The sequence below is a fragment of the Synchiropus splendidus genome, chromosome 16, assembly GCF_027744825.2.
Source record: "Synchiropus splendidus isolate RoL2022-P1 chromosome 16, RoL_Sspl_1.0, whole genome shotgun sequence".
Classification (NCBI taxonomy): Eukaryota; Metazoa; Chordata; class Actinopteri; order Syngnathiformes; family Callionymidae; genus Synchiropus; species Synchiropus splendidus.
The window spans coordinates 8793161-9038206 of NC_071349.1; the positions used below are offsets into that span (position 1 = coordinate 8793161).

The 245046-nt window shown below is 44.2% G+C and overlaps 4 protein-coding genes across 11 annotated transcripts; all 4 read left to right on the forward strand.

Annotated features, from left to right (window-relative positions):
• The first annotated feature begins 47260 nt into the window (after window positions 1–47260).
• Window positions 47261–179182, forward strand: grin3ba (glutamate receptor, ionotropic, N-methyl-D-aspartate 3Ba). 3 transcript variants are annotated; one of them, XR_008412635.1, is made up of 15 exons: window positions 47261–47322; window positions 47554–47602; window positions 47984–48889; window positions 126794–127488; window positions 137657–138150; window positions 139201–139472; window positions 142363–142599; window positions 145811–145957; window positions 146097–146242; window positions 151022–151137; window positions 165414–165565; window positions 169315–169479; window positions 170565–170632; window positions 172462–174474; window positions 179069–179182. XR_008412635.1 is itself a non-coding variant. In XM_053844685.1 (14 exons), the coding sequence occupies exons 3-14, from the start codon at window positions 48356–48358 to the stop codon at window positions 173387–173389; spliced, it is 3954 nt and encodes a 1317-aa protein (XP_053700660.1). In that variant the 5' UTR covers window positions 47261–47322; window positions 47554–47602; window positions 47984–48355; the 3' UTR covers window positions 173390–175163. The 3 variants fall into 3 exon arrangements, 1 of the variants encoding a protein (XP_053700660.1); XR_008412634.1 differs by having other exon boundaries at window positions 172462–174591; window positions 179069–179167; XM_053844685.1 differs by lacking the exon at window positions 179069–179182 and having other exon boundaries at window positions 172462–175163.
• Window positions 179183–179549: 367 nt separating this feature from the next.
• LOC128747107 (phospholipid phosphatase-related protein type 3-like) lies at window positions 179550–198601 on the forward strand. 2 transcript variants are annotated; one of them, XR_008412636.1, is made up of 10 exons: window positions 179550–180001; window positions 185487–185590; window positions 185665–185850; window positions 186211–186340; window positions 187978–188173; window positions 188261–188318; window positions 190183–190356; window positions 191194–192012; window positions 192134–197656; window positions 197724–198600. XR_008412636.1 is itself a non-coding variant. In XM_053844686.1 (9 exons), exons 2-9 carry the CDS (start codon window positions 185510–185512, stop codon window positions 193589–193591), a joined length of 3102 nt encoding a protein of 1033 aa, XP_053700661.1. In that variant the 5' UTR covers window positions 179964–180001; window positions 185487–185509; the 3' UTR covers window positions 193592–198601. The 2 variants fall into 2 exon arrangements, 1 of the variants encoding a protein (XP_053700661.1); XM_053844686.1 differs by having other exon boundaries at window positions 179964–180001; window positions 192134–198601.
• A 3599-nt stretch (window positions 198602–202200) lies between these two features.
• On the forward strand, window positions 202201–228013 carry palm1b (paralemmin 1b). The gene is made up of 6 exons (XM_053844328.1): window positions 202201–202673; window positions 219038–219080; window positions 219844–219924; window positions 223572–223687; window positions 225144–225214; window positions 225411–228013. Exons 2-6 carry the CDS (start codon window positions 219039–219041, stop codon window positions 225767–225769), a joined length of 669 nt encoding a protein of 222 aa, XP_053700303.1. The 5' UTR covers window positions 202201–202673; window position 219038; the 3' UTR covers window positions 225770–228013.
• A 1695-nt stretch (window positions 228014–229708) lies between these two features.
• Window positions 229709–240818, forward strand: ptbp1a (polypyrimidine tract binding protein 1a). 5 transcript variants are annotated; one of them, XM_053844324.1, is made up of 18 exons: window positions 229709–229870; window positions 230043–230108; window positions 230217–230376; window positions 230998–231051; window positions 231157–231187; window positions 233716–233776; window positions 233941–234113; window positions 234245–234391; window positions 234471–234641; window positions 234787–234897; window positions 235007–235187; window positions 235276–235353; window positions 235438–235595; window positions 236913–236946; window positions 237676–237768; window positions 237928–238144; window positions 238218–238295; window positions 239154–240818. In XM_053844324.1, the coding sequence occupies exons 3-18, from the start codon at window positions 230369–230371 to the stop codon at window positions 239284–239286; spliced, it is 1728 nt and encodes a 575-aa protein (XP_053700299.1). In that variant the 5' UTR covers window positions 229709–229870; window positions 230043–230108; window positions 230217–230368; the 3' UTR covers window positions 239287–240818. The 5 variants fall into 5 exon arrangements, with proteins under 5 accessions (XP_053700299.1, XP_053700297.1, XP_053700301.1 ...); XM_053844325.1 differs by having other exon boundaries at window positions 229723–229870; window positions 230046–230108; XM_053844322.1 differs by having other exon boundaries at window positions 230043–230376.
• Window positions 240819–245046: the final 4228 nt, after the last annotated feature.

A 245046-nucleotide genomic window follows, 5' to 3' on the forward strand; every position in this document is an offset into this window, starting at 1 on the left:
CAAAAATTCAAGACATTGTCCAGTTTTCTTCTAAAAGTTGGATGTGAAATGTCAGTATTGAGGAGTCATATTAGTTCAATATATTGTTTGAAAACGGAGCCAAAACAGCAGCAGGCGGAACAGTGGAAACAAGCATCTCTGTCGAGTTTTGTGCTCGCATGTTGTGTATGTAAGCGATAGCTGAGGAGAAAATGCAGCTAATGCCTGTTTAATAAAGTATAAAATCAATGACTAATGAGAAAGAACGGTTTTAACTGCAGTACTGCTACACAATAGCAAAGGAGACGGCGTCGATGAAGGCTGGAACACCGGCCAAGAGGGCAGGAATCAGCTCTTGTTTGCTGCAGTAGACTCCAGGCTCTTCAACAGATGATGTCTCACCAGCAGCAGATGCAGAAAAAAAAGGTTGCATTACTTACAGAACACAACATTTCTGTCCATTTAAAAGAACTATATTATGTGCATGGTATTAATGTCATTTTAACTGATGCAAAAGAGCTATCAATAGACACGCTATTGTGAGATGAATCATAACTCAAGAGGCGGCTAACTGGGATATTATGAGCGTATGCCACTGAGTTATTGGCTGAAACAGAGCAGGGTCCAGACAGACAGTCCGGCCAAAGAAGGATAAATCCTCATTGGAGTAAGTGGTGCGAGGCAGTGAACCATGTAAACAGACAGCGCTCCACTTCATCTCCTGCGCCATTACTCTGTATCTCTAACATAGATCTCTTCGGACAGACGTAGAAAGAGTGCATGTGCAGCACATCGGAAGATCAAAACGAATCAAGAGTGAGACAGAGAGTAATTAATGTCGGCGTCAGCGGGACATGTCCTGCCGCGATTCGGGGAGCAGTTTGTCTGATGCAGAAGGAGTGATGTAGCAGGGGAATGGGAATATTATGCTAATGGTTTAAGGATTGCGTGGACGTCGCTGACATGGAGGGATGATGGGATTTCAGCCCTCCCGGGGAGAGAGAGTGAGGTCTACATGTAGCCGTCTCTGGACTCAAGGTGAAATGGAGGAGGTGCGCTGGAGAACCTCTTCTGCCTTTCATGCTGTCAGAGCTGTCAGTCTAGCAATTGAGAGAGAGCCCCTCTTTTTTTTCTTTCCTCCAGACTCAGATTTGTGGTGCGTTGGAGCGCCGCGGTACAGTACCCGGGGGATGAGTTATGGGCAGGAGGTTGAAGTGACGCAATGATGGAGTGATTGGAAGAAGAAGAGAACCTTTTGAGACCGTGGTGCGGTGATGGAGTGGCGGCCACATCAGATGAGTCATCCAGGCCTGAGGGACATGACGGGCACTTTTTCACATTCTGCCATTAACAGGCAGAAGGAGCAGAGAAGGACGTTGAGCTTTGAGCTAGTGTGGAGTTTATTTAGGGGAACCCCTGATAAGTCAGGAAAATGTTCGACCAACCAAAGAAACACACAGGGAATTACAGTAACCTGTCTGCAAGGTTTCAACTTGTAATGGCCTTGAGGTCTTCTATCTGTGATTCCGTCACCTTTTTTCAGGATGTTGGGTTGTGTGCAGCCCTTGATTTGAGCTGTCACATCGAACTGAAACTGAACCCCTTTTTTGGAGTGCCGCAAGGATCCAGACTTGCAGCCAATGTTCCCTCTAATTTTTCATGTGTCTCCAGGCACCTGGACCACTGTGAGCGACCCGTCGTCGGCTGTCATAGTTTATAACAGTGTTTAAAAAAATACATACATTTGCACACATTGAGGAATGGAACATGTTTGAAATTTTTAAATAAAAAGGTAGAAATAAAACCTTTCAGGTGTCTTTTAATTGTATAGATTCTTTACATATTTGTTCAAGTGAACCATTATGTAATATATATATATATATATATATATATATATATATATATATATATATATATATATATATATCCTCCAAGACAATAAGTAAACTAACTCTAGTCATTGAAGTCACATGACACCATTAAGGGCACTGGGTATCAAAGAACTTCAAGCAACTTTTACAAACCTTTATCCTTTCTCAAACTTGATAAGGCTCACGAATCCGTCTGTTGTGAGTCTTAATTTTGTCCGCTTGAGGCCACCGTATACTGTGACTTCTCGTCATGGAAGAGTGAGTCTGTGCGGATCAGGCTACAATGAAGAAGGAACAGGTTTCTTTCACTGACTACACAGTTAACTTCCTCACCTGACTAGTGTATAGTCTCCGTGTGTTGTAGTCTGAAACCTGCGCGACAACATCAGCTCCAATAGCTCACTTGAAATAGCAGCTCTTCTAGTTGCTGTTTGTTTCATTGTGTGTATGTAGCGGTGTCACTCGGCGGACGGTCTTCAGCACCGCTGCACCGGAGGTCCTGTGGAAAGTAAGCTGCCGGTTAAGGACACACACGGTCGAGCAGCGCAGAGAGCGCTTCATTTTATTGGTCTAATATCACAAGGATTCATGTCTTGACAGCCCCGTAGTCCGGAAATTGTGGTATATTCAATACATTATATTCAATTCTGGAGTAGTTTTATTGCTCTGCGTAGATGTTTCAGTGTGCTGAGATCATATCAACTGTGCGCATGTTAGTGGTGACATTGCTTGCATCCTATTGTTTGCCCTCTATTGACTTGTTTTAGGTCCTATTTTTGGGAAACATGGAATTTCATTTCAGTTATGCCGATAACAGTCTGATGAATATTCCCATATGCATACGAAATGTTGCATTCGCTCTCGATTTTTTTGTCACCTGAAATTATACGGAAAGTGGAAGTGATGCTTTTTTTGTCGGGGTCGTACTGTTGATGGTCCCACTCTGGACCTTGCTGTATGACCCTGAGCCAAACTAAATAAGGCCATTTTGTGTGTTTTTAAACAATCGATCAAAGTACAAAGGGCTACTGAAGGGCACTTTTGTCATGCAGGGCTGGTGCACCAGCACAACAAGATGGCTATCTGTGCGTGTCCCGGGTCTGGGTTAGGGCTCGGATGCTGTACAAACCCAAAGAGAGTCTTCAGTTTGACATTTGACACCATGCATTTGAAAAAGAGCGACTAAAGCCCCCAAAGACGTCTGTCAAATCGAAGAAACAACTGTATCCTGCCACGCTCTTTGCTGACAGTTATGGATTCTGCGAGACAGTTCAAGTGAAACCCATCTAATGTGCGTCCCGAGTGCAACTTTATGGTCCCGCACAGATCCTCTCCTGCTCCAGACTGTGGATGACAGAACAGAAGGACTGCAGCGCTGCAGTGGGAGCCTCGTAGCGACTTGATTTGTGTCCAATCCGCCAGAGCGTCTGCGGCGTAGCAGCCATCACTCACCGATAACCACGTTAGCCATTAGTATCAATTAATCTCAGACAATCGCAGTTGGCTATTACACTCAATACATCACCACAGGCAGCGCTAACTATACGCCGCAGCGAACGGAATGCCGCCTTTACGCAGCGGGAGAGACAAATGTCGGCGTACAGATGGAGAGAGTCGGGGGCTGAGAGGGAAGAGGATCCCCAAGGCAATGTATAAGTCATCTGGCCCTGCAGGCCGGGACCGAAGTGCGCCGCCTCCGTCAACACAATAAATACTCCGGGTATTTGTCATAACAGCTCATCAGAGCTCACGGGAGATTTACTCAGGTGGAGAGTGGATTAGCTCGCCCTGAAACTCTCGTATATAAAGATGGTTTGAAACTCCCCGACACAAACTTATTTCCATTAAGAGGGGAAACGCTCGTCCATACGTCTCTGGCTCTCTCAGCGGCATTTTAGAGCTGCTCAAATTAGCCTCCTCATCGGTCTGACTGTGTAATCCCCTGCCCCTCCCCCTTCATTCTTTCTACTCGCCAGGAATAGAATCGCGTATTGCCTTTTTGTTCGTAACGGACTGTGCATTTGTTTAATATAGGAGATGGAAAGAGAGAGGGAGGGTTTTTTACGAGCGTGCCGTTACCGGCCTCGTGTGGATTGTCGAGTGTTAAAAAAAGAAGTAGATCAGTGTTGTTGTTTTTCTGTAGATCAATTACGGTATTGTGTGGGAAAGAAAGAAGCGGGAGTCCTGGGTGGGTGTCGAACGCCGAGACAGGACTTCAGGAACCATTCGAAACCAATCTGGCTCCCATTTCCTGCCCGTAGAGATGCCTTCAAGCTGCTTCCACAACAGTTGGTTTAACAGGCAGCGTCGATAAATATCCCAACTCTCGGAGCAACAGGAAGAGCAGACAGAATCAAATGCAGCAAACAGAGCTGCCCCTCCCTCCATGTGTCAACGTTAGAAATATTTATCTTCGCAGTTGCCAACCACATACGTCGAGATTTTTGTTTTATTTTTAGCTTTGCATGGATGATATCAAAGAAATATAGATACATGAACACAGTATAATTGATTCACATTTGAGGACTTAGGCTTCAGTTCACGTTTTCAAGACTGCTCACCTTCATCCTGGTCGATTCTCCACCTACGGTAGTCAGTCCAAACTCACATGGTGTCCATACTGAACTCAGCAGTGCCGAAACTAACTACTTGTGGTTCTTCTTTCTTCATGGTGACGGGAGAACTGGACCCATTGTGGTGTCAATCCACTAACAGTATAGTGTGAGTGGAAAGAAGGGATGACCCCCATGTCTACTACACATGTCTACTACTACTACAGCAAAGACATCTTGTAATTTTGCAACGTAATGATGCAATGTTATTTAATAACTGTGTCAGTGCAGAGATAAGTCAAGCTTGTCTTGAGCTCTGCAACAAGAGCTCTTTGTAGCAGAGGCTGGAAGACAACCCGCCATGTTGCGACGATGTTGTGAATGTGAGCTCCAGTGGGCACCTGCTTTTTATGTTGTCTAAACATCATATATTTGACTCATTTATGATGCCAATACGGCATCTTTAGAGGAATGAAGCTCAGCTTCATGTGGATGCAGCCTAGTCTCACTGTCGTGTCTCTCGGGCCAAACATTCACACGCATTTTTGGGTTCAAACAATACATTTAATCGGACAAGTAACAAACAGACAAACTAAAAATTAAAACACATCAGGCTTTTAGCGTCTTCGGCGGATGCCCTCAGCTACAAAACTGCACTCAAAACTGGACGCCATATTTCCTCGGCAGGACGCCCTCAATGTATTATTATTGCCTGTATAATGCCCGACTTGAAGGGTCACCTCATTGGTTTACATTAAATTGTATTTCCCCCCGGTAATTTCGCCGAATATGATCCAAATGCTGAGATTCTTGAACCCTTCGCAACCGTATTTTGGCCATTGTAGTCGGCATATTCGTTGCACATCTGGCACATCAAAATTCGAGTAGTTCTATTTATTTAACCAAGCGACAAGCCTTTATATGTATATTGTTTGAATGAATGAATGTTGTGGTTGGGGAGGGGACCCCTGCATCTCAAAGGTACTGTGGCAACAGTTACTGAGTTCATGTCTGTTAGCGTTTGACTTAGATGCTTGTTTATTTGTTGTTTGTCAAGTATCAAGTATTGTGGTACAAATAGATTTTTACTAAGCAAGTTGTTAGCTGACATGGTGTGTGGGGGGGGGGGTGCGGTCAGGGGCGGGGTTATGTGTTGGGGGCGGGGTTTTGGATGCTCTGTTTCAAAATCCCAGCTAAAAGCCTGGTCTACATTCATATTCAGAGACACTCAAACACTCACCATGATGGAACCTCATCAGGAATCGAACAAAACTGCTAGACAAGTCAGAGATAAACATGACCGCATTCAATCAAGACAATGCTGTTTGGATGTCTTCTGAATGGAGTTCGTCCACCCTGCAAATCCTGGAATTTGTGATCGTTCTCTCCTACTGACTCCCTCCCACCAGAGTGGGAGCTGCCACCACTTGCTCTGCTGCTTCTGCCTCTAAGAAAGCACTGGTTAAATGACTTGGAGGACCAGATTTGGCCCCCAGACCTCGAGTTTGACACATGCTATAGATATTCTAGGTTGTCTCTCGGCATTAATATGAACTGTAAAACAAAGGCAATTCTTTGTGAGACTCAAGTGAAGCTTTCTTGAAGCAAACAAAGAACAACAAAATAGATTTTGGTTCAAAGATGAAACGCCCTCAATATGTACCACCTAGCACTATCATGGGCCACATAAATAATTACCACGGCTACCTGTCTTTGGCTCTGAAGTAAATAGTTTCCAGACATTTTTCACCTGTCTTCCATTTCTGCATTCACAAGCAGCAATATTGTTATTTTCCTGGGCGCATCCGTGCAGCTCCGCTGCCTCAGACGGTGAATTGGGATGGAGCAACTCTCCAGCTTGCTAATGCCCCCGGATGTATCCAGCCCACATCAGCACTGCTGGCAACTCACACAATGGTTCTCCGTCCATGAGCGTATAATGAGCAGGGCGCATACTAGCTCATGCTCAGTCAGACCTGCACATGCTGGGTTACTTAAAAATGCAGCGATACGCAGGCTGGTATACGTACATATAGATCATCTCCCATACTGGCTAAGCAGATGTTGACCCTTGGCTGTTGCTTATCAGTCTAAGCCGGTTAAGTGGCAAGCCACCGAATAGCCGCGTAAATAAGGCACTTTTTACTCGTTGGTTTGTTAAAACTGCAGTTCCCCCTTTGGTGAAATGGAAGAGGAATTGGTGAAAATCTCCTCTGCCCCCCTGAGAGCCAAAAACATTCATGTATAAAATTTGCCAAAGACAGATCAGTTGGTGGATTGAATCAGGGGAGCACAGAAACTGTCCTCGGAATTTGTCAGCCACCGAAATCCCACATGAGCAGAACCCACCAAAGCATCTCAGTCATTTCAGCTGCCGGCGGTGAACTCGCAAATCCCCTTTCTTCTGCATCTCATGGCTTAGGGCTGTGGAGCGAGCGGAGTGGCGGCCTACAGCACAAGTCTTTGAGGTATTCAAGCACACATACATGACAGGACAGATAACGCCGCCTGGCAAATGCTGCATTTCATTATCAGGTGCGTCTTAATATGTATTTGACGTGCCGACACCCTGGCACATTCCACTGACTCCTATGTTTTCCATAGGAGTCGCATGAAACATAGCCAAATGTGACTAGAGCATGGAGAACTGCGATAACGGAACACACGTGTCCTACCTCTGACTATTTCATCACTTCCCTGCACATGTGTAGCCCGAATACCGTCAGGTTACAGCAGCCGTCTCTGTACCGTTAGTCTCTTCAATGGACATTTTGACTTGACTACTTTCACCACACAAGCTGGATCGCACCCTTGCGCTCAGACCATGGAAAGCGGCCATCTTGGATGGTCGGTTTATTCTGCTGGGTTGGTTGTAACTCATCCTCACTACCATTGTGTGATATATTGATGTTTAGAAAGTGGACTTTTGCGTCCTATACTGACGCCCAAGGCAGCCTTCAGCGTTGCATGTTGACACATCAGGCTTTCAGCTGAAACAAGTTCCCCCTTCCGCGGCATATCCTGGCGCCGTGGGCAGTGTGTGATGGAAAACTAAGACAGCAGTTGGGGTTAGGTGAGCCATGGGGTCGCGCTCCTTCCGTTCTACACATAGCAAATTGTCAGTTGCTCTTTAAAGTCTTTCTAATTTAGATAAATATTACGAGTGGCGAAACAATAAACATTATGAATGAAGATGATTTTTAAAATAATACTTTCACTAGTTTCCAGACGAAGAATTTTCTCTGTCAGGTGATTCTCATCTGAGGATTTAAAATGAGCCCGTCCTTATTCCTTCCGGTCACCGCGACCTCTCCGTCTGAACTGGTCAATTTTACCTCAGAACTCTCCTCCCATCTCTGGTCATTTCGCTTCAGCCATTTTCCTTTATTCAAGTGTGACATTTTGCTTCACTTGTGTCTCAGGTTTCTGACCTGCCAAGTTCAGCTATCTCTTGTGCTGCTTTAGTCAAGCGTCTTGCAGTCATTTATTGAGTCAAATCCTGTACTACCTGGCAAATGTAGTCATGTTTGAATGACAGAACCGGCTGTTTCCTCAGCAACTACTCAGGGATGATGCAGAATTACTAAGTTAAAACCCAAATATTGGCTTTAGTGTGTCCGTAGATATTAAAATATTACAGGCAGGTGACTGGATCTGCAGGTTAGAGAGACATAAGATACCAGTTGCTGTGGAAGCAACCTTTATTTTGGGATGAGATTTCACAGACCAAAGTCAGGAGCGACACTTCACAGACAGCAGCTCCTCAAGATGGCCACCGCAGTGTGAACTATAAATCGCAGCAGCCCAACACAGCTGCAGCCGTTTCAGGGCCACTCACTACATCTGTCCTGGTCATAAAGGAAGCAATGGCCAAAGAAAAGGGTGAGAAGAAGGACGAGTGGTTTCAGGAGAAGGCTGAGGCTTGCCCTTTTTTTTTCTTCCAAAATTGATAACACGAATGAATGCAGTTATCACAATGAATCGCAAATTTTAAATACTTTATTTACTCATTGCCTGAAGAACTTCTTCTTTTTATTTACTTTTACTTTTTATTTTCATTAATGGGGTCTCTGATAAAAAGTATCGTATGTTTCCTGAACCTAGTCAAACACCGTAGTGCACATGAAGCCAAACAGACACAAAGAAAAGCATTGGAAAGTTCTCAGACTCTGAAACCTAAAGTACTACTTAAAGAAAAACAGATACAAAAACCCATCCTGGACAAAAAAAAAAACAGGGGATTGTTAGATACTTCTAAAGAGGAATTAAAGATCAACATTTGTTTTGGCTGGATAATTGTAATATCCTTAACACTACTTGTGGCGCTGGAGCCCTGAAACACAGCGACAAGTTCCTGAAGCACTTCTCTGCGCCTGGTGCGGTGGCGATAAGGAGGCGATCCTCTAGCGGCTTAAAAAAAAAACTAACGGTAAATTGAAGAGACAATTAGAGCTCTGCTGTTTACCCATTAATAAATCCCAACTCCCAACAGTGAATTAGTATCATGAGTGTTAACCTGCTCTCGTGCGTTATTGTGACGTGTTGTCATGAACATTTCCAAGCCGCTTGTTAATACGTGCAGATGACAGAGGAAGCTTGATGGATCGCCGGCCAGCGTGAGCGTCCGACATTCATCTCTGGCACTGGACGGCCCCCGCTGTCTCATTAATTGTCAACACTGACCACCTCCCTACACAGATTTTTATTTTTTTTTTTACGACAGAGGAGCACAGAGTGGCTCCAAACAAGAGCCCTGCCCATTTGTCATCCGGCTGCATCAGATTCTAATCCATCTCCTCTCCCTAAAAAAACAGATTGTTCTCCGTGACTGTGAAAATTTCTCCCCAGCTCCGCTCCCATCCCTCAAGCCATGATCAAACTCTGGATTGGAAAAAAAAAGTCCTTGAGACAACCTGAATCAGAGCACGTGGTGTCGGTCCGGGTCTCCCTATGAGCCTCACCCGTCCATCCATTACTCCCCTAAAGACAACCTTTCCTCCCGCACACCAGGTCCTCTCATATACTAAATCACTTTGAACGGTTGTCTTTTGCTGCAAGAGTGAGGTCAAGAAGAGAGAATGAGGGATAAAAACATCTGCATTAACTCCCTCAACACTTCACTGAGGCGCACCAAACATCCATCCATGAGTTAGCTGGAAGACTGGAGGGTTTAAAGCAAAAAATAATATTTCCAAAACATCAACCATTATTTTATTTAAAGAAAACATATATATATATATATATATATATATATATATATATATATATATATATATATATATATATATATAGTTTTTATTTTATTTTTTATTTATATTTTTTATTAGTTTTTCTATTTGAGTGCTAAAGTACCTGACATTTTTATGTCAGAGTATCTCCTAACACCACTGGTGCAGGGGTTCACCTGACGTGATGGCACGAGAAAGAAAGAATGCAAATGAACCTCAAACTGTTCAAGATAATTTGAGGCAAAATCTGAGGTTTAGGACCGGATACCTTGTCATGGAAAGTGCTTGTGTGGTGTTGTTTTTCACAAACTATAATGACAAAATAAAGTTAAACTATACAATTTGTGTAATATTATTCAGTCTTGAAGCACCCACCACCCCTTTATCTCAGCATGTGACTTTTTTTTTTTTTAAGTTAAAATCAAATTTTCTAGTCTGCAGATGATCCATTCATTCATCTATCTTGGAATGAAAAGGTGTAAGTTCTTGTCCTCATATGGGGTCTTCGCGCAAGGTTATCAGATTCATTTCTCAGCAAAACTGAATCGTGACATAGTTGCTGGGTCGACAGGATTGACGTTCTACCTCGCAAGTTCTTTGTATCTTTGGATTATTGTCCTCTCCTTGAAGAACGACTTCATGCTTACACTTTATTGAAAGGTCACATCAATTGATAAGGTGTTATGAATGTTCATAATCATGTATGGCAATTAATATGAAGTTTTTTTTGTGCATATTTAATTTTTAAAATGATTTTTCTGGTGCTTTTGATTGTACAGTCTTGATGGTGGCATTGCTTTGCCTGTCTTTTATGTTTTTATGTTAAGCGCTCATAAACTTTAGAATATTCGAGGGAGCTTAAACAAGAGAGAGAAGTCTTGGGAGAGTTTACCATTGAAACGTGAAGGAACCATCTGGCGACTCAAGCCGGCGTCGAGGAGTTGATATCCATGGAAAGTCCGATTACCAAATGCATGCCGGCTGTGTCGCTTGGAAAGCTGGAGAGAGAACAGGAAACAAAGGAACAACCGGGAATCACAAAAATAAAAGCATGAAAAAACTCAGACAAGACAATAACAATACAGACATGAGGAAACACAAACATGACAATTACCTTATTTCTATGTTCAGGGTTAAGGCTCTTGAGTCTTTATAACTAGATAAACATAAATCCACAACTTATATTTTCGAAAGAAAGAAAAGTTACCATGCATGATAATGAACATTTATAACAGCTTCTCTGAAGCTTTATCAATGCATTAAGACGTCTAATGAATGTTCTAATAAAGTATTATGGATGAGACCTTTAAGTAAAGCGTTGCCAACTTCGTCTGCATGTGTCAAACCCAGCAACGAGTAGCTGCACACCACCTGTGACCCGATACGGTGATTAGCTCCAGCCACAAGCTCTTTCCTCGATCAATATGCCGCTGCCAAGAATGAGAAATAGAAGGAATGACAGAGTGAGGTTGGATATAGAGTTGTGTATCTGTTGCTGTGCTCAGGCGATAGAATGAAAATGCATCATTACCTCTAATATGATTAGATTCCACATCCCAAACAAACCCAAGGAGGTCATTTTATGGTCAGACGAATGCTCATAATTTTCCTAAAAGCTACTTATAAAGCCTGCCCATTACGCAGAATGTGCCATTACGATTTTCGACATGAAAATTTGTCTCAAAAATGAAGCGAAGAGAACGACTCGGTGGAGAACGAGGGAACAGTGACTCAGGAACTGTTTCAATTTAACCCACCTTTCTGTTTTTTTTTTCTCATTTCACCAATGCTTCGGCCGTTATTCCCTCTAAAGTGGCGTAAAAGAGCAGTGAAAAGTCCCGCCTGTCTCTCCGAGCCGGGCTGTGTCACGGCCACTCTCTTATGGGATGCTGTTTGCGTGACAAACAGCCCAAGGCTCGCCAAGCCGAGAGAGGGACGCGGGCCATTTTAATATTAGGATGATGGACACGCAGTTCTCCACTGAAGGGCCCTAAGCCAAACCCGAGTCTTTAAAGGAATGAATTAAGCCCAATGTCCCCCTGCAGGAGACAGGAAGTTGCAGAACTGAACAGAATCACAGGTGCTGTGGCTTAGACTCAAATGATTGATGAGATGTGAAGACACGTTTTCCACTGAAATTAGAATATCCCCTCGCTGTGTTTCTCCCTGCGCCTCGGTCTGTTTCTGACAACCAAGGATGTCTTTCTAATCTTTAAGGGACGGTTGCGCTGTAGCTCCCGGCGAGTCCTACACAACACACTGCAAGTTTGACACAGCTGCTGTTGTCACGGGTGATTACAGTCGGCGACACTGTCGCAGTGAGGAACAGTGGAAGAGTGGCACAGAGGAGGCGTTGTCTGGGACTTCAGGTATTCAGTGGAAAACTTTGTATTAATAACAGAACCCTCAGGAGCTCAGTGATGGACCGAAGAGGGAGGGGATAAAGAAGGGTGGTGGAAAAGCACCACAACTAATAAACCTCAACATCCATTCGCCTAAAGCATCAAGTAGCGACTGTTTTCATTTGACTTTTTGGGTGATGCCAAAGTTTGCGCTCCACCTTGATGGATAGACGTACAGTATTTTCCGTCAACATCCTCAATAACCATGTGGACGGGTGTTCAAAGAACTCCGTCCATGGACCGACCATGGACTGAAGTCGTGTAGAAGACTCACCAATGTAGTACAAGTCTAGTTTTTGCAGATCAAATTTGTGATCTTTGGAGTACAGTCGTTTTTCTAGCCCTCTCCCATTTGTACTTCGCCATACTTTATACATACACAGTCAAAATGCTGGCACGTCATTCGTTTACACTGTTTACGAACTCTGTACGGGATCAATTATCATCCTTCGTGTTTCCCGATACATGTCAATACGATGTTGGGATAAGGCGTGAGGCGGCACTCCTTGAAGTAGTAGTAGTATTAAGTGCTCACAACCGTCACAACCTGCGTGGTAGCCCCAACTCCACCTACACAGCAACATTGGACTTGATGGCTGTAGTTTCGTGACACTTTAGGAGTGAAAATGTGTGGTATTATTGGGTACTGTTTAAGTTGGGCATAAGAGATGTACTCATTTCTCCCCCTCACCTGCTTCCCACACTGACTGCTCTCATTCTTCCGCTATGAGTCCATCCAGAATACTGAAATCTGTGACCCTTGATTTTGACCCCTTGTTTTCTGCTTTGTTGCTTATGCATACTTCAGTCTGGCTGTTGACAATATAGTCAGTGACCTGGCACCTGCAAGTGACTCACTGCTGACGGACAGATTCCCTGCTGTCCAGTCAGAGCACCTTCTTTACGAAATTCGAGTCACTTGTAAAGTCGTCCATTTCTTACATGAGGAAGTCAAATGCCTCATCTCAGATGCACCGCATGTCAACAACATTGCCCATAATCTGCCTCAGCCCTGTCGTTTCAGAAGACAAATGTGGATCAGATATTTGTCACCTGTTTTCTAGCTTTACTGTAAATATCTATGATCAAATTAACCTTCTAAATAAGCCACACTTCATTTTCAACGATGCAACCTTGACGCTGTGCCGCTCGTCCTTCTCCGACTCATGTCTGACATAAAAAATTCACTCTGACAATAAACGTTGTTATTTCCCTTCCCTCTTCTGGTGTGCGCTTTGACATCAGCCAGTATTAATGTAATGAATTCCCCGCCAATAAAGTCAAGTCCATCAGGGCTACAATGCCGCTCCCAACCGCTGACCTTGGAATCCACCTGTCATGTTCTTCAGAAGTTGAATGCTCTAAACCAAATCACTCTGCCGTCTCTGCTCCTCACTTACATCCATTTCCCAGACTGGTTTCTATCTGTCCCGCGAAAATATGATTGCAATGATGTTTCTGGCATCATTTCCACAGCGAGGAGTTCCGTCGGGAACCGTACACATTTTCATGCCATTGTTCCCCCTCTTCTATAAAGAACAGGCGGACATTTGTCTCCGTTTGTTTGTAAGTGACCGCAGTGGATGGGAGGCCTGTCTGGGCTGTCTCCTCTCAGAGTGTCTGGCTGAGCTCCAGCCCCCGGTGACTGCGGAGTGGGAATAAGTGGCAGGAAATAAATGAATGAATGAACTGCAGAGTGATACTTAATAATGTAATTTTGGTATTTTAGGTGAAACATTTATGACTGAGTCATCTTAAGAGGCAGGAGACCTGAGTCTGAGCGGCAGCGGTCAATACTCTGGGGAACTCGACTGCTCATCATTCGGGATCCTCCGATCAGGGTTTTCGCGGCCGATCATCGATACCAATGAAATTGTAATAAAAATGATTCTGTGTACATGATGTGAAAACATGACCCATTAAATCATTTTAATTCAGACAGGTTTTAATAAGCCTCTTCAAGAAGGCAAAAAATAGAAACACCTTGCAGCATGCAGCAACTATTCTGTCAAAAGGACGACTGAAAAACATTTAATTCGTTGTGAGACGTCGCAGTTTGGTGAGTCTCTTGAGACTTTGCTATGTCCGTGAAATATTTACATACTGGCTGCTTGTAGCGGGACTTCGAGACAGAGATCGCTGCATTTGTGAAAGGTCCCACTGCGGACATTTCAAAAGTTTCAGCTGCACCTGACTCCAAAATGGGGATGGCTCAGTGTTCCTAATGTCACGTTTGGACCAGCGAGTATTGCTAAGCGTCAGCTGCGCTAACAGCCTGCTGCTGAGGAACCAGCGGTCTCACTTTCATGAGCCCGAAAACTCTGCTTTAAATGGCATATTTAATTTTGACATTTTCCCGTGCATATGCTGCAGGATGCAAACTTTACATGACACATTGAAAGAATCTTCACGGCAGGCTGCTCCTTCACCACTGCTGCTGAGTGAGCAGCAGGTCGGGTGGAGCAGACGCATCACAACCAGCGGGAAATCGGCCGATCACGATCGGTGACCGATCGATCGCAGCATCCCTACTCATCATCACTCACTTTTGTAGTTGGGGTCCGATCTGATATTTTGGCATGTATCAGTATCTCAGTACCAAATAGCCGCATTGGCTGCATTTAAAATTATTGTTTTATTTCATACTCAATGGTCTTGAATTTCTAATAAAGCCACAGCATTAGCTGCAGCCCTGTGAATGCCATTTAAAGCCATTGAGTTAAAACTTAACTTGTCCGGAATCCAAAAAGTAAAAAGGGTTTTCTTCATAAAATGACCATAACTTTTCATAAACCGTCAGACCCCCTCTCACCCTCAGGATTTCAGAGAAGCAGATCTGGTTACATGAGCTTTGAACAGTTAATTGGATTTGCTGTTTTACTGAGGCACGGATGGAGGGCAACAAACGCGTGGGGTCGATTTCATGCCCACAATTCTGCGTCACAAACTAGAGCTTGTGAACCAAGAGATGCGGTGGAGCCAGGTCTCTCATCATTCCTCGACACGGTAACAACATCAGTGACTACAGCAAACCCACAACACCAGTTCTTTCAGAGGTCATCTCCATTTCTGTCCTCTGTCTGTCTGGAACTTCATCGCTGCGGTTGGACTTGAGACACTGCTGTAGTCTGGTGTCCACTCTGCCTGAAGGGGAGTGGACTCTACAACCAAAATTTATCTTGTACCGGTGCAATGCAACACGTGTTTACAATGAAACAAGTCAAAACATAGCAACCATAACTTTGTATAAACCTCTGCACCCTTCAGATTTCTGAGATAAGTATATGACAGGATAACAGATGGCGATGTAATTACATGAACTTTCAGCAGACTTCATGTTTTACTGAGGCACGGAAGGAGTTCAACAAACGCTTCAGGACTCCGCCGGCGATTTCATGCCCACAATATTGAGTGACAAACTTTGAAAATGAAAAGGGAGTCGGAAAACATCAGAGCCTCTGCAGTCACCCCGGGTCAGGCCTGAGGGGAGCACGATTTACGGGCTGGAACTGGGTGACAAAGCCAGTCTGATCTTAAAGCGGCGGTGGGAAAAAGTCATTAGGATTAAAGCCCCAATTAGATACTGGTCATGTGATCACCGGGGACCCAGTGGTCCAACTCCGACTCCAAGACAGAGACTGAAGCCAACCGTGCACATCGGAGGCACGGAACAACACAAACATGAAACACCCCGGCAGGGCTGCCTGGGAAGGTTGCACAGATTTCTATGTCTCTGATCCCAACGCTGGAGGGAAGAAAGGGCGGGCGCGCTCCTGCGGGGACCTTCCTCACTTAGTCAAGCATACAAACATATACACAAGGGCGAAGACGCCTCACTGATTAAATTGGCTCATTCAAGACCATGAGGTTGGCACCCAAGGAGCAGAGGCAGATGGTAAACATGAAAATATATGTAAGAAACTGAAAGACAAGCTGGCTAACAGAGAATCTGATTAAAAGTGTGAGTAAATGAATTTATTTAACATACATCTAGTGCATATATGCAGTCAGACCTCCGGAGAATTGGCCCTCACACGTGAGCAGTGTCAGCGAGAGGCGAGCCGGCGGGTTAAGACGGAAGCTTGACAGGCAGCCTAAACCGCATTAGCAGAAACAATGGACCGCTCAATCTCCTTCGCATTCCCCAGAGAGTCCCGGGGAGGAACGGCGCGCAGAGAGGACGGAGATAGAGACTCATATGCCTGGTTACAGGCCGAAGCTTTGCCGTGACCCTGTTTCCACATGCCTGTCTGTCAGCGGGTAATTGAAGAATAGCGAGGTATGGGCCGGTGTCAGCGAGCCAGTGGATAAGTAATGATCTTCTTGGGTCATTGGCCGCCGTACATTATGGTTAATTTAATCTGAAAAATAAATAATGAAAGTCAACTCAGAGGTGATCCAGGAGCAGATTAGCTCTGGTGTAAAGGTTCCTGCTGATGCCGAGCGGCGCTGATGGCCTTGGTGGAATGGAGAAATTAAATAAATCTTTCCCCAAAACTCAGCTGTAAAAAACAGGTTTAGTAGTTTTACATTGAGATCCTGGAGGATTTGTCCGGAATCAAGACGTCACATTTAATGTGTCCCATTATTCCAGGATGATATCAGACAGAGCTACTGATCTCCCTCAAGTGGGATACAAGACAAGACGAATGCCAAACAGACGGATGATTGATTATGAACACCTGCCTCATATACTGTGAAGTATGCACAACTAAAGAGTGTCAGCTACAGAGGGAGAAACCAGTTCCGGTCATTGCTGTGCCACCAGTTCTAAGTATGGAGGACCACAGTGGGCAAACCAATCCAAATGTCCTCCCAACCTTGGCATATCCAGACCACATAGGGCTTCAGCAGGACTCCTCTTTCAACGACTACCGTCTGTGTCCCACAGATTGTCACACGTCAGTCGTGGCTTCCTTCTGCTTCTGTGACACTCTTCCTGCATGTGTCCTTTCTCCATCACATAGTCATTGTAGTGGTTTCTGGAATGCAATCACTAGTCTTCAGGATTCCAGTCTAACAGGTAGCAGCCGCTAGAACTGCAGAGAGATGTTTCCTTTCTGCAAGTCTAGACTGTTATTCATGGTTGTGGTTGGACTTGAGCTGGTGCTCATGTATCCCTTTACTGGTCTGGCATCCTCTGTGTCTTGTTCACCAACTAGTGCATCTGTACTCTGGACCAGGGTGTAGCTTTCCTTCTGTGCTCTACGGGCAATAGAAGAACATAAGAAATCCTTGGCGTTGATGAACATAGTCACCCTGAGACTGGAAGGTCACCGATTCGATCCCAGCCCCAGACGTGTTCATGTCGATGTGTGCCTCCATGATGGCATGTGTACACTCAGTGTGCACCTCTTCTCCCAGAAATGCGCGCCAGTGTGTGCAGGTGGATACCACACTTATCTGTGTGATTCATTTGGTTGTCAGCTTGTCAAAAACAATCCCTTCACCAATATTCATGAGTAAATAACTAGCTCCATTACTCAGCGGGACTAACTGCTGCCCCGCCGTGTCATCACTCCTCAGTGATTGACGATACAGTATAGCCCTCTCAGGTTTGTTTTTTCATTTTAGAAAACATGACAAATGAGCAACAAAACCAGGACAAAACACGTTATTGTTCCATTCTCATCTCCACCGTCAGCCGTTGTTAACGGGACGCTTCAAATCCGGTTTGTTTCGCTTGTTTTCCACTTGATTTATTCAGCAATTGTCTTTCAATGAACAAATGGATCTAGAGATTAAGATGTCACAACAGAAGGATCCTCATTCATCCTTCCGAACGACTCTCTGTGCCCTTGACAAATGACGAGAATAACCTCTTTTCATTGTAAAGTTTTGTGCCTTATTTGGTCGTTCTTGAGTTCTGATGCTGTGAAGGGTCTTATTTATCTATGTATTCATCAGACAGATGAATGGTTGGGGGTAAGGGTTAAGTCATGGGGTGGGGCATGTAGCCTGTTGAGGCGACAGAATGAAAACCTGCTGCAGGACAATACCCAACAACCCCAGCCAAGGTGTCTTTCTGTGGAGGTGGAGGGGTTCTACACTTCAGGATGGTCACCTCTGTATTCCATCCCAGTGAAAGAGACCCCCTTCATCAACCATGGTCCTGGACTGGTCCTGGTTGTCCATTTTAGGGGTGGGGGTGAGTCAAAGGCATGGCATCTAAAAAGTAGGCATCAGTCATGAACATTAGCCGCTCCACATAGGGGCTGTCAGTCATCAGCAAAAGCCAATATGAGACCCTGGAACTGTATATAACTGCATTTATTTCTGCTTTTTATGACTTTACATTTTCCCATCATAAGAACCAGACGTGCTCAGGTGGCCAGAGAATGATTGTTTTTTGTTAATCCTATAGGGAAGATATTTTCAGACAGATTGTCCATATCCTCTGGTGAAGGGAGTCTTGATGGCACAGAAGTGGGACACGCTATGATGTATGATGTAAAACAGCAGCTTTGACATGCAGCGTTGAAGGTGCACTGGGAGTGACTCCAACTAAGGTTGGAAACGAAAAGTTTGGGGACTAAGTTTGGAGAGAGAGGTTGGGCAAGTGGAGAGACAGTGGACCTGCTGGGGATGGAGGAACCTGTGAGGTACATGGACATGATGAAGGAGGACAAGACAGTGAGCAGGGAGGGGAGTATGATGGCACCCTCAGACGGGAAAAGCCAAAAGTCAAAGAAGAATTATGAAGCTGATTTAATGTCAACTTCCGTGTAAAAGTTGTCCAACTCCACCACATCTTGAGTCGGCGCGGCGCTAACTCGTAGCATTGGACAGAGATGATCTGCACTGTCTTTCCACGGAAGGACAGAACAAATCTAGACCTCATAATGGCAGGTACAAGAGCTGCCGTTAATGACTCTGAACGACCTGTGGGCACATAAAAAAAACAAAAAAAAACAGTTGAGCATCTCTGGTAAAGTCTGTCAACTGAAACAAAACCCACTTCAAACGGCTGGATTAGTGTTTAATAGGCAGAAAAGAAGGGGGTCAGCGTTATGATATGAAACTGCTTTTTGATGATTCACAATGGCTCTTTGATGGGACTCAAAAATAACTGCGTTCATGTGTAAAAGAGTTTCACCGGACAGCTGTGTGCGATTGTGGTCCTGCATTATATACTGTGTGTATTAATGGAAGACGCAAATCCGCCTTTCGTGCCGCAATAATCATCCAAGCAGGGAAGTTCTATTTGCACACAGCAATTAAATGGTTTCAGAGACGCGTGTAGCGCCACAGACATAAATCCCATGATGAGAGGAAAACTGCAGTTCAAGCGAGGTGAACCAAATTTTATGATATTTATGGACATTTATGTCAGCGATTAATTAAGCATGTCTTAAAAGTGCCAGGGTCGGAGAAATTAATTAGAGCGCCGCCACAAGTTAAAGGGCAGACTTTGAATTTTTTTACAGTTATCAAGACATATTTGGCTCTTTGAAGTTACATTTCATTGCTGGATTATTGATTCCCTTTAATGCCCGCTGTGAATTGGATCTGGCGTCGGAGAAAAGTTCAGTTGAATGTCGAAAAAAGTTTGGTTGCAACTCTCCCACACGCTCCATCAAAATGGAACATGGATGTCGATCGTGACTGAGATCAGGACGGAGTCACGACTCTTACACCCGTTGGGGAGGAGTGCGACGCCCTTTGCTAGTAGCTAGTCGCTGACTCAGCAGCTCTTCACTCATGTCTGCTTCAAGAGACACTTTTGATAATTTGTTTGTTACTCACTGCTTTAGAAGCTTCGTGGTACTGGAACCCAGTAAATAACTTTATTTCACTGCCACCATCTGGCTTTGCTTCTGTTCCCCTCCATCAAGGGAACTGCAACAGTCAATAACGGCAGTGATTTAAATTCCACACCCTGGATTATCTTAAATCTCTGGGCACTGGATGAACGTACCTGGGCTGCTGCCATGAATGTTTAAAGACTGACTCATGATTCTGGGAATCATGACTCGTGAAATTATTGAATCATATCTTTTACTCGTCAAGAAGTATTGGGTTTTCATTCCGTGGGTTCATTTATAAAATACTTCCATAAAATACATAGCGATGTCCCTGGAGGTACCAAAGACCAGTGTGCGGTGCACTGAAACAGTGGATGTAGCGGCAATATCAGCCAATAATAAAGAATTTGTCAACGTTTTTGAGGAATAAGATCAGGTTCATGTAAATCGAGGACTTGCTTTGATTCCAAACACGACTTTGTGGGAGCGACGACTCGCACTATTGTGAGAGGATGAAGTGTCTGAATGGATCAGAGACGGATGGCAACACTGAACACTAATGTAAATGTATAAAAAAAAACCTCTCTTCAGAAGGGTCGACAGGACAAAACGGAGCACGGCATGAGGTAAACAGTGGTACTGACTGACTGACCAATAACGCCTTCCAATAACATTTGTTTACTCCAACGATCGAAGATAACAGATACTGTCAAGAACATTCTTTAGGAGAAACACAGAGGCATTGAAGAGGCTCAACATTTTTAGCCACTGTCCCTACAATTTAACCCATGATGCAACTGTATAACATGATGACACCTCATCTCTCAGTCAGTGAATGCCCTGTAAGCATTTTATTGATTCGTAAAGCTCTGAAAAAAACAGTCACACCTTTTCAAGTTCAAGTCAAGGTTCACAGCCTCAGGAGGGAATTATTTACCTCCTCCCTTTTCCATTATTGGTGTCTACTGAAATGAAAAACCGTTATTTGTCTTTCATAGTGTTAAAGCTGCTGAACTCTCTGCAGGTTGTCTGTCGCACATCCGGCATTTGGACTCGGTGCAGCGGTGTCACGAACTACTAGTGACATTAACATGAAGTGAGGCGTGCAGAAGATGCTGTGGTGAGAAACGTGCTCTAGTGTGATACTGTTTGCGTGTTAAAAGGAGGCGAAGAACACATTCCAAATTCCATTAAGACATTGTGAGCAGGGAGGATCGGTTGTGTTGTTTTCTCTAATTGAGAAATAAGGTTGTTTAGGTGCTTTAACAGGGAATTAGCTAACTTGGTTGCTAATGGAATTTACTGGAGTTGAACTACACCTGACACCACTGTTGACGGAATGAACTTGGAATAAGTTGGAATTTGGGAGGCTTTGGGACAGGACCCCTGCAGGTGGTATAGTGAACGGTATTGATCTCATGGAAAAGTGAATCCTATATTCTCCACGCGGATCAATATTAATGACTTGTCAGGTTTTTGGTGGGGCGATTATGAATGGCTGTAACTAAGACCACACTCCTGTGATGAATGGTCATCATTGTGTGCGGTTTCTTCGGCGCCGGCAGCGACAGCGGTCTGCATTATCTTTTTGTCCTCGGAGCGTTTTGCCGATTCCACCCCGTGACCCCGCGCTCTCCCAGCGTTTAGTGTGCCCGCTCTCTGACTGCTAATCAATGATTTAAATGGTCTTATACATAAAAAATGACGTGACAGCACCTGAAGGTGAGTCATAATGAGTGCAGGGCTGTCAGACCAAACTGTCTCATTTCAGATAGCTTCAGATGAAAGTCTGCCGGTGGATTTATCTGCAGGATCTTGTTCCTTTTGGCATAAAGAGATCGAACCGCAGCTGCTTTGAATGGAATTCATGTTTCATTTGACTTAAAGAGAAAGGATTTCAGTGGTTAGTGTGAAGGGAAATAAATGTCCTTTCACTGATGTGTTGTTGATCATGGCCAAAAGAGAACTATCACTTTGGTTTTGGAGGGGCCTCCCTTCACCTTCACCTTCTTCTGCTGCTTATCCGGGGTTGAGTTGTGGAGGCAGCATTCGGAGCAAGGAAGCCCAAACTTCCTGATCCGCACAAACCTCCTCCAGCTCTTCCCGGGGGATCCCGAGGCGTTCCAAAGGAGAAGTATCACTTTGGTTTTGGGGGGGCCTTCCTTTGAATGCAAAATGTTTTTCTATGAAGGAATTTGTTGGATTCTTTTTAGTACAAGTCTATTTGGCTCAAGGTTGCGTAGTTATTGCTCCTTTTCCAGTCTCCCAATGAGTCTCCCTTGTAGGGAGTCTTGCCAGCTGCACTCTTCCACCAGCAACTTCCCCTCATTCGCTGTGCCCCTTCACTCCTCCCAAGACATGGTGAGCCCATGCGACCTGCCTGCTGTTGAAAAGCATGACACCCCCACTGATGTCACCATATTTTTTCACTCTGGGAGTAAACCGGAGTGGCCCGAGACAACCCACATGAGTAGCGGTTCACCATGCGTTGCCTCCAGCTGGAGCTGAAGGAAAGTATTCCAACGTTAAATAAAATGTTTCTTGTACCATTTCATCGTTCATTTTTCTTATCTTCAAAAACCAATGCAGCGATGCAGTGATCTCCAGCAACCTTGAGAGAACCATCGGAGCCAATTTCCCGCGCTAGGTACCTGCAGGTGCATCCCTTCTTATCATGATCTGCAAGTGAACATAATTGAAAAGCCTCATGCCGGATTAGGTGAGAACACATTATAGTGAATACATTGAAATCTTCTGTTTGTTCTTGGCCTTGCTTCCTGCCAAAATCCTCTTTGTCAGTGGCAGAAGTGAGGAGTCCTTGTGAGCAGGGTTTCTCTACAGCTCCGTGGAGTATAGTTACTTTTGGCGAGTGATAACCCTTGATAATATTGACAGCAGCGGCAACTGTCATCAAACGCCCTGAGCACCTGGTCATGGCGCTGGTGATAGTGAGGGCCTCTGGGCAGCAGCTAAAGAGGCGTTGCTGGGATCTCCATCCTCAACCTTGGAAGCAAGATAACCAGAAAATTTGTATTCTAGTGAGTAGACTCCAGATTGCCTCTCAGTGCGTTGAGGTTAGTCTTCACATCTATCCACTCCAATCCATCATTTTTTAAAAATCTGTCTTTATTTTTCATGAAGCACATTTTTCACAACAGAGATTACCAATTTATGCTCCCTTTAGACATGAAATGGGACCTGTTCATTTCAAACCGCTGGACACATGCTTCCATGCGTTCTGTATGTTGGTATCACTGTTCACCAATATGTCCTCCAGGGGGAGCAGCCCAGCGTCAAAAGTTTATGACGGCAACAAACTCCAAAACAAACACTGTGGACGAAGTATTGGCAAAAGAGGAAAACGGAGGCAGCCTTGTAGGAGGCGGTGGTCGTGAGGCGGCTAATGTCTTATTTGTGTCTCACTAGAGCTACAAGACAGAAGGCTCCAGAGCTGTATGGAACGTTGAGCAAAAATGGGCCTTTATATAATGGACATGGAGCAAAAGACTTATTTTTGCTGGTAGAAAGAGGCTAGCATTTGCTATATTTACATGTTCAAATACAGAATACACCCTGCAAATCAAACATCCTCACCATTCAGAAACAGCCACTCTTCCAAATGTTTGACAAAGCCGAGAGTGGGGAAAAAAAGAAAAAACCCTTGACTCAGCTGTGGCTATCTGCTGTCAGACATGAGCCTCTCTTATTGAAGAAATTCTTTGGAGAGATGCTGATTTTACAAAATGACAATGCGGTTTATTCCCCTGCATCACTCACCATCAGCTGGCCCTCCGGCACCGAGGGGACCGAGACCCTTTTATTGGTTCTGCCTGTGTGTGTGTTCATGTGCGGCTGGTGATTGACACCAGGAGGCAAGAACCACTGCGAGAGGATAAGAATTCTTTGATTTATTTTCATTCCTGGACCGTACCTCATAGGGATATGGCAGCAACACTTGGATTCATTTACAAAGGAAGACACACACACACACACACATATATATATGCCAAGCCACAGTGAAATCCAAGGATTAAAAGCTTCCGTTTGGTCACAAATTAAATGTGTGTGCTTTTCTGTGCGCGTGTGTTATTAGAATATGGTGAGGCGGAAAGTGAGGACACTTTTGGCTGTGTGTTGAGCGGCTAAAGGGTTCAAAGCGATGCAATAAATATTTTTCGCCTCATTACATAGAACCCCGGCGCCTCGAATTATCTGAGCCACTGATGGACACGCAGAGATCCTACGAGGACGCGTAGTAGATGAATCATGTTATCCAAGGGTTATAGTCATGGGGCCTGGGTCATCTGCAACACTTCTCAACTAGTTGATATTCCGATCTTCAGAAAGTTATTTTGTCAGAATGAGTGCAGAATTGTATGACCACAGTGGACCAAAGATGACAGCGAACTCTTGTAACCCCCCTTAACATGCTTATAACTGTTTGTTTTGACGTGTAAAACACTCCCTATAGTGTGGACACTTATCATTAAAGAATTTACTTTACTGCTCATCCTTGCTGTGGTGTTGACTGATGATAAATTTGCTATGTATTCTGGTGAGATGCACGCTATGGTTTGCACGCGAATATACAAGTAACATCTGACTTACGACCTGCTCAACTTACGTCCACCTGTACTTCCGACCACGTAAGTACAGGTGGACCGCAGCCCGGCAACACGTCAGTTACGGCAGCACAGTATCCCAGCATCTCACTCTCACACAGCTACCTACCACTACAGTAGCACCTATAACCCTTGTGTCGGTTATTTTGAATGGCATTCGACTTGCGTCCATTCTGACTTACGACCAGTTGGTCGAACCGATCCCGGTCGTAAGTCGGATGTTGTGTATAGAAGTACTTCCTCATGTGACCTATTGTTTGTATTGACAGAGTGAGGGCATTGAGGGAGAAAACTTTGCAGTGTTACATTCAAGACCATATTTTCTAGATCTAGACTGGACCAGGATCGGTTCTGACCAACCGGTCGAAGTCGAATGTTTTTTGTATGGGTTTTGGTGTGGATGTTTAGTGGTCATATTCTTCTCTATTTTGATAGTTAGCAGATAGCTGAGGTCCACTATATATTGTTGGATTAATTTAAAACCGCAACAGGATTTGAACCCACGTGGCAGACCAGGTGTGTTTGGATAAACAATGCGTTATGCATGACTTATGTGTCTTAAAGTGAGGTGAGGTTCATAAGGGCATCTACTCGTGGACCACCATATACTGTACCGACTGTCACAGGCTGAGCTGAGCTGTGACATCATGAACCGCAACCGTGAGCGCAAGAGGCAATGACTACTTCGGCAGCGAGAGAAACAAGGTAGAAGTACCTTTAGATCTGAGAAGCTGAGACTCGGAAAGGTCTGTCCTTGATATGAACTTTATTGCCATAGTCAGTGGGGATCCCACCAACTAGGAAAGTGCTTGGAATAAATTGATGTAATGAAGAATATAAAATTAAAAAATCTGACGGCTGAGGGGAAGAAGCTGTTCCTGTGACGGGAGGTTCTGGTCTGAGACTCTGAAATACTTTCAGGGACTATTGGCGGCGTTTAAAGTCTGGGTTAAATTCCTGCTAGTAACTAATAAAAAAGATAAAACAGGAAGTAGATGAGCAAAATAACAGTAGACAGGAAGTCAGTGGTTCTTGCTGAGAAACCTGGCTGAGGATGTGGTGGAACATCTGACCTCTGTATGGCGTGAATTTGAAGATGGCACCTGCTGAGGCTCGTTCACACTCCTGCCCATGGAGTTCTCAGAAATATGAAAAAAAACAAAAACAATATTTCTGCAGCATTTATTTTGTTTATGTGATCATCCGCCATATAGGGTCCAAAACATCAGTTTGACAGAAATTTGTGATGCTTGCTTTGCTTGTGATGGAAGCTGCTTGACACAAACATACCACGTGGAAGAAAAAACAATCCCGTCCCATTCAACACTCACTTTAGATTTGCTCTGCAGATATTTCCAAGCATTATTGAGTGTTGTCCTGGCGGTGGAGAAGCATAGGAAAGAGGAGACAGCTGAAGTCGGCGCACAGATGTAGATGGTGGCGGCGGGGATCCGTCAAACGACACGGCACGCTGAGAAACGCTGCTCTGACCTTCATGGGACAAGCTGCTACCACTGGCAGCAATTTATGCACAGACTCACTCTATGTTATTGGCTTAGTACTCCAGCAGTGTGTCGCGTGCTCCGGCCGACGTGCACCAGCGCATGCATGTATGTGCCGGAGACGGACTTAACAATGGAGCTTTTTCTCTTCATCACACATGAGCTCTGTCCTCACTGCAGTCCAGCCCCCTCGGCTCTCCCCGTGAACTCCATCAGAACTTGCACCGTGTTATCTTATCCAGGAGAAATAGCCAAAGTGCCGGCGGTGGAGAGCAATTATTGAACACCATATCTCAGGAGGTGTATCAAATTAAACATGGCTTGGGTCATGCACCTTCTGCTTTAAGCACATTTACTGGTTCACTCTCTCTCTGTATTACAGCGTGAGATATTCCAAAGCAGTGGATGAATACATTTATCTGACAACAACCCCAGGCAGAGAATACAAGAAAAGGTCACCATGCAGCGCCGCCTTACTCAGAGAGGAAAAAATCTTCATCATAAGCAACTTTATAAATAAATGTAGAGGAGGAGGAGTTAGGGTTACTGCATCTATCCGTCCATCCATCATGTTTGTATGCTGTCATACTAAAACCAGGTCAAAAGTCACTTTTCATTTAGAGTTACTGATAACTCAGAGTCCTTTTCTAAATGTCTGTGGTGTCATGACATCTGTCGAGGTTGAGGAGTCGGACGCACGAGACAGAGCAGTACTGGAGTTTCACCATGGTGTTGAAACCAAACACAAACCTTAAAGGGCAACACAAGAAGAGGGCAGACGAAAACAGGACTGGACGTAGAAAAGACTTGACCTTTACTTTGCTGACTTGACAAGACTTGATGATGAGTAGACCAGATGTGACAAAACAGGACTTGGCTTAACTTGGGGAGGCAATGATTTGACTTGATGGTGACTTGACTTGCCAGGGCAAGACAAGACAATGACTTGACAAGATGGGATTCGATCAGACTGAGACTTGACTGGACGAGGAGACTTGACTGGGCAAGATGAGATAATGACTTGATTAGATGAGACAGGACTCGACCAGACTGTTACTTGACTTGGTGTGGAGAGTTGACTTGATGGGCAAGATGAGATAATGACTTGACGTGATGGGACTCGAACAAACATCATCTTGACTTGACATGGTGACTAGATGAAGGGATTAGAGACAAGACAAGTGAGGTGCACACAGGAAGACCAGACTACTCCCACCAAAATAAAACAGGAAATAAACCAGGAAATAACCCTGTAGAAGGCTGCAGCAACAGACATACAGTCGCCTGAAGAAAACTTGCTCTTGTCTCTGGCTTGTTTCAATTTCCTATTTGGATTTAATGACAGCATTCTTGCCGTCAATACTATGAAGTTTATTTCAATATTCACCCAACATTACTGACAAAGAGTCGTGTCACCTTCTGCAGTCTGTTGCGTGACTCGCATGGTGATTTGACTCCTGTAGAATTTTGTCTTTTTAAGTTGTGAAAACAGAATCACATTAACAAACTTGGAAACGCAGCGCGATAATAAGAGCCGAGCCGCGTGTTCTAATTTCACCGTTTTCTATTAAAACAGTTCCGAGCGTGGAGCCTGATTTGAGGATGTCGCCAAATGAGTTCAGTTATTTGCCCTTCAATTAAAACTCCAATATTCCAGCCTATATGGCAACGTGAGCAGTCAGATTGATGGCTGAATATTTTCCCTAAGTTTGATGTTTGCTGCCGTCACACTGGCATTACATGACTGAAATGAATGCAACCCACAGGGATGAATACAAATGAACCAGGAAAGACCTGTTTTAAATGCTTTCCACACCACTGCTGCACTTATGGGAGGATTCCATAACCAAAACAAATTACCTCCCCGCAGCTACGCTGCAATGGTGATGTGCAACAGCAGATACAATGGAAATGGTCTGACTGTCATAACTCCAGGTCATGTGGAGCAGAATTAAATACATATATATAAATATCAGACGCGGTGGCTTCTGTCTCAGAAGGTATCACTTTCTGTCAGCGCAAATCATGTCTCGAGGCCTGATCGGTGTTCAGCATGTCGAATGCAGATTCAGCTCTTCCTCTTCCACCTATTCCCACTGGGGTCACAGAGGAGGTGGAGCCTGTCCCAGCTGCTGGGGCGAGGGACATCAGGTTGACAGCTCATCTGAAGGCACGTATAGATAAACAAACCAACGGACAGTGATCTGAATGTTTTTGGACTGAGGGAGGAAATCAGAGTACCTGGACAAAACCCATGCAAGCAAGTGGAGAACGTACACCACACAGAAAGGAGTTGTACGGAGTGAGGACTGAATCCCACATGTCTGAGTGAGTTCCTCAAAAGTGGTTCACACTAGGTGTTGTTCCAGCTCAGAGCATACCAAGACCGAGACAAGACCCAAACTTGACAAGATCAGGACACAAAGGTCTACTTTATATCGTTCATGCGAGTAAACAAATACTGTAACAAAACCAAACTCTCGAAATCAAAATATGTTTTAGAGTTATTCTCTTCACACTCAACTAAGATTCCTTCATGGGCGAGAATTGAAGAGTTGAGAAGGTGGCAAGATATTAACAAAGCAGTGATTGAGTTTGAGACGTGTCTGTGTGGTCCAGTCTAGATCTTGAAAATATGATCTTGAATGTAACACTGCAATGTTTACTCCCTCAATGCCCTAACTCTGTCAACATGAACAATAGGTCACACGAGGAACTACTTCTATACAAGTAACATCTGACTTACGATCGGGATCGGTTCGACCAACTGGTCGTAAGTCATGCCATTCCAAATAGCCGACACAAGGGTTATAGGTACCACTGTAGTGGTAGATCGCTGTGTGCGAGGGAGATGTTGGGATACTGTGCTGTTGTAACTGTCGCATGTGTTGCCAGGCTGCTACGTGCAGTTGTGCCAGACATCGGAAAAAAAAAAAAGCGTCTGCAGGCCGTGGTCGTAAGTGCTGTGGTCGTAAGTGCTGTGGACGTAAGTCGAGCAGGTCGTAAGTCGTTTGTTACCTGTAGTTATGTTGAAAATAACATTACTGTCTGCTGTATGTAATACTTACAATGGGGTGTAATTGTAGTCAGAGGAAGTGACCTGTTTTTGCAATGTTGGTTCATTTGTCAACCTCATACCTTAAAAAGTCATGAATGGATTTTAATAAAATGCTTTTAATTGATAAAAAAGTTTAGATTATCATAGTCTTTGACAAGTTCATCATTCATTTGTATGGCTTCATTCCGTGCCCTGCATTCATTTTGTCCATTATTCAGCGCATTCCACAAAGATTACAAAGCAGTACCACCAGAAACCATGGGGGGCAGTGTTGCTGTTACTACCTAATATGTAGCTCTAATGACACACGAAGAAGATATAACAATGGCAGAAATTCTCCGTCCTCCAGTCACAATATATTTTACAGCCTCACAGACTAGCGCCTCCAACAACGCAACTTTTTCCGCTTTTGTGCAAGAGTAACATTGTCAATACTTCTTCCACAGTTACCATGTTTGTTTTGGAGCTTTTGACTGTGGGCTGCGCCCCCGGTGGATATATTGGTGAGCAGCAATACAAACTTAAAAAGCGCATGGAAGTATGTGATGGTGACGGTAACATCATTTGAAACAGGTAAAATTTCGTACGTAAAGGTAGCATTTATGTGTTGCTCTGGTAGGAACACCTGTGAAAGTGTTGGGAATGCGGTGACCAAAATATCTAATGGCGCAATAGTTGTACTCTCCCAGTGCTTTTCTAGGTATCACGTCTGAGTCCTTAAGTACTGGGAGTATTGATACAGAGTAATTCATTCAGCTCCATATCAAGTTCACATTTGAGGTTTCCAAAGGAAAGACGGATGATGAATGAGGAGTAGGACAGCAGCAGCAAATAGTCCGTAACGATAAAAGACTTTCTTTTTCAAACACAGGGTTTTTATATTCTCCAAACGTGGTGAGAAAACAACCAAGTGCAGTTGATTGACCCCCTCTAGACATCGAGTCTGGACACACATGATACACGGACCAATAGGTAGCTGATTAGCGGACAGTCCTAAACTTGCCCCTGGTTGCACACACACACGCACACACTGTACACACAGATAGTCTGGGAAGTTAAAGAGGTTTTTCTGGCCTGTGCTTGTCCTTGGGCAATATCATCACAGAGAGAATCAATAGAGCCATCGCTCAGTCCCAACACAGAGAAGGGGAGAGACGTTGAGAAATGTACGAGGACAGAAAAGAGGAGGGGAGCACAGAAAGAAGGAGAGAATAATAGATGTGAGGTGAAGAAGGTGACAGGAAGAGCCAGCGCAGCAAAGACACAGGAAAAAGAAGAGGAGGAAAAAAGCAGTGACTAAGGTACAGTATCATGGAAGGAGTGAGAACAGAGGAGAGGCCGGCCAAAAACTGAAGCCAGAGACAAAGTGACAAGGATGGATGAGGGGAGCCGGTTAAAGAGGAACAGATGGAGGGAAAACACAGAGGCAGAGAATGGATGAGTGAATAAATTGTGTGAGGGATTAAGTAGAAAAGAAAGAAACATATTAGGAGGTTGATCAAAAAGGAAGGCGGGATAAACAGCAAGAACGGGGGGAATTAAAGCGGCGACAGGAGGCAAGCACGGCGGGGGAGAGAGAGCCGTGATGAATGGAGGCGGAGTGACCCCGCGGTCCAGCGTGGGCAGCTTCATGTCACACTTCACATGCGTGACACTTATGATGTCAGATAATCAAATTGTGCTGTAATTGCCCTCGCCAGGTCTCCTGACACGTTTCAAACAATGAATTAAAACATTAAAACCGCGGCTAATGATTTAGTGACAGATACATTTAATTGTTTTAATGTGCGTGAAGCAAAATTGATTTGCTGTTGGAAAAGAGGGATTTAATTACATCGAGCCTCAAGGGTCCAGCGGCTACCGCGCATTCATCTCTTTTTTTTTTCTTTTTTAAACACGATGCAGTTTAAGGAGTTGTGAAATGCGCTGATTCTGCAGTGGCTGAAATACATTGGTCATGATCATGGCTGTTGCTTGTCATTGTTTCTGGGCTAATGCTTTCTTTAAGGACCCAGACCTTTATGTCCCAAATTTTATCTTCTCTCCAGGGTGGCCATGTGTTGCCCCGTGGTCTCCAGTCTGGCGGGCATTCCATAGGTGATGGAGAGACATGTTGCTGGCTGATGTTGAGCAGCACAACTGCAACATAAGCTCCTCCCCTCTCATTCTATCTCCCCAAATCTATTGCTTCTTAATGGTGATTCCGGCTTGACTTTGTCCCTCCAACAAAAACGGCTTTTATGCCGCAAAGAAGAAGCTTGCTTTGAGATGGAAACCACCCCACTCTCTGCCAATATCGCAATGGACGAACACCAGACTGGATATTGTGCAAATGGAGAGATGGGTTGCGCGAGTGCATGGTGTAAGCATAAAAAATGTGAATTCCTGGGACTCAATACAAGTAATATCCGATTTACGACCTGCTCAACTTACGTCCACCTGTACTTACGACCACGACCAGCAGATGCTTTTTTTATTATTATTTTTTTTTTTTTCAATTCAATGTCTGGCACCGCAGCACGTAGCAGCCCGGCTTCACGTACGATAGTTGCCGATCTACCACTACAGTAGCACCTATAACCCTCGCGTAGGCAATTTTGAATGCCATTCGACTTGCGTCCAATCCGACTTACGACCGGTTGGTCGGAACCGATCCCGGTCGTAAGTCGGATGTTACTTGTGTAGGTTAAGATCAGAGAGAGAGTGGAAAACGACTGTGTATAAAACTGTTCTCTAGTTTGGGAGGGTGTTGATGGAAACGCAATGCATTTCTGGTATTTTGCTGACAAATTGTCAATAAAAAATTTGAGAAAGAAAATGGCTGTGATAAATATATAAAACATTGGCAAAGGTGTCTTGAAAACTGTGAGGACTAGAGAGTGATGAGGACCAATCCTTGGCGTAAGGAATTTGAGCGTCTAGCTTGCAGCATCTCCGTGGTTCACAGGCAGTTCCTTGTGCTTCACTTCCACCGAAAGCCTCGCCACCGCAGCTGATCGCTTTCACTCTAGTCAGTGAGTTCCCTCCAAGCGTCCCGTGTGTTGAAGCGTCGCACATGAAGTGTGACGCCAACCGTACGGGAAAGAGGTCTGTTGATGAAAAGCGAGAGGATCTTGTCAATGTCCAGCAGTATTATTGAAACATATTTAGTTAGCAACCCATCAGGTGGAAGACCACTCTTGATGCTTGACACCACACACATCCTTTAAGATTGAGCGCAACACATGCACTGCACTGAATCTACCCTTCACCTTTCCATGTTTACTACCCTAGGCTGTATTTACAGGTCGACCCACGACATGCATCCATGACCCTGTCTCAGATCAGCAGGCAAAGAAGGACAAGATCTGTCAGTCTGAAAGGAAAATGAACAGTTGTATTCAGCACTCAGTTGTGGAAGTCCTCCGTGGGGTTCAGAGTCAATGAGGTCAATGAGGCAGAGTCTGAGGCAGCAGAATTGTACTGCAGTCAGAGGTGCAACATCAGGGAATGGTGATGATGATGGTACCTTGTAGTTAGTGCGAGAGAGGCAGGAACAGAGCCAAAACAAATATAGTCAGCACTGGGTGGTCAGTCAAAAGAGAAGTGCTGGGAAGACTTGTTGCTTGTATTAGTGATAGTGAGAGGTGGGAAGAGTATGTTGGACAGCCATGACCTGAGGTGAGGACAGGAATGATGATAGATCACCAAACTGAGAGACAAATTCCCATTTACCTTATTGGAATCATGTAGATCACTCCATCAGATTGTTTTCAGTTTGTGCTTGTGTCTTTCTAAACCCTGGAGGTGGGGTCAAACAGAAGTGCCATGAAGGACAACCGCAGCCAGATCAGGAGCAGAGCAGGGGCTTGATGCATAGAGAGCAGAAATGGGCAAAGTGTGGCACTGGAACCACATTCGGCCCTTTGCAAATATTCATGCGGCCCTCGCAAGGTCGTAGCGAAATGTCAATCTTGATGGGTTTATTTTTTCCTTCTAAATGACATTCTTTTTATGAATAATGCTCATTTTAACAGTATTTCTGCCCCTCAAAATAAATACAAAATTCCTTGGGATAATTACATATTTAGAATTTTATGTCAACACTTTAAATATCTTCCAACATTTATGATTAATGCTGACAACCATTAAATAAAATGGATATAAAATGAAATAATATAAAATGAAATAAAGCATATGTTAACCACATAATCTCATGTCGTGTTGAACTTTTCCAGATTTCACAATATTTAAGTAGCAAAAGCTGAGATTGTTTCTGTGTCTTGGCTTGACGGCCCCTAACATTAGTCAGCAAAGTGGCCCCTGGGGAAGTTTTATTGCCCAACCCTGATTTAGAGAGGACAGTAGCCTTCACCTGCCAAAGAATCATTTGGTGATCCTCCCCACTTTAAGTGGTACTTCTGGTTACAAACCGACTGATTAACAACTGTTGATTCTAAATTTAGGAAATATAAAATAAAATAAAAGTACTATGAGTACTTGCCACTTCCTCATTTGGTGGAAAACTTCTTACCACTTTACATGGGCATGCTTCCAACACTTTGCACCTGTTGCTGTTCTTGCTGACTCCATCTTTGGACATCACCTGCAGACTGTGGCTCCGCCCCACACAAATTCAACACTGTGCGTGCAAGTTAGCCAATGTAAACAGAGACTGTAAATCTGTCCCTCAGAGGCGTAGCTAAAAAAAATGGCCACAGAATGATGGAACTAATCTCCATTCAATCGTATTCCGCCTCAGAGAAACAACTAACAGCAGAAGCGACACTGACTGTTGGCTAATCTGCGCATCATAAGATAAAAGTTAAATTGATTTAAGAGATAGAAAAAACATTCCTCCCTCCAAATCGGTGTTAAATTTCCAGACTTCCATCATCTAAAAAGTCCACTTGCCCTTTTTTTTTTTGTTTGATTTCACCAGACGTCTCGACATTTCATCATCTTATTTAAGCTTTGATCCACATTATCTTCCATTTTGGCTCATTTCCATACAATCTTTGTAGATTGCTCAGGATGAAAACGAGGTCTTGTATCATTAAGATCTGAGCGAATCAAGAGAGAATTGTTCTTGATCAGTGCGAGCGGCGTAATATGTGTTAACATATGTTCAATTGTTGGCGCGTGTGCGTTGCATCCAGCCTGCAGGATGAGCAGCGGAACACATTTAAGCTCATTTGCATCGTAAAAAGATTAGCCGAACTGTTTGCGTTTTATGGGAATAAATGCGTGATCACATTTTTCCGAGAAGGAAAATCTTATGTGGCAGGAGCCAGTCCTCCTGCTCTGGGTGGGCTATCAGCCTGCAGCAGACTCGAGCGGTGGAGTGAGATGTACGTGGCGGGATCCACAGGTTAATGTGCTTCAGGCTCACGCTAGGCGGTCATAATAGGTGGAAGCCGTGCCCATTACTCCCATTGTCATAGCCAAGGATGGACTCTGCTGAGCTTGCATTGCTATACCCAAGAGATTACATTAATAAAGGCCAAAATGCATTCGCCTAGCATTGCACGTTGGGATCTCTATCCTGGGAGGAGGTGGGAGTGCGAGCCCTCGTGTGGGAAACTCTTATCCGGTAATCTGTCTCACATGATCCGCCACACTCCCGTCGAGCATGAGGCCCGACACTCAAGCAAGCCGTTGCATTTGAATGGAAGCCCTCTCTCTCTGTCCACCTTTCAGTCTTCCCTCATTACAAGTGAAACAGACGGCTCTGTGTTGATTCCAATCTCCGCAGCAGAATATTCCTCACAGCCTTTTTATCTGTAATTAACTTCAGCAAGAAACAAGTCAACAGTAATATATGTAGCTCTTTAAAGTCTGGGCTGGTTCTCAAGGGCTGGTACCACAGAGAGGTGTGGGCATCCATGAGGACAGGACACAGGGTTCAGCAGCTTTTGCACAGAAGTCAACACTCCCATCATCAGTATACGACACTGTGGGAGTGAGGATGTGCTGGATTCTAATATGGTTCTATTTTATGAGTGCCATGTGTGGTGAGGATCCACAGAGCTCTTTCATGCATTCACCTTTTAATCCATCCTTTTGTAGTCTGGGTCTTCAGTGTTTCCACCTCCAGTAACTGGTGAGACCTGGACTGTGCATTGATGAATAGGGCACCTGTGACAAGCCCTCAGACACTGCTCATTGGATGGGAGTGAGTCCACTTTCAACGCCAGCCAAAAATCAACCATGGGTCAAATGCTAATGGCGGCAGTGCGGACACTGTTATTGAAACACTGAAAATGCAACATCACAGTCCATGGCCCTGCTTCCCTAACTATGGACAGTGGGGACACAAGATCTGCTGGGGTAAAAGGGACCTGTTTCCCGAACCGTTCTTGTCTTGATCCATTTTTATTTTGTCCCTAGATCCCTGTTTTGTTTCTTTTTGTTCCTATGGTAAATTGGCTCTCCTCGTTCGTTCTCTGGCGCCTGAGTTAGTGTTTTGTTCCTTCCTCTGTTTCCTTGTGTTTCCTGGTTTGTTTTGTCTCTATTCATTGAGTTTTTGTTTCTCTATTTACAGGTTTAAGTTTGTTTGATTCTCCCGGCTCGGTGGCGCTTTCTGTTGGACTTTTATTCTTGTTTCTGGACTTCTGCCGGTTTGGTGTCTCTTTTATTTTGGACATTCTGACTTTGCTTTGTTTTGTTGACGCTTTCTGTTCAGTTTTTATTGTTGAGAATTATTAAATGTTGCTAAGCCTTGCTCCGCACCTAGCCTCCTGTAAGTTATTCATCACTGCACTTGGGTCCCGCCCTGCGTCTTGAATCCTAACATGGTGCTGGTTATCCTGATCTGCCACTCTGGAGCAGAATTAATGAAGGTTTGCTTACCTCAGCAAAGACTGTGTTTGGGAAACGTTTCCAATCCGTCTGTGGCAATCAGGCGACTCAATGTTGAGGAAGAAGGGGAAGAATAAGAATGACTGAGCACTGCAGACAGAGGCTGGGAGCAAGATCAAACAAGCACCTTGGAAAAGTTTAAATGATTAAAAAGCTGGGAGTGAAAACCCTTGACTGTCCGACGCTTTGCTCAATGTGTCTTACCGTTTGCGCCTCATCATTTTCGATAATTGCCCCCACTGGCAAGACTTCGCTCCGGCCTTATTTTTGTCCCTTTGTGTTGAGAAATGAAGGCATTCCTCCCGCGACCCTGACCCGTTCCGTGCCTGGCGTTTGACTGACAGACCATTAGCAGGCTATTGATTGGTTGATTCGAGAATTGTGCCAGTCGATCTAATGAGGCCAGAGTCCCCCCTCACTGAATAACAATGGGGACCCTTTGAGGATGGGGAGGGAAAAAAAGTGCTGGCAAATTAGGCGACTCTAATCCTCTGAAAGGAGCCTTTAGTTTTTTTTTATGAAACAGGATCAGCTCAATTTGAAGTGCAGAAGATTACGGGACCATGATGTTTACCATCACGACTGCGAAACTTCTGCTGCCTCTGAAATAAGTGCAGTGTTCATCATGCTAGTCTGCTTAGTTTTAATATTACAACCAAAGACTTTTTTTTCTTACAAGTTGAACTGTTGGTTGGAAATGTGTTGTAGTTCTGGAGAACCTGTGTCCTACCTGAGCTGTCCTCAGTTTAATCCTCCACCTCTGACCTCTACGTTGTTGCCTATGTCCTCTGTCTGGCCTTGTTGAACCCGTGACCTGCAGCTTCAATGAAAGTCTCCACTAGTCCTGTGTGTCATGGGTGATTCCTAATACAATACCACACGACACAAAATCAACATTGAAAGTCTGTTTCACTGGGTAACCAACACGAAGCACATTAGCATCAGAACAGCAGCAGTTTCCAGCACCACTGCAATTGTTAAACTAGTGCTCTAGTACTCTTAACCAGTTCTGAAGACAACATTCTCCCTTGCTTTTTTACTTTTTGAGTGCTCTCTCTTTTCATCCGAAGTTCTTGCTGAGGTGGTTGAGTTCCACTATTGCTGCCAATGTAGTAGGCTCATACTCTGCCTCCCTGTTGGTGCAGTTATACCTGACCCCAACCCGTAACAGTCCACCCAGTGGACCACAGGACGGGGAGAACACCGCTGCATTTTTCTTCATGTGGCTTTGTTTGTTGAAGATATGTGGAGTAACTAAGTGTTCGTTATAGTAGTATGGTAATTACTCATGCCGAGGCTGGCATACATGCAAATCTATATCCTCCGGGGTAATTCCCATATATTCCCATGGCCATCTTTGAGAGAGAGCTGGAGGCTGTGATTAACGCTTCACTCGGGTCACCAGCACAAACCTTGACTGTCTCTTAGGGAAGGTGATTGAGAGGGTAAACCTCTGGGTATACAACATACGTTGTCTCCTACACTCTCTTCCTTGTACCATCACGGGCATACAGTACATGCTTAAGATGCTCCGTCATGGTGGTGGTCTTTGGTGGATGCTGGTAAGCAAGCGACCTTGCGTAGGGAACCGCTGCTCTTAAAAACCATCCTAGGTTTTCATGGTATGTTGCAGGCAGACAGACACGCATCTCCATGGCAGGTTTAGCAAGTCCTGGTTGTGTTGACTCACAAACTCTGGTGAGTTTTCTATTGTTTGGGACACATTAACAATGCTGGTGTCATGATTCCGCTTTTATTTTGTTGCTTGACTCCCGTTTTGTTTTCTCCCACCTTCCTTCCTGTTTGTGTGGCACAAGGCTGGAGCCAGTCAACCCCTCATGATCAAAGTTTAAGAACACCTGGAACGTGTGCCAGATCGACTCCTGTGCCAGATCATCTTCTGTTCACCTATTTATAAACCCTGGTGCTCTGAGGTTTTTGTATTTTTGTATTTTGACTCCCTGCTCCGTGTGGCTTCTTGGGTTTTCTCTCTGTTTCTGTTCGTTCCTACTCGTGCGTTTTGATGACCTTGATATTTTCCTTCGTGTTTTACTGCTCATTGTCTCCTTGTATTCTTTCTCCCGGTTCAGTGACGCTCTTTGTTTGGACTCATTCCGTTGTGGACTCTTCCCAGTTTTGGTGACACTTCGGATTTATTTTCTGTTTTCTTCTCCTGGTTTGGTGAAGCCTTTTGTTGTATATTTTTGGTATTATTTATTTGACTCGCTCCAGCCTCCTGTGACTCTTTCATCACTGCACTTGGGTCCCTCCCTGCGTCTTCAACCCTAAAAGCTGGAGCCAAATCATAGTGTATTGCCGTCAATGAGACATTGCCGAGGATGGACTAGTCGAGGTTTGCTATTCAAATGAACCGCACATTCATTCATCCTACTTCTACTGTGAGCCCAGTAATGGCCATCCATTTATCATGGACACAAGCTGGCACACTGATTTCTCTTGTAGCATTAGGCAACAGTCAACAGCCATTGGCTGCTGTTGGTCTTAGATATCGATCTGAAAAGTCGTGATGGGATCTGCACATTATTGTTTAAAAAAAAGGATGTGCATTTGGAGGGCCGTTTTTCTGGGTTATCATCAACCGACTAATGTTCCTCTACCAGTTACTGATGGTGTCATCCGTCTCGTGGAGCCGCCTGCTGTTACCAACCTCCATGCTGCTGTAAGTGATCTTGATATTCCACGGCTTTCATAATGGGTGGGAATGTAAGGGGGGGGTATGATGACACCTTCTCAGCCAGCACAAAGAGGGCAGTAACAGAGTCACACGGTTTACACATTTGAAGATTTAAAAGCTTTGATTTCAGATAATGATGGTGTCGATCCAAAACACCTCGCGGCTTTGATCTTTTTCCTCCACTGTGTGGGAAATGAGCGATCCTCTTGAACTGGGTTATGGTGAGACACAAATGTAGAAGAGCACAGAAGACAAATATTAACTCTCAAAGTCATCAACCGTGTTCATGACGTACTTGAAGGAGGGATTTTTGATCCGAGTTCTAGGATCCAGTGCTTTCCAGCGAAGGCTTCGATTCAACTGTCAGGAGAATAAACCCTGCTTTCACATTCTCCTCCTCCTCCTTTGTGATTTATTTTCCAACACCATGTATTTCTTCAAGCTGCGAGACTTCTGTAGTCAAGATTGTGGTGTATTTTCTGACAGAGTTGTTTGATACACTGGGATGTTAGAAGGATTGCTGCTCAGCCCCTCTCTGCACCTGGGAATGACAAGGCACGAAGGACACTGCCAATACAAAACTTCACATGTAAACACAGTCCACACAGCTGCTCATGTCCCTTCACTCTAAAAATTATTTTATTTCTTCAACCCAATTTCTGGTTGAAAATCATCAATGTTTCATTTTTTTTTGTTTATAGAGCTCATATTTACCCCAAATTATTGGGTTGTTTTCTGGGTTGTCCTAATTTGACAATGTGAGTGCTAATATTTTTCTGAAAATACCATTTGCTGACAAATTTCATGTGTGTAACGTCATAGTTCTATGATTGTCATGTGGCAGGTTCAAAATATATTTCTTACATGGATCAGAGCTACATAGGACCGAGAGGTTGCTGGTTCGAATCTGACTACAGCATGTTCGCCACCTGAACTGAAGAGCCATTTAATATATATGAATATATACAATGAATATAAAATTTATTGTAGCTCATTTTTGAGGTAGAATGGACCCAAAACTAGTAACTTTACCTATTTTTTTTCTCAACCCATCATTCTGGGTTAACCAGATAACTCCTCCTGGTTAATTTAATATCAAAAGAACCCTGAAGTCAACTAAAATACAACTGAAAATATGTTGTTTTTAACAGGTGTTTTAGAGAGTTGTATTGTTTTTCAAACTGGCTTACAGTAATAAGAGTCACCTTTTGGCAGCTAAGTTTTGGAATAAAAAAAAAAAAGAAAAAACATTGTGTATATATGCCCGGTGAGCAGGTGTGTTTAAGGTTCAAGGTCGAAATTTCAGAGTGTTTCAGCCCGGAAGCCAAAAATGGCACGTGTTTCCAGATGAACGTTGGTTAGGACGAAGCCTTACGGTGCTCACCAACCTCTGCTCACACTGCCACTTGAAACACACACACACACCCACACACACAGAAAGTCTGAGACACACACACACACACACACACGCTCGAACAGTGGTGCAGCTGTTGCTTGTAGATAAGTCTCTCTCCACAGTGTATTTGCACATCAGTGGAAGCAGAGGGTGAAAGGAATTGAGAGGAATGAACTCGTGTTGTTAATTTGTTTCAACACCAAAAGACACTGCCAACGCCAAATCTTCCTTTAACATTCCCGCACACTTCATCTGCGGCTCCTTCTAACCCTTTCCAGCTTTGTCTTTCTTTCGCTCATCCTGTCCTCTGCATTTGTACCTCTCCCTGTCTTTCTCCTTGTAAGCGAGCGTTGTGCTAAAAGGTGATATTAGCCCCTTTTCGGCTTGTGCCAGGAATACTAACACGCAGCTCCCTGGCATTCGAGAAGCATCACCACCACCACCACCACCACGGCGGTCTGCACCACCCGATTACACAGGATTACACACACACACGCGCGCGGGCACACGGACGGAGCGAGTGCCAGGCATACACCAGCGAAGACCTTCCTACTCACAGAAGACTACTTACCTCTAGAAGAACTGGCAGTTGTTCTTGGCTCACCTCTCAGCGGAAGCGTCTCCAGCAGTCCCTCAGTGGCGTAATTGCAGTTTTGGTTCAGGAATGAATCTGGTCTAATGGTGAGGGCTCGGTGTGTTTGGGGTGGGCAAATTTACAACCTCAAAGAGAATATGAAACAGGAGGCCAAACAGATCAGAGGGAAGGGAAATGAAGGGAGTAGCAGGGCTGGTACATGCAGCCCGACTCTGGATAAAGACGGGGGCTCAAGCAAGCAGAGGGCAGGGGGTGACGCGGGATCCAGCACAGTGAAAGAGAGACTCTGCCTCACCAGCGGAGATGAAGGGCTATTTTAATTGGGTTTCTGATGGCGGCTTAATCCCATTCACCGCATTAATCCTTTACAATGTACTTAATCAAAACAAACACAGCCATGAGGGAGACACTGGAAATGGGAAGCAGTAATGCCGGCAGATAGTGCATGCGTGGGGCCCGTTGTTCAACCTTTAGGGACAAACTAAGGACATGTCCCGGGCAGTGGCGTCCCAGAGCGTTGTGTCGATGGGCCAAAGAGCTTTTCAGTCGTACGTGAGACTCCTAATAACTCAGTGTTAGGTCACTCTTTAGAGGGGGGATTGTCTCCGTGCCAAATGAAAGCAACAAGTACCATGTGCACTGAGGCAGTGAAGCAACAACGGCTAAAACCAGTGTCTGCAAAGCAGAGCTAAGGAGCCACATGTTGGCCTTGGTCCCCATGTGTCGTAGATGCACCACAGCAGGGAGGTGCACAGATGGATGAGAAAAGCCATCTATTGTTTCTACATTCTTAAATCTTTCAGGTAAAAAAAAAAAAGACTGATCAACTGTGTTTAAAAAAATGGCCTGGTTATTAACGTCTGAGCATGTAGTACTACAGTATATACAGTGGTGGAAAAAAAAGGATTCAGACCCCCTTTAAATTTCACACAATCTCAAATGTTACCTTGAAATATTTGTGGAAAAATACAGATAATATATATATTTTATCAGTATCCTTTGCAGGAAATAAGTTAAATGTTTTTAATGCTTTTTGAAAATAACTATTTAGAAATTTTCCCCACATAGAGACAGAAACAAACAAAAACAAAACCTAAAAATTACATTGAATACGTTTTCAATGATTATTTGCTCATGTTCACAACATATGCAAAGAAAATTCTACTGTTAAACATGAGAAAGGTCTTTCCTATATACACAACAGTCTTCTGTTTGGTGATGTGTAAATGGCACCCAATAATAAAGAATATGCTAATGCTAAGGCGACACAATACGGCTGGTGATTATGTTTAAACAGCCAGTACAGCGAATCAAAATGGCTGACAAAGAAACAGACTTGACATTCTGTGTAAACAAGCAGCAGCAGCTGTCTGTCTGACAGAAGCGCATCGTAGCATCTGTCTAATGTCATGTGAAATTAAAGCAGCTCTTGTGTGATGCAAAACTACAGCATGAGTCATGAAAGTGATGGTGTGTGTGTCTGACAAAACTCTGCTCTACATTAACACATGCATCACAACCAAACATTATTGAAGGAAATTGTCAACCAACCTGCTCCTTCATTCTCCTCATGAAGTGATGAACTGGGGAACTAAGGGTAGTGTACACACTGTCAGTCCAATATTTAGAAGCACTATAAACTACAGGCGCAGTGATAGAATTACTAGGATTAATAACAATTCAAAACTCAAACCACTGTTGCTCATGTTGGCTGAAAGGACTTGTGTCCCATGTGTGAATACCTTTCCTGTTCGTGTTGGTGACTCCTGAAGTTTCACTTTTCCCCCACACACACTGTGGAAGTTATGAAGCCGAAAGTAGGTCAGAGGATTTCCCTTACATCATCTGCTCGGACACTCTCGCTGTGCGGGTTCTGTCGGCTTTTTTTTATCAGGAACGATTTTTAATTTTCCCCAAACATTCCCCGCGACAGAAGCTCCGTCATTTTATCAGTAACATTTTTCATTTCCAGGTGCGTCGATGGCTGATGGTTATCCCGATCCACATCACAGGTGTCCCTATATAGGCCGTAGAAAAAAGAGCTTCCACTTTATTGTCTTTTTTTTTGTTACATTTCTGAAACGTTAAAACATATTTTGAGCATTAAAACGTTGTTAGTGTTTTTGGTTGTCACTTTGACCTGCAAGAAAGTAAGAAAACAAAAGCAGCAATTGGTAAACAAGTACATCTCATGCAAAGTTTCCTTGATAAACTAAGTTTTGCGTCAACATCTAAGCGAATCCTAACAAAAAAAGAGTTTCTCTCTGCAAAGCTGATCGTCAGCTGGGTGTTTAAGATATGGAACAGAAAAATTGATCTAATAAAAAGGTCTGTACTGATCCACCCTCGTCCAACTCTTCAGGGTAGATCCAAGACCGATGTCCTCTGAGGAGAAAGGCAAGTAAACAACTTCTGTGGTGAAATGCCTTCAGCGCCTGACTGTGTCCCAAAATCTTAAGCAATGGCAGGATTTAGGGACACAATATTTAAAGATGGATCTTTAGGTAAAAAGACCGGTTGATGTTTAAACTGTTAGAAACAAAACTTTACCGGAGTAGCACAAGTCACACACCAGGTGCTCGGTTCTTACTCCTTCTCTGGGGAGGTGTTCAGGCACGTCCAGTTGGGAGGAGGCCCAGGGGCGAACCCAGGACATGATGGCGAGACGATGACCCTCCTCTGGCCTGGGACCGCTAGGAATGTTCCCGCGGGTATTTTCTCATCATCATCCATATCATCATGGTCACAGCAGTACTGAGCGCACACGCAGCAACAGTACCACGTACAAGCCTCTAAAGTTTGGCCATTAACATTTCAAACAATTATTTTCATGACTCATTCTAATCAGCCTCAGTGTGGATTAAGTATTGACTCATTCCTCATCGCTTAATGGTATTTGCTACGTTCTGTTGATGGAATTATAATGGAATAAATGTTGCATGCATTACTTTTATGAACAACATTCCGCATGACGACAATAAAAGGTCAAGCTTGATCAGCCTCCGACCTTCAACAGGAGTTCAACAGGATTGAAATAGAGAAAAATGTCTATGAAATGTTTTGTGTTTGTATCGCTGGAGTCCAGCTCAGGGCCGAGTCAGTGTTGACAGTCACATACAGGAGTGAGCTCCATGTCGGTGTTCCAGGATATACAGGATATAGATACAGTTTGCGTTTGGCCTGATGATCTTCTACCAGTAATTCAGATTCAAATCCCACCCTGTTGGAGCTCTAGCAGCGGTGCCGCGTGCATACTGAGTATTCCTCTGGTCTCCGTATGTCTGATTAAGGGAGGCGCGGCCGTGGTCCCACGCTGGGTTTGATGGCGCACACGAAGCTACCATAAGGCTGCAGTAAATCTCTTTCTAGGAAAATATCCAGGAGAAAGATCCCGAGCTACAACAGGTGCATAAAGGCTTGTGTGAACAGCCATGAAAGTTTGATGATGCTGGTTTTGCAGCAGAACACTGGCAGCCTCTGTGTTTGCAATGTATTTTTGGAAGGGTTGCAGGGTAAGTGTGGAGGACAGGGATGGAAGGTCTGCGCTCACCTGTCAGTAGCTGTCACCTGCATCACAGCAAGCTAGCCAGTGGGCTGTGAAATAACTTGTTGATCCCACAGTGTGGCGGCGGAAAACTGAGGCGGTGATGTGATCGCCACCAGATTTTCATGTCAAGCGGAAACATGGCGGAGAAGGCAGACAGTTCTCTTAAACAAATATGATGCTGGGTCACAGATGCAATAAATATTTGTGACACAGAGGAGGGTATTTCATCAGCAGTGTTTGTCTATCTGCCTATCTGAGAGAGGGGGGTGGTATTACAAGCCTTTCGGCCAAAAATGTTTCAGCCTTTTTCAGCCATTTTTGGTCAGAAACAGTAGGTGCATTCCCAGTCAACCTGTCCTCACTCCCATGGAGTCATATATTGATGATGGGAAAGTGGGCTTCTGCGTCCTATGCTGACGACAGAGGCAGCCTTCACTACAGTGTTGCATGTTGAGGTGTTGTACAAAAAGAATGGTTTCCTTCCCATGTAGCATTCCAGGCGGGTGCGCTGGGCCACATGGAGCATCATGTGCTGGGGGAGGAAAAAACAAACACTTTTTTTTTCAGTATAATCCAGGTAGGGATCGCGTGTCGCAGAGTGTGGGGAGCAACAGAGGTAGGAATGTGTGAGGGAGAGAGATGGAGAGACATGCTGAAGCTCTCTTCAGTGAATCACACTGGATGTCAGTTGCTGTTTTTAACCCCTGACATGGCTCTTCTCCTCAGTGACGGGACAGAAAGTCACTATGACTAAAACGTACGTCTGTTTGATGGGCTTTAAATAGCAATTGGCACATTAATACATATAGAATAAATGAAGCGGCATCCGATAACTTACCCTCTGTCTTTTTTTCACGTTGCGCTGCCAATGCGTAAACATGCAAGACTGCCTTTTTCTTCAATATCAGATGCAAAAAGTAACTTTCCCAATGTCAATATATGACGCCATCGGAGTGAGGATGTGTTACAACCGAACCCAAACACAGTAACCATCCGAAGACATGCGACGATAGTGGGCTACAGATCTGACTCTCCGAACCGCCATGATGACTGTAGATCCACCTATATTTTTAATGCTACTTTACAGGCGGTGGAAGTGTCTGAGTGGTGTGGTCTATTTCAAGCGACAGAAACAAGTGCAAATAGCGTGACAGGTGTTGCCAAATTGGGTTCAGTTGTGGTTTTGATGTGAGGCAAAATGTGGATGTAAACAACATTGGGATGTTCTCAGTTCACTCTACAGTTTCATATGAGCACTGGGGATTGATAGTGATCCGTACTGGTGACAAACTTTTGTAAGTGTATTTAAATAAACACTATACTTGTTCTGAAGAAAGGGAGCTGACAAGAAACAAAGGCTGGCCGTGCCTCGGTGGCTTCTGGCAAAAGCGAAGTGTGAGAGAAAAGAGAGGTGTGCGCCTCCCCAGCTCAACACCGCTGATCACAATTAGCAGCAGACAAAAAGATCCGCTGAATGCTTCCCTCAAATGATCGGAAATTATATGCGAGAGGAGCGAAGTGAGTCGCGAATGAATTAAAGAGGGGCTGAATGAGCGAAACCTAATTGACATTCACAACGGAACCCTTTGTGCAGCATTGGCACCAAAAAGATGTGGATGATGTTTTACTTGGACACCTGGAAGGACGTCAGAGTCACTCTCGGAAAATGGGATATTATAGTTAGCGGTGAGTCAGCGGATGGAAAGAATATGGAATCCAGGGATGAGCAGGTCATGAGAGAGAACTATGGGATTCTATGTTAAAATAGGCCAAAATAACAGGGGGGTTAAAGCATTTAACAAGGGCGAAATATTTGCTTGTTATGAATGTGAATTTGTGTCAAATATAGATGAGGATTCATGAAAAACGGGTGACTTTTTTTATTTCCTATTGGGCCACCCAGTGAGACCAGCCTTGCTCTACCATTATCAGCGCTCACAGTGAATTTGAAAATCACAGCACAGCTCCAGTTTATTAATCGCTCATTTGTGTAAAGTCGCCTTTTCAGCTGCAAAATAACTTTAAGTGCAGGAGCTGGCTTTTAAAATGAAATACATCAAATCGCACAAAGGAATATATCAGGGGGTTAGCATGGCAGTGGGACGCAAGGAAGCACATGTTTTTATTTAGATAAACCAGGCATCATTGAGCTCAAGAGCAGAACAAACGCCCTTAAACTTAAGCAAAACAAACTGTGGCTCTCATAAAGGCTGCCTGAAAACAATCCAATCCAAGTCTTGAGTCATCCTCGCAACCACGTTCCATAAAAGAAAACGTCAAGTTCTGAAAAACATTTTAAAGAAAGTTGTGTCGCGAGCAAATCTCAGTCCTTTGAATCTCATGTCCTGAGATGACTTGAGTCGGTGCTAAATACATAAACCTGAAGTGACTTTATGGTAATAACATAAACAACCAAAGCCACTGTTGTGATCAAATATTGATACCCGCTTTATGTTTATAAAGCTGATACAGCCTGAGGTTGGACTCTCTCTTGTGAATGCAAAATATCTTCAGGCTGTCAGCTGTATGAGCACATTTTACTTCAATCCTGGCCCCAAATAAATGAAAAACAATCTGTTTTCAGAGGATATTCTTTCCAATAATTGCATTAATAACCAATTTATAATCATTTTATTAATGATCAAGGCTTTATAATGCGGTCAAACAAGACTTCCAACGTGAGGATGTCAATCTGAGAAAACACACATTTGCAATAACATGCTTTTTGATGAAGTATTTTTAAGTGCATCAATATAACTGAAAAAGACTGCAGCAAATTTTTAAGGACCGATACATTTTCAGTTCAAGGGCTGCAAAAGTTAGTGTTCCTCGGGCCACCCGAGCTCTGTAGTTTCAGGCCGACAGCTGTGAATTCATGGTCCAAAAGTTGGCAGGCTGGTGTTGTATAGAAACAATAGTGCTGACTTTTTTGTTGTTGAAGTTGTAACACTGATTCGGGGAATCATTCCTTGAACCATTTGTGAGCTAAGATTTTGCTTATTTTCAGTGGATTCAGAGCGATAGAGAGGCTATTTTTTATACTGTACACCTGTTGGCCAAGTGTATAGAAAATGGTGGGCCGATTCACCCGCCTCAAAATAAATAAATAGTTAAATACTGGTAAGTTTTCTTGCACATGTTTAACTCGCTTTTATTTTGAAAGCGCCTCTGAGTGTGTGTGTCGCTGAACCCCTCCCCACTCGTGCCACGAACAGCTCCCGGTCTAAATGATGAGACACCATTTGAGTTCTGAGTGCAGTGTTTGATTGGAAAAAGGAAAGAAAGGAAACGTGAGTTGTGTATAACTTTGTCCTGGAAATATCTTCTGCACAGACCTGTTGATGTTGAGCAGTTATTCAGTGCCTCACCTAGCACACCTGCTGTGTAGACTCTAATGTTGTTAGCACATACAGGCTAACTTCAGCTGGTTGAAAAATAATGAGTTTTCCATTAAAAATAGAATTATTGACTCCTGTTTTTGAGTTTTACACCACCTCTCCTGTCATTGCTTTCATGTTCAGAGGAGGCTGAGTGAGCAACTGTGGACTTCTGTGGTGCTGTGAGGATGAGGTAGGTGGCACACTGCAGCATGTTGTTCCGGTCCAAGGTTCGAGAGTCTCAACAGTATTCTATTCTTCAGATAAAATATATTTACTCTACATTAAAATATTTATTGGTACAACTGGCTACAAATAAACACACTCTACTTGCATTGTAAGTGTGAAAGGAGCTGCAAAATGAAATATATTTGTTTTATTGTGAAAGTAAGAAGGTAAGATTGGTCATTGCGTCAGGACGCAACGCTTTACAAAGATTACGCTTCTGTAACAAAATGTTATTGTAAGTGATGATTCAAATCTCTAAAAAAAAAAATAGACCGCTGGAAACTGTCTATAGTCACAGTTTTTCCACTTCTAATTATCTGCATGCATTTGTCATTTCATGGTGAAGTCTGTGTTCCTCGGGGAGAAAAGGAAGGAAATTGAAATTCAACTTAAAAACGGGAGGGGAATGAAAGCATCGATTCGAGGCGTGAGCGCGCGCGGACCAACACTGACACCCGGTGCCGCGTGCGCGCGCACCTCGCAGCCAGCGAGCGCTCCTCGTGCCGAGTGACAGACGCGCTCCGCTCCTCCGTCCGCGACGCGTCTGTCACTCCCGACGTCCGAAGGCAAAGTTTGCAGATGCAGGAGGCTCCGCTGATGGTCGTCACCCTCGCTCTGAACCCAACCAGGAGGCGGTAAGAAGTCCGAGAGAAGCGCAAGAGCCGGTCAAAGGAGGGAGCTATGCCAGTCCTCCTCTGCTGTGTGTCGGAGCTGCAGCATGGTGTCTCTCCTTGGACTCTGGACCTACAGCTTCACCCCCGGGAGACCTCATCTCCTCATCCTGTCAGCCACAACTCTCCCGCTGCTGCTGCTGCTCGCCTCCATCACCGCCTCGCAGCCCTGCTTCCCGCACACCCAGCCCTGCCACATCCTCACCCGGATCGGACACACGGTGCGCCTCGGTGCGCTCCTGCCGACCCGCCAGCCGGCGCGGATACAGAACGCGCTCAACCGCGCCCTGGCGAGCCTCCGGCACCAGACCGGGGGGGCGGACAGCTCCACGACCCCGTCCCAGACGCCCCCCCTGCTGCCCTACAACCTCAGCCTGGAGATGGTGGCTCGGTCGCCGGTGGGATGGGACCCGGTCTCTTTGTCCCGTAGCGCCTGCCAGGACCTGGTTGTCAGAGGGGTTTCGGCGATGCTTGCCTTCCCTCGGACCAGGGAGGAACTGATCCAGGTGGAATTCCTGTCTTCATTCTTGGAGATCCCCTTCGTTTCCATCCTGGAGGACACCGAGCCGCTCGTCACCAAGGTGAGCAACTCTTGTTCCAAAAGTCTGCTCCACATGTCACGCTCCATTTCAAACGTGCTGCCAGAAAAGGCATGACCCCCGTCAATGTCTGTGCAAACAAAATATTTTCTGCTTATTCTTCATCCCCATATTTGATCTGAGTATATTTATTCAGCCCCGTTGATAAAGGTCCTGCTAGTGTTTAAGGTTGAGCATCACCTTCTCAACCATCATGAAATTGTTCAAGGAAAAACCTTTATAATTTTGCAGCTTCTGCACGTCCGCACACTTGTTACACAGCCGACAGTCGATTGCATTCATGAAGACTGTTTTCACTATCTCAGCCGAAGCCTGAAATGACCTCTGCAGACTGTCCACTTATCTCGCTGTGCATCTATATAGAAGGTTGATTTATGTTTTCTTATTCACAACCCTCCTGTTTAAACGCATCAGATTTTAAATACTAACAAAAGAAGACCAATATTTCATCTACAGAAAACACATTTTCAAGTGATTTATTTAGAATTCTTGCGGTGGACGGTTATGTTCTCATCTATGTCGGAAGAGGCAGAACTGCAGATTAAAATTTTACTCCAGGACTGTGGAAGCAGCACAGTTTTTTGTTCTGACTCATCTGCAGCGTTGATCATTTCAGAATTGTCATCATATCTTAAGGCATTTACGTTTGTGTCCTTCTATACAGTGGCAATGTGTGATAGAGGTTTAAAGAAATTACACCAACATCATTGGTCCTAAACAGTGTGAAGGCTTTGCTTGACATCACATGGAAGCAGTAGTGGACTTTGCAAACGCACACACACACCATTAATTGCCATTTCACCTGAGCATCATTGTGTTGTGCTCACAAACGAAGAAGACCATCCATCATCCGCCAACATCAGATTGTATCCAGGTGAACTCAATTTGGATCCAAATGGAACTTTAAAATTCGGCGCACGCTTCGTCTGCTGTGCCACACGTCCTGCTTTCCAAGTGCTTTATGTGGGTTTGCTCCAACATTCCAGGTGGTATTTTTGTGTGCGCCAGAGGTATATTTTAGCCGTCCAAACAATAGTTGTAAACTCCTCCTTCAAATCTGTTGTTGTTGTAAATGTCAGTATATTGAGTGGATTAATAGGTCGGCATTGATCCGATGACTTCATCATCAACCTTGCACCTCATCAGCATTTCACTTGCTCCGACCCTCCTTGAGATCACCAGGTTATTGAGCTTGACATCGACTGCTCAAAAGCCTGAGAAACGATCCCTGACACGACAAAATTTTACCACCGTGTGTAGCACAGAAACTCTTCAATTTTGATGCTACTTTGATTTAGATTAAGTGCTATAATATAGGAGGGACCAGTGGTGGAGCTTCTGAAGGGTTCAGACAAACTGGTGACCTCCTGGGTGTCGAAACTCAAAAGTTTCTGCAGGATTTAAGGGCACTTTTGATTTTATCACACCCACAAAATATATAGTGCCAATAAAAAGATGAAAAAGTTTTTCCTCTTAACTCCTCTCACCAGCCAGCCCATAGTAATTTTCAAAAGAAGCACCTCGGACGCACCTCGTATTTCAGCCTTAGACGCCCACATTTGTGATGTTTGTTTGCTTGTCACCACAGCTGCTGGTAAGACCTGGCTCATCTTATCTGTCAGGCACGTCAAACGTCAGGCACAGGGGCAAAATCTGGGCCGCCAGTGTTGTTGTTCTACTGTTAACAAGACAAAGATGTGACAGATATTCAGAAACTAAACATCATGGTTTGTTTGTACTCACATTTAATGTTCTATGAACATACATTTCGTGTTAAATTTGGCCTGAGGCAACTGGCTCACGATGCCGGAAATGATGTGAGCACTAGAAACACACGATTAAGCCTTTAGCTAGAGTGGCGTCTGGGCATCATGGGGTGCCCTAATCTGAGAAATGTAAGATGTTAGATTCCCTAAATTTCCAGTCATTGCTGCCTGTAAAGTGTCCTCGTGGCATCTTTGTGGCTTCCGTGAAAGGGCAGTGTCTCCCTGGTAATGTCCCTGAATTGGATCAAAATGAGCAGATTCTTATTCCTTTGTGTACACGTTGCTTTTCATTGCGGGCGCCATATTTGTTTTCAGGCAAAATCTGGTGGCTGTCCGTGGCATTAGTTGGTGTGGCATGAAAGAATCCTAGCTAAAAGCTTGGATCACCAACATCCTGAAACCATTGCGTCTGAGTGTTGAGCTGCAGCATTTGACATGGATACAATGGAGGCGCTTTTTGCTGTAGAATTAGCTATTTTTAAACAACACCGTGTTGGGTATACTGCCCCCAGCTGGCTATAGCGTGTATTGAAAAATTGTATTGTGATTGTTGTGAACCATTGGCCTCAAGTTGTCCGATGGAATTTACTTGATCTGGTCAACTCTTACTGCCCTTGCTCTGGTCGTCTCCATTACGTGTCTAAAACCTAAGTAAAGCCTTGTCTAGACTTTGCCTTTAAATCTCGCACATCAACCAGAAGACCATTTTCTGTATGACAAATCCCCTTCATGCATTTCAGCGACACAGTTCTAGACGTCAGTCTCAGTCACTTCGAGTTCATGTATGATGTTTCCAAACCCTAAGTTGACAACATCGTCTCAGCATAAACGCAGCAAAATCCAAAAGGCTCTCTGCCCTGGAAGCCAGTGGCTTCTCTGCTGCACCCTTCTTTTGTAAGAGAGCATTATATCTTTCATGTTGAGGGGGTGTCAGACCAAAATGAAAATGCGACTGTGGTGGCAGAACCAAATGAAACAAAGCTTTGAAAGTGAATCCCGTCAATCTGTTTTCCTGATTTCACGCCAAGCCAACTACCACAGCTGGTTTAACCCTCAGCTCTCCCAACATACATGTTTAATATCCTATCTGCTGACGGAGCTTTCAAGCTGGGAAGGTTTAGTGCTTGTGTGTGTGTGTGTGCACGCACGTGTGTGATTGAAGGCAGCTGTGTTTTGGCGCCTATCTGAATGAATCATTCAAACACTTGAACTACTGAGAGATTGATGCTGTGCAGAGGTGCATTGCCGGGCCGACACACACACCGATATTGGCTTGTGTTGCTTCGTGTGTGTAGATTTGTCAACAGGATGTTCGTGCGTGTGTCTTCCCTGCAGCACCGTGGCTCCCTGTCACTCACTTAAATCCACCGATGTCCTTTTCAACAGACAGCGGGGTTGAGTGTGTGGCACATGAAACAGACACCGCTCAGGACTTGATCTGGACTCTCTTGGCTGCCGAGACTCCTGAAACAGATGGACTCTGACAGAGGGCTGCCATAAGAACAGGCTTTTCCAGAATTTATTGAAAGAATGGATTTCGAAGCTTCAAAATAATTCAATGAAGAAGTCGTTCAGACTCGGAGAGAGAGAGCGGGAGAGGGACAGATGATGACGGGAGAGCAGAGGGGAGGATTTACATGACTGTTTGAGGCTGTTTTACTTCTGCAGAAGTGGGCCACGCAATCGTCGAGCACGGGAAAACAACCATCACTCTTTTTCCGCTGAGTCGGTCTGCTTTTCTATGTTGCTAATCTGCAGCAGGATAAGAAGGAAAACACATTCTACTCTACTAATATTCGGTTTGGGTGGCAATGGCTTGCGATGGTGCCTCCACCCTGGAAGCGCAGGGTTTTTTTTGTCCCCCCCAAGACATAGTTAAGGACTTTTAGTTTACTTTTTAGCAAAACAAGCGGTACCCAAACGTGTGTCTGGTTGTGAGTGGTTGTGATCTGAATTTTCTGATCTCTTAGCTTGGCGTAAATAGTGTCACCTGGTAGCATTGGTGTGACTGCTCTTCTCATTGGCTGAAAAAGGCGTATGCGACCTGTGCGTGTTGACGTTAGAAGTGTTGGAAGCCAGACAAGCATACTAGTTTTTGACCGTGCTATTGCTGTTTCTGTTTGGAATACTGCACAGTTATTTTGTTGTCACGAAGAGGGATCTCAATAAATCCCATCAAAAGGAACTACTGTGGAAAAGAATAGATGGAACGCATGATCTGTCCGACTATAGCGGCTCATTTACGCGCAAAACAGAGGTGCAGTATGTGCGACAAAATGTGGGGTGATGTGACGTGTTTGGGGCAAACTTTGGCAACAAGCCGCGGTGTGATCACTGGTATTACTGTGTCGGATGCAGAGAGGAGAAATTCATCAACAAAAAAAAAAGTGAAATGGAAGAGAAGCTGATCGCAGTGGTAGCTGGAAATCACGTCCAAGTCTTTAGTTGGTTTTTGAATACTTCCACAGTCAATCACGCGCTATTGTTAGCATCTATTTCTTAACATGAGTTAAGAGATGGCATGAGAGTCGCGCAACAAGTGTCTCCAAGTCGTGTTTGTTGTGAGCGTCCTCAGTCTACCAATATCCTTGGACTCAGGCAGTGAGATTTCGAATTTTCGAAGATCCATATTGGGTTACAATCTTTTCACTCTTTATTTTTTCAAGATTCCATCTGTAGCTTTAACCAGCATCCTCAAATTTTGGAGTTCACATTTGCACACTGGCGACCTCATCATGTAGAGAGCGTCTGACTCAGCGGACGGGGAAACAAAAGATCGTGGGTTAAAATGATTAACTGACCTTTGAGCTCCGTCACGTCCTGACCTTAAAAGTCACCTGCCATTTTTCACTGTTGCCATGACAACTATGCCATGAAACATCTATTTTTTTAGCATTACAAACAACATGTAGAGTAACACAACAAATTATATTTTCACGGCTTCCTGTAAAATACGGACAGCTCCAGAGTCTGAATCATTTTTGCAGAATTCAAATAGACCTCTTTGATAAGGTTATGGTCGGTGCAGGTCTGTGGAGAGCGTGTCGGCGGATGTGGTGGCATTTACAAAATTAGTTTGACCTGCTTTCACTCAGCACTTTGTTGTTGTCTAAACAGGAACTGATTTACCAGGAAGCGCTTCAGCATCTGCCGTTCAAAGTAAACACATAAGCCGCTGCATGGAAAAATTCAACACGCCAAAGGGCCGGGTTATGACGCCCGGGAGAACACAATGGTATTGTAAAATTGGTGGCGTGAAAAATGGTTTGCGTCTCAACGTGGTGCGTGACCGAGTCAGTATGTCTGCTGCAGCTGTAATTTAGTCATTAAACATGGAATTTGAGGCTCTTAGGGTGTTCAAGGATGAGAAATATAATAAAATAGAATCCGGTTTTTAATGGATTTTCAATGAGGCATGTTTACCTGACTTGTTATTACATGCTAATATAGTTTCAGTGGACATTATTGTACATTTCTGAAGCACAATTCACGTTTTTTTTTGGAAGTGCTGACAGCAGTCCTAAATTTAGGGTTGACCTCATGCTGTCTTCAATGGGCGTGTCTCCAAAACTTGCTTTGAATCGTATATAAATAGTGGTTCATCTCCCCAAGACTGTGCTCACTTTTTGGAGTGAATTATCCCATGTGTTCGGATGGTTGCTCAATATCTATACTATACAATATCTATACATACTTGAATCAGTCAGTAGAGTTGTTGGCTTGTGACTGAGAGGTTGCCAGTTCAACGCTGTATCGTAGTGCCCCGGAGCAAGACACTCCTGATGGCACACTGTGGCAGCCAACTGCCATCTGTGTGCGATAAGCACAGAAAGCACCATATAAGGAAGAGTTTAGTTGTGGACCAAGTGTTTGTCATTTTAAAGGTGATATAATTTTCGGTGGCATTGATCAACACCCCACAACATTCTGCCCATTATCAGATCAGACCCAGCTTCTCTGTTGTGCAGCGACTTCAAAAAAAATAATTGTGAGAGATAAAAGGTGTGATACAGACTGAAGGCGGAACCTCGGTTCTGGAACCGAGAGTAGCGCTGGCCTGAACCAAAAGGAAACAGAACCTAATCTTCCACTCACTGGGAATTACGACTCGTTTTCTGCTCTGATGGCTGGAAAAACACACCAACAAATCACACAGCGCCAGTCTAAGTTCCTGCACTACAGGAAGGTGTTCCTGAGAGAGGGGGGCGGCGCAGTTTTGGAGGAACTCGCCGACAAAACAAACCCACTGCCAAGAAACTGCGGCGAAGCGTTCACATCGAAAAGAGGTTTGTTTCTTTTCGGAAGAGGAGTCTTTTCCCCTGGGTTGCCGTGAAGATATATCTGCTGGGTATTGGGAATGGAGCACAGGTTTGTTTTTCATCTGCTGAAGGATACAGAGAGGGAGGGAGGGAGGAGGAGATCCACGCTCTCCTCCTTTTCACACCAGCGGCTGCATCAAAAATATCATTATCGCCATGAATATTTTCCAAAAATAATTATGTGCAAATACTTTTCAAATAATGAAACTCTTGTGAAATGGTCGATGCTCCTGCCTTCAGTTAGAAAAGAGGGGTCAACATTGATAAGCGTTCCTTTCTCCATCACTGAACCAGGTGGCGCTCATAATTGGGGCCACAACGATGAGTTGATGTCATCGATGACGTCGACAACAAAATTGTATAGACGTCAAAATGACGTGTGCATTGCACACACGGGCCACAGGATGGGCATCGACAGCTGGTTGTTATTGAGAAGCAGTGAGAAAATATCACATCCAGATATGTTAATTCCTGCTCCTTTAACTGGTTCCTGACTAAGGTCCGACTCCAACTGGCCACCTCGACCTCACCCCCTCCGACTGACCGCCTCAATCAGTCACGGAGGTGTTCGAGCGGCGACGGGTCGTAGTGTTCAAAAGTGTGGCTTCGTTTTGTTTGCGAAGATAACGCGTCTTAAGGATGACCAAACCCCTTCAACACCATCGTAGAATGATGAAAGAGTGTTCCGTGTTTGGTCTGTGAGGCCACACACCCTCCAGCTAACAGCTAGCGTGTCGGTTAGCACGGAGCTAACTTGTTGTAAGTTGTAGATGTAGTGATGTGTCCTCACTGTCTCTCCTCCTCCTTATAATAACCAGAACTGAACTAGGGAGCTACACTGAACACATGGTTTTAGATTATTATTCAAATAAGACCTTTGATGTGGATGTTGATCAGATATTTCATATGAGATACATATATGAATATTGGTGATTTTAAGTTCTTCTCAAGGACCAATAAAGACCTCCGTTTTAAAGAACTGGAGCTCTCTGTCAACTCTTTTATGCTAACAGGGTTAATACATGTTCTTGCATTATGTGTCATTATTTTCATATACTTGTTTCATAATGTATGGTGTCGGAGTATCACAGTGAGATGATTTAAGCAACTTTAGGTTAAACAAAAATTCAGAATAGGTCCAAACAAAGGTAATCGCAACTAATCGAAAAAATAAAAAATAATTAGTCAACGCCCGACTCATAATATCACCATTAAAATATCTTAAAAAAAAACCAAATGATCAGATAAAATCCAAAGTTCAGGTCAACTGAAGGTGGCATGATACAGCTGTCATGGATTAACACTTTACGGTACAAAAAGGAGATTCTTGACTTGACTCCCATTGCATTATGGGAGTTAATATTCATCACATATACTGCATTATTTTGATAGGTAAGACACAAGAAAACATTTATAAAGCAGTAGTATCTGCTGCGTCAAGTTCACCCCCCACTTTTAGATCCCCACTCAGCTTTACTTCCACATTCTGTGACTTGCTGTGAATTTAAATGCAGTGACATGTAAGCGTTGAATAAAATTGCGCCACAGCGAAACATTCAGATCTGGAGCCCAGACCGATATTTTCTCTCCCACACAATTTGAAATGTCATATTTTATTTAAACGCAGCTCCACCGGGGTCCAATATCGCTTTAAAAGCCCCCCCGAAATCTGCAGGATGGGGCCTGGATGTCGGAGCTTCACATTTATGAAAAATTTTCTCCCCACCAGAGTTTAACATATATCACTTTTGACGTGAAAACATTTCATGTCTGTCAGATCTGTCTGCAAGATTTACGCCACACCATTGGGGACCCTCGGAGACCCTAATGAATAAAAGACCCCGATTGAGAGATCACCATCAAAACCCTCCTCAGCATGCGAGCAGACTTGTACATAATTTAGCTGGGTGTGGAGAAATCTGTCACCGTAACATTCATGTGGAGAACAGCTGCGTCATAGCAACTGCTTTTACAGTCTTGTATTGGGAAAAAAACTGTACTTAGATTAAGTTAGAATTTAAAAGGGAATAAAGAAGCACTGAATTTCGTTGTAGAGTTCCTTTTAGGTCTTTGTAGTAGAAGATGCACTGTCCCCTGGTGTCCACGTTGTTGGTTATTTTAAAATTCAGAGTCTGTCTCAGGTTTGACTTAACTTACATGGCAGAAATTTTTTCTAATTCAAATAAACAAATTTTCCTCTGCAATAGTAATATTCTGTATGCGCTGCTCAACATGTCCCTCGTGTGAATTCAGTACAGTTGAGTGAGATTTCCTGTTTGCTATAAATATAACACGACTCATCCAAACAGTTTCATATTCCCGGTCTTTTTGGTCGTCATTATTTTTGCATGACTCCTTAAGTCTGAGCTCTTTCACGGGGTCAGGTGAATTATTCACGTAGAGCTGGTCATAATGAATTATTCTGTTGACAAAATCACAGATTTCTCTACAGTTTGAATTGACTGTATTTGGTCCAGTATTTGTACTGTACACTTTGTTGTAATATTGCGACCAATGTCACATGTCTCATCTGAGAACAAGGGAGCCTTCAGTTCATCTGGCATCACTGGGCGGTGGCTGAGTTGAAATTGGTGAAAATCACTGAGCCCCTTCTCCTGCTTGATCAACAAACCTGGCCTGCATGGAGTTATCTCTACCAGAAGTGAATTTAAGGCATGGTGACCCATTGAGGTGGGCATTTATATTTCTTAAGGTGCCACATTCTTCATGGGACTAACTGAAATTTTGTGACTTAAATTTTGTTTCAGTTAGGGAAAAAGACCACTTGCACCACCACATTATAGGCTTACGTTATTTTAATATATATTGTTTCATTTTATTCGAAGATGTTTAAAAATAAATCTTCTTCTTTTAGAGTGGTGGATATCTTGGCAAGAGAACTACATACGTAAAATAATAATGATTGTTCTGTATCACAAAGTCTTTTCTCAGTATGTTTGAATCATTAAGGGAGAAAAAAAATATTAAAATGAGTCTGACTTGTTTAAAAAATCCGAATTCAGAGAGATAAAAGTAAACGCATTTCTAAAAATGATAAGCAAGACATAAATAATGCATGATATTGACAATTCAAATCTTAAATGTATTTTTGCTCCATGAGGGCCGCATGAAGATAGACAGCCACATGTGGCCCCCGAGCCGCACTTTACCCACCTCTGTTCCAGAAAAACATTTAGGATTATTCTGGAAGCCTCCAAAAAGTTGGCGCTGTTGTGTTTCTTGCTGACCACCAAGAGTTATTCAGGTCGCCTTTGACAGGTTGATCACTTTGTGGAAGAGAAATTCCGTTTTCGCTCAGACGTTTTACCCTACGATCAGTCTGTGTCATCTTTTATGCTTGTGTGCTTGTGCGGGAACCTGTTGTGAGGTTGCCCGTTCAATCATTTTCAAAATCTTCATTAGGTAAACATATTTTATCTCCAAAATATACTTTGAGATTTGTCAAACTGCCATCCTGAGCCTGTAAAACCTGTTTTCTCCCTGAATTCACGTCATGTTGTAGCCAGCCTTCTACCTCCCGTGACTACCTCCCGCGACACGACGCCCTTCACCTTTGTCCCATTGTTGTCATTCTTTCATCTTGTGTATTAAAACGGCTCCTATTCTGCTCTCCGCCAGATGTTTCTCTTGCTCCAGCCTCATCCCTGTTGTGACTGACCTTTTGTCCGGGTTTCATTGACCTTGATCATTCTGCCTTGTGATTTATGGATCACAACAAATCACAGCCATTAGTTTGTGCATTCCAGAAAAGATGAACACGATGCGTCTTTGTTTTTGAGTGTCAATTGTCATTTATTTGTCTTTTAGTGAAAGCTATGCTGCAAGACGCAGCAAAACACAGGCAGGAAAGATTTGCAAAATATGCAGCGCTCTTCAACAACCACAGTGCAGAGTCACGCGGCATATGATTCGTCAGGAAAAGGTCAAAGAGGTAAATCCGGCTACACAACACCAAACTCACTGAAGTATGAGGAGAGGAGCTGTTACATGACGAACTGACAGGGACTGAGGTGCAGGAGTGGAGAATCAAAACGCACGAGGACGGCAAGAAATTATGAAATGACAGCTGTGATGAAAGGACAGAAGGTCCTGTAATATGTCTAGACAGTGGATGTAACTCAACAAAAAATACAAAGGCAAGATTTAAAAAAACGAATCAGAAATCCTACAACTGATCCCTGGAGCACTCCACTCTTCAGTTTATGCAATATATTGTGTCTCAGACTAGGACAGGGAAACCAGACATGTTAAATGATCAGCTTCAGCTGAGTTTGTCTTTTGTGCTTTGTTGCCCTGCTGATGTTAAAGTCAGAACAGAACGGGCCTGACAAATGGACCGTCGGAAAACATCAGAAAAGTGGGACAAAATTACTAGATATTTGGTGAAGCCACCTCAGGGATTTGGTGCAGACGCATTCTATGACGTTTTATTCAGTCGATCTGTTCTTTGTTTCAGTAATTCAAATCATAGCCTTGGTCAAAGTGATGTGTGAAAAGTTCATATGACCAACAGATTACAGGTTCTGGATGGTTCTGGGTGGACAACGTGTCACAGCTAAATTACACGGCAGATGAACCAATGATGGTGACGGGCTATTTTTCAAAGATAAATCCCAGCTATTCTGCATTAAAAGGACAGGGACATTTGCTTGCAAGCAGCACAGGGATATTTACAAGATAAAACTGGAAATGATTTGTTTGGGATGAAACCCCTTCACTTGTGATACTGAAATCTTTGGGTTCCACACACCAGTCACCTCAGAATGAAACCATGCTCCTTCACAAATTGTACCCACTGACGGTCGCAACTGCAAATAAAAAAAAATATATATTGACAACGACATTGGAACCAAAAGCAGACGTCGTATTGTCCTGAATGAGTTTGATTAATCTCCATGTAGCAGATGGAAAGGAGGCATGAAGGGATTGTCTGCGAATGACCAAACAAAAGGAAGAGAATAAATGAGTCAGCTCTGCTTCCAAGTCTGTAACATTAGATCGTACATTAGTGTAATATTCCTCAACAATAATTTGCATTGCAATTCCGATGTGGAAAAGGAAAAAAAAAAGTCTTCGCCTTTTCAAGTTTGACCTCTCCTGGGTTTCCACTCCCAAATGTTTGGCTTTAGTCATCTTTTTTTTCAGCCTACGTTTGTAACACTGCGAGCTCCAGCTCGCTGGCTCGAGAACAAGTCGACTCACGTATCGATGGAATGAACGGCCGATGACCATTCATAATGCAGAGCAGTTTGCTTGCCACATAACTAACATGGATTTCCAATGCGTTCTGCTCCAACAGGTTCACTCAATCCTCTTGAGTTCCTGCTCGGGCCGCTGAAACCTGAAGCCCAGTCAAAGTGTTTAGCTACACCGCGTTTAGATGAAATTGTTATCGTCGTCATTAAGATAGTTTATCTGCTTTATGTGAATGTAATCCTTCACGATCAATGAACTCTGGTTTGGAGCTTGTGGCCGCACCATTAATCACATTTCATGCTCATGGTTTCCACTCCATACAATTGAATGAACACGGCGTTTAATTGCCTGTAATATTGACATTTGAAAAATTGCTGCATCTGAAATCCTGCTCCAGAGTGGCGGCCCACTGGTCAGCAGTGGCGAGAGAGGGAGGAAACAGGAGCGCTGATAAGATCAGCTGTATAAATCACACACCAGGGTTTTAGAACAGTAGAACAGCCTTTTCATTGTCATGTCTGTGGCCCCTGGCTGAGGTCGTCTTTCAAGGTGTATGAATCAGACGTTGTTTCATTACCTATTGACCTATTTAAAATGGTATTTGTTGTCTGTAGAATACTAATCGATGTGCCCCTGAGCTTTGTCATAATGATATTCATGTATATCCCGAGGTTAAATAATTGATTTGTTAATGCCCTTGTGCACGCACACGTACGGGGAAGGAATAGCTCATAGAAAAACAGACTTGTGAATATCTCTCCTCAAAGACGTTTCCTCCAGCTAGCGTGCTCCTAAACACACACAAGCAGGGAGACGTCTCGCAGGCCTCACATGTGTTTGCTGAGCCTCTCTAAACCTAATGGCATTTCGATCTCCCAGCTGGGATCCGCTCGCAGAACCGCGCCGTGAGCATTCAAAACAGGGGTAGGTCGACTCAAAGAAATGGTGAAGCTGAGACGGGTTCATCTTTTGATGGCATTTTCAATCGTGATTGATCGCACCAAAAGCCACAGTTAAGTTGTTATTAATCGCAAAGTAATCACGTACTGTGATACCTCGGTTCTCGACCACAATCCGTTCCAGATGGCCGTTCGAGAGGCGAATTGTTGTCGAAATTTGAATCGATTTTTCCCATTACAATGAATGGAAAAAGAACTAATGCGTTCCAAGCCTTAAAATAGTCTTTTGTAGGAGTGAATGTAGAGTGTCTGCTGCAGGTGCGCTGTTCCTCTATGTGTGTGGCCGCTGCATGTGGGAGGGGTTGCCGAGTGAGTGACGTCTCTCCAGAAGTGAAGAGGTGCCCGGTGCGTGTCCAGCTCTGAATGTGCGCTTCTGTGCAGTTTGGCTGTGACAAAGTCATAAACCAAGTCACGCTCTGTCCCAGACTCGCCTCATCCCTGTCCCAGCTCCAGCCCACAACAGGACATCAAACCCTGGAGTGCGCGCTCCAGCCTCGTTTTTGTTCATTTTTGTTCGAACTCTGATTTGTTCGAAGTCCGAGACGTTCGAAAACCAAGGTACCACTGTACTTTGTTCAATACTGTGTTCATTCACAGTGGTCTGCTGGACTCCAACTGCTTGGACCGGCATGACCTTGAACACCAAACTTGACCATCAAGAGGCCATCTCACTTTCATCTAATCTCAAGTCACAACCACTCACAAAGTCATGTGCACGTTATTGCATGTGAAAAATATTAGCGCTGTTAAGATGAACGTCAGTTAATTCATTTTTAAAGCAATAATTTGGACAGCCCTAATATGTATTTCCGGTCAAAATTAAAAGTTGAGTAAGAAAGTGAAAATTATTCACATTAACAAGTAAAAATATTTTTCTACAGCCACAAGAAAATATATTTTAAACCTTTCAATTATGCTGTGGTAATCACTACATCCGTTGTAATTCTTTATTTACGGAATTTATTTTCAGAATTATGACCGACAATCTGGCTCCTTCTCTGCTTGGTATTTAGAAAATACACATTTATACTTGGTATTTCAAAATGTATTTGTCACCATGAGCAGAAAGGCTTCTGAATACGACGTTGCATAACTGAAGTTGTAGCTTCACTGGATGTCTTTGTAAAGACCCTCTTGAAACTCTTATGAGCCTGCTGGTTTGAAGGTGTTCTCAGTTTGAAGACTCACTTTTAAGACTTGTATATTATGTCACCTTGCCTCATGCTTCCACTGATAGTCCATCCTGTTTCATTTATGTCTGCACTGTTTAAATGTGTTCATATGAGCCTAATAATGTGTGATTTCATTTTATAATTCTTCATGATCGATGGTCCGAGTCCACCAGTCCAAAGCTCTGCCCAGCAGCCACGTGTCCTGCCATTCATGTGGGGTTTGATTTGTCAAGTGCCATTAATAATCACTTTTGCTGACCGTCCCACCTTCCAAAAATCATACTCCCCACGGCCAGTGCTGAAATGAGTCAGGGATGGTTTGAGAAGCAAAGCAGTACCAGGTGTTGACTCCAAATTCCCCAGTCTCTTTCCCATCTGCAAGACGTCTGGACAAACAACTGTCATCCGTGGAGGCTGCAGCTCAGACTTCTTTATATTTCTGCAGCTCGTCTTCACAGGTCTCACACGTTGCGATGTCAGTGATGCTGAGAGCAAAATAATGTGAAATTGTACCTACATTTAAAAAAGTAAATCTTAATAGAACAGACGACTTACTATCCAGCCTAAGTGCTGACATGAACGTGCTGTCGTCCATAGCCATGAATTCCAAACTGCAAGTTGAAGCACTCTTCAGTTCAGCCTCTGGAATGACGCATAAATATGCAGCATGAAATGACCATATACTGTATATCATCTACTAAGGTGGTTCTGCTGAATTACAGCGGCAAATAAGTGTAAATCTAGCTCTGAATGAATCAAAGTGAGAACCAGAAACAAGTCTTTGTGACGTCACTGGAGGTAAATCCTGTCGGCGCACCATTAGAATGCAGCTAAAAAGGCTCTTCAGCATTCCAGCTGGATATTCTGATGATGCCAGCGAGTATGGAAGCCTGTTCTTCTAACTCAATGATGAAGAGCGTCATAAGAAATGAGTGAAGCAAGTTTAAAGAATGAGGCACGAGTGGCAACCATCTGCATTTGGCTGTTTTGCAGGATTATTTTGCCCTGAAAGTTTGCCTCAAAGGGTTTGGAAACCATAGGTTTTCCAGCATAAACAAGTGATGATAGCAACCTATCAAAACAGCAGTGACACTATCAAAAACATGGGTGATCAAGCGCCAGTACACGAACGCAAAATACCGAGTCAATCCCACTGTTTACCCAAACACATGACATGCTTTGTCCTGCTGACTCTTCTGAAGAGAGTCTTAGATTCATTTAAATTAGTGTTCAGTGTTACTGTCCGCTCTGAACACTTCCTCCTCTCACACTAGTCTGAGTCGTCGCTCCCACAATGACGTGGTTGGAATCCAAACAAATGCTTGGTTTACATACACCTGATCTTATTCCTCAAAAAACGTTGACACTTCCACAGCTTTAGTGCACAGTGCACTGGTGTTTGGAACCACCAGCGATGTCACAATATGGCACTGGCGTTTGACCCACTGATGAGAACCTTTTAAATCATAGAGAAATTTTCTTGTTTTTTTTTCAGAAAAAAATTATATACTCCGAGTACGTCTTCTTTCTATTAATGTGTTAGTTGATGTGGGAGTATTCTGGAGTTCTGCTACTGAACAATAACAGCAGACTTTATGCCCAAAAAAAAAATCATTCTGACTCAGAACCTGGACTCAATTGATACACGCAATTGAATTTGGAGTTAAACAGACCCAGGATCACTTATGAGGCTTATTTCCAGCACGACAGAAGACTCGATGCTGAACTGTCACCTTCTTTTTAGATGAAGTAAGACGTATATTAAGTCCGGCGTGAGCCCAAGAGGCAGAGATGGAGGTCAGTCGTCTGCTTAGTCAGACACAGCACTGGGAATTGGCGATTTGTCTCCGTAAAGAAGTGCTTTTTTCTCCCTCCCTTCCTACTTAAGCTAATTAGAACCACTGTGTGACCCCAAACTGTAAATCTCTGCCGTCCATCTGCGACACCGAGCTAGAGAGAGCGAGTGGGACGAGAGGACAAATGGCGCGAGGCAGTTTTTAAATCCCATCAGGAAGCGTCCGTGTGTTTCGGAAGGTGATTGGTGCTTTCTATCAAATGAGAATGAAATTGATCGATAATGGAATTGATACGTGGCTGTGGAAGGAAAGTGTAACCCTTATTAACCTTCCCAAAGTGAGAAGTAGAATTGGCTTCACAGAAGTATTGTTGCTGCACGGGTGCAATAACCACGACGACGATTGGAAAAAAAAAAAACAAAAAAAAAAAAAAACACAGACTACTTTATAGCAATGTCTTTTCCCAAACAAATCTGTAATCCCTGATAATATCACAGAAATTATTTGCTAGATTGTGATTTCTATTCTGCCGTCGCTGGGGAAAAAAAAAAAGAGCAGGAGGAAATGGTTGCTGATTCTTAAATACGATTAGGTGAGAGATGATGTGAATTCATTATGTGCATCCCTCCAGCTCAGTTACTGTCACTTTACTGCTGCCTTCACTTAATACCGCTGAACACTCTGCTGAAATTACACAGCTCATCTTCCCCTCCTTGTCGTCCCCTCAGCTCCATTATGTCCATAAGAAATGTTAAATATTAACAGAAGAGAAGTCATTTTGTTCTTATATAAGCCTGTAGTTTAACTTTTATTTGAGATGTGGTGATATGAAGCTGCATAAATGAAGATAAAACCTCTAGTTTTCCATGTTAAAAGAGACATCCAGTCCCCTCTTGTACAGTAATAGTGTTTATTTTCAGGATATAATACAGATAATTTCTGAAAATCTTTAAAGTAGAGGTTCGATTACAAGTGACAAACACATTTGGGGCGTCATTTGACATTGTCATTTGACGTCTTCATGGCCAAGGCGATGAAGTGAAATGGAAGAGAAGCCGATGGTTGCTGGAATTACGATTCTCCAAACTGATAGCCCCACTGAGGGATCTGAGACAGCACTGTCCGAGTCTCTTCTTTCAATATACTTCCACAGTACTGACCTAGTTTTTGAAGTCAACTTGAGAGGTGGGGGGAAGTGACCAAGTTGTGTTTGGTGTGAACATACTGAAACACTATCTCTAAAAGTCAGAGGAAACAGATTTTGGCACTTGATAGTGAAGATTTTCGGCCTAGGTTTAGTTTGTTTTGCGAACAAGAGATGCTTGAATTCCTCTTCTTGTGGTCTAAATTGTTAGTTCTGATCCTCTTTATCATCTGTAGTCAAGTTATTTTGAGATATTTTATTTATGTGGTGCTGAAAGTGGGTGTTTTCTGTTCCATCTTTCGACTGCCTTGTAAAAGTGTAAATGCTCCTTGATTGAGCTACAAACTCCTGAAGATGTCGGCTGTGTTCTGCTTTGTTTTTCTCTGTGAATTTGATAACAAGTCACAGCTGGTTGTGAAGTAGTTCCCTGTCTGCGCCACGTCCATCTTGTCATTATGCGGCGCCTTTTTTTTTTTTTTTTAATGACAAACCTCATTCTGCTTCCGAAAATGAAGATTAGTTCAGTAAAAAGAAACAATTTGCCACTTTGAATGAAATCACGCTCTAATCCACACACCCTGCTGAATAAGAGCCATTACGTCTCGGAGCTAGGACACTCACACACACACACACACACAGAAGGATGCAACATGTGACTCAGACACACACATGTTTTTAAAGCTAATGAGTCTCCAGGAGACAATGTAGTCTTCTGCTGTCGCGTTCAGGCGACGAGGGGCTTTGTGGCCCTGACCATAGTGGAATAATCAAATGAAAAGACGAGGACGAAACTCACTATGAGCTGGAGCCGCGGGCGAACTGACAGTTTGAGTCAAGCAGGCCACTTACTGCACACAGCTCGAGCTTCTTCTTTATTAGCGTCATGATGACAGCTGAGCGCCGTCCTGACTGCGCCAGATTAATTGAAGAGAAACAGCAGCCAACAGAACTCAGGGCTGGTCAGAGCTGCTCTGTATGCCATTTGTGATTTTAATGTTTGTGTTTGTTTCGCTTTTTTTATGCCTCGGGTGAAACAACAGGATTCAGAAACTCCACGCCAGCGATATTTATTACAGAGAAAGACATTCACAAGTGAGACGGAGAGCTAATAAACACAGACAGAAAAGGGTTTGGATACCAAGCTAGCGTTGTGACGACTTCATTTGCAAGTAGATTTCTGTGTTTACCAAAGCTGCAAATTGCTTCTCTTTGTTTTGTTACTATCTTTGTTCAGTTTAAGTACCGTGGCAAACATCCAGGTGCCCAACACACTTCTAATCATGGTTAGGACCGGAAGGTTCTTTCCTTCTTGATCACTGGAGATAAAGAAACAGTCAAAAGCTTGGCTCCCTTCTCCAGCAGACGCTACTATTATCCTTCATGTCCATTGGTAAAGGTCGACCTTCACCGCTTGGACACCCTCTGCCGAGAAGTGCCACCTAGAGCAGGACGTCTTCCTTCTCAGTGGTCGTAAACACTCCTCCAGCTGTGTTTGACCCCCCACCCCCTCAACACTGACCCGGATCGTGAGCCAAGTTGTCTAAATGATTCCGTCCTTTCGTGAGCTGTCTGCAAAAACATCCGAGATGACTGGGACATGTGTGCAAGGTCCTCGTCTGGGGCACAGATGCTCAATAGATGGCGCCATAGAGAAGGTGTTCAGTCCCTCCATCAGATGCAGGAATCCTCAACAGGCTTGACAGATTTGCATGTCTAGTCAAAGTAGAGGTGCGATTACAAGTGACAAACACGCCAAAGTATGGGAGCACGATATGCAACACATTTGGGGCGTCATTTGACATTGTCATTTGACGTCTTCATGGCCAAGGCGATGAAGTGAAATGGAAGAGAAGCCGATGGTTGCTGGAATTACGATTCTCCAAACTGATAGCCCCACTGAGGGATCTGAGACAGCACTGTCCGAGTCTCTTCTTTCAATATACTTCCACAGTACTGACCTAGTTTTTGAACTCAACTTGAGAGGTGGGGGGAAGTGACCAAGTTGTGTTTGGTGTCAACATATTTAAGCACTATCTCTAAAAGTCAGAGGAAACCGATTTTGGCACTTGATAGTGAAGATTTTCGGCCTAGGTTTAGTTTGTTTTGAGAACAAGAGATGCTTGAATTCCTCTTGTGGTCTAAATTCTTTCCCTACTTTGGAAGGGACTGCCTTGGCTACAACCATTACTGGATCGATAGCTCATTTTATCCTCAGAATAAACTTTTATTTTTAAGTTTTCAATGCATTCAACAGCCAGAGAACCCATATATAAGTAACATCCAACTTACGACCGGGATCGGTCAGATTGGACCTAAATCGAATGCCATTCAAAATACGATGTGAGGGTTATAGGTGCTACTGTAGTGGTAGATGGCTGTGTGAGAGTGGGATACTGGGATACTGCGCTGCCGTAACTGTCGTACGCGTTGCCGGACTGCGACATGCCGCGGTGCCAGACATTGAATAAAAAAAAAAAAAAAAAGCATCTGCTGGCCGTGGTCGTAAGTACAGGTGGACGTAAGTCGGATGTTACTTGTAGTAGGATGCAATTGATGCTGATGACATGAATGTACTCATGAAGCTGACTTCGTGCTGGCTAGTATTTAAGAGCTCAGCTTTCCCTTCTCTGACTTGCTCAGTCTCCTTGGTGGGACCTGAAAAGCGGCATTTCAGGATCTGCACTGCATGTGGGGAGTCCCTAAGGCTTATATATATATGTATCGACTGCATATGCGACGTAATAACATGCTAATCTAATCGACTGCCTAAAACCACTGAAGCGTATTCCTTTATTGATTCACCAAGTAGAAAAGTTTGCAAACCAAAGACACTAAATGAGGATTCGATGGATGGATCTTTCGCCTGGTCCTTGATCCAACATCTTCCCTGTGGAGATGTCAGTATTTTTGGTTACACTTTAGATTAGGGAAGTTAGTAAGATTAGGGAACATATATTATCATAAACAAACTGCTTGTGTGTATTGGCTTCATATTACCCTGAAATGAATCATTATTATTGATCAGTGTCTTATTAAGCCTGGCTGTAATTTACCCAGGAATAGTCACTGGAATAGTCGCACAATATTTACTGACTACTGACAGTAAATAAGCAAGCACTTATCTTATAAATAGTTAATATGCATGCTGTTATTTTCACGTTATATTTTTCATTCTAAAAATTGTGGAGGAAATAGCCCTATTCTGTAGTTTTTATCATTAGACCTTAAAATGTGATGAGAAAACAAACATGTCCTGAATGAATATCCTTTTAAAAAGCACCAAAATTTCTCTCTCTAAAACCTTCTTTAAATCCTCTGGTTAAAATCTGATTGGTTGTGTTTTTAAACCATATAATTTGGCTTACAGCCATCATGTAAAAGAAGGTGAAAGCATAGCTTCACCTATGGTATAATATATTGTAAAGGTTCATAGAATTGGCTCCAGTGGGATTTCAGAGGCCAGAACTCACAAATCATCCTAATGGATACTTATATAATATGTACTTCTATCAGATCCAAGCTGCAGTGTCTGGAGAGAAATAGCTGCTTTTAGCAGCAGAAAACTGAGGCTGTGATCAGCGATTAATAATCCAGATATCTGTGATGTATGGCCGAGCTATCATGTTTAGTATTGCTAACCACACTCCACACTGGTAGCTGCAGTAACATGGTGCATGTTTGAAATCTGTTTGGTCGCAGAATTATTCCAGTAGACAGAACTGGAGCGTAATTTGGTCAAACGTCGGATCAGTAATTGATCAAACTGAAACAAAGACCACACCGTGTGCATGATGTTAGCAACAGTAGTCAGGAATCAAGGTGAAACAGACTTCTGTGGTTCATTGTTGACAACTCAAATGAGGTTTTCACTTTCTTTCTTGTCGCAGTATCTTCTGTCTGCTCCAGTGGTCTGCAACTGCAAACGTCATTGCAACTCCGCTTGCTGTTGAATCTGGTTACGTGAATGAAAAGTGACTCGGGAAAGTGAAGGTTTTTTTTTTTAAACGGTCCTCTGGTGACTGTTTTTTTTTCTTTAATTTTATTATCATTATGATTATTACTATTATTATGTTTTAGACTGCTGTTTTCCAAAGCACTTTCCTAGTAGGTGGGATTCCCACTGACCATGGCAATAAATCAGATTCTGATTCTGATTCAGCCAGGGCTACATGTTGTCGCTGAGCTCCTCTTCCCCAAATATGTTGTGTTTGTCCACCGTTTTTGTGTCTTCCACCGTGTCCTTGTCTGTCTTCCTTTGTGTTGTTATGCAGACAACCAGCACAACAACACCTGCTCTCTCAGAGGACGCCATGTTTTTGAATCTGTAGTCCTCATGTTGGCGGTCATTGTGACCAAGTGCCTGCTGGGAAATTTAGTTGAGGTTGTGTGGAGTTGATGTCCGGTCCTTCCGCGGGAACTATGCAGTGGAAGTGTGACAGCAGCCCTTCCCTGAACTGCATTGGTGCTTAGAAGAGGGGCTCCTTGGCATTTATCAAAGTGACACCAGAGTCTGTTTTTATTAAGCAGGCGAGAGCAGACAATCTAGACCAATTATTGGATGTCACTGCAGGGCTGTGAACTCTGGAACCAGAAAGGAATCACAGTCAGACACTCACGCCTTTTTAAAATGTATTTATGATGATTTAAATAGCTGTTAACCCCCCATGGTCACAAATGGCTGGGGGCACACGGTCGAATATGTTAGCGTCTAATAATGTCACTGCCTATGTGGCGATGCCATCGGAACAGCGAGGCGGTTGTCATGAGGGAAACATAATCATGCGTGAGGCTCGATGAACATTGAATACGATTTCGCGGCACTGGGGAAGTCATAATTAAAGGAGAGTTACAAGCGTATGGTTTCAAGTATCAAAAGGCAGTTAGGTGAAATGTTAGGTTGTGAAAAGTTCACGGAGTCATGCACCGTAGTGTACAGTGGATGAAGTTACAGGCAACCCATGATGGCCGTTGGAGTTTCTGTGGGTGGATAGGGTTAAGCCATGAGGTGTATATATATATATATATATATATATATATATATATATATATATATATATATATATATATATATATATATATATATGAAAACTATAGAAACTAGAATCACTTTGACATTAAACAAACAGCAAAGCAAATTTAATTAAAAAATAACATACTTGTTACCAATGTTGAAAAATGGAACAGTAAACTCTTTAACTTCAAAGCAAATAAATTAAAATAAATACAGTGATTTAAGAACAATCTCCAATCTCTCCTCATATTGATGAAGTCAGAGGCAAAGAAACACAAATGTGGCTGGTTTAATTGATTATTTGAATAAATGTACACAATTTTTGTATCAGACGTTCTAAGAGAGCTCAGTACTGCAGCCCAGTGCAGCAGAATAAACACGCTACGTTTTGGCGGAGCTCTGTTGGTCGAGAGAGAGAGTGTATCCTTGTAGCTGGTCAAATTTTCCATGACCATGAATTGAGATTGATGAGTCACCCAGCACTATAGTGGAGATGCAAAAGTAAGATATTGCTGCACAGCGACTGGAAGGCTCCAGTCTCGAACAGCGTCGGTGGTGGAAGGGATCTACACCTGTAGGCTGGTCCAAACCATCAAGAGCTGGCGTCGTGTTTGGCTGACACCATTTGACTTCCCTGGGCCAGTTTTCTTCTTTCAGAAGTAAAATACCGGAACAGGAGCCCGAACATGAACCGTGTTGAAGTCGAACATGAAACGAAATCCAAAAGTTATGGAATGGAGAAATTTTGGATTTCGATGGAAGTGGGCCACCGAGACGGAGAGGACTTAGAGAATGAATGATTGAGGAGTGACGGAAGGCAGAAGCCAAGCTGGGACTGATAGTCGGAAACCTGGACTTTTCTTCCGCTTTGATGGAGCTAGCCTTATCTGAACCGCTGCAGTTCATTAGAGGAGAGGTGGCTGATAACTGCGAGTGAAAACACCTTTATTGGCCAGCCCACGCTCAGCCAGGACAGATGCTGGCTTATAACCACGCTGATTAATTTTACGCACAGTCATTTCTACTTTTAGCATCCTGTGGTGTTGCAGATGTTAATGTAGCCTTGTGTGAGGATGTGCGTTATCATCACCCGGCCCAGCTGAGGCAGAAAAGCAGAGATCTAGGCCAGGTGGGTGTTGGTGATAAGGCCGGACCTCTCGGTATCGCAAACAGAGAGACACCTTGCAGGACCCTAAACAGGTCGTATAGGTGAAGGACGGTCCGAAGGGTGGAGATAGACAGAAGGCGAAACCGCGAGAGAAGGTGAGCGACGTGAGCCGATGTGAGATTAAACTGATGCTGGCAGATGGTTTTGGGACACGGCTGAGCAGAAGCCAAAGCGACAGGTTAGCCAAACACCCCCTGGGTGCGGATGAGAAAGTGGAGTAAACAGCAGGAGCAAGAGCGAGTTCTGAAAGTTACAGGAGATAAAGAAAAAGCCAAAAGAGATACTGCAAGATCAGACAGACAGCAGCGATTCAGACAGGCAGAGATTTAGTAGAAGACAGCGACGTGAGCCAGCTCATAACAGAGCGAAGAGAAGACAAAATAACAGGCCAGGAACAGGTAGCAGCAAGAATGTGACAGACAGAAAAGCTTTCGAGGATCGGCGGTGTAGGCAGGGGATTGAAAGATGGTGGATCCCGGGGTGACGCTTCCTTCTGGATATACATATATATCTATATATATATATATCGGAGAGTTGGCAACCAATGCGGAGATTTAGAAACCACCTGGATGCGCTTCACCACCACCTGCCCACTGACAGGAGCTGCCTGTGAGGGGCCACACAACAGTGATCTTCGCTTAGTCATGAACATACGTTGTGACATCAGTCACATTTGTTTAAACTAGTTTGACATGCAAGAAAAAGGAAATGCAATTTTGGGACGTCTTCATTTCTGCCCCAAATACTGTACCATTTTAATCTATTGACGTGATTGTTTTTGATGACTCTTCTCATATTGATATATTTATAAAATTGTATGCACATGGCTTCCGAAGAGTTCCAAGACTCACCATGAAGAAGCTTTAGTATGCCGTGTCTTACAACACAGTAAATGTAGACGTACATTTTGCTATAAACTTTTGCTGTATGATTTGCTTTTGCTGCTGGCTGCATGGCAGTTTTGGTCCCAGACACATTTGTAGACACAAACAAAGGGAAGCGAGCTTGAGCAACAAACGCAATTCAGGAAAATTACAAAGTATTGGAATTTTGAAGATGGATGAAATGTGGTCTGGGTGGAGATGAAAATGGGTGGAGGGACTTTTGGGATGGATGTAATGAATGGCAGAGGAGGCGAATGAGCGAGATCCATCTTAATAGGTCGATTTGCAGACCCACTTTTACTGGAATTTACGACTTCCGGGAATTGAGATTATAGCCAAGTGTAAGGGTGGAATGCTTTAGAGGGTTTGACATGAGGGTTCATGTGAGGGCATCGTTTTTACATTTGGCTGAGCCATTCAGGAGCAAATGTCCCCTGAATATATATTTTAAACATAAGTTATGACCTCAAATTCAGAGAGATGCTATAAGTCAGCGGCGCTGTGATCCTGCAGGGCCGAAACAGGAGACTGCTAATGCTGCTTTTGGGATGAACAATGAGAGAAAAACTCCATCATCCAGTGAGCTGGTGGATTTATGTTACTGCAGAACACTAAATTTAAGCTACACTGTTCTGACCACTTCACTGGCTCCGGTATTCACTGGACGAATCCGAATCAGTGCGGGACATCACCTTTTTAAGCTGTTTGGGTGAAACATGGAGACAATCAAATATACGATTGAAAACGTGTGCAAATAAAACCAAAAACAATAAGGTTCTAGCGTGCTCCATAGCTGCGTACCTGCGTTTTATACAGGGTTTTTTTTCTGTTGTTTTTGTGGATTTGTATTCAAGTCTGAGTCGTAATGACAGTGCAACCTTGTAGTCTTTCCCTTGTGCCATTTGAAAGTAATGTTTGTGAGGAAATTAAACAAAATAATTGATGCTTTTGGTCGAAAGTATTCCAGAGAAATGTTAAAATACGAAGGAAGGAAATATTAATCCTCTAACCCTCTTCTCCATGACTTTTTAATTTTGGGGTGGGGAACATATTTCCTGAAAGCCTGCACTAAAATGTACTTTAAAAAATGCAGCAGCCCAGTGGATATTTTTGACCCGAACAGATCTTGAAGGCTGAGAGGACGCCTGACACGTGGAGAAAGAAAAGAGCTGTGGTATCGACTTAAAAGAACAAGGGCCATGCTCTGAAATGCACTAGCTATGGGGAAGTTGATGAGTCATGCAGTGAAGATGCAGAACAGAGTTGTTGAGGGCAAACTAAAGGGAGACGTCATCATAAGTGAGCAGCCGTGCGGTGTTTCTTTCACACCTAGAAGCACTGTTGCGTACCTTGAGGTCAGAAGGAGCCACTCTGTGTCTTTGTGAATTTAGAGGAGGATCAGTGACATTGCTGGGAGAGAAAACAAGAGTGTTAGGAGTAATGAAGATCATGGAAGGTGAAGAGGAGAGTGCGGGCAGGGTGGAACAGGTGGAGACAAATTCTGTATCAGACAGACAGACAAACGTTTACAATACGTGCTTAGCGTAGGTCATAAAAGGATGAATTATGGGAATATGGATACACACAATAGCACACTTACTCATTGTCATATGCTTTCTCTGCTTATCGGTTTATGTTGGTAAAATAATTTTCTTCGTAGCTTAGCACGGCTTTGCTTTTAAGTAGAGTGTAAGGTGATTGCACAAATGTAGAAATAATTCACTGGCATATACACAGAGTGGGAGAAGGAGATAAGTGTGTAAAAGAAACATTGTAACGGCGATATGAGCACCTCTCCCACACACACCCAGGAAGATGGTGCATCATCCATCACATAAGGGAGCACTTGTCATGTCTTTAGAAGTCTGGTTTACATCTTCTTTCTCCCCCTCCCTCTCTTTTGTCTGGCTGCATTGACCTCTGTGTTCCAGTCGTCGGCTTTCGGCGAAACAGAGCAGAACGACTGATACATTCTGAGTGATATCATTGTGTAAACGCGGCTGCAGAGAGGCATCCAGACAATCGGAGACTCACTCCTTCACTATCACCGGCTGAACATGCCATTTATGAGACTGGAGGAAGCCGGTGAGAGTGGGACCGTATCAGAGGGGGGACCCGATGTGTCGGGGAGGGATTAGTGAGGGGAGCATGATGACATTAAATGGAAAAGAAATGTGAAAGATACAGATTGTACTGAGGCTGGAAATAGTTTTCACAAAATGCTTTCAAAACTTCATAAACAAGGGAGAAAGCAGTGTAGTTAAACAAATCCATTGTATTATGTTTGGCTATTAAAACTACAATTGTGAGTTATATACAGTGATGATGGCAATAAAATGAACTTTTATGAAACCCTTACTTAACATTATAGTATATTTAGTGTCAAACAAATATTTTATTTTCAGAACGTTCATTAATTTTATTAGTTTTATTTTTTTCAGCTGCCAAAAAACAAAGTATTGTTAAAGTAACATCTTTTTGTCCCTTTAAAAAATTTTTTTTTTCTCAACATGTTTTACATTTAATCTCAGCTGCTGTGCATAAAACAAACTGAAATTGGATTATTTTTTTGTGAGCACGACCCTGGCACGGGTTCAAGAACTTCTGCAAAACATCTCTTCAGATAAGGCTCCAATAATATTCACACTTGAGCTGAAGCACATGCACACGAGAGCAAGCTGGTTGTCTATCTGTCTGTCCGTCCGTCTGATAGTGTTGGAGGTCCGGGGTCGTTTCCAAGCCCAAAGTTACGGTGACAGCGAACGTGCCGGCGGTCGTGCGTTTCCGTAAATGATATTAAAGCAAAAAAGGTTTGCATGACACCAAAGGAAAAGAGGAGTTAAGGGTGAGAAAGGAGGTATGACAGAAGCCGAGATGTGATCAATTTTCTTCCTCATTGCCCTTCGCGAAAGAAGGAGAGACCGTCCTCCAGATAGCTATTATCTGGTGCCAAGTCACACACCACACAGCCGAGCAATTTTTCAATCTAATTCAGCTCGGTATCATGCAGATATGTCACTTCTTTCCTTCGGTCCGCGTGGCTTTACTCAAGTACTCCATAAGGTTAAACGCTTTGGGAAGATTTATTCCACACCGCGGCACGTGGAGACACCCCGCATCGCTCAGCTCAGACGACAAACATCCTAAAATATTGAAGCTTGAAGAGATGATTATTTATTCAGGGTTGTGATGTAGCGTCAGGAGGACAGCAACACGTGTCTGCGACCTTCACGGCACAGACTCGGCAGGGTTGCAGATCGTGACTCATTTTTTGCGTGTGTTGGGGTCGACTAACGGCCATTCTTCTTTCTTTGTGGTGACGTTTTGAACGCTCCAGTGGTGTTGTCAAAATATACTGCTAGAACAGTAGCTATTATAGTTATAAACATTCAAAGTAATAAAGTGGCAGATTTTTAGCGGTGATTTCTGGGAAAAAAAATCAAAATAACTAAGCACAGAAACAGGTCAGGAATGTCCTTGATAGTCCCAACACAGCAGCATGTGGTTTGGAAAGGGAACGAAACTGTTGCTTGCAGAATGAAAGTAAGACACCTAAACCGGATAAAGGCAGTCGCATCAAAACTTCCTCCGTTGCTTCCTTGTTTCTGTGCTGGATCACTTCTTGAAGTCAGGAGCGGTTAGCTGAGCTTTAAGATCATCAATACTGAACACCTTCACCGTTTACAATTGTTGGCGCGACTGCTTCCAGAGACCGCAGGATTATTTGGAGGACTATTTTAGAAGAGACAAAATCTTGGGACGTTTGCCTTCCTTGGTTAGTCGGGAGCAACATGGGGTCAAAACCAGCCAGATTATCATCGTCTGTACAGCGCTTAAAGCTCTGAAGAGCGGGGACAGGAAGTAAACTGACAAATTGAAAGCATACTAAACTCAGTCATGGCTTTTAACTAGGATTTTGAGACAGGGCATCCGGATGTTGGATGATGTTTTTTCCCCTCTTCGTTGACAATTATTCCCAACTACGAAGCCAAAATACGCCTCGGGTTAAAAGGCTTTCAGGAAGTTTTGTAAACAATTGTCTCAAGTTTTCAAACTTACTGACCCATCAAATGCGAGTGTCGCCTGCAAACAAATATGGGCACCGGCGATGGCAAAACCGAGGGTCAACAACAGCATTAGACTCGGCAAGTTTTGAGTTAATTCAGCGAAATTACTGGGGAGAAACAACCTTTTTTATGGAAACCAGTCTGACAACACGACAGTTAGGGCACTGTACAGGCATTAATGATCGGATCGAATTTAGTGCGTCCTGCTGAAGAAACAGTCTCAGGTTGGACGCACGGATGCCTCTCTAGCTGGTCATGATACTATGAGAATCTCATATCTTCAGAGCTTTATCAGAACTGTTAAGTGAATAATGTAACTCCAGGTTAAACAGGAGTGTGCAATTGTAATTTGGGTGGAATTAATGTGGGATTTTTATGAACATCTTTTTTCCAGTACGCAGTTTCACCTAAAGAACAAAGAAAAAATGATGACAGTAAAGGTAAAAAGAACTGAGAACCGGTGTCCCTGCATCTAAAAGAAAGCCTGTAAGGAAGAATGGGGGTTCAGGAAAGAGTCATGCAGACATGATTTCGCCTGGCGCCCCCTGCAGTCACGACTGACACGTCCAGTGTGTCCTGCTGGTAGCAGACTTCGAGGCAGAACCAGATGGAGACTCCACATCTCCACTCATTTGTGAGTTAGTGATATCATGACACGGCTGCAGCTGCTCCTCAGAGTTGGAGGTGACAGAACTCATTACCTCACTTGCTGCTCTGATTCTCCGCTCCGTCTCGTGCTGCGGCGTCCCTTCAGTCACATGCTCGCGACAGGTTCGTCCCTGAGGGAAGTGAAGTGATAACGATGAGATTATGGGACTTTTATTTTTGGATCCCATCCTGGGGTGGAGGATTTATGAGCACCACTCACTTGTTATTTAAAAACAAAATGGATTTGTCTACGCTCACACAAGTTTCTGTTTAGTTTCCGGTGTGTGTTTGCTGTGGCTTCACTTGCTCACGCTCGTCGCACTCCACACGTGTGCGTGCCAGATGAAGAACGTGCAGTGCTGAGGAATTTGGATTATTTTATTCTTATGGATCTAAACCAAACCCTGTCTAGACCTCATGAGGAAACAGAACTCATCCGTCCCGCGGGCTTGGTGGGGGATTTCCCGTCTGATAAATCTAGGACGCAAGTCTGTCATGAATCTGCCCTGACGTTGTGAAACAGTCAATATATTTTTATCATGAACAGTTTGGCTTTGCTGAGTGATCGACTTTTTTGCTCAAGCAGAGTGATTCATAACGTCAAGCGGCATTCATGTTCACCTGGGTTTGTTCTTGTCCGGGGCATTAGGAGTGTTTTGTCCGGAGAAATTGCAGTAAAAGACGTGTTTTTTTTCTCTGTTTGGCTTTGAAGTTTCTTGAAAATAGGTAGCCATTAAAGGGAATTTTCCACAGCAGTTTGCTGCGCGCACCCGAGAAGACGTACAGAATCTGCATTTAAAACATGGTCTTTCATAATTTCATGTTAGAAATGAAGCGGAAACATTTTGAACCTTGTCCAGAGCAACTTTATCATCCTGTGAAGGCAGTAGAGGCCCTAAAATTAATTGATTTTAAATTATTAATTTGGTTGTAGGGCAGCATATATGTATGTAGAGATGTAGAGATGAGACTTAATGCTGTCGTGTGTATATATATATATATATGCAAATTCTACAAAAACAAGACATAATTCTGGTCGCCAGCCCTAGTGAGCATGACTTTGGGCTGTGGGAGGAAACCGGAGTACAAACAGAAAACCCACGCAGGCACAGGGAGAACAACAAGAAAGGCCCAGAGCTGGATTTCGAACCCCAAACCTTCTTGCTGAGAGGCGGCAGTGCTAACCATTGCCCTTATTTCATGAATAAAGGGTGAAAATGTCTTTTTAAAAAAACAGTGAGACGAAATGTGTTTGTTTTAAGGTATAAAAAATAGGATGGACATAGTCAAAAAAATCTTCATTTACTGAATAAATAAACTCAAGTTGAACTGTTGACAGCGAGGAACAGATTTCTCCTCTCCTACACTGAATGCAAGTTTCAAACGGAGCGAGCATAGGGCTTAAAAATAGCTGGACAATCTCTTAAGTGAGCGTGAGGTGAGCTGGAGTTGAGTAAGGAAGAGGAAGTGGAGTGCAGATCGCTGTAGGAGGGCAGGTCAAGTAGCGTGGAAAAGAGACCAAGAACAAAGAATCTCTTGGCCTGTGTCTGATTCTGTTAACTGAAGACAGGTTACTGAAGTCCTGTTATCTGGGATAAATAAGTAAATATAAATGTATTAAAGTATGTCAGCAGTGATCTTCAGTTTACCTCTTAACGGTACCATGCAAGAACAAAACCCCAAATGCAGGAAGCGTATTGGAGAGCTTGGGGAACAGTTGTTGGCAATGGTGGACTGCAGTGTAGGAGTGTCAGATTGTGTTTCCTGCATGAGCTGATCTCCTGTATGTCGGCGCTCACATGCCTGCGCCACAGAAGTCTTTCATGGGAGCGGCACGGCTAGATGAACGCACTTTCCCTGCAGCACTTGCACAGAAGCGCTGTCAAGATTTGTCAGGTGAAATTGTGGGCCAAGGTGGAGACATCTTGGTTTTGGTTGAAGTGTCTCTGAAAGGATGGATCAATAAGTACACTTAAACAAGCGACTCCCCCCACCACGCTTCATGCCCCAAGACAGGCGTAGAAAGAAACTGTTAAATCTCATCTGAGACACTACAGCTGTGTTTTTTCCATTCACTTCATGGCTGCGCTTTGTGGGAACGCATAAAAACTGAAAGACTTCCAGCCTTCATCAAATTGCTCTTTGTCCTTCAGGGATGTCAGAATAAGTCTTTCACAGTGGGATAAAATTAACATTTCTGTCCCAAAGGGACCTGCAAGTCCCCGTCCTAGAATAGTAATTGGCAATCCATTTACTGGATGGTGAATGCAAATTAGCTGCAGGTTTAAATTTACTGAAAAACATTCGGAAACAGGCTTGCCAAGATTAAAGGCCACATTATTGCTTTTGTACACAATAATTCTAATACTCCTACTACTAATAATAACAGCATGGAAACTGGAGCCAGAGTGGCTGGTTCTTACTGCCTTGATGGTGATGTTGAAGAGCGGCAGCAGTTATTGGCAGCAACATCTGCTGCTGCCGAACGATGCCTGTGGCACGCCAGCACTCCCAGTCTACCAATTCTGGTTCTGTTGGCCGTCAGTCTCCACCCGGTGTTGTTACTGCGTGCCAATTTTCCGGCTCTGCCAATGTGCAGATTCGTCTCCCATTGTCGTGGTGTTTGTTTCTCTGTGCGCATCACTGGCACACACAGGTTGCCGCGACTCCGGTGGGCCTTGGTGTGCGACCGCCGTCTGCCAAAATGACACTCCTGCTCACCAGACGACTGTTAAAACCTCTGTTCATTCGATAAAAAGATGACATTCTTGCACAAGACGACAATCCCGGTGTTGTTGGCGCTCCGTCTTGTGAGTCATCGGAGACTTCACGCTTCTTCATTCCAATTTCTGAGTTAAATTACACAAACACACCTTAGCTCTTTCAGTTAAACATTTATGGGATTTGCTCTGTGCTCATGTCGCAATGACTGGCTTTGTTTAATCCAACGCGAGAGACTCACCCTTGAGTTCAGGTCAGGTGTGTCTAGACCTGTCACGATAATGAAGAATTCAAGTAATCGAATGATAACAAAAAAAATATCGATTCATATTCGAGTTCCTAGTCGCCGTCTCCTACTGCTGCTTCACCCTATTTTCACCTGCAAACACGAGGGTTCACTCTATCCGGGTTTTTGGTGAATCTCTGAGTGCATTTGTAACACTGCCATGGCCAAAACGATAGTCATATTTATCAAAAAGTCTTTCTCTGAAGCGAGAGAAGCTTCTTGTTCCAGGAGACGCTCTGTTTCTATTCGTTGAAGAAGAAACTCCCTCTGATCTGCGTTTACCATATTCATTGTTGACTTTCATGACACCTCCTGTTCTGCTGTGACCCTGTTTTTGGTGAACTTTAAATTGAAATATAAGAACAAGTGTTGAAAGCTCTTGCGTCCCCATAAAGCCACTTGGCTGGCTGGAGTTGCCCCCTGGGCCTTCAGTCTGAGACATGCCTAGCTGTTTAGCAAACACTTTTGAATGAATGAACTGAAAAACATTGAGTCAGAGGAGAAACAGACTTGTGACTCACTGGCTATTTTTCTGACCCTTGACTTCTTAACTGGCGCGACAGTAACAATCTTCTTTCTGACTAGCTTCATGTGTGTTTGGAATCATGTTGCTTGGCCTTTCTGAACACTTTTAGAACCAGGTGAGTCCTTCTGGTATAGAACTGTCAATCCAGCCCCAACCAGAAAGGCCTAAAAACTACTGCATACTCACAGCTAACATGTCTGGATCCAGGAAACCGAAACAGTTTGTTTCAAATGATCTCTGAGAGAGCCAATACACATGTACCGCTTTATTCCGTCCAACCTTGAAAATCACTTAGTAAGATGCAATGATAAACTTTTTGAAGATTTTCATTTGAGGTTTTAAGAGGGGAGCATAAAACCTGTCACCTGGCTTGAGCTCAGGATTTCCAGTGTTTCAGGATACATAAACATGAATCAAGTCCTGTTTTTCTGATATTATCTTTCATTCAGAGCAGGACCTTCTGCGAAGAAAGAAACATCTGCATAAGTGGCGCCAAAGGAACGCTGTGGTGTAAACAATCTCCTCTTTCATGTCGGAAATATAAGACACGACTGCAGATACCGCAGTCATTTGTGGGCGATTACGCATAAAACAGCGCACCTTGAGACGTGTTTACAAGAATAAAATATCTCTCATGAAATTGAGTCAGTTTGTGTGTTTTCTTATTTTTTTCTCAGTGGAGTTAGGAATTTGAGAACAACATCTGTAAAGCTGAATGCAGTTTACTTTACTTCAAGATTCACCAGAACAAGCCCCAACTTTGAGATCATGACTTAATACGCTCTGAAGTCAGTGCTGGGAAGATATTGTCAAACTTCTGGAGATAGTGGTCGCTTTAAGCTCACATCAAAAGCCAGTGACGCAATCTTGCAACAACCACGCTTCTGAAACACCCTTGAGTCAAAACCTTTGTGGCCAAATTAGAACTCTTCTGTACGCATCTATAGTATCCCTTCATATCTGTTGAACAATGATTCCGAGTGAAGCGATATTCTGACGCAACCTTGTGACCCGCACTTTATTAAAACCATCAGCAAACAAGTTCTGCTTTGGCTGGAGTTTAGATTAAATTTTCTGTTATCTGGAGATTTAAGATTGGATGTGTATCAGTGTCTCAGAAAAGATAAGTGTTTATAAATCTCCTCCTTATTCATGGCGAATTAGAGCCGGGTCCCCGGCACCGTTCGTCTCACCGGCATCTTTGGAACAGAATGGGTCACATGCTGAAATAAATGAGTTGATGGTCTTCTGATAAGCAGCTGGCCGCTCTGAGTCAAGACCTGACTTGAATATCAATCGTCCGCCGGCCTTGTTGTGTGCTGAAATTAAGAGAGGAATTGAGATTCGGCCGGCCGGACACGAGTCCACACAAATGCAAATTCGCCGCGCAGACGGACGGCTGTGCAAATGACTGTTTGTTGACATGGTCTTTGCTTCTGCTGAGTTCCCAGGTTGTTGTCATTTCCTCATGTGGCTAAAACTCAATAATGCATTCAAACTGACCTTTCACTTCAAACAAAACATTTCCAATCCTCGGAAGTCCTGTGATTTGGACCGCAAACAAGAGTTGGACAACGTCAGGTGACTGGAAATCATTGCTTTTGCTGAACATTTGCGTAAATATACCAAAAAGCAGCACTTCGTCTTCTTCTCTGTTTTCACACTGATCTTTGTCAGTACTCATGGAGTGACTTCTTTTGTGCTTAGCTCCATTTAGAGAAGCACTGTCCTGATGGCATCTGGTGTTGGCTGTCAGTTGTACTGCGATGATGCTCTGAGCTGACTCTCTCCAGAGCCGCCTTCTTGAAAGCCTGAAAGCTGCTACTACCAGGATGCTGAGAGTGTGGACGCCCTCTACAGAACATATGTGGAAGGGCAGCTGCAGGTCAGGACGCTGGGCTGCCCCCTGGTGACTTTAGAAAGTGCAGGCACTGCAGTGATATTGTGCCAGTGGTACTGTTCCAATGGAGCTAGCAGTCACTGACCTTCTCTATAGTGTCGCCTTGAGTCAGAAAGGGCAGGGGTCTACAGCTTACACTCACTGCTTTGTTCCAGTTGGCATGAGGGGCTGGGTTGTTGAGGGCGCAATCTTCATCTCGATGTGGGATTTCACCTCAGTAGGTTGCTGTGATGGTCCTGGTTTCAGTTGTGTGTGCACAGAGTGGGACTGAGTATTCTGTCCTGGTGTGTCCCTGAGCAGTTCCCAGTGTAGTCCGCTCTGCAAAAAAATGGAAAAAAACAGAGTTCTGAAAGGGGATGTTTCCACATTGAACTTCCTCCCAAAAGCACAATGGAAACATTTCTTAAACACTGGTGCGCTGCAACAAAGCAGTGTCACATGATAAGACTTCATAAGAGTGATCAAGCACCAAGCGTTGTGTTGGTAGCATGATCTAAACAAGCTTTACCCCTTCATCCACAATCCAAGTTTGAGAAGAGAAGACTGGATTGACAACCATTCCTGAGGCTGAGAACAAGGCTTCCACAGGCGGTGGGCGATTCAACGTAAGGCTGTGACGGCAGCTGAGGCACTTACATTACACTTAGATGTTCATGTATAACAAATTGAATCATCACTGCGTGCTAAAACGCCTGCTTCACTCACAATGAGACTTCATAGCGGCTGTACTGATAAACAAACAGCGAAGGCCACGTTGATGCCACATTTGTATAATTGCGTTTTGGGCTGTTCAGCTCTCCATATTACGGATGTGCACTCCAGAATGAGTGAAATCAATTACACCATGTACTAAGCTCGCTCACATCCCTTCATTTGCTCTCATCGTTCAGAAGGTTGGTGATGGAACTGATTTGTTTGTTCACGGCAGCGGCATGAATTAGGGTGAATAGAACTCAAACAGAGGAAGACTGTGACTCAAATGGACTCAAGTCCAGCTTGGTCTTCGCATCTCTGAGAATGATCTGGTCTCCATTGTTGGGTAGGTGTGGCTACACTGCCTCCTGAGATGGTGGAGAGGGATGGTTGTTGATCAGCTGACCTGAACTGACTCCTTTCTGTTTCTGTGAAACAATAGGTTTAATGCACATGCTCACACTGCAGTTGGAATACTGGATGCATCTTATGATCAGGAAGTGAAAGCTGCTGGTCTCCTTGGTCAGGGCTGATCCTGCATCCCCCCACTAGAGCGCTACAGGAGCTTGGGAGACGGTTCAGCATAAGTAGACCGATGAAGAGGGGATTACGTTAAAGGGAAATATCATCAAGAGAAGCTGAAATTTCTCAGTCGCGTGCCTTTTACTTGTTGCATGTAAATATCACCCCGCCCTTGAGAGATGATCTGAGGATGTTCCTCTGCTGGCACTTATAGAATGAGATATTGATTTGGGTGCATAACTTGTTTTCCCGCTTCACGTAAATCACCAGGCAATGGACGGGTCCCGGACATGAGGCTGTCCATCCTATTGACGGTTGATTTCACAGATAGAATCATGGCTCTGACCTCCATTCCCTGCCTTAAAAGCATGGCTGTTAGACCGGGGAATATTTATTACCCGTGGATATTTGTTCAAGCCGAATAATCCTGCCGATTTGATCTGGAGACTGAGGCTGAGATAGTAAAAGCCGACGTGATTAGTTGCGCAGGAACACAAAATCACTTGAGGAGAGATTGTCGGGGGGATAGTTCAGGGGGTACACGCGAGGGAGACATTTAGTCTTCGGGATTTCATTTCCTTGATACAGTTTCTGGCAAACAAACTGTGTTGAGTGCATGTGATTGATCCGCAGCAATATGAGGTGAAAAGACAAAGGCCGTGACAGGTGCTGAGAAGCCGCGAGGGAGGGGCGGGAGAAGGCTGGGGTGAGTGGAATTTGAATGGGCAGTGAGATTGAGGTGGAAAAGGTGTCGTGCGTGGCACAGCACTTTCCATTGTTTGGTCAACACTGACCTAAAAATTGCATTAAGCTGAGCACATGAGAGGAAAGCACAATATGATGAGTTGTTGTGGCTCCCTCAGAAACAGGGGAGTGGGCTGTGGACAAATCTGCATAAGTGGCTATTATACACCGAGCCAATGGATAGTGACGATGGCTAAAGATAAGATAAAGCTTCCATTGTCTTCACCCACTCCCCCTTCATCCCTCCACACAAACTGGCTTCTCAACATTAATTCCATTTATCCTCAGTGCAATTCTCCCCACGCATTTCCTCCAAAAACAAACAAATTCATCCCTTTTTTTTCCCTCCGAACCTTTGCGCTCCAACCAACACTTCGCCTTATCTTTTCTGCTTAACTCCCAACTTTTTCAATTACGCCAGCATCTACCTCTCAGGGGCGAGGTGTGGAGCTACTGTTTTGGCAGGATTAAAACGTCTGCAGAGGAGAGTCACTCAGGAAAACCCTAACAGGGAGAACAGCGCGGAGGAAGTAAAGTTTGGGGGAGAGAATCCGCAGTGACTCAGTTCCAACAAGTCGTCTCTCATTTTTATGACTTCCATCGAATGTCCTTGGAGCTTGAATTTTCTCAGATCATGCGCTCATATGCTGGCTGGAAGGCTCTCTGTTTAAGTGCAACACCAGATCATTTCTCGCTTATGCTGTGTGCGCCTCAGTAATCGCGCCACCATCAAACTCCTGACCTGATTCTGTCGAAGATTAGTACGATGTTTATGTCTGACAAACCGATAAACCCATTGCCGTGCCAATCCTATAGTGCATGACGAAAATTGAAAAAGCATATACGAGCAACACCCTAGTCTTCTCACGTCGCTTGGAGTGCACTCACCTCATGGGGTACTTTGGTTTCACAGTACACAGCAAAGAAAACAGTTTCCAGCCATAAAAAAAGTTCCAGGAATTGTTTCTATCTGTTCTATATGGAAATAAGTGTCTCAAATATGCAGACAGAAACCCAGATCCACTTGTCATCAGTAGCTTCTTCAGGTTTACTCTGCTGCCAATCTGACTCACTTATTAAGCCCCAAATATTTGAAGAATAGAATGTCACACGTCTCTGTTTGTTTGTAAGAAGTCCAGTCTCAAGACATATCTCATGCTGCTAGATCTCGCATTGACAGGAAGGAATTTGAGGGATTTAAGGAAACCATTCATGAATCCATGAGTGAAAAATGAAATGTGTAATAAGCAGGTTGATGGTCTCCTGTTCTAGACATACTAAACAAGTAGACCAACCCCAGGTGTACCATAGAAATTCCCCAGTGGAGTCCTGCACCCCCAGAAAGTCCCCAGCATCCAGGCAACTCCAGCCCTATCTGCACCTGGCATCCGTGTTGTTGGACCACTCCGCAGCTTGAGTCTTTTGACCCTGCAGAATGATGTAGAATAAAACAGATTCAGGAAAATAAGATGGAATCCGACACAGATTCTGGCCTTGTGCAGTTCAGCCGACCCTGCTTTTTTGCCTTTCTCTCCACTGAAAACATAATCTCACTCGTGGTGCTCTGATCTTGGCTTGTGTACGCTAACCTTTCCCCGCACATCCGTGACCCTTCTGACAGCCATCTTTCATCCCAGTGTCTATTTGAAGAAAGTTAAGTCTGACACATGAGGTTACACCTTTTGCAGAGGTTTTTAGGTCCTGCAAACACAAGCTTCACAGAATAAACACGTGCTCTGGCCAAATTTCTGTCTGTACACTCCGCTTTACTGTCTTTCCTTTGATGGTGTCACAACCTAGGTGCAGCGCAGGGAATCTTTACCATTGAATCCTGGTTTCAAAAAGAATTCTGGTTAAATTCGACTGATAATACTTTAAAAACACCAGTGAAGTGCTTCAAGTAAAGATCGTGTACCTTATTTAGCAACCTGCACATACGCTGAATTGAAAAAATAATTCTGCTGTTGCCCATTGGAAAAAAAAAAACGTGTTGCCCAGCCCACAATTTAGGAACTGTCCATGTGAATTCTGGAAACAGGGCTCCTATGATCTTTGTTGACCTTTTTTGTTGTGATCCACTGGACGAATCTTCACACACTAACACAAATGGTTCGGCCCTTGGCTTAAAACGCTCCTGGAGTTGTGTGAATAAACAATTGACTCCAGGCTGCTGTTCTATCTGGACCAGCTTGTTTTCCCATTGGCTATGATGCATCCTTTGGGACCAAATGTGATATTGGTTGAGTCCATCAGTTGCTCAGGGGAGTGGTGGACAAGCGACAGGTTATCTACTAGGGGTGGGCGATCATGCATGATATACCGCCAAAAACAATTTCCGCAATGACAATTCTGAATATCACGATGAAATTCGACAGACACACTGCATACTCGCTACATTGGACTTGCGTATGAGACGAGACCGTCTTATTTTTAATACAGGAAACCTTTGATAATAACACTGTTTGACTCTGAGTCTGGATCTGTGTTTGTTTTATCAGATGGTGTGGTCCTCATAGGTTTTCTGACGCGGTCGTCAACACATGCAGGTCTCCCGCTGCGCTGGCGCCTCTGCGAAACACCGTGGTGAAAATAGTTGGATAATGGACGGAGCTCCACTCTGGTATTGGCGGCGGCGTCCTCTTCTGCGTCCCTATTAGGGTTCACTGATCGCGGACACACTCTCACAGGCAGCGCTAATGCTACGACCCGGCATCAGTAAGGGACCATCAACAAATTCTAAAAGGATCAAAGTATTAGTGAAATCTTCAATAAGGCAAGGAAAACAACCGTTCTAGGAGAAAGAATTGTGAATTAAATTTTCATCACATTAAACAAAGCACTGGCAGTTTGTATAATGATTTCGAGAATAGAATATGAAATTATCATTTATGCACATTATTTCTAGTATTTCTGCTGTAGCATCTAGGAAATGTGTCCAGACAGTCCATAGTCCATGAAATGATTTTAATTCCTATCTCCATTCATAACCATAGTTTTTTTCGCCCATCCCTATTATCTACCAAACCAACCATACCATCATGTGAAACTGTTTTGGGTCAGTATTATTTTGAATTTAGCATCGTACGCGTTCTCCTCTGAACCCAAGTGACAGACAGAGTCTACTGCTCTTGGCAATAATCCGTAGCAGTTTGCCTCACACTGTGCAATGCGGTGCAGTTTGAAACTTATCCTCGCCAGACTGACAGGCAGAGAGTGGGAACGTGTTGAGGAAGTAACCTCTGCCAGAGATGCGATGTCTCTGACAGTCCACTATCACCTCGTGTTTGTTTGAAGAGTGCTAAGTCTGACACCTTCCTTCCCTTTTTTTTTTTTTTCAAAGGGGCCAAAACACACTACCTGAAAATAGCATTGTCTCCATGCAGGTGTAACATTATATCAAATGAACCGTCATCCCTGCAATCCATGTGACCCATTGCACTAAATAAGGATGCAGAATTTGCGGATGCGGCATTCTAAAATAAGTTTTTCTTTTTTCACGTTTTCATAGAGAGAAATGAGGAATGGGAGCTGAGCATGAGTGGGAAACACATTCTCCCTTTAAAGGTGTTACATACTGACAAGTGGGCTTGGACTCTCAATGGAGTCACGTTTACCCTCCTGTGGCATTTCCTGATGCCACTGGCAGCGCCTCAATAGATAGTTCAAAATGCAAAAACAAGAAAGTGTTCGGGGTAAAGGTCAAGGAGTAGTGCCTTTTAAGCTTCCACTCTGGAAAGACGGTGTCATTTCACTTTGTAAACTGTTTCTAGTGTGATCATCAGAGCATATGATCACAGTCTCCTACCCCTTGTGCATCCTTGTCCTCACCCCACCCACATGCTTTAAAGTCACAGCATGCTGCTTCAATGGAGTATGAATGTTTACCTTACTGTGTAGCGTTGCCGTGGTAGGCGGAACATTGAATTCAAACGCGTCAACATGCAATGCTGACGGCTGCTGACGGCGTCAGTAGAGGACGCTTTCCCAACGTCAATACACCGTAGTGGTCCTCCTCAGACCTTTGCTTTGGGTTTTACCTGAGCTATTATTGCAGCCTGAATGTCTGGTTCTTGCTAGGTTTCTGCCATGATTTCAGGGCACCTTTATGTGACCATGAACTTCTCACTCATCGTGGCAGCTCTTTCCGTCCTACTTTCTGATTCCACACTCTCCTCATGCAACTATCCATCTCTTCCCGTTTTGTTTTACTTTTCTTCACCTCTTATCATTTGGCTGGTGCTCATTTCCAAGCTGCGTGAGATTGCTGTTCAGAGCCACAGCGCCTGGAGCCAGTAATACCCTGACCAGAGTTATTTAACTGCAATATGACAGGTAGGGAAATGAAATCACCAGTGGGCTGTGTGTGCTTTCCTTTTCATTTCTCTTCAGTGTCCCTCCTTCCCATTTATGCCAACCTGCTGCAGGACTATTTTTAGTTGACTGCCACCTTCTCACTGGCTTGTAAAACTCCATCGCCAGACACTCACTCCAGCTGAGATTGCTTGAGTGATGGATACAATTGTTTTCTGCACTTCTGTTTTGGCATCGGCCGTTTCTGCATCACTTTCTCAGGCGCTCGATTGGTGCAGGATCCAAAGCAGTAAATAGCACATGAAATTGAAAACCGTATTTCGCCGCCGCACGTCCGCCTGGTGATAAATTGATTAATTCATCAATTCAAAGAATGTCAAAGTTAATAGACGTGGCTGTTTTGGCGCTTCTGATGAGTCTGTCCCTCATTTACATATTCATTAAAACTCTGCATCGCGCGTTCATTTGCTCTGATGGGTTTCTCCAACTCACACTCCAGAAGACAAAATGCCTAATAAGTGACGAACTTGTTCAAGTGATAAAAACGGTTGCATAATTGGATTTTTTTTCTTTTTTTTTTTTGAGTTGCTGTGAGTCTTTTTTCGATCTTCCAGAACGCAGATCAGACACTAAGCTGTTTTAATACTCTTGAATTTTGTTTGACATGCATGGGCGCGACGTTCCCTTTGTCATTCGGTGATATCATGCACAAAACTTGTAAATGTCAAAAGAAATCTACTTAAGCAAAGTCGGGTAGATTATATTCTTGTCGCAACGCTGTTTAATGCCTGGAGGGAAATTCATGCAAGGACTTATTTCACACTTTCTTAAAGGCTCCCATTCCTGTCGTCCAGCCATGGAACTCAAGGTAGCTGTAAAGTACAGGGAGCAGTGGGCAAAACTGAAAGTAAAAAAGGCTAATCTACCTTAAACAGGACGTTATTGAGTTTGATTTCAGCTGTTTTCTTTTTGAGAGCAAGTGCATCACCAAGTTGTTTGTGCTTAGTAGGATATCATGAAATAGAGGATTTCAATGGATGTTGGTGGGTACAGCATGTGAGTCGCCAAAGAAAATACCTGCTGTCATCACTAACTTTTTTATTCCTATATCCAGTTACGACACATATGATACAGGACCTGTCCGCACGCAAAGTCTTAAGGATGATTTACTGTATACGTCCTTTACATATTGTAGGAGCCTAAATGCAGTTCTTAGATTTTCAGTTCAAAAAGATTAATACATATTTTAAGTTAATTTAAAAACAGATACAATTTATAACAATGTAAGTTTATTATTTGGATATAGAGATTGAAGGGCCTGTTTGCGCGTATTTTCTGTTCATTTGTGTGGTTTCTTTGTCATTTATCAGTTGTATGGTTTGAGGTGGATGGGAGCATGTGGAAGTTTTGAGTTTTGAGTTGCTCCGCACATTTAGTCACCTTGGGGCTTCCGTAAGGGAAGTCGGGAAAAGTAACAGTAGAGCACCACGTTTTTTTTTAACTGTCTCTCTCTCTCGCTGACTCAGTGGATAACTTTTGATACATTGTTGTTTGGATGTTACGGATGCTTCGATGCCCTTTTTTGCACTTTTTTACTGTTTGACACCAGTAAACTGTTCAAACATTTAAGAACGATTCTACGTGGATTTATTCAACAACGCAACGAGAATATTGAGAGCGTCAAGCTGGGCTCCACTGCGTGAATACCTACACATATGATATTATACTTGACATTTCCAAATAATGTGGCCTTAACTGATCACATACTTCCATGCATTCTTTACGTTGGAATTGCTGTTGACCAATATATCCACTAGGGAGTGGAGCCCAGAGTCAAACGGTTATGACAACAACAAACTCTACAACAAACATGGCGAGTGTGGAAGAAGTCTTGCTAATGTACCTCTTGCGTTGGTTGGTGAGGTTGTTAAATATATCACAAATGGTGGACGGAGAATTTCCCCACTTCTGTGTATCTCATTTGAGCTACGTATTTGGTAGTAACAGCAACACTGCCCCCCTCCCCATGGTTTCCAGTGGTACTGCTCCATTTGGCTTGTATCGGAAAGCTCTGTGGAAATGAAAATAAATACAGACGAAATTCAGGCTCAGAGTACAGGCTCCCGGCTCTGGATCCATACTTGAAGTTGAGCATATTTCTTATAAGCCACACAATTCCAGCGTTTTCAGTCAACTTTTTAAAACCCGGCCTGAGAGTATATCAATTATTGTCATAAGTGTCACATTGTGTTGAACTACAACCATCTCTTGGTTGTTTGTCCACAATAGTTGTCACTTCACGACAATAACAACAGACTAGCTTTCGGCAAAGGCTGTCGAGGTTTGTCGACAGTATCAACACAAAATCTCAAATGACCCTTCCACTAAAATGACGAGCAAAAGATTGCTGCAAAGAAAAGATACCAGTGAAGTGACACGCTCATCATTTCGGAGTATGTAACTTTTATGTTTGAGATGGAGGGAATGTGTCGGATGAAAGCCTCTTGACAGACCGCGGCAGCCATCTGATGGACTCGATGCAACGTGAGAGCTGAACATTCTGAAGGTGGTTGCACAGATAGAATTGAACCATCACAGACATGGACAGCTCCACTGTCGCTGTTACTCGGGTGTAAGATTGACTATCACAAAATTGCACGATGCCTATCTGCATGTGTGATTCTCAAACTCAAGGGAGCAGATGAGTGCGCAGACCTTTCAGCCAGAGAGGATGGGCAGCCTGTTGTTGAAGAGTGAGCTGCGCGCGACGCTCCGCTCTTTAAATGCCATGTTATCGTTTGGCTATCGTTCAGAAATTCAATTTCCTCCGTCTCTCTGAGGGTTGAAAACACGTGCACCTCTTTTTGCTTAATCTGATCTGATTTTAGTTACACACTCAAATGCATCTCTCCCCCTCGCAGCTTCAGTCTGAGACACATTCTCACCTGCCAGCGACTCTGCCTCCTCGCTCCCCCACTAAATCACTTCTACAGGGCTTTTACAATCGCTGGTGTGAAACAGGCTTTTGGGATCGGCCTCGACAAAATAAAATCGATAAATAAGTAAGTCTGAGGTGATAATGTAACTCAACTGGTGGACCCATTTTGCAGTGTTCTCCTCCTGCGCTTTTATTTTGGCCAGTGAAGTGTCATCCATTCACTATCCATGAGTCATCATAACGCCTCTGCCATTTTGTTTTCACGTTTATATGAGAGACGTGGCTGTTCTTCTCCAGAGGATGAAGCTTCTTGTCAGACGTAGACTTACACATCTGCCTCACATCAACCCGGATGAGAGAGTTCGAGACAACTTCAGGACCGGAGGGGAGTTGCAGGGAGCTTCTTTATCGTGTGGCGGCAGGCGTCACACACTGCGATGCTTTGTTGCTCATATGGAGGAGTCAGACCCTTGCAGCTGGGAGGCTTGGCTGTCTGGTTTAACACAACTGTTTGATTTATAGCTGCTTTATTCCTCTGGACTTTATTTAACATTAAAGTAATGCATATATGAATGTTAAACATCAGAGCACAACACTGCTTTTGACAAGTCAAAAAAATGTCCGACTCATATTCTAAATTAATTCAGTATACAAATGCTTACAGAACTGCATTTCCACCACTTTATTTCTGGGCTTTTAAATCATGAATTATTGGTGGGAATTAGTATGAGGACATCTTAAAACTAAATACTGATTAAATTCATTTCAAATTTAAATTTAAAGATGGAACCATGCTCTGAATAAAATCCACTTGAAGTTAAAAAAAGAACTTGATTTGGGTCATCTGTAGCCGGACGAGTACCGAATCACTCAGAATTATTTAATGTGAAATTAGTCAAATTAATTGGAAACTATTTTTGAGTTTTGAACAGATCAGTCGGTATTATATGTAATAAACCCACAGCGGAGAAAGGACAGAAAAGCATGCCGCTGTTCTGCACATTTGTGGCGGATCACAAACCAGTGCTTTCTCACAGTTTCAGCCCAGTAAAAATATTCATTTTCCTCAAAGCAAATGTCTCTTTTACTCAGGAGAATTCTGCACAGCTATCTACGTCCATACTGTGGTCGAGTTCTGAGGATGGAAATCCACCTAAACACTAAAGTACATTCCTGTTATTGACACATAGTAAATGCAAGGTTTATGTAAAGGTTTTCATCTATGGCAGAGACTATCGAATATTTCAGTCATCAAGCATATGCTTAAAAATATTAATATATGTATAACTCCAGCATTACTCTGAATTACAGTTGACCACATTTGAATTAAAATGTAAGATTTCTCAAAGCAGACAATGCTCTACTTGAGTGTTGGTTTGGGATAGAGTTTTCAAACTGGATTTCCTTTTGAACAAACAGTTGCGGGGAAGCATGTTGTCCTCTGAAGTCAGATAAGCAGCTTTCAAGGTCAGGACTGAGGCACAAAACCATCTCACAATATTGATCAAGATCAAACCAAACTCACATGCTGAGACGGCAAAATAGTCATGCAGACGTCAGATCAAATGATCCAAAATAAATTAAGCTAAACAACAAAAGTAAGTGAAAATTAACCTTCTCAACTGGGGTGCGTTTTAAGGTCCTTTTAATAAGCCTGTGTTTTCTTTCCATCCCAACTCAATCCCGCGGGGTGAGAAGGCGGCGAAGCGGAACTGACATAAGCCGAACAGCGGTGATCCAAATGGGCAGAGAATAGCAACATTCTTGTGGCAATAAGGAGGCTGCCACCAGACGCAATCTGCTGCCAGGCCCCGAGGTGTCCGAGCCAAGCGAACAAAAACCAACTTTTGCACAGTGGTTTTCACCAGCGGGGAAAATGAAGGACGACATGGCTAACGCATGCTAATGCTACCTGACGTTAGCGGTTTAACAGGCTCCATAGTCCGGGTCCCGTTTATCCATTCAGTGTGGTGAGCGAGTGCCATGTTGAGTTGGACTTTTAAATGGCCGCGACTATCATTCCAAGACACTCTATTATGACATCTGTAATATGTGACTATGGCTCTATAAAACTGATAAAACCATTCAACAAACTCCACGGAAATGAGTCGATTTGCTGACGCATCAAGTTGGCTAATTTGGTCTGAGGCGTCATTAACCGAAGACTTGGAGGCTGGACGTTTGACACCTCACAGGCTGTCACTCGGGTTGGCAAGCTGAGGTTTCTGGTGCCCTTGACTAATGAACAGAACCCTTGAACCATGGTGACAAGAGGCAGCGTCCCCTTCACTTTCACGAGTGGAAAGACGAGTGGAAACAAGTCTGGGAAAAGAAATCAGAGACCAGCCAGGTTTCATAACCGGGAAACACCTTTGAGTTTCACTGAGTTCCTCGGCAAATTCATGTTCAAGATCCCGGTGACTTCAATGGCGGTTTTTGTCCCCCCCCCCCAACTGTTGTTTAAAAAAAAACAACGGAATGTTTAGAATAATTGAGACCCCTGTAACGTTTGAAATGAAAGCGTAAATAGCATCAACCGTTGCATGCAGTGAAACGTTCATTACCTCAACATGACAGTTTTCTATCACACCTATTAGGCAGCGGTTGGTGCCTTTTTATGATGCTTCATTGGAGAATAAGCACAGACAGCATGTGGTGTAATAACAGCGGCGGACCGTCAGGGCCAGCAAGGCCTTCTCAACTGGCCTGACATAACCAGAAATCATGAGCATATTTATGACAAAAGTGAATTTCATTTTTTATGTATTTTCCCAAAATATATATCATATATAGTATATATGATAATCTTACTCATATCAGTGTTGTTTTTCCAGATTAGAGTTTTCATCCAAACAGAATTCAGCTAGCTTGTGTTGTCATGTCCAAGGTTTTCAGCAGCAGCAGTGCAGGCGCTGGTGCCCTCAGAGGAATGGACACATATAGTTGATGGATAGTTGCGATAGCCAATCAGATTACGAGTTGGGGACAGCGATGTCATTCCGCTGGCCTCACATTGAACGTGACTTGCACGCTTCCTCTGAATACTCGTACCGCCATTCAGGACGCACAGGCCTGTGGCTTAAACATGTATAGATTTTTATCAAACTGGCTTCAGAGCAATGAAACCACAGATGTTTGGTGACTTGACTGAAGGCCTAGGTGGAAAATGCACACCCCGCCACTGTGTAATAATGATGAATAAATATTGATGGCAAAATCCTTATTACTACGTTTCTAGCAATTTGGAGATTTTTAGAATTTTACTCTGCGACGCAGTATATGGACACTTCCTGGGGGGGCACTGACTCTAAAATGTAAACACAATGAAGTATTGATAGCACTCGATTTCCACCAGTGCTACTCTGTTGTCAGCCAGCTGTGTAGCATTAGCGATGAATTTCAAGGTAAAAGACTGAGGTTGGAAACACTTTATGACATCATAATGAAATCTGTGGTACGGTCTGACCGCAGAAGACTGTTTTCCATTCCATCTCTGTTTTTGTGTCGAGACAACTGCAGGGTTTACTACTTCGAATGACAAATGAGGGGAGTCGAACAGATGGTAAGTGAGGTACACAATCCGTCATACTCGATGTGCAAGAGTTATCTGGGCGCTCATTTGGAGAAGGCTCCTGCAAAAGGGCCAACAGTTGTAACTGACGATTTGTGGAAAATGTAGCTCTCAATAGCTTTTAAAATGACTTGATAGCAACTCATTGACTTCTTCTCGAGTGCGCTGAGGCTGTAGAGCGTTTCCATGAAACTGCCGAATGACGCTCCACTACTTAGGAGAACTGGGATATTTCGATTTTTGGAGGAGCCAAAAGATGTTTGGCCCTCCACACCACTCTGAAACTGCATTAGATTTATTAGGTTTTATGGCAAAATTTGAAATGCGATTTGATTTTCCTAACCAAGTCCTTTTTTTATTATTTTGTATTATTGCATGTTATTACGTCGTCCCTTGTTATTCTTGGTGGGTATGGTTGGGTGTGAACTCATGTTGTTATGGTCGACCACTGGATGGAGATGCGCTGCTGAAAATGCCACGTCAGGGAAGTAAACAAGACAAGCGTGTTAGCGCGACAGCCGTGATGCTGTAAGTACAAGCGCTTTGGTGTCGTGAAAACTTGGCCTCATTACTCACTGATGACTTCATCGCGCTTCAATCAGCATCAGTCAGGCCTTGGATCGCCACTGCTGATGGGATACCAAGGTTGTAATGGGGACTCGGGTTTCATCCCGGTGAATACTGCTCCACGATATTGTCAGATCCTCTTGGGGTCGGGTGTCACTGTCAGAGCTCTGCGGCACGCATCAACACACACACTCACACCCACGCGCACACACACCCACACACACACACGCACGCACACACACACCTTCGATTCCCAGCCGCTGCCTCACACGCCACAAGGTGTGTGCCAACTAATGAAATTAAGTCTGGCTCCCACACAAGCTCCACTACTTAGCGAAGTCTGATGCACGCAGTCTTTTTATGAATCTCAATTTGCAATGACTTTGTCGGAGGTAAACTCTGAAAGACCTCTACAGAGATTATTGCCTTTTTCCTCCTCAGTCTCTGCTCATCAACTTCAAGAAATGGAAGTCAAACCCAGGACAAGGCCTCTGATCCTGGGAGGCGTCTGGCTGTTGTTGTTTGTCAACACTGTTGCAGGATGTTGAGATAAAAAGGGAAGGCGGAGGACTTTGGATCCAGTGAATCAACTCACAGTTCTTGTGGAAAGATGAGGCTGTTAAGATAGTAGTGAGTCCTGCCATGATGTTTTGAGACCGTAGCTCGGAGACAAAGACAAGAAGCAAAGGGAGAAGAGGCAGAGTCGGAGATGTTTCATTAGGAGTGACAACATGGTTAGACACCACTATATCAGAGGGCAATGTGGAGAAGTCTTGTGTCAAAGTTAGGAACCGTGTTGGTCCTCGTGAAGAGGAGAGAATGTGGCAGATGGAGAGGAGGAAACCCACCGATGAGGTTTTATCAACAGGATAAAGGAAGACGTTTGTGACAAAGATGGAGGAGGCTGAACTGCTCTGACAACCTTGAGTAAAGTGAGTAGAATGGGAGAAAGATCTGACACAGACCATGTTCTGTCTATGGCTAACTAAGAGTCAAGATCTGCAAACTAGAAAAACATCTTGCAATTGGCAACTACATCTAGTCCTGGACTGAAGCCTGGATTCCGTCTAGAACTATCCCCCCAACAATGGCTCTAAAGAATGAGGCACTCCACACAGCACAATAATATCCATGTTGAATAGTTGAGTCAGTTCTTGATTTCAATTGTAGTTTTGAGCCTCACACAGAAAGAGTACAATGTTTAGATTCATACTTCATCGTCCCTTTCCAACTCCACACATTTGGTCCATCTAGTTTGCAGCAGTCAGCTCCTCACCATCCCTTTTTCAGCCTCTGAAAGAGGTGGAAGTCACAGGGAGCCAGGTCTGGAGAGTAATGTAGGTGAGGGTGAAGTTCGTAGCCACACTCTCACACAGCTTCTGTCGCAGTTCAGCTGGCGAAGAATGGAGGGTTTCAGGGGTAGGTCACTTCCTGAAGGTGCAGTTGCAACAATTGCCGTGACGTGAACAATTGACGTGAATGAACATCAGGTGTGGTGCACTGTACGAGCCGTATGGAAAACATATGCAAGACTCTTCGTGGCTGCATCTCTGATTCTTGATCCTCTTTTATCCTCCTATACTAAGCCCTGTTTTCAGCCAGTTTTGGTGGGGATTAGATGATTCCCAGTCCCAGTTTAAACTTGGTTAAAAACTTATGCTAATGATAATAAAAGTCACAGGGAACCACAGCTCTTCACTCTGAATACTGGCGCCCTACTGGCTGTGGACTGCATCATGGAAATGAAAGTGATTTCTGTGTGATCTTTAAAACATGAATTCCACCATAAGAGTTCTAATGAAAGAACAAGATGACGTCCTGTCACCACACCAGCATTTGATCCAGCATCCTGCTGCCTGAAATTGATGTTTCCCATCAACAGGCTCCTGGTAAATGTCATGTGTAGAGGTCGGAGGTGGATGGAGGGGGAGCTGCTTCCACCCGGCCTTTGGAGTGTTGAGCTAACTGAGTGTATTTTCCAGCCAGGAAAGAAACATGGCACTAATACGTCTCTGGTCCTGCGGCTTGATACACAACAAGTGTGTAATGTTTTGGGACATTTAACATTTAGAGCGTGCAGATTCTGGACGATGCCACGTTCCTCGGGGAGAAAAGGAAAACCTGACAAGACGTAAATTCCAAACTAAAGGTTCTTCGTGTCACTTTGGATGAGGAAAAGGGAGCGTGTCGGTGAATTGTGTCTGCAGGACTCTACGTTGGGATGGGCGTCACGTCCTGAAGTCTGCTATTGCTTCAATAAACACTGATAATGTGGATTACATCCCGTGGTGTTGCAAACACACACATGCACACACAGTCACCGCGGAAGCGCTGAACTAATCCGGTTATTTAGATCTTAACTCATCGCTGTGCTTCGGCTCAATGTGGGCCACCCTCTCGTCTTTGTGGGCGATAACGCCGCGTTATTTTCCACAGCTGTTTCAATTATACCCCCTGGCTGGAAGCATTAATGGCAGATAAGTGATTAAGAATGTGTGCTGCGACTTGGCCCATTTATTGGATGCAGAAAGATGGGTAACACGCAGACTGATCGGTGGCTTCATCTTTCCGAAGCCCGGAGAGAGCGTCGGCCGACGGTTTTATCCTGATTGCCTTTGAGGATTGTTGGACCGGAGTCAAATGGATATGGATAAGAAATGCCTCTCGATTGGTCGCAGAACCATGTGTTCGACTCAGCATTCTGAAAACGTCCTGCGACAAGAAGAGCGAAATCGAATCATGAGCGATGGCTGTGAGCTGAAATACCTGTCAGTCAAAGCTGGACCTGAAGCTGAGGCTCATTCCTAGAGTCCTCCCAGCTGGAGCCAGTCCAGCGTTTCATTTTGACTTTGTACGTCATGTGAACACATTGCTCACCTGGGCTCCATTCCAGATGCATTCTGGGAAGAAAATAGATCGGGAGAGACGTATATATATATTTTTTTTCGGTCCTGTCAGGATTGATTCGGAGGTACCGTGGATCCATTTACACAACGGGTCACACAATGATTTAAAGGGCCTGTTTTATGTTCACCAAGTGAAATCTGATTTCAGTCTTTGTTCCTCTTACAGTGGATTCGGACAAAAGAAGTGCTCCGTGAAGGGAGGGTTTAGAGGAATTAGCGCAGTTCAAGTCGGGTTAATTGACCAGCCTCTCTTTCTCCCGTCGCTGGTTCCATTTATACAGCACAGGAAGAAAAACTTGGCATTACATGACCTTCTTGTCGACGCCAGAGGGGAGTGGGCTTGTCTGCTGCAATGCATGTGCTGGCTCATGGTTAAGAAGCAAGTGTGTGAGCCTCAGTTTTATTTCTTCTCCTCATGTGTTTTTGGCTGACAGCACGAACCGCTACCTGAAAACCTGACGTCACCGAAAGCTTGACTTAGGTCCTACACCTTTTCATTCATGACACAGGGCGCTCACTTGTCGTCAAGCAAACAGACAGACTTCACGGAAGCCTCCCGCAGGTTTAATCCGACGGGAGAGGTTGGAGCAAACAATTAGATTAAACCGCCGTATGCTGGGTAAGCCATCAGAATGACTAATGGAGCATTTGTGTGAAGAAGCGAGGGGCTGAGGGGCTTGCTTAAGTGCAAAGTTTTGCTAATATTGCTTGCATATTTTATAATGTGCAACATTCCCTGGGAGTCATCTAATGCACCACTTAAACCCAGACAAAAACAAGACAGTTTTGTTTGTCTAATGGATTTTTTTTTTCTTTTTTATTGAGAAAACTGTGTGTCATGTGGTGGAATACCCCGGCTTTAATGAAATATGAACACGTTTGGGTGGAAGTGAGGATCACCCTGAAGCCACCGAGTGTGTGAGAGGAATTTTTGGGTTAAAATCTGAGAATTAAAGGGACCCTTCATTTAAAGCTTTGTTATTCATTCAATGTTGAGGTTGGGAAAAAAAAAAAAAAAAAAAAAAAAAAAAATATATATATATATATATATATATATATATATAAAAGACAGCACTAGTAGCTTGATGTTCAGTTGCCTGATGTGGACAAAAAGTAAGTCTCACTAAAGAGGGATTCATGAGAAAGGGTGAATATTTACAGAAGTAAAAATTCAGATTTCACTTAAAATATGTAACAAGTTTGTGTTGCAGATCCTTTCATCATCGCCTAATCTAAAGTAAAACCCATTATAGTCATCGCCCCCACCACGTCTCCAAACAAACTGATGCCCTTGGAATTACCACATAACATTTGATTCCAAATTAATTCTTTTTTTTAGTTCAAGTTTTCATTAGTTTTATGATTAAAATAATGCCCTTGATGCTGCACCTTTTTAATCCCTTTAATAAAAAGCATAATTTTTGACATAAATTCATGACATATTCTTGCCCACAGTTTTTCGTTTCACTGTTACAACAACATTTAAAACCCGCTTCTTCAAGTGACGTCACACTTGTCGGAGCGAAAGTCTGTTGTTGGTAGTTGGAATAGGTAAATAGTTTAGCAACCCTTCAAACATGTTAATGCACACGCTCACCTCAAACTACCCCATTAAAATAAACTTCAATTTTTGCACCTTTATTAAAACAAAGTTGAGATCACTGATCGCACCGTATCATGTTGTGGAACATCAGCTCATGTGCTTGTATATGAATTTTTCATTTCCTCTGGAAAACATGTAAATGCAAGTAAAGATCAGATCGTGTTTATTCCCCTGTATTCCTACAAAGATTCCCTGTTTTCTACCTTTCAGTGAACCTCAGGGTCTGACAGCAAGATCAACATAAGCTGTAGGAATGCATCTCCCCGCTCTGTTTGGATGCGCAATATGTATAAAAAACTGTTTTTACTATTATCCGAGAAACAAGGAAAACAGTTTCCTCCCAAGAGCTATTTACTCTCAGCTTTACAATATGCGTTTCCGCCGCCATGGTGCTGGCGCTAATGTATTGCACTTTGATGAAAAACACAGTGTGATGAATGTGTTGTCATTATATGGAAGTAAACAGCCAAGCGGTCGAGGTTGCAGGTTTGATCACCGCGGGGCCAAGTCTGTGTCGACGCAACTAATTCTTTCAAACGTCCACTCCGATGTCCTTGAGGATGGCGAGATAGTGGGTGGAAAGATATGAGCGTTTAAATCAAGCCGCGGCGATGAATGCTGAATTCTACCTGCTGCATCTAGGAGTCGGAGTTCTTCACCTGAAAAAAGCATCCGCTCCCTTTATTCACAGTCTGTCAGCCGCTCGGAGCCACTGGCAGGTCCAGATGCACGGAAGCCTTATGTCGTCCCTGTAGAGTGCGGTGGTCGAGAACAGCTTGCCGTGTGCTTTGCTCTAAAGTTATAATTGAATTTATCAAGCTGATAGCTGCAAAGTCAAAGGCAATAAACAGTGATGATCATTGCAAGCCAGAGGGTTCGCTTTTATTGTTCCGTGTGCCACGAGGATCTTTAAAGAGATGGTGCTCCACGTCCGTATAAGTGATCATCAGTAGGAGGGTTGTTACCTCAATTTATTCCCCGATTTTGAGAGGCCGCTTTTAAATGTTACATGCCTCACGGTTACCACAGTTCTCACCTGATCTGGATGTTGAGTGTCGGTACAGGGAGCACTGCTGGCTGCTGTTTTATCAGTATAAAAATACATAGATTTCGACCTCTGTTCCAGAAGGAAAGAAGGGGGTGCTGGTTCCGTGTTACTGTGTTTCTGTGCTTTCTGGTGGCTGTCGTAGCTTCTAGCTGTAATGGTTCGAGCGGAGCGGGACCCAAATGCCTGAATGAAAAAGTCACAGGAGCCCAGAGTAGTATTTTATAATAGTATTTAATCAAAACTAAGATCTCACAATACTCAAAGAAAAAGGTCTCAAAATCCAAACAGGAAGCGTCACCGAACCGGATATCAAAAGAAAGTCCCAAAACTGAACCGGGTGAAGTACACAAAATGAAAATAAGTCCAACCAAAAGCGTCACCGAACCGAGAGATCATGAGCGAGGAATCTGAAAATACAAAAACAGGTTGATCAGGAAAAAACAAAATCACAAACGCATCCGTCAGAACAAACTCACGAGGAATAAGGACTAAATCAGAGGGAATAGGAAACACGCGGAGATCGGAAGCAAACTAAGATGAGAAACAACACAAACTCAGGCACCAGGGAAAAAAACAAGAGTTCAGAAAACACGAGAGCGAGCGGACGAGGAAAAGGATACGCGGAGGCCAAATACCTAAGAATGAGTCGATTCGATCTGGCGCATATTTCTGAAACCGAAGCGCTTAAGAAAGGGCGGTGGATGATCTGTAGATCAGCTCCAGCTGTGTGCCAATACCAAGAGTGAAGCTCCAACAAAACAGGAAAGAGGAAGGAGATGAATACGGAAGTAATTCAAAATAAAAGCGAATCATGACACTACCACCGCTGTTGGCCAACACTGGCACACGCTCTGGGAGTTGAATGGACTGGACCATGGGTCGACAGCCTTTAAATGAGCCGTTTTGCTCCCTCTTATGCCAAAGAAATACAGTCTGGTGCCACAAAATATAGCAGTTTTTAAACTTTAAAACTTCTGATGCGACAAGAAAATATAACAAACAGAAATTAAATGTGTAACTTTCAAGCAAATCCTCCCAGTATTTGTGTAGAATTAAACTGTAGCCCTTTATTATTGTCATTATTGTTGTTGTTTGAATGATAGTACTAGAATATATATAATACCAAAGTAACTGCAACAAAACAGACAAAAATAAAAATAACATTTAGAGTAAAAGGTTCAGGAAGTGCAACAAACTGCCCTTCCATACGGGGGTGCCCAGCTACTTCTTCAGTTTTCTATTATCACTTGTGTCTTTTGGTAAGCGCTCATGCTGTGCCTCATTTTAGATGAAAAAATGCCACCCAGGTGGCTTCCTGGTTCAGACGTGCCTGAAACTCCAGGTGAACGAGGGATGAGAGCCTTGTTCTTCATTTTAAAGAGCTCTTCAAGCGGTGTCAGTCATGAATGAAACTTTATGTCGAAGACCCCTGAGCTAGACCGACACTTCACTGGTGTTCACGAGCTCATTCCTCTTGTGAAAAATCGCATGGCAGATCTCTCCAGTTTTCACAACTCGACTAAATCCAACATCATTCAGACTCTTGGCTGTCACCCTGGTGGCCCGGGTCCACTTTGCCTGCTTGATTCTTGAATCATAAAAGATCTCTTCCAGACTTGAATGTTAACCACGAAACAGCAAATGTCCTCCTTTATTTATAGTTCCTGTATATGTCGCGCATTTCTCATGCAAACTAAGATCCAATGCGATTACCGGGTTTGACTTTCAACTCATTCCAATTCAAAGTCTGTGAAGTTAGATAAACAGGCATCAACACTGAGAAGTGGCAGCGGGCGCTTTGTCAAGCAGAGATAAAGTCAAACAAGCAGTCAGTCTGACTCGACAGGCCATCTTTTTCAAATGGATGCTACCACCTCCAGATGCCGATCACCGGTTGCCCGTCTCCACTGCCCGTCCAGAGGAAGTTCATTGACTCCTCCCACTGTGCTCATAAAGAAATTCATGAAATTACGCGCAGATATCAAACTTAGTTCCAATTCCCTTCTGCATCTACTGCATTGCCTCGTCCGTCTTGCGTCGCCCAGATTGGCACCAATGTCCTTGTCAGAGTTTTTAATGCCGAGGCAGTGTGTTTTAAATGACATTCTCTGGACCATTTCCCTGAGACGCTTGGTGGGGAAATGTAAATGTCCACAAACAAATCAAAGTTCTCATTCCTGGTGAGCATGGCTGCTGCTAAATGGAAAAGCAGATTGTTGTGAAAAATACATCAAACTGCAATGGCAGTTAAATACTAAAAAGCCTTTTCTTCTACTGCGTGAAAAAAAAAAAAAAAAGAACCCAGGAGCGCCCCCTCTAGATATGGGTCAGCAAGTGTCCAATAATGTTATGCTGTTGCTATGTTGTTCAGCCAGTTCTGACAGTGTTGGGTTGTCGGAGTAAACAAATGTTTACATGAAAACTGCTTCTTATAAGTTACATTTAGAACAGAAGCAACATGTGGAATTCATTTGCCATTAATCACATGTTAACTCATCTATAGTGTGATAAATTGACATTCAAATTTTAATCTATTGAAAGCCCGAGCACGATGTTACCTGAGTAATGTTTAGCCCAATGAGACACATCCAGCTGTAGCATCCCAGTTTCATCATCAAAACAGTTCGGGAGCTTTGGAGTGAACGCAGAGTGAGGCGGACCGTCATCTTGGTTTTGCAGAACATAAAGTCAGGCTGTATGAGCTCCAAATTATCATAAACTATGATACATTCATCTGTATTCAGATGTTTCCCTGGTAAAACCAGTAGCCCACCTACCAGCCATGTAAATGTGGCATGTTTTGCTGCTGTTTTGTTGCGAGTTTCAGCAATAAAAATCTATAGAACTGGTACCACCTTAGATCAACGTGAGCTCAAAAAACTTTCATGAAAGTTCCTGAAATGTTTCTACTGTCAAACAACAATTAAAAGCAAAATGCTTAAAGACATGGCTGTAAAGATATAGACCACCTGTGTTTGTCAGTATTCTATACTAAATGTATTAACCATAATACTTCATATCATCATCATATTTGAGCAGTAATGCATCATAACTGTTCAATATAACAACCTTGATGCAGTAAAATCGAATTTGCCTCCTCAAACCGTGAAGTTCACAGTGATAGCTTCGCATCAGAATCTTGTCTCACACAACCAAACAAAGTCCTCTGTTCATATATACAGCCAAAAATGTTCCCGCTTGTCGAATTAGCCACTCCGGCACCAGAGCTCCTTCATTCTTTCCCTCCATTTCATCCATCTGTCATCTCCCTCTCTTAAGAGAGACGGATGTAAGTGGATGTGAGAGAGAGTCTAGGTGTAGAGCTCAGCTGATAGGCCGAATCAAGGCGGGTCATTTACTCACGGCGAGCTCATCCATCCTGCGGTGGGCCTCCCGACACACACTCACTTGAACAAACACACTGCCCCTAAATGACTTTCATCTCTCTCAGTGTGTTATTCCACACCTGGGAAATCTACTCGGAGTACCACTATTCAACACCAATGCCGCAAACAGCACTTTTCTATTAGGAAGTTGTTGGTCCTGTTCCACGCACAGGAATCAGATGCACACCGGCAAAACTCTGGACACCTCATTACAGGCCTAACACGCTTCCATCACGGAGCGGAGAACAATGGAGGTTCCCCTGCTGCTTGTCAGATGCCCTCCTCATGAGATTACATCTAATGGCATCACAACAGTTTGCATTGCTACCTGTGGCGACTGCCACCGTCATTCTCCTGTTAACTAAATAACAATGGCGTCTCATTTCTTGGGTGTCCTGCTGTTGCTATTAAGTCGCAGCGAGAGACCGGTTTCCACCCTCACTAAGGGCTTACTTTACCCCCCCGACGTGACGGCATGATTACAGCTAATGCCGGGCGCCTCTCCGAGCGACGCGGGCAGGGAAATACAAAAAGAGACGGCAGGCGAGAAGGGAGGAAGGTTATGAACTAGAAAATTGTGGTGATGGAAAACCAGTGGAGGGTCTCGTGCAGGAGCTGGTGGACTCCGCAGCCTGGGCTTTGTGTGCTTATTGGCATGTGGGCTGCAGAATCACAATACGGCACATGTGCGGCGCTGTGCATGGAGGAGTCGGGGGAGCAAATACGATTATAGCAACAATCATACCTCAGATTAGGCTTCTTCTCTTTCTACCGCTCCGGGAATCAATCACGGTCGTGTTCACCACGAGTCACGTCTCACACCCGGGCCTTTACAGGACACTGCTACACTACGCTGCGCTACATGAGAGAGGAAGAACACATTTGTCATGACTTCAATGAAGGGCGCTTTACTGCATTACTGCACAGTTGTGAGGTGACACTGCACAGGGGAAGTCAGTTTCTATTACTGAGGTGGGGAAAAAATGGTTTCGCAGATCATGCCTCACATGATATGTGAATAAGAACGGGCATCGAAAACCAACTCCTATTCAGCTCAAAATTGTCAGATTCTCTGGAAGTGGTTTTCGGTTGGTCTTATCGGTTCCCCACTGTGAAGTCCGACTCTAGTCACCCAGCTGTAGCTAATCGCAGTTATGGAGGAGTTTGAGTGGCGACGGATGGTCAAGGCTTTGTTTTGTTGGCCGAGACGATGCGACTTTGGGATGGCCGAACCCCTTCGACATCATGAGATAATGATGAAAGGATGTTCCATGTTTGATCAGTGACAGTGACTGAGCTACAGTAACAGTTACAGAGGAAACTGACTGGTGATGTCACACAGGCTACCGTTCTTGTTTTAACACTGAGGTATGGAAGAGACCCCAGCATGTCTCCTGGGGGAAGCATGTGTGGTTGTCCTGCACGAAGCAGAAGTGAACTCAGGTGCTACATTGAACGCATCATTTTCATGCTTTGTTTTGTTCATGTTTATGTTATTCAAATAGGGAGAGTTAAGCATCATGTGCAAGTACATTAACTAAGGTACATACATGTACATTGATGTTTTAAGTTGCTCACTTGGACCAATAAAGACCTCAGTTTAAAAGAACTGGCAACACATTTAACCGAAGTTTAAAAACTGATTTGAATCCATACATAACAGTTTCAGTGAGTCGGAACGTAAATGGAATTGCTACACTACACCTGAATCTATTGATACTAATTAACCTTCTTCTCTTCTCTTCTTTTTGTCCCATTGATAATCGATAAGAGAATCGCTGAGGAACCGAATCCTTAAGCAGCATCGATAACAGAATCATTGAAGTCTCCCTATATGTGAGCATCTGAAAAATGTCCTGTGCTGGATGATTTGTTTTAAAATGAATTGAGAGGAAACAGTTCAGCAGATGGACAAAGTTCTCTTATCACAAATTTAGAGAAAATGCGCAAAAAGGAAGTGAGATTTTATGCCTGTTTCAATTTGTTATCATTTCACGACTATTGAGAACAGAGTACATCATGAGATGATGTCATCAGAGAGCGCCTCTCTGATACAAAACATCGACGATGACCGATCAACTCCAGAAAAATATCCGTGTTTTGGACTGCCCAAACATATCTGTATCGTCCGCCGCCCTTTTTTGCGACTGTAACATGTGATGTGGTATCCAGTCCAGTATTTTTATCCATAAAACTTGTAGCAAAAAGTTGGAATAAACCACCTCCTATAGCCGTTAATTATTTATTTTTTTTAATCGGAATTTTATTTGTGACAATTCCAATAAGAATAGGTGGGTAGTAACCCCAATATTGTCTCTTTTAATGGACAATTATCCACAAGGAAAAAGGTTAAATCCAAAGCTTGGTCAATCCGACGAAACAAATCTCCAGTTGACAAACAGGAAGCTGGGCACAGTCGGCAGAACTGAAAGAAGACAGAGCTAAGGCCAGAAACCACGATGCAGATTGAGAGCAAGAACATGACCAGTACCTTCTCAAGAGACTTGATAATCTGGCGACTTGTTCAGAGTTGAGAAACTCCATAAAGAATGGGAAGAGCTGCCGCTCAGTCAGAGTGATACCTTCTAGACGTGCACCCAAATCGCGACACGCCTAGCAGAAATGAGTTCGTAGAAACACCCGAGAGTCAGTCTGAAATCTCATTCAGGCCTTTCCTGCAAGAACAAGAAAGCAGACCATTTCTTTGTGCTGTTTTTGAAGTCAAGGACATTTTATCAAAATGAAAAATGTCTTTTGCTTACAATATCCTCATTCCAAGGCCACAGATAGATTTGTGGATAGCCAGTTTAGTACTGTTATTGTAGATATTTATGTGGGCCTGGGGGCTTCTGTATCTCTTGCCTAATGGTAGCAGCATGATGGAGTTACTGGGCTGTTCTGGTTATTTTCCTGCCCTGATTTATGATGCGAGAGCGTTTTGTTTTGATGGTAGAAGTGATGAAGTCGTACCAACCAAAAATTAAAATGCTTTTGCTGGTGATAAAAGTCCTCAGTTGAAAAGCGTGCAGCGAAACTGCATTGTTCGCAGTGCCGTGCTGGGCTCAGCTTCTGGTTCAAATTCTTATGACGTAAAACTCAACCATTATGTTGGTGGTATTGAATGAGACAAGGCCATTGATCAAAAGGAAAAAAAATAACCCCAACAATCTGACTTATTAATAAACAGCAGATTGTATTATGTACATAAATAGCGAGGGAGCTGGAGGCGGCTTGCGGGGGGCGGGGAGCAAAGGGTGATACATAAATCTATTCAGCATATTTCTGATGCGGGTTTGTATCTTCCACTCAGGGGATGAAAGAAGCTCCTGACAAAAGAGCCGCCGATGCAGCGTGCTGAGATGACAGCCTTCACACATGCTAGCATTGCACTCAGCACTTACCATGGCTGACAAGAGACCCGAGGAACCAGTCCAGACCAGCAGATTCAGTTCCCCTGCTGTTGGTTCCATCTGATTTTTAGTGATGACATCAGGGCATCTGCCGACCTAGAGAGGCTCATTAAATCAAAAGTCTTGAGATAATGAAAACGAACACGACACTCAGGAATCCTTCATTTTTTATCATCTGGATGGAGCTTGATGCCGGTGCACTACTTAGCTCTTCCCTGTGGGCCCGCCCCGTGATTAAGCGCCTGCTTTGAAGCTTTTATTTTCAATTATCGGCGAGAGCCATGTTTTAGCGTCAACACCTGCATGAACAAGGAAGTGAGGGCAGGCGAGGTCGTGTTTAATGTTTATTAATGTCAGTGATTAAATGCTGTTTTCGGAATTCCCGGCGTGGTCCGAAGACGTCACGACTCTACAGCTTAAATGATTCCGAAGGGTAAAGAAAAGTAATCTTAAAATACGCTCAACAGCAAGTTCCCTACAAGAAGGAAGGAAGGAAGGACAGGATGTACGTGAGACTTGTGCTCCTCAGAGGGCTGCCTTAATGTAGATGGTGACTTGTTCTACCAGAGGTAAGCTGGAATGGATGTGGCAGCGGAGTATTGCTCATGTCTGTTCCATCCCAGACCCCTCAGAAAACATTGGCTAAAGCATCACTCCAAGATGTTTACAAGGGTCTGATTCTCCAGTTCTTATTTGACTCTAAATCATGTTGAAGATGTACACTTTTCAGCCATTTCAATGGTGTTTAGATCTTTTTTGCATGTACTAAATAGCACATGTAGCGTGCACTCACCTCACTGAGGAAAAGACAGGAGGCAGAGCTGGAGGTAGCAGAGATGAAGATGCTGAGCTTCTCACTGGGAGTGAGCAGGATGGATAGGATCAGGAAGCAGTAGATCAGAGGGACAGCACATGTGGTCAGGTGTTTAGGAGACAAAGTCAGAGAGGCTAGATGGAGATGGTTTGGACATGTACAGAGGAGAGAGACCATTGGTAGGAAGATGTTGAGGTTGGAACTGCCAGGCAGAAGGTGGAGAGGAAGGCCAAAGAGGAGGTTTATGGAGGTGGTGAAGGAGGACATGAAGGTTTGTAGGTTTGAGAGAAGAGGAAGCAGAGAACAGGGTGAGATGGAGTAAGATGATCCGCTGTGGCGACCCCTGAAGGGAGAAGCCGAAAGAAGAAGAAGAGCGTGCACTCACCTGTGTAAGTCAAGGTTGCCGTTGTGTCATGGCAGGTGCTTTACATCTGTGTGTTTTAGTTCATTCTCTGGTGTGCTGTGACTGGAAACATGAGGTGGGTCTTGATTCAGGCCAGACACCTTTGAAACATGTTAAAAGAGAACACTTTGTACCAGTAAAAGCGCCCCTGGCCTTGATAATCTGATGCACAACAGATCTGTTCACCAGAGAAGCAGGTTCTCCAGCTAGAGAGAAAGAGTTTCGCCCCAAAAGTCAGTCCAGTGGCTTACATTAAATACTAGTAGTGTTGGGTCTGCAGCCAGCCAGCACTGCCCTGGTTTACACTGATGGATGTGAGCCAACCAGCCCCTCCCATCTTGACCACAACTGGACAGACTCATACCCTACCAATACCATATTAGCCATTCCAACTTTCAAACCACTGCCTCGACCACCAACTCAAAAACATCTATTTGATCCTCACTGACTCATAACCTGAATGCCATCGATGGGAATAACCAAGGATAAACACGTCTTGTGGGGCTCATCGTAAATTGTAGTTGTGTTTCAAAACTTTCACTTGCTTTGTGTTGATTTGTACTGACTCGATACAAAGTTACACAAGTTGAGCAATGGTTCGCCAAGAAACGTCTACATAATTCGATCCGCTCTTCCCCTCCTGCTCAGTGAGATGAACCACATCAAAGATCCTGAGGTCGCATCCAACAATAAATTTTCCTTCCCTGGACATGATACCTCCATTACACTTTCCTCTGCCCACAAGCCATTAACTCATCGTGACGCTTCCGTCGCTTCAGGTCCGTGATTTTCATCCGCCCAACTTCACTTTTAACACTGCGTCCTCACATCATCCCTTCACACAGCAACCGTGTTTCACACTGCTGAATCCCGCTCACAAAAACCCTTAGTGTTGCTTCATAGACGAACAGACACCAGGCTCAGGTTATCACACTGGTGTGTTGGGTTGGTGGTCAATAAATACTTCTTTCCCATAAAATGTAACGAATAAAATATAAATAATGATTGATAAAATGTGTTAAATTCTCATCATATCTTTTTGGTTCTGCCACTTTAGGAGTTTCAGAGGTCCCAGTTGTTTGGGATGAGAGGGAGGGGATGCCTTCAACGCGTCACATTGAAGCTCACTCACCGTCGGAAAATAGTAATAAATTCTGTAGTATCATGTGAAATATTAAGTCTTCAGTTGGGAACTGTCATGAGTTCAGGTGTAATAAAATTCAGGGGTGCTGGTGAAAAGTTGTGTTGCGGGACGCAGGGCTGAGGATCAGGAGAGGAAGTGACCAGGAAGAGTTCAGGGCTTGTGTGGGGAAGGTGGAAAGTCAGAGGACGGTGGACAAGAGTCACAGTTATCCAGTGCAAAGGGAAGTCCAACATACCAACCTGGAGCAGAAGAATCAGTCACAGTCGTGGTTCAGGATGAGGAGTCAGGCACAAAACGGTCCTGATTGGAGTGTTTGAAAGAAGAAGTGAGTGGAACTGGGTTCATTCTGGCTGATAGAGGAGAGTGGTGGATTCCTGGAGTGCACCGTGAACACACAGTGTTATTTAAAGCGTAAAGACGACAGTGCTTTAAAGCAACAATAACACAGCTTATAGCTGAGGCTGTGGGCCGTCGCTTCACTCTCCTGGATTTTAACCTGAATCTCCTCAGTCACTCTGGTCTTGTGCTGGCATTCTGACGTTTCTTAATGAATGAAAGGCATGTTGAGCAAACCATGTTTGCGAGACCATAAATCATTTGTGTCATTTTTGTCTTCTCTGCGTTTCCTGGCTGGGTTCATTTATTTCAATCCATTTTTCTTTGTTTTCCACTTCATTCTCTCTTGTTCAACATCAATTGGAATATTTTTGAGGTCAGAGACAATATTGTGTTCCTTGTGATCATGTTGGTTATTGCATATTTTGTGATGTCAGCAAGCTGCCCGAGAATCCGGGTGCAACAAATTAAAATGTAATGGAAGTGAAAATGGCGGCCATGTCGACTTCGTGCTTTACAGAGCACCTTTGCTTCACTTCTCGACTCTGAAAACAAGAAAATAATCCCCCTAACAAGACCATTCTTCTTGTATATCATTTGAAATTTCCGCTTGCTCAGCAGTCTATGTGAGTCATGTGACCCGTGTGGAGGATTTGTTTTCCAGCAGGAGCAGTTGGTATTAAGCCGATAGCATTTGGAGAACAGCATTCTCCTTAATGTCTTTTTTCTTTGCCGCTGACAGACTTTTACATTTAAATACTTTTGTCACGTTTTATTAACTCGTACACTAGCGCCTCCTCCCCCTCCGGCCGGGTAATACCGACGCGCAAAATAGCAAATGCCATTTACACTTTTTCTCTTTCAACTTTTTTTTTTTTTACAGAGAAGCCCATAAAGCCGGCTGGAAAAGCAGAGGCACGCTCCGGCGCAGGCTTTATGTCTCTTACTGCCCTTTTTTTTATGGCGCAGCTGTAAAACCACCATCACATCCTTAACCCATCTCGCCAGCAAGGGAACCAGGAAATCTTCTTAATGGACTCGACAGAGTGGTGCGTGAGCCACTGGCTGCCGCTGCCTTTAATCAAACCTAATTCAAGCGGGGGGGCGCTTTCCCGCCTCCTGTTTCATCTGGCTCCATGTTGGACCACAATCTGCTGCTCTCGCCCGCTCACTCTCTCTCTCTCTCTCTCTCTCTGGTCTTGGTATTTGCATATACGCAATTCAACGTTAACAATCAGAAAGGCAGAGCACCATCTTCATCAAGTGTGAAACAAGATTTCGCCTGGCAATCTGTGGCCAGTCCTGCCGCGCTGCCTAATAGTGTGTATCTCGCTGCTTATCGCCGTTTCTCTCAGCCAACAGGCTGTTATGCTTAGATAACCACAGTCATTTGCTGCGTTAAGTGGCTTTTTTTTTTTTGCCGGCACGTGCTCCTGTGATGCACTTTAATGTCTAAGTGTGGAAATGTAATTTTCAATCCAGTGCCTTCCTGTGTGTGCCACAGCTCAGCATCACTCCGGTCCCAGTCGCATAGCTGGCTAAGACGAAAAGCCACACGCAGCAGCTGTGCGAAAATTACACAGTAAATCAAACAATGCTACTTTGCATGCAATTACTCATCAAAACTGCAGGGGAAAGGACCAGCAGCTCCTCGCTTTGCTCAGCAAATATTACCAGATGAACTAGTTCATACTTAACTGGTGTTTTTACGGTTCCAAAATTTCAGTAGTAGACTTCAGCTTCAGGGTGATGCCACAAATTGGTGTGTTAATAATGGGATTATATGATTATAGTCATTTTTGTCTGAGTGTTAACCATCGTTTTTGCTATTTAAAATACGCAGATAATGGAAAGTCACAAGCTTCACAGGCACGTGCTGATAGGTTCATGGCCTGGCTGCTGGAATATGAACCGAACAAGAGCACACTGAATATGTTTAACCCTTTTATGACTGCAATTACGTACAGGTCGTGTGGGATTTTAAAAAAGAGTGATTGCTTTTGTATGTTTTTCCATCGGAAAATACATTCATTTGATGGTGTAATAATTAATTTAGTAATTAATAATAATAATCATTATGACATTTTAAATGAAAAACAAAATAACAATGACAAACTTTCTCCCCCTCCAAGGTCCAAGTGTTTCTTTTGGCTGCTGTGATAGGACTGAGCAGCCTGCTGGTCTCTCTCTTGTGTTTTTGAGAGAGACCCATGTTAATACATGTAAAACAACGCTGCCAAATGAGCATTGTTATAATACTACGTTCGCCTTTTTGCTCTTTGTTTTAATTATATGCTTTGATGTGGTGAATTAGCTAGACAGGATAACCCTTCCAGGTAATACAGTAATCTTAAATGTGCGTGTCAAATCATGTCATCTGTGACAGGATCATCAACATACAACACAACATCACATATCAGGAGCTTAATACTGAAAAAATATTGTGAAAATGATGCTGCTTCTGAGGTACCTAGTCTGTCAGTTGGACAGCACCATGAAACACACTATTATATCCGTTGCTTCCTGAGTTTTCTGATGCAAAATATTTCTTAGTTGATGCAAATCCTCACTTGGTTAGATGGCTTACTGCTTTGAGCTTGTGTTGTTGGTCACCTTTGTCATACCTGTGTATTGCTGCAGCATTTGAAAACAAACTTTCTGTGCTGTTAGGGCCTCACTAGGGGAACAGGGAAGGATTAAAAAGTTAGAGGTTGTTGAATTGAAGCTAGTGTAGCAAAACAAAAGCTTGACACAAAACTACCACAAATGGTCTTCGCAACAAAGTTTCATGAGGTGTGCTCTAAATGAGGCTTCCGATGCTGGTGGCTGGAGCTGAACGGTGGTGGGAGGTCGCCAGGACAACTGGTGGAATGGAGCAAAGAAACAAACAAACAGGCCCGGGGGCTGTAACAAGCTGGGAAAAAAATAGTGTTACAGAATAGTAAGTCCAGTCCAATAATTTTTTTATTGTCCCAGACAGAGTTTCATGACCCACTGAAAATGGCAGCCCACCCTATGTAGGGTCTCGACCCACCAGTTGAGAACATGGAGCTATGTAGTGTAACTCTATATTGGATTTACTGTAGCTGTGATGTTGGTGTAGCAGAGGTGTGATGATAGTGTTGAATGTGAACGCCTTCCCAGGTTTGACACAAAAACAGGTAGGTACTTTTCCCCCTGAAGTTTGGGTTATTACCCAAAAAAGAAGAGAACTGTAAACCTGCCAAAAGCGATGATTGCTTCTGCATGCTGCTGTTATTCCCATCGAGCCAGAATGAAAGGTATCAGGGAAAAGGTTACACTGCATTAATCGCCTAATGTGGAAGTTAAATTTCAGACGACAGTGGAGCATTTCTTGCTTCATAATCGTGCTCCGACATCACTGCAGGTGTTGGGAGTCAAAGGTGTGACCTTTCAATCGCCAGTCAGTCGTTCAACCTGCAGAGCTGTGAAACACTTCAGCGCTAACGCAGCCAGAGCTGAAGTTCTGAAAGCACTCCAGCGATTGTGCTGATACGGAGCTGGCATGCAGCCGCCGCTGACGGGATGATAGGGCTTCTTATATATAGCACATATACTAATATGTGATGAAGCTGTGCAGAGCGTACTCCGTGATGCTCAGAGTGCAAGAGCTTTTAGTTGCGCTACCAGCTCAACAACAAGTAGATTTCAGCGCCGCAGGGAAACCGCTCCTCGAGTCACCTGCAGCTATGACTGCAACAAGTCAGAAGGTCAAACTACATGTCATTGAAACGTCACTTTCTTCTAAATGAAGTCTGCAATTCTTCAGGTTCCACATGAGCCACCCGATGCAAGTTGTCAGACCACTGAAGGGTCATTTTCTAGTAGCACGTATCACCTATTCATATCGGCCAGTGGGCTCCTCCTGGGGCTCCTGCAGGCTGTCATCACCCCGCTCTATGGGCCACTGAGTATTTGAATAGAGGGAACTTTTTTTACTGTAAGGTAACTAAAGTTCAAATCTCACTGTATTCGTTACTGCCCCGCTGCATTAATTTCCACACTTCATGACGCAAATAAATTACTGACTGAGTGACTGGAAATGGTTATGATATACAGCGCAACAAGCAGCCGATGAAAATTCCTCTGGTGTTTCCTCTCATGGGACTGCGGGCCTTGCTTCTGCAGCCTGTCAGAGAGTCTCTCTTTGAGTTACGATAAGGTGATAGTGACGCCAAAAAAATCAAAATCACTTATCAAAACAAACACAAAAGACTGTCTAGACATATCCATGCTCTTTAAATTCAGCAGCCTGACAAACAGTCTCAGGAAGGAGGAAGCTACATGATGAAATAAAAACAAACCTACAGAGTCCAAAAATGACAAAGGATTTTTGAGATCAGCATGGTCTCGATATGATCTCGCACCGATATTGAACCCAAGAAAAGTTGTTTGCGGAGTGGCACGGCTGGTGCCTGGCCCTGAATCTCTACTTAACCTTCTGACTCGCGTGTATTTGAACTAGACTGAGAACCTGCTGGGAAAATCCTCTCTTCCTCCTGTTGCACACATTCAGATGCAAACCAGGGCTCTTTACCTCCCACCATCTCCAGTACGGATATTAAATCCTCCTCTGTCTTTCATCGCAAATGTATTCCAGAGCAACACCGTCTCACTTCCGATCTCTTCCCCCGAAACCTCACGCACAGCCGACTCACTTGGTGTTTGACAAAGGCGGTCAAATATTAATGTGTTCAGTCAACTGGTGTTGTGTTGGAGCGCTGCCCTGACCAGATGCTTTGTTTCTAGATGGAGGAGGAAATCTGTGCCGCCCTCCGTTACCGGGATCCACGCCGGAGTGTTGACTTCTGTTTGCTGCTTTCTTGGTTTTAAATGCCCTTCAGAAGTCGCTCTTTTGATATAGCATAAACTGGATTCAGACGTGGACAGATATGGATGTAGTTCTATGTTTCACTATCCTAAAGACAAGTACCACCAGTACAAGGCTTGTTTTAGTGCTTGGCTGAGAAGGGAGCACACTTTTTCCTCTTCCAAAAAAGAGTGTTCAGTACCAGTCTCACAAATCCAAGCCAGTCAAGACAAATGCAATAAGGTTGTTGAGTCCAGAGTTGCTCATTGACTTGGATGGAGGAGTCGGCGACTACGTGAGTTGAAGCGACAGTAATTAGGGCATTAGAGGATTGAGCGTCGCTGTCCTTTACAGAATGAGACGTGTAGTGACTACAGCATCGCCAGGCTTTTAGTTATTTATAGGTTCAAAAAAGGAAATCCTTGTATAGTATAAAAGTATAAAAATGGAGTCTGGATCCTCAGTCAAGGTAAAATTTTGGGCTGAATTCCTGACCTAGAAAAGGTCAGGTGTAGCGCCCCATGTTTAATGTTTCAGAACAGACTTCTTCAGCTGCAGAATTCAGGAGAAGCTCAGTTACTTGTGAGAGGCATGGGGCAAGGTAATGGATACCACACAGAGACAGCGGATCCATGAACATCAATCCTGGACTCACTGCTAGTTTTGCTGTTTAGGTTGCATGCTGAGGGAGCTGTACGTCGGTCGGCCATGTTAGTGCTCACCAGGAAACTTCTCAGAGTGCGAAAGGTTGGCGGTATAGGAATCAGTGTTTGTCCAAGAAAATCTCACGACAGCGATATTAAGTACTCCCAGCAAAAGACAGTGATTCCTCGCCTGAAGTTGGTATTAAATTTTGCCGAGTCTCCGCTTCCACCCTCGACCCCTCCAGCTCTCAAAGTCTCGCCCCAAAGCCCTAATAAGCTGTGAAAGTGCAGGTGCTGCTGTTTCGTTTGTCCCTGTTTCTCACCCAAACACAAACATCGGGCTGCCGTTTCACGTCTTATGGAGGTCTAAATAAAGAATGAGCTTAGTAACTCCCCCCTGTTCTGACTCAACGCTCTCATGTTGCTGTGCTTACTCCACTCCCCTCTGGGTTTACCCCTCAGCATTCACACCGCAGCAGCGTCTGTGTGAGCGCGATCTGAAGTTCAGCCTCTTCTGAGTCAATACAAGCGTGTGCATGCTCCTTGAAAAGGCTTTAAAAGCCTTTAGGCCAAGACCAGAAACGAAAAAAAGATGGTTATGACGAGGCTAAAGTTCAGTTCAAGGCTTGTCATTTGCACACTTATGAGACAGAATGGATATTTTTCCTCTTTCGTCAGGCCAGAATGATGCTGACAATCCTTTTAGCTGCTTATCTTGGATCCCTAGTTTCAAGTTTTTGGTGTTTTTTTTCCCAGCTGTAATGCTTACAGATGGAGCTTTTACCTGGAAATAGAACAAAGATAAGAGCTGATGCGCAAGCACAAAGGCTCCCGCGCTCACACTCATCCTGCCACTGTAAAAATGCACGGCTGCTCGAGAAGTTACGCTTGCTTTTAGGACTGAACGTGGTCGGCAAGTTCATGATCCAGGTTCACGTATTGATGATTTACAATCATTGTGTGATGGATTTAAAGATGCAAGGCAACATTCTTCATTCAATATTCTTCACCAACTTGCTTCGAGCGATATATTAAGCGATATAATGTCCTTAAAAATTGTCACCTGTGATGCCGCTGTGTGCTGAAGACAGTGAAGAGTCGATCCTAAAGCTAATTCATGTTGTCTGACAGAAAACGAATGGAATTAAGCTGAAAATAACATCATAAATATCTCAATAGACCTGCGCTGTGTCATTGTTGGAACTGTAGGAAGTATGGAAGTAAATTATTGATATTTACTTTGGAGTTGTGGTCTTTTGTTGTGTAAACGGTAAACAATCTCCAAGGTGAGCTCTCGCTTTAAGAGCTGACCAGAGCTCCAGTACAAGGCTGCTACTCGACAACAACCAAAGACCTCTTTGCATTATTTTCACGTGTGTTCCAGGCTCCAAATAAGTTCCTTCGGAGAAGAGTTACAGAGTCTGTGTGGAGGCCGAGCCGAGGCTCAGGCTGGATTGATGGTTTTTCAAAGCAGCTGGGGTTTATATGAGCAGGAAAACGTACGATCCTTATCCCTTCATCTTGTCTAGACGCTGACCTCATAAAAGTGGCCTCTGTTCTGCCAGAAAAGGACAACTCACGTTAGGTTTCGAATTTTTCTGTCTCCCAAGGACAGTTGTATCCGGAGGAAAGATGGTGGATTTATTGTGTCTGTATTGATTATAGATAACTTACATTCAAGATCCATTCATTGTGGACAGATTTGAATCAATAGATTGAGCAGAATTTTGGTGAAAAACATCAAGGTAATAAAAAATAAATACATAAAAAGTAAGAAACAAGTATAAATTATCAGGAAATAACACTGAATTCTGACCAACAGAGAAAAGAAGTCAAACTTTCAAACAGAATATAGAGATTTTCTTTCATCAGATGCAAATATATGTTATCACTTAAATACTATTTATGAAGGTCAGAGTCTTTGTGTATAAACAAATTATGTGTTAACTGTGTGTTTTGAGCACTGTGTTGTTGGTCCTCATATTTCAGTGTGTCACAAATATGAAAGTGATTTTGATTTTAAAACTCTGTTGTTATCCTAACAGATGTTGCCGTGAAGTTGTTCTGTCACTATTCATTTGGGGTGAACTTGTGTGACGGAGTGCGTCAGCAGCAAGTGGCAGTAGCTTCCTGGCTACTGTGACAGCTACGGCGACAGCAACAGAGAAGTCTTTAAAAAAGAGCTGAGTGAGATAGACAGTAGTGCGAGATTATAGCATTTTGGGGAAGAAGTGGGCAAAGCCTTGAAAAAACACTGCTTTACACTTCCATCAAGTGGAAAATAAAAGCAACAAAATTCCATTTTGAAGCTGCTGTGGCATCCTCTAAGATGCTGTTGCTAATGGGGCTAAAATGAGGCAACTAGATCCTTCCAGGGTTGCTGGAGTCAGGGTTGAAAGCCCTTTGCCTGGAGTTCTGACACGGCGATCAGATGGATGCCAGACCCAAACGTTACATAACTCAGACGAAACCAAAGCGTTTCCAAAACACTCTTGAAGCCTGACCATGTGTTTTGTTGTGAGTGTTGAGGCTGAGTTGTCAAAATATTGGGCCTGTTTGAAGCTCTGGATGTCTGTCCTCACCACAGGCAGCAAAAAAATTCCAAAATAATGGACTCTTTATCTTCTTCAACTGTACAATTTGACTGGTAGCGCTGAGAGGGGCTGCAGATCCGGGACTTTCTTTTCAGTATAATCCGTGTACATGTTAAGAAAGGGAAACAGTATTGTCCGTTTTCTGTACCATGGCATAGCAATGGCCTGTGACCGCAGCTCACCCCACTTCAGGCGCTCTGGTCTGCAACAAAAGGGCATAATTACAGATACAAGTGTCTGATAAGAGTTTCCGTCGGGGTCGACTTGAGCAGTTCCTCTGTAGGATGAAGGATTAAAGGATGTCACCGGGGAGCCTTTGTGGAGTCGCTACGATTTCTGTAATCCATATGCAGACAGGTCACGGGTTATTTTCAAGCAGGTTCTGAACTATCGTGATGTTGGTCCTGACATGTATCCTGCTGCGTCACGGAGCCTGGAAACATCCAGCACCACCATCCTCCTGCTTTTGAGGTTGGGGTGGTAGTCAGTTTTTGATCACAGAAACGGAAGACGCGTGGCGTGAGATCAAGAGTTTAGATGTCTTTGAAGATGATGATGTAGTCATTGATGACATTAAAGGCCTTGTTAAGCGCTTCACACCCCACTTGTCAAGGGAAGTCCCGAATCTGATATGACAGGAAGCTGAGATGAGTTGTTTGGTGGAAGATTTTGAAAACACTTCAGCAGCAGATCTGCATGTTCATTTCTGTAGGATGATTTAGCGCTCAGGGTGAGTTAGTAAACTCTGGGTTTTAGAATTTAACGTGTGTCTTCGTCATTTCTGGCTGAGTAGATGGCACAAATGTGCATTACTGCCCCCCACAGGTCACAAATACATACAGTCCAACCTCTGTTTTTGACCACAATCCGTTCCAGACGGCCATTCGAGAAGTGATTTGTTCGAAATCTGAATGGATTTTTCCCATTACAATGAATGGAAAAAGAAATAATGCGTTCCAAGCCTTAAAATAGTCTTTTGTAGGAGTGAATGTAGAGTGTCTGCTGCAGGTGCGCTGTCCCTCTATGTGTGTGGCCGCTGCATGTGGGAGGGGTTGCCGAGTGAGTGACGTCTCTCCAGAAGTGAAGAGGTGCCCGGTGCGTGTCCAGCTCTGAATGTGCGCTTCTGTGCAGTTTGGCTGTGACAAAGTCATAAACCAAGTCACGCTCTGTCCCAGACTCGCCTCATCCCTGTCCCAGCTCCAGCCCACAACAGGACATCAAACCCTGGAGTGGAGGTGTGGAGAGCGAGCACCTCCCCTGTGACACTCTACCACGGTCCAGTGTGGAGACAGGAAAGGTTTTACACCTCAATATGAAGAAAAAACAGTCAGTAAATGTAGCTAACGGGACAAGTCTGCATCTAGAGGCTGCGTTATACACAATAACAAAGTGCGTCATGGGTCAGCTGATCGGTCCGCGCACGTTATGTTTTTTCCGGGGCGTTCCAGTTCTGGATTTTCGTTCGAAATCCGAAGCAAAAAATTTTCAAAATTTTTGTTCGAACTCCGATTTGTTCGAACAGAGAGTGGACTGTATTTAGCTCAAATTCTGTCACAGGAGACAAGAATCATCTTCATGTTTCAGTCTTGTTCCTTCTGTAGGTTGAGATGGGGCTGATAAAAGTTCCAATATAACCTACAAAGAAACGGCATCAGCACTACAGAGACACAGGAGAACAGTTTCTTGCTGTAAATGCTTCCGATGGGCTATGAAAATGTAAATGATAATGATTATTCCGGCCGCCATTAGAAGGACGTGGGCTCATGCCAAAGGTATTTAACAAGAGGATTGGTTGACCTTCTTTGCGAGCCCATTACCATAATAAGAAACTTGTGTTGTGGACAACAACAGTTTCCGTATTAGCAGCCCACATAAGCAGGGCAGTGCAGGGCTCCACGGGTTTGGAGGTCCCTTCCAACCCTCCGTCCTGAAGCGCAGCCTTCATCACGCCGTCTCCTCTGGCTCAGGCTCATCACCCATAAGATATTAAAAGCCTGTTAAACGCTTGGGCCTTGTCGACGAACAAATAAAAGCCTGTTTGGCAGCTCCCGAGAGTGTTTTGAGGAGTTTAACTCAGCGTTTGTGTTGACTCTGCCTGTCGCAGTCCCCGCAGCAGGCAGCTGTGTGATCACAGCTGCGGAGGACCCACCGTACACACCGACCCAGCAGCACCCTGCACACCAAGTCAGACAAATCAGGACCGTAATTGAGCATTTAGCCGCTAAATCCGGAGCCATCGCTCTGCGAAGGTAATGGACAGTGAAAACTGTGAGCTCAATTGGTGGAGATGGAGTATTCAAATCGTCAGGTGGCAGGACGGCGGGGTAATGTGGCTGTGTGTGTGCTCAGTGCTCAGGTACTGTAAAAACATTAGGCCCGCGTCTGTTGGCATCTGGGCCCAATAAGTAAACAGCTTTTGACCCTATCTCTGAAGCCAGGCCAGTTCTGACCTCCGCAGTCAAATATAATGCACTAGTTTCTCCGACTTGACCTACATTCCGCCCCATATGTGTTGGTGTTCTGAAGGAGGCGAGAAGCTATTTACTGCTCCTGACTGGCAACCTGACGGCTGGAAGCGCTTGGGAGATGTCACTGATGTCAGATGTCGTGAGTTTTGGTGTGATCAGTTCGCGTGTGACAAACATGGCAGCGTGCTATCGCTGAAATTTAGCACCTCAAACTGTAAATCCAAACATTTGGAGTCACATTTCTCTTTTTACCTTGTCAGGCACATGAACTGAGTGCTGACCTCAAAATGCTGCTGCTTTTTGAGACTCAAGCTTATCTACAGGCAGTGTCACCCCTCCCTACACAACCCATCTCATCCATCGGTTCCACCAAAAACAGCTCTGCAGTTGATCATTTGAACTTTGACTAACCTTGATGCTTGGAGATATCAGTCTCTTAGTGTCGGTGAACAAGAGAGTTTGCCGTCTCATTGTTGTGTAGTGGCAGTTTACTCTGAAATATCAACATTGCTTTTTAACCCACAGCATGGGCAGTGAGCCATCTGGTGGGCTAGGACCTCACTCTACACTAGACACCGTGGGTGATGGTTTGAAGTGACTACATGAAGAGCAATCGGTCACTTAAGATATGTTTTTTTTCGTTCCCTTAAAATGCCCTTAGTGCAGCAGCTGTTGGGCAATGCTGCGATCCTCAAGTGAACTGGAAAATCCAGTCATGCAAATGACACACATAAATACTTCTGGTGTGCCTGAACTGTCAGGCATCACATATGGAACCACCATCACTGAGGACCTCAAATGGGAGCCGACCATCAGGTCCCTCATCAGGAAGGCCCAGCAAGAATGTTCTTCCTGAGGCAGCTAGGAATACTGCAGACGAAGTTGCTGGTGGAGTTCTACACGGCCATCATCCAGTCCATCCTCACCTCCTCTATCACCGTCTGGTACAACAGCGCCACCTCCAGGGACAAGAGCAGACTACAGCGCATCGTATGTTCTGCTGAGAAGGTGAACAGTTGCACCTCTTCAGGCCCTGTATGTCTCCAGGACCCAGAGACGTGCAGGTCGGATCAGAACCGACCCTTCTCACCCTGGACATGGACTGTTTGTTCCTCTTCCCTCTGGCAGGAGGCTACGGTCCATCCAGACCAGAACCTCCCGTCACAGGAACAGCATCTTCCCCTCGGCCGTCAGACTGTTGAATTTGTGATCAGCCATTGTTATTTTATTTTATTTATTAACAGCACTTTATTCCGAAGCACTTTTCTTTGTTGGTGGGACCCCCACTGACCATGGCAATACATTTGATTCTGATTCTGATGACTGGGACCTATGGGTTAGAGTTAAGATCACATGGTATTAATGATGACCATATAGAAGTAACATTCGAGTTACGACCGGGATGGGTTCCGACCAACCTGTCGTAAGTCAGATTGGACGTAAGTCGAATGCCATTCAAAATAGCCGACGTGTGGGTTATAGTTACTACTGTAGCGGTAGATGACATATATATATATATATATCATGAGCATAAACTCGCAGAGCTAATATCACCTCTTCAGAATCAACTCATGCTTCCACCTCATCCATTCACGTTCAATTGCTTCCCCCACTAACTGCAGCAATTCCAAATACAACATGCTCTCCTTTTAGCAACTCACTCCTTCTAATGATATTGCCGCACTTTCTCCGACTCTCAATGCATCAACTGCATCGTAATTTGTCCAGCCCGTCCCGAGCCAGTCAGGCGTAATGAGAAGTGCATGAAGAAACGTCGGCGCGCTTGATTTCAGCTGTTGAATCAGCCGTAATCGCTTCCTGACGTTCTATTCGGCAGAAGCACCAGCGCTGTTTCCACTTGTCACTTACTGTGTTTGCATTCTTCAAGTGGAGACAATGTTTCGTCTCAGGGGTTTCTATCAGGGCCAATGATGCGGCACGCGCAGAATGATGAGATGCCGTGGACGTCGGTAAATGAGCATGCAGGTTTTGAAACTATCTGAGAAGTAAATGGGTCTCTTCACCGTCAAGGGCTGTTCTTGAGCTGTCGCATGCACTGACAAGTCTTCCTATTATGACCACCTGCTTGCTGCACCGTTGGCCTCCCTAAAGGCTCCCGCTCTGCTGGTGTCTACAGCGGTGACTACCTGAAGTTACAGACACTTTGTTCATTGTCGTTTTTCAGTTTTGTTCATGTTGTTGCGTTGACAGACACATCCAAAACCTTTAGTTCAGGAATGTGTAATAAATGTGTAATTACACGTGAGCCTATTGCAGTAATGCCGTGCAAATCATGCTTCATACACCAGGCCTGTTAGGTTGAATTGACCCAGATGTTGGGATACATCTTTGTATCTTCTACTTTGTGGCTGTATGCATCAAAAGGGACACAAACTAGGGATGTAAAAAGTTATGAGGGTTCAATCACGAGAAGATGTTGCAAAGCAACAACACTAACTTTTTTCACGTACTTTTATTTGAATTCAGCTGCTGAATTCACTCCGTATCTTTAACCGTCTTATTTTCAAAGTAGTCACTTAATGACACATTGTTTTAGCAGTCTTCAACAAACTTAATGGAACCCACTGCGATTGAATCTTCAGAATATTTTAATAACATTTTCAAAGTCACATTTTTTATATACACTTGACTAAAATGTCAAGGCTTGCAGTGCAAGTGCAAACCTTTTTACTCACTCTAGTTTTCTCTCTTTACACACAATATTTTGCATCTTTTAAAGCAGCAAATTACTTAAATGCCCCAGTTGGTATTTGGAAGGAGGTACCACAGCGATGAAAGAGAAGCTGAGAATGCATCCTTCATCATCACTTCAAAGTAGAATTTTATTCAACAGACTACTGCATCATTTCATTTGCACATTCAATCCGAGTGAATCCCTCTGTAGCGCTGCTTAGTATGACATTTAGTACATACAAATTTAGATTTTAGTCAGTAAATCTAGGTATCTTGAAAGGATGTGGAAAAACACAGACGGTGTCATGGCTGTGGAAGCTTCTGAGAGGTTTATGGCTCACAGTTAAAGATAGATGTTCAGTTTAGTTGAAACATATCATTGATCATTTAAAGTTTAGCCAAAAAAATCCAAAAGTATTGTGGACTGAATTTTTCGATGCCTGTTGGTATTCCAAAATCCCGGGCAGGTTACTTTTTATATCTTACTTATTATACTTGTTATATTACCTTGAGGATAAAGAATGTGGGAATGTGCAGACATGACACTCAGGAAGGAGACCTTTCTTCTCACGTCTGAATCTGACCGCACCTCTGGAATCAAACATTCTCTGTGTGTATGAGCAGAGTAAAGGTCGAAAAGCTGCACCCTCCAGAAGAGCCCTCCGTTTCTGTCTCAGTATCATGGCCTTGAACCTTTTTTAATATTCACGTGGAATCTTCGCCGTGAACGTCACTAAGTTTTAATGCAGCTGAGCCGGGACACTTATAGATTTACATATAAATTCCTTTAAATGTCTCCAGGCTGCGTTCCGATCTTTCATCATCACATCTTGCTTCTGCGTGTCCTTTTCTGTGAAAATGCTTGATTCTATTTCCGATAACAATATGGGGGTGCTCCGTACACCTGTGGTGGACGCCTCCTGCCTGTCGATTCTCCACGCCGCTGAACCGCCTCCCCCTGTTCCAGGCCCCTGCTGGGTTCAGAGGAATATTCACCTCACACACACCGACCCTCTCCCAGTGGAACACACACTGCATTAAATCATCCATGTCTCTTTACACTTCAGTCAGATAGTTTTTGTTCCTGCTTTCTTCAGGGACTCAAGGACTTTGAGCAGTGTGCCGCTCTGTTTACTTTCTTCTCCCCGGTGGGAGATTTCCATTTGAATGAACATGAATGAGTGTGTTTGCTGTCAAGCTTAGATAAGTAATCTTCAGATGCAGGAGCTCACTGACGTATCGCACACAGAACAAATAAACATCCAGATGTGTCTGCCGAATTTGTTTCAAGCTATGAGCCTATTTTTTTTTTTTTTTAACTTGAAGTCCTTTCAAACTGTTGTCTTCAAACGCCATTATTTTTGGCTGCTGTATTTTGACATATTTTCCCAAATATGATGCATCATCTTTCTTTACTTTCACAGAAACTTATGGTACCAGCTAGTCATTTCAAAATGTCTTTTGCACTATAAGCAACTTTTCCGCTCTATATACATCTGTGCTTAATATTTCTGTCAAAACAGGAACATTGTTTGTTGTTGGTTGTCTGGATCGGCCATTTTTGTAGTCCTTATACTCATCTTGTGGCAGAGATTCAGCTGAATTTTTAAACTTAAACTAACACAAACACTGACAATGTTGTTTAGATGCTAAGCTAATGGCTACAGTATAGGTGTCAATAGGGGACCAGTTTGGACTCCTCTGCTGAAAAGCCAAGCCAAGAACAGAGAATTAAAACCAAGTTTTCATCTGCAACTTCAAAAGGAATTCCACATAATTGATTGCTTTAGAAACGGAGCTGCCAGGAAGAGGATAGACGCAGATGTATATTTAAGAGTTCAGACAGCTGCAGTGCAACTGAAGGCATCAAATACTGAGCATGCATCACGGTTCTAGTGCAATTGCTGACAGGCTGCCAGAAGACATCGCCTTCGACTGTTGAGGCGTCTCACAAGTGCTATGGGGTCTACGCCTTGATATGATGTGTGTGTTTAATAGCGCGGCTTACATGGACGACGCTGTGGAGTTTTGTTTTGCCGAGGGGGGTTTTCCTGAGCATTATGGGACGCTTTGGTTGGAGGCCAAAAGCGAAATTTGAAGTCATGTAGTACTGAGAGCTGCATAGGTGAAAGAATACCCCCTCTCAACCTTGCCTGGAGCCCTGAGAGGATGAGAAATGGACAGAAGGAAGGAAGAGGAAGGTCTGCCTGAGAGAGGATTCAAGGACAACAGTGTTATCCACTTTGGAACAGCGTGAAACAGGCCAGTGTCTTCGCTGGGCTTTGGAGCGGCGGGCGGCGGGATGAACTGTGGCCGCCATTGTTGTCTTGCCAAGCCAACTGTGATGTCGCTGATTAGATGCAAATCATTGACTCCTTGTTTGACTCGCCGCTGCTCGTCTCATTCAGTGCCCGGGATAATGAACAAATGTGACCGATTGTTTCTGATCCGTGTGGTGGTGGCGGGGATTGTTTCGCAGTACAGTAATCTGCCGCTCATGAAAGCCTTTCTTTAATGTGATTTTACGTGATTCGGCCCCCGAGGTGTGGATTTATCTATTCATCTCATCTTGGTCTGGCGCCTCTGTTGAATCACTTTGTCACTTTGGCTTTTGCGCTTGTTTGCGCTTCAACTTTTTAATGTTTCCTTTCCGCCTTTTGTCTTGTGCTTGACAGAACCAATTCCACCTGCAGATGTCAGCCCGCGTCCCCCCGTCAACTCTGGGTGATCTGCTCCTGGCGGTGCTGCAGGGCAGCGATGGGGAGAGGGGGAGCCGTGAGCCGGGCACCTGGGGTGGAGCGGCAGTCATCTGCCCCGGGTGGGAGGAAGGCGGAGACGGACTGCTGGCTCACCTGCAGACGCACAGTGGACCTGCCTGGCATCTGTGGGACATCATTAATTTGACCCACATCTCAGGGAGCGGGGAGCGACGCAGCGACACCAGCGAGGAGAGGCGGGAGGACCAGAGGGAGGAAGAGGCCCTGAAGATCATCTCCACCAGTTTTCTACGCTCCTCATCCCCCATTTCCTCAGTGCTCCTTCTGGGCTCTGACCCGGAGTGTCTCTCGTCTGTGTTGCGCGCTGCTCAGAGACTCATCACGTCGCTACCGGCGCTGCAGTGGATCATGGGATATCCCTTGTCGCCAGATTCACTGCACACCTTAGGAGGTCCCCTCAGCTTATTAGCTTATGGAGAGGTTGGAAGGAAGCCAATCAGCTTCTACATTAGGGATGCGCTGCAGCTCATTGGACGAGCTGTCACTGCGGCTGCTATGTTGAGACCGGACCTGGCGCTGGTCCAGAACATGGTCAATTGTTACGACAAGACCACCCGTCAGGAGCTGCCATCATCGGGACAGTATCTATCCAGGTACACACACACTCATATATTTGTATTTCTGACCTTATGCAGACATTGTGGTTACACATGTGGTTTCTCATTTCCATAATCCTCTCATCCATAAGTCTCTCACCCTAAACCTAACCATCCAAAACAAATGGTTAACCTTAACCAGGACTCCGAACCAAACTTACACCCAATTATAGTTATTTTGAAGTGTTCATCCTCAAATTGAGGCTTAACCTTGTGAGGTCCAGCCAAAGGAGGGATAGTGTTTTGTCAAGAACTGGTCTCCACAAAGTAGGTGAAACAAGCCCAGGCACACTACAGGGCGATGTTATCCTATTTATCATTGTAGCCACATCTTGTTCATATACTGTACTTTAACACTTGCCATCGAACTTCAACCTCCCATGTCAAAATACATGAAAGTGAAACTTCGTCTCTGAGTCCTCATGGCACCAATAAAGGAGGCAAAACTCAGATGAAGGAGCACATCTGTGATTCAAAGGTTCAATAGTCGATGAAGGCTCACAACTGAAGTTTCTTTGAAAGTTGCAGAATGATGCTGTTAATGTCAACGCATTGACACAGGCTTCTACTTAGAGCAACGGCTTCCGCACACTTTTGAGACTGTAAACTAACTCTCTATATAAGAATAAAATCCCAGCGTATATGCCTGTACGGTTAATATGCCAACACATTTTCTGACTGGTTTGATAACTTTAGAGTAATAATTTGATGACAGTTGGGTGTTAAGAGTCCTGACTATGTTAAAACTGTGAATGCTGGAGCGATGTGAGAACAAGATGCAGACTGACCTGGAAACTACCAAAGAAGTGAATGCAAAAGTACATCTGAGATCTTCATGTTAGTTGAATGTTTAGCTTCATTTTAGTTCCTTATATTACGAGCATGTGTCTGTGCAGCAGAGGACATTTAAAAAATGCATATTTCCAAAGCATGAACCTGACTCCCTGCATCCCCTTTCCATTTCCCAGCATAACTCTTGCTAGCCAACTTCTCAAGAGTTATCCAAAAATGTCCAGTAGAAAAAACATCCAGATGGTCTCTGTGGAAACTGAGTTGAAAACCAAATACACAACGATAAATGCCTCTGAATAGCTGCTATAACAGCATGATGAGATCCATTATGTTATTTTTTTAAACCCGGCCCTCTGACCTTCCAGAAAATGCAAAAAGATTTCCTGGCCAAATCGACGCGCCCAGTGGCATTGACATGCTCCGGCTCGATGGTTGGACCACCTGCCTTCCAGACGTGTGTCTGCTTCTGAATGGCGTTTCTGAGTGAAGCTGCTGCCACTTTATGCGCCGGACGTTGCCCTTGCCTGTCCTCACCGCTGTCGGGGAGGAGATTTCTGAATGGTGGAGTCGTACCCTGCGGGAGTGTGTGTGTTTTTTTTATGGCTAAACTCATTTGCCCTCAGCTGCTGCCATCCCTGCTGGCTTTTCAAGAGACCCTCCTCCAGCTTTCACACTTTCTGTCAAGGTGTGTCCTGTGATAACACATGAGGCGCCAGGGGCGGGGGACGGGCATCTTGACGTGTGTATTAAACCTCAGATGTTTCTCTTTAAAGCAGCCTAATCCTCGCTTGTGTATCAGAAACACTTGTCTGTTTCCTCGAAAGCCGTGTTTGCTTTATGCTGAGCGCACTGAAGCTGGAGCTCTCTGATGTCACATTTCTGTGCTCAGCTGACGGGAACGTTTCTTTCTGAACACCCAGCCGTGTGCATCGTCTGCGGTCGTGTGCCTCTGGTTAAGGATGTGGTTTGAGTTTTGACCGCGCCGTGCCTGCCAGCTACAGGGCTCATCGACTGCAGCCACAGGCACCTGCTGTCCAGAAGCAGCACCGGCTGAAACAGGAGCTGGATGTGTGAGAAACCATATTATTGCTGTGTGGTTGTCACAGTTTTCTGTTATCGTGTCTTTGTTTGGATTGCAGTCTCCCAGATGGGGTTATTCTGGCAACAAAAGCAGCATATTGAAGATGTCCACACTTATTAGTGTTATTCTCTCACTTCATAACTGGTGCCAACATGGGACTTGATATTGTTTTAGGTGCTGCTGTTGGAGAGTGTGAGCTCGGGTTGCTATTTCTGAGCGAATGGAAACACACCGGCTTCACTCGCTTTCACTGCAGTCGTCGGTGGCTTCTCGCTTTAAACTCCAGCCCAAAACTTCAGTTTTACAAAAGTGATTTTGACCAATGTTAGATGATACTGGCTGTGTAGAAAGGTCAACACTCAATACTTAATCAGCTGGTTAGCTGGCACCTTCTGCCTGGCAGTTCCAACTTCAACATCTTCCTACCAATGTACTGGCTCTCTCTCCTCTGTACATGTCCAAACCATCTCCATCTAGCCTCTCTGACTTTGTCTCCTAAACACCTGACCACATGTGCTGTCCCTCTGATCTACTGCTTCCTGATCCTATCCATCCTGCTCACTCCCAGAGAGAAGCTCAGCATCTTCATCTCTGCTACCTCCAGCTCTGCCTCCTGTCTTTTCCTCAGTGCCACTGTTTCCACACCATACAACATTGCTGGCCTGACCACTGTTTTGGACACCTTCCCTTTCATCCTTGCCGACACCCTTTTGTCACACGTCACACCTGACACTTTTCTCCAATTATTCCATCCTGCCTGCACCCACTTCTTCACCTCTTTCTCACACTCTCCAACACCCTGGACAGTTGAGCCTCAGTACTTCAAATCCCCCACCTTCTTTATCTCTGCATCCTGTAACTTCACCTGTCCACTTGGCTCCCTCTCATTCACACACATGTATTCCGTCTTACTGCAGCTAACCTTCATTCCTCTCCTTTCTAAGACATACCTCCACCTCTCTAGCTTATCTTCCACTTGCTCCCTGCTCCCACCACAGATCACAATGTCATCTGCAAACATCATTGTCCACGGGGTTTCTTGTCTAACCTCATCTGTACATTACTTAAAATCTTATCACACATCGTATCACCTCTCTGCAACCATTTAAATGGTGAGAACCTAAAGTGAAACATTTTTGTCACCTGCATTTTAAAAACCTCGTCCAATCGTTTTTTTGACAATCCGTCTGAAACAATTGGATGCTGACATGTCTATTAAACTTGACCTCAATTTCTCCCATCTCTTCTCTGTCATGCTCTGTTTAACTGGTTTTTGTGAAGATGCCCATTTGTTTTGGTCTTGGCTTCTTGTTTACACAAAAAACGTTTTCAGTGAAGATCAAGTCTTTATGTTGCCATGTAAACAGGGGAAAACTGGTTTACATATCGGTGTACATGCCAGAAAATGCTTAAACAACTAGAGCGCCCTGTGAGTAACAGTTTGTGTCGCTTCTGATCAATTCACAGTCGTCCTCTCTATGGAGCATGTGGGAGCGTTTCTGATGTCTCGACACAGAGCTTTTTTTTCCCGAACCATGTCTTGAAAAGTTGTCAGATTTGAGTGGCAATGATCCTGTGGCGTGAACAATCCATGCAACCAAACAATGGCAAGATTATATTGTTTCAGTTGCAGTTTAAAGAGGGGCATGGTCTGATGGTTGCGGGCAGCTCTGAGCCTCTACAGCGTGGTTCATGTCCATCACGGATGTAAACATCCTTCTGCCTATCGTCTCCATCATCAGAAGATAGAGCCAGCTCTCAACTATTGTGAGGCTACTTCTCCAGCTCACTGGCCCTCAACTATTGTGAGGCTACTTCCCCAACTCACTGCGGAGATCAGCTCAATTGTTCTCAGGAGGAGGAGGTCCTGATCAGAGGATGCTGATGTCGCCTGACAAGTTTGTTGTTGACATGATGGCCAGGAGTTCAGGAGCAGGTGGTTCTCTAGTCAAGAAGTATGTGATGACATGTCCCTCTGAGCCAACAGTGGCAGTGCCATCCCAGAACTCCTGCAGTGAAATCCGCGTTGTGAATGTGAGCATGGTGAGAGCACCATCATGGGGGGCCCCGGGACCTGTCATACACAAAGCTGCACACATTCACATACTGCGTTCTGTCAGATAAGTACTGCAGTCCACCTTCCATGGCTTCATTTTTATAGCAGCTGCTTTTAAAGAAACTTTAAAAAGAGTAACTATACTTCCACGCCCCACAAACAGGGAAAACTTGAGGACCGTAGGGAGTGAAAAAAATGATCATAAATGGGTAATTAGAAAATGGTCAGCTTATCTGAACATGCTTGAAAAATAAAGAGTACTTAAGATAATGGTGTCAGTGACCCTTGTCCCATGCTGAGCGACAGATAACAGACTTTATCACTTTAATGAAAGCTTCCAGTTCGCCTCCTGGCCCTCCAGTTGTCGCCCCTGATTGGTATCCGTCCTGCGCTGCAGTGCCAAGCCACTATGCTGCTCCGAGGAGCCCCAACAAAGCTCTAGGAAATGAGAGTCTTCCACTAGGAAAAGGCAATTAGCAGCTGGATTCCTGAGGGAGGCGCTGGACAAAGAGGGAGTGACAGGGTACAGATATGTAAAACAGAGAAGACTGGAGAAGCAAGTGGAAATAAGTACAGTTATTTATGAGCTCAGAAGTTTACATTCTCATTTCCGTTAAGTATCTCGGTTTTGTTCTCGCATGGGCTGGTAAGGGAGCTGGATATTGGTTGAGGAATCGGTGCACACTGTTGTGTGTAAAAGAGAGCTGAGCTTAAAAGGCCATAGTTCTCCATCTACCGATCCAGCTTGGTCCCAACCCTCACCTATGGTCATAAGTGTTGGGTCATGATGGAAAGGAGATCAGGGTTACAAATGAGTCGGGTGATGGTCTCCCTTAGAGAGACTCGGTGTAGAGCCGCCACTTCTCCACATGGAAAGCAGCCAGATGAGATGGTTGGGCATCTCATGAGGGTTTTTCAGACAAGACCAGCTTGGAGGGGACCAGGGGGTCGACCCAGGACCAGGTGGAGAGATGAGATGGAAGCATCTCTCAATCTCCCAGTCAGATCTGGCAGGCGTTGCCCGGTAGAAGAACACTTGGCGCTCGCTGTTGAAGCTGCTGGTCTCAACTCAGCCTCACACCCCTGCAGTCTTGGTCTTAGTGTGTACGTATGCTCTGGTTCTGGCTCAATCTCGCCTTGGTGTTTTCTGGACTCAACTACAACTGTAATATTTTCATGGCCCATGTTTCCCTTGGGTTACAAACTTTGTGGTGAGAGAATTGACGTAGATCTCAACAAGAGATTGTAAAGGGTGACTGTAGACATTTTTCACTGTGGTGTGCAAGGATTCCTGTATATTTAATGTAAATCTCTGCAAAATTTGATATTATGACAATAATTGAAATGTAACCTTGTTGGCAAAAGACAGCAGAAAGTCTACAGTTCATCTGCAGCTACAGAAGAATGAGCGGTGTTTAGGATAAGCTGAGCGTTTTGTCTCCTTCCTTCCGCTGATCTTTCATGATAAAGATGAAGACGGTTGCAACCATCAAGTCTTTGTAATGTCCCGGGACTGAAGAACAGATGCATCACAACTGTGGGAGAGACAGAGTGGAGTTGTGATGGAGCGGCCTTTCACCGACGCGCTGACAGTTCAAATTTGACACTTTCATTTGGTGCAGTGAGTCGCTCTGATCTCCAGTCATCATTTAAATGTAGCATTTTCTCAGACTGAATACAACCTTTGAATCCGATAACTAAAAATGACACTTTGTAATTGTCAGGTTTTGTGTTCCTCCGTCGTCTCCTAAAGTGTCAGGAACAGGACAAAAGCACACCTCAGGGCCAAGAAAAGAGATCTTCTCTGCCTTCAGGGTGTTGTATTATTGTTGCCAGCCACGGACATTACATGGTACCGTAGTGGCTGGAGATGATGAATCGTCTGTCGGCGAGATATGATGATTCAGGCATGCAATTATCATGAGTGATTCTCTGCTCAGGCCACGGCCAGCATTTCTCTGTTGCCGCCACGCAGACCCCGGGAGCCGCTGATGAGGAAACAGACGCTTGCGTGAGCTGGGAAGAGAGGAGGTCTGAAATCAGAGACATTTTAATCAGGTTCCTGGGACTCACTCCGCGGAGGGGATGCTGCCGTTCTTGTGGAGATGTTGTTGTGGCAAATTAGATTATAAAAAGTAGCTCCCCGGGGACCTCAGGAGATACACATCAGGAATATTGCAGATGGGAGGTCGGTGAATACGGTTGGTTTTGGTTTTCGATTGAGGAGAGTTCTCCTTTGGAGGGTGGGTCATGGTGGGCTGCGACAGTGTGTTTTGCAAAGAGGAGAAGATATCTCAGAATGGGACCACTGATGGAAAGGCAGTTGAAAAAAGGAGTGCTTAAAAAATTGCCTCTGGAAGTGTTATTATCCATCAGGGCTTCCTTCAACACCTTCTACCCGAACCTCAATGCTGTCTTCAACTGCTGCTTTTGCCTGGTGCTTCTAACATTCTCTGCCAACCATCTGACCTCACTAGCTTAGTCTGCGGTCTGTTCTTCATGAGCTGTCCTTGTGCCTTCAACTCACTTGCAATGCAAATCACTATATCATCCCCATTTTAGCTTCTCTCCACTGGCTGCCTGTGACTTTTAGAATTGATTTTAAAGCATTTTTAAAGCTCTAAATGGTCTTGCCCTCAGTACCTAGCGGAGCTTTTAACCCCCTACGTTCCTCCGCGTTCCTTGAGGTCAGCTGAGCGGAAAGCAGAAGATGAGAGGAGACCCCGGCTATGACAACTGGTCCCCCCCCCCCCAAGTTAGACAGGCACCATCACTGTCCACTTTTAAGACACTTCTTAAAACACACTTTTTGTATGTATTTATTGTTTTTAATGTCTGTTTTATGCTGATTTTACTGTTGTACAGCACCTACTGACGATTTAGTATTGCTTTTTAAGTGCTTTATAAATACATCCAACCCTCATCTGTCAGGTTGACGATAACCATAGCAAACAAGAAGTTGCTGCTCTCTTGTCCACTAACACTCTTAAATCAGTTCAGTCTGGTAAAACATTTTAATAATATTAATTCCCGGCTCCTCGCCCTCCGCTGGACACTATAAATAACTCCTTGACCAACTCTTCAGCTCACCATTATTCGCAGCCGTCACAGTTTGAGTTGCGATGACTGTGGCGTGGAACGTTGTCATGCTGAACTTTGTAAACAAAGCCAGCTCTCGCATGCTTTAACTCAGCCAGTCAAGCCTGAACTCTGCCAGCTCGGCTATTATTCTAGCTTCCACGCTAATGGCGGCTCGGTTGTTTGTGATTCAATGGCAAATTTGTTTTTCTTTTTCGTGGCATGCCAGCAGCTTCTTTGTTATTATTTAGCTGTTGTTCGTCTGGTTTGTTGAATGTAAGCAGTGGCAGTGGTTTCGACTGTGGGGGCGTAGCATCAGTGCTAATGGCCGCAGCAAAGTAGAGGCACCGCAAATTGATGTGTTCAAGTAGTTCAAAAAACTGATCCCAGGAGCACATTTTTGGGCACAATGTGTTCTGATGAAATGAAATGTGTATTGGTCACTCTAGAAATTCAGTTTTGTCAACTACATTTTGAATCTTAAGTCCATTGTTTAAGCATCGTATAGGAGTTAAACACCCGACTGCAAAGACCTAAGGGGGAAGTTTGGTGACCCACTGATTCTCGAAAATCCGAGGAGGCAAATGATGGATGGGGGTTGATTCTGAACTGTGGGCTTCTTTAAGCTTCCTGCCTGGCAGTCTAGACTCGGGGTTCAGGTTAATGAACTTCACCGTCCGTTTCATTTTGATGTCTAATATTTACCCTGGCAGGCGAGGTGTTACTCCATGTGTAATCTCATCTTGAAAGGAAGACAAAGCCGTGGAAGGAAGCGATGTTTCCCTGCTCAGATGGAAGGCAGCGGCCTCACCAACCTTTTCTATCCACAGCAGGGGAAAACTTGCCATTTCTATCCTCGACTCTGACATAATCAGCAGGCTCCGCACGGTTCAGCTCCCACACCAAATTCACTGATCCCTGCATTTCTTAACATTTAAACAACCACCCGTAAGATTTTCAATGACCTCCAGGAAATCCTCCCCGCGCTGATCCGGACATGCTCACGCTACGCTTGTCAGGGACGCGATGTGTCACCACCTGTCAAATTCCCCATCATGGAGACCAGAGCGTGATTCCCAAACACTCCCTGTACGGATTTATGGGATTGGCCCTTTCTCCTGCCACACATGGTGTCACCCAGCGAGCGAGACGAATGGCGAAAGCAGCTGGTTTGGACGGGCAGATAGGAAAAGACCCTCTCTGCAGTGCATTAACATTTAATTATGACTTTCTGGCTGATGCAATAACCCATTTCAGACCAGACTTGCAGAGACTCCCCGCCAGACCAGACCCCATCTGCAATTTCTCTCTCACATACACTCCGCTTGACTAATATGATTGGTACACCAGGATGAGTCATAGGTGGAGACTGATGAGGACATCAAAGAAACAGTGGTATTAAACATATATACTCAGAATTAACATGAAGAGGAAGTTCCTTTCATTGACGCAGACCTGAACAAACCCCTATGTCAGTTAGAATGAGCATCACCGCCCTATAATCTGTCAGATTTACCACTTAAATTTGGATCTTGAAAATGTTTACCTCATTCCCCAATCATTAGTATTTGGCTGTGTCCATTTCTCACCCTAACACTGGGCTTTGCGCGTTCATGTGTAAGTGTAGTGTGTCCCCATACTCGTAAGACCGAGAGCACTCGCTGTTCACCACTTGAAATGATCCCTTCAAACCGAGGGAGCTCCGAAGTTAACTTGAAACAAAGTGGGGATATGAAGTGTGGAGATAGGATACCAAAGTACTTTATTGAAAAACAATGTTGGATAGGACAACAGGGACATTTTAGCGACAAGGACAACTCTCCCGTTTGTTTACTTTGTCTGGTATCACATGTTAGCGAGCCAAATGGTCGACCGTGTCCGACGAGATGAACAATACAACATGTATGTACAGCAGTATGTTTTTATTTCTTCTTCACAAACAACAGTCGGCGAGCCTCCATGCTAACATCGTCACAGATCTATCACTGCAACATAACAGCGAAGCCGGCTGCGGTTCCACCCATTTCTTCTCCGTTGGTTCACCAAACCAAGTGAGATGATCAGCGCTGATGCAAGAGGTTGCAAAAACGTTCAAACTGGCATTTCCAAAATGTCTCCAACACTCGATATGCAGGAAACAAAACACGGCATGGCAGCCACTGGCACATTGTCGCAACACCATGAAGTTTTGTCCCAATTCTTAGGGACGTCACTTCACTTCACATCATCGGAGGGCACTTCATAGTGGAGGGCACTCAAAACCAAATGCTAGTGTTAGGGTGAAAAATGGGGCACTGCCTTTATTAAACTCCTGGTTCGCTTTTTGCCATTGAACCAATGAGAACCGATGATTTTAGTGAGCAACCTCCATGGCTTACTTCCACACCTCTGCTTCTACCTAGTGTCTAGGGATGTCACGAGCGACACATTCATCTGAGTGCATCTTTAAAATATCATATTTACAACGTGTCATTTCTCTGAGTGATGTGTTTGTTTTCATTCCCTTCTGTCACAATCCATTTTGTTTAAAAACAATAGTCAACCAATAACTCACATCCCTGTGGTGTTTTATTAACTGCTCCTGAAGTGTCTCCAGGTATTCTGCTGAGTCTGTCTTTCCGCCACTGGTTCTTCCCGCTCATGATCCAAATCTCTATCGTTCTGGATCTCTCAAGTTCTCCCGACTCAAGTCTCCAACAGTGCTTGTCTCTCCATCAGTCACTAGCTCTCCTGATCTTTGAGCTCATGATTCAAGCATTTCTCATTCTTTTGCCTCACAAACCAGCTGAACTAAAGAGCCACAAACCCACTGAAAATGAACTGAATGGAATGAGTCAGTGAATTGAGGAAGTAAAACGATCTCATTCTCGCATCCCTGTCGGACATACAGTAGGAATCACTTGCTTTGTCATACCACCACCATGTCAGGCTGTGTTGATGCCAACCTCACTCACAAAATGTCTGTGCAGTTACTACTTTAGTAGTAGTAGATTTAAAATGTAGATCCTGTCAAAATTCTGGATGGTATGAGGTACTCCATAAACTGTCTTGAACACTTGACACCAACAAATAGTGTCTATCCATGTCTTTGGTTAGAAATGAGAATTTTAAACTGCTATAGAGGTTGGTTCTAATGGTTTTCCTTCCATCATTTTCAGATTTCTTTCAAACTCAACATTCACTGGATCAACAGGGCTTATTCAAGTGGACCCCGGGCGCTCCAGGGTTCTGTCCTCGCAGCTCTTTCATGTCTGGAGTCTAAAACGAGGAGCGCTCGGCCAACCCGCTTGGGTCACCGTCGGCCAGTGGACCAGAGGAAGGCTGGATTTGGAAAACGGGGTCCTGGGATTGGTAGGTGGTTTGGGGAGCAGCCAAGGTCAAGGTCTCGGCGCTGGGGTGAGAGGAGCGGATGGTCAGGGGGAATTCCACAGCGGAGGGCGGTGGAGACCTGGGCTGTCTGTGGAAGGACACCGGCTCCGGGTGGTGACCCTGGTGGAGCACCCTTTTGTTTTCACTCGTGAAGTGGACGAGGATGGGCTCTGTCCTGCTGGTCAGCTGTGTCTCGACCCCAGGACCAACCGCACAGACATCATCCATGGACTCTTCAACCAGCTGCACAACCCGAACATCTCTTCAGACTGGGATCCCGGCGGTAAGTCAGGGTCAATTTTATGGTGTCACAAAGCAAGCAGACAAATAAGGCAAAAAAGATGAGGAACGTATGTAAAAGCTTCTCTCTATAGATGCAGCTGTCATGCCAGTGTCCCAGCGTGATCCTCTTCAGGACAGGATTTAATTTGAGTACTTACATCAGTATGCTACATCACAAAATTTAAGGATTAAAGGCCTTAAATAATAAGATCCCGATCAAGACTTGCATGGCAGTTTCAAAGAGTATCAGGTACTGGCATCCGTCACAGATGCTTGAGAGGTGAACCACCAGCTCGGGGAGGTAACCATGTCTAGAACAAACAAACAGATGTGTTCAAGGTAACATCACTGCCATCTAACTGCAGCTCGCCTGGGATGTTCCCTGATGGTGGGGTGAAAGTCGTGACGGAGAGACCTGGGCTGATTTAACTGCTCGGATAGATCCAGCTCAGGACCCTGTGAATTCCTAATTGCAGAATTTAAGCACGCTCCTCCGCTGACTTTCTGCTGTGTCGGCTTGTAGAGTTGATCGGTTATATATCCTCACTGCCTTGGATGACTCCGCAAGAGGTGATTTTTCTATCAGCAGCCGGCCAGTATCAGCGGGCAGCAAGTCGGCCTCGCGGAATCACTGAAATGCATCCATCAATTTCCAATTGAAATAGCTGAAATGCACCCGTTAACTCTCCCTTTCTGTCTTAAATGAGACACGGATGAACATAATTCTCATAGCACACTATAGTATGATGAACCATGTGATGCGTAATAGCTTCTTTTTATGAATATCAATATTATATTCTAATATATTCTTGTGTATAATTATGAAAACCAGAGTTTTTTGCAGTGTGTTGCACTTGGATCAAGCTGAAATGACTCTATAAGAAGCAGCGCCAAGCTGTTCCCGACTATGGTTCATGGAGCTCCAGTTTTCCATGACAACTCAGTGCTTGAGCCACCATCCAGAGAGTTTGGCTCAACCTGAACTTGTTGCTGTTGCAGTTCCTGCATGTTCAATGAGGCCAGATGTGTGATCATTCTTCTCTCCTCCCAGATCTCCCCGAGGACCTGAGGAAGTGCTGCTACGGCTACTGCATTGACCTTCTGGAGAAATTAGCGGAAGACATGGGCTTCACCTTTGACCTGTATATCGTGGGAGATGGAAAGTATGGGGCGATGAGCGGGACGGGGCGCTGGACCGGGCTCGTCGGGGACCTGCTCAGCGGAACCGCCGACATGGCCGTCACCTCATTCTCCATCAATTCAGCCCGGAGCAGAGTCATTGACTTCACATCTCCCTTCTACTCCACCAGCTTGGGAATTCTGGTACAGTATCTTTGTATGCAACTGGAATTGTTGAATGATAATGTAAACCCTGTGCATGATGCAAGCAAAGATGGGGCTCTTGAAAGTTTCATAGTTATAGGGCTTACTCGGCTCATGGTAGTATTGAGATCTGTCTCTTGTTTTTACAAACTCTGACCCCGCTGCAATATGGGAACAACATATCTACTGCTTCTGGTGGAGTTTCAGGCATGGCCCTTGGAACTTTCGCTTCATTTCTCCATCCAAGCCGGTCCACTGTTCAGTGGAAATTCATGATAGTTCAAGTTCTTGCTGATACTTTGACCACCATTTTCACCCATAATGTTCTACGAGACAAAACACATTACCTACTCAATTTGCTTATGTAGGCAAATGAAACCACAGACTGAGACATGCACACACTTGTTATTACGTAGAATCACGATGGATCAGTGTCAGCTCTCAAACTGGTGTGCGGCAGGTTCCCAGTCTACATAAGGGGCACAGTCTTAGTCACAGGCAAAACATTTACTTCACAGTCTCATTGAGGAAGTGAGAGTTGAAACTGAGCATGGCATCAGTCTCAGTTTGTTGTCCTCCTAGTTATCCTTGACACACAAAGGATATCACTTTTACAGAGGTTTCCATATATATAGTTTATATACACTAGACTTCCTAGGACAAAATAGCACCATGATGTGACTCAGGTAGGCAGCCTCGCTTTGACTCATTTGCTTTACATGGACGACACTCCCACCGAATTATTCCTGAGCAACTACTCAAACTGAAGTTGAACTGTTGGCGCTAGTGGCCGCAGTAAAGTGAGTGCTCCCGAAAACTTTCCAACTGAAAAACTTGTCAACCAAGATCTAATTATAAAAGAATCGATGAATATGTAAACATGTTTTGATTTATTAACAGAGCTTACACCAAGTTAATTTATGCACCATCAGGACACTTGTGATACCAAGACAAGTCCCTGGTGACCACGCAGCTCCATCCGCGGGCAGCAGAGATTTATCGAGTGAAAGATGATATGAAAACTGCAAACACAACTGTTTCAGTTGGATTATTGTTTGTCAGGGATTGCACGCTAAATTAGCTCTTGTCAGCTCTCAAACACTGAAGAATCCTCTTTGTATTTCCTTCCTGAAATCCGGTTTGATGTGGAGGCTCATGCATAAAGTTATGTTGTGAATAAAGATGTATTTCTCATGCAGAGATCTTGAATACGTTTCTGGATTGACTTAAAAAGTCTGCCGCCTTAAAGAAGAGCAAACAACTCATTATAATGCACCAATGTTCTTACTCTCCTTGACATTTATCTCATGGAACAGAGGGATGTTTATCCCTGATATAGTCAACTGGAGGAGTTTCGGAATGAAAATGAGCACAAATGCGATCGATCACAGAGGTTAACAAACACTCCGACCAAGTCTTTGGAACAAAGCGGTGTCAGTGTCTTGAGCCTCTCCGCTCATGTGCATGCTGGCAATTTACATGGAACTTTCAGTTACAGGAGCTTTATTCAGAAGTCCCAGCTCTCAGATGCTCAGAGAGACATCAGTGGTGTAACCCAGGGTCGTCCGCTGCTTTGGGTCTTTCAACATCAGATCCGCTCTCCCAGGTGACCCAGCAGGGGGCGATGAGTTCCAAGCACGCATCCCTGGAGCGCTCATCCACAGATCAGTTATCCAGAGTCTTTCAACGCAGCTGAAGTGATAGATTGACCTATTTTGGAAATTCTCTGCATCCTTCAACCACAGGCTCACCAGACTGTGAGCTGTGACACCGACCAGTAGTGACGTGACAACGATCAGGTCACTCACGGTATGGAACGCACTGACACAAGGATGAAGGAGACAGCTCTCGAGTCAGTCTCAGATCCAAGTTTCGTTTCGGCTGGCCGCCAGAATTCAATCGTCTGTTCTTTGTCCCATCATCCTTTCCTGAGAATTCCATTGAAATCCATTTATCTGTGCTGTTTTGCTAAACATCCTTGGGGAGGTAATAACAAGCCACTTTGTGGTGAGCCAAAGTAAAGTCAGAAGTGGAGTTGAAAGAAAGAATTACTGTTCACCAAGGCAGCATGTATTGATTTGCATCTTTCATAGGGGCAAAGGGGAGTGTGTACCCCAGTTTTAGCAGCAAAAGGTGTGCAATTTCGAGGGTGTCAGTGCAAGTTTCCCGGTGTCCATGTGTGTGCTGTGGTTTGTGTTTAGTCCCAGTGACAAACGTTTAAGTGAGGATGAATGGCGTCTGTGTAAGAATTTTCGGTTGCAAGGTTAAATAAAGGCAAAATCATATTAAAATTTTCATGAGTGACGAAAAGGTTTCACATACTGATGCTGCAGTGTGAAACACTTCAATGTGGCATTAAATAAATGTCTTGACATTGAACTTGACTATAGTGAAACACAATGAAAATATTTGTCAAAATAATGTGTGTCTCAGTCTTCAGATACAAGTCTGAATTTTTCATTTTTAAAGAGCAAAAGGACAACGGCTGACAGCAGGTGGTCTCAGACGGCCCGCTGAACAATAATTTCTTATTGGCACGTTGTCATTTTTTTTCCAGTATTTGTGTATTTAGAAGACGTCCTCACTTTTTTCTGTGAGTCATCTCAACATTGTAAAGTAAATGTGATTTCCCAAACCGCCTCAGTGATGATTAATCCACATTTTTTAGCTGACAAAATCATTAAGAGTCAAAATGACAGGATGGCGTGTGCGAGCCGAGAACACAGTTTCTCTTGTGTGTTAGCGCGTCCCTCTGCGACTGACACTCTGTGACGTGTAATATCTACTGACAGTTTTTCCAAATGAGAAATCCCTTTCCTGACAAGTCGGTGAATCAACAGACTGCATGTTTTTGAAACAAATGTAGAACTGTAAAACTTTCCTCCCGCAGGTTCGCAGCCGGGACACCGCCGCCCCCATCGGCGCCTTCATGTGGCCGCTCCACTGGTCAATGTGGGTGGGCATCTTCGTCACGCTGCACCTCACCGCCCTCTTCCTCACCCTGTACGAGTGGAACAGCCCCTTCGGCATGACGCCTCATGGCAGAAACAGGCTGCGCGTGTTCTCGTACTCCTCCGCCCTCAATCTCTGCTACGCCATATTGTTCGGACGCACCGTCGCCACAAAGGTAAGCCTTCTTCTGAGGAATAGAAGTGATTGAGTAGGGGAAAAGTTGATATATGCTAAGGTGAGGTGGAGAAAGGGGCGAAGAGATGGATCGGGGCGAGGCAAAGGAGGCGGGCAGTGATGAAGTAGCGAGGTGCACAGAGGATAATGCACATACAGGGAGGGAGAGGCTAAAGGGTAAGTGAGCTGACAGAGATTGAAGCAGTTATGGTCAGCGTGATGGGGATAGATGAAGGGGAGGTTAACTCACCCACAGCTCCAAACTGAAGCAGAAGATATGAGGGGGCAAGCGGAGAAATGGAATCAAAGGAAGAAGGTAATTGGGAGGTGCAGGGGAGGATGCTGGTGAGATCGGGCTTGAGGGGAGCCAACAGAACTTCTTGAGATTCAAAGTGCGATGAAGCTGTTTTTGGATTCCTGTCAGTCGTACAGGGTTGAGGCCAATGCATTACGCCTCAAACGATTGAGGTTAACTGACGTCCAGAACGACTGGATTATTCCTCCTCCATTGAGAATCTTTGAAGTGGTCTGCACAAGCTGTGGCTCGTAGAATGTGTGCTGAAAGCTAAAGGCGGTCAAGCCAGAGGCCTCGTATGTGACCAACCCGATTGATCCTTTGAAACTCGGATGTAACAATGTCATCTATATCATCTGTCCTTCTTTATTGCTGAGCAACAGTTATGACACAGCGAATTATCATTGATCGTCCCAGGTCAAACCAATGAAATTTGAAGACCTCTGTTTTATGAAGAAAGAAGGGAAAGTTCTAGGAAGTGCTAAAAACTGGAGAAGGCATCAGGATTATGGGAGCCGTTTTTATTTCAACGTTTAATTATACAGATTAAACAACAGGTTTGATCGTCGCCTGGAGCTGTGGCTTCATTTATTCTTCATCGCTGTGTTAAAGTTTTAGTATCAGTGCATCATTAGCAAGGCTTTATTGGACAGTCTGAGACCTGCCATCCTGTGTGGTCGGGAGAAGAAGAAGAAGCAGAGTTACAGGAGGGGAGTCACAGGGGAAGATGCTTTGGTGTCATTGGAAATGACTCGGAAGGACAAGAGAAGAAAGGAGTGCACCAGAGGGACACGTGGAGAGACAAAGTCAGGTTACGGAGAGACATTGGAAGTTCATGAAGAAGAGCCTAAGCCCCTAACTCTGCAAGAGAACGTCAGAATTTCCATCTGGTTCAGAGGAAGCTGTCTGAGGAATAGCATATCCTCCAGCTCCAACTGGAACTCACCAATAAAGCGACGAAGACGGGCGTCAAATGAAGGGAAGGAAGACGTGATAAACATGGACAACGAAACCCACCTCAATTACCGAGAGCCTCTTCTGTCCGGCCTCGCATCATAATCACCGCCGTCCCTACAGGAGCATGCAAATGACTGGAACAGAACAGAGGCGGAGTGATTAAAAGGAACCTTGCGATAATGAAAAGGTCACAGGTTTGATCCTTACAACTTGCAATGTGTCAATTAAGATTTTGAGTCCATTAGCAGCTTGGTGACCTGTAAAAACGCCCTTGTGCGATCATTCCTACTCAGGCCATGTTCGCTCGGCGCCAAGAAACATGTTTATTAAAGCCAAGTGTGCAGCCACCTTGTCCGACGCTATTGTTTTCCAAGGTGAATCTCCGCGCTTGTGTTCTGGGAACTGAGATTCTGGATGGGACCGCTGGCAACTGAAGTCCTGAACAAGGATGCCAGTCTGTCTTTTCAACTTTTTATGACTTTGCCGGGACTTTTCGCAGTGCTCTGTTTATGCTAATCCACTTCCACCGTTTTTACATGAGTGGTGGTTTTCTCTTTATGCGCTCTACTTCAAACCTCAAACAGTTGACCCTGACCGCATCTCCCTGCTCATTCTTTACGAGCGGCGAGTTTTATTGTTCAGACAAAAATTGGAATGACACAATCTGAAAGTGACCGGCGGGATACTTTTCTCTGTGCGGTCACTTTGAGGCAAACTGGAGGCCCTGGGGCCAAATCTTGCCAGCCAAGTTGTTTTATTTGGCCCGCGAAAGACTTACCACCGGGATTGGTTACGACCAACCGATCGTAATTTGGATTGGACGTAAGTCGAATGCCATTCAAAATAGCCGACGCCAGGGTTATAGGTACGATTGTCGTGGTAGATCTCTGTGTGAGAGTGAGATGCTGGGATACTGTGATGTCGTAACTGTCGTACGTGTTGCCGGGCTGCTACGTGCTGCGGCGCCAAACGTTGAATAAAAAAAAAAAAAAAAACATCTGCTCGCCGTGGACGTAAGTCGAGCAGGTCGTAAGTCGGATGTTACTTGTATATATAGTACAGAGTGCGTGATTAATGGTGCGGTACAACTTAAGTACACTATCCAAGATGGCTTCCCTGAACGTCAGCAGAAATTGTGTGTTTTGATTTTGATTCCACATCATCCTTTGGGTTTTCTAGTTGCAAACTAGAGTGTAATAACTTGCCGATGACATCATTTCCCGCTTTGACTTCCCACTTCGGAGGAGAAGAAGAAGCTGGAAATGAAAATGTCCTTGATGTTGAAAGGCACTCAGTCAGTGCAGGCCTCCGCCAAGCAGCTTGTTTATACCCATTTATCTTTTTTAAACATGTTTCAGCTAAATTATTTGAAACCATCTTCTGTGTTAAAAAAAAAAAAGACAGGCTAGCATTGAGCTCAGTGGGACAGCAGGTGGCAGTAGTACAGAAGTCAGAAGCAAAAACAGAAAAGAATAAGAAAGTGCTGCTGTTCTCTTCAGTGACAAATCCTTCAAATGTTTCATGGATTCAGATGGTGATTTTGCCAAAATGTAATCATGTTTTTTGCCATAATGCAAGAGTTATTGAAATCTATTCCTCCGTTTTTGAGGTATTTTGCAGACAGACAGATATAGCAGATCAAGTGACTCCAAAGATTTCTTCTGTCCGAACTGAATTTCCACATAAATGTAAGGAATTCTGTCATGGAAGAGAGAGCATTCCGAACTGCTGATGTTGCACCATGATTCAGTTCCAGTAGGAGAAATGCCTCTAGTCTGCATCTTCTCCTTGAAGGTTGCTGTTTAAATGCAAATAATTCATAGTTTTCATTTTAGAAAAATGGCCTCCGTCTCATCACCGGTGTCCGGGTGTGACTTTATTTTCATCAGTCATGATGTTTGCATTGCTGCATGAATAACAAAGAGCCGCTGGACCAAATGAGTGTTTCCTGACCCTCCAGACTCCAAAGTGCTGGACCGGCCGCTTCCTGATGAACCTGTGGGCCATCTTCTGCTTACTGGTGCTGTCCAGCTACACAGCCAACCTCGCCGCCGTCATGGTCGGGGAGAAGACCTTCGAGCAAGTGTCTGGGATTCACGATGACAAGGTCAGCCGCAGCACAAGGACAGCACCTCCACTGTACTGTTACAGGGAGTCAGTGATCAGCGAGATGTGTTCTGTGGGGAGCAGGTTTTCATCGTATTCTCTCTGTCTATCTCTCCTCTGTCTGTGGCTTCTGTTTGTAGCTCCATCATCCCTCTCTGGGGTTCCGCTTCGGCACCGTGAGGGAGAGCAGCGCTGAGGATTACATGAAGAAGAGCTTCCCTGAGATGCATGACTACATGCGTCGCTTCAACCAGCCCACCACCCCGGACGGAGTCCACATGTTAAAGTAAGACACACATTTACACGCACACACACAGTAAATCAAAAACACAACACACCTGCATCTTGTTCAAAACGTCTGCTGACAGACTATTTTGTGATGCTTCTAAGAAGCTAAAGAAGAGCTGACGCTTTATAAAAAGGCTGTTGTATTTTTTTTTTCTGCTGAATACTGAATGCAGAACTTCACAGCGGGTCCGACTCAGTTGAAAAGGACAGCTCAGGCGTGGGCTTCCAGTGAGGAGCGGTGGTTTTGAATAATCAGATCTGACACAGTCGGTGTGTTCCGCTTCACTTTAGGAGGCATCGCCGCCTCTGAAGGTTCTCAACACCTCACGCACACATGGAAGGTTAAAAGGAGCGTTGAATATTTCAGCTGAAGTCATTGTCTTTGCCAGGAAAGTTTAGAGTCAAGGTTTGGACCCTCTCTGTTACTGTCCTTTGATCCCCCTCAAGGTCCAGAAGGGGCTCTTCCTTTGGAAGAGGGGCCATACTATAATCAGAAAAGTGTTTTTTGCATTTAAATATTTGTCATTATTATTATTTAACTTGTAAAAATAAATCTGGAAAAGAAAAAAGTGAACAAAAATGTGAAATTTAGGTTATATAATTTCCCAAACCTTATAAAAAGAGTCGATATCCATCAATATATGAAGAACACTTTACAAATAAAGAAAAAAAATCTCTAGCTTAAAATTAAAAAAATGCATTCCCATCATTATTTCCATATAATTATGCACTACTGGCATTAAACATAATAAGTGTGGCATAATTTGAAAATTATTGAATAAATCGAAGTGAACAAAAAGCATATGTGGAACTATAAAATCAAAAAATGTTCTATTTTCATTTCCTAATTTTGGCACTCCTGGAATTCCATACAGGTATTGCATATGATCTGTGGAATTATTAGCAAATAAATTGTAAAAACAAAAAAATATATATATATATATTTTCCTAATCTCTGTATTCTGCTGCACTTCACTGTACTACACTTAAAAACCACAAAACAGAATGGATTATCAAAAAATGTTTGTCCACAATAATAACAGAAATTCAACATTGGCACACTCGATAAAAAATAAACTGCGTTTGCTTCATCGACACATCCGCAGCCGGCAGAAGCGCATCGATGCTGAGATAGTGCCTATGCTGACTTGATGATACAAGATGAAGATACAAAGTACTTCTTCAGCATGAGCAGGGGGAAATGAAGGATGCCTGCGATGCGAAACAGAAGTCGGAGCAATACAGTCAAGCAGCGTGTGGCTGGAAAATACTGTGCTGTGCAGAATTACTGACCCCGATACTGCACTCAAATCTGAACAGCGAAAAATACACTTATACCCACAGAGGAAATAATGTATGAGCTTCACACACACAAACGCTCTGGAGAGAGTGCACACCACTGAGGCTGCACATGAGGTGTGTATGTGTATGAGATGGGTATTCAAGTTTGTCTGTACTTTCCGTGGTCACATAATATAACACGCAGTGAGTCACTTTTGGCTCGAGTCATTTGATCGGGCTGTGAGAGCCAGAGCAGCTGGAGAGAAGATCCAGGAGGAGAGTGGAAGTTGAAACGTCTCACAGTCAACCTGTTGAAGTGGTGGCGCTGGAGCTATCGCTGTGTAATGCACGGCAACAAAAACAAGATCATGCCGGAGTGTGTGTGCGCGGCTGTTGCCATGGCAACCTAAACCGCGTTGCACGCCGTGAATATGAACCTGGATGGAAGGATGGAAGTGGTGTCAGCTTACATTTTAATCCACGAGTCACTGGCTCATTAGATGGGAGCTGAAGACTCAGGAGGTAAAATCTATCTGGCAGGAAGTCAACCGCTCGAGTTGTACAGGGTTCTGTTTGGGGTCAAAGACTGTGATTGACTTTTTCTGAATCCCGGAAGAGTCAAACCTCATGGATTCATTTCCGACAACGGCTTCACTGCCTGCCAGCCACACTATAGTTGATAAAGTTAGATTTAGCGCAGAGAGAAAATGTTTACTCAGCTTTAGTGCGATAAATTGAGATTAAATAGTTTCTATTGACAACCCTCATTATATCTCAACAAATTATTGTTTTTATTTTATGTATATAACGTTGGAAGCAAAATATATATATATAAAAAAACCTTTTAAAATGGATTTAAAAAAAACAGCAGCTTCTTCATCCCCCCACCTCAGGTCAATATGTGCATTTATTTGCTGATCATTGACTCTTGTACCCAGAGAGGGTTCCTGGTGTGTAGCCAGCGAAGTGACTTGTCATCAAAGCTGCACCGTGACTTCACAATCCGCCTCCTCTCCTCTCATCCCCTTTTTTTTCCCTGTCCCCTCCGAGGCTCTGTAAAGAGTGGAGCAATATGCAGTATAATGAGAAAAAAGTGTTGCTAACATACGCTGACGGGACGGTGGAGATGCTCAACGTGACCCCCCCGGGCCGCGTAAACTTCTGCCATATTCTTGTGTGTCCAATTTATATGCTTTCAATTGGGGGAATATTTCAGGTTTCAATAAGCGCAGCTAATTTTAAGTCCCTGCCTCCAGTTTATTATTGTTTCGGGGATAATTTCACAGTCGTGTGGTCTGTTGCTTGTTTGTCCTTGGTGTGAAAATGGTGGCTGTTATCTGTACTTCTCCACACATTTTCCTATGCAGACATATTCCATGCTTGTTTCTAAAAAAGTACACCATAAAACACCTCATGGATTCTCTGGAAATAATTTGATGTAGTACATATGCCAGGCCTGTAGAGGCGCTGTAATGCTCTAGCAACAAACAAGAAGACGGTACGACGCTGATGTGCGGATCAATCCTGAAATATCGATAGCGCCGATACCAGATCTTGATTCTCTGAAACCGATTCTCAAAACAAAATATTGATATATATATATATATATATATATATGGCTCTGCTTACAGTCGGCCATGACATTGTATATATGTTAAATATATACAATGTTGTTAAAAAACAATAGTAAATATACTATTGTTCTTTAACAAAAACCTGTGAGTGAGGGAACGGTGATAATGTTGAATGCATTGTCTACATATTCAGTATTTTCATGTTAACATCATCATGTGGAATTACATGTACAGTTGTTGTTAATAATTAAAGAATATTTTTAATGTTTTATTTTTTCAGAATAAATAAATAAACAATAAACAAGTCGCTCATCCTTGTATTCTTAAGGAAGCGATGATAAGGTGTAGTCACATATATGTAGGTATCGGTGTCGCCGATACCAGTCTGAACATCAGGACACTACGATGCTTTCGTAAGTGATTATTAGCACTGGAGCATAAGCAAATTCATCGATAGGTGTTTAAGTTTGCCGTCAAGTGTGGAAGAGCGAAGGGTTAGATGGAGGAGAAACCTTGTAAACAAACTCCCATAGATATTACATGTGTTCTGCTGCTGTCAAATGTCAGTCGCAGCGATAATCTTCCATGTTTTGATCGATGTTGTGACTGGAGAACCCGAAGTGAAGAGAGTATGCAGCAGGTTCATCGGTGAGTTAGCGTGAAGACTTGGAATCATCTAAAGTTGACAGTGATGAGTTGGTCTCTGTCATGCGGCCGATCATAACTGCCAGTCATCCTGCTATCTCTTCCACTGTAGACGGGGAAGTCAATCCATGAAGCTGCTGGTATTCTAATAGTATTTTTTTTTTCAGCTCTGGGAGACGCTCCTCTGCGAAACACTGAGACAGCAGTGGTTTTTTCCTACTGCTTATTTCAATATTCTGAACCTGATCGTGTGCTTGCTGTTGTGTCTGACTGCGGGATGTTTACAGTGAAATGCTTTCTCCCCGATCACGCTGCTCATATCGGCACTTCAGTAAGAGGACAACAGAAGTCATTTAAATTTGTGTTCAGATAAGCCACACAAATGTAATGGTGGTGCAGAATTTTTTTTTTAACTTGGAAAAAAAAATAGATGGAGTATGTTTAAAAAAAATAATGACACTAATAATAATAATACATAAAAACAAAAACATAGTTATTACACAGTAATTATACACATAATATTGTGAAATTAGTTCTTGTTTTTTAAAAACATTACTTTAAAAAAGCGAAATAAAAAGTTATTATTTATTAGAAAGGTAGGCAGGCAAATAAAAATACATTTTTTAACATTTAGAGTAGGAACAGATATCAATTGTTGTAAATATTTGTGGTGGAAATTCATGTTTAAATGTGGGAAAATAATAAGTAGAACAACCCAAGAAATTATTTCAATATGAAAAGGGCTTTTGTCTTCTCACCCACGGCGTCACTTCACTTTAGAAATCATCTTTAGTCAGAAATGTCAGCTCTCCAGAGATGTGCTGGATCATGAGTTGTTGAATGGGCGCTGTTAACCTCCGCCGTGTTGCGCCGACTGTCCAGAAAGTTATCTTCCGCCGCCGCGGTCTCGCTCGGGACACTGTGTAATTAGAGGTCAATTAGGTTGAGGGGGATCGATATCTCCGGAGTAACAGAGTCATGGGCGCTATGTGTCGGCCCTTATCGGGCTGCCACAGTCCCGGTTGGTTTAGGTGATGATGTATGTGTTTACACGGCCGACGAGAAGGTAGTAAATCTCGTCCTGTTTATAAATGACAACAGCAGAGCTCCGCGCTGAATACAGGCTGAAGTTTGGGACAAGTTTGGGGAAGTTCTGGAGGCGTGGAGATGATGAGGAAGTTTATTGATCACTTATTGCTTCTTGTTTTTGTTTGTGTGTGTGTGTGTGTGTGTGTGTGTGCGTACGTGCGTGTGCCCGTGTGTGTGTGGTGATGAAGGACAGATCCTCCTACCCTGGATGCCTTCATCATGGACAAAGCGCTGCTGGACTTTGAGGTCTCTATCGACGCGGACTGCAAGTTGCTCACTGTGGGAAAGCCGTTCGCTATTGAAGGTGGGCACATACACATACGTGCACACACACACTCATGCACACACACACACACACACACATGGAAATGGTTTGAAACTCCTGTCCATGCTTCTCTGGGGATGTGGCGACTTCAGCATGTTCCTCGTGTGTCTTGTTTTTGTTGAAGTTTGCTGCCAGGAGTTGCTTCGTTTCTCGCCGTTATATATATACATGTTTTATTTTCGGACCAGGTAACTTTTTCAACATGTCCTTAACTTTACATTACAGTTGGGAAGTAAACCCATTTTGACATTTCTACGCATTTCATAAACTGGAGGGTTGTAGATGCACATGTGGCCCAGAAGTTTGGTCAGAATCCCTCGCCTAACTAATTTAATGTAAACACTTGGAAGCTTCAGTTGCTGCAGAAAACCCAGCATACATATGCACACAGCTCCGCGCACGCAGGCGCACGCTGAGCAAGCCCACAGGCGCTCTCCATCGCACAGTCGTATCCATCATGCTGGAGATCAAATGCAGTCGTTGGCTGCACCGCTGACACAACATTCACTGTCTGAACCGAGAACCCGCAGGGTGGAACAAAAAGGCATCAAAAATTCACACATATACCAAGCCAGAACATTTTTTGGCTACTCATGCACGGGTCAAACCTGCTGCAGCACGAGCAGAACGCACAGATCGGTCCTCTCGTCAGGATCCCACCTCTGACACACACACTCGCACACACACCTGTCTGATGTGGAGCCGTGCTGTTTCTGAGTGGAGCCGCTTATTTTCCAAAAAAGAAGAAGGTAATTGTTTCACCTTCATGTTTAAACTGCTCCAGCGTCTGACGCCAGGTATGAATAAATGGAGTGCAGGACAAGGTTACAACAAACAGTTTAATGGTTGGACACAGTCGACTTTCACTTTATTGTGCTGTCAGCGATGGTTCAGGCGTGTGACGGAGCGACTGAGCGGAGACAAAGCTTTTATTGGGAATGAACAGTCCTCACATCAGAGAGAGGCGGAAGAGGCTGGGGGAGAATAAAAGAGATGAAAATCTTCAGTCGGAGCCGTCATCGTATAGAAGAGGTGATTATTTTAGGGCAACACAAAGGTCAGCACTGAGCTGACAACTCTGTTTTGAGCTCTTAAACCCGCTCCTTACCCGTACGGTACGGGTGGCTGTCCATGTGGACTCTCCACTGAGCTTGGGTCCACAGCTGAATCCCAAATACTAGACTCTTTTTAAGAACACTTTCTAACACCCTCGACTTGATGCATTGATTTTACAGAGCGTCTTGTGAGATTGCCAAACAAGTTTGTGCCGAACAAGGAAAATATCATCACAAACCTGAAATCTCAGATGAAATTGCCAAACTCACGGCCCGTGGGCCAAATCCAGCCCGCCAATTTCATGTGGCAGATCGTCAACAAGACAGGTCAAGTCAAGATGTCGTGGCCCATCAGGTGACAGGCCGGCATGTGGAGATTCTGAATCAATCGAGTTAATCTGGATAGATCTTAAAACTAGATGGAGCTAGATGTGCTTCAAAAAGACAGTCAGGTTGTTGTGAGTTTGTGTTTTGAAGCTGACAACAGAGAAGCTCACATCTGCTTCTAGTTTTTCCCTTCCTTCAAAGAATGTTGTTTACAGACTGTTCAGTATTTCGTTTGGCCCCTGGCCCCTCCCTCTGGGGCTTCCTCCTTCTGTTTTCTCCAGTGCCTCCATTTGTTCTTTCCTTTGTCCAACATGTTTCCTGTCTCTCCTCTCCGCGTGTCCAACATCTGTCCTCCCTAACTTTGTCTCCAAACTTCCCCACGTGTCCCTTTGATAGAGTGATCTTGTCCTTCCAAGTCGACCCGATGAAAACCTGAGCATCTCAACTCTGACTCTTCCATCGGTTTTTCTTGTCCCCGTGACAGAGCTACTGTCTCTAAACATCATCCCCTTCACTCTGGCTACACTCCTCTGCCACAGATCACACCTCACAGTTGTCCCCATCCGTCACACCCTGCCTGCACTCTCCTCTTCGCCTGAACTCATCTGTCATCTCTTCCTCTCTCAGTTCCACTGAGCTTCATTCCTCTTCTCCCCCGCTTGTACCTCCACCTCTCCAACTCATCTTCACCCTCACCACAGATCAGCAAACATCATGCTCCATGGTGGCTGCTCTCTAGCCTTGTCTCTTGCCCCCTTCTTGGCTTCTCTCCACTGGCTGCCTGTGACTATTAGAACTGATTTGTTCTTCTGTTCATTTTTAAAGCTTTAAATGTTCTTGCCCTTCAGTACCGAGTAGAGCTTTCTCCGTGGTCCTTCAGGTCAGCTGACTAGCTGCTCCTGGAGGGACCTAAAGCTAAGCGGAAGATGAGAGGAGACCACACTTTCTCAGTCTGTGGGCCCTGGCTATGGAATGCCCTCCCTCCCCATGTTAGACACTTTTAAAAGACTTCTTAAAACACACTTTTACTCTTTGGCTTTTGTACAACAGCACAGTTGATCTTGTTAGTCATTTTTAGTGTCTAAATTTTATGCATTTATGGTATGGTATGGTCTGTCAGTCTGCTCAGTAACTCGAGTTGCAAAGTGGTGACGGCGACTCACTGAAGTTCAAGATGAAAATAGACTCTCTACATGGCTGTTGGTGGCAAAGAGGCTGGTCTCAGTATAAAAAAAACACAACAGGGATTTTAACCGACAACCCTCTCTGGGGTTTCCCCAGAATGGTCCAAAAACCGAGGGGATACCTGGTCAGCAGACGGGCTGCAGCAGCACCGGCCCACAAATGATACCAAGTTGGTCAAACAATGATGGCGCAGAAAACTTCCTCTGCAGTCTGTCAATATTGTTTCATTCCAGTCAGTTTGATGTATGAACATCAGACTAATCACCAGCCTGCTCACTAGTGTAATCGCTTATTTAATTACTGTGTTTAGAGAGATGTTCATTATTATAATCAGCTTCTGTGCTCATTATGTTAATCGCACTGTTTGACTGTCAGACTATAAATTCGGGCTTTAAACACAAGAGCACTGGTGGCTTTCAGCAGCCATGAAGAGCAGTGGAGACTCACTGGAAATAAATCTGGCGGCCATTACTGCCTGCCGGTCACATGGTTTGTTCCCTTCACCATGTGACAGCGCGAGGAGCGTGGTATCTGTTGCTGGGAATGAGAGGCTCAGTTGTCTTTGAAGTCGCTGTTGTTGCTGCTCAGATCACAAAGGCCTCACTGTCACTGAAGCTCTGGTTCTCCGTCAAGAGCAAGCGATATCAAACGTGCCGAGAGAAAGCTGTCTCTCCCGGGAGGAGGAGGAGGTTGGACATGAACCGGTCAGCCAGCAGCATAGTTTGTGACTCAGGAGGGGAGCGTGGAGATGGAAAGGGAAACAGTAGAAGGGACTTGCTGCTTGGAAAAAATGATGGACTGCGCAGTGATGTTCAAGCAGTTCACACAAACATTTTTTGTTTTGATAGCATGGTTAAAGCGGTTATCTCACAGAGATTTTGTTCAACTTCAGCTGTTACTGGCTCATCCATTGCTGAATGAACAAAATTACTGCAGGAAAATGACATTTATTTTACTGTGTAAAATCAGCCTGATGATCCAGTCTGCATCCAGTCTATATAAGAGGAAGTGAGTGGGTTTAGGTTGGGTTGAATACATCCAGAAGCTGAGGTACCCATGTGCTGGTGGGTCACTGCTGGCTGCCTCAGTTTAGGATGAACCCAGATCTTGCCTAATTCTCTCGGCTCCTGAATCAATCTGCTCGCTTGGACGTGCTGATGATTCCCCCTGGACTGCAGATCTCTCAGCCTGTGGTCAACCAGGAAGCATGGCTTTCTGAAGTGGTGATGTGAGCTCGGATGTGCCTCACCCTGAGGGGGCACTGTGTGACCTCTGTACGTCCCTGGCGTTCAGTATGGAGTGAATCAAACAATTCTAGCTTCAACTGTTGCTCACCAAAACTTACCATCAGCAGCGGAACCAAACACTCTGGTGACGGGTCAGGACCACCAGCCAAGGCTGTTCATGAAACTCCATGAAGAACTAAGAACAGCAATAGAAAATATGAGGGCAAAACATCAAAAAACACATAAAAACAGGAATAAAAAACAACAAAAAGAGGGAGAGATCAGAACCATGGAAATCAAGAGCAATTCTCCTATTGTCCTCACGCTCGATGATCACCTGGGGGAATCACAGCTGTCAAGCGGTGGAGCGGAGCACTAGCCAACCAGGAGGCATCACCCTCCCTCAAGCGACAACACCTGGTGCCTACCTGTGATTTAGTCCGTTATATTTCCCATCTCATCTCATTCTCTTCCGCTGCTTCCCGATGGGAACCCACCGCAGCTGACTGGGGGAAAGTCAGGAGACCCCTTGAACAGATGTGGGGTGTACCCCAAAAAACAGGTCGCTGAGCTCATGTAGACAAATAAGACCCAAACCTACGAACAATTTAGAGTGTTGGATTCATGTTTGTTTTTGGAGTGTAGAAGGAAACCAGACATACAGACGCCGCAGAGAAAGGAAGCAAGTTACCACTGCCCCAGTTTCAGAACTTAGAACGTTAATGTCTTTTCCTCTTTCCTCACGATCCGAGATGAACCAAGGTGAAAGCCTGAAGTCAAGTTAAGGACTTGTAGGCGAAACTTGCAACTCCATAACATGAATGTGAATCAGACTGTTGTCTGCGGTGATGGAATCTCGCAGCACGGGACCCTGTTTTCGGATCGTCTGTCAGTCAAAGCTCAGCCCGGGAATGACCCCGCTCCCACATTCCCCACTCACAAACAACTTAATAATCACCCGAGACTTCCGCGGCTTTCTTCCGCGCATCAGACAAAGTCAGCCAGGAGACATCATAATAGGCGGTGGCTGGGAAGGGGGAAGCATCGCGGGTCTCATCTGTATGCAGCGCGGGTCACTTTCATGACTCCTCGATTCAGGCAAGACGACGGATGCACTCCTTCTTTGGTCCCTACAACGGCTTCTGTGAGGGCGAGTGCGTTTTCTGTTGGCAGAAGAAAGAGCAGGAAATGGATTCAGGGAGGAGGAAATGACACCGGAGTTGATGAAAACAAATGGGCAAGAACAATAGAGATAAGAAAGGAGGGCCTGGTGGAAGAGGTGAGGGGATACTCCAGTGATGCTTGAGGAAGAGTTCAAAGTTTTTCATTTACCCGACGCCAGTTGGCCCGCTTCTGCAGCTCCGGTGATAAACGAAGCAGTCAGCAGGGTCTTCTAATCAAGACCAACCTTTACCCCAAAACACCGGTGGAAGAAGAGGAGAGGAGGGGGGTGGACAAGGAAAAAGAGATGATGCAGTCGGGGAAGTGAGGAGGGAGTATATGGGCCATATGAGGATGCCTGCAGGATTTATGGAGCACCTTGTGGTGGGGAGATACTGCAGGACGTGTGTCTGTGGAGTGGGCGCGGGCGGCTCAGGTCGAGAGAGACGCAGTCGCGGTGCTTGCCTTTCCACTGAGTGCTGTTGGGAGATGTTTACGACAATCCAGACACACCCCATTAATAACATCGCCTTCAAGCACGCACGCTCCCTCCGCGCTGGTTTGTCTGTGTGTGCTTGTGCATAAGTGCTCGGCTCAGTCGAGCAGGAAGAGGCACGGCTGAAGAGCCCATGAGCCTGTCACAAGAGTTTGTTGCCAAGGTGAGAGCAAGGCGGCTTGGCTTTTCACCGACTTTGTGCTAAAGTATGCAGCAATGCAAACCTGATCAGCTTCACACCTTGGCTCGTTCATTTTTACATTTCCAAATATTGAAATCTGCTCTTCTGTTTTAGGGAAAAAAATGGAAATATCAAAACAAAATATCTCTGTTTTCATGTCTTTCCCTCCACGGATTCATGGGACACTAACCCACCCTCACTCCCATGGCGTGATATATTGTGGACTACTGTCGAAAGTGACAGAAATGCTTGAGGGGCTTTAAATAGCAATTCATACGTTGCACGTTGAACAAAAGAAGCGCCTCCCATGTTTCAACGTACATCTTTCTTTTATACTGCCCACTGCATCACGAGGCAGAGGCAGAACATCTTCTTCTTCTTCTTCTTCTCATCCAAGCAATGCAAAGAGTGAAGATAATTCTTTCATTCATTACACTAGTGAGCATCATTCATTTCATTTTATTCTAAAGCTTGTGACTTTACTTCAGTCATGAAACCTATTGAAGCTCACTGATATATTCAGCATTTATAAAACGATATTCCTGAAATGAGCTGCATGGGGGAGGTCTGTGTTCCTACAGTGCTTCATCTTTCTGTCCCTTTATTATATTGTGTGTACAGATATTAAACAACATCCACCTTTCCAACACTTTCATTTTGGTGATATCGTCCGATTTTTCTATCCGACTTCTGGTTTGCTTCAGCCACAGTCATTTTTCCTTGCATCTTGAACCATGAGCTCTGACACTATGGCTTCATGACTGCAGCCCAGGTTCAGTCAGGGGAGCGTCGTGTGTGTGTGGGGGGGTTTGTGACTGGCAGCTTTGGGACTGCACGCCTGAGAGGGAATATGTTACTGTCTTCGGAGGACGAATCCAAACAAATGACAAGTGGCTGCCCACTTGTACTCCCTGATTTGACTGAGTGCCTGAACGTAAGGGGGTGGGGATGGGGGCTGATGACAGAACATCCGCCTTGCTGCTGGGAAAAAAAAAAGAAAAGACAGATGGGAAAAACAAAGCAACGGGCACCGCCGAGGAGCTGCACGATAAAGAGAAGAATGGAGTGAAGCAGAAATTGAAGGAAAATGATGGGATGACAGAGATAAGCAGCCGACTTAAATGAAGACGAGGCCGGCGGCGGAGGAAATGGCGGGAAGAAAATGAAGACGAGCGTTGTCATGTAGGAAGCAGAGTGTGGCAGTTTCATGGACCCACGTTTCTGTCCAAACCTCTGGAAAACCTGACAGCCCTAAACTCCGCTGTCTGATGGTGGTCCCATTAAATAAAGAGACTGGTGCCACATGGGTTTGTTAATCCTGGTGCTGTGGATTGTTTAAAATAAAACAGTTTTCGATCAGGCCCTGGAGCCACTCCCATGATCCCTGCAGGCGTGTTGCTGGGGACACGGCGCCCTCCCGGACCATCATGATGGAAGGTGCATGTTGAGGAACTCAGAAATAGCTCTGTACTACTGGAGGGGTCAAAGAAACGCCTGTGTGAGAAACCCTCTGGGATAAATCAGATGAACGCTGAAGGTTCCAGACGATTGAAGGGCTGTAACAGCCAGTGAGTCGCCTGGACTAGTGTGGGACTCAGGGAAGGCTTTCAACTGGCTGTACGAGGTTGTCACCTCCACCTAGTTGAAGAGGTTCTTCTGAGTACAATAAGAAACAGCACTACTCTCCTCTTTAAAGACTTAAGTCCAGTGCACACTTGTTTCTGATTTGGAAGAGGGGTGTGATTGACTTGTCAGGGTGGTTTCTGTGGTGTGCAAACAGGGACCAAGAGTGGCAGGTGTGTTGAGGCTCTAGCTTGCTGGACCTATCCCGCTGAAGGTAGCTTGTTCTGGGGTTTCTTCGATGGGACTTATTACGACTGTGCGGTGGCTAAATGACTGTGCCAAAGCTTGTTCCAGATGATGGTTGTCTTCATCAAACCCCAGCCACCTCACATGATGGCTTTGGGCTGCAGTGAGCCCCGTCTTTGCCTCAACTCAAGGAGCATAGTTCCATAAAACTGAGGTGTCAAGCACAGTAGTTTTAATGGAGTCTGACACCAGTGTCCATTTCGGTTATTGAAGGGTAATTTGAGTGTCTACTCTACATAGATTTTCCTCCCAACAGTGGAGACAGTGTGTTTTTCTTCTTGAAGCACGGGCATCCATCTGCCGTCTCATCTTTCATTGCATTCATTTTCACCTGTATTCACTGGGTCTGTGAAGGACATGGTGTCAACCTGCTCTGAAGTCCACTTCAAACTGAACTTGAATTGATTTCTGTGTTAAATTCTAAGCTCCAGTGGGCCATATAAAATGATTGGGCGTGCCAGATTTGGTCCCCAGGCCTCGAGTTTGACTAATCATTTTCCTCATGACAAGCTCAGTTTGAACCGACCATCTGCTCCTCCAAGTAAATGGAGTTACATGTCATTGCTGTGTGCCATTATATCAGATCTTAAACCAGTATTTAGTTCTGCTTGGATCCTTCGTAAAATCCAGAACACACTCACTTGAAACTATTTCTGTGTGTGCATAATACACACTCAAGGACAAGGGGGGCACTGCAACGTAAATACAAAAAGTACATAAGTTTATTTCAAACAGGAAACTGCTGAAATACTTTTGAATACCTTTCAATTTAAAAAGTGACAGTCACAAAGTATAGGGATTTCATTGTACACACAAGTGTGCAAAGCTTTTATCATATTTAAACTGCACTCTGTACAAAAATGCATTTCATATAATGCATGTGTACATTCCTGTAGTGATGTACTTTGCACTGAGATATGTGTGAAACATGTCTTATGCTGGACAGTTATGACAATATTATTAGACTTTGTTCTTCAAGCCTCACTCCTGTGAGTGTGCAACATGTGTGTCGAAGTGGTCCTTGACATCGCTGCGGTCGAAAGAAAAAAAGAAAACACTTTCTCTCCAGTCACAAGGAGAGCAACTTTCTCTGGAGGAGCACTTGAGACTCAAGATGTTCCTCAGGCATCTAGGTGCAGCGCTGACTGATAGAAAACTGCTGACAAAGTCTGTCAGCTATTTTGCAATCTCATCTCGCTGGAGCTTCGGTCGATGAGTTTTGATTTTTAATCGAGCGGCAGAGGGAGGTACAGTAGCGGTAAATCAGATCATTTTCTCTGTTGACATTTCAGCTAGTTCCTCCATGAGAACTTCAAGATATGAAAATGAATCTAGTGAGGAAGCACTTTTTGTTGATCTGTTTTTATTTGGTTTCACAGTTCACAATTACAGTGTCGTATAATATGAACTCACCTTATTTCCTCTGAGTGTAAAGATTTATTATGACGTATTTGTACATGTATTTTGTGAATGTACGTTGTTTATTTATTGTTCAGTGACCCATCAATTCCATCACCTAAACTCAGAAGAAGCAGTTCATTATTAGATGAAAACTTTCCAGTGTCGTCACTGATGAAAAACGAACATGCTCTTCATACTAAAGTCATGGAACTCCAGGAGACGGCTTCCTCCGGAGCATCAAAGCTTGACGCAACAAAGAGCAACAATGGAGCCAAATAACAAGGAAACTGAGGCTAAATTCTTCATTAAACCCGCTGACATCCTTTAAGGTTATTGCTGTAATGACTGCAGTGTCTCCCCAACACTGCCACTTCTTTAGAGGCGAACAGAGTCCAAGACCATCAGGAGCTGGTTTTGCTCCGGCGTGGTTGAATATTTCATGTCCTGCTATAATGAGATGCAATACTGACTGTGCAATTAGAAGTACTGTCAGACTGGAAGACATATACGCCAATTATAGCAGGGCTTTTCTTAGCTCGTCGCGTGTTTTAAACCGTCACTAGTTCAAGTCGTAAAGTCCAAGTTTTATCGCGACCAAACATTTGTTCATTTATCATCAGCTGCTTTACCACAGGGAGTTCAGGGGTTTATAATGCGACTGAGAGGCTTTAGAAACTCCGGCTCTTGAGGGTTTCACAGTGTTCTACACAGTGTTCTGTGTCACTGGTTATATATACTTTTCATCAGTTTAACCAAAACATGGACTTTTTTTTCTCATTTTAGGATTTAATAGAGTGATTTTTGAAATCAAATTCTTTATTAATATTTGATCCAGTACTGTTCAATGCTATATTATTTAGTCGTTTTTAATATTAGTGTAATTTCTGCGACGTAAAGTCATGGTTGTATTGGTTTCACGCACCATCCTGGGTGGTGACATCACAGATGACGCCATCAAACCCCTGCAGGTGCTTTTTTATTAGCTGTTTTTTACTTGTTGGTTGGGGTCACCTATGTCTGGAGCCCTAGAAGTGACATGCATTTGTTTATTTTTTGGATGTGGCGTATGTGACGTTGTTTTTTTTTTTTTTATCCCGAGATAACAATTATCTTGACATAATTTTTATCTCGTAAATGCATTTGTAAATGCACTGTGTCACCCTCATGGCTTCTTAACTGTTTGTCAAGTCATTGCGCTTTTAACACTCTGATCAAGTGCCTTCTACTCAAAATAATACCACATGTGTACGTATTACGCGTACCTGGAAGTGACATGCATGACTTTATTTTTTTAATCCCGAGATAAAAATGACCTCAAGATACAAATTATCACGAGATAACTGTTATCTCGAGATAAAAAAATAAATAATAATAAAGTCAAGCACGCCAATTCCAATATGTATAGCTTAGCTACATGTGGTATTGAGTGAGGAGAAGACACTTGACCAGAGTGTGAAAAGCGCAGAGACTTTGCTGTCTGCAATATTCTGACCTGCAGACAGTGAATGACAACGTTGACAAACAGTTACGAAACCATGGGAGACATAGTGGTTACAGGTAGATGTATACCAAATGCTTTTCCAGAGAGGCAGTTACGCTTGTGCTAACATTAAAAATTATCTTGAGATACTAATTATTACGACATAACAGTTATCTCGAGATACAAAATATCTTGAGATGAAAAAAAACAAAAACGTCATGCATGTCACCTCCAAAAAACAGGCATGTCACTTCCAAGGCTCCATACCTATGAGTTACCACCCCAGAAGACAAAACATAGAGAAACAGAAGAAAGGCCTTTTTTTCAGCCTTTCAGTATAGTTGCAAGCTTAGCTAGTCAGTAGCACGCTAGCTACGCTCATTCTGAGGTGAAATGTACCACACGCCTTGGTCATGGAGTGGGAAGGCGAATACAGAATGGTGGTCATTGCCTCTAGAAACCAGTGATCCTGTTCATCTAATCTGATCCAGTGCAATGAATCATCTTGAAAGTGGTTGAAAAAGTCGAAATGTTTGCTTTGTAAATTGCTTTAAATACACTGTCACACACGCTGGTTTGTCACACCATCTTTGCGGCTCTCCCGCACACACACACACACACACACACACACACACACACACACACAGCAGCGGAGAAATTTGCCGTGCGTTACCCTGAATTAGCCGCGGCCCGCGATGCTAATGCCGATTGATGAACGCGAGACCTTTTTTGTTTTCCGCGTCTGAACTCAGTTGAAAAAGGGGAATATTTCGTCTCACTGGCTCTGAAAATCAAATATAATGATACGTTCTCTCAGGAAACGATCAAAAGAAACACTCCAACAGTAATTACACAGGAGCACCGTCAACAACAAAACCAGCCTGGATGGAAGTGGTACGTGGCCAGCATGCGAGCCGGATCATCGAGTTCCCAGCTATAATCGTGTGAAACGGATCCGTGAGTCGACTCTGTCGGAGGAAAACTAGGATTGTCCTGCCTCACCACTGGAAGGAGGAAGACACCTTCCACACTGAACCAGAGTCTCTGGTATGTTTTATTCAGAGGGTGTGCGATTAGCTGTGGCTGTGAAGAGACAGCAGATTGATAGCAAGACGCTCATTTCAGAACATTTCCTGGGAAAATCTCAGAGGAGAAATGTGCGGGAGGAGGGAGAAGAACTCCGAAGATGACAGCGTGGGCAGAATAACGGAGGTTGTAAATATTAAGACTCCACACCCGATGAATTACATTATAGAGATGTCCAAATCATGGCTGGATCATGACGCCGGTGCCCTTTTGCAAACACCGTCTCCATACTACTGATTTATTGTAGTACAGTAAAGGTGTTAGATGAGCGAAGGACAAGTTGTTGCAAAAGACGCTGAATTAAATGTAAAGTAAAGAATTTCTCTTGATGTTTCATTGATGGGAGTCAAGGCTTTGCTGCAGCGTTGCTTTTCCCTGGACACAAGGTCGCCTCATTGATCCAGAAAAATATCAAACATGGACACCTCAGTGTCACACGGCAGTTTCAGGGGCACCAGATCTCCTGTCACCTCAAGTTCACCTCAGTTCAGCCGGTTCAGTTCAGTTAATCCAGACATCTGCATTGTGTAAGACACGTGTGACCAGCAATGGTTTCCCACCTCATGCCAGATGTGTTGTTTTTACCACCCAAAACCATCAATGTTTTCCCAGCATGAATCAGATTTTCTTGTTTAATGGTATAAGAATATTTGCCACAAGACGCCACATTTTTCATTTTGAATGAATTTGGTATGTTACAGAATCAAATGATGGAGCCATACACACATTTAAACAAACAAAATCTTGTTTATTTTGCATCACTGGCACAATAAATCACAATGGTGGCTATATTCAAGTTTTTATATCACCTTATTTAAACCAAAGCTCTTTGAATGTCTTGAAAATATTTCTATAAGAATTTCAAGTCCATTCAGAGTAGTGGAAACCCTGGCCATTGCCTATCGAAAAACATCCATGAACAAAAGCAAGCAGAAGCTTCTGTTTGCTTTTGTTCAGGGATTAAGTTTCCTGCTTGAGACTTTGACTCTTGCAAGAGAAGGTTTGATGGCTTGTGATGGTATAGCCAGAACATGTATGTGTGGTGCGGTGGTATGTAAAAAAGGAGTTTTGTATTGGAATCTTTCCAAAAATGAATAAATACATAAAATAAAAATGAATGCTTGAATATGAAAGTCATAATACTAATAATATTTGAATAAAAAAATCCCTCACGCTCATGGTTATGAAGTGCTATAGTAACCTGAGGGCTGGGCAGATCCGAGGTGGACGGCTTTGTGTTGAAAAACCATAAATCTAATGAAAGAACTGCCTTCTCAACACGTTCTGAACTCCCCCTGAAGCGTCTGGCTGAGCCTTGTTTTGAGTGAATGCTTTAATAAATGTTCAGACAGCCTGTTGTCCCTGACCAGCGTGTCCCTGTCCCTTACTAGCACCTGCCACAGAATCGTTTGTGGGACCCTTCAACCTCCGCAGCACATCTCCCCACCAGTGTCTGCCCTTCTATCCAGGGAGATGTGACCCCTATATCGCTCAAGTGTCGCTAAAGGCCTTTCGCTTTGATGGATGTTTCAGCTGCGGACAAAACTATGTTGCCAGTTTGCATCCTGTAAAATATTCATATTCCTTCCTACAAGCCTTAGAAAAGAGGCCCAGGGTTCGTCTGACGTCGGAATATTAATGTGAACACATAAACAAACCAGCGAAGAAAAACAACTAGCTCAATGGAGGCGCAATTGCTGTTCTTGCATTTGATGGGGCTTGAAGTTATGTGCCACTAAACATGCATTACACCCTCAAATTAAATTATTCATGCCACTGGTTGAATATCGACTGTGTAACTAAATGACTTGTCGGAACGTGCATCTACTTTATAAACAGAGATCACATAAGGTGGCTCAGGCATCGAGTTGTGCCTGATGGTTGCCATCCAGGTTTGACCAAACTGTTAGTTCTACACGAAGCACTTGTGTTGTTAAAGTATGTCAACATGTAACAGCTTGCACAGTGGTTTCGGGTGGCAGAACAACTTCCCCTCATGTCTCAAGTCTCGTTTTCAAACAGGAGGTGAATTGGCTGGGGCCAGTGGAAAGTCAACATGGCAGCGCAGAGGCTTTACTGTGCGCTGTCCAAGGTGCTGAACCCTTTCAGGGTTTATTCAGCAGGCTGTGTGTTTGTGTCTCTCCAAACATCAAGAGCTCCATGTGAGGTTTCGACCCCTGATTTAAGATGACCATCTGCAGCACCAAAATCCTGCAAAATGAGGCAACCCCACGCTAACTGTGTGCACTGTTTAGTACCAAAAAACTGGAACCCAGGAACGAACGTTCAAGTGGAGGAAGTTTCTCGGACTGTGGTGGCAGAATGTACATTGACGGTGATCCCTGAAGAAAAAGGCATGGGGAACTTTACACAAAGTACATTCTCTGACTGGGGAACCACGGAAATTGAGCGTCTGCTGTGAGAATCGGATCGATCGAGAGCCTAGGTGGTCAGAAAACAGGTGGTTCTGTTGCTCCTCTAGAGCAGCTGCAGTCTTGGGAAGTGACACAGGGGGAGCTGGGACACAAAGCTTGTCACGCAGCAGCTTTATTGACACAGGAGAAGGAAAAATAATATAACCGCCCCCAGCAAATAAATAGGTTTATTCAGGTCCTCCATGTGGATTTATAAACCCATAAATCTCCTCCAGGGGTATCTGCCCTTTGGCTAACTGCAAAAGATGAACAGGATTCCTGTTGCTGAATTACCAGCGGAGGCGTCGGCCTGCTCTTCAGGCTGCTCCACTCTCTACTGCGTGTTGTTTCAATTCTGTGCTCTCTGCTTCCAGGCTACGGCATCGGGCTGCCGCAGGGCTCGCCTTTAACCCGCAACGTTTCCGAGTTTGTGAGTCGCTACAAGTCCGATGGCTTCATGGACATGCTGCATGACAAGTGGTACAAGGTGGTGCCGTGTGGGAAGAGAGTCTTCGCCGTGACTGAGGTGAGTCGCTGATTGATGATTGATCTGTTCTTCTGTCCATTCACTGGTGGATTGGTTTAGTTCCATACAAACCCTTTGACTCAAACAGGTTCGGAACAAGGTCTGAAAACACAAGTTGAGTGGACATTTAGATACTCTATTTCATTCACAAAGATTTTAGTCAGTTGAAGCTTCAAATATCATCATTTCCTCTGCACAGTTTCCTGCTGCATCTGAGCAGAGCTGACAATCTCTAGTCTCTCTCCGTGGACCGTAGTGAGGGAGTCTGTGCTTCCAGGCTGAGCCGCTCACGCTCTCGGAATGTTGATCCAGAGTCAGATCTAATGGTTTCGACGTCTTCCCTATCCACCAACAGTTATTCAATCGATCCCGAGCGCTCACTAAACAATGCACCTTTTCAGTAAATGCCTCTGGAAGTATGATTTCTGTGATTGATGAAGCGAAAACAACGTAGCAGCTCCAGGTATTTATAGCTTTTATGCCACTACGTTTTGCGACGATGTTATCCGTGTTGGCCATCGTTCCTTTAATCGTCTATTTTAGGATCCAGTACTTGATCAAAACCAGGTGATACTAAGAGACTTGATCCTCACAGATCTGCTCAGCGGCTCAGGCTCTGATTTGGGATCATAGTTTAAATGAAAATGTAGCATATGCTCCATAACTATTATTATGATTTTTTTTTTCTACTTTTTTACAAGACAGCGGGACATTTACCAAGTCTCAGTGTGTCACGCCTCCTGTTGGCCACCTGGGGGCAGTAGTATCTCTTAAGACTTAAGCGATTGCTGCTGCGTACTTGCGTCTCGGCGCTCCGTTGTGCTGGTGGAGAATTTTATTTTAGACTTTTGAGACAAAGCGGACCATCACATGAGTAGCGTTTCTTCCTGTAAAAGCAAGAAGTTTTTAAAAAACTGTCATTTCTGTGCGTTGGTGGACCCAGCAGGGTTAATACTGTCATCTGTGGCAGACACTAATTCAAAGCAGTGGCTGCATTCTCTGCTAGAAACGTGCATCTCTCGCCTCACTGCTCTGTTATTTACTGCCATTCAGTTTGACACGTGAGCTGCCCGCGTGCTGAGTGAAAACGTGACTGGCGTGTCCCGCACATGACGTCATGCCCAAAGACCCAGTTGAAGAAAACAAATATTAATATTTCATTTCTTGACAATGGCAAAAATATGAACGCAGGGTGACTTAGACAAGTAACTTTAATCTGTTGACTGAGTTTGTAATAGTAACGCTTTATGTTACGTGTTACTAAGTAACACGTTACTCCAGAATCACTGCAGAGAAATCTTGGAAACAACCTGAGATTCTTGAGTCACAGATGATGAGGCTGGGAAAAAAGACGATGGAGGGAACTTCTAACTCCCCAGACGGCCTCCCACCTCTGGCTGTTAAACATCGACAAAGCTCCTCTGTCGTATAAACATCCGCAGACACGTCATGTCGGAGGAGTCAATCCTCGGAACTACGTGTGCAGCAGAAGTAAACTTGGTCCTTTCAGCCCGGAAAAAATCCCAAATCCCTCGATGGAGCACAGTGTCTGCTTCTGTATCTCTTGTTTGGGAATAGAGAAGCCGTGCAATTCCCCTCAGCCATCCTTTTAAATCCCACTTCAAAGTTGAATCATATTATAGCAACAAACACAATTACACAGTCATTGCTTTCTCCAATGAGGTGAAAACCTTCACTTCACCCTGCGCTGGGAAACTTATTTTGCTTTCGCTATTTGAAAAACCAGAAAGGGGAGGAGGAGGGGCTGGTGCCTTCCAAGAATCGCTGGATTCGGAGTTAAAGGAGGTCAGTTTGTGATGAAATTGTCGAGTCAGCATGCGGCTAATTGACAGGAACGAGCAGGACCGAGGAAGCTAGATTAGATACCGCTGGTCTGCCATCCGCCGCTCGGCCTGCGGACGCAAGAGATTCAAGACACAATGTCAACAAGGATGTGAGCAAACCGAGCAGCTATTGGTTTCACTCTCTCTCCGTCGCTCTCATTAGAGCTTCGCGCCTGCCGCGCTCCTTTCTTCCTGTCATGTTGCCTTTAGCGTTTGCTTCAGTTCACTCTCGGCAAATTACATGAACAACAGCGGAGTGTCAATCGCTCAGTAACAAATTGTGCAAATCGAATTATGTAAAGCATCAATCTCTTATTTCCCTCTCAGTCTCCACCAGTGTAACGCGGCGCACGTGAGAAACTGAGCCGCTGGTGTTGAACCTGAACCCTTGTCTCAGACTAGAACTGAAAATTTGAAACAAAAATATATATATTTTAAAAATTAAGTAAAATGTTATGAGGACTAATAAATTCCAACATTTTTTTTAATATTTAATGAAAATGATATTTGGGGATTCATTCTGGTTTATGACAATTAAAAGCAGGGAGACAAACGTGGAAGTTGATCTCAGAAATATAAATAAAAAGACAGTCCAGTGGATTCATGGCAGCTCGGAAAACTCTGACTCTGGGAGAGAGTTTTTCTCTCAGTTGAGCCAAGATACCTGGATTGTCCAGCTCATGGTCTGTTTAAACCTGCACCACTATATTGCTTAAAATCTGACCACGTAATCCACGCCAGTTAGCTTCACTCGTGCACCGCTGGAACAGCAGACAAGCTAATGTGCCGCAGAGATGTAGTATGCGACTAGATGCTGCACTGGTTCCTGGGTGTTCGTGGATTACCAGACCAGGGCGGCTGGTGAAAAAGAAAAAAAATTCTAAAAAAAAATTTCAAAACATCTCAATATATATATACATATTTACGTCTCCCATATAAGTTAACACAAACAACTGCTAAAAAGTTCTAAAAAGTACCACAGTTTGATGTAGTGCTGACTTTATGTTGTTATGAGTGAATGAAACTGTAGATGCAAAAAAATACAACTCACAACGTAACATGCAGTTCATCGAGGAGTCGACCCCGAACTGAAACACACCCAAAAATCACTGAAATGCCAGTAATATCTCCCAAAAATGATGATAGAAGTGATAATAATATCCACTTAAGTCGTACTTAAGTGCTGCAATGGAATCACATTAGTCCAACACAGTAAACCCACAAATTTTTATAACAAAAAAGTTATGCAAACAAATGTCTAAGGAAGGAGAAAGCTGGGGAAGCGATCAATTAAAATTAAAAGCAAGCAACTTTACAGGATAGAAGTGTCCAGCAAGCAGGAGTCCAATGACCCTGTAAAGCAGCAGCTATGACTCCTGTATTTCCTTCAACACAGCTCCGCGTTTCTTCATTGCAGCGGAGAAAGAACTGTCGCAGACAAGATCAACAACTACAGAAAAGGCCTGACGCATAAAAGCGTCTGCCTGTGCTCCCTCTTCTGCGCACACACAAACATTTGCCAGGTGTGTTCAGCGAACCTCATTAATCAACTGCCCACTGAACAACAATCTGCCGCTGGTTCCAGCTTGAAACACAAATGTTGATTTGCGATCTGCCCAGTGAATCCAAGAGAGAAATGCATCCAGCCCGGCAGAACCTCTCGCTAAAGTCTGCAGCCTTTTGTGGCGTGTCGGGTTGTGAACTCAGCCTGGAGCTTGGAGCCTTTTAAAACTTTGTTATCGAGCCTAAAATGAATAGAAACGGAGAATAAATTCTGAATTCAAGTAGTGCCCTGAGAATCACGTTGGACAGAGAGGTGCTGAAACATTCTGGCCTCGAGTTAGTTGTAAGTGTTCTTTTCTCGTGAAATACAGTTGTGTGTTTGTGTTACCATGTGCTTTCCAGACCCTGCAGATGGGGATCCAGCACTTCTCCGGCCTCTTCGTGCTGCTGTGTATGGGAGTGGGCGGAGCCTTGCTGACCTTGGCAGGTGAACACACCTTCTACCACCTGATCATCCCTCGCCTGCGGCGCCGACACACTCTGCAGTACTGGATGCACACCAGTCAGGTGAGTCTAGTGGCAGCATCCCGTCATAACACCGACAACTTTGTCAGCAAGACAACCGTCATTCATGAATACAGTATACTGACGCTGCCTCATTTTATTCCTATGGGTCTAAAATTAGTTTGAAACCGAGTTTAAATGGAACAGTTTTATTTCAGAATCACCTGCGTGGAGGCTGCAAAGTTACAAAGAAACAGATGAATGCAGCTCAATGACGTTTTTTTCTGTCACTTGTACAGCTGCTCACTGCTGCTGCTGACTCAGCAGTTCCAAAAAAGCATCATACAATTGAATCGCGAAAATAAATCAACTTCCACGAGTCGAAATACATTGCAATTAAATCCACCTCTTAGCTAAATTAAACACGTGTTTATATATTTCTGTGGTCCATTTCTGCTGAGTCATGTTTCATAACCACTTGACAAAACTATGTTTGTGCCGACTCATGTTAGGCTTAAAATAGGAGTCAATGGGGCAGTAAAATAGACTAAACCATTTTACGTACTATAGAAATTGGATAACCCAGGTGCATTCTGGGTAGCAGGGGTCAGGTGATATGCTCCTCCCCTTGGCCCCGACATTGATCTGATCCAACACTGGCCCCACCTTGGAGCATGTGCGACATACCTGTGTTATGAGTTTACTGCCCCCTGGATTTATTTTGAAGCTACAGATGCTTGTAGGACCCCGGGGGAGGAGAAGTGGTGGGTTTATCAGAAACAGTGACTGAGTTGCCATGAAGAAAAGACACTTCCTGTTGTTGCATTTCTTCTCACTGATGAAGGGAGCTGCATTTGTGCTTCCACAACTGCAGCTGAAAGGAAGACGTCTGAGCTAGTCTTGTTCCTCAAACAGCCTTTCACGCAAAGAATAAAAGCTGCAGGAAGATACTTTCTTAATAAAAACTTTAATGGCGCGGCGCATTCCAATCAAGCGTCTCAGTGAATTACGAGGATTCCACTCCAGAGCTGGAACGGACTGCAGCCTTCACGCGCGCCACACAATTACAGGAGAGAGCTCTCTGCGATTGAAATTCATGATTTCACCTCATCAATCTGATGGCTCTCCTGTGCCGTTCCTCTCCGCAGAAGATCCACCGAGCCCTGCACACCACCTACGAGGACGTCGGGAAGGAGCTGACGGGCCTGGACCAGAAGTAATAGACCCCAACTTGACCTTTGTGCTTCACTGGCTTAAATGTCAGCGGCAGAGCGCCGCTGCTCAAAGTCGTCAATACGCTCCTCAGAATCAGCAGATTTAGCCCCAAACTAATTATGCCCGGGCGGTTTTACTGCCGACTCACAGGCGATTTGGACTGTTTTATCTTTGAGCTTCATCTGTGCAGAATATCATCCTGACACGGATTGACGTGGCAACACTGGCATTTCTTCCTGGTTTGTTTTTAGACGTGGCGAAGCTCCAATAAAAGCCGCTGTCGCTCACCGACTTTGAGCGCTGTGAATACATTATGTTGAGAGAAGTGAAGGCTTGGCGATAGTTCAGAATCATTTCAATGAGGAGCGGAGTCACGTGTGGTAGTGGGATCCCTGTTGCTAGCAATGTCCGCCTCTTCTAAGTGAGCAACTGTCTGCGGTGCTGCAGTATTGATTTACAGCATTGTAGCGCCGCAGGTGGACACAAGCGTCACTTTAACTTTGTTGTTTATTCAGAAAATGGACAGAGGCGACTCTCGGCACAAACCCTCCAAAAACTACTGGCTTGCTTCCAGGAAGATGTTTCCTCAGACTCTGCAGGAAACTTTAGTTGTAGTGACTGAGGCCTGTCGTGTGAGGGGGAAGACGACATGACAGCCGCTGAAACGGGTTATTTCTGGTCAAGATAAATCTTCAGCAACACTCCAAACAACACAGGCATATTCTATCTGCTTTCATATATCAAAAACCCAGGTAAAGTTCGGAGATTCTTTTTGGGGAGCAGATACATTATGGCGCCACAGTACCAGTGAGTAATATGGAGCGGAAAGCAACCAGTTTTAAGAGAAAAAATGGAGCTGTTGTGACAAATATATGACATTAGAACTCTGATATTTTTTCAAATGAAGGGGAAATAGAGAGATGTGTATTTATAAACAGGATTTGGTAGTAGTGCTTGTATAAGAAGTAGTATCAGTATTTGTGGTCAAAGTAGTATTGGTACATAGTAGTAGTTAAATAGCAGTCGAAGTAGTAGTAGCAGCTGCTCTAGAAATAGTACTGTAGTAGGAGGTTGTCTCTGTTGTTGAAAGAGTAGTGGTCAGAGTATTGGCAGCCGTGGTTGTATTAGTGGTAGTACAAGTAGTAATAGTGGCTCAGTGGAAGTGGAGGTGTGTGTCGTAGTATCAGTTACAGAAGAAGCAGTAGACTTCGTCTTGTGCTGACATTGCAGGGACTGGCTGTATTTTGATAGAGACCACTTCAATAAGTGCTTTTTAAAGCAGCTTTCTTTAGGTTGGTTATAAACGAACAAAACAAGTATTGTCTCAAAATATTTCAGTCACTCTGCTGGTTGGCGCCTGGTGAGTGAGACATTAGTAAAGAGCGCCCTCTAGTGGTTAAAATAATCGATACCGTTAAGCGGTTTTACAATTTTGAAGAGCGTTATAATCTTCATCTTTAATGAGAATTATCTCATAAACAGGTGAATGGTTGAGGTTTATATATATATATATATATATATATATATATATATATATATATATATATATATATATATATATATATATATATATATATATATATATATATATATATATATATATATGGATTTGGTTCCATCTCATGTCCAATATGATTCATAATTTAAAGATCATTTCACCTCCTCACTCACCGCTACTAGCCATGCGCAAACTTGAAAAGGTGAAAGTGACTTCATGGCATTGAAAGTTGGAAAAAAATATCTCCCAAAAACCTATTTTTTTATTTCAGCATTAGCCTAAATTTCGTTTTGAAGCCCTGTGCTGATCACCTTTGTCACTCTCTTCCCCAGTGTGTCGTCGTGCATCTCAGAGAACTGCTCCCTTCACCGGAAGCAGCACCAAGCCCCGCCCCCTTCCCCTCCTACGTCACTTCCTGCATCCAACTCTGCAGGAGACACTGCGAACTCCTCCCCCTCTCACGAGCCCAAGGAGAAGCGGGTGCACTTTGACCTGGAGACGCTTCACAGCTACCGCCTGCGCACTCACACGGCCTCGGTGCGCGGCCGCCCGGGCATGGTGGGCCGTCCCGGTCTGGGTCTCGGCGGGTTGGGCCTGGGCACGTTCGGGAGTTTCGGCTCCCCGTCGCAGATGTGCCTCCACGCCAACGGTGGTCCGGTCTCGTCGCTGGCGTCGACAGGGTTGGTGCTGTCCCCGCTGGGCAGCAGGGGAGCTCAGACAAGCCTCTGGGAAGGAGAGCTGCAGGAGCTGCAAGGGAAGATCGAGACCTTCCGCACCCAGCTGCGAGAGGCTCTGGCCAGGAGAGCGGAGATCCAGAGCAGCCTGGAGAGAGAGAGGAGTGGCCACGTGCGCAGGGACAACAGTATGGACAGGGACATGGAGCGGAGGGTCCAAACTATCAGCACCGACCGCAGTAATCCACCCAAACTCCCCGACAGAGACAGGACCAGTCAGCTGCAGACCCTGAACAATCAGCAGGCGGGGAGGCCCAACCCAGCGGCCGCCGCCGAGACCCTGGAGCGAGGAAGAGCCAGCCGCCTCAACACGGTCAACAGCTTGGACCGAGGCCGACCGATCCAGGTCCGCACAGCCGCTTCCCCGTCAGAGGAGCGGACGGTCCAGTCGCGTACCTCCACCAGCTTGGAGCGAAGTCGGAACAGCCAGTCGCGGAGCAGCTCCAGCCTGGACAGGCAGAAGCTGTCCTGCAACACTTTGGAGAGGACAAAAGCCAACCAGTCCAGTCCCAGCAGTGGGACCTAAGTGACTCTGAGGAGTGAGTGTGGAGTGGATGCATAGCCGCGGGAAGTTGGCTGCAGTTGGGCTTGATTCAAATGTTGCGCTGCACACGGTAGAAGTTACAGTAGCTGCTGGATGGAGAAGATGGTGGTGAGGTCCAGAGAGTGTCGGAGAGTGTGTTTCTGTGGTGAGACTGACTCTCCACTGTGGCCTCAGACCTGGAGTTGGTGACTTCCAGGTGTATTTTGAGATGTTTCATAGAAGGGAAATCTTAACTGTATGTCAGTTAGTCAACGTGTGATTATAGTTTTTTTCCTTCATTTAATAACTTTCCATCCACTGTTATGAGTCACATCATATTCATCTCCGACTCAGTGAGTCCAACAGCGAAGGGTCACGGGATATGTGAGACAGAACAGGGCCGAACAGCAGTGCTTTCTCAGACGTTGTCAGGAAACAAACCAACCCTGAAACATAACCACCTGGTTTCAGTAACAACCCGTTCGTGAAACTAAAACTTCCAAAACATTGTGTTACGTGACCTTTAGATATTAAAGATATTCCAGTGGCTTTTGGTCAAACCTTTTTAGAAAATGATCTAATGTTTGGACAAAGTTTGCAACCTGACTCAAAAACAATATAAGTCAGCAATTGGGTGAAAAACCTGGTGAGTTCACAAACTATATTTGCAAAATGCAATTTCAAATGTGATACCATATTTTCAGTCAAAAACTGCTTCCAAATAAGAGAAACTTCTGATAATTTCATGTTCATGCTGAAATGTTGACAGTGACACGTTTTTTATGTACATTCTTGAATCTCTAAAAAATATCCGATTTATATATATATTTATATATTATATATAGTTATTTAATGTCAACGTAAACATAATTCTTTTTCGACGTATTTTATTTTGGTCCACAATCATTACGGGAATTTGTTTAGCGTTCACCAAATGCATGGAATTATATTTTATGATTTAAAATTGAACGCAATCGCGCATGTCATTTCTGCGTGGACGACAAAACCATTTGACGCCAACGTGACATCACCAAGCTGACGGTCACATCTGCACATGCGCACACCTGATCGAGGAACAGAAAAATGGCGTAAGTTTTTGTTTCTGAGTTCGACCATGTGTCTTAATTGTCCAGTTATCGGCGTAAGACCTGTCCACATCATAAAAGTAAAACCGTCACACTTCGCTTTGATGCTTTCGTCATAAAGTAAGTAAGTGAGTCATATTTAAAAAAATAATAATAATTCCGGAATTCCTTTTACTCAGTCTTTTATGTCGGTTCACTTTCTTTTCTTGGTGAGTCTAAAAGCAAAAACGGTGCAGCTTATATAAATGATTCTATTTTTTCTACAAGCCTATTTTAGCGCGCTATTTTCATATGAAATGTTTATGGTTGTGTTGAGCCACTAGATGGCGCTGTAGCCCTGCTTCCCGCGGTTATGGACGCCTGAGTTGTTGACTGTCTCAGTGTAAAGAAACCAAGCAATGACTTTTTAAAAACGTGTAGCAGATGTGTTTTTCTACCGTCCTGTCTCCTAAAAAAAAAGGCCTTCGAAGATTCCTCGCGCTGATATTGTCATACTAACTTTTCCAGAGACGCAGTCAGTCGTTCGAACCCGTGTGTGAGGTGGTCGTGTTCTCACTCCGTGAAGAGGAGTCGATATTTTAGGTCTTTATTAAGAGAGAAAAAAAAAGCTTGTGGTACAAAATATATTTAACAAATGGTTTTAAAATTATCCCTTATAGAAATATTGTATCAACATTTATTGAAAATATATCTTCATGGTCATTCTCATGTTTTGAAATAAACATTTATATACTTGCCTTTTGGAGTTTTTGGAGAATTTTTTTTCTGTCTTTATATTCCAAAAAATGAGGCGGAATAGCTCTGCAGCTTTTTCTATATGTTGGTATATTTAATGTGTATTTGATGGCAAAGAAGATGTGTTGAGGGCGTTCTTTGATCTGTCTTCACGTGTTTGGTATTGAGCGCATTTATTCGGGTCCTATATCCATACAAACTCATCTTCAAAGATGCTTTTTTTGTGTTCAGTTAATCTAAACCTCCTGAGAAATAATCCTGTTCTAAGTATTCATGCAATATTATAATCCAAAATTATTTTTGGTATTTGTGAAACCCAATTTTGGACTGTGAAACGTACCACAGAAATGAAGTAGGGGGCGGAGCATGAGTGCCCAGTGGTCATCCAGGTGGTGTGCCTGAGGTACTAAATGCATTGGTATCTATACAGTGGTACCTCGGTTCTGGACCACAATTCGTTCCAGACGGCCGTTCAAGAAGCGAATTGTTCGAAATCTGAATCCATTTTTCCCATTGCAATGAATGGAAAAAGAAATGATGTGTTCCAAGCCTTAAAACAGGCTTTTGTAGGTGTGAATGTAGAGTGTCTGCTGCAGGTGCGCTGTTCCTCTATGTGTGTGGCCGCTGCATGTGGGAGGGGTTGCTGAGTGAGTGACGTCTCTCCAGAAGTGAAGAGGTGCCCGGTGCGTGTCCAGCTCTGAATGTGCGCTTCTGTGCAGTTTGGCTGTGACAAAGTCATAAACCAAGTCACGCTCTGTCCCAGACTCGCCTCATCCCTGCCCCAGCTCCAGCCCACAACAGGACATCAAACCCTGGAGTGCACGCTCCAGCCTCCGAGGTGTCCAAAGCAAAAAAATCATTTTTGTTCCAACTGCGATTTGTTCGAATTCCAGGATGTTCGAAAACCGAGGTACCACTGTATTTGGAATTTAAAAATAAGCTCTATTGTCGGAGACTTCTTACATGTACCATCCGCAAAAAATGTATCTCAAACTTCTCACAGGCATTTTCATGCATCAAAATGTGGAATTAAAAAGTCAGCTACTCACTACAAGTGTTCATGAGGAGAGATGAAAATAGTGTGAGGCAGTGGCTTTTATCTGTGTCGCTGAAATTGTGTCACTATGGTTACCACAAAGCAGCTGGTTCGCTGTGTGGCTGACCTCTCCATTTATACTTACTTGCTGTTTTCCTCCACTTGCTTTCATCCTGCTTCTCCACGTGATTTTACCAAGATCACAGTTTGCTTGTACGAAACAGCACGTGCAATTTACAAGTTTGCTCGGAGGACAGAACTAAAGTGTCACTTTTGATTTATTAATTCGAGTCATTTATTTAAATTATTTAAACTTGCTTGTTTCCTAGTTAGTAGTAGTCTGCTGTGTGTTTATATATATATATATATATATATATATATATATATATATGGATCATCTTCCCTCCCTCCCTGTTGAGATGACGTCATGCGCAACACCACACGCTCACATTTGCCCACAAATATTGCCGTCAAGGGTCGCGATTCTGACGATTCTGACTCCATTCTCAAATGTCCAAATTCCCATTATACAAATATGTAATAGACAGAACTCACTTGTGCAAGCATTCCCCACCTTTACCTCTCAGGCTCCGCCCATCCAAACTTCTGTCAGTCTCCGCCCTTGTGAGGAGCTCCGTCACAAAACAAGCGCTAACTACACGCTGTCACCCGGAAACTACTCACATCTTCGTGAAAACGTTTTATTTTGTCAACTTTTTTAATGTAGCATAATAGGTTTTAAAATGATGTATCCATAAAGTGTACACTATTAGCACGTAGCTTCAGAACATGCTAAATAAAAATTTGATAGATATCGATTCTATAAGTATATGAAGTAAAAGTGTCAAATGATATTTTGTTCTCTTGAATACTATATGTTGCGTGTTAACGCCTCAAATTGCATATTCGTTGTAGCTAACGTACAAATCGGGACATGCTAGTTAGCATGTTCCTGATGAATCGCTTCATGTTCTAGCACTAGCAAACGTGCTGTTGACTTCAGTGCTGTTTTGCTGTTTTGTTCGTGGCATGAGAGCATTTTTCTGAAGCTCCATGCCTGTATGGATGCGGGTTTCACACCATGGCATCACACGGGTGATTTAGCCTTTACAGTAGCACACTAACTGATCATCCCGATCACAAGTCAATCCATCATGTGTTCATTGCTGTTTCACACTGTGACATTGCCCTTGCTGCAGTAAAGTCAACGAAGGCCTTTTGTTGAGGTCGTCTGACCGCTCTGTGTGAAAATCAATTACAAACCAACGGGGAGGGAGAGTTGTGTGCGCTGACAGCAAGTCAGAGTCGACGGTCATCATTGAGGGTTTGTTCTAATGCTGAGTGGTGAATGATTCGGCTGCATGTCTGGTCCTCATGTGTGAGAATAAGGGTCAGCTCCTTCGCTCGGGTGAGGTAAGTGGGTCACCAGTGCCAAACCTTTCAGCAGGAATTTTCCTCAAACTTGTAACTGCGGAGGGTGAATTTGCTGGTGATGAGAGAGTGTTTAACCACAGGCGCTTCATGGTCCTTTGTTAGTCACTAAACAGGACCCCGGCTCTGTGAGTGATGAGTTTATTAGCTCCGAGCAGCTGTGGCCAACCCTTGGGTGTTGTTGTGATGGCGCTGTGTTTGCATGATGATGTTGGGCCACACTGAAGGGATGAGGAGGCGGGGCGGGGGTGGGGGGGATCTGAGACGAGGCAGAACACCTCATGAGAACCAGAGAGATTCCCTGGCAACCACAGACAGGATCAACACTAAATGGGGCGCCTCCATTCAGGAAGGTTTGGCTGCAGCACCAAGCGGGTGGGTGCGCCTCACTGCAAGTGTCTGGATCAGGGCTATTCACTGGTCCAGAGGGGGGCACTTTTCAAATCCCTGTCTTTGTTTCGGGACCAAGAATTTTGCTGTCGAAAACAAGTGAAACCAAAAAATATAGAATTGAAACCAGCGATTGGGCATGAACCTGCGCCAAGCGTAAATAATAAACAAAATAATGTAAAAATTAAAAATAAAAATAAATATATTTTTGAAAAACAACTTTACAGAACTAAATTTAGAAATTATAAATATATTTAAAAATAACAATAAATTATTTGCAATAACTTCACAGTGAAAAACAGTATATTTACAAATCAGAAGTTCCAAGCTATTGATTTATGAGGAAAAACTGTTGAAAAAGGGCAAGAAATTACTTTTGCAGATGATGAAGGTGTGAGGTGTTTATTTTCCACTCTTGTGATATAGACAGTCGATAACTTTACAATAATTTATTAATAATGAAATGTTTGTCCATCCAAAATCTTACGATAGTTTTAAAACTTCAGCACTTTGTTGACCTTTTGTTTTGTGTTGTGTTGTGTTGTGTTGTGTTTTTACATATTTTTGAATGTTACAAACTTAAGAAAAGAATCTTAACTTAGTAATAATATCACACAAATCCAAGCTATTAAATTAAATCAATGAAAATAAAGAAAGTTGGTTGAAAGTCTCTTCAACAAGACCTAAAATATATAGTAAGAAAGTGGGTTATTTTCAGAATTTAAAGAAGAGGAAAAAAGGTGTGTATATCTGGATGGTCACAATGATCAGTTTGTCAACCAGCAAACCTTGTAGATAGTGAGTCAAACCCGACGTCTGGGGGCTGAATCTGGCCACCAAGTTATTTCCTCTGGGTTGCATGAGCATTGAATAGTTGGGATCAAATCCACAGCAGTCTTAGATGGGGATGTGATGACCTCCACTGAAGCCTGAGGTCACAAGGTCAGACACTCTCTGTCCGAGTCAGCAATGATCTGTTAACTGATGCGAGCTGTGCTTTTGAAGGTTGGAGAAGAAACCCAGGGGACAGAGGAGCATCCAAGGCCATACCCCTGGAGGTCATGGGGCCGATCCAAAAGGATCTCCACCTCATGGAGTAGAAAGGAGCCTGTGAGCAGGTGCGTTCAAGTTCACTCTCATTTCTCATTTGACACCCACCCAATTGGAGGTGAGGACCCTCCCAGGACTCCACCCCAACAGTGCCACACCCAGGAGTAAACAAAGGCGTCTGACTGCTCCGGTGCGTTCAGAGCCCTCTGGAAAGCCCACAGAAGTTGAGGATCACTGGCTCATAGCGTTTATTTAAGAACGTCAGGTGTTGAAATGCGCGCCGCAACTTATGGTCGCCCATTCTGCTCACGCGCGCATCCCAAAATACGGCCCTTTGTCTGCGGCGTCGCCCCGATTCTGGAATCCAGCGGCAGCCGGAGAAAAAGTGTGTGTGGAGCAGACTGTCTCCTCCCCCCACCATTAACGCACACACTCTCTCCTCCCCCGTCTCCTCTCCTCCACACCCCCACCGCGCGTCCTCCTCATGTCTTTGTGTGCGCGCGAGTCGGCGTGTGTGTGAGACGGCGAACCCCAAAAAGGCGAGATGCGTGAAGCTGCGACTGGTCTGGCTTTGGGATTGTTTTAAGAGGAAGGGAGAACCGGGCGGACCCACGTGAATCTCCCGCGAACTCGAGGAGCGAGTGGACTTTACGGCACCATCCTCTTCATCCCTCCTCCTCCTCAGCACCAACCTTCTCCCCGATTCCTCCACTCTGGAATACCCCAGCAAAGCCCCCGTTTTTCAGCCGCCACACTGAACCGTTTTGGCTGGATTGAGAGCCTCGGTATGGATTAGCGGAGCCGCCAAACTGGAGCAGCAAGCACGGCCGCGGCGGGGGGGAAGGGGGCGCCGGGACTCGGTGAATTCACGGAGCCCCCGGGACAGAGGTGAGTGCGGCGGCCGTCCCTCGGTCCCGGCTGGCTGGCGGTGCATGAGGGACGGAGCAGCACATGGCTCTCACGTTTCCATAATTGATGAGCTCATACGCGTCTATTTCTAGAGAAGTAGCAGCCGTGGCTGCGATCGATCAGTGATCGCTGATCAATACACCTGACTTCTTTCACCTAGTTTCATGAAAGCGGGATGTGCCTCCGTGTTGGCCAAAATTAAGGCGTTTCATTACAAAAAACAACCCGCGTAATCGCATTTAATTTGAGCTTTAACTCGAGGATTATATTAGACCACCAAACAGACTCTTCAGTGGAAGACAGGAGTTGTACCGTCAACCTGATACTCTGAGTAGAGCCCTTGTAAACTAGTCTGGTTGCCAGGCTCTTGAACGTCTAGAGCTTATGTGGTTGGATGAGATGGAAACTCCATCAGACCAAGGTGGAAATTCAGATCATCTCAGTGCCCGGCTGATACCTTTCAACTATATATAAGGCTGGCAACCTTGTGTTAGTGGTGAAGCTTTTAGGAGCTAGATAGAGGTCAATCCATGGGCTTTAAATGGTTTCAGCATCACAGCATCTCTGCTTGACACCCAGCCTGTCACCAAGCTGACAGAAGACCAGTTGTTTGTTGGTGAGGCATCTGACTCCTGGGCAAGGACCCTTAGTCTCAAGACAAGGAATCTCCTCTGAGAAGATGCTGCTGAAGAGTTTTAAATGGCCCTCAAAAGGGCCCATTCGTCTGTCAAGGGCTTTTTCCCCCTCCGTCTGGCCCTTTTCCAGAGTGTGCCTTTCAGTCTTGCCGTGACACACTTAGCCTGGTGTCTTGTCCTCGCGGACAGGGTCGTGTCAGGAAGTTGATGATGCTGAAACCGTTGTGCTCCTTGTGAAGGGTTGGGGTGCTGTGTGGACCGCCGTCTGTGACTGGCAGTTCTCGGTGAGCAGTGAGATAAAGCTCCTGTTCCGTAACCTCTTTTTAGGTTGGTCACGAACAAGAGTCGCTTTGGTCAATGCTTTGATTTCCACTCATAAGAGTAGAAAACTATGCCACCCTGACCTTTGTTTATTATATCCATGGCAGTATGTGCTGCATAGAAAAAAAACACAACACTAATGTTAAACAATAAACCCATGTTGGGCACTTCTTCAGTCAGCACTCAGGCAGTTTAGCCCCAAAATAAAACTGACAGATCACAGTCCGTGGTGTTCCAATGAACACTCTCAATACAACAATGAAGTGGAGTTGGAAGCCATGCAAGTGAATGAGGTTCGTTCAAGAGCTTCTGGAGAGCCTCAGTCTGTTTTTGTCAACATTCACTGACAAGTTCCCTCAAATATGTTCAGGACCTTTTCAGTTCTTTAAATTCACGTATAGAACAAGCAGGTAAGAGAGTCTTCACTGGTCTCAGGGAGGGATCATAGATCAGCTGCGCTCGAGCCTCTTGTGTTTTTATCTTCATCTACTTCATTCAGTTTCACATCCTGGCTTGTAAACAAGCGGTGCTGATGGCGTCTGATCACTTTGGGTTCTAACGCTTGGCTAATGAGAGTCCGAGCCGGCGCTGATGAATCAGAGTCAGCTATCGATTCCCTCTTTCAAACACGATAAATCAGGTCTCACGCTTTAACTTGCAAATTCATTGAATTCAAAAAGAGTATTGTGGAAGCAAACAGGGATACAGCAACGCATCTGACTGATGGAAGTGACCATGTGCTTGGTGCATGAGGGAACTGCACACATGCGGCTATAAGGAGTCCAAATATATGAAACTGTTTCCTTTATTTTCTGCACTGTGATGTGATACTCACTGTACTACACTACACTTTAGTAGGACTCCGTATCCCTCCCATAGTCTACCATGACATACAGGGGTTAATTGATGACTGAAGTACCACAGTTGTGAACAAGTATTTGAGTAGATGAGGGGTTGGGGGATGGATATTACACCTAAATTGTTTTATCCACCCACTCTCCACCAACTGCACAATACATCAATAAATACTTCCATACTGTTGTTCTGTATCATGCACAACTAAAACTATGCAGTGCTGAAACTCTGCTTTTCTAGACTACACAGTATAGTCATCTATAGCATGCTGTAGTACATGTGTCAAACTCAGGGCTAGTGGCCTACAATTGGCTCACCGGATTGTTTTAAGCGGCCTGTAAGAGGACTGACTGACATCTGTTCCCAGTATTATTTCCTGTCAATGGAGGGGCAGTCAATATATGTAAAATAAAATGTGGAGTTTGACATCCCAACCCTAGCATGTCGCAGCAACACACTATATTTGTGTACAACAAATTGTTACTTGCTTTTATTGGACTCTAAACTGCACAACTACTGTATTCTGCCATGTAACCACCAGAGAACACAGTAGGGAGGGTCAACAATGACTCATACTTGACTTCAAATTGACAGAAACAAAACAGAAAATGCCCCCTTGACTAGGAGAAACTGAACCAGGAGTGTACAAAGAGAAGAAAACAGTTATTGTATGTGCATTACCAAATACTTTCTCCATGTTTATCACTGGTGATCTTTAACCCACGTAACTTTAAAAACTAGAAAAAACGCAGCACTTCAGCAAACTGCTAATTTCCACCCATTTTCTTTACTAAACTTTCATCTATAGAGCTCAACACAGCGTTTTGAAATACCTTTACCTATGTGGGACAGCAGGTGGCAATAGTGTTCTGATGCTCGCTCAGACAACACACACACCAAGAGGGGTAGAAGTGGGGCTTGTGCTGTAGCTCTCTCCCAACCTAGAGCCATGAGTAAGACCACAGATTTTCTCTTCTCTTCTAATCTGCTAGTCACTTGAGTTCCCCAGCCAGGGTCACATGGGTTTGCATCTTCACCACAGCCTGACATACTGTTGTTGTCCTCCTACGGCTGTACATCCTTCCCGCGCTCACACACATGCACAACGACAGACACATCCAATGATGCATGCATGCAAGCATGGTAATGCTGGAGACAGTGGAAACCCTGAGGGACCAATGCTGTAGTCGTAGATAAACAAACCCCTCTCCTCCGTACACATTCTTCTTCCCATTGTGTGTGTTGGGGTGAGCTTTAAGTGCTGACTAGAGTAGGTCACTGAGCCAAACAGGGGGAAGAGTGAGACCCCAATCCCAGCGTTCCACTAAGCTCCTTCCCGTCATGCCAGCATCCCCCCGCTGTCACTCCCGCGTGCCTTTAATTTTGGACTTTTTATTTTCACAAATCATTGTTTTTCTCTATGTCTTTGATCTCCACTTATCTCTTTCCCCCCGGGTTCCCTCCATTTTTGAACCCCACATTTCTAGCAGTTACGGATATTAGCCGTTTTTGATGCTTGGTGACTTCAGAGCCTCAGGATCACACTCGCTTATCTGGCAGAGGAGGGGAGAAAGGGGAGAAGAAGGATGGAAGAATTAAGGAGAGGAAAATAGGTTAGGGGAAAAAGAGCTAGAGAATAAGAACATGTTAAAAATGAGACTGTAATGTGGTGAAAGAATACGTGTTGGCTGTGATTCTTCAGCTATTCATATGGGCCAGGAGGCTCAGTGGGTACGGCAGACCATGATCACTGCAGTCTAATCGTTGTTACTACTTGTGGTACAATGACAATAAAGGCTATTCTATTCTATTCTATTCTATTGAGTGTGCAGTCAGTGTTAGGTCCGGATCACACTCGCTTGTCTGGCAGAGGAATGAACCCTTACCGCTAGTGACCCATAACCCTAACGGTTTGCCCAATGGCCTGTAGTATAGGGGGATCTCGGTCTGGTGCACCACCTTGAAGGCGGCCTAGGAGCCCATAGATCAGGTGGCATGTTGGACCACTGACAACATCTGTATCTCTTGGCTGTGCCCACTTCATCACCCTACATTTTGTTGCCAAATCCGTGAGTTTGTCAACCAAATTCTTCATCTAGTGCTGAGCAAATGGGTGCATGGAAGACAAGTGTATGAAATATAAATTATTGACGGCTGTAAGAAAGCAGGCAAAACCAAAAATGGCATTTCGACACTCACATGAAGTCATAGGTCACTCATGTGCCTCTGTGTTTTGTTTGGTCAGCAGCAGCTTCACACAGAGAGCAGTGACAACAGGAAGCGAGCAGACACTGGCTGTGTCTAGGCACAAGTGCATCCAGGAGGAGGAAGGCCGGATGTCGAGAATCGTGTGTGTGCACAGAAGGGTTGGTGGTGACCGTCAAGGTTTTCTGGACGACGGAGATATGTAAAAATGGAGCATGGTGATAAAGCCTGAGACAGAGAGGGAGTTTGGACCGAAGAGATAGAAAGAGCTGCAGGGAGAGATCAAATATTTAACTGTTTGAATTTCCTTATGGGCCCTTGGCTTCGAGTCGTGGAAGAAAAGGACAAATTTAGCTCAAATATTAGGATGTTAGAAATACTCTTTCCGTTGTGTATGATGTATTACACACACCTATGCAACGGTATTGACACCCCCCACCTGCATCTGTGGGAATACTGAGGTTCCCATGCCTGGTCTTGGACAAAGTCAGGAAGGCCAGATGGACAGGGAACATGGTGGATGAAGAATGTGAGTAACGGAGAAAAAGACAGCCATGTAGGATCTCGGATGAAACGAAGAGGAGAAGTGTGACCAGAGAAGATGAAGATAGGTGAAGCAGACGTCTTTCTCTATAGCACAAGGATCTCATTTGAATGCACACGATTCTCCTCCACTCTGTAATACTCCACCTGCATACACTCTTCTACCCTGTGTTCATTTGCTTTCCTCCTCTCTCACTGATGAATAACCTCCCATCATGCTCCTCCATGTCAGTGAGTCGAGTCAGAAAACAATTATGATTATTTAACGTGCCTTTAAAGGCTGTTTGTATGCATCCTCTCTCCCATGATGTATAACAACTCATAATCACCTGTAATGCCTCAGGTATATTGCTACTGGTTTAGTTGTTCGTCTCTCCTGTGAGCTGCGTGCTAAGGTCCGAAGACTCTGAGATGAAGAAGTGAAGCAACTGGGGTGAAAACAGCACCAAGGACAGCGCTCAATCACGAATAAACACACAAAAAATAAATAAATCGGAAGCTTGAGTTGCTTGAGTTCAATGTTTGTACCAGACTGTGGAGTTGTTCGACAGGGCGGGGCATGGAACAGCCCCCCCATCTGGTCTTCCAAATCCATCCTCACTCCTGCATTTATCACTGGGACTAAACGTCCATGTAGCCGTGAGCACAAACACACTGATACAGAGTTTAAGTATCACTTTAGTGTATTTTACGACTTAAGACGCAAAATAAAGAAGCTATCCTGACCTGAAAAAAGGTCCCCCCTTTTTTTGGTATTTTGGGGCACCTGCTTTTAATCCTGTTTGACAAGTCTTGACAAGTTACCGTGTACATTGCTTAGCAACGTAGTTCGTGTAAACTAGTCTGCCGAGTTTCTCTCTCTGATTCAGTAACTAACCCTCACCCAATGCAATCTGTCCCAACAGGATGTGACTGGTCTCAATCCAAGATGGCGTCACCGAAAAGCAAAGCCAAGAAGAAGCCTCCTAAAGACAGCATCACACTGCTGCCATGCTTTTACTTTGTAGAGGTGAGCATTTTTACAAAGGTCAACATCGGAGCACTGGTCTTCTTGTGTCTGACATGTGTGTTCACGTCGCCCAGCTTCCCATTGTCCTGTCCTCCTTGGTGTCTCTGTACTTTCTGGAACTGACGGATGTGTTGTCCCCGGCGATGGTGGGCTTCCGCTGTCACGACCGGGACCTTTCCATGCCGTACGTGGAGACAGGAGACGAGCTCATCCCTCTGTTGATGCTGCTGAGCCTGGCCTTTGCTGGACCTGCAGCTTCTGTAGGTGCCCCGCACACACACACACATTCCTTCATTAACATTTAACTCTTCAGACTTGTACTTCCTTCCTCTCAGAAACGCATAATCAATCAGTCCACATTGATCAAGTACACACACCTCACATTCCAACACCACAGACTCTACAATCAATGCACACAAGGCGCTCTGCAACCAATCACTCAGAGCCGCCGTAACACACACACACAAAGACGCTTCTCCTTTCTCATCCCTTACTCATAGTGGAAGCGATCACTACTCGATGGCACCTTGCATCCATTCTCCCTCCCTCGCCGGCGAGCACTTTTTCACGCTGCCGGTGGCTAATGCGGCGCTTTAAACACGTGAACGGTTCCTCTGTAGATCATGATGGGCGAGGGCTTGATGTACTGCATGCAGTCCAAGATGAAGACGTGTCCCAAGTCGGAGACCAGCATCAACGCTGGAGGCTGCAGCTTCAACTCCTTCCTGCGGAGAACCGTGCGCTTCGTGGGTAAGGACTTGTTTTGTTTATCCAAGGCGACTCGTCCGCTTATCCTGGAGCCTATCCCAGCTACCTAGGGCAAGAGCAACAAGCCTTGACACACGCGCTCACACCTGCTACCCATTCAGAGTCACCACAGTTTTTGAATGGTGGGAGGAAACTGGAGTACTTGGAGGAAATCCATGCAAGCATAGGAAAAGACCACTTTGAGTATAGGTTCACTCAAACCCGTGAGTTGCCTGAAGCTTGCGTTGAACCGACGACCTTTTTGCTGGGAGGCTGCAGCGCTAGCCACTGTGTCACCGTGCTGCCAGTCAAGGTGCCACTGCAATGAAAAAGGTGTCGCAATGTGAGGCGTTAAAAAAAGAGAGCCGTCTTCATTCAGCAGATTGCAAACACTAATATTCTTCAAGTTTATGATACAGTGGTACCTTGGTTCTCGACCAATATCCGTTCCAGATGGCCGTTCGAGAAGCAAATTGTTCGAAATCTGAATCAATGAATGGAAAAAGAAATAATGTGTTCCAAGCCTTAAAATAGTCTTTTGTAGGAGTGAATGTAGAGTGTCTGCTGCAGGTGCGCTGTTCCTCTATGTGTGTGGCCGCTGCATGTGGGAGGGGTTGCCGAGTGAGTGACGTCTCTCCAGAAGTGAAGAGGTGCCCGGTGCGTGTCCAGCTCTGAATGTGCGCTTCTGTGCAGTTTGGCTGTGACAAAGTCATAAACCAAGTAACTTAGCTCTGTCCCAGACTCGCCTCATCCCTGTCCCAGCTCCAGCCCACAACAGGACATCAAACCCTGGAGTGGAGGTGTGGAGAGCGAGCACCTCCCCTGTGACACTCTACCACGGTCCAGTGTGGAGACAGGAAAGGTTTTACACCTCAATATGAAGAGAAAACAGTCAGTAAATGTAGCTAACGGCACGTGTCTTACAGTCATACAGAGGCTGCGTTATACACAGTAACAAAGCGCGACGTGGGTCAACTGATCGGTCCGCGCATGTTATGTTTTTTTCCGGCTTTTTTCGGGGGCGTTCGAGTTCTGTATTTTCGAAAATCTCGAAATTTTTGTTCGAACTGCATTGTGATTTTAGAGTGTATTTTGTCCATACAATTTGAAAATGTAGCATTTTCAGCTCCAGCAAATTGTGATTTATTCTAATGGCAGGGAACCTGTTTGTTTGTTGTTGTAGACATTCAAACCGAAATTCGCCGTAACCACCTAGCACTAGACAGAATTTTGACCTGTGATATATATATATATATATACATATATATATATATATATATCACATCAATTTTCCCCTCCATGGTCACTATTAGACTTGTGAGATGTTCACTGCACATATCGATGGTGCCTTGGTTTTTGTTTTGCTTATATGTGCTTTATGAGCTCCAGACTTGTGTTGCGGGATATTATCATTCATCGAGCTATAAATAACCCCAGGCCAAATTTGAATTTTGCGTCCATTTACCTTGATGAGTCTGCGTGTGTGAAAATAGCTGCAGCACTTCGTGTCTCCTCCGGCTACAGCAGGGAAGATTGTTTTCAGTCAGCACCTTCTCACAAACAAACAGGTCACCAGCAGCCTGCCGGAGTTCAGCTCATTCACTAATTTACCGCTTCGCTCTCACCTCTCGCTCCCTCAGGTGTTCATGTGTTCGGTCTCCTAGCAACGGCCTTGGTGACAGATGTCATCCAGCTGGCCACGGGCTACCACACCCCCTTCTTCCTCACCGTGTGCCAGCCCAATTACACAGCGCCGGGCGTGTCATGTGACAACAACGCCTACATCACACAGGACATCTGCATGGGCAAGGACCTGTATGCTATTCTGTCTGCCAGGTGAGACACGGGTGCTTGAATTACTGGACTACTTCAGTCCAGACCAGCAGGCTTCTCAACTTCCTGAATGATCTTCTCTTTCTCCAGGAAAACCTTTCCATCACAGCATGCAACACTCTCTGGATTCGCTGCAGTCTATATTTCTGTAAGTTCCTGTTTCTTCCTCACCTCAGAACCTGTGTGGGACATGAGTCTCTGTCACTGACCCAATCTAGACCCCCAACTCTTCTCAGTGCAGTAACCTCTGAGCGATTGGTGCGATTCATTACCCTCAGATATTAATCACTGAAACAGTTCATAACAGATTCAGAAAGCAGAAAATGATGGTTTTCAAATTATGACATGAATGGTGACTGGTTCTGTCAGTGTGAAAGAGAGAAACCACCTGGCTGCACATTCCAACTACACCAGCTAAAAACAGCAGGACATGGCTTGCATTAACTGACAGAAAAATTGAACTTGACATGTCATTGTAAATATGTTAAATAGATCAAAGTTCAAATTCATCTCCTCAGTTTGATAATTCATCTCTTCTTTCATTTCATTGATAATATCCACTGTATAAAACAAGCATCTATGGAGAAGTATCGATGAATAAAAGGCTTTTAATCTTCTGTTAAATTGTGGTGTACGAAAATAGGGCTGAAATATCGCGATCATTGATTCCGCGATATTGTATCAATATTTCTGCATATATATTACGATAATTGACAATGATATTTCAAGTAGGCTATATCAGTATTTATTGCATAAACACTTGGATATGCTGCTGCATAGGGATGGGTGATATGGTCAAAAAAAGTTATTGCGGTAAATGTTGTAATTTCTGCGATAAATACAATTTCATTCTCTTCCATGTGTTTTGACGCACTACAGTCTCTCTTGAAACTGTTTTATGATGAAACTTATTGAGCCGTCTGTCTGCTGTATCTCATGTCTCTTAACTGTTGACTTTAACTATGGACCCGTCTGGACTGAAATATTAGAAATAATGTGAATAAATGATCATTTAGTCATGTTCAATTCTCGAAATCATTATACAAACTGACACTTGTCACCCATCCCTACTGCTGCATTTGTGAATAAGGGAGATGTTCATTCCACTGTTGGAGTGCAGACTGAGTTCATAACAATGAACTTGTTTTCGTGCAATAATATTGTTCTGCATTATCACATTTTTCACCTTAAAATTATGGCTCTTATTAACAAATATATTGCAGAGCTCACAGTATTGATATATATTTCAATGTATCATACCACTCCTGTTTTGCGGTACGTATTGTATCGCAAGGTACCTGCCAATACGCAGCACTACTGTGTCAGTGTGCAGTTTCAAGTGAAAGTCTTTCATTCAAGCCCCACAACAATCCCGGGCTGCTGGTGAATAATAGTGATAATAAAAGGCTTGACTCCTCCTCCTCCTCGATCGCTGCTTCAGGAATCATGAAAGCTGTTTTCAGCCGTGAGAGCTGAATAACAATTAAACACAGCATGTTTTTATTCACGGGTCACAGATTATCTGCCAGACAAACCATTCTTATAAAAATAAATGTAAACTGGAGTTGTTGGCTGGGGCTTTTCCATCTTGGAGCCCTTCACGAAGTAACACCTTCCCACACGCAGCGTCCTGCTCGTCCACATCAGTGACACTTTGGTGAGTCGACTCATTTGCAGTCACATTGGTGAGAGCGGAGGAGGAGAGCAGCTTGTTGCTGCTGCCACCGAGGCGATGTGATGATTTCGCAGGAGGTAACTTGGCCGGAGACTCGAGAGTGTCCCGCTTTGGTTGGCTTTCAAAGCTATAATGCCATCTCATTGAGTTCCAATGCTCCTGAAAACGCTTTGGACTAAGGAATGCAAATCCAGCTGGGCAAACTCACACTCTCAGTTCATTTAAATAAACTTTTTTTTGCTTTTGAGAAACAGAAAAAAGTCATAAATCAAAAGTGTTTCACAGTTTGAATTCCCTATTTAAGAACTAATAATGGATCTGTTTGTGTTCTTCCCAGATGTATTTCAACACGTGCATCAGCAACAGCACCAAGCTGCTCAAGCCGCTCCTGGTGTTCGCCTTCTGCATGGCAGCGGGCCTGGCCGGGTTGACCCAGATTACCCAGCACCGCAGTCACCCCATAGATGTGTACGTGGGCTACCTGATCGGAGCCGGCATCGGAGTCTACCTGGTGAGTGGAGCTGAATATTCCGTAGCAACTAGATCTGGAGATACTTTATTTAGAAGTCTCCGACTGTCGTGGGATGTTTTGATGCTGCTGCTGAAGATTTATTCCTGCTGTTCATCACTGAAAGCGAACAACCTCCCTTTGCCGCAGTAAATTTTTTAGGTACGTGAAAGGATGTCTATTGTCATGTTGGGGAAGGTGGGTTAAAAACCAAACATAACTACGATGAAGCATCAAATTTAGCAGAGGAATTTAGAGACCATGAACAGAGCTTGAGCTAGGATGCTCACTGAAGCTCAACCGTGTTACTGGAGAAAAACTCAAAACAATTGTTATATATGTATTTCAGGAGCAAGTGGGTCGCTTCAAACTCTTGTGACAGTAAAAGTTTCCCTTTTTGTTTCTCTGTTTTTATCTTAGTTTGAATATGACTTCTCAAGACGAGAGTCAAAGTTCCTGCTGTGACCCTCTTTTGTGTTGCTAAACTGTCCAAAGGCAGTTGCGCCTCAGCAATGTGTGGAAAAGAGAACTCACACTGATGTGTTTTTGCCCCAAAATAACTGCCCTGTTCCCTTCTGTAGCAGCACAACCCTCCCATCTCTGCGTGTCTTGTGTTTCCTTCACCGTGCTATTTTTAGTATTTCTATTACGCGAGAGGAAATAAGAGTTTAATCCAACAAGAGTTTTGCTGAAGAAAGTCACTCAGGTTTAAGGACTTATTTTTGTCCTCTTCTCTTCTTGTGTCTTGGCTAATGCGGGAAAGCTAGCGTTGCCTCAGGCTTTTATGTGGAGTTGCCGATGTTTGGTTCACCTTGCTCATGGTCTCGTGTCCTGCACCAGGCTGTGTATGCTGTGGGGAACTTCAAATCTTCCGAAGAGGACGCTCCTCCTCTTTCCAGACTGGCGTTTGCCCACCAGAAGGACACCCTCCGGGTCTTAAGTCAGAGGGGTCATGACTCTCTGTACAGGAAACCCCCGCGAGTGTCTGAGAGCCGGGAGGAGCTGGGGGCCCCCATGGGCTCCGGCGCGCGCAGCAAGGTGCGCAGGGAGAAGGCTTCGCTTGCTTCTCTAAAGCGAGCCAGTGCTGACGTGGAGCTTCTGGCAACCAGGGGCCCAATGGGGAAAGAAACCATGGTTACCTTCAGCAACACTTTGCCCAGAGTGGCGAATGGCAACAGTCCCATTTCTCCATCGGATGAGCCAATCAGCACACAGCGGCACATGACTTTCCACGTGCCATATGACTCGCAGAGGTCGCGGCAGCTGGTGACAGAGTGGAAGCAGTGCTCGATGGAGCTGCGTAGTCAGAGCTCCAGAGACGAGGAGGAGGAGAGGACTGATGGCAGAGGCGAGGGAGGTGCCGCCGGGGAGGACCAGGCGATGCCGTCCTCCCTTTACCCCACAGTGCAAGCCAACAAGGGCAGTGCCACACCCACCACCACCAGGATGGCAATGGCACCGCCGTTGGTTCACATTCCAGAGGAGGCCACTCGGCCGCCGCCGGTGTCTCCAAAGAGCGCCAAAACCCGTGCCAAGTGGCTGGCACTCACCGAGGGGGGTGGGACCAAAGAGCCAGGGACAGGGCCCATTGCTGTGTCAACTCCCCGGGTTCCCAACACACAACCAAGCCAGCCCCCGGCCCAGCAGAGGGCCACACAGGTAAGATCAACCATGGCTACCGTCTTGTAGCTGATGTTCCTCCATCCCAGTGCACCATGATTTAGAGTCACGTGACCGTGTTGAGATGCCAAGCTTCTTCATGTGTCCTTTGACTTGCAAGGTGATGGCCATGTCCAAGCAGCAGAGCCTCATCTCCTCCACTGCCAAGACCTCGGAGGGCGGCTCGTCTTCCGGCGCCGGCTCCAACTGCTCCGAGTCTCCGTACTACAAGATCCCATCTGACCGCGACAGCTGCACTGGCAGCAATCCTGGCAGCATCGGCGGCAGCGGCAGCATCGTCACCATTGACGCCCACGCCCCCCACCACCCGGTGGTGCGCGTGTCGGCCACCAATGGCAAACCATGGGAGTGGAGGAACACCATCAGTGGACACCTGATGAGCGCCGAGGCTGACAAGCAGAGGTCCGCGCTAACGCGGCAGGAAAATGTGGCCCACTACAGGGACTACCGCACCCTCCCGCTCAAGTCCGACTCCATGTCCACCTCCTCTGCTGGAGGGGATGGAGGGTCAGCGCTACCACCTCCTCCTCTCTCCACCTCCTCTTCCCCCCTCCCTCCCCCACCTCCCCTATCGTCCTCCCCACTTCCCCTTCACTCGTCTTCATCCCCACTGCCACCACCACCTCTCCCAAGCTCCTCACCGATACCTCCCCCTCACTCTTCCTCCTCCCTCATGCCTCCACCTCCTCCTCACTCCTCTTCCTCCCACATGCCTCCACCTCCTCCTCACCCAGCTTCCTCCCACATGCCTCCACCTCCTCCTCACTCCTCTTCCTCCCACATGCCTCCACCTCCTCCTCACTCCTCTTCCTCCCACATGCCTCCACCTCCTCCTCACTCCTCCTCCACCCACATGCCTCCACCTCCGTCTCACTCGTCCTCAACTCATTTGCCTCCTCCCCCTCACTCCTCTTCCTCCCACATGCCTCCTCCTTCTCAATCGTCCTCCTCCCAGTTACCACCTCCTCCACCCTGTTCCTCCTCCACCCACATGCCTCCTCCTCCTCCTCATTCTTCTTCCTCACATATGCCTCTTCCTCCTCACTCCACTTCCCCCCACATGCCACCTCTGCCTCCCCCTCACCCTTCATCTTCCCACATGCTTCCTCCTCCTCCTCCTCACTCTTCCTCCTCCCACATGCCTCCCCCTCCTCACTCCTCCATGTCCCACATGCCTCCCCCTCCTCATTCTGTCTCTCACATGAACTCACAGTCCTCTCAAATGCTGCCACATCCACACCCTTCCTCGCAGATGCCCCCACCTCCTCACCCCTCTCAAATTCCTCCACCATCACAACCATCCTGTGGCACAATGCTCCCACCGCTTCACCCGTCCTCATCCTCCTCCTTGCTGCCACCCCCTCCCAGCTCCTCCACTATGTCCCCGTACCCCTCTTGCTCCACCATGCTCCCTCCTTCTCGGCACCCTGACTTACTGATGGACGGTCAGATGCTGTCCCGCTCGTCCACACTGCCCCGCCGCCCGTCCGGCTCTGCCCGCAGCCATGCGGAGCAGGAGCACTACTACAAGGCTCTCCAGAATGAGAGAATGTTGTAGTACAAGAATACCATCGTCATGATTGTACCTCAGAAGCAAGCTATAAGACTACGCAGCTGGACTTTGCTGAGGTCTGGAATCCTTTTTTATATTTTTTCTCCCACGTGTAAACTCAAAGAGCTTGAAAGCAACTGAACATTTTCGGGTTTTTCTAAATCCCTTCTTCACTTCCTCCATTTGTTTTTGAGCAGGATAGGCGTAACACCAACAGCTGAGGGAGAGATATCAAACAAACCCTCCGGAATTGATGCGCTCTTCCTTGAGTGGAAGCGATAAACAAAAGGACTAATGGAAAAATAAATGCTTATTAAACTAGTGCAGCTGGCTGAGCTCGCAAACACACTTCCTCTGGTGACTAAGCAGTGAAGCTGCGGGACGATCGTTCAGCGAAAGGAGCGCAAGAGCCTTAAATCCATCGGCATAAAAGAGTTGAATTAAGGAGCACATGATTGCCGCCGAGCGAATCAGTCACCGGGGACGACATTGCACTGTAAAAATGGAGCGGGGAGGAGCTGCTTTAAGAGCAGTCGTGCACAGTTTGCTGCTGAATGGATTAGCGTTGTAAACATGAGAGAGACTTGTTCCCAGGTGGTGGGTTAGAGCCACACGATGATCCTGGGCGCTCTTCATCTGAACATCTCAACAAATCTTTGTCCAAAGAATAGAAAATAACCCTGGCTAAGGAATCAAAGTCGAGCTGAAAAGAAAATCTGTTGGTTTTTGTACACAGAGGGAATGAGGAAGTAAAGTACGACAGGCTGTGAAGGATGAAGGTAAATGTCAGATGTTCATCCATGTTCAATGAGACCAGAATCTGAGTCTCAATTACAAGTTAAACATTTTCATTTCTCTCATGAAGTGTGAACCTCTCTGTCGTTGCTATTTGGAACCAAAGTGTCCGCTTTCTGTGACAGGATATCAACGCCAGTCTTTCCACGGTGCGTTGGAGACAGACTGATCTAATTTGTGGCACTTCTCATCCAGACTGACAGGAGATATATTTAACTCATTTCATGATTGTGATGAAAATCCAGCTCAGCAGAAGATTTTCCATGGAACCCATTCGTTCCATTAATTCTTAGAGAGGTGGCGAGAAGCATGGCCTTCATCTGATAAGTCTACAGCAGAAGAAAGGCTGCTGTTCGAAGTAAGTCATTCCCTTTCAGGTTATCTATGGAGCTCCTTTCATTCAACGATACAAAGAGGAACAGATATGAGGTCGTTCTTCATTCTGCTCGACTTCAGTCAAAAATATATCGGTTTCATCTTCATTTAAAACACTTCTTAAAGTATCTCACATTTGAATTTTATCAAATTTGCCTTCCTAGTAAATACAAGAATGTAAAAATGTACATTTATTTATATGTTATTTTATTATTTATATCCACTGCACACTTCCCCCTCTAGTGATCATCATCTCACGTCCACAACATAGAGACTCACAAATCCAGGTTAGTCATACTGAAAACAAATCGTCTAATTTAGTTTTTGAAACTGAAAATAAGGCCAGTTTCAGCCAGTCTTTGGGGGAAACTGTGGTATATTCTCAACTATGATGAAATAATTTGTTCTGTTGCAGATGTTTTGGCTTAAAATGTATGATAGAAATACTGACCATGGATTCCACTGAACTACAGAGTTTATAAGCAATAGATATAGCTGAGAAAAATATTGCTGCAGCTCATTCTTCTCTCTCATCCGTCTGAAGTGCTTTATTTTCTATTCGAAGGAAGCCACACGTGTGAATAGCCGTGACCATGTTTTGTAAAAGAAACCATAAGGGAAACTGTCAAACTGTTCCGTAGCGAGCCTCCACTTGTAGTTCAGTGTTCAGTGCTGCATGTATGAGCGTGATAGTTGGGACTGAGTGTAACAGCTTCTTCTTACCGATGTTATCAATACTGTCGTCATTTTCTAGTCCTTTTTTTAACGGGCTCATGTTTTTATAACTGTGGTGATGTGTCATATTATTAATCTCATTGAATAAATAAGGTGGACGTACGTCGTCTTTGGAATGAAAAGGATCTTTTCCTGTGGATTTATATATTTATTTACACATACCTTTGTATTTCTAACCTTGTGGGGACATTGTGAGGTCTTTCATTTCATTCACACACACACACACACACTCTATAGATTTCCCTTTAGTCCAGTGTCGGGTTGCCATAATGAATAGTGTGAGAATGTTGGTCCGATGACTGCAGGGACGGAGCCAGCGTTGGCCTGAATCTGTGTGTTTGTTGTATGTTTTTTCTAAAATATGTCCATGCTACGTGTCTGTTTCTTTGTTATCCCGTGGCCGTGTCACATTAACACTGACGCTGCTCTGTGTGTCAGTAACTGTCCATTCAGCAATGTGTCACATTTTGGCTCAAGAGGATTGTCACAAACGTATTTTCCAATCCAGACATGTTTCACTGCTCAAATCTGTGTGTCCCTGTGCTGTGTGTGTGTGTGTACCCCAGTGCCCGTGTGTGTGTCTTAAGCGTTGAACTGTATGATGAGGACGGAGATAGTTGCAGATGGTGCACCAAGGCCTGGGGACAGTTGGCCTGTCCATGAGTTACATTCGATGAACTCACACCCCTCCTCCCCGTGCGTGTGTGTGTGTGTGAGTGAGTGTGTGTGTGTGTGTGCATACATGCATGTGCCTGCATCCCCTCCCCCCGTGGCCCAGAAAACAACAAAAAACATGCAGATCAAGATACCTGTACTTGTTCAATGTGGAGTCTGTAGGTTCCTCAGTCACACAGGATCAAATACAGAGGTTGGACAAAATAATGCAAACACCTTAAAGCTTTTTTAGCTTTTTTTTTGTCCAACCCCTGTATCTACAGTAAAACAGATAAATAAAATGGGTGAAGACAGAAAATTCAGGTCATAAAAAAGTGCATCTGTCAGTCGGAAATGTGATGGAATACGCCACGATATCGGACCCTCAACATCTCACTCTGAAGTCTGCCTCCCACAGATGGGGAGCTGGTGTCCTCCTGCTGTCAGTTGCTACCAATACTCCTGACCTGCTCATGAACTGAAGGCACTTGGGACCTCAGTCACCAAGAAAACAGGGGTCTGCAAGGTCCCCTCGCTCAGGCAAAGGTCAGATGAAACCAGAGGTGAGCCTCCCACGCTGTAAGCAGTCTAAAGAACACCCATCAGCCATTGCAGAGTGGTGTTTTGGTGCTGCCTTTCAAAGCACTAGGTACCTCTTTTTCACAGGGTACTTCACTGCATTAAGGGGCCAATGAATGGAGTCATGTAATGAAAACCTCTTCCTCAGATGGAGATGGACCTTCCAGCATGGCAGTAACCCAAAACCATCTGAGAGCGGAACAAAGGAGTGGCTTAACAAGACACATATTCTGGTCATGGAGTCGCCCAATCGACCTCCAAACATCAACCCAAATGGGGTGTGGGGAGCTGTTGCTTCCAGTTTCCAGGCTGCCAAGAGACTTGTGGGGGATTGAGACGTTCCGTAAAGAGAACAGAAGCGTAATCCCCCCGTGAGCTGTGTGCAAACCCGGTGACCGACGACAACAAATGTCTTACCGCTGGTGCAAGCCAAAAAGGTTTTTTTTTCTTGGCTCTGGAAATGTAATTTTTGATGGCGCCAGCGCCATTTTACAGCTCTATTCATTTCCAAAGACATTTTCTGCTGCCATTCTTTGTCAGTGTGTAAATGTATCAGCCACTGAATAATCGTTTCCCATCGAGGGTCGAGCATCTCTCATCTTGATTTTCACCGGTCCCCAGAGAGCCACAAGGATCGTTTTACATTCTCTATAATCAATATAAAAAGTCAATTTTCTCCAGTCCAATACTGATCCCAGTGAAACTTCAGTTTCATGGGCCTCTACCTCAAACTCGCATCTACTTTATACCTTTCATATATTTTTGTGTTTGCTTGTCACGCTCCTCGGCAGTGTTGCATTCTTGGGTGAAGTTTTGAACATGGCGTTCACTTTTTCCAAGGCCTGAAGTGTCTTTGAAGCTGACACCTGAGGAAAACATGGCGTCGCTGGCGGTGAAAAGCGCTCCGTGGCGGCAGAGCCGAGCGGCATCCAAGTATGATTAATAAATTGTCACCAGCTCGCCCACGAGACGCGCAACTTGCTGCATCTTTCTTTTTCAGAGAGCCAGAACACGCCAGTCACCCAGCCACTGCTGGGGGCAGAAGCTGACATTTCTGGTCGCCACTCGCTGTTCACAGGCTGAGGAGAGAAGCAGTCCCTGGGTGAGCCCGACTGTCAAACTACCTGCCACTTCTCCCTCTGACTTTTACTGCATATCGACTTTGTGGATTTATTTTCCCTCTGATGCTTCTTCCGCTATGAAATATTCCTGCTTACTATCTCACTCTCCGTCACGTCTGCCTGGTCGGGGGAAATGTGCAGCCGGGTCGGGAAGCTTCCCGGCCCGACTTGCCTTGATTTAAAGCATCTGCATGTTGGAATCGAGAGGCTCAGTCTGATACATGTGAAAAGCACTCAGAGAGTCCAGGCCCTCGGCATCAGCTCTCAACCAACCTTATTGAGAGGCTGTTGGTCTCCAATGATATCTCAGCAGCAGCATGTTGGGAAGTGGTGTCAGAACAACCTGAGTTGCCAACTCTTCTTTCACAACCCTGAAAGGATCTTTATGAAGGTCCAATCTAGTGATCCATGGAGGGGTACTGTCCCCACGGGCAATGTGGTCTTTAGCAAGGCCCAGACTCATGGAAGTTAGACCAAGGTCAGGGGATCAGATGAGCGGAAGAGGTGGAGCCGCAGCCTGTCAATACCTGGACAGTCTGAGGCAGGCAGGAAACAAAATGGGTGGCCTGGTTCTGGCCCGGTGGCTGGTTCGAACAGCTGCAGTAGGAGGAACACAGGTGAGATGCTGAGAGATTGACGCTCTCATGGGAGGAGCAGGTGTGAAACTGTGACATATCTCGGCCTCCGCATGTTGCAGTACACATATTCAACCACTTGGTGGGACACGTTACAATCCTGCCTGTTGAAAATGTTCCACTGACCTTCAGCTATTTGAGAGTCTCTTCCGTCCTCTTGTGCCATGTTGCCATAACACATCCAAGTCTGCCGCTCTTTGAGAAGACTTGTCTTCAGTCCATTCCGCCAAGTAATAAATCATGATTTCCAACTGAAATATTTCAATAGTCGAATCAAAAGATTTTAGTTTTCACTTTATACAGTTCAACTACCAGTTCATCCAGCACTAAAATAAGTCAACCTCCCTTGTTTCCCACACAAGCACCTGAAGTAAAAGCATAACTGAAATGTACGTGCAATGAATTATGAATAATTTGTGTGTTGTCTGACTGGTGTGTTCAAGGCCTTCAATGCATAAACCTTTTGTTTCATATTGTTTCCCTGCATGTGGAGTTGAGGTGCGGGGGACCGGGTTATTTAAGCAAGAGCTGATTCGACTGTGACCTTACATGCATGACTAAGAGTGTACAGTACATGACTTAAATACCCTGAAGGGCCCTGGAACGGGGGGTAGCAGCCCACTGACACAGTTATCAGACCGAGTTAAGTGGTACTGGGTGAATATTTCTCTCAATGCATGAGAACAGATTCATTAACCCGGTCTCAGTTTTAAACATTCGTGCGCTGCTGCGTGACCTGCGGGTTTGTCGGCAACGGCTTCAGTCACATCAACGTCTCTCTGCGTCTCTACCTGCCTTTGAAATTAGAAGGAAATATTCCGAGTTCAGTGTGACAGCTCCTGGCAGTCGACCGTGCACCCTAAAAAGCGTGACCCAGTTTTGGCACAGCATCCTAGCAGCGAAGATGCTGAAGGGTGCAGTGGTGTACGCTAAACACAAAGACAGTATTCAGATTACATCTTGTGTATCGTAGCGCACATTACAGTACTTCTGATAATGATGTGAGATTTTTCAAAGCTGTCTATCTATTATTCAACAACAGTTGTGTTGTGTGTGCCTTGTATATCTTGGAGACATGCCTCCTTTTGCTGGTCCCCACAAGGTTAAGCCTCAATTTGAGGATTAAAATTGGAAAATAACTGTGTCATTATAATTGTTTTTAAGTTTGGTTCAGAGTCCTGGTTAAGGTTCGCCATGTGTTTTGGATGGTTTAGGGTGAGAGGCTGGGGAAAGGGTTCTTGCAATGAGAGGTCCCCACAAAAATAGGAATACAAATGTCTGCGTATTTGGACGCTAGAAAGCCAATGCCATATTTTTTCGTGAAACGGATTGTGCAAAAGGATTGCAAAAATGTGTCTCCATTATTGTTCTCAAAAAGTAACACTAAGCTTCATGAAGGTTTGGATGCCTATTGCCACCCACAATGTTGGACCCTAATGTCAAAAAAAACATCTCAGAGTACAGAAGCAAAACATACTTGGAACCAGTCAAGGATGCCTCTTGCTCTGAAGATGGCTTTTCCACTTTCCTGCCGGATCATTGACCTCTTGTTCCTCTTGGTCCTTGGGTGGGAAGCTCTACATTTCATCTTCTTTGACTTCAACAAGTTCAACAGTCTTGTTTGCTTGGGTGTGCCTGTCCCATCAAGGCTACGATCATATTCAACCCATGCCAGTACTGCGGCATCATGGGGCCCATGGGGCCCATGATGCAGAAGGTAGAGCAGTTTGAAGGATCCAACTGTCTGAGAGTGGACATGACTCAATTCTCTGAGCAGTGATCGGTGGTGGGTTTGGTGTGTTCCAGCACAACCACCTCTCCAAGGTCCCTTTTATACCGCATGCAAATCCCACATGGGTAGTGTGTCCACCCGAGGACTTGACAGACAGACTGGCAAAATAACAAAACAAAATAAGGACTGCAATGACTCATTACAACCCAATGTGCAGAAAGCAATGGCTCCCACTCCCACCCACTAATGGAGGCAGAGCTGGTTAATTTGTGAGTCACAGTCATGCACGGTGAGACCAAGAGAGAAGGAACCAAGTCGCTAGAGGCACTGGAGACAGACAGATGGGCAAGAAAGACTGAACAGGTAGAGAAGGTATGATGAGGGAAGGTGATATTGGAGACAGCTGGTGATGTACTCGCAGTCAAGGTGCTGCTCAGGGACTGACATCGGGAAGTAGGGACCCGAAAGTCAGCAACAATAAAGAGGGTTACAAGTTGAGATGGAGTGAAGCGACGCACTTCCATACCTGAGGCAGACTGACAGGTACATATGGGATCATCTACAATGCACAGAAACCCAGAGAAAGGGTCAAATAAAAGGGACATCCACCCTCAGACAAGCCACTAGATCAGCCTTCATTCACCCTCTCATTCACCCTCCGACCTGCTTGTTTTCTTCATCTGAATTACCCTCATGTTTATGCATAGATGAGGTTTTGGAGGGAAAATAAAGATAAAAAGAGCAAAACTCAGCCCGAGGCCCGCTCGGATCCCAGTCACTCAGCTATGGTGCCGGAAACAGCATGCTCACAACCCAAAAACCATTCTTCTCTAAGCCAGTGTCGAACGTAGTCAAGCATTAGCGGATTCTGACTGGGAATGAAGCTTGTATTTGGGTGTTTTTAATGCATGTCTCTCCCAAAACATGGCTGACCCTCATCTGTCAGGAGTGTTTAGAGTGACGCCGTGACACACACACACAGCAAGACGAGCAGACACACAAGCTTGCAGACTTGCACCTTGGGGGGATGTGAAATATATTATTCCCGACTGTTGGGAGGAAAATCGCTTAGATGAATGCAATTTGTTTTTTTTTTTTTTTTTGTTTTTTAGAGTTTTTTGGATAAGCTCTGCCCCTATCTAACTTCTCACTCTTTTTTTCCCTCCATCCAAGCGTCATTTTGAGACCATTCTGCGCTCATTACGGCGACGGACTGTATGGACAAGGTCATCGATTGCCACGCGCTCTAGCGGCCATATAGTGTACTGCAACACAATTGGAAAAAATGACGTTGACTAATGGCCTGATGAAAATGAGGATATTGTGGCAGCAGAGTTATGATTCAGAGACATTCTAAATGTTACGGTACTGTTCATTGGTGAATAAGTAAGCCGTAGTGGATTTTATAGTCATAGATGACGTCACAAGTGTATTAATATACAATTGTATGATTATTTGTATAAATCGGGTCTTTAACATCTTTAATATTTGCTGCCGTGACAAGAAAAAAATCCCTACCGATGGAGGAAAAAAGCCAATATAATATGATATAATATAATGTTTTTGCAAATATATGAATGTTGAAATATTATAATTTTAATAACTAAATACCATTGTTTGTATATTTAAATCATGATTCCAAATGTAAAGGTATATTTCAATATATTATTATTGGTATTGCTTATTTTTACCGCTCAGTGACACTGCACTATCTGCATTACAGGCTTGTGTGTAGCGCCATCTGCTGTGTAATATGAGTAGGTGCAATATATTTTCGTTGCTTTAGTGGGCAGATGTGTAAAAAAAAAAAATGGGTCAAGGTGATACTATGTTTGAAATGACACCGGGCACTGTGTAGTGCTTTGTGTATTTAAAGTTAAGTGTCAATAACGCGTTTTGTCGCCGGAGGGTCTGAAAAAGCGCCGAGATTTGCTGCGATAAATGACATAATGGAAATCGTGTTGTGTTTTTACACCACTAGAGGGCGAAGTGGCGCAAAACACGAGCGGTTTTCCTCAACAACGCGACTGAGACCAGATCCAGACGGACGGCTCTGGTTGCTTTTGGAGGGCTTGAGGCGCGAGTGGAAGGAAGCCTGCGGAGCCCCGGCGCGGAGGGGAGGACCCAGAACTGAGCGCAGCTCCACAACAGCCAGGGCCCCGTTTATCTGCACCAGGCAGGGAGGCGGGTCCACTTCCCTTTCTCCCCCTGCCCTCCAAATTCTCCCTCTCTTTCCTACAACCTGCCTCAGTCGACGCCCTTTCTGCTCCGGAGGAAGCCGATCAGGCGCTGAGTGTCACCGGGCTGCGCGCCTCCAGCTGCCCGCGGCATCACCTCGCCAAGATCCGGAGCGCTGTCGAAGAGGAGGAGGAGGAGGAGAGAGAGGGGGCTGTTGAAATACTCCGAATTGAGGCTTAAGAAATAAGCAAGAAGGCTGCTCTGGAGAGGCGAAAGGCGGTTGAGTAAGTGGTGATTTACTTGTGGATTTTCGGGATGATCGGGGTTGAGATGCGCGTGAGGCGCAATATCACGGCTGGATTTGAGCAGACAGAACAGACGACAATAACAAGGGTCTCAAGCTTTAACCTGACCGGACCTGCGAGTCCTCTCAATAGTGCGCCGCGTAATGACAACTGGGAATGAAATCGCAGTCGTGTTCTCCACATTGAGGGCGACAGGTGGATCGGGACGGAGATGTCCCGTCTTGTCACATCGATCTGCATTTTGCGCGTGTTCCCGAGGCCGCCCTCGTGAGGGATGCTGACGGAGCCGAGCGCGCCAACACGATCTCGTGTTGTGATGTGAGCAGTCGGCTCCAACATGGCGCGCATAAGCTGATATCAACCCTTTGGACATGACATACTCGTGTCTGGTATTCCACTCGCTGGAGTGGACGTCAGCGCACGAGCTTCGCTCTGTCAGATCAGGTTGCCATGGGTGATGCCATCCGCTCCATCTATTCCAGTCGCTGCTGGAGAACCAGATCAACTTCACGATGTTTGATCGCAGCGGGAATCCTGAGGGACAAAGAGAGTGTTGTTGGTTGTTTAGTATTTTCTAGGCTGGGTTCCTGTCCCACGGTCCCCACTGGACAGTAGCGGCTCAACATCTTTGTGGCGCCTGATTCCACAAAGCAATTGTTTGTCATTTGGGGAACATGACTAATTCTAGGAAATCAAAGCATGTATTTCTCGGGACAGTTATTCCATTTGTGTTGCGATTGCAGTTCGCAGTGGTCAGTACCTATCATTTACAACTATAGAAAGTGAAAGTGGAATTGACTGCCGCTCAATACACTGAAAAGTTGGGAGAGAACCAGTGTTTGAATGAGCTGCTGTGGTGCTGATGTCACCTGTTGATGCTCTTGGTGTCCAGCTCCCGCTGTCCTTGGGTTGTAGTCAGGTTTTTAGATGCAAATAATCACCATATCTCGAAGCACTTATTCTTCGTCATTTGCAAAGGAATCTCTGTTCTCACCATATTCACATCATCTGAATCACTCGAGAATATTCCCCCTCACAAACAACATCTCTGTGTGACTGCACACACAAGACGCCTTTATGTGACTTCAACAAATAGACAATTGTATAACCCCTAAAAATGACGCTTGAAAGTTAAAATATTCTTTATCTTGGGGTGGGCTTGAGCTGGCGTTCAGCAGACAAAGCTTCTCAGAAACAGTCACCACAGAGGGCTTGAACCACAGGGTTGACTTTGACTTTTGCCTAAGGCTAATGCAAGGCAAAGGCCTCCTCCTTGAGTCAAGCATGAAGCTTGCTGTCCTCCAGGGGGGTCCAGACCTGGTACCAACCAGCAAGCTCTCCCTCCTGAGGCCTCACATATTTTATGGCTTCTGTGTTGCATGCACATTGACTGCTGTGCTGTGTTTTGTTTACTGTATATTGAGTGTTGGAGACGTTTTGAAAATGTCACCTCCAGCGTTTTTGCAACCTCTTACATCAGCACTGACAATCTTACTCTGTTTGGTGAACCAACGGAGGAGAAATGGGCGGAGCTGAAAACGGCTTCGCCGCTATATTGCGGTGATCTGTTCGAGGTATGTCGACGTTAATGTTCGCCTGGATGGTAGTCGACTGTTATTAGTTAAGAAGAAATAACAACATACTCATTATCAATGTTGTCTTGATGTCGTCTCAACGTTGCACCCTCGGTTTGAAGGAAGCATTGCAAGTGATGAACGGCGTGTGCCCAGTACACACATATGCAGTACACCGACACGAGAGCGGGCAAAACTGAGTGTTAGGCTGAGAATTGACACAAGACTTTCTTAAAGTCCTAGTAGGGAATGCCTTGAAAGAGGAAGCATTTGAGGCTAATGTATCACTGTAACTCTATTATCAACAATGGACAAAAAAGTCTTCTCAAAAAGATCTGTGAGGACTTACTGTAGTTGTGAGAGTGTGTTGTACCAAGGTGCTTCAGCAGTCGGGAGGTGAAAGCAGCCACCAAATCTCAGCATCCCACTTCAATGGAACAGACTAGTCACAAACATGCTGCGTCTACTTAAGCAACATTGCATGTTGACACCACGAATTGTATGTTCAATGCACCTGAAGTACGAACTGAATCACACCGGACAAAACCATTGGTAACTAGCTGCATAAGGAAATATCGACTGAAATATCACGATACCTGATTCTGTGATACTGTATTGTGTGATGTTTTAAGTTGTCGATATCAATATTTAATACAAGTAACATCTGACTTACGACCGGGATCGGTTCGGACCAACCGGTCGTAAGTTGGATTGGACACAATTCGAATGCCATTCAAAATAGCCGACGCGAGGTTTAGGTGCTACTGTAGTGGTAGATGGCTGTGTGAGAGTGAGATGCTGGGATACTGTGCTGCCGTAACTGTCGTACGCGATGCCGGGCTGCTACATGCTGCGGTGCCAGACATTGAACAAAAAAAAAAGCGTCTGCTGGCCGTGGTCACAACTACGGGTGGACGTAAGTCGAGCTGGTCGTAAGTCGGATGTTACTTCTACATAGATGCATGGAAATGCTGCTGTGTTGTTGTGGCGTTTTTCCGTTATTTTGTTGATTTTTATGGAGCTGTTCATTTCTCTGTTGGACTGCGAAATTGAACTGGAAGTCTGTAATAGGCGCGTTGTCATGCACATGATATTACACTTTATTATCTGATTTTCCCCCTTAAAATGATGGTCCTTATCACAATGTTTTGCTGAACTTACAGCACAATACATGGCAAGGTATTGTGCCTCAGGGTAACTCACGTTGTCTGTTTCTTCATGAGCTTGCACATGTCCTAGCGTTCACCCGCTGCCAGTAAATCTTCCTTGTGTTACTGAAACCCACGAACAAATTGAAATTGTCTGCTTATAAGCTGTTTTTTCCTGATGGAGTCAGAACTGCGTGCGCCTTCGCCCGAGGCTGCTACATGTGGCTGTTTTGTGTGGCGTCAGCGAGTCAGAGTGGAGCTCACTGCACTTGTCTCGTCCACAATTTCATTATCTGCCGTCATGACTCTGGACAGCGACATACCTGCGTGTTTGTGCGCGCCAGAGAGCGGGCTGTAGCTGGGGTTGCTGTGTGGCCGCCCTCGCCGGGCACACACCCAGTCGGCAACGGGAATTATTGCATTCACTCATGAAGTCGCTGGAAATGGCTTTCTAATGGGAAGCTCGTCCTAATCTTGGACTGTCAGTGGCAAATTAGGTGAAATGTGAGTGAGCAGGGCTCTCTGCTTACAGCAGGGCTGTGTTGCTGTACCGTGGCTGGCAGTAGCCTCAACCAAGTAAGCAATAGTTCTGACTTGTTCCACACAGCAAGACATGTTAAGATGGATGGTATCACCCACTAACTTGCCTCATGTGAGTCACTAGCTTGGTCCAAACCGACTGGTGACCAGGCTTATCACCCTCCAGCAGCATATAACTGTTCTAAACGTACGAGAACCATGTAATTGGAAGAATGCACGATCTATGAATTTTGAAAATGCCACTCGGGCGCCCGACACAGTGATTTGCACCCCTGATGATGACTCAAACTCCACATAGAAAATCCAAATCCCAGTGCGACAGACCCTTTATGCGCTGCTGTGCCAGCTAGTGCTGAAAATTTTCAGTTGTTTTTCTTGATTTTCAGTTCAGCGTGGCTCGTATTAACAGCTGTCGAAGGTCCACATGAACGTCCCTGTGTTCATGTTCAGGTTGCAATTGGAGCACAACCCTCAACCTTCCTTCTTGGGGATTTGCTGTGCTGTCATATGTTCTTTTGTTTGTTGTTAGAACGTTACGTTGTACTTCCTGGTCCCTTCGTGGAGCCACAGTTTTGCCATCGTGGGAGCCATATCTTTGTTTTGATAGGTCGATGTGGCATGGAAGTGCTCTGTTATTGGTGGGATGTCGGATGGTGGGCATGTCCCTGGATCCCCGAAGAGGGCTCTGACTTTTTCCCATTAAAAAAGGAAACACCCCAGTCCACCATCACCCCGTCCATTTCCTGGTTGTGTTTTCATTGTCTTGACCATTTGACGGTCGGTACAGGTACCAAATGTGTCCTACCTGCCGCGGAGTGATGACGTCACATCCGGCATATTTGAGATCTTTTTATTATAATTTAATGAGCCAGAGGAAATTGAAATAAAGGATTTCAAGGCGCTTTCTACCACATGCGTAACATTTATTTCCACAAAATACAATGTTTATCATCGGATCGTTTGCGAAGTTTATGTCTGGCTGACATGGATGAGGCACTGTTTTTATTTTCTATCGCACAAAAATCACAATAGACTGTACAGTAGGCACGTATACACCTGCAGTTATATTTTTATTAAATAAACGCGTGGTCCACCTGACACGGAAGTGGTAGGACTGATTTAGTCGGGTGAAAACTCCTTCGTCGATGCATATTTACCCCTGGCAAATAAATGAAAACGTATGTAAAAGTGCCTAGTGTGGAGTCTCTTAAGATTTCTTCTGCGATATCAAAGAAAAACAACACGTTCCGCACACTGCGGAGAAGAACGTACATAAACTTCACACATTGTATTTTGCGGAAATCAATGTTAGGAATGTGGTAGAAAGCGCCATGAAATCCTTTATTTCAATTTCCTATGGTTCATTAAAACATGAAGAAGAAAAGATATCGACTATGCCGGATGTGGCGTCATCATCCCGCGGCAGATAGGACACATTTGGTAAGCGGACACACTGGGCACCTACAATGGAATCCTGACATGGGTGCTGTTGTGATTGTCGTGCTGCCCCACTGACATGACAGTCAACAGCAGATGTTTCATCTTCATCCTAGGTCGAACTGCATCAAGAAATGCTATGGGCGATAAACAAAGGCTGCTACAAAGATGAAAAACTTCACCTCTCAAACTTTGGTCCTGAAATGCAGGACCTAGTGCCTTTGTGGGTTCAAGTCCTTCCCAGATTCATCGAGCGAATCACTCCACTATCATGACCAGTAACATCTCAGCTGGCCTGAGGTCAAGATCGCCCTGATACCAGACACACACACACACACACACACACACACACACACACACACACACACACACACACACACACGGCGCATGCATGTGAAACAAATGCAGTGATCGACACTGCTGATGAAGGACAGTTGGCAGGGCATGGGTTCATTTCCTGTTGTCTCACCATGATGGATACTGTTATTTCTGCCTGCTGACCTTCTTGTCATTAAGAAACCATTTAAGCAGCAAATCGCATCAGTGGACGAGGCGAGTGAAATGACTCAGATACATTAGTGTCACAGCTTGTGCCGAGTGACGGTGTCTCAGAGGTGAGGTGTGGAAGAGAAGCTGCTCAGCACGGAGCTTTTTGGCTCAGAGCGATGTGATATCATTAGCTAGCATGATGCTACACCTCCTCTGATCCCTCATTTCCCCCTCTCTTCCTTTGTTATGAACACACTGTACTTTTACATCCATATTGTCTCCAGTGAACCCGAGGATGCCCGTTCGCTCATCTGATGATCATGAGCTCCGAGGATATGAAAAGGCCTATTGAGAAGCGTGGAAGATAGAAACACAGCCAGTGGGGACGGGCGATAATTTACGATATACGATATACTTATCAGTTAGGGACCATCAACAAATTTGAAAGCGGTCGAAGTACAGTGGTACCTCGGTTCTCGACCACAATCCGTTCCAGACGGCCGTTCGAGAGGCGAATTGTTGTCCAAATCTGAATCGATTTTTCCCATTACAATGAATGGAAAAAGAACTAATGCGTTCCAAGCCTTAACACAGGCTTTTGTAGGAGTGAATGTAGAGTGTCTGCTGCAGGTGCGCTGTTCCTCTATGTGTGTGGCCGCTGCATGTGGGAGGGGTTGCCGAGTGAGTGACGTCTCTCCAGAAGTGAAGAGGTGCCCGGTGCGTGTCCAGCTCTGAATGTGCGCTTCTGTGCAGTTTGGCTGTGACAAAGTCATAAACCAAGTAACTTAGCTCTGTCCCAGACTCGCCTCATCCCTGTCCCAGCTCCAGCCCACAACATCAAACCCTGGAGTGAGCGCTCCAGCCTCGGAGGTGTGGAGAGCGAGCACCTCCTCTGTGACACTCTACCACGGTCCAGTGCGGAGACAGGAAAGGTTTTACACCTCAATATGAAGAAAAAACAGTCAGTAAATGTAGCTAACAGGCGCGTCGTGGGTCAGCTGATCGGTCCGCGTACGTTATGTTTTTTCCGGCTTTTTTCGGGGCCGTTCTGGATTTCCGTTCGAAATCCGAAGCAAAAAAATCTAGAATTTTTTTTCAAACTCGGATTTGTTCGAATTCCAAGACGTTCGAAAACCGAGGTACCACTGTATTCGGGAAATATTAAATAAGGCAAAAAAAACAACTATTTTAGGAGAGAGAATTGTTAAAAGGTTTTTCATCTCACAAGAAAAAGGACTAACAGTTTGTATCATGATTTTGAGAATAGAATATGACTAAATGATCATTTATATACAGCAGACAGGCGGCTCAGTTTAACCCCTAAATAAAATCGGGTTCGGGTTCTACGAGAGACATGAAACATTGAATTTCTCATCTCTACATTTGGTTAACTATTATATTTAGACATAAACAAATAATGATGCTGGAGACAAACTCCAATAATAATTCCAGTTTCAAGAGAGACTGTAGTGTGTACAACACATGGAATAGAATGAACATTGATTCATCGTGATACTTTACTGAAATTACTACATTTATCGTGATAACTTTTTTTCTCCATATCGCCCTTCCCCAACAGCCATGTTTCTAGATGGAACCATGTCTTTGTGGTTGGTGCTCAGCAGAGGAGCGAGTGGACTTCAGGACACAGAAACATGGAGCATAAACAAGCCTTCAGAGGCGCCTAAGTGAGGCTGGGGAAGTGTCCACCAGGAAGGAGGACACCTATAGACCCTAATGGTTCCTGCTGAGGTGCCGGAGCAGTAATGCATGTGTATAGACAGCTTCCTATATCCAGATAAGTGCTGATTGAACAAAGATGGAGAGAGCCAGAGAGCGCCCCGGGACGCAGGAGCAGCCGATCAATCTCGCTTTTACTGTCAGTGACTGAAGAACTTTTGCTCTTTGAACGCTGATTTATCGAGGTTAGGGATTGAGAACTTCAGATTAGCACATGGTTTGCATTTATTTGATGTCTAAGTCAAACCAGTTTAATGGAACCAAATGCTAAATGCGTGTATATATATATATATATATATATATATATATATATATATATATATATATATATATATATTATGAGGAGGAGAGACACTGAGGACACTTCACTGCATCACTGTAAAATAAAAATAAATGTGTAACTCCAGCCTTATGTTGCACCCATCCACACCACAACGTTTGTCACGGTTTCACAGAATAATGGACGCTAAGAATATTTTTCTTATCTAGGAAATGTTGATTTTCAAAGTCTGCTTGAAGTGAGAAGACTGAAAAGCGCCGTGTGTGCACTGTAAATGGACTTAAATTTCAAATTACTATTGCGCTCATATTGCATGCTAAATATGTAAAATTGTATTTTCTACCGCTGGAACAGGCTAAAGTGAACATCAACACTCTTGTAAGTTCAAGCTCAAGATAAACTCCAGATCAGAACAAGCACTGCTCTGTTCTTGTTCAGAGTTCAGAGAGGCGGGGCGATGACATCATGGCTTTACAAAAACCTGTGGTGTGGTTCAACGGACCAAGGTGGGCATCCGGTGCTTTCAGGTTGATAGGACCAATGTGTGATGGATAACCGGTAAAATGCATCGCTCAGAAGACTTGACTTTGAGAGGACGTGCGGTGTGTTGGAGGCAGCTTGTTGAATGGCCCACACTGCTGAATGAGTGTTTCTATGTGTTCAGCCAATTCGCCCATGACACATGCACACCCACCTTGTGATCTGCAGTGTGGAGGTGAGAGTTTTACTCTGTGAAATTCACTTCACATGCGAGAGATATTGGACTGCAACATTAGGAACGCTCCTCCTGTGTGTGCGTGAACCTGGTTTGACTTGTGAGGACATGTTGTGGGGCAATTTCAGTATTAAAACTTAGACTGGGTCATTATAATACAGTGGTAGGTTTGGTTCAGACTCCTGGTTGAGGTTAAGGTCAGCCATTTGTTTGGGATGGTCAGGTTAAGGGTGAGAGGCTGGGGAAAGGGTTATAACAACGAGAGGTCCACACAAAGATACTGGTACAAGTGTGCTTGTTTTTGTGTGAGTTCAGTCTTATTTCCATTTTCTATGACACTTTCAAACTGTCTGTCTGCCAGCAAAATAACCTGAAAACATATTTTAATGAAAGCCTCAGTCAATAATAATCATAGGACAAGGTCCAGAATTTTGGGGGTGTTCTGGACCTAGAAAGTTGTGGAGCTTTTTGACAAACAATCCTGGAAAGCACATTCAGGCTAAAGAACCTGGAAAACTTCACTTCGCCATGTGACTTCACTGGAAAAAATGTCACACAGCATTGTTTGCTATTGCTAGTAAAGGGACTTGGTAAGAGTTTGTCAGCTTGGGTTTAATTCCTGGGTGTTTATTTTATTTTTTTGCCATGAGCTAAGGTGTTTTTTGCAAGATGGAAGCTGTTTAATGGAACTGAATTGAATAATTTTTTTATTCAGCTTGTTCATTTGTATTTCTCTGTTTATCCAAAACATAGCAACAAGTCAGACAGATATGTATTTTAATCTATTTTATATAATAACTTGTTCCAGATTTGGGCCCTTTCAATTGTGTTTTACATGCTGGATGTACGACTGAAGTACTTCAGTAGCAGCCAGTTGTCCCTTCATGAATGAGGCGCCGAGGGAGACAAGAATAATTGAAACATCTCTGTAACATCATTCATGTGACGACAGCCGATCCGCTTCATTCTTTCGAAATTGAAACCGCACCTTTCCAGTGCCCCCTGCAGACGACGGATTTCTCTGACAAGATAATTGCTAACTGCGGAGGAAATGACTTTATACACGGTTAAATTACTGCATAAAAATAACATGGCCTGTGAGAAGGCTGATGTGGGTGGAGACATCTCACTTGTGCTGGGTGTTTCAAAGCGTTCCAGCCTCCTTTAGCTGCTTGACAAAGCTGTTAGTTTATGAGCGACCTCGGAGGGAAAAGACTTTTACCTCGCGACCCTTCAAACATTGACACGTGACCTCGCCGACATTTGTCTGTTTTTATTGGCGCTGCTGAGTTGTGTCGGGTCATTTCTTTGGCAGTCTAATGCAGAATGCATGTGCAAGCCCAAAGGAGCTGTGTGTGTGTCGTAGAAGGCAAGAATGCAGGGAGGAGCATTGTTATCTCTGTCCTCTTTTGGAGCGGAGGAAGGAAGATGAGGAAGTGAGGCTGAGAGAAGTGCCACTCCAGAGTGGCCAGGGTGAAGGGGATTTGAGATTAGTTTCCTCTCCGGGAGCTTTTCTAATGCAGGACCGTGCTCATTAAGCTCAGGAGACGTGTTCGCCGCCATCCTTCTTCCTTGAGTCCAGACGTTTCTGTGCCAGACGCTCTAATGGTGTCTGCAGCCAGAGAAGGGCTTCTTCTTTGGACTCCATTGCACCTGCTTTGTGTGCAGCATATATGATGCTCTGCTCTTAGTCAGAAGGCAGGAGACGCTGGTGGTTCACATGATCAACTTAAAGGAGCAAAAGCAAAAGCAAAGATGCAAAGCACAGAGTGATATTAACAGTTAGCTGGTGTGTGCTGTGACTCTAAATAACGCTTGCACTACAACGTGAATATGCTTCGATGTTTGTTCCATATAAATCTAGTAAATAGTTTTGCTTCTGAATGCTCTATTTACATTTTTTGCACAGGTATTATATCTCAGACGTTGAAAGTGAGCTACAACAGATGAGTATGTAACTTAAAAAGGAAATGGCGCCTCAGGAAAGTGATGTAGCCAAGAAAATACTAGGTCTCTTCTGAGAGAAAGTCCAATTCATATTCAGGGCTTTTCAGTGAACATCCAAAGAAAGTAGCCACCATTGAATTTTAATACTTATTATTTGCATACATATATCAGCAACAATTTCAGCGAAATAATGAAATGTTCCAATCCAGTGTTTTTTCAAGATGAAGCTGGTCAAATGCACAACTTTGAGTTGTCTTTAAACCTGATGTGCCTCCAGCATCACCACACACGATTCTAACAGAGCCCACGGCAAATGTGATGTCTCACTTCAAAACTTCACTGAGACTTGTAGACTCTCAAAGTTTTCTCTGTGGTTTAAAAGTTGGTTCAAAACTAAAGGCAATGATGCCCCCCAACTTGTGAAGAGAGAGAGAATAACTGTAGTTATGAAGTAAGCTGAGGCAAATAATGTCAGCTTTATCTGGAAATTCTCCAAACTCTCCAAAGTCCTTTGGTCTAACTTGTCAGAAACTTGCAAGTTAGTCTCATAAATACATAGTATACAATACTGTGCTAAAGTTAAAAAAATAATAATAAATCATGGTATATTTTGCCAAAATTCCCACCTTTTTCCACAGACATTTTAAACAAATACATTTTCTGCAATGTGTTTCTGTTAATGTCATTCCAAAACATAGTGTCAACAGAGTCTAAAACATTTTCACAAGTTAAAAGAGATTTTCTAGGATCCTTTGGTGGTGTGTCTCTGGATTTCTTCGGTAAATGAAGAGTTAAAAACACTGCTTTAACCCGTAGTAGATGCATTAACAGCTTAGTCATGGATACTTCCCTGCACAATTGTGTCTTTAAACGCTTCAACAAGTGCTCAGTGTTTCAGTTATGGTGTGTCCGCATCTGATCACTGCATTTTAATGAGAATATATAGATAAAAAGGCAATTAAAATACAAATGCTGAAGCTGAAACTTGATTGACGGAGTAGCCACACATGACTGCTCACAAAATACCTATCAAAACTAATAAAAAAAATACGCAGAATCTATGTAGCAATTTTCTTTCCCCTTTTTAACAGGAAACATTCTGTTGCTCGTCTTTCTCTGGGCCACATCTACAATACATTGGTTTCATACCAAATATAAACTCCTCAATCATGACCTCCAGTCAAACTTGAACTGAGAACAAATTCATCCTCAAATCATCCAGATCTGTAGCTGGCGAATCAGCATTTGTCTGGAAAGGGTCTGGAAATAACATGTTTATCTGTTACCAATCGCTGTAATTTACTTCACGCCTGTTCAGGATGGTTGCAGCCCCTGTTCACCACACAATCAATAATTTTTGGTGCTGGTTTTGTGCAACTGAAAGAGCAACTAAATGGCAGAATCCTAAAATAAACATCAGAATTCACCTTCAAAACCCCAAAATAACTAAGTGGAATTAAACTTCTTCCTTCTCAATGACCTGTATTTGTTTGTATTTAATCCATAGAAATACTACCAAGTGTTTGTGCTTCATTTCCACCCAACTTCAAACCAGCATATACCAGTTCACATTTTATCGGTTTGAAATGAAAGTGAACCGGATGTCACCCCCCTCATGTTCCATGATAGATCGGAAGAAAGAGCCGCTGCAGTCGACGCTTTTCTATTCCGTGTTTGCTCCGGGTCAGTGTTATGTTACCGTACAGACCAGATTGTTTGAATGATAACTCTCACTGCTCAATAGTCATTACGGTAATTTGCTATGGGACAAGTCCCTATAGACCTGAAGTGCGTAGTGACTGCTGGTGCTGGAGTGGAGGGCTATTAGTCGGGAGGCAGGGGCTCTATGCTCTTAATGTCTTCCTGGAAACACTACAGCAGCAGCAGGGAATCATCCAGTCATTAGTCGCCCTCCTCGCCGTGCACCGACTCCACCTATTGACAAAATATCACTTGTTTCAGTGTGTTGCGTGTCAGTCACGTCCGATCCCTGACCGGATCTTCTTTAGCCTTGGAAATCACAAATGAGCTGCAACATGCTTGAAACATGCCTTTGCTTTTATATGATGCATAATGAATGAGGACAGAGACAACGGATGTTCCGGCGATGTGGGTTTTTTTCCATCAACTGGTTCAAATATTAATGGCAGGCAGTGGAAATTTGGGGGGGAGGAATTCATCTTTGAAGGGGGGGGGGTTGTCGTATCAGGGTGCAAGATTAGGTTGTAGAAGTCCACAATATAATAAAGATAAATACAGTGGTACCTCGGATGTCGAACGTCCCGGAATTCGAACAAATCGGAGTTTGCTTCGCATTTTGAACGAAAATCCATAACATAACGTGTGCGGACCGATCAGCTGACCCACGACACGCTCTGTTATTGTGTATAACGCAGCCTCTGTATGCAGACGTGTGGCTTTAGCTACATTTACTGACTGTTTTTTCTTCATATTGAGGTGTAAAACCTTTCCTGTCTCCACACTGGACCATGGTAGAGTGTCACAGGGGAGGTGCTCGCTCTCCACACCTCCACTCCAGGGTTTGATGTCCTGTTGTGGGCTGGAGCTGGGACAGGGATGAGGCGAGTCTGGGACAGAGCGTGACTTGGTTTATGACTTTGTCACAGCCAAACTGCACAGAAGCGCACATTCAGAGCTGGACACGCACCGGGCACCTCTTCACTTCTGGAGAGACCTCACTCACTCGGCAACCCCTCCCACATGCAGCGGCCACACACATAGAGGAACAGCGCACCTGCAGCAGACACTCTACATTCACTCCTACAGACGCCTATTTTCAGGCTTGGAACACATTCTTTTTCCATTCATTGTCATGGGAAAAATCCATTCAGATTTCGAACATATCGCTTCTCGAACGGCCGTCTGTGGTCGAGAACCGAGGTACCACTGTATGTCGAAAGATTGTAGATTTCTACTTGTATCTGAAAGAGTGGGAGAGAGTCCAAAACTACACACCTTTAATGCAGTTTAACGCCACGTGTTACGTGGGTGCAGTCAGACATCCAAAGTCTCCACAGCCTCATCCTTACGCGCAGCACTCTGGGTTCCGCGGAGCATGAATCACGCCGAACAAATAAACTGCCTTAAACCTGCAGCCGGGACAGCAGAGAGCCTTTGAAGGTTTATTCAAGAAATCTCCTTTCCTGTTTGCGCTGGAGTGGGCGCCAGCGAGAGATAGAAGCAGTACCACTGTATCAATAGTGTGTGTGTACTCGGGTGGTTGATCAGATGACAGTGGTTTGCCAAGGGCCCTCCATGTGATCGCGCCATGGTTTGACATCAAGCGATGTGATAGAGTTTGGGTGCACTGGAGGCACAGCCAGTGATCAACTCAGCAGGTTACAGACCTTCTGTGTGTCATGCTGCTCTGTTCCCCCAAGAGCTAGTGGCCTGATAAATCACATGCCCGCTTTTGCTGCTCCTACTTGTGTTGCCCTCCGTACAGCCAAGTTCAGTTCATGTATTCGTACGACATGTCAAGGATGCAGCAGAAATAGAAGTTCTTCATGCTTGAGGTTTTACATCTTAGCAAGTTGCTTATATCCAGACAAGCCATGCGTGAGAATAGCTTTCATGGACGTTGCTATCTTCTTTTCCAACTTCGATGTTTGTCTGGTACATTTATGTACGAGTTGTTTTAAGACCATCTGAAGGTCAGTTAGTCAGTCTAGTGGTTAATTCTGTAAGGAACGTAGCAGCTAGCTAACTCTGAAGAATTCACTGTTCAAGCTCCTAAATCATTTAAACTCACTCTGATGTCAAATCTGATCGAAATGGGAAATCAGTTTAGGGTTTCGGTGTTTTGTGGGACTTTATTCGCCCATCTGGAGGTCAGGTAGCGTCAGCACCGTCAACAGTTTCAATGTCTCTTTCCTCTGATATTCACCTTTATTTTTATTGATTTAGTCCAGTGAATTCCACTCATACTAGAGTACTGGTGTCCATTAAGTAGGTCGGAGGTCTGCAGCCTTCAAAGAGCCAGTTCAGCAGCATCTGAGAGTGATTTGTTGCCACAAAAGTTTTACGAGTTTTAAGTGACGTTTATATAGCTGACCGGGTCGTAGTGTCGCTGCGGGGCCACATCCTGCCCTGCTGATGCTTTAAATAACACATCAAACGTGTGGAAGACTTTAGTGTTTACTATGTCTCCAGTTCAAGATTGAACAGAGTTCCTCCTTTCTTTTAAACATTTTATTTCGTTTTTATTGTATCATTTGCGATGTGTAGTCACAGATTTTGCTTTTTTTCACACATTTTTAATTGCCAAACAACCTGCAGCATATATATATATATATATATATATATATATATATATATATATATATATATTCATTATGGAAACTGCAAAACTATTCAAGAGAAATTGAAGGGCTACGTTATACAGGGAGGACCTAACCTGAAGACTGAATAAACAGTTTAAAAAATATATATATTCTTATAAAACATTAAGAAAATATTGATGTTTGTTGATGTTGATATTGAAGAGATGAGCAGAAAAAAAGGAAAGGTTATTTTACTATTGTTTATCTACATACTAGTCAGTAGGAAGCAGAGGTAAAACAAGTACCCACCTAACCAAAAAGTAGAAATTAAATTAAAAAGAAATTAAAAGAAATTAAATTAAGATATGACGAATTGCTGCGGACAATGTTATTATCCAAATGTGGTGGAAAAACTGGAAATGAACATGTTATGACTAGTATTGAAACAGTAATCAATTATAATATAGGTAAAAATATTGAATGAAATTATGAACGGATCGGATGTTTTAATATTCGGGGCGTAAACTTGGAACTGTCAGTGACATTTCCACATGATCAGTTTCATAGTTTCCCTCTGACCTCATGAGTGCCTGATCAATACAAGCACAAGGCGACACGCAGGGCCTTCAGTTGGGCTCTGATTTAAACATTAAATTAAGGTTAAAATATATATTTTTTTGTCACACAGAGCAAACAAAAATAGCATTTCCATGTACTGTATGTTACCAATTACCGCAGCCTGAGAGTGGGGTTGTGTGGACAAGTTCTCCCTCTTCAAAGGAGATCTGTGCATGAAGCTGTTCGTCTCCTTGAAACGTATTTTCTATATATAATTTCAACAAGGTCAACGCTTGAACTAAATCGTGGTGAAGACTTCAGACATGTTTTTGCGTCACAGAACTGAACAAGGAGTAGATTTGCTGCTTCAGTATGGATGAATCACGTGCAAATATAGTTGCTTATCGAAGTGCAGTTTGATGTTGCACACTGGTGTTGGTCAGTATTGATACTGTTTTAAACCTGTGTCTTTGGAAAAGATTTGCCTTGGCATCCAAACAGTTGGAGTGAAGCGAGCACACTTAAACTCTGAGCTCAAAAAGTCGGCACATAATTGTTGGAAAACAATACTTATAATAAAGAGAGACTTTGCGCTGTTCTCTTGTTTTTGCCAGTAAACATCCCTCACAGTTGTGCATCCCTGTGAGGATCGCTGGATAAGAGTTTGAATTGGAGCAGCTGTCAGATGGTAAAAGCTACGAGAGGTCGCTGACAGTCGAGGGGTGAGGTCTCGACGGGCGAACTAGGAATGTACTCGACAAATAAAGTCAATCTCCCTGTATCGTGGGAGAATAAAAAGAGGAGCACAACATGTGCCTGAAGTTTAAAATAGGTCTTGGTGATGTTATTGTTACGATGATATTTGTTTTTTCCCTTCCCTCCTGTGTTCACCGTCACCAAGCCCTGCAGTGGAGCTGCACACGCTCGGACTGGTGGTGGCGCCTGACTGCAGACTTATGCCATGGCAGCCTGCCCACTTTGAGAACACCTTTTGCTGATGGTGTACGTGCATTCAGAGCTGTGAACCCATGACCACACATGTGGAGGGGAGCCTGAGATTGACTATCATTTATGGTGTGGAAACGGGAAATAAACATAAACATTAGGGTGCAATTCAGAGCTGATGGTGCGTTCCGTGATGTTTTGAGCTGGCGTGGTTGTTTAAACGCCGACGTACATTCCTGGAGGCGTCTTATCTCCGCACAGAAACCAGACTCATGAGAGCCTGATAGCTGTGGAGCCGCTCCCTGCGGACGGCGAGCTGAAGTGAAATCTCCGCCGAGTCGTCCAGTCATTCCTGCGAAGCGTGGTCTCCCCGTGTCCAATGGTTCCCCTCCGGTTTCAACCCCGCTTCCGTCCGTCGTCCTTCCAGGGGCTCCAGTCTGGAACCCATTAGGCCCGGAATTTCGCACAGCATCCTGTTAGCACATTAGAATACCTCCACTAGCTCCCACTGACAGGAAGAGACGCCGATTTAGCTCAAACAGGCAGATCTTTCACCCTTCACCCCGGGACGCTGTTGGAAGGTAAACAGCCGGTGAAGAGAAGCCGCCTCAGGAATGTTGCTGTCAAGTCACATGTTGGTTGTCATGTGAGGTCAACTCTCTCAATCCCTCTCTCTCTCTCCATCAGGATGGCTGAGGTGTCACAAGAGGAGAGACTGCAGGCTATAGCTGTGAGTGAACATCTCTCTCATTCTCACGCACCATCGGATGCCTCAGTTCTACCAGTTAAATCCAAAAATCAAAAATAAATAAATGTAATGACAAAAACAAACAACCAAATTACAGCTAAAACTTAGTAAGTTATAGCATCAAATATTTATTAAAACACAGGGAGTCTTTAAAACCTGCCACCATGACTTGCTCAAAGGTAAAGATGGCGGCCAATATCACGGCACTGATGCCGGTTCAAGCAACTCCTGGTAATGCAACCGCAAGTTCCATCCCAAATATACATAATTCCACTGAATAAAGAAGCTTTTCATCATTTCAGAATTTCAGGAAATGCTTCTGGTGACAGCAGGTGAGTGATCCGTCCCTGTGAGAGGATTTTCTTCTGACAGAAGTCTTCTGGAGTTAAGCTATGAGTTATGCTATCCATATTCTATTCGAGCCTAAAAGTTTAGTCTACATTGATGCAAGAAAAAAAACTGGGAAATAGCAGGTTATGAAGAGTAATATTCTGACATTTCAGCGATTTTATTGTTGCACAAAAAGCCCGACATTTTTAATAATTCCATACAAATACATACTGAAAAATCATACAAAAACAAACGTATAAATGTAAAACAAAGTCAATACTGGAATGCAAACTCATTTAAAATCCTATCTCTTTATGAAAATGATTGAAAACTGGATCATTCAAAATGATACTTCACCTGTTCCGCTGACTGACTCGGCCGTCGTGTTCATCAGCCTGTGCATGTGTTGTCTCAGGAGAAAAGGAAGAAGCAGACAGAGATTGAAAACAAGAGGAGGCAACTTGATGATGATCGACGGCAACTGCAGCATCTCAAGGTATACACACACACACTAAACAGATTTTATTCACAGTGATTTCATTTGGGCCGATCATAGGGTCATATTTTACACTAATATATCCACGTGTGATGGGCCACCCTTTTGGAATAACTTATCGAACCGCTCATCCTTCCTCCAGACACAGACGCTCATGTTTTCCATCCTCGCTGCCCTCTGTGTTTTCATCCCACTGACATTTAAAAAAAATAAAGCTGCTATTGAGGACACGAAGTGATGCATGATGCAGACCTGAGTAATGAGTATTCTGTTCTGTTCTGCTCTGTATTTTGCCTCAAAAAATAACAAAACCAAGGTGGAACACAAAAACAACAACGGTAGAGTCGTGACTGTCTCTCTGCTTGGTGAACTTTACCTTTGTTTATAAAATGTATGTTTCAATAAATAATTAATTGCAAAAGAAATGTTTAATTTGAGGCATGAAATAATGATACTAGATTTTATATCCTTGTTTTTTTTCTGTTTTGTCCTTGTTTTCCCCAATATTTTGGTTTATTTTTCTTTTTACTGGTACTATTACTAGTCCCTCTTTAGAGTCACAGTAAATGCTATAGTCAAGTTCTTTTATTTTAACTGTAAATAACTAGTCAGTTATTTTGACTGTCTTAAGACAGTCAAAATATCCATCCGTCCATCAGCCGTGGAAGAATAAAAATTTCAAAATAAAATTCAGTGAAGCTCAACCTGGATTGAAGTTTATTTTGAAAGGAAGTGACCTGAACGTTGAGCAGAAAACTGGTGTCACTTTTGCTATCTACTCCTATCTGAGTGTTAGACCAACAGAAAAGTCACATCTCCCCTGAAAACACGGAAGAAATATGTTGGGTAATAAGACGAACACGATTGTTATAATCCTTATAATCCTGTGAGCAGCTGTGCCTCAGTGCTGGCGAGCAAGCCGAACACAGCACTTCCTTTCCATCCATCGGTGCTCCGCAGTAAGAGACTCCCAACTGCTGGTGTCATGGAATGTCCAGAATGGACGGCTGATAACACCAGCAGCTCCTCTGTGTGCTCTAATGTACACACTCACTCCCTTGAAACACACACGCCTGCACACACACTTGTTGGCCGAGCCAGAGCCCAAGCTTTGGTCAGCGAATGTGTCAACGCTATCGGAGCTATTTTAGCTCCGGACAATCCAGCGGGTCACTGATAAGAGAAGATTGTGGATGAAGGGTGTGTGTTCTTGGCTGAAGGGATGCACACTCATATTGCCCTTGTGCTTGATGTTGTGTGTGTGTGTGTGTGTGCGTGTGCGTGTGTGTGCTGCTTCATAAAAGAACACAGAAGCCTCAGACAATGTGGAGGACTTTAGCAGAGGAAACAGGTTTTTGTCCAACTCCCACCAACAGGAAGCCCCTCGCACGCCCCTCTTTCACCCCTCACATGCTTGTGCACCATAATATACACACACGTACAGAGTTTGAGTTACCAGGCAGATACACAACATGACAAATCCAACAAGAGTTCTATTTTAAAGTTGTATTTCAAGTTATATTATTTTTACTTCACTTTTATTTTTATTTTTTTTCATAATATTTTTATTATCATCTGTTATTATCCAAATATTTTGGTATCTTACATTACGCTTATTTTCTATATTACTATATATTTAAGATCAATTGTTTGGGTAGCAATAGATTTTTCCTGAGCCTTCCAACTCTCTTCCAGCCTTCTGTAAGTCAGTTTGCAATCTCCACACAGGTCTCTCTGTCCTGAGCAGCTTCATCCTTCCTAAACTGGCAATATGAGGGTTGAAAATTGGAAGCTGCCGTGCCGTCCCCTCACCTGAGCGGCTGTCCTCAGCGACCGTCACACCCTGCTCTGTCCCTTTACAAACGTTGCCACGGCAGCCACATGCACCTCCACAGGCTGTGATTTTGAGAAGAGGGACATGGGGAAAAGATACAAAAAAGACCATTGAAACCAAAAAGAAAACTCAGACATCATTCAATCTGTTTGTCTTGTAAGTCTATAAGTCCCTGTGTGTTCCTTGTAAAGCTATGCTTGTGGGGACCTTTTGCTTTGTGGGGTCCCTACAAGTTGAAGCCTCACTTTTAGGATGAAAACATTAAAATATCTGGGTCATTATAAAAGAGTTTGGTTGAGAGTTCTGGTTAAGGTGAGCCATTTTTTACGATGGTTAGGTTCTGGGTGAGAGGCTTATCTCAATGAGAGGCCCCCAGAAAAGTTGGAATACGTCTCCAGGCTGATTTCAGTGGCTGTGTCCTCCATGGTTAGATGCGTTGGGACCAGGGTTGTGACACATTTGTCGTATCAGCGGCTGAAAAACAGAGCCGACAATCACCGATGACCTGATGGACCCAGAGATGGTGGCAACCAAACTTTTTTTTTTGTTATTAATACACGTCCCCAGTAGAAAAAGAGCTGCAATTCCGCTTCTCTGATCCACCATGTTGACTTTCCACTAACTTTAGCTGCCAATGTGCAGTCACTATATGAGCAACATGTTTACACTCCTAGAAAAGACTTGAAACCAAAAGTCCATTTATAGGATCATTCACATTTTGCAAGAAAGGAAATGAGAAAAAGAGGCTCAGAAGGTTACAAGCTAAAATGGCTTTCACGGTGAAGGTTGTGAACCCTAGTCCTGAGTGGGTGCGTGTGTGTGCATGTGTGTGTCATAGTTCCGCCCATTGTTCGTACGTGAGCAGCTCTAACAATGAAGACACACAACTTCAGAGCTGTCTGTGAGATCAGTGTGTCAAACTTTTTTTTTCACTTTTGCCGGTCCCCACAAGCCTCAATTTGAGGATTCATACTTCAAAATAACTGGGCTTCAGTTTGGTTCAGAGTCCTGGTTAAGCTTAGCCATGTGTTTTGGGTGGTGAGGGTGAGAGGCTGGGGAAAGCATGAAAGTCAATGAAATGTCCCCACACAGATAGCGGTACAAGTGTGTATGCGAACATTGCATGAGCCCTCACTGAAGGGTGTGGTGTGAGAGTGAGCCACATTTGGACAGCAGGGAGAGATGGAAGGTCGAGGTGTAGAATTGCACCGTGTGATTGTTGATAACATGGCTCCAGTCAGTAAAAGGCAGGTACTGTAACCGATTAAATGCACATAAACACCATCAAACATGGCAGATATCCGCCCTGTGGTCTGCAGTTCAAATGAGCCGCAGAGGGAGGAGGGGGTTTGCTGCTCTTGCATCACCTCTGAGGAATTTTCTTGGAGAGCAGGTCCAGATATTCATTTCGACTGAGGAAAACAAGACCTTTTTTTTTTCTCCAGCAATTTTCCATATGGCCACGGAGGGTCTGCTTCCCAGCAGGCTGGCGACAGCTGCAGAAAGGACGTGCTGTTATATTTACCTCAGAGCGATGCCAACTGTGGGGAGATAGTCTGCCGTGATCAAAGCCCTCCAGAAGCAGAGGAAGAAAACAACAGAAAGAACACGCAGTCTTGCACAAGTCGCTGTTTTATTTAACACGCTGAGTGAAAATTGTCCCACTATATTGTCAGAGAATGGCTGAACTGGTGTTATATTTGATGCCAAATCATGTTATGATTTGCAGTTGCCTCTTTTTATTGACTTGTCTGCATGCATGTGTTATTGCCAACATCCTCAACATGCTTTTGTGGCTTGTCTGTCCTGGCAGTCCAAGGCGCTGAGGGAGCGCTGGTTATTAGACGGCGCTCCAGAAGAGGAAGAGACACAGAGACGCCTTCAGGAAGATGAGGTGAAGACCAAGCTTCTGGAGCAGGTCATCCTCAGGTCAGTCTGACACGGTTTACTTTTAAGGAGGTTGTGTCGGAAAACATGCAAACGCATTCTGGTGTTGCTCGGCACTGAGGTGGAGGTCTGTCTTTATTTGTGAAAAGTATTAAAACACTCCTCTTTTAGATGCATATTCTCCAACAATTGAAACTGTTCTATACTCATTTTTTTTTTGGTCATTTTTGGTTGAAGCATTCAAAATTATTTGTGACGTATACATCATCAATTGATATAATGTTCTTAATAATAATAATAATAAAGCATTGTTTATAGAGCACTTTTTTGCACACGCTTCACAAAGTTTATTTAAATAGTTTAAAACTCTTACCAATAAATTTGGGTAGAAGTAAATAGGAGCTTTTAGTTGTCTTAAGTTTAAAAAAGGAAAAATACAAAAACATACAAACTGTATACTGATAATTTTTTTGACTGTACTCATCAATAAAACGTGAAAGTCAGATCACGTCTTTTCCTCTCCAATGATTTTTCCCACCATTTTGGAAAGTAATTTTGTCAGTCTGGTTGCGGATCGAAAGGCTGAAACTGACTTGTGCGAATAGAAATTATATGTCTGCACATGGGCAGAAAAGAAGAGGAGGAATGGTAGTGAAAACTCGTCAAATAATTGGAAAACACAAAGGGAGTCACCGAAGCTGAATAGTTTCTGAGCAAAATAGAAAGAAACTAAACAAATATAGTCAATTTAATGACTTTAAAGTGTGAATATTGAGGCTTTTTTGTGCACATCTATTAGTATACAGAAAAACGAACCATGTCTGGACAACCCAGCAGCATTGCAGATGCTCTTAAGGTCTCTCTAGGTTGACCTTACATCCTGTAGCTCAGCTAGGAATTCTATCTTAAATCAGCTCTTTCTCAACTTTAAATCCCTCTTTACTTAAACCCTCCACCTTCTTTGGTCTTCCGTGCTGAGAGCTCAGCTTATGACACATTTTTATCTTGAACTTTACATTGCGTTCTGTACCTATTAGCCTAAAATAATCGTCCACCTACAGACATATTCCCTTTCTTAATTTTCCATCAGCTTTCTTTCCCGTGTCTTGAGAAGAGATGTTTAATTTAGTTTGACCCAATAAACTTCTCATGGAATATTAATGCCTGTTTAAAAGCCATGGAACCTGCTTTTTATGTTTGTGGTTTGAAGGAAAAATGTGGTTATATTTTGATAAATATGAAGACTATTATATCTAAGAGTGTTTCATTTTTAAGAAGAACAGGATTTTTAGGACTTGCTTTAACAATAAATACATTAAAAAAAGAGACAAAAAATAGTTATACCTAATAATATTATAAAATAAAAAATGTAAGTATATGAAATAAAAACAGCAGAACTAATAATCAGTTTGCGAAATGAATTGGAAAAACCTTAAGGTAACAAACAGTGCAGCATGTGTTTCAGACTAAAACAGTGTGTGTGCTGTATGTTTTCCAGGCTGGAGCAGGAGATTGAAGAGCTGGAGACAGGCGTGCCAGCTAATAAGGGAGTGGCCAAAGAAAATGGAGGTATGTTTCCATGGCAACGGACGATCGCGCAGGAAACGATAGCAGCTCTTACATGGCTGCCCTGCCTCGCTTCACTGGGACACGGAGCATGTCCCGGTTCCCTCATCGATGTCGTGATCCGCCAGTTGAAATAACATTGCAGCGAATTCTCTGCTTTAAGCGCCGACATTCACTTGTACTCTGCTGCCTCCTGTAGGTGAGAATGGTGTAGTGCAAGGCTCCGGTCAAACCCCCAAGAGAGATGTGACAGGAATCGAGGCCAAACTGCTGGGCCCCAGTCCGGACCAGGCGAGCGCCGACAACCCGGTCACGCTGGTCTTCATGGGCTACAAGACGGTGGAGGAGGAGCAGGAGGGCCGCACGGCTCTGGGAATGGACAACGCAGACGGCAACGTCAAAGCCGAGTTTGTAGTGATCGAAGACGGAGAGGGGAAGGGGGGCGCGGACGGGGCCACGGGCGAGCAGGCTCCACCTAACGGCAGCATGGTGGAGAAGGAGAAGGAGGAGGAGAAGAAGGAGAAGAAACAGACGTGCAAATGCTGCACCATCATGTGAGCTCAGTGTGAGTGTGTGGATGAGTACGCATGCTTCCACCAATCAGCCGTGGTGTCGGGACGTGGCCTGTCGGCGGCCTCTGTGTGTGCAGACTGGATCTCCTGGGGTTAGTGTCCGTCATGAGTCGGGGGGGGGGACAGCACGGTGATGCATGCGGGAAGCTCGGGCCCACTGCACTGCAGCAGATAAAGTGATCGGAAATTTACACACCTGTTGTGGCGGAACGTTAACAAGTTGTCATCTGCTGTTGCACTTGTTGCAGAATTATGAAATATACTCATTGAAACGTTTCACTTCCCTGCTCCAGATGTGGCGCCAGGAAGGCTCATTCAAATGTCAAAGTAAGTCAGATCTGAGTTGTCTGAATAGAACACCAAAAACATCTGCAAAAGTTTGCAACCTCACCATTTTTACTTAAGTTTTACTGAAGTTGAAGTGCAGAAATTAGTTCATGAAAGAACAGCAGTTGAACTGTATGGACTGCGGCTTTGATCTCACTTCACCACGTGGACACGCGTCAGTTTAGGAAAACGGACTTCAGAAGTCGGATGTTACTTTTTGCGGCGGTCCTCAACCCACGCGATATTTTTGGAACGTGTCGGGAGAATATTTCGTTCTGTGGGATGATGTCCCCGAATGACGTCATGTTTGTTTACTTTCCATCACTCGACCCTAAAAAACCGACTGAAAACACTTGATAAAAAAAAAAAACTTGCTCAAGAGATTTTTAGATTTAAATTAGAGACAATTAGAATGCAAAAACATGTCCCTATTCCTATTATGCACTTTTAATTTTCAACCTACATGAACTTGATATTGTTTTATATTATTATAGATATAGCAGATAGCAGATATATATGTATGAGGTTGAAACCAGGAAGCTCTTAATGATCATTAAATTAAATTATCTCCACTCCGGCCATTTAGTTTACATTATGAATTCTATTTCTTCAGGGAACAGATCCACGACTTGTTCCTTTATGTGAGGTGAAACAACACTGGGTTCTGAATTCCATCCTCTAGCCACAAAGTAGACTGTTCCTAAAAGGATGGTTCACAAGGACGGTTTGGCAAAAACTACCAGTTGACCACTTGTACTGACCCGAATAAGGAATACCTCAAAGAAGTGGCTGAAAAAAAATTAACAAACACATTGGCTGATTGGTGCAGACGTGTGTCATCATCGTGTGTGTGTGTGTGTGTGTGAGTCAAGACTGGAGAACAAAGCAAAGTTCACAGCCGACGTACCAACTCTGAGAGCCCGACTGAGCTCCTGTGACCAGAACCACAAAGACTCATAGATACTCTGTCGACCTTTTTCCTCTGACACGTATTTGACTTTTGGTTTCTATTGATATTTTTCTATTTTTCTGTCTTGACATTTCTATTGTATTCTGTATGTAACCTTTATTATGGGACTGTGTACTGTAAGTTCAATGTTATTAGTGTTCAAAAATGGTATCAGCCATCTAAATTGTTCTGGGGAAAAAACATGAAGGACAGAGATACTTAAATATATATATATATTCAAATATATATATATATATATATATAAATTTCTCTGTGTTGGCCGATCAGCTATTTATCAGTCAATTTCATATTGCAATATTGTCGAAGATATTATTTTAAATAGTATTTTAATATATTGATATGAAATTATGTTTTATACAATGTATTTATTGTCCTTGGGTTCTCTAGATCATTTATGGACTGCATGTCGCGCCTGTGAGCTCTACCAGATTTGAGTTACCATCATAAAAGTGTCTGTGCTTTCGCATCATATGTGCTCATATCTTTAGTCACTCATGTCTATCTGCCAAAAGTTACAATTGGCGTTGTTGAATATTCAAGTCTGTATACCTAAGAAGTCACTGAAAGAAAGAGCCAGCTGAGAAAACTGGCCGTCTATAGCGAACCTTTGCTTTCTGAGTACTGTATGTGGCACAAGTTCTTTTGTATTTCCGACTAGAAGGGTCACCGTTGCTTTGTTTTCAAGTGACAAACATTGCGCAATGATAAGAAACGCTTTGACCATGTTTTCTCCAGCATAGGGGTCGATGTTAATCGGAAGAGGTAGCACTGCATGAAGCCTTGCAACGTACTGTCGTGAGCGTCTCGTCACTGTTAGACACTATCATGTTCACTTGAATGTAAGTCCAGAGGTCAGATTGGGATTGATTTGCGACCACGGCAAAGCTTTTTATTCGTCTCTTCATGAACCAAATAAATTCTGTTGCTACTGTACCTCAGTTTATTGGCTGCTTTCTCATTTGAATACAATATTTTGGAGAGGAAAAACCCAACTATTTCAAATTTCTATATAGATTTAACTCAACAATAATTTATAAGCACTAAAATATTGCTTGAGAATCATTGTTTATAATTGTTAAAACGGTTTATTTCAGTGTTTGTGTGCCTCACCCCACCAGGGCCACTAGAGGTCCTCTGACCACCGTTTTATTCCGTATTATTCAGCGCACCTTTTCGACTTATTCTGCTGCCAAAGGAATAATAATGACTGTATAATTATTGCTTTTCTATCCTAAGTCAGGCAACTTCTTTTGTCCCTGCGTTCGATTTTGTATCCCCCTCATGTCATGATCAATATTTAAATGTATTTCATGAGTGATATTTACGTCTCAAGGGTGAAGGGCAGTGGAATTACTTTTATTACAGTTTATCGTGTCTGGCAATATGCTATTGAGACTTGATAGTATGACTAAAAATCACCATAAATATCTGATAAAGCAAAGGTTATAAGGGGGAACAAATTCTGATGTTGCTATAGTCAGAGTTCTCTCTCTGTATGATGCTCAACTCAAGTGCTACTTTCAAGATTTTTGTTTATTTTGTAAATTATATTAATGCGAATATGAGACATTTATAATGAATGTTATGGGGGAACAAATTCAGATATATGGCTGTAGTCACAATGAGTCTAAAAATCACTTCAAATTCATGTTTTGAAATTGAAGCAGTTTTCTTTTTTCAGTCAAAAATTAAAGGGATACAAATTCCCGGGCTGAGGTCACCGACCTTTTTGCGACTGTGAGCTACTCTAAGGGCACTGTGTGACCTAAAGGGCTGCCATCAGTTTCGTACACACTTCCAAAATTTGTTAAATAAAATAATTATGAGTGATAAATGAAACATTATATTCCTCAAATGCTCAAACACTGATCACGTTATTGGTTTCTCACAATATTTACCAAAGGTGGAACAAGAAATTCAAACATAAAAAGATAGTAATCTAATGTAACCATATGAAAATGTATCTTTAACAGGTCCATGGGAAACTTGAGAACCTGGTGAACACCTGTGCAGCACACGCATTGCAGTTGCACTCACAAGTTTCTTCCAAACACATGATGACGCTTGAATACTAGATAGAGGAGCTTAGATGAAAAGTGACACTAGTTAGACAGCATTTTCCAGGGGATACTGCTGTCCTTGAGGGGACAATGCCCCCGTGGTTCAGAACAGAGCGTGACATTGTTCCTCTGTGTGTATCACAATGGTTGCGACACACCTGAAACTGCATTGTCTTCGACCCAGATAGCTATCTAAAGACCCCACCCGGTTGTTTGATGAGCAGTGCCAGGTGGGGGGCGCCTTCATTCAGCACCCGCAAATCCACTGTTAATTCTTTAACCACAACGTTACACTTGGATCAGCTCCAATAGCTTTCCCTGGCCCTTCTGAATGACAGCACAGGCGCCATTTACCGGGCAACCGTCCCACAATGAGGCACAATAACTGTATATTTTTGTCTATTTTTTCTTTAATCTGACACTGTATTGTTGCAATGTTCGGCTTTGAAGTGCATTTCCTTTAATCCTGCCTGTATTCAAGGGTTAAAATCTGACTTTTGTGACTTTATTTTTATCGCCTTTCCTCACTTAAAGGCCTCAATGTCCTTTATTACATTGATTTCAATGGTGTGTTGATAGTTTTATCCATTTTTTACATCCAACAATTATTAGGCAGAAGAATTGTAGCGGTAACTGCATCGCTTTCCACTGTTTTATTCTCATTTATTAATAATATATACGCCGATATCGACCTGATCTTAAAGTTGACAGCTTTCTATCATTATTGTTGGTGAGTTTTTCAGCTTTTCTACGTGCTTTTTACAGCAGCTAAGTGTTTAAGATCGATTTATCTCTCTTTTAAGAGAAGTCATTGAGTAATGTTCTATGTCACGTGATTAAAAACAAATAAACCAGTATCACTACAAGATAATAAAATCATTGTTTCCTTCACATTGGGTGAGGAGTCATCTGAAACTCGACTAGCTCACGGGCCAGTTTCTATATCAACGAGGAAACGTCTACATAAGGTCAAACACTGGAAGAGTAACTTTAAAGCAGCAAGTACACGCAGCGTGTTGTTGATGGAACTTTACCGCGTCCCCTGACTGAATGACCGACTTCTTGTCCAACCACAGCTCGAGGTGACGTGGAGACCCGCCCACTCGCGTCCCTTCGAAGTGCTTGGGCCAATCAGCGCGAGCCAACGTTTGTTCAGCCATTTTGTAAGAAAACCAAGCACGTCTGCCGCCCTACCTTCTCTTCAGACCTGCGCTTTTTTTCTTGTGCAATGGACGGGTAAGTTCAGAAGGACGACACTTCAACTACTATTCTACACTTAAACCGACGTCCGAGTGACTCAAAGAAGCAGTCACATGATGTGCGAAGTTGTTTAGCTGTGGTTACGCGCTCAACTTTGCCGTTTTGCCGAGGAAGTTGACTTGAAATGTGTTTTTCATCAAAGCATGCAACAGTTAGCTGCGACGTCAGCTACCGAGCTGCTACGGAAACGCTGCAAACTCGTTTAACTGGCCAACAGTGGCGTTTTAGCTTAGTTGTTCGAAGTAATGCGTACAATTACTTTTAGAGATATTGTGTTCCGTGCGTTTTTCTTGTGGCCTCGCGAAGAAGTAACTTGAGGTAATCGAGGCTAAAGCAACGTGTCTCATTTCCGCATTCATTTGTCCGCGGAAAAGAACCAGGGCCATGTTGGAGACATCTGGCCCCTTAAAATGATCGATGTATTAACTTGACTTTCGTACCTGTTTGGACATAAAGCGCGAAAGAAAAGCGAATGATGCGGTTTTAAGCAGCGCCACCTGTATCGGACAGTTCTGGCAGCAACAGTTGAGTGCTGTTGACTGTAATACGAAAAGTAACACTGTATAAAATACGCTAAATATTGTTTTCATTCGACAGCCGCTTAGACACTGACTTGTACCCTCTGGGATCTGGTTACGTCCCTGAAATTGAGTAAGTAAAAATACTTTCTGATTTCGTGTTTTTATGTTCGCTTTCATCTGTCAAATTGTTCTGAAAGGAAATAATTGACGTTATCCTTTGAATTCTCCTTCGCAGAAGTGTCCATGACATATCAGTTGGCACAAAGGTAGGCAACATTTCGTCCACGTATCGTTCTCATGTTTCGGTTTCAGCTTCGTGTGCCGATTACCTGATATCTGTTGAATGTTTGTCCTTGGGTGCTGAAGTTGTCGTCGTACTCATTTAAAAATGAGAGTATTGCAACCGGTCGGGGAAAAAAAAAGACAGTTGTGAGACACATTTGGACTGATTTTGTACTTATGTCATCAGCCTCTTAATACTTGGTGTTTGTTGTCATGTTAGCCTTTATAATTTTACTGTCTTGTTGATTTGGAGCCAAATGCACACTAAAACAGAGGGTAGTTTACATCCTGATTTCTGGACGTGAAGCATCAAGACAAAAAGGTAGTTATTCTGTAACTACTCTTTCAGAACCCTCTCTGTCCATAAGTCCTCGCCATGTCAAAACAAGTGACGGCTACACTCCCTTAATCCGGGCGCTCCCCACACTTTTCTTTTCATTCCGCCATGCCCTACAGCGTGTCTAGTATTGCGTTATCGACCAATACTTGACTGGAGATTTTACCCAGTGTGCAGATTGTTTTTCCGTCTTGTTTTGCGAGTGTTGCGGTAAACGTTGCGATGAGTTACGGAGTACTGGTTTGCTGGAATCTGTAATTATTCCGTCTGGGTAGAGTGTCTGGCATTTTGCGGTCACATTCCAATCCCCCCCCCTCTAAGTAGCCCCCTGGTAAAGCGAGGCTATCCCTGCCCCCTCCAGAATCACAAAGGACCAACTTGTCTCTACCTGTTATCTCCTGACTAATGCCCTTTGTTTAAACTTACCACCTGGTGCAGTTGTTTGCACATCCCAAGTTAGACATTACCTTCTTCTGGCTTTCTAAAGCCTTTGTAATCATAGTCACTTACAACATAGCCTAATTTGAAAGTGAGAAGCGCAAGCTGACCATTGCAGGTTCACGATCACTCTTGTACCGTGTACTGGTGTTCCGTTGTGGTAGTCATGCAGTACGTACTGCATTAGAGCGTAAATTCAGGGGTGTTTAAATGGTCACAGGCGACTGTATGGTGGGTTGGTATTGTTCTTTTTGACTCCCAGAGTCTTACGTAAACAGGATGTGGACTTGCTGTTCTGCAGAGATAGCTTTGCCGAAAATTAATAGATTAAGACAAGCCCTTAAAAGACAGACAAAAAAGACAATTTAGCATATTCAAGAACTTGGTCCACATTCTGTTGGATTTTTGTTCAAAATGTTTAGTTGTTACACTGCTGGGGTGCTGACTATTAATAGAACAAGGAAGTTGCAGGGCAGAGTGGGAACAGTAACCATCTGTCCCCTGTGAGGAAAAGCAGGAAAACCCAGGATGGAGTGCTGATACTGCTGCGTGACTTCATCCACTGCCATGGTTTAGAACCTATGATTTTAAGCAGCCCTTGGAAAAGTGACAGCATATCAACCCTGGTAAGCTGGTGCCCTCTTACTCAATACTGAGGGTTAATGAACCCCGCCCCACACAGGGAGTCGGTTCCTTTGGTGGGAAAGAATTCCTTCAAACTAGCCGGACCGGTTGCTGAAATGTGCCGGCCTCTTCATCTCGCAAAGAACTCTTCCGCTCTCCATATGTTTGCGTACAGCCCGCCAACAATGGCCATACTCTAGTCCCAAACAGGACCTTCATTGTAGTAATGTGGGGCTTATGCTGAGCCACTTCTTGTGACTGCTGCACTTCATTACCCATAAGTGGTGCCTTGAAACCAGTGTTAATATTAAGTGCATGCCCGTGACGTTTTGACATATTTGCACATTTTGTGTTTGCTGTATGTCGGCCCTGAGGGGGTCAACGAAAGGCTCTTGATGGTGCCTTGTGAAATAATATTTGTATTGTATAGATTGGTGGTGCAGTGTGCATTTTGCTGGTTGCTGTTTTAGCTTGTCTATTTGTTGTTACTTTAGCCTTCCTCAAGACAATCTAAGTAGTAGAAAACATTTCCGAGTCCACACAGAACCATGAGTTTACATTCTTAGAGGGTCATGGATGAATATGTCAGATTTAGTGTAGCTCTGTGAGAAACATTTTTGTTGACCATTGTAGCGTGGTTTTTTTCCCTTGATCTGCCATTTCTGAGCTGAAAACAAAGTTGCAGAGGTTATTAGTCTGGAACAGTCTGATCGCCTGCTGTGTATAGTGGTTTTAAAGAATGTCCCACAAGCTTTCAAGTCTCTGCTTTGATCTTTGTTGCTTCCTGTTCAGGCCAAGATGTAGACTGACACAAATTGTAACCCAGTCGTTTCTCAGATAAGATTTGATCAGATGAACGCAGTATCAGTACTCTGCGAAACATGTAGCCATCTGAGCGACTCATCAAATAATAGACCACCAAGGTGGACTCAAGGTATCCAGGTTGTGCTTGAAAGAGAAGACCTGTTGATTTCCAGGCTAGGCTTTGTTCTGTAAGAGGTGGTTCTGCTATCGAATGGCTTCCCCTGCACCACACAATGGTCCAGTAACACGAGAGCAGCCATGCCCTTCATTGGTAATTTCACTGAAGTGACCCTTTGTTTTCCTCCGCAGAGGGGATCTGACGAACTCTTTTCTTCGTGTATATCCAACGGACCCTATATCATGAACTCAGGTAAGGGAACGGCTGCTACCACCAAGAGGTGACCTTTTTTTCCTTTTTTATTGCAGTGTTTGACGTCTTTGTTTACGTTGCCATGGCAATCGATCCATTATTCAGGAAGACCCAAAGCCTTCTGTTCACTTGCTGATTATACCCTACTCTGTTTTCTCCTGCAGCCAATGGCAACGACAACAAAAAATTCAAAGGTGACGTCCGCAGCCCTGGAGTTCCGTCACGTGTGGTGCACGTACGCAAGCTACCAAGTGACATCAATGAGGCTGAGGTTATTGGCCTGGGTTTGCCCTTTGGGAAGGTGACTAATCTGCTGATGCTCAAAGGAAAAAACCAGGTGAGATGTCCGGAAATGTACTGATGTACCTTTTTATGTTTTTGCTAGCTGCTGAAAACTAAATGGGTTTAGCCATTGAACATATTAAGGTCTATGGTGGGATTATAAATGTGTCATGACCTCTTGTGCAGGCTTTTCTGGAGTTGAACAGTGAGGAATGTGCACAGACGATGGTCAGCTACTACTCATCTGTCACGCCGATCATCAGAAATCAACCCATCTACATGCAGTACTCCACCCACAAAGAGCTGAAGACCGACAACTCACCCAATCAAGTGGTAAGTGCTAAATATCCGTCCTTGTTTTTGTGAGGTGCAAGAATTTTGTGTGTAATTCAGAAACTCTTCTTTCCCTCAGCGCGCTCAGGCTGCACTGCAGGCAGTCAATGCTCTTCAAGGAGGCGGCATTGGAGGCATGGCCATCGCCGCTGATGCAAGTACGATGGCCGCTGCTGCCTCTCAAAGCCCCGTCCTCCGAGTCATTGTGGAAAATCTCTTCTACCCAGTGACTCTCGATGTTCTCCACCAGGTGAGAAGAGACAAGAAGTTAGTCAAACTCCTGCTGCTGGGACTTGACATCTGTCTTTGCTTATAGAAAATGTTTTGATATTTCAGTGTGGTAAATGCTTTGCTGTTTTTGGGTTTAATTTAATTGACAATGGTCTCTTTCCCAGATTTTCTCTAAGTTTGGCACCGTGCTAAAGATTATCACCTTCACCAAGAACAACCAGTTTCAGGCTCTGATCCAGTATGCTGATGGCGTGACAGCTCAGCACGCCAAACTGGTAAGACCAGCACAACCGGAGCCATTGGGGACCAAACTGTTTAACCAGGCTGTTTTTTTAACAGGGATCTTTCGTAATAGCTAACGTACTCACTCCTTTTGTGTTCCAGTCTTTGGATGGTCAGAACATCTACAATGCTTGTTGCACCCTGAGAATTAGCTTCTCCAAGCTGACTAGCTTGAATGTCAAGTACAACAATGACAAGAGCAGAGACTACACCAGACCAGATCTGCCAACTGCCGATTCACAGCCCTCTCTTGACCACCAGACCATGGCTGCTGCTGCATTTGGTAAGACACTGTCACGAGAAGTCTATAGTATTTACATTACACCTGCCTTCAAGATGCAACTTCTATATATTATTTTAATTCCTTGCAGCTGCCCCAGGTCTCATCTCTGCCTCTCCCTATGGAGGAGCCCATGCTTTCCCTCCGACCTTTGCCATCCAGCAAGCAGGTAATGTAAACTGTCCTCCAATCTAACTCAGATTTTTTTTTTTTAATCTCTACCATGTATTTACAAAAATGTTCCTCCTCCTAGGTCTGTCGATGCCTGGTATTCCCGGTGCTTTGGCGTCTCTCGGTGTTGGGCACAGTGGCATGGCTGCTGCGGCAGCTGCTGCTAGCAGGCTGGGCCTGCCAGGCCTTGCTACAGCTGGAGGCCACAATGTCTTACTAGTCAGCAATCTTAACCCTGAGGTCAGTATGCTCAATTTCATATATGGTGTTAGTCAGATCAGGGTAAGGCATTTGCCTGCTCTGTTATTAGTCTATTGTTAAGCATCCACATTAGTCATGTCCATTAGTCACATGAAATAGCTTTTGAAATCTTTGCCAAAATGGCATTTATTTCAGCCGAAATGTGACTTTCAAGGTGAGAAGTAATGGAGAGAGAAGCAGCGCTAATAAACCTTAAAAACGTGTCTGCGCTTGAACACAAAAATAAGCCAGATGTATTCAAAATTTTTGGATGTGTGGAACCTATCCCCTCCTTGAGCTACAGTTCAAGACCACCAGCCCTTGGGGAAGACACTGAAAAATAAGTGCCAGTCGGATTCTCTTTCTTTCCGTGGCCTCTCTGTGTTTGACCAATCCTGCTGCATTTCTGACCTGCTACTTTGCTCACTGTGAATTTTGAAGTTTATTTGAAACACTAACTACTTTATTTGAACTCACCATTTCATATCTTCATTTGTTTATGTTCATTAGTTATATCATTCTTGAGTTGTTGGAGAGACAATATTACTTTTGATATGAAGATGCACTCATCTTTTCAGAGTACTTGGAGTATTAAAATCCATACAATGTTTAAGTATAATTTGTGTATATATATATATATATATATATATACACAGTCAGTCAGTCTAGTGTGTTGTTAAAAAGTAAATATTGTCTCTGCAGTATTTCTGTATTTCATTGTTAATCTTTTTTTTCTCTTTTTCTCCTAGTGTTCCCATAGTGACAGTACATTTTAATTTAGCCAGTTCTACTGTCTGAAGCACTACATTTCTATGTGTATACTGACCTTGTTTTTTTTACTTCCCTTTTCTCTCTTTTCTCTGTCCCCCTCTCCTTTTTTTTAAACCCCTCCCCCTCACCTGAACTCTTGCCAACTGACTGCACGACCCATGACAATTGTTCTCTTTGCCCCCCCCCCCCCCCCCCCCCCCAATCCCCATCCTCCCCTTCCTCAACCCTCTCTGCCCTGTTAATTGTCCCCAAACTGAACGTTACAATGTCTGGTCACGTCGGCACCATCTCAACCAATTTCCCCATCATCTGCCCATTTTTTTGTCTTCCATCCCGCCACCTTCATTCTTCCTGTCCTGTTCATCAACTTGGTCCCTCATGCCTCTCCTTACTCCATGGTACTGTGGCCTTCCTGTGGACCTCGCTGCCTGTGGCCTGCGGACATGTCCCGACTCCACTCCACTGTCCTCCGCTCGTCTATTTTCCCTGTTCCCTCTCCCACTTTCGGCCACCCCTGCCCCGCTGCTCCCCCTGCTGTCTCTAAAGACCGTTACGCCACACTGCCTCTTTATTCTTTTCGGTACGTTATCATTCTTTCATCTCCTTTTTTTAATTACTACTGTTACCCAGCATGTCTTGTTTCAAGTTGTTGGCTTTGTTTTCAACTACTGATGGCTTGTCATCAGACATGGAGGGATATGGAGGGTCGGGTTGTCTGTTGTGGGGTTTGTATAACCTGACGTGGTTGTTGTGGGTTTGCGTGAGAGAAGAAAGAAAACATGACAAGGCAACAGCATTTCACTTCAGCAGTTATATACCTGTAATACCAACATCACCGACCCGATATACTTGATCAACCCAGTCCACCTGTTACCCGTTATTTAGGTCAATATCAGAATTTGACGATAGGATGATGAAGATTTAACATGGTAATGAAATGCTGCTGCTGTTACTATTCTGTGCTGACAAACAAGAGGTTTGTCACATCTTAACTAATGTAGGTACTTGCATGACTAGTGTATTAATGCATGTCACAACATTGTTTCTGAAAAAAAGAATCATATTAACCCAAAACACGATCAACTGAAGTATCCCGTTTTTTTTTAGCCTTTTACTTTCACATCGCTAATCTCTTCGGACGGTTTAGATATTGCTGACTTGACAATTTTCAAGTGAGTCTTTATAGTCACCCTAGTCTTTTATTCCGGCACCATTTTTGTGTCTTTGTAGTTTGTCTTGCTGTGATCAGCTACGTGGCTCCGGTTCTTTTGACACGCTTAAATTCTGAAATGCTCTCCTTCCCCTCCAGGTGTGTATGGCGATGTGATGAGGGTAAAGATTCTTTTCAATAAGAAGGAGAACGCGCTGGTCCAGATGTCCGACGGCACACAAGCTCAGCTCGGTACTTTGAAAGCAGTATAAGTCTTTTTTTATGTATTAGATCTTGTCATCTCTATCAATTTATTTTGTGCTTTCTGATTCTTTCTCCTTGTCAGATTTACTTTTGATGCTTTGTTGACATTTTTAACCGTTATGGTTGTATTTTCTCTCCTGACCACAGCGATGAGTCACCTGAATGGCCAGCGCCTCCATGGTCGAGCCATGCGTGTGACGCTGTCCAAACACACCACAGTGCAGCTCCCCAGAGAAGGTCATGAGGACCAGGGGCTCACTAAAGACTTCAGCAACTCGCCTCTGCACCGCTTCAAAAAGCCAGGCTCCAAGAACTACTCCAACATCTTCCCACCATCTGCCACACTCCATCTGTCCAACATCCCGTAAGTGTTTCTTCTCTGTGCGTCTTGAAATGAGCAAGGAGACGTCTATAAAGGTCAAGTGTGTTCTCCTCAGGCCTTCTGTGATGGAGGATGACCTCAAGAGGCTTTTTGGCAGCTCTGGAGCCACCGTCAAGGCCTTCAAGTTCTTTCAGTAAGTTCCTCCTTCATCTTTAGTCAGTATGGAGTGTTTTCAGCAAGAAATTTACTGGTGAAACTGAGCTGTGTGTTTGTGAGGGACAGCGTGCGGTCTGGAAAAGCTTCCTGATACTGTATGTGTCCGCAATGAGTCACTCAGTCACATTGGTCAACTGTCTATCACTCAGTCAGTTGCAGCTGAGATTGTTACAGCAATGAAGATAAGTACAGAAGTTCTCCCTTTGGCTTCGTTACTCATTCATGCCGGTGTCTAGAGTGGTGAAGTAGTGAATCATGGATGAGTAAACAATCTGCAAGGTTCATTAAAATATGACAGTGTGGGTTTTACAACTGAGTTTTTACAATGAGTTTTGAGCCATATGTTTCCACTGTAAATATAAGGCAGAGTGAGTAACGCTACTGTGTGTAATACAGTGTTTGTCCTTTGTGAAATGGTCCCCTACTTGTGATGTTTTCGTGTCGTGATGGTCAGGCAACATCAGCCATTTTTCCTCTCACTGTAGATTGTGTTAAGAGAAGGACGACTTCACAATTACTTGAGTGATGAACCCGTCTGCCCCGAATAAAAGTCAATTATAGTTAGACAAGTTGCTGTAACCCTTTTTAGAATCACAAGGCAAAAATGGTCCATGCAGCAGCCTCCTCCCTTTGTTTTCTCGACAACACTGCAAACCCAGGGCCTTCTGTCAGTGAGCCTCTTTATGAGGCATGTTGTTGTTGTGGTGACTGCGTCCTGAAGTTCACTGAGACAAGGCCATGGGTTCGCAGCCCTGCCTTTTTTTCCATGTGAAGTGACTCGTGGTTTTATTCCGCACTGACAGCGATCATTCATATTTTCCGATTCCTTCAACAGGAAGGACCGCAAGATGGCTCTAATCCAGATGAGCTCCGTGGAAGAGGCCATCGAGTCCCTGATCGAGTTCCACAACCATGACCTGGGAGAAAACCACCACCTTCGAGTGTCCTTCTCCAAGTCCACCATCTGAGTGCCTCCCGATCGATCTCACCTCTGATCGCTCCTTTGCTCAGGTTGCTTTCAGTGGAGCTGATATTTATGTGGAGTTTTTCTGCTGAAACCTGGTGCTTCCTTCAGACCCCCCACCTCTTGTCGCCACACAGTCCGCTCTAGAGCAGACTTGTCATGACCCTTGTTTCCAGATTTTGAACCGACACATTCCCACTAGGGTTGAAGGAAGCACACAGTGCTCAGCCCTCTTTTTAGTTGTTCGATGGACCACCACACAGACCAAAACACTCATACACTTCCACGTTAATCTACAGCAGACGCGCAACATTCCTCACACCACAGCGGTGTGTCCGTTCCTCCTTTGTGTTATCCATGCCACTTTTGAGACGTTGGTCAGTCCAAACGGTTCCAGAAGGATCTTGTATTTTCTTTCCTCTGCTGATACAGGGCTCCTGGCCGCTGTAGCTGAATCTTTTATCACAGGCATGTGCCTTATGATGGCTTTTTTTTGGGGAGCAGAACTCCCTCCAGAACAGCCTTATTTTCTCAGATATATATCTATGTACCAGCATAATCGAACGTGGGTAATCTTTCTTTTAAGAAGACACAAGTGCTTATCGAGGAACTTGTTTGCCTATATCCCTTTGATGTTAACGGATTTAAAGTCAGATTGATGCTCTTATAATCTGCTAGACAACATGGCTCTGAGGTGACAGGAGTGGAGCGGTCTAGCTTCTTATTTAAGCCTTCATTTATTCCTCTCACGCGGCCCGTGCTTCTTCGTGGCCTCCATGTTTATGTAATCGTACATGTATCTTTTCTTTGTGTTGACATTTACACGCGTAACTGTAGAAAGCCTTCCCGAGTCTATATGTAGTCGCTGAGTTTGTAGTTTGTCACAGTGCCTTGTCTTTTCTAAATCGGAGGCAGATAGTTTACTGGCCTTACTTTGTTTACTTGAGAGGCGTTTCGGAAGATGCCTTGATCCTGTCACATTCAGCTACCTGGAGGGAGTCGAACCCAGCGCGTGTGAGCGGACAGACGTCCTGTAAACGAGTCAGGTTCCATCCGTGCACTTTCCCCGTCGCACAGAAGTCTTAATCCTTGTCACATTCCCGAGTGCCTTGACGCACCCGCTCCCCTCAGGCTTGGCCCCAGCCGCTATTTTTCTAAGAGATGATTCCACTTTATGAGCTCCGTGTAGCTGCAGACGGTTATTGTTGTTAAGGACCAAAGTTCCCATCCCTCCCCCGTCACTCCCCAAGCTTCCGTCTCCGCCGCCACCAGTCGCACCCCGAATGCGACCTGTCCTGTGTGTTACAAAACGCCGACATTGTTCCTGATGAAAATATTCCAGTTTTGTTCAGAGCTTTTATTTTCAGCTTTTTTTTTTTTTTGATACCATTCTGCGGGGGCGGGGTGGGGTTATTGTATGAAGCAGGTTGATGATGGTTGTATATATTCATGTTTTTGTACCACAATCATTTTGATTCTACTTTACTTTTCAAACATGTATATTTTGATAATACAAATACACAACTATTGAGCTACTCTGGTTCTTGAAAGTACATCTTTTGTAACACCAACATTAAATCGATCTAAATCCAATCCTGTCTTTGGAAGTGCCCCCCCTCCTCCCCTGCCATCCTGTTCCTATCTTTTGCATCTTCTGCTGCCTTTAATAAACCTTCAGTTTGTGTTTCTTTCATCTGGCCTCATTTGGGTTCTGTCTCTTCTGTCTGTCCTCTGGAGCTGCCTCTCCGTGTTAACATTTTCCATGCCGTTAACTACTGGTTAGTTTACTTCTCATCTTTTTCTTGTTTTTTTTTAACTGCAATTTCATCTCTGAGAATTGCACTAGCACCTCATCTCTGACTTTGATGTTCACGTCTCGCTGACTTGGAAGCGGCTTTGGCCTGCATTCAGGAGGGATTACAGCTGCAAGAGTGGACCAGCACTCGCCCTCTGAAGCTGCGGACCTCTGGGTTTTTTTTGTTCACTTCAGGATTCTCATATGATCGCAGTGATCTGACCACGAACTAAAAATCACTTAGTGTTACTGTCTTATGTGATATAGAGACACCTGAAATGAGACTACATCAGTTGCTTTGCTCGTCTGAACACTTTCTTTAGGGCATAGTTAGTTCAAACCCCATGCATGGGTTCATCTGGCGAGGGAAGGGGGCGGTCTTGTTCCGCATGACTGGATCGGGGGATTCTCACTTCCCACCGTGACGGTCATGAGAAGAAGCCCTCGGCCCAGGTGGAGTCAGATTCCTTTGTGTGGAGGATGATCTTGGTTCTGAGCAGAGACACAGCTGTGGTGAGGGGTGTCCCAGCTACCTTGTGTGAAAGGCAGGGGCCGATGGTTGGTGCCAGTCGATGGTGCAGTCACACACGCTGCGTTAAAACAGGGCTGCACTGGTCTGAGTTCTTCACACGTTTGCTGAGTAAATAAAATCAACACAATGATTTGCCAAGACTAAACATCACAGATTGTGGTTGTTGGTGTGGTGCGGTTTCAACAGCTGTGGTGGACAGAATGTCTTCTATCTCCACCCCTTTATTATATATATATATATATATATATATATATATATATATATATATATATATATATATATATATATATATACTGAAATTCCCATGTTGTTTATTTATATTCACCTGAAGTGTTTTGTATTCTATTCTGTTGTATATATTTTGGATCAAGGTAAGTATCATCCATATTTATCCCGTCAACACAAAATGTTTAATGTCCAATTAAAGGGTTTATTTTTCATTTACGCTCCGAGCATCTGATTCTATCGCATTTCGCTTTCCTGTTTTCATTATCAACTTATTTACCTCTGTAGTTATAAGTTCAGTTCTCGTAAGAGCCGCTGAGTGTCGCTGCTGCACCGTCGCAGAGCCACACAGCGGCAGCTACCTGTCACGCAGCGTCAACCGAAGCTTCAGCTCAAGTTGGTGACCTACTTACTCGCAGCCTCTTTTGCCCTCTTCAGGATAAAAACTTCTTACATCACCTCCTAGCTCAAAACTATATACCCAAACCCAGCAAACCTCTGTGTCTCAAAGCCGCCATTTTCCTTATAAAAACACAGAAAAAAGTGCACCCTGTGTTGATCTACAGCTGTTGGTGGCGAACTCTGTTTTCCTCCGCGTGGATTCATTTGATCAAACAGTCCCTTTGTTTGCTGACTGAATATTTCTGTCACATGTTTAAGTTTTATTTTATACTACAAATGACACACCATCTGTTGCATTATAAAAGTTGCTGTATTATATATGGATCTGTATTAGATTTTAAAGAGCACAATTTGCATTAATATTCTTTATAAAAATGTTTTTTTTTTTTTTTTCATCCTTCGTTACATTTTCCTAATCCGTCTACTCATGTTTCACTTTTACGGATGATATTTTTCCCTCCCAGTCTCTGCCCTACATTAATTTTGTCCATATGGTTAGTTATTCATTGAAATATTGTTGATAGCAATGTGCTCAATGGGACAGCAGGTGGCAGTGAGTGGTGAACCTTCAAATGATTTGTTGATCTAGATGTTCTCAACCTTAGAGAAGAGACTAGTCAGACCTGCTTCCAGCACAGGAACGCCACCAAAATTTAACCATCGACTCTTTGTCCTGTTAGAAAATGACATAACATCTGTTCATCAGTCTTTGACAAATGATGTCAAGTACACAACCTTCTTTGCTGAGGTGATCACACAAGATGAAAGGACAGGATCAAAGAGGCGACTGGTTCAACCTTGTAACCGCTTCATTCCCTTCCCCCCCATGGTGCGAATGTTGACTGCTTTTATGGCAGATCCTGAAAGAGACAGGCCAGATCTTGCTGAACCTGAGGGTCAGATCAACCTTGCTCACTGGCACACGTTCTCACCCAGATTTGATCCCAGGATCATTTTGCCAGGCAGTGAAATATAGGAAACATACATCGGAAAAGAGATCCAGATTAGCGCAGCATCTTGGGAGATGGGATGAGAAGGTGTGAATATCAGGCTCAACCTATAGAATTTGTGGATTATTTCTGGATGATAATATACACAACAAAAAAGATGAGTGGTTTACTGTCACTAATTCAAGATGAATTATGAAGAGGCTGCAAATGAATTCACTCGGGTGCTTGGAAACGCTCCAAAATCCAGGCCCAAATATTGAAGTGCAAACTTTAGGGACAGATAAAAGGCAAAGTGAGGGGCCTCGCAGGGTCGCGGATTAGGAGCACGTCAATTAAGACAGACTCGGACCATTAAAAGATTAATACACCGACAAAAGAATTGTAAATCTCTTCAGAGATCAGAAGAGGTCACCAGTGTGGAGACCTTCAGGTCCCAAGTTAAGGCCATTTAACCGAGACTGACTGTAATCTGGGAGGGACGGCGGAGCACCCGACTTGAGTGGGATTAGTGGCATCAGGGTTGTTGGTGTTGAGCTTCTGCTTCTGTCTTGTGATGGGGTGGAGTGTCTCAGTGGACGTGGGTCATGAGGGGTCAAGAGGTTGCGGTCAACTGTCGAAAAGAGTTGCCTACAAGCCAGAAACATGGTCACTACACTCATAAAACACATCAGCTGAACCATCAGATGGTTCTTTTTATGCAATGTATTTCAAGACAGGGTTTCTTAACCTTTCTGATCTGGGGATCCACCTTTCTTAGAACACATGGGCCCGGGGCCCATTCAAGTAATAGAACTGATTCTTTACTGTTTGTTTCATTTGTGATCAATAACCATATTCAATCTACTGACACGTTAACAAACCAAAACCTTGTAAAATGACATGAAGCCATGTGATCATTGCAAAGATATTTGTCATCGATAAGTCCAACCAGCAGCAGAACCAGGTACAAGTCATATTCATCAAATTGAATAAAGAAAAAATGAGAAAAATATACTTGAATTTTTGAGAAAATTGGAAAAAATGAATAAAATTCTGAATAAAATAAATATGAGCAAGTCTAAATATCATAAAAATAATATATTTTATATAAACTCCCAAGAAGATAGAAGTAAAGTGTAAATGAAAGTATCGGCATAAAATGTTCTATTTTCCAAACTGCTTCACTGTTGGATCCGCCATCACTTTATCATTGTTTCTTTTCAAGAACTTCTCCATAGTTAACTATCACAGATTTGCAGCTGTCAAGTCAATTCAGTGACACACTACTACTACTACTCTACGTCTCATGGCCCAGAGGTGTAAAACAAAAAAAAAAACTTAGCGGCCCAACCATGGACCCTGGCCCTGTGGTTTTCAGGGACAATATATATCCACAAATGCAGTATTTCAGTTGGGAGGAAAGGCTCGACTTGCTACATGACAACATTAAATATGAATGTTAACAGCTGTGGCCATTAAAAACAACAAGGTAAAGAAGTGACAAGTTCAATATTGAATTGAAAGTGAAGATGAAGTTGCATTAAAATTATAATAATAGTAAAATAAACGGCTTAAACATAAACTTGAAGCTGTCAGAAACACAGGCGTCAGTTTTTTGCCACTGGTCATTTTGTCTCCACCAAACACAAATCCTATAAAAATGTAAACCCGATTGTTTGTGGGGGTTTTAGAAAATTCTGCTCCTAAACGCATCATCCACACGCAGCCGAGATACGTAGATCAGCGCTTCACAGAGAGAGAAAGACAGCAAACCGGACCGTTACGTGTCAAAGCAACATATTCCTCCTTTATTTCAGCCTGACTAGCTCAAACTGGTAGCGTGAGTGGCGTGACCTATGGTGTCTGAGGTGGACAAAAAAC

Coding starts and splice junctions, on each gene's coding strand:
- grin3ba (XM_053844685.1), top strand. CDS start 48,356: ATGGTGTCTCTCCTTGGACTCTGGACCTACAGCTTCACCCCCGGGAGA. Junction 48,890..126,793: donor CCGAGCCGCTCGTCACCAAG/GTGAGCAACTCT, acceptor TGTGCTTGACAG/AACCAATTCCACCTGCAGAT. Junction 127,489..137,656: donor TCGGGACAGTATCTATCCAG/GTACACACACAC, acceptor CATCATTTTCAG/ATTTCTTTCAAACTCAACAT.
- LOC128747107 (XM_053844686.1), top strand. CDS start 185,510: ATGGCGTCACCGAAAAGCAAAGCCAAGAAGAAGCCTCCTAAAGACAGC. Junction 185,851..186,210: donor TTGCTGGACCTGCAGCTTCT/GTAGGTGCCCCG, acceptor GTTCCTCTGTAG/ATCATGATGGGCGAGGGCTT. Junction 190,357..191,193: donor CCGGCATCGGAGTCTACCTG/GTGAGTGGAGCT, acceptor GTCCTGCACCAG/GCTGTGTATGCTGTGGGGAA.
- palm1b (XM_053844328.1), top strand. CDS start 219,039: ATGGCTGAGGTGTCACAAGAGGAGAGACTGCAGGCTATAGCT. Junction 223,688..225,143: donor CTGGAGCAGGTCATCCTCAG/GTCAGTCTGACA, acceptor TATGTTTTCCAG/GCTGGAGCAGGAGATTGAAG. Junction 225,215..225,410: donor AGTGGCCAAAGAAAATGGAG/GTATGTTTCCAT, acceptor TGCCTCCTGTAG/GTGAGAATGGTGTAGTGCAA.
- ptbp1a (XM_053844322.1), top strand. Junction 231,052..231,156: donor GGTTACGTCCCTGAAATTGA/GTAAGTAAAAAT, acceptor TCTCCTTCGCAG/AAGTGTCCATGACATATCAG. Junction 231,188..233,715: donor ACATATCAGTTGGCACAAAG/GTAGGCAACATT, acceptor TTTCCTCCGCAG/AGGGGATCTGACGAACTCTT.